General features: G+C 46.5%; 10 protein-coding genes and 2 long non-coding RNA genes across 25 annotated transcripts in view; 6 read left to right on the forward strand and 6 right to left on the reverse strand.

Moving 5' to 3' along the window:
* Positions 1-1,691: 1,691 nt before the first annotated feature.
* Positions 1,692-16,249, forward strand: Cenpo (centromere protein O). 3 transcript variants are annotated; one of them, XM_034513884.3, is made up of 7 exons: positions 1,692-2,197; positions 2,289-2,415; positions 4,354-4,520; positions 12,139-12,253; positions 12,906-13,165; positions 14,233-14,404; positions 15,062-16,249. In XM_034513884.3, the coding sequence occupies exons 2-7, from the start codon at positions 2,370-2,372 to the stop codon at positions 15,196-15,198; spliced, it is 897 nt and encodes a 298-aa protein (XP_034369775.1). In that variant the 5' UTR covers positions 1,692-2,197; positions 2,289-2,369; the 3' UTR covers positions 15,199-16,249. The 3 variants fall into 3 exon arrangements, with proteins under 3 accessions (XP_034369775.1, XP_076798280.1, XP_034369774.1); XM_076942165.1 differs by having other exon boundaries at positions 1,859-2,000; positions 4,354-4,532; XM_034513883.3 differs by having other exon boundaries at positions 2,012-2,197; positions 4,354-4,532.
* Adcy3 (adenylate cyclase 3) lies at positions 16,204-100,351 on the reverse strand. 5 transcript variants are annotated; one of them, XM_034513878.2, is made up of 22 exons: positions 99,996-100,351; positions 98,728-99,561; positions 60,600-60,749; positions 36,013-36,143; positions 35,434-35,545; positions 35,151-35,278; positions 33,412-33,570; positions 31,978-32,152; positions 30,739-30,867; positions 29,066-29,208; positions 28,752-28,913; positions 26,466-26,553; positions 25,416-25,532; positions 23,416-23,675; positions 23,061-23,126; positions 21,372-21,456; positions 20,573-20,731; positions 19,498-19,644; positions 18,958-19,077; positions 18,167-18,290; positions 17,580-17,704; positions 16,204-17,121 (listed from the first exon to the last, which is right to left on the reverse strand). In XM_034513878.2, exons 2-22 carry the CDS (start codon positions 99,400-99,402, stop codon positions 16,939-16,941), a joined length of 3,438 nt encoding a protein of 1,145 aa, XP_034369769.1. In that variant the 5' UTR covers positions 99,403-99,561; positions 99,996-100,351; the 3' UTR covers positions 16,204-16,938. The 5 variants fall into 5 exon arrangements, with proteins under 5 accessions (XP_034369769.1, XP_076798275.1, XP_076798276.1 ...); XM_076942160.1 differs by having other exon boundaries at positions 99,941-100,351; XM_076942161.1 differs by having other exon boundaries at positions 21,372-21,453; positions 98,728-99,567; positions 99,941-100,351.
* Positions 100,347-109,647, forward strand: LOC143443887 (uncharacterized). The gene is made up of 3 exons (XR_013113225.1): positions 100,347-100,556; positions 106,965-107,046; positions 109,136-109,647. It is a non-coding gene; the product is annotated as an uncharacterized LOC143443887 (long non-coding RNA).
* A 15,494-nt stretch (positions 109,648-125,141) lies between these two features.
* On the reverse strand, positions 125,142-148,974 carry Dnajc27 (DnaJ heat shock protein family (Hsp40) member C27). Of its 6 annotated transcripts, none has more exons than XR_004607856.1 (8): positions 148,685-148,974; positions 145,349-145,431; positions 142,206-142,275; positions 137,711-137,875; positions 136,763-136,885; positions 132,501-132,661; positions 128,639-128,821; positions 125,142-128,379 (listed from the first exon to the last, which is right to left on the reverse strand). XR_004607856.1 is itself a non-coding variant. In XM_034514255.1 (7 exons), the coding sequence occupies exons 1-7, from the start codon at positions 148,769-148,771 to the stop codon at positions 128,689-128,691; spliced, it is 822 nt and encodes a 273-aa protein (XP_034370146.1). In that variant the 5' UTR covers positions 148,772-148,974; the 3' UTR covers positions 125,142-128,688. The 6 variants fall into 6 exon arrangements, 2 of the variants coding, with proteins under 2 accessions (XP_034370146.1, XP_034370147.1); XR_013113227.1 differs by having other exon boundaries at positions 128,583-128,821; positions 148,685-148,956; XR_013113226.1 differs by having other exon boundaries at positions 125,142-128,467; positions 128,583-128,821; positions 148,685-148,956.
* A 25,511-nt stretch (positions 148,975-174,485) lies between these two features.
* On the forward strand, positions 174,486-179,638 carry LOC143443830 (intraflagellar transport protein 172 homolog). Its single transcript, XM_076941777.1, has 5 exons — positions 174,486-174,586; positions 174,808-175,056; positions 175,240-175,318; positions 175,371-175,462; positions 179,615-179,638. Exons 1-5 carry the CDS (start codon positions 174,527-174,529, stop codon positions 179,636-179,638), a joined length of 504 nt encoding a protein of 167 aa, XP_076797892.1. The 5' UTR covers positions 174,486-174,526.
* A 966-nt stretch (positions 179,639-180,604) lies between these two features.
* Positions 180,605-192,746, forward strand: LOC117716813 (intraflagellar transport protein 172 homolog). Its single transcript, XM_076942166.1, has 6 exons — positions 180,605-180,713; positions 181,131-181,170; positions 181,416-181,481; positions 181,712-181,791; positions 181,911-181,998; positions 191,415-192,746. The coding sequence occupies exons 1-6, from the start codon at positions 180,619-180,621 to the stop codon at positions 191,427-191,429; spliced, it is 384 nt and encodes a 127-aa protein (XP_076798281.1). The 5' UTR covers positions 180,605-180,618; the 3' UTR covers positions 191,430-192,746.
* Positions 183,013-201,073, reverse strand: LOC143443888 (uncharacterized). The gene is made up of 3 exons (XR_013113229.1): positions 200,816-201,073; positions 188,795-190,136; positions 183,013-188,173 (listed from the first exon to the last, which is right to left on the reverse strand). It is a non-coding gene; the product is annotated as an uncharacterized LOC143443888 (long non-coding RNA).
* Positions 201,074-204,660: 3,587 nt separating this feature from the next.
* On the reverse strand, positions 204,661-228,675 carry Gckr (glucokinase regulator). Of its 2 annotated transcripts, XM_034513885.2 has the most exons (19): positions 228,327-228,661; positions 227,612-227,767; positions 227,179-227,247; positions 226,253-226,321; positions 225,816-225,889; positions 225,417-225,483; positions 225,194-225,247; positions 223,981-224,075; positions 220,998-221,103; positions 219,505-219,623; positions 218,934-219,032; positions 218,680-218,777; positions 218,271-218,347; positions 217,820-217,916; positions 217,172-217,269; positions 217,002-217,085; positions 207,329-207,478; positions 205,503-205,637; positions 204,661-205,051 (listed from the first exon to the last, which is right to left on the reverse strand). In XM_034513885.2, the coding sequence occupies exons 1-19, from the start codon at positions 228,384-228,386 to the stop codon at positions 204,875-204,877; spliced, it is 1,884 nt and encodes a 627-aa protein (XP_034369776.1). In that variant the 5' UTR covers positions 228,387-228,661; the 3' UTR covers positions 204,661-204,874. The 2 variants fall into 2 exon arrangements, with proteins under 2 accessions (XP_034369776.1, XP_076798282.1); XM_076942167.1 differs by lacking the exon at positions 227,612-227,767 and having other exon boundaries at positions 228,327-228,675.
* Positions 228,676-230,595: 1,920 nt separating this feature from the next.
* Positions 230,596-233,671, forward strand: Fndc4 (fibronectin type III domain containing 4). Its single transcript, XM_034513887.2, is given in 7 exon segments — positions 230,596-230,614; positions 230,617-230,727; positions 230,817-230,932; positions 231,101-231,305; positions 231,743-231,832; positions 232,107-232,231; positions 232,448-233,671. Coding segments are annotated over 7 exon segments (702 nt in total). The 3' UTR covers positions 232,484-233,671.
* A 1,107-nt stretch (positions 233,672-234,778) lies between these two features.
* Positions 234,779-273,388, forward strand: Ift172 (intraflagellar transport 172). The gene is made up of 48 exons (XM_034513889.2): positions 234,779-234,940; positions 239,011-239,154; positions 239,324-239,436; positions 239,836-239,875; positions 240,121-240,186; positions 240,425-240,504; positions 240,622-240,709; positions 241,751-241,965; positions 242,934-243,057; positions 243,446-243,541; positions 244,624-244,785; positions 245,124-245,177; positions 245,371-245,474; positions 245,638-245,723; positions 249,046-249,158; positions 249,830-249,997; positions 254,605-254,741; positions 254,979-255,086; positions 258,459-258,543; positions 258,811-258,903; positions 259,325-259,402; positions 259,619-259,867; positions 260,047-260,125; positions 260,289-260,409; positions 260,591-260,735; positions 261,674-261,763; positions 262,272-262,369; positions 262,513-262,648; positions 262,729-262,845; positions 263,151-263,293; positions 264,403-264,496; positions 264,821-264,885; positions 265,231-265,411; positions 265,651-265,760; positions 265,860-265,989; positions 268,853-268,951; positions 269,137-269,246; positions 269,371-269,434; positions 269,624-269,710; positions 269,948-270,064; positions 270,820-270,930; positions 271,075-271,194; positions 271,907-272,002; positions 272,198-272,257; positions 272,342-272,440; positions 272,684-272,837; positions 273,019-273,110; positions 273,243-273,388. The coding sequence occupies exons 1-48, from the start codon at positions 234,902-234,904 to the stop codon at positions 273,330-273,332; spliced, it is 5,250 nt and encodes a 1,749-aa protein (XP_034369780.1). The 5' UTR covers positions 234,779-234,901; the 3' UTR covers positions 273,333-273,388.
* Positions 273,389-273,470: 82 nt separating this feature from the next.
* Krtcap3 (keratinocyte associated protein 3) lies at positions 273,471-275,046 on the reverse strand. The gene is made up of 7 exons (XM_034513894.2): positions 274,889-275,046; positions 274,600-274,784; positions 274,455-274,514; positions 274,129-274,335; positions 273,889-274,023; positions 273,669-273,781; positions 273,471-273,572 (listed from the first exon to the last, which is right to left on the reverse strand). The coding sequence occupies exons 1-6, from the start codon at positions 274,914-274,916 to the stop codon at positions 273,674-273,676; spliced, it is 723 nt and encodes a 240-aa protein (XP_034369785.1). The 5' UTR covers positions 274,917-275,046; the 3' UTR covers positions 273,471-273,572; positions 273,669-273,673.
* Positions 275,047-275,138: 92 nt separating this feature from the next.
* The window catches only part of Nrbp1 (nuclear receptor binding protein 1), a 10,333-nt gene continuing 1,449 nt past the window's right edge, over positions 275,139-284,022 (reverse strand). The window contains exons 2-19 of one of the 2 annotated variants that reach the window (XM_034513892.2): positions 282,501-282,729; positions 282,205-282,327; positions 281,941-282,042; positions 281,495-281,584; positions 281,067-281,107; positions 280,630-280,724; positions 280,130-280,153; positions 279,043-279,126; positions 278,698-278,756; positions 278,447-278,545; positions 277,006-277,138; positions 276,707-276,812; positions 276,573-276,623; positions 276,348-276,483; positions 276,120-276,173; positions 275,964-276,027; positions 275,762-275,817; positions 275,139-275,685 (exon numbers count right to left, since the gene is read on the reverse strand). In XM_034513892.2, the coding sequence (XP_034369783.1) occupies positions 275,581-275,685; positions 275,762-275,817; positions 275,964-276,027; positions 276,120-276,173; positions 276,348-276,483; positions 276,573-276,623; positions 276,707-276,812; positions 277,006-277,138; positions 278,447-278,545; positions 278,698-278,756; positions 279,043-279,126; positions 280,130-280,153; positions 280,630-280,724; positions 281,067-281,107; positions 281,495-281,584; positions 281,941-282,042; positions 282,205-282,327; positions 282,501-282,710 (1,632 nt within the window). In that variant the 5' untranslated portion in view covers positions 282,711-282,729 and the 3' untranslated portion in view covers positions 275,139-275,580. The remainder of the gene's footprint in view (positions 275,686-275,761; positions 275,818-275,963; positions 276,028-276,119; positions 276,174-276,347; positions 276,484-276,572; positions 276,624-276,706; positions 276,813-277,005; positions 277,139-278,446; positions 278,546-278,697; positions 278,757-279,042; positions 279,127-280,129; positions 280,154-280,629; positions 280,725-281,066; positions 281,108-281,494; positions 281,585-281,940; positions 282,043-282,204; positions 282,328-282,500; positions 282,730-284,022) is intronic. The other variant, XM_034513893.2, reaches the window with a different exon arrangement.

Raw genomic sequence — 284,022 nt, forward strand, 5'->3', positions numbered from 1 at the left:
TTATCCATTGGCTTGCTATTTCCTATCTTTAGGATCTTACAGAAGTGGCTAGAAGGGCTGAGAAGGAGGCTTGATAGCCTGTTAATAAAATGCAACTTTCTTTTTCGTATTGAATTCTGCTGTATAGTTTCTAGTTTCCTTATGGTTGCTGCCTACTGCTCACCCTTATCACCTGAGCCCGCTGTGACTCAGCTGACCACTGGAAGTTTTTCTAAAATTTCATATACTTACTTTCCTTCTCCCTGTCTCATCCCCTCAGGCCCAAGCCTATGTTGATGCAAGACACATCTCTCAACTACTTGATGTAAGAGGGCTGGCTCAGTTCACTGTGGGCAGTACCATCCCTAGGCAAGTGGGCCTGAATTGCAAAAGTAAGGTAGCTAAGAAAGTCAGGGGAGTCAGTAAACAGTGTTCCTCTGTGGTTTCTGCTTCAAGATCCTGCCTTGAGTTCCTGCTTTGGCTTCTCTAGATGACAGATGTAACCTGTAAGTTGTAATAAACCCTTTCCTTCCCAAGTTGATTTTTTGGCCATGGTATTTATCTCAGCAACAAAAAGCAAACTAGAATGTTGTATTATGCATACACACTGAGGATAACTTGTAAGATTTGTTTTTTTTTTTTTTCCTTCCCATCAAGTGAGTCTAGGGATAGAACTCAGGTTGTCAGCCTTGGTGGCATGTGCCTTACCCAATGAGCCATCTCACCAACCCTTTTTAATCTACCTTATTATATGTTTTTTGGTCAGCAGAATAGGATCTAAGGCCAATAACTTTTTGAAATTCCAGGATATCTAGGAGAAGACTTCCTGGTAAAGAATATCCTATGATCCTAACCCTTAAGAGTCAGTCCAGGATCTGAAGAGATGGCTCAGTGTCCAGGGAATACTACTCTTCCAGAGGGCCAGAGTTTGGTTCCAGTACCCACATTGGGTTGTTCACACTGCCTAAAACAACAGCTACATAAGATCCTACATCCTCTTCTGCCCTCCAAGGACATCTGCACTCTTGTGCATATACCCCACAGACACACATACCTACCCATAACTTAAGGAGATCGTTAAAAAAAAAAAAAAGTTAAAGTTAATCCAATGGCTATGTAATCACCTAGACGGGAAAGCACTCCTCAGAAAGCTGAAAGTAGATGTTAACATGTAGGTTGGCACGACGGTCCTTTTAGCCATTGTTCCTCCATTCTCACCTCCTTGACAGTGTTTTCCTGCATAAAGATCTCTCTCTAGAGAAGCCGGTACTAGTAAATGAGACTCGAGACTCGGAGCTTCTGAAAAATGTGTGCCTTTCCCCAGCTCACTGAGCGTTTCTCCTTTTAAATAAACGGACTCTATTTCTTACTAACCATATTTATTAAGGCAGTGGTAATTTTAAGCACAGCTTTAAAAGGGAGATTGGTGCACAGGCATAAAGGGCCACACTTTTCCCAGCTTCGCCCTCCCAGGATCACTGGAACAACCAATTTCTGGTGAACCCTGTGATAGCAGGGTCTATGCCCGCTCTTCACAGTCATGCTCTGTCCAGGGGAAGGTTCACTGCGTAGCGGCTCGAGCCGCAGACCATTCCCCAAACACTCCCTCCTACAATCAAGTCGCACGAACTTCCGGAAGTTAAGGATTGGGCCCAAGAGCAGATCTACTTCCGGCTTCTGCACCCCCCATCGTCCCTCCCCTACGCCTCACCTCGAGAACCACCTTGCGCATGCGCCCCAGCTCCCGGAGATAAGCTGCTGTGTGCGGATGGTCTCGATGGAGGTGCAAGGCTGCTGTGGCGGCGTGACAGGCCTGCGCTACCAATGCTCCCGTGGGCCAGGAAAAGGGAGCCTGAGATAGATCCTTTCGTAATACTAAGTACTGTACAAGGATATGTGGCTCCACCCCAGAGCCTGCCATCTTCCTGATCATCAGAATGGACGGACGTACCCTGCGGTGCATGCTGGGATTAGGGTGGAGCTGTGGGCGCCACCATGTTTTTGTACGGCGGAAGCGCAAGGTACGCTGGGATCAGTAGGTTGCGTTTTTGAAGTTGCGGTCGGCGGGAATTCTTAAACTGGATCCTGAGTGCGGAAGGTTTGATCAGAAAGCAAGATCCCGTGGTAGACAGAATAGCATTACCAGCTTCTTTGGGTGTTCGAGGAAGCCCGGCTGGACCATAGTGGCTACGGCGTGGACCAGGCTGACCAGTACAAGGCAAGGGAGGCCAGCGGGGACACTTTGGTTATCCCAGGACTGTCAGGCAATAGTAGCAGTAGATTGATTGCCTGGCTTTTCCTGTTTGTAGTTAAGGACGTTCGGGTCCATGTTAAACCGGTCCTGTGCATCCAGCTTCGTACGAAAAAACAGTTGAGAACCCGAAGAGGAGATGGAGTCTGCAAGTACTTTGTTTCCAGGCAGAGAGTGCAAAGGAGGTATTCAAAAGGGGTTGGCCTTCCCTGTACCACAGTAAGCTCTTTCTTTCCAGACTTTATTATAAAGGAAGGGCCACTCTAAGGCAGTAACTTTGGTGATTAGATATGGATTTGATTCAGGGCTCTGCCTTTATAAATATTGTGGATTGGACACATTATAGCTCTGCCTCATTTTCTTTCTCCTTAAAAAAAAAAAAAAAACTCAATGTGAGTCGATAAGCAACAAGTGGGTTGACATTGTTACTAAAGAACTAAAAGTTTGGTGACTTGACTGTTAAAAACATGCAGCAATCAGGTATAATCCATACTTTAGAACTAAATGGCTATATAATCCCCACTTTGCCTGTGCCTGGAACTTGCCAGAATCCTCCGCCCCACCCTTCTGGGTGTCACCTGGCTAAAACAAGTGACAGTGAGTTTTTGAGTAATCTTCAAGTCTCGACAGGTCAGTTATTCTCTAGTTCCCTTGTCATCTCTTTCATCCAAAAGATTGAAACATTTAGTTATGATCATGTTGGTTGTCTCTCTCTGCTTGTTAATTACCACTGTTTATCTATTGTGTGAACACCGAGAGGAACTGGATACGGCAAAGAGACGTGATAACTGCCGAGCTAAAGCTCCTGAGGAAATGAAAGAAGTTAGGAGACAGTAGCCATAAGAAAAGCATGTGAAAGATGCTGGTGCTGCATATCGTGGGTCTCTCTTGATCTTACACAGGTTTTTTTGTTTGTTTGTTTTTTGTTTTTTGTTTTTTTTTGGGGGGGAGGAAGATAAACACTAGTAATTTGATGTCTAGCCTTGGCTGGGTAGATGAATGAGCCAGGTCTGGGCTGTCCCAAGACAAATGAAGAACAGATCTTTGTGAATGTATATTCTTGTGAACCCTACGAAGTAAACATTGGATCTGCTTAAGGAAATGCTTAAGGAAACTAGTTACATGAGGTGAAGCATTGGACTTCTCTTGGGAGATTCCATCTGGGTTGTGGGACTGCATGGAGAATCATCCTTTCCCACCCTAGATTGGCGCTTCTGTGATAAGCAGACTTAGATGAAATGTTGCTGCCTACAAAGCAAGCAATAGACAAACCAAGAGTCTCTTCAGAGTGTACTAACTAGGGGGTGTTTTTACACCAGTGTGCAGAGAGGTTGATGGTCTCTGGTTTGGCCGTTCAGGCCTATGGTTTTATAAATTTATGGCAGAGCCAGTTATGATGTATGTCTTTGATCCCAGCATTCTGGGCAGAAGTAGGTGATCTCTGTGAGTTCGAGGATAGCCTGATCTACATAGTGAATTCTAGGCCAGTCATGTAGGAAAGAACCTGTCTCAATAAATAAATAAACAAATATATGAATTAATTGATTTTTCCCTAGGTATATGAGATATCTACTGAGACAACTGTTTCTGGTTGGCAACTTGATGCTCTTGTGAAGAGAAGCCCTCAATTGCTGAGGAATTACCTCATCAGATTGGTCTATGTGCAATTTCTTTAGGGCATTTTCTTGATTGCTGATTAATGGAGGAGTGCCTAACCCATTGTGGGTGGAATCGCCTCAGGCAGATGGGCCTGGGCTGTATATGAAAGCTAACCAAGCAGTAGCAGGAAGCCAATAAGCATGTTTCTCCATGGTCTGTCTTCAGTTCCTGCCCTGAGTCCTTGCCACCCCTGGGCAGGTGGTCCTAGATTGTATAAAAAAAAACAAACTGAGCAAGCCAGCGAGCATTGTTCCTCCATCCGTGTTAGTTCCTGCTTTAGTTCCTGCTTTACGCTCTGCCCTGACTCCTCGGTGACCTGTAAGATGAAATAGGCCCTTTCCTCCCTGAGTTGCTGCTTTGGTCAGTGTTTAACACAGCAAACTGTTCCTTCTTGGAGTATGCTTTGCCAGAGTTAAACCTTTGTCTGATTATGAAGGGTTTATGTTTGTTTTCACTTTCTTTAGGTGTTTTAGCTCACCTGGAAAGACTAGAAGCTCAAACGACCAGACTGAATAGAAAGTCTGAGGAACCAACGGTTCGTGAAAAGGAAAGTTCTCTCAGAACTAAGATTCGAGAGCTGCAGCAGCAGCGAGATAAACTGAGGGCAGAAGTGAAGCAGCGGAGAGCTAGAGTGAGTAGAAAGGTGAGCTTGGCTCTCCTGGGGTGTGAGGGTCAGCTACGAGCTGGGAATCTTAGGGTCGGTAAACCTGGATCACATGCTTACCTTGAGATCATACTGAATTGATTTCAAGTCTTTGATTCGTCAAATAATCAGACCTGTAAAGATATAGCTAAATATATCAACTACTAGCCAGGCAATGGTGGTTTACACCTTTGATCCCAGCAGAGACAGGTAGATTCCTGTGAGTTCGAGGCCAGCCTGATCTACAAAGCAAGTCTGGGAGAACCAGGCCTATACAGACAAACTCTGTCTCAAAAAACAAAAAAACAAAAACAAACAAAAAAACCTATCAACTACTAATTGTCAGGTAGTGATGAGGAGGCAGGCAAGTTGTTTGTGTTCTTTGTAAAATCCCCTTGGCCTTCTCTCATAGACTCCTGAGCCTGGTACCTCAACCTCAGCAGGTCTGAACCATTCATAATTCTGGTTTCCACAGTAGCTGAAGCCCAGTCAGCAGGTCTGTCAAATGTTCCTTTCTGTTGTCTTTGTACCTAGTTTCTCCTCTGCCATGCATTAAGTATTATCAACATAAGTGGTAAGTAAGTACTTACCCAGTGGTTTGGATACGAAGATAATTACAGTGGTTTGGGAGCTTGGGAATCTCTTAATATTTCCGTTTTCCCATTAAAACCCTTCAGGGCCAAGAACAAGTTATACAAAGTGTCACATTCTTTCCCTGCCCAAAGGCAGTCAGTCAGTAACCACTCATGTGGTGCCCGTCACTACCCATAGAGCCAGCCTTCCTGCCTTCTCCTTCCCTTCCTTCCCACTCTTCCTCTTTTCTTTAATTTGCTTTTTATTGAAGTTAAATATGTAATGTGAAGAAGCTAGTGAATGTCTTAAGGGACTACAACCACGTTTCTACCAGAAATGAAAAACACAAGATATTACCAGTACCCATGGTTGTCCATTTGTCTCCTGGTGATCATGCCCTTCAGTGTAGCCACTGATCCACTTTCTGTTACCAAGAATGGTTTTTATTTGTTTTGGGGCATTATTTTATATCTTGCTACTTAGCCAGGTTTGAATTCAGTCTAACCCAAGCTGGCATAGACCATGTAGTCAGTCTTCCTGCTGTCTCGGCCTCAGAGTGGCTGTCACCATATCCTGAACTTGGTATAGATGTAGAGTGTCAACCTTTCTGTCTGGCTCATTATGCTGAGAGCTACAGGCTACAGTCTATACAGATACATTCACGTCACCATCTCTGCTCAGCAGTTCTGTTATGACCTGTTCCATCGTTGACAACGTCGTGTGGGTTATTTGCGTTATTTCACTTTGGATTCATTATGAGGATTGCTGCTGTGGCGGTCTTGCTATCATTACATGTAAAAACACAGCACTTTTCTGTTAGGTACATGCCTTAATCAAAGTTATAGGACCGTAGTAGTTCTTATTATGGGCTTCATTTGTGTTTGACTTTTTTCTTGTCATCCTCTTAAACTATGTAGTATAAGCTACTTTTATTATTGGTAATCTATTATTGGTAATAGATTATTGGTAATCTAGAGATGCAGTGTATAGGAAGTGGAGGTTATATGCAAATCTCTGGCCTTTTAGACAAGGGACTTGAGCACCTGTAGATTTGGGTATCCAGAATGGACCCTAGAATCAGTCTCCCTTCAGCGCTATGTGTTAGAATCCTGAGAGTTTCAAGTATTTTTTCCAAGACCTTTGAAATAAATAAATAAATGTATATATGTATGTATGTATGTATGTATGTATGTATGTCATCGGTTAAGAATTTTTTCTTTACATATTTTGGGTTTGAATTCTTTCCTTTAGACTATTGTCTTCCATTTCTGCAAATGGAAATCAGTTTTCAAACTTAGCTATGTGTTTTTGTTTCATAAATCTTTATCTAACACCATAGTGGTGGTATTCTGTATAATTTTACACTTTGTAGTCTTCAGAGATAATCTTTCTAGAATAGATTTCTGCGTGTGTTGTTTTATTGTATGGTAGTTGGTTGTTTCTGGATTGTTTGGTTCCATTGGCCTGTTAGACAGCAGTCTTATTTTCTGAGGGCCAGCTATTTTAGGCTGTGATGTGTGTGGCAGCTGCATAGCTCTGCCTTGTTTGTCTGAAAGATGTGTAAAATGCGCATGGGGTGGGCTGGTTAAACCTGATTAAAAAATCCTGTTGATCATAGTGGCACAGGCCTCATAATGCCGACACTTGGGGGGAGGTTAAGGAGGAACAGGCCTTTAATCCCAGTACTTGGGAGGCAGAGGCAGGCGGATTTTTGAGTTTGAGGCCAGCCTGGTCTACAGAGTGAGTTCCAGGACAGCCAGGGCTACACAGAGAAACACTGTCTCAAAAAAAAGAGGAAAGGTCCAGCCTGGGCTGTATTGATACAATCGATAGTTCTGGTAACCCCTCAAGTGTTTTGTCTTTTAGATGTTTTTCCTAATTGAGTGTTTTGTTGTACAGCTATACATCTGAAAGCTAGATATGGTGCACATCTTTAATCTCAGTACTCTTGAGGCAGAGGAAAGTGGATCTCTGAGTTTGAGGACAGCCTGAGCTACATAGTGAGTTCTAGGACAGCCAGAGCTACATAATAGAGAGACCCTATCTCAAAAAAAAAAAAAAAAAAGAAAAGAAGAGAAAGAAAGAAAGAAAGAAAGAAAGAAAGAAGAGAGGGAGAGAGAAAGAGAGAAAGAAACTTCATCTTACATTTGGAGTCTAGAGAGTTTGACATCATTTTTGTTCATCCTTTAAGGATGTTATCTGTTATCGCTAGGCCCATATTTTCATGATTAGGCATTATTCTTATTAAGTGATATTCTTGTGTGAATTTGCTTGCTTGCTTGCTTTTCCACAATTTAATGTTCTCTGTCTTTGGTGTTTGACAGATTTATGCTTATGTGATCAGGTGTGGTGTTCTTTATTTAGCTTGGTGATGCTTAAATTCTTTTATTTAGAATGTGACCATTATCATTTCAAGTAATGTATCAGTGGCATTCTTTATTATATTTCTGGGATCCCCATGAATACTGGGATTTTTAGCTTGTATGTTTGTGGCTTCCTGTAACATATCTATACTGATTTTCTAATCTTATTTTTGCATTAATGCTTGTTTTAATGATATGTACATACCAGTTTCATTTAAGTACCTTTTCATTTCTTTTTTAAAAATTTATTATTCTCTCATATATTAACGTCCCCACTGCAGTTTCCCTCTCCCCACCTCCCCTCTTCTCTAAATAGACTCCTCCATTTCTCTTCAGAAAAGGGCAGGCCTCTCAGGGATGTCAACCAAACACACCATATCAAGTTGTAATAAGACTAGGTACAAACCCTCATATTAAAGCTGGATGAGGCAACTCAGTAGGAGGAAGAGGGTCCCAAGAGCAAGCAACAGAGGCAGAGACAGCTCCCACTCCCACTGTTAGGAGTCCCACAAGAACACGAAGCTACAGAACTATAGCAAGTATGCAGAAGGCCTAGGTCAGACCCACACAGGTTCTGTGATACCTGCTTCATTCTCTGTGAGCCCTGGTTAGTGACTCTGGGCAACGTTCTTGTGGTGTCGTTGACCCTTCTAGCTCCTACAGTCCTTCTTTCTCTCACAGGATACTCAGTTCACCTAATGTTTGGCTGTGGGTCTCTATCTCCTATCAGTTGCTAGATGAAGCCTCTCTGGTGACGATTATGCTGGCCTTCGACCTACGAGTATAGCAGAATATCATTAGGAATCATTTCATTGAGCTTGTTTGTCTGTTTACCAGTTTGGTTCTATCCTAGGTCTCTGGGCTTATCCTAGACTCTGGTTCCTGGACCTCTAGGTAGTGTCAAGTATGGGCCCCCTCTTATGGCATGAGCCTCAAGCTGGACCAGTCATTGGTTGGCTAGTCCCACAATTTCTGTGCCACCTTTACCCTAGCACATCTTGCAGGCAGGATAAATTGTAGGTAGAAGGTTTTGTGGCTGGGTTGGTGTCCCAGTCTCTCCACTGGAAGTCTTGCCTGGTTACAGGATAGGTCCGGTTCAGGTTCTGTACCCTCCATAGCTAGGATTCTTTGCTAGTGTCACCCTCATAGATCCCTGGAAGTTTCTATTGCACTAGGTTTCTACCTTGAACCAAAGTGGCCCCCAATTCCAGTTATCTCTCCCAGTACTCTCTCCCTCCATCCCCCCAAGATATTTTATATTTTTTGTGGCAATTGTGAAGGGTATTTTTTCCTGACTTCTTTCTCAGTCCATTTGTTGTTTATATGTAGGAAGGCTACTGGTTTTTTTTTTTTTTTTGAGTTAACCTTGTATCCAGCCACTTCACTGAAGGATTTGGGGGGGGAGTCACTTATGTGTACTACCATATCATGTGCAAATAGCGATACATTGACTTCTTCCTTCCCAATTTGTATCCCCTTGACCTCCCTTAGTTGTCTTACTGCTCTAGCTAATACTTGGGTACTGTATTGACTAGATGATGTAGAGAGTGGACAACCTTCTCTTGTTCCTTTAGTGGAATTGCTTTTGAATTTCTCTCCACTGAATCTGAGGTTGACTGTGGCCTTTATTGTGTTTATACATGTGCCTTGTATCCCTAATCTCGCCGAAACTTTTGTCTTGAAGGGCGTTGGATATCAAAACTTTTTTCAGCATCTAATGAGATGATTGTGTGGGTTTTTTTTTTTTCTTTCAGTTTGTTTACATGGTGGATTGCATTGCCAGGTTTTTGTACGTTGAACCATCCCTGCATCTTTAGGATGAAGCCTGCTTGATCATGGTAGATGATCTTTTTGATGTGTTCATGGATTCGGTTTGCAAATATTTTATTGAGTATTTTTGCATCAATGTTCATGAGGGAAATTGGTCTGTAATTTTCTTTGAGTCTTTGTGTGATTTGAGTATCAGATAACTGGCTTCATAAAATGAATGTAGCAATGTTCCATCTGTTTCTATTTTTGTGGAATAATTTGAGAAGTACTGGTATTAGGTCTTCTTTGAAACTCTGGTAGAATTCTGTGCTAAAACCATCTGACCTTGATTTTGGGGGTGGGGTGGGGTGGAGAGACTTTTAATGACTGCTTCTATTTTCTTAAGGGTTATAGGTCTATTTATATTATTTACTGATCTTGATTTAACTTTGGTAAGTGGTATCTATCAAGAAAATTGTCCATTTCTCTTAGATTTTCCAACTTGTACAGTAGAGTGGTCGACATGACCTCTGGTCCAGCAGGGAATCTCCATCAGAGTTGGAGGCTGGACTTGGCAGTTAGCCTGCTCTTTGGTCCAGCAGAGGTTCTCTGTTCTGACTGGCATTTTCTGCACCTGTTCACTGATAGGCCTACACCTGAGCAGCACTTCCTGCCCGTGTAGTAATGGAGACTTGGCAGTGGGAAGGCAGGAAGGGTTGACGTGGGTCTTTGGGATCTAAATGGAGGCTGTGGAAGGGTTCTAAGGTAGACCTCTTACCTGTTCTGACTGGTGTGGTGGGCACCTGAGCCTAGATGTCTACCTCACCTCTTCTCTTGTTCTGTTTGTTTGTTTCGAGATAGCATTTCTCTGTGTAGCCCTAGCTGTCCTGGAACTCTCTCTGGCCTCAAACTCAGAGACCTGTCTCTGCCTCAAGAGTGCTGGGATTAAAGTCGAGTTCCACCACCACCCATCTGGCTAATCCCTTTTCTTAATAATTGTTTCTTTTTTTTTTTTATTTTATGTTTTTGCTTCCAATTATCATACATAATGGATCTCATTACATTTTCATACAAGTATGTAAATACTCTTGTTACCTTCCCCTCCATCCCTTGCCCCAACTTGTCCCCTTTCTCCTTTCACAATTTTTTGTTTTGTTTTATAAGGTTGTGACCTAGTGATTTTCATTGGGTTGCTTATGAGGCATGGGTAAGGGTTTGTTTACGACAGGAGTATGAGAATCTTACCAGTAACTACCTCAGTGGACAGTGTTCTCTCAATCATTGTGAATAGTCCTTAGGAAGGTATAGGAATCTGTGAGCCCTTTTCCTTCCATGATAGAATATCTTTTTTTTTTTTTTTTTTTTTTTTGAGACAGAGTCTCATGATATAGCCCTGGCTACCCTGGAACATTCTATGTAGACCAGGCTGGCCTCAAACTCACAGAAATCCGCCTGCTTCTATCTCCTGAGACAGAAGCAGAGACCTACCTGTCTCTGCCTCTAGAGTGCTGGGATTAAAGGTGTGCCCCACCATGGATGGCTTTTTTCTCCTTTTGGTGTGTGCATTAGTTAGTTTCTGTTATGACACACCATGGCCAAAAAGGACTTGGAAGGGGAGAGGGTTTATTTCTTACAGCTTTCCATTTATAGTGAGGGAAATCAAGGCAGGCACTGAAGCAGATGGAGGAGCTGCTCACTGGCTTGCTCTCCATACTTGCTTAATCTGCTTTGATATCCAACCCAGGAGGACTTGCTCTCAGGAGTTGTGGGCTAGGCACCGCCCACGGTGGCTAGGCCCTCTCCCATCAATCACTAATGAAGAAGTTTCCCCACAGACTTGCCTCCAGTCAGTCTGATGGGGGCATTCTCTCAATTGAGGTCCCCCTTTCAGATGACTCTAGAACATTAGTTCTCAACCCTCCGAGTGCTGCCACCCTTTAATGCAGTCTCCTCACGGTGTGGTAACCCCCTACCATAAAGTCATTTTTGTTGCTGCTTCATGGCTGTGATTTGCTACTGTTACGAATCATAATGTAAATACCTGTGTTTCTGATGGTCTCAGGCAGCCCCGTAAAAGGGCTGGTCACCTCCAGAGCAGGCTCGACCCACAGGCTGAGAACCACTGCTCTGGCTTATGTCCAGTTGACAACAAGTTAATCAGGATCATATGCTTGGTGATGGTTTTTTCAGTGATGAAGTGAGAAACCGGGCAGCAGGTTCTGAGCCATGCTGTCTTCCTCCGGAGACCTCAGTTTTGTTCCTCCTAGCAAGCAGCTAGCACACAAGCAGCTTGGGAGGTCTTGGGTATGGCCCTTGTCCAGTCACAAGTTTGGAGGTTTTGGGGACAGGTCTACCTCTGCTTTTATAACCATCAGCAGTTTCTTGTATATAATTTCTTAGACCCAGCCACACATGTGCAGTTCTGGACTTGGCAAGTGCCAGATTGTATGCTGACGTGGACTCCCTTTCTTGTGGGATCTTGGCTACTGTGCTAGCAGTGGTCTTCAGTTATCTCCTTGAAAGTAGGCCTTGGAGTGTAGATCAGCAAGTGCTCTGAGGAAGGGGAGAACTTCAGGAAAGCCAGCTTCTTCAAAAGCTTTTCTTTCTTTTTCTTCTCAGTCCTGTTTGGATTTTCTCTAGTATCTTCAGATCATTTTCTACAGTGCCATTACTGTTACTCAGTCAGATGGCGGCAGAGACTGCGGTACTCCTGTAGTAACCAGTCATTACTGTTACTCAGTCAGATGGCGGCAGAGACTGTGGTACTCCTGTAGTAACCAGTCATTACTGTTACTCAGTCAGATGGTGGCAGAGACTGCGGTACTCCTGTAGTAACCAGTCATTACTGTTACTCAGTCAGATGGTGGCAGAGACTGCGGTACTCCTGTAGTAACCAGTCAGATTTGCTTCGTATCTTGTAGGTTGAAGAATCTTCTGCCAAAGAAGATCCAAGCCAAACAGTGATTAGTGAGCAGGAAGATCTGGAAAGGCAGTGGAGAAACGTGAAAGCCATTCTGCAGGCCTATCGCTTTACAGGTAGGACTTTGTTCTCATCTGATTGCTTCTGAGTTAGTTAGTTGGCTAGACTTAGTTCCTCAGAACTTACTTGCACACACTGCCATACATACACAAGCTGACATGCTGGTTTCTAGGCCTATCTACCTATAAGATCCACCTCTTATAGGTAGTATAGACAGTAAAAGATGGGTGGTTGGTGGCTGGCTGGAGCCATTTCTCTTCACAATCGTTTGTTAGACCCTCTGCTAGAACTTTAACTGCTTGCCTGAGTTACAGTCATGGTTATAGTTAGAACATCAGATCTCTGTTTCATCATAAATAGAAATTTGTTCTTCATCTATGCCACAGAGAACTGTGGGGAAAACTGGAGACTCACATAAAACTGGAGACTCTAACTCAGGGAATAAAAAGAATACACAGAGTAAAATTTTCTAATTTTTCCCTCAATTTCATATCTAGGGTATCTTCTCTCTTCCCCATCCATCTGTACTTTTTAATAGCTCAGGTTTGTGTGAACCAGTCAGGAGGAGCGTCTGATGCTATTCATTTGAGCAGCATTTGTGCACACTGTGTCTGTACACCAAGCCTTGTGCAAGGTTACTGGGATGCCAGACGGCAGCCCACGACCTTTTGTCTGACGTTTGAGAGGTGTGGCTCACTGTTTGCCTAGGGCTCAGCGGGAAGCTGACCAGTCGTGGAGTCTGTGTGTCCATCAGCACCGCCTTCGAGGGGAGCCTACTAGAGTCCTACTTTGTGGACCTCGCCATAGAGAAACCAGTCCGGATCCATCACCATTCCATCCCAGCCTTCATCCCTCTGGAAAAGATAGCCACAGCTCACCTACAGACTGATATTCAGCGCTTCCTGTTTAGTCTCTGGGAGTACCTAAATGCCTACGCGGGAAGGAAGTACCAGGCAGACCAGCTTGAGGTATTTGTGTAGGGATTTTTGTATCTAATTGTATTGCCCATGACAGACTTCAAAGGAACGTGCTTTCTTAAAGAAGGCTCATTTATTTGTGAGATAGAGTTCTTTAATCCTAGCTGTATATGTGGCCCAGGGTGGTCTTGCATTTGAGCCAATATACCAGCCTCTGCCTCCTAAATGCTTGGGATTACAAATGTGTGCCAACATTGCTGGTTTTATTTTTAATACATTTATTTTTGCCAAGGTTAGAGATTAGAGGCCCTATGTATGCTGGGAAAGCACTCTGCCACTACAGCTACAGCCCCAATGCTGACCCAGAAGTCTGTCCATTACATTTCTTTACTCTGGTTGGTTGGCTGGTTGGCTAGCTAGTTTGAAATAGGTGTTCGCTCTGTAGCCCATGCTGGCCTGGAACTTACTGTGAAGTCCCAGCCACTCTCAGACTCAAGAGCAGTCTTCCTGCCTTGGCATCAGGGGTGATTATGGGCATCTGTCACCACATCCAGCCTGTCCACTCACTTTCTAGTACTTGTTTCTTATCCGCAAGTGATTTCCCTCTCTTCATTTCCCACCCTTTTGCAACTCTCAGTGATGCTGAAGAGCGGGGCCTGTTGCAGGACCACAGTCCTAATGTCAATCCTCACACTTTTATAACAACATGGACAGTTTCCATGCTGCTAATTCAGCAGGGATTTTGAACTCTGATGTCATAAGTACAGGTATCCAGTACCACAGAGGACTGAGCTCTTGCCTGCCTTCTCATGAGTGGAAACCCTAGCAGTAAATACAAAGGAAATACATGGCTCGAGCTGAGCAGCTCCACCACTGCCCAGGCATCAGTTAAACAAAACGTCTTTCCATACAAGACAGTCTTGGTGAAACTTGGCAGAAATGGTATCTCCTTCTACCTGTTCCCTGGTCATCCCCTGGAAGTGCTTCCTGCCAGACTCTTGGTGGCCTTTGTCTCTCTCATTGAGACAAAGTGTTGTGTGGGGTCAGGCTGGAGAGGTCACCCCACACCGCAAGGTGCTTCTGGAGCAGTAACCACCTTCTCCATCGTTCCCTGGTAGAGTGACTTCTGCGCTTTCCTCACGGGACCTTTGCAGAGATACGCCCCGTGCAACATGCTGTCATTCACCTATAAAGTGGAGCATGGACACCAGATCTTCTCCTTCAGTGCCAGGCTGCTGTATGAGGACCTCACATCAGCTCTTCCCACGGATGTCACTGTGACAAGGCCAGGTAGGAGGGACGATGCCGCGCTGAAGAAACGGCACATTCTAGTTGAAGCAAACGGAGTGGAGTGTGTGGGGTCACATCAAGCAGACCACTTAGAGCCCTCTATTCAGTACTGGAAGCTTACCAGTTACAAGGAAAAATGTGTTTCAGCAGGTTTTCCTCTTTGTAAATGTTAAATATCACTATCCCTTTCCTTTCCCAGATCAGCCAGAATGCTTTCATCTTACAATTAATTTTCACAGGCATGTGCTCCCCGCCCCAAGCTAGAAAACTAAGGCTGAGCCCTGGGATTGTCTGTGATAAAGTTAGCATACACTTAGCCCTAGGGCATATTCTGTAGGTGGCAGCTTGTCAGGCTGCCCGGGAGACTTTGGTTTCCTCTTGCCCTCACAGACCATAGTAATCTGACATGGTCAGTAATTAAGGGGGCTAGGGGTGGGCAGTATTCTGATGATGCCACAAGTTGCACACCCATAGGTTTTAAGTTGTTCTAGTCTCTGTCTATATTTTTCTAAGTTCCTGTGCTCAGAATTGTTCTGTTGAGGTATCCTCTCTAGAGCTATAAACAAAACCTAAGACGTCAATGGGTCCAGAAGAGCGGCAGTCTGGGTTCTGACTCCCTGGTTGGATTAATGGGCTTGACAGAATCTCTTTGTTTAGGTGTGGAAGCGTCATCCCCTCGCTGGGAAGAGCACAGAGCATCCCATGAAATGCTCTTCCGTACCAAGCCCCTGCACCAGGTGTTTGCCTCATTTTCCAAAGAAACTGAAAAGCTGGATTTGAGCCTGGTCTCCTGAAAAACTGTTTCTCTATTTGGAACACATATGAAGTGAATACACTTGCGCTGCCTGCAGTCCAGAACCTGTCAGCAAAAGCTGTTGGGAGAGCACATGCCTGAAGACCACCATGAGAACAGATACCCACGTCATGGGAATGACAAGGAGCCTATCTGCAGACATAGACAAGTCCCTGTGTGTAGGCACTGGGCAAGTTAAGGACAGTTCTCTGTGACTGCTTGTTCACCTTGTACAGTGCTCCAGAATGTCTCTTCCTCCTAGAAGTGCCGGTGTTGATTTGATCGTATGTATATATTCTTGCTGAAAATCAGCTAAAATGGGGGTAATTGAAGACACTTTGTGTGCATTTCTAGCTCTTGCGGGAACTATAAATCTATAATAGGGCTTGTAATTAAGAAGGGAGAGTATCTTTTAGACTTTGGTTTGGAGCAGCATGTTCTAGGCCACTCTTTGATGGGAAACAGTATTTTTATACTTGGGGGTTCTATGTATTTAATATTGTTTACTATAACAATTCAGCAGAGAATGGAATGCATGATGTCACTTTAAGGAAACATTGTTGGAAATCGGCACATAGATCAGGGGAGGCTCCCCTGTCATGTCTCACTCCTGCAAGCTCCAGGCATGGCTGTCCTCTTCCCATTTCCTAGACACTTTTAGTGCCTTTTCTCTTTAACCATTGGTCTGTGGTGTGCAACAGGTATTATTCCTTGGCTTAGGGCTTCTTGACATCTTTAGGCCTGTGTGCTAGGCAGGTTCTCCCATTACAATTCCTGCCCTTCCTCTGCTCTTCCCAGAAAGCATCTTTACTCCACAGGCCCAGCACCTGGGCTTCAGTCTAAGTTAGCTGCTTCCTAGAAATCTCCATGTGTGGGAGCTCCAGCAAACTTCAGGAAGAGAGCATGAAAGCTTAGCCAGGGTCCCCCTAACTGAGGTTTGGAACAAAAGGTTCATGGTGCGTGACGAGAAGTCTGTGTCACAGTAACAGAATTGCCACAACAGTCCTCAAGTTGAGTAAAGCTTTTAATAAAACAGTCCTGTTCTGTATCCACACCTGCAGATTCTCTGTTAAAGCGGCAGCAAAGGCGACTGTAGCAAGAGCTCAGAAGACAAGGCAATATTGGAAAGTTGTTTTTTGAACAGGTTAAAAATATAAATGTAGAAGATCTGTTTATATATTTTTCTTTCAGAAATAACCCCCCTTCCCAACCAGGTGAAAGGAAATATTGCACTTTCTGCTCTCGTGACTAAGGTGACACGGGGGTTCCAGAAGAACCTTTCAAGATTATCAGGAACATCAGGGTAAGGGCCATTGACCTAACCAGACAGGAGGGAGCAGCCAGGCGCAGAGCCTTCATGGCCCTGAGCCCAGCACATGCTCCCCGCCCCACAGCACAGGCAGCTTCATTGCCGCTGCTGGCACCCTGCTCACAGTGGCCATGGCCTCTCTAGGGGTGAAGGGCTGAGCTGGAACAAAGGCTCTGGAAAGACTGCTCCAGTGCTATGCCTAAGACCCCTGCTTTGGGGAAGCTACAGGCACACTGAGGAGTAGGATTAGCCACCCTCAGAGCTCACGTCCACACAGGAAGGCTGGAGGAAATCTGAAACCTAAAGTCTATGGGAATGTGCACTTCAACAGTTGGGAACACCAGGACCTGGTCACTGGCCCTTTCCCAAAGCTTTTCTCTGCTTCCAAAAAAACTCCCTTCCAATGTGGACCACTGTGGAGCCAGAGGCCATTCAGGGGTTGTCCACCACTTGGTGGGGCAGTGTAACAGAGGAGCCATTGGGGAAGGCAGCCGGCCTGTCCCGCCCCTTCAGGAAAAAGGTCAGAAGCTCTCCTTTGCCTTTCACAAAGATGGGACCTCGCCTCACAAAGCGGAAGCCATACTCTCGAAGGATGATCTGCGTCTCCTCTACCACCTGCACATGGAGAACAGAGACAGAGTTAGAGAAGACGAAGCCAAGACGGTGGGGTAGAGGAGCTTCTGGACAGCTCCAGTAGTAGCAGTATGTAGACACAGTGTGTAGTGCTTCCTCCCAGCCCCACATGGGGGAGAACCAGACAGCCACTCAGGCAGCAGACTACCATTTCATGGCACTGATACAGGTCCAAGTGGTTTGGTTGTTAACGTTGTACCAAACTGAGGCTTTTTTCACCCAAACCTGAATCTTAAATGTTTTGAATGGACCAAAGCCTTTTTTTCTCTCTAGCTAAGGTTCTAGTGGCCTCAATACGTGTTTCCTTGGCCCTGTGGCACTGCCAACATTGACTTAAGACCCACAGGCAGGAGCCAGTAATATATGGCAAAGCACCAGGCTTCTACTTTTGCTGCACTCCCCGCGTTCAAACACATGCTCAGTTCTAGTGCTCAACATACCTGGATGTTGCCCATGACCCCTGTGGACTCCATCCTGCTGGCCACATTGACCGTGTTGCCCCAGATGTCATAGTGTGGTTTCCGGGCTCCAATGACTCCAGCCAGAACGCCTCCTTTGTTCATGCCTAGGGTAGAGGGAGTGGAGCATGGCCACAAGCCAAGCTTGCATTAGCTTGCAGAAGCTACCAATTTCTCTTTCATAGATGATCATCTGACCCCCACCCACAAGGCTGCTGATAGGAACGCCTGTGTTCCTTTTTAAAAATTCCTTCACAGTTGTCTCTCAGGACTGGAGTGGCCAGCTTCAATGTGACCTTCCTAATACTTCAAAGTCCTGTAAATTTGCCCAGAAGTGGTGAGGCCATTCCTCAGACGAGTACCTCGGGAGAGTCAAATGCAGAAAGGAGTCTGAACTGCCATTGGAAACAGTGGGGATGGATCTACCTTTATACTGTTTCATTACTATAGATGACATGTGGTCACCTCAAAGAGAGTAAAACCAAAGGTCACCTGGCTCCCCTACCAAACTGCCTTCACCTTGTAAGCCTCTGTTCTGCCGAGCTCCCCAGCACTGGCGGTGCCTTTACCTATGCGCAACATGAAGTTGTTGAATGACTGGTTGTTGATGTTTGTGAGCGTGTCCTTCATGGCTAATGCAAAGTCTGCCAGGTCAGCCAGGTGCTGCCAGCGCTCCTTGTCTGACTTCTCCTCCTGTGTGGAAGCGTGATGACACTATCAGAACCAACAGGCCATGACCATAACGACTAGGCATACTAGGCATAGTGGCAACAGTATGGACCCAAGGTAGCAAGCTGCTAACATCCTTTTTTTTTTTCTTCCCCCAAAAAGAATTAGCAATCTCTTTAGGGCCAGCATGTCACCACTGCAGAATTCATGCATCTGTCCAGGGGAAGGAGACCCTGTCTCAGCTGCATCCTGTGTGCCATGTGACTGAGCACAAGGCAGAGCTCTCGTTGCTCTGTTTGAGTCTGGCCCTTGCTTGGTTCCTCGAGGTTGTATGCACTTGGTGAGCACCTTCTGCTTGCTTTACGTAGCCTCAGTTCAGAAAGGGCGGTGTAAAGGAAAGCTAGATGACGGCTGAAGAGCCGGGCTTGCTTGTGATTCTCCATCAGAGAATCACACAGCAGGCTCCACAGGTCTCTCTGAGCTCAGTGAAAAGGCCAGTGGGCAGCAGCCGGGAGTTTCCCCTGCTCCAGAACTGACAGTTCCTCAACGCTGTGGGGGCCCTTTGCACAAGGATCTTCATTAACTTTTCATCTGATTCTCGTTTCCCATGGGCTGAGGCTGCCTGTCTCTTACCCTTCCGGGCAGGGCTGCCTCTCTAGCTACTGGGTTACCTTGCTAGTTCCAGAGTTACCTTGCTGGAGCTCGTAAAGCCATTGGTATTGACATCTGGTGTGACTCCTGAAGCTGCCATATAGGTGCTGCCAATGGTTTTGATCTTGGTGATGACCCGGAATTTGGGATTGTCCAGGAGCTGAGGACAGAATTAGTAGAACTAAGGAAGAGGAGAGAGTTCGCTATCAAGTTTGCCTGTTTACAGGGATCAACAATGCATCTAAGAGACACTCCTGTAATGGCTTTGTCTATTTCATGCTACCTTGGCACATAAGCCACAGCCTCAATTACCATAACCTTAACACTAAGTTAAATGGCTAGTCTCCTTAGGTGGCAGAAGTCCTAAGGAAAAGTATCCAGTCAGTGTTTAATAGGGGATTGAGGTAAGAGAGAAGACAATCCTTAATCCCATGAACTTGCCAGGGCTGTCCCAGGATCCTGCCTCAGCTCTCGGACTTTGAGTTCTGAATGGCTGAGGAAGCCCAGTTAACGTGGGAAATGTGTGGAACTTGTCTTGGAATGTTACATAAATAGCTAGCTCTGACAGGAGGATGCTCACAGAGTCAAAATCAGAGATGATCTCATTGAGGAAGCGTAGACACTCGATGCCACCGTTATTGATGCTCTCCTCAGTGTAGAAGTCGGCAAAGTTGGGCAAGGAGGCAAACATGACTCCAATCTCGTCATAAGACTGGCTGTACAGCTCCTAAAAAGAGGCAGGGTTGGGGGGCTAGAGAGATGGCTCAGCAGTTAAAAGTACGGACTATTCTTCCAGTGGACCTGGGTTCAAATCTCAACACCTACATGGCAGCTCACAACTGTCTGTAACTCCAAGATCTGACATCCTCACACAGACATGCATCCAGTCAAAGCATAAATGCACATAAAATAAAAATAAATGCATTTAAAAAAAAGAGGCAGGGTCAGGCTGGGGTACAGCACTGCTGCACAAATGTGAAGACCAGGGTTGAGTGCACAGAGGTAGAAGCCAGCTGGCTAGTCAGACTAACAGTGAACCCTAGGTTCAGCAGACTGGGGACAAGCAGTAAAGGGAAACACCCAGTGTTTCATCCTTCAGCCTCCCTATGAACATGTGTGTATACATACATACACCACACACAGAGCAGAGCCCAGGCACTCAAGGGACGGCTGCCTGGTAGCATGCTTTACTAAGGAATCTTCTGTTGTCCTCACCCTGATGTGTGTACTCAGCTATTTGAACCCAACTTCCAATGATTAGAATGAGGAGCACTCCTCCATGGCCTCTGCATCTGTTCCTGTCCTGCTCTCCCTTGGTGATAGACTGAAATAAGCCCTTTCCTCCCCAAGTTGCTTATGTCATGGTGTTTCATCCCAGTAACAGAAACCTCTCCAGGGAAGGTCAGTGGAATGGTCAACCACCTTGGTCTGAGAAGGTCTTATTGGCAGAAGGGGCACTCTGGCTCTGTAGTCGGGTCCCAGACATGCAGCACATCAGCAGTGTTCTGTAGGACAGACCCTGGGAATATCTCTTTCTTGGTTGATGTTTCTGGATAGGCCAGCCATACTTGGACTTCCAACCTCAGTCATAAAAGGACTTTGACTGGTGGATGCTCCCTGGCAGAAAGCATAAGCTCCAAATGAAACCCTCTCACCTCATCTCTCTTCTTGGACCCCAGGAAATGGCGTGCAACATGCTCAGGTAACATATTGGTGACCAAGGCCTCGTTCCATCGTCGCATCTCGTAGACACGTTCTTTCTGGTCATGGACCTCAACCTTCCACAGGAATAGTGTTCGGGCCAGTTTTTCCACCTACAGACATAGGTTAGGTGAGATGTGTACTCTAACGCCATCCAGTGGAAAGGTTTAGAACAGGGATATTGAATACTGTGTATGTCAACACCGGGAGGAGATAGGTAAATGACAGAAGAGCTGAGAGGAGTCACCTAATCAAAATGGCATCCTATAGTTGCATTGAGGACCTGAGCCTCCTGATACAGTAGAGATCCAAGCTGGGTGAGGGGGGAGGTGGCAGGGGCAGAGAGGGCTCTGCCAGAACCAAGAGGCATCCCCATCTCTAGCTGCTCCGGTAATGAAGTGGCTTGGGGGAAGCTGTACTTTCCTGGTAAACCACTTGGGGGCATCCAAGCTAACTGTCCTTGTATGGATACTTCATCTTTACTGAGCAGCACTTCATTGGGGCTTTCCCTTTCTCTTCTGACTCCAAGGCTAGTGTATCAGTGACCACGCCCATCCCCATGCCAGGGTGAGTGCAGAGGCCTTGAGCCTAGGGAGCACCGCCCATCCTAGAGGAGGGCAGGGGAAGAAGCCAGGACACAGCTGATGCATCCCATGTGCCATGTTAGGTGAGGGAGCTGCTTTTTATAGATGCCTGGGCTTCTAAGATAGCTCGCTGGGAGGCCCTTAACACAGAGGAGGGTGTGGCACTCACGTGTCGTGAGAAATAGTAGAAGCTCAGCAGCATGACGACCATCATCACAGTCATTGAGTACTTGGAAGGCACCAGGGGCAGTCTGCTGGACAGACAAGAACAGAAGTGTGCCTTTGCCACCCTCCAGCAGGGCTGTGCTGTTTGCTCTCACTGTGGGCTTCAGAAGCTTCCCTCACCTCAGTTCCTCTCACAGTCCAGTCCAGTTGGCCCTCTCCTCCCCTGACATGTGATTAGGCTGTTGGACCTGGAATCTGCAGCAGCCCCAGCTTCCCTGGCTATAGGCTGTTCTTAGGCTGCTCCTCGGATGTTCAGAGATTCAGATGCAGCACCTGATACATCCAAGATGTAGCTACACTGTATAGGATTTTGAAGAAGAGTCTGCCTAGAAACAGGATCAGGCTACAGTCTTGCTGTGTCTTTCTGACTTTGGCCATAGTTTTGTGTGGACTTAGAGTTAACTTCCATCACTGTTTACAAACAAACTCTGCTACATGAAGGGGCAATTGTATCTGTTACCACAAATGTCACTTGGGATTTGTATTATGGACGGCACTACTAGGGATATTCTCCCATGTCTACCTTGGGGTCTATATGTTACTATCAACTTTTCTAAAATGTATGTAGAAGTGGAGTTTCTGAGCTATGGGTTTTAGTTTTTTTTTTTTTTTTTTTTTTTTTTTTTTTGAGATAGGATCTCTTGTGTCCCAGGCTGGTCTTGAACTATTGATCTCTTACCTCCATTATACATATACACCACCATTTCCAGTTTATGCAGTGTTGGGAACCCAAGGCTTTGTTCGTGCTAAGGCAAGCATTCTACCAAATGAGCTGTATCTCCAACCCCATAGGTCTATTCCTAAGCAAATTCAAATGGCTATAACAATGTATACAAACACCAAGAGTACATGCTTAACACTCAAATTAGTAACAGCTTGACATTTTTGCCAGATTGGTAGGGGGATAGTGACAGTTTGTGGTAGCTTTAATTTATGTTTGGGTTTTGTTTTGCTTATCTAAATGTCCTTCAGTGGTGTCCATTTAAGACCTTTTCCCCCTGAAACTCACTCTGTAGACCAGGCTAGCCTTGAACTCAGAGATCTGCTTGTCTTTGCCTCCATAGTGCTGGGATTAAAGGTGCACCCCACCACTGCCCGGCCATTTAGACTTATTTTATGAAGGACAGTCAAGTCCCCTACTCTTCCTCCATTAGCGCTGTCTTGAAAACAAACAAACAAACAAACAAACAAAAATCTCACCTCAGGATCTGCTCTAAGACTTTAGGATGCATCTTAGAGAACTTTGATGTTCTCAGGGAAGACAGCCTAGGAAAGCCGATCTATGCCGAATTCCAGAGGGGAGGGCTAACTGCCATAATTCCAACTTGACCCTGTTTCTTCGTTTCCCTGACTGTGTATCTCCTGTCAGCCTGTTAACCACAGCTGCCATCCACTTGAGTGGTTTCTGCTCCAGTCTCTGCCCCACCCTTCCACACACACAGCTCTGCTCTCAACTCTTCTGTCTCGGATGTAAGAGGAGCCCAGTAGCCAGGTCCACACTGGACATAGCCTCTGCCCAGCTAACCCATAGAAATTCGCAACTCCTTTAACTGATAGACCTGCAACTCTATTATAATTGCTGCCTATGGGACGGACCATAAAGCAGGCAAGGAGGACATGCAGTGACTCTTACCTGTCAGTGCCATTGAGCCCAGGGGTGGAAAGTACCTGCATCTTCTCTAAGGCCACCATAGGAGAGCTGTTGAGCAGATAATAGCACATTCAGGCCACATCTGGATGTAGGAGGCTGATACCCCAGACAAACACTGAGGTGTCCCCAAATCTACTCGACGAGATGGAAAAGACCACTCCCAACAAGCTGTGCATGTCTGTGAGAAGCCCTGAATTTTCATGACTCATCATTATTTCTCTGAAGAGCCTGAGGTAGAAAGCCACCTCAGCTCAGGCACGAGGCCTTGAAACAGGAATGGGGTGGGGCACGTGAGAGGAAAGAGACCATGCACACCCTCAATCAGGCTTCATCTTACTCCTTTTCCTGAAAGCGCTTATGGTCGTATTCATCAAAGACGGGACACCAGGCATACAGGTTGATGGCAGTCACGGCGCCTGTGACGAGCAGCATGAGCGTCAGCTTCACCATGTGGCTGACCTGCACCAGCATGATGGTGGCGATGAGGGACAGCACAGCAATGTAGTTGTAGTACTTGGGGTTCTCCATACAGCCACCGTCCAGCTCCATCCCGGCTGTCGCGTTGTAAGGTCCCATGTAGTACTGGAGACAGCTAAGCTGGAGGCCAGGACAATGGGGAGGGGGATGGGTGTAAGGGAATCAGTGGCAGGACAGAGGGATCTCTCAGCTATGGCAATGATGAGCTGGCTCCCTCCACAGTACCCTCAGAGAGATGGGAAGTCTAGCAGAGAGTGAGCTTTCACGTTAGTGACTGCTATGAAGAGCCGTACTGCGATCTCATCAGATGTTCAGAAAAACGCAGTGTATTGTCAGCACTGCATCTAGTCTACAGAAATCCCTCGGACAGTCAGCAAGTGGAGAAAGGAGACCTGGGAGCCCAAACTCATGGCTCCTGGTCCAACATGCTTTTCCTGTCATACTTGCTGCAAGAGAGGCTGTGTGGCCATTCAGGATCTCTGGGGTGACAGCTATTCTGCCACCAGGGCACCCCCTACCTTCTGGAATCTGTTGATTGGCTACACTACTGTCCACCATAGTCAACAGAAAATGTGTCCATGAGCTAACTAAGCCTTTCTAGATGACCTGCAGTTCACCTAGCATTGGGTAACAACTTGGCATGTAATGCCAGGATGTGCAGGATCCCTGTGCACTTGTCCCAGGACCTTGGATCTGGGTATCAGCTTCATATGTCTCATGGGATCAGGGGCGTCATTCTGCATGGTGAACACCATGCAGTCCACAGACTTCCTGCACTCTGGGGCTCTCACTCCTTGAACAGGTAGGTGTCCAGTTACAGACCCACAGCCTCGCTTCTAAGACTTCCAGAGTAAGTTTCTAGGCTGATTTTATTCCTGTGCTTACGTTGTTAAATCACAGCAAGTTAAATACAACACTGTTAGCAGGACTTAGGAGAACACACTCAGTGTGCCCAAATTAGAACAGTCTGTACTGACTGGTGGGAACAGTGGCCATTCTCTCCTTTTCCCTCACAGAGCATCTGGGTGCCCTCTCATGGAACCCTAGCTTTCCATGAACGGAGCAGAACAGAAGATGGCCTCCCCTGAGACCCCCTGGGCTCTGTGAGGTTCTGTTCCTGCTCAGTCACCTCGGAATGTAGGGGAGCTACCTGATGCAATGGGCCCACCACCTCAGCCCCCAGTGGACCCCAACACTGGCCGTGCTTCAAGGGACACAACTCATGAGTACTTAGTCACACACCTTAAGCCTTGTGGAGGAGGAAGACGTCTCAGGCGTGTATGTGCACACACAAGATGCATGGACTTTGAGAAGCTAGAACAATCTCCTGTGTCCTTCCATCAGTGACATCTGCTTTTTACTTGTTTTTGGTTTTGAGACTAGGTCTCCCACTAGCCCAGTACAACTTAATAAATAAATTGGCTGGCCAGTGAATCCCCGAGATCATGCCTGGCTTATTTCACATGCATTCTGGGGATGAAACTCAGGTCCCAAGCCTTTTACCAAACGAGCTATCTCCTAGCCTCTAAGACTGCTTTAATTTTTGACTGTTACTATGTGACCTAAAGCAAGCAAGCAAACCTTTCCTACTTGAATCCCTTCAGGTGAAACTGCGGATGTTGGTGCACCTAGCTGTGGACTGGCCACACTGGACCCTGGGGGGAAAGGGCTACGAAGAACTAAGTCAACCTTGGACGTTTTCTGAATACCCACAGGGAGACTCTCTCCACGTAACTGGGATGTCCAGTGTCAGATTCATCTACCTGGAATGTACGCTGACAGGAACAGGCTGGCAAGCTGACAGCGCACAGCCCCTCTCCCTTGGGTTTAGGCCCCTTCAACAAGGAAGAGAAAGCTTACCATGTCCACAACATTGGCCATGACCAGAATGAAGATGGCTAACATGGCCCAGGTGTTCCTTGCCCAGCGGGTCCGGTCAATCCAAGATGAGAAGGCCACAAGCTTCTTAGGAAATGACTAGGGGAAAAACAAACAAAAAATGTGATTTCAAGGGATTGAGCCTCCACCTGTATGTCCTGAAGATATGACTGTCCGTGGCTGTGTGTCCATCTGTATGTCCTGAAGATATGACTGCTCATGACTGTATGCCTGTCTGTATGTCCTGAAGATATGACTGCTCATGGCAGTGTGTCCGTCTGTATGTCCTGAAGATATGACTGCTCATGGCTGTGTGTCTGTCTGTCCTAAAGATATAACTGCTCATGACTGACTGTTTCCATGCTCGGTTCCAGAAACCTAAAAGGCCATGCTTTGCCTGTGCATCCCCAAAACTGACAGGGAGAGAGTATAAGTGTGCAAGTGCTTGAGGTAGTATTCAGCCCTAGGCCTTCAGGTCATAGCTCCTAGCTAGGCAGACACATCCAGAATGTGTGGGCAGCCCCGAGGCGAGGCCAGGGCAGGGGAGCAGCATTCAGGACTAGCCATCTGCCTAGCTGCCTCCCTCTTCCTTTTCTGGATCAGTACACCTAACTCCCAGGTCACCTGGCAAGCGGCCTGTTAGACTGATTTTCCTAAGATTGCTTTTCCCTTGTTATTCCGATCAAAAACTTCCTGGCACACAAGTGCCTATAGAACTCTCAATTCGGTTTTTAAGGTCTTTCACACAGTGGAAGCCAACCCACCTTCCAGTCGGATTTGCACTTCATTGCCTTATATGTGTTTACTCATGGTACACAGGATCCCAAGTCACAGAAGGGATGAATGGAGGAGAGGGATGGGAAGGCGGGTGGATGGATGGATAGATGGATGGATGGATGGATGGATGGATGGATGGACGGACGGACGCCTACATGACTCCCACGAACAAGTCTATCAGGACTTGACCAGAAGCCTATCATTTACACTCTAGAGACTAGAAGGTTCCAGGTTGAACTGGGGAATGCTTCTTACCCTGGGAAAGATGGCAGCCATTGAGCAGATGGTCAGGATCAAGAGCAGAACCTCTCCAACCACAAAGGTCACGTAGTTTGTCATCAGCCTGTGGCAGAGAGAAGGTGACTGGGTAGTAAAGAGGTCAGCTGAGCACAAGCTAATGACTGGCAGCTTCTCTTTGACACCAGGAAACTATTGTTGCCGTCTTAGCAGAACAAGATGATGGGCCCTGGCAGAGGAACGCCAACAAAGGGCCTGGGAATGCCACCCTTGAGCTGCTAACTGTCCACTGGGACTTTTCCGGAGGTGAGGGAGGGTCATAGATGCTCTGAAAATAGCCCAGTAATAGCCTGGGAAAGGGTTCATAGGAATGAGCATCAGCCCTGGAGCCAGAGTGAGAACAGTGCGGGACAGAACACAGGCGTGCCGAGGGCTGGTGAAGTGACCTCTGACCGCACAGAGCGCACTGAATGATGTGAGGGTTTTCCACATCCTTTTCTTCCCCTCCACTCTGAGACGTCCATCTGCCTCAGACCCTTCTCATTCCCCCGTGGAGACAGAGCACTCCTGTCAACAGCGTCCAGAAACGTAGGCTGCTAATCCAGTATCCAACTCTGGGTCACCTCTTAACATCTTACCTGGTTTGGGGGATCTTTTTGGTCTCTGGTTTTGTTCCCACACACAGGCCTTAAAGGGCTTCTCTTCCTACTCACTCACTCACCCTTTGTGATCTCGGTGAGCCTCATGCTCCCAAGTGTGCTCTGTGTGGGTGGTTCTCAGGTTTGTCCTCCAGCCAGCCTCTCCCTGAGCCCCAGACTGTGTAACTCGGCTGCCTCATGGACAGTACCACAGACAGCTCACTCTAGCCCTCCATAGCTCTAAAGCGCCTCCCCCTATGTTCTCTACCTTGGCTAGTGCCCTCTGCTCAAATAGAAAAGCCCTGGGGATGTCCTTGACTCTGTCCTTTCACACCCAAAACAAACCTGCCCAGTGACTTGTGCCATCTCAGTCTTCAGAATCCAGCCAGCAATAAACCTCAAGAGTCCAGCCCCTCATCCTCACTTCTCTAACTCTGCCTGGCCCAAATCACCATTGGCTTCTCTCAGTCACCGTCATCTCAGCCTGGACTCGGCTTCCACTCTTGCACACTAACTTGTTCTCACACACCCAGAAGGTCCCCTTCTCAAATCTGTGCCCAACTTGTATCTTCCTGCCAGCCTCTGTACCCAAGAGTATGAACTGTGCCCAGCTCTCTACCCTAACTCCTGTCATTGTCCTATGCATGCCACCCCAGCTCCCAGCACTGTCCCCTCACTAAGCCTTGAGAGGCTTGGCCCACTGCTGCCTCTATGCCTGCCTGAGATAAGCATCCCCAGACTTCCTCCCCAGCCCTTCAGGACTGTAAAATGCCACCCTGTCAGTAAGGTCTGCTCTGACCACCTACAGAAGCCTATGAACCCTGCCAGACCCTTCTTTGCTTTGCGAACACTCATCACTCCGCACACATGCCTTCCTGTTTAAATGTTCACGTGCTTTCCCATCACCACCCCTGCCCCGTGAGATGTAAGCTTCACAAGAGCTTGTTCTCTGCTACATCCCCAGACTCAACACAGCATTTGTAAATGGAATGGCTCTAATTTCACAGCAGTTTTGACAGTCATGCAGAGTGGGTTTCCTCACTTCACAGATGAGGCTCAAACTGGTGCTCGCAGTGCCTTCTGGGACCTGCCACTGTCCCGCCTACAGAACCTCAGATGGCAGCCAAGTCCCAAGGGTTCTGGCAGCTCTTTGTCTAACCCATGCAGGGCTCCATGATCTGCTCATGGAGGACTCTGTGCAGAGGGGAGATGCCCACTTGTCCCTTGAGGCCAGGAAGGTGATAATTAACCTTCAGGTAGGGCTTTCACAGCTGAGACGATTCTGGAATACTCTGCCTCACCCCAGAGGACCTGCTGCTGACGTCAGTGTGTGTCTGGAGCCTAGAATCTAGTTTTATGAAGATGAGCCAAGAAAGAGTAAGCATGACTCTGTGACTAAAGATTTGGTCATATCCCCACTCTTGTCCCTAGAGCCGCTCTAGCAGCGGTCAAGCCATGTCTCCATCCTCTTGGATGGCCCTGTCACCAGCCTTCCCGCCCCGGCTGAGATCCCACTTGGAGGTTGACATTACTGTGGAATCCAGATGGGGGTCAGGGAAAGAAACAGGGAACCAAACAAGGCCAGAGGCACCTGGCCCTTACACTGCTGCCACCCACTGCCTGATCCCTCTCCTGCCTGTCGTCAGCCCCACCCGGACTGCCTCACCAGGGGTCAATGAGTATCTCCACCATGGCCGTGCAGAAAAGGACCACACAGGAACAGCTGAAGGCAGCCCCGCTCTGCTTCTCCTTCTCCACCGAGTAGCGTGTTTCCATCTCTGGGTCCATGAACCTCATGGTTAGGAGGAATGTGTTTCTCTTCTTCACCCTGCCGTAGAAACAAGCCCTGTGGCCCACATGTCATACCTATCATGATTGCTGGGATGGGGCCCTGTTTCAGATGACTGTTCGCCTCCCCACCAAGCACTGAGTAACGGCCAGTGAGAGGTGGCAGCCGGGACCTCAGCAGTAGCCACTTACACCTGGGCGGACTCCCGCTCCAGCAGGGCCTCATTAAGCAGCTGGTTCAATTCGTGCTCATCCTCAGAGGCGTCCACCACACGGTCTGCCAGGTCCTGGAGGCGCAGCCTGCGGCGGGGGTTGGGGAACGAGGGGTTGTCAGCCTGTAAGCCAGGGAGGCAGAGTCAGTGGGGCAGATGGGACAGGTGGGGGAGAGTGTGGGAAAGACGAGTGACAAGGAAGGGAACAGAGGTCACATTCCTAAGGACCAAACCCTTTCCCTGGTTCCACCCTGCCTTTGTCTCCTTGGTCCCCTAACAGAAGCTCTACAGCAGCTGTCCACCGATGCAGGTGCCTTGAGGAACATCAGCCCAGGTCTTGGATGGGCCTGCTGCCCTTCCTCTCACAAGAAGCCTTACAAGGATGACCTTGGGATCACATAATCCCAGCTCCAGGGCTCAGGATTATCAGTCGCCAGTGATCTAATGAGAAGGGGCTGGCAGAGGGGGCATCCACTACCACTTTATGCCCCATCAGAAAGAGAAGCAGCGAGTCTTAAACGGAAGCCAGGATTGTATCGCACAGCCATCAGCCTCAGGGGTGACTGCTCACACCCGTCAGAGCTGTGTGAGTCTGAAAGGAATCTGAAGCCAGAGCTGAGAGTCCTGGTTTAAGGCTCAGCATTCCTGCTGGCTGCTTGATCCCAGCCCATTTTTTTCCTTCTGTAAAATGTTGTGGGCAGCCTGCTCTGGCACCAAGAGTCTCTTTCCATGGGGCATGAGCTAGATATGATGAGACTCACCAATGCTTAGGGCCTGATGAGTTACGGGCTTCTAAAGCCATGTCTGAGCCAAGCTACATGGTTTATGAGTCCACTTCCTATCAAGGAAAAAAAAATCTTTGCTTTTAATTTATGTGCATTGGTGTTTTGCCTGCACGTGTGTCTGTGTGAGGGTCTCAGAAGCATCGGACCTAGAGTTACAGACAGGTAGGAGCTGCCATGTGCATGCTGGGAGTTACAGACAGGTAGGAGCTGCCATGTGCATGCTGGGACTTGAACCTACGTCCTCTGGAAAAGCAGCCAGTACTCTAAACCACTGAGCCATCTCTCCAGCCCCAAGAAAATTATTCTACAGAGAAGCAGGCAGATGGATGTGCAAAGAAAAGCCGGCTTCCATGAATCTCTGTCTACCTTCTACAACATCTAAAACCTTGGGGAACAAGTCCTATCTCCTTTCACAGAGACATTGGTAGATGCCAGCTTCCAGCCACCAGACCTTTAAGGCAGATGTTACCTTTATCAGTGGGCATGTTTGACAGGTTTCTGAGTAAAGGGAGATTCTAGGTTGTCTCCTCATCCTTTGGGGCAACATGGCAGCCCTTCCTTCCAGGTCTTCGATGCACAGAATTCATGGGGTATGAGAAGGGCATACAAACACACAAACTCTCACTCCCAAATAAGCTCCCACCCTGCAGAATCCTCACAGATCATGAGCCTGCAAGCCTGGGCTACTCCAGCTAGAGGATGCTTCAGGGGAGTGCCTTTGGGGACCTTATTCCCCCTTCTCCCATGTAACTGCATTTACACTGCTGAAAAGGAAGAGGACCTGAGCTGGTGGCTAATACCCTCCTCCCAGCATGGCTCCCACTACAGCAACCTATCGCTCCCCATCCTGGCCTGACACCACACCCACCTGGGCCTCCTGTTCTTCAGCCTCCTCTGATGTGGAGCCGCTGGCATGGGCACTCCCATTGGGCTCCTTGGTCTCAATAAGGGCAGGAGAGCTGGGTTTGGAGGATGCCGGAGCTCCGTTTGGCAGGGCCTGTCACAGAAAAGAGTGGTCCTCAGGACCACGAACCATGGCCTCCTACCTACCCCAGCCTGTGACTGTTCTATTATTGTTCCAGAAACTTTCTCCTATACTTATGGAAGTCTTGCTGACAGAAATGTCATCAGTTTGTCCTCTAGGATGTTCATGTTTTAAATCCTGTCGTTTTCTAGTATCCATTGCTACTAAGAATAGTCGTAGAAACAGAGAGAGGACCCAATTGCTCCAACTCCTATTGCTAAGGCACCAACTCGATGACAGTGCCCTGAGGTCTCTTTCGGGTGGGGGCCTTGTCAAGTGAATAACCTCCACGAACCTCAGATTAGTGTTTGTCCTTGATGGAGTGAGTCAGACACTATAAAGGGAAACAGTTTGCTCACCCAATTAATAAGTGTCTGTTGAACCCCGACTTCTCCTAACCCACATTCTCATGAGGAAGGGCAGACAATAGCAAGATAGGTAAGAGAAGAAAAGGCAGTCATAAGACAATAGGCAGCAGAAAGAGGATTGTGGGGCTTGCTGGGGAATCCAGTCAGAAAGAGTGTCATCAGGGGAGGGTGTCTGAAAACACCATTTCAGAACAGATGTGAAGGAACATCAAAAAAGGGATGAGAATTATAGAAAAAAATGAATGGCTAGCAGTAGGCTACGCCCTGAGGATGTGAGTGACAGCGGAGAGGCCAGCAGTGCTGGTGCAGGGTAGGTAGGGGGAGGCTGTGGCAGACACTGTGCAGTGACCAGGCCCAGGGCAGGCCCCCAGGACAGCTGGACTGCTTTTGTGCTGGTCCTTCCTCATTTCTGCTGGAAAACCTTACTTGGCCCCGGCTCTCCTCTTCCTATGGCCCCCACTCACTGCATCTCCCTCCCTTGGTGCCCATATCACTGCTGTAGCTTAGTCTCTTCTACACTGCGGGTGGCCTCTCCCTTCTGGCTGCTGTCTTCGGACATACCACAGTCATCTTAACTCCAGCTTGCCACACATGACACTGTTGTCCCCGAGAACTGGTTTCGGAAAGAAGCTACCGCCAGACTGAGTGACAGTGGCTCTTTTCTAAATCCCTTCCTTTCCTCCTCTCTACAGTTAGAACTGGACGGAGGACTCACCGAGCCGTTGAGGCCATTTTGAGCTGTTTTCTTCACCTCTGGCTTGGAGGCAATGATGAGGTAGGTTTCGATGCCCTTCTCATCTAGGTAGTCGCAGCGACTGCCCCCATCACCAGGCTCTACATCAAACTCCCCCTTCAGGCAGTCCATGGTGCTCTGGGAAATGTGCACGCGCCTGCAGCACAGCAAGAGACCCTGAGCACGCTCCGGAGGTAGCCCTTGCCTGCCCCAGAGACAGACAGCAGACCACATAGCACTGACTGGTGCTGGGAAGAGTCACTCCAGCACATGTGTTATAGGGGCCAAGGGAGCAGACCTGCTGTTGGCTAACTGTGTGGGCAGCATGGTGCCCAGTGCTCTGAGCTTCAGCCCCAGAGGCTGTTGAATTCTTAGAACAGGAATGTAATTTTCCTTCCTGGTTGTTAAAAGTATCAGATGAGGGGCTAAAGAGATGGCTCAGCACCTTCTACTCTTCCAGAGGACCTGAGTTTGGTTGCCAGTACCTACATCAGGTAGTTGACATCCATCTATAACTCCAACTCCAGAGGACCCAATGCCTCTGGCCTCTGCAGGTACCTGTACAACATGCCTGCACACCCACATAGAGATATATATACCTACACATATGTGAAAATAATAAAAACAAATCTTTTAAGTATCAAATGAGATACCAAATTTCAATATCAACTCTGAATGCTAACTTCAAGAATTAGATTCTCTCTACCTTGCCTTCCTGCTGCCAAGGGGACTGAAAGTCACATAGTCACTTAAGGAGAGAACAGAAACTGCCTCTAATGAGGCCCAAAGGCAGGAAAGGTGGGACAGGCCAACTGCATTCTGCCCAGAGACAAGCCCCTGAGGGTAGTCTCCCAGCAACAGCTGGGAGTGCAGGTGTGCTGCTTAATTTTGTTTGTTTGTTTGTTTGTTGTTTTGGTTAACCTCACACCACCTAGAGTCACCCAGGGATAAGGAATTTCAACTGAGGAACTGACCGGATCATACTGACTTATGACCATGTCTGAAAGAAATAATCTTGACTGATGATTGATGTGAAAGGGTACAGCCCACTGTGGGCGGCACCATTCCTAGGCAGGTGCCTAGCTCTGAACTGTACAAGAAAACTAGCTGACAGGGAGGAAGAGATTGAGCTAGTAAACTTCCATGGTTTCTGCTTCAGTTCCTTCTCCAACTTCCCTTAATGATAAACTAGAAATAGAAGCTAAGTAAGTCCTTTCTTCCACAGGTTGTTTTTGGGCAGAGTTTTGAATACAGGAACAAGAATAAGGCTACAGCACAGGAACAGAGGGTAGGAACACTGCTCCTGGGAGGAATGGGATTTTTGAACCCCTTGTCCTTCATTAGGGCCACAGACCTGAGAGTGGATGGTCCCCTTCCCTTGGTCTTTATTCCTACCCCCTTGGAAGGAGTACTCACCCTGGAATGCCACCAGCCTCCATCTTGTTTGCCACAGTGACATCGGTAGACCAGACATCATACTGCCAGCGCTTCTGGCCCAGGACACCACCTAACACAGTGCCTGTGTGCACCCCCACACGCATGTCCACTCCGGTCTTGGTCTTCTCCCGCACATACCTGCCAGGTACAGAGAGGTGGTGCTGGGTAAGGCATGTCATCGTGAGGTGCCCAGCAGCCTTTGCCCTCACAGGTGGAATCCTCCTCCAGGCTGAGAGGACCTAGCATGTCCTCACTGACTTTCTGCATGAGCTAAGTGGCTTACACTAGGGTTACTGGAGGCCAACGTCTAGATTCAGTGATGATAGGCCTGGGAGACACAGTGTCATCCCGCAGAGGACTTCCAATTTTTCTCTTCCATCCCTCATTCATTCATAAAGTTAATGCTTCACTGAGTTTGTGTCTGGATTGTTCTACATGATGCAGACACAGCCAGCTCCTTGCCCGAGAATTCCAGGAATGACAAACACAAAATTCAGAGATTTGCTGTCCAGGTCCAAAAGAAACTCAGGACAAATGGCTAACTGTGGTTCCTATTAGCATAGCAATATGCTGGCTTCCATGTTCTCTCAGCACTGTGAATATCTGTTAGAGTCCATGCCGGCATCCTGGCTCTCTCACCTCACCCCATCTTAAACCTCCAGCTCATGGGCTTCCCTTCCCCTGGCTTCCTATTACTATATAACCCTGCTGCTTTGGCCATGCATTCTCTTGCCATTACCCCCCACACACACACTTCCCTCTCTTCCTTTCTTGCTCTCCCACCCCAGCCCCATGGCTGACTCCAGTCTGCTGGCCATGTACCATGTACTACTTTCTCTCCCTGCCCTGGGCTCCTCCTGATGCCTCTGCTCTACTGTCCCTCATCTCTACAATAAAAACCTTCCCCTCAAACATACCTCGGAGCAGTCATGTCCTCAGTTTCTATTTGTCTGCGGGGTTGGGAGGGAGGCTGAACCTTTCAATCCTAATCTACTGGCTATGGAGAAGAAGGCAGGGGACACGAGAGGGGCTTCAAGCAGGAAGACCGTAAGAATTCACAGCTGCCCAGAGATGGGATGCGTGGGTATCCCAAGCTCTGACCCTGAGGGGAGAAGCCTCCTGGAAGCTTTCTTTCCTACCTTGGGCTCCACAGTTTCCCCAAGCTACAACACATGGAATCTAATTGAGGACTGCCTTTCCAGAGCCTTCCAGGCCCATGTGGAGCAGAGATGTGGAGTGGAGGGAGAGGAAGGGAGTTCACCAAGCACAAGCCCACAGGTGGAAGCAGAGCCCGGGCAGGAACAGAGGTTAATATCCCATAGCACCTGCCGCCACCCCCTCCCCTCCACAGCATGTGCCCTCAAAGACCCTTAATTGTAGCATGGAGGACAAGCTCTGAACTGATCTGTTTAGGGAGGGAGATTGTTTATGACAAAGCAGAAAGAGAAAAAAAAAAAATGGGAGAAGTCCACCAGGGACGGTGGCCATTCCAAACTCGAGCTTCCAGCCAAAAATCCTACCAACCAACCAAGCAAACAAACAAAAACAAGCCAGAGCTGAGACACGTGGCCTAGAGGCTGAGGAGCTTTGCTATTTCCCTTAGCTGTGAGGAGGCCACACTGGACATCAGGACCAGAACCCCCTATTCCATGCCTCAAACAGATCCTCCATGGTGCTGGATGTCTGGCTACCCCACCCTCCCAGAGGGACCCACTTACGAGATGGCCTCTACCATGGCAAGCCCCATGAGGATGGAGCACACGGCGTGGTCCTCCCGGTAGTCAGGCAGGCCACAGATGCAGTAGTAACAGTCACCCAGGATCTTGATCCTCAGCTGGTGGTATTTCTGAAAGGGCAGAGCATGGTCTGTGCTCCTGGCCCCTGGCCATGGAGGAGAGGTACAGCAGGTGGAGGAAGGCCAGGTAGGGCAAGCCCAGGAGCCAGAGATAGGACGGAGGGTTGAAGACCACAGTAGCAGGAGTGGGCACATTTGGGACTTACGGCTGCCAGCTTGTCAAAGCGGGCAAAAAGCTCATTGAGCAGCTTCACGAGCTCCTGGGCGCTGCACGCAGAAGACAGCTGGGTAAAGCCCACTATATCTGCAAACAGGATGCTGTGGAAGGAGAGGGCCACAGGCAGTGAGACTCCGCCCACTCCTGCCAGTGAGAGCGAGGCCTTCCTCAACTCTACTGCAGTAAGACCTGTCACAGCGCAGACTCCCAAGCTTCTGCTTTGCAAAGTCCCCGGATCCTGCCTGCTGACCACTACCCCAGCCCCTTCTGACTCTCTCTGGCCCCTAGCCTCAGAGCTGGTCCCAAAGGCTAGGTGGCTGCCAGGGGCCCTTCTCTGAGTGATATTTATTCACCTGCAGGTTAGACCAGGCAGGTGATGCACATTTTCACCCTGCCGTCTACTGCTATGGCTCCTTCCATTGGTTCAGGGGAACCAAGGACACTCACTGTGGGGATGGCCTTGCCTCTAGTCCTTGGGAAAACCAGGCCCCACAATACTCAGTAGATCCCATGAAGCAGCAGCAGGCCCAGCCTGCTGTCGGGGTCCAGGGCCTCTCTGCCATCATACCTGACATTCTCGTGACGGTACATGTACATGGTGTTGAACTGCTGCTGGTCCTTCTGACTCTCATCTTTCTTCATGTCCTTCAACATCTCGTCAGCCACATGCTTCGGCAGGATGGAAAGCATAAGGTTCTCCTGTGAGGAGAAGCACAGGGTTAAAGAGATGGCCTGTACTCCTCCTACAAGGCCAAGTTCAGACACTTCTGGAAAGAAACCCCTGATCCTGGTGAGGGATGTCATTCAGGAACTATACAGCCTTGCACGAAGGCCCCAACGCCCATATGGCGGCAGACAAAGGCCAGGCTGGGCGGTTTCTTACCCTGACAAGGCTCAGCATCATGGCAGCCCTGCATATCAACTGACAGGCATAGGCTGCTCCTCTTTCTCTAAGAAGTGTGACCATTCCTGTGTCCTCCACACTACCAGTCCCTCACTGCTGGGTCCTCTTCCTGTCTCCCACAGCACCTTCATAGAGCAGTCACCAATTCAGACTCAACCTGACTGAAGTCCATGGCACATAAGGTAATCCCAGAGTCAGCAAGAACTCTATCCCAGCCTAGGGCTCCTGAAGACACAGGTCAGAATTACAGCGCAGTGTGACACTGTGGCCCACCATTGTGAAGATGGAGGCAGCTTGCTGAGAACCGAGATGGTGGAGACCACCAAAGCAGGGGGGAAAGTGTCACATGAGGAAGGGGTCAAAACCCACCACATAAAGCAGAGGGTACTCAGGGGCCTTCCCAGAAGTGAGACAGAGCTAAGTTTTGAAAGGCAGGTAAATGAAGACCTTCCTAAGAATGAGCCTCGTATGCGAAGCAGACACATAAGAAAAGTCCTCCAGGGCTCCTGGACCTGAAAGTACCTCAGTGGCTGTGGAAACAGAAACTCTGCTCAAATACTAACTAGGTGGAGATCAAGAGTCAGCATCCTGGCCCATGGGCCAAATGTGTTTGCTGTCTGCTTTCATAAAGTTTTATCGGCACACAGCCAGGCTCACTTGTTTACACATTGTTTCTGAGACTGTTTTCACACTCCAACAAGAGTAGATCGGTTATGACAAAGACCATATGGCTGGCAAAGCCAGAAATATTTGCACTCTAACTTTTCCCAGAAAAAAAGAAAAAAATCTATGGCTTGGACATCTGAGGGGGTGGCGCCAGTGCTCAAAATACAGAATCACAGAGGAAACCAGATGTAAGGGAAAGTCGGGAGCATGGCAGTACACGTGCCTAGGCCGAGGAGTCCCTCAAGACCTCCATGAGGGAACACCCTGCAGTCAGCACTTAGGAGAGGCCTAGAGGCCACACCAGAAGCTCTGGAAATCATGGCAACACATGGGTCAGACGGGGTGGAAGGGAAAGGAGACAGAAGACCATATCCTTATGAGGTATTAGCTGTGGAGGGGGAGGGGGGAGGACACAGGACCCCTGGGGGTGCAGGGCAGGAATTAGAGGGATACATCATCCACAAGGGAAGAACAGGGTGGTGGTGGCTGGTGAAGGTTTATAAAGGTCAAAGGGCAAGAGAACCTTAGAGAATGGGCAAGGAGGGAACTAGGCTGAAAAGTAGGCCAGGCCAGGCTGAGAGAAAGGGGGGGGGGGGCTGCAGAAAAGGGTGGAGATGTGATAAAACTACAGGCTGAGCACCCCAATGACAGAGCAGATCCTCACGACCAGGCCGGAGTCTACCTGGAGCTCAGCTACTGAAAAGCTGGAGGGTCTCAGTCACCAGTCTCACCTAGTTCCAGGATGGCTGGTGTCTGGCTCTAGCCTGAAGTGCTTACAGCAGTCTCAGTATCTGTCCTTCTCCCATGTTAAGAACCTCGGGATGGCATCATCACAGTGCAGGAATGAGAAACCACATAAATAACCCCAGTGTGCCCTGCCGTAGCTCCACCAGAGCCCAGGGAGCAGCAGAGCTCTCCAGGGCCCTACAGCCTAGCAGAGCAAGTAAGACTCAGGCGACCCTGTCACTTGGTATCCCCAAGTCCCTGCCAGTCAGGTGAAGTCAGAAGAAGTCTGATAATAAACAAACAAACAAACAAATAAATAAATAATAACCAACCAGAGCCAGGGCCCTGTTAGCCTCTAGGGCAGTCCAAAGAAAGCCACTGGAGTCGTGAGTAGCAGAAGCTGGGAATTCTGAAAGACATGGAGAGGAGGCAAATGGGGGTAGGGCTTGACTGAGCATCTCAAGGCCCCAGCCTACCTGGGGTGGGATATATGTAATTGCCCTTGTAAACCAAAATCCACAGGGGTAGGAGCAGGCAGGGTGAAGAACATAACTCTATATTCCCATTGTGGTATCAGACAAGGCACCAACAATCCCTGGAGCCTTGTTTCCTAGGTGGTGAATGAGGACTAAGTGGCTCATTAGCTGGAAGCACTCAGAACAATGCCCAGCCCCCAGGAAGTGCTCAGTATATCCTAGTTGTCCTATGTCATAGCCAAGAACAGCTAAGCGTGTTGGGACCTCAACAAGGTATGGCCCTGTCTTCCAGGGCGGTTATGGAGTTCTAGGTTGAGTTCCCTTGGATAGCCTAGTGTCAGCAGAACACCTTCCTGTCCCTCAGCCAGGCTGTGTGGGGTAATGAAAATATACAAATAAGGGTCCTCCTATTCACCTCAACCTCCCCACTCTCCTGACACTCCACCACCTTGTGTGGTGCACATGTACCCCACACCACCAGTGTGCATACAGGTGTTAAGTGACAGAGGCTCAGAGTGCAGATAGGTTGTCCTGTGTGTTAGCACATACACAGAACTCAGGTTTAACAAGGTCACAGCACCGAGCTAATCTTGCTAACCTGTGGGCTACAACCCCAGCTACCTGACTCCACTCCTCTCCAACTGCCTCAGAGCTCTAGGGACACAGCAAAACCCTTTTGGGCCCCCATTAGGACCTCAAGGATATCAGAGTCCAGTCCAGCCCTGGGAAGAGTCGTATGGCCCTGATCACATCCTGACTCCCCTTTAACACTGCCTCCTCCTAGCTGGGTCTGGATCCTCAAGGGTCAGCAGGAACACAAGATGAGGGTGGCTCTGGAGACCAAAACACAAAAGCTTCAGAAATCACCTATCTGTGGAGGCCATTAGTTTCTTCTGGGATGGGATGGTCAGGGATGTCCGTCCTTCCTTCCGTCCTTCCTTCCTTCCGTCCTTCCTTCCTTCCTTCCTTGCTTCCTTCCTTCCTTCCTTTCTTTCTTTTTCTTTCCTTCTTTCTTAGTTTTGTACTATGTATTTCTATAACAATGCTGAATGATACAGAACGTTTGAAGACAGAAGGCCATAAATAATTACCAATCTTAAAGATAAGAAGATAGGGACTGTGTCTGTACATGAAGGCCACCAGTTTCCTTGTGTGATGTATGGAAATCTCAGTCTCAAAAGGCTTGCGCCCCCTGGCTTGCTCAGCTACCTTCCTTATATAGTCTGGGTCCATCCGCCCAGGGGTGGCACCACCCAGAGTGAGTTAGGACCTCCCTATCAATCAGCATTCAAGCAAGTGCCCCACAGCTGGGCATGGTACTGCATGCCTTTGAGCCTAGCATTTGGGGGTGGTAGTGAGAAGCAGAGGCAGGCAGATCTCTTCACGTTTGAGACCAGCCTAATCTATAGAGTTAGCTCTAGGACAGACAGGGCTATGTAAAGAGACCCTATCCCCTTTATCCCCCCCCAAAAGCCCCATAGTCACAGCCAAGAGCAGTGCTGGGAGCAGATCCTCAGCTGGACTGGGATTCCCTCTGCCCAGGTGTGTCTGGGTTTGTATCAAGCTGATAAAAGCTGTGACACAGAGTCTTCCTGTAACTGTGTGCTGTGTTTGTCAGGAAGTCACCAAGAGGGAGGGAAGTTCTGCGGAAATTCACTGCTATTTGCTCTTCCTTTCCTGTGAATCTTCCCATTTTCTCGACGGTTTTATAATATGACCTTCAAAACTAGGTCAACAAATGGTCACCTCTGCTCACTAAGCTTGGTATGTTGAACTCTGACACTGTGAGGTATGATCACTGAGCATCATTGTTTACAGATATGTATACACTGATTCATGTATTGGGCATACACAATGGACACAGAGCAGCTGCACAATGGAACATATAGCTGACGAATGACACTCAGCGTTATTAGTCTTTAAGAACTTCAGACTTTGGGTCCCTTCGGTTGTCTCTCCTCTAGCAGCACCTGTGGGCGCTGGGCAACCACATTTCCCAGGATGGCCTTCTCATGCTTCAGTGTCCTGAAGTGCCACGTGCTGTTTTCTATCTTAGCCTGTCACCGTCATTTGAACAGTAGAGTCTTTCCAGACAAATGGACATGGGAAATGCTACTCCCTTAACCTGACGCTACTTTTTATCTGATGGTGTGACCCACTGTAAGGTGTGTCTGTTGGAGGATGAGGAGGAAGATTTTGAGATAGTAATGACTACCCTTGCTGAACAGATAAAACACTTTAAAAATCAAAATACTCTTTTGGGGGGCTGGGGATATGGCTCAGTCAATAAAGTACTGAGTTCAACCCCCATGGCTATGTAAGTAACAAAGCTAGGTGTGGTGGCACACACTTGTAACCCTAGCACAGCAGAGATAGAGATAGGAGCATCCCCAGAGCTTACTGGTCATTACAGCTTGATTGGTAAGCCTCAGCTAACAAGAAACCCTGTATCAAAGGAGGTGAACAGCATTCCATCTCTAAGGATGACACCCGAGGTTGCCCTCTGGCCTCTGTACAAGAGAATACACGAGCATGTGCATATACATGAAAACACACACACACACACACACACACACACCTTTATCATAAAAGCCTATAATCCCAGCACCAGAAAGAAGCAGGACAGTCAGGAGTTCAAGGCCAGTCTTAGCAAGTCTGAGATCAGTCTGAGTTACATAAGACATGACTCAGGAAGGAAGGCAGACGGGTGGAGGGATGGGGAGGGTGCAGCAGGTGGGGGTCATGCTTCAAGGGGTCAGGGATCCCTGATCCTGGATCAGGCTGCCCAGGCCTCTCACCTTGGGCAAGCACTTCTGGGTTTAGGCTTGCAGTTATACAAGGGAGCCCTCGTAGGCTCTTTCTATTGTTCAAACTATAAAAGCTTTCACAGGGAAAAAAACTTTTCAAAAGTCACAGAAAAGTTAGCTATGTCACCAAGAGTGTGGTTAATACAGATTTGGATCCAGAGTGATCTGGTGAAATGGACAGGGTGCCATTCACATGGGGTAAATGTTATAATACCCATCTAAGTCCCCAAACCAACGGTAGAGGAACAGAAGAGAAGAGGCACAGTAACAGGGGAGGGGAGACACTGACACCTGCCATGTGGTAGGTTCTGAATGACTTCACAGCAAGGGTGGACACTGACACCTGCCCCTTGCGCCTGGACCTGCATCCTCAGCGGGCCCTTCCCCGCATACTGCAGGAGGAAAGCACACTTAAGCTTCCCTCAGGAAGTGAACAGGAAGTGAAGGAGCTTGAACAGTGCACCTGCTGGAGCTGAAGGGGCGTGGGGGGTTTGCAGGGATCCCAGAGCCCACCCCAAATCTGAGCAAAGTGCTGTGTGGAGAGGACATGAGATTTACTTTGGGGGCCTCAGACGAAGGCTGATAAAGAAGCAGATGCTTCCTGTGAGGGGAAGGACTTTTTTTTTTTGGTCACAGCACAAAGAATGTGTTAGCCTGGGGGGTGGGATTCCTGAAGCCTGGTGAGAAGGATTGTGGGTGTTAAACTGGAGGTTGGGAGGCTGACCTAAGGGTGGTGGAGTAACCAAAGCCTGAGAGCCAACGAGCAAGGTCTGGTGCACTGAGACTGCACTCAGCTCTGACAAGACAGCAGATCACCTGCTTTCCAGTTTCTCCTCAGCTCTGCCCTAATGGTTACAGGTGGGGACAAGGGCCTGACCGTCTGGGGAAAAGGCCAAAGTCTGCAGAAAGACTTGAACTCTGGGAGGTCTTCAGGGTAAAAGCAAAAAGCCCTCAGACTTGGGGGAGAAGCACCCCAGGCTTGTCTTAGGCAGTGTGCAAACATACCTCGGTGTACAGGGCTGACAGGGGTGGAGGTGGTGAGGCCTGTACCTCAGAGCAAAGGCCACAGCAGCCTAGGCAGGATTGGTGCCCCCTAATTGTCACTTGTGTAAATAGTGCCTGGCTATGCAGAGGCGATGTCTGTCAGCACGGCCTTCACCAAGCTCAGAAGGAACTAGTCGGGTCCTTGTCAGCAGTGACTCAGAGTGCTGGCTCAGGACTGAGATGGAGGAAGGAGGCCAGCATTGTCCCAGGGGCCCTCAGTTGTTAGAGTTGACACTCTGATGAGGCGTTCAGGAGTTAATTACAGCAAGGAGGCCAGAAGGGATTTGGATGAATGAATTCTGCTGGTGAGAGGCTGCATCTGCAGCAGCCCCACAAGAGAGGGGAGACCATGACAGCAAAGGAGTCCTTGTGTGGGAGGTAGTGGGGGAACTGTGTGTGTGTGTGTGTGTGTGTGTGTGTGTGTGTGTGTGTGTGAGAGAGAGAGAGAGAGAGAGAGAGAGAGAGAGAGAGAGAGAGAGAATGTGTGTGAGTGTATGAGTGTATGTGAGAGAGACTGTGTGTGTGTGAGAGTGTGTGAGTATGCCAGGCGGTGGTCGCACACGTCTTTGATCCCAGCACTTGGGAGGCAGAGGCAGGTGGTGGATTTCTGAGTTTGAGGCTAGCCTGGTCTACAGAGTGAGTTCCAGGACAGCCAGGCTTACACAGAGAAACCCTGTCTCAAAAAAACAAACAAACAAAAAAATTCAGCGTGAGAGTGTGTGAGTATATGAGTGTATGTGAGAGAAAGTGTACGTGAGTGTGTGAGAGAAAGTGTGTATGTGTATGAATGTGTGTAAGAGTATTGTGAGAGAGTGTGTGTATGTGAGAGTATGTGTGTGAGAAAGTGTGTGAGAGTATGTGTGCAAGTATGAGTGTGTGTGAAAGAGTCTGTATGTAAAAGTCTGTATGTATGTATATGTGTAAGAGAGTACTGTGAGAGTGTATCTGTGAGTATGTGTGAGAGTGTAGTATGTGTATATGAGAGAAAGTGTGTATATCTGTGAGTGTGTGTGAGTATGTGTGAGAGAGTGTGAGAGTATGTGTGTGAGTGTATGTGTAAGAGTGTGTGTGTGTGTGTGTGAGTGTGAGAGTATGTGTGGGAGTGTATGTGTGAGAGAGAGTGTGTGTGTGAGAGGGAGAGTGTGAGAGTATGTGTGTGAGTGTATGTGTACGAGAGAGTGTGTGTGAGAGAGTGTATGTGAGAGGGAGTGTGTGGGACAGAGTGTGTGTATGTGTGTGTTTGTGTACCCTGGTGGCATGGATGCTGAGTATACAGTGTCTGTGAGATGGATGAAGTCTACTTCTCTGAAGGATGGGTATGAGGATGTTTAAGCCATGTATCCTACGTATGTGCTGTGTTGTGTACCTGCCCACCCACACACTTGCCACTGTAAGCAAGCCTGCAACTACTTAGCCAAATATATCCTGGTCCTGTTTCCAATTTATCCAAATACCCAAATTCTTGGAGCTTCTAGGCCATTTGGAAGCTAAAAGGACACTGAATCCCTCCAAGTACCCATTCTGGCTTGACCCTCTGGGCAGAGGAGGCTATGGAAGGCGGGAAGTGAGGTCAAGTCCAAATATCTCAGCTCTTCCCAAGGAGAGGACCAATGTGGAAAATCTGGAAACTGCAGGTTATTGTCCTTGCAGAATGATGTAGCCCCAAACTCAGACATTCAGTGACTAGTCGCCAGTCATCCTTGCAAGTTCAGGAAGAAAGCACCAGGTCAGGAAGGACCAGTACCTCAGGGCAGGAATGTTTTATTCTCTTCATTGCTGGCCATGCAGTACTTCTGTCATGGGCTTGGGCTCCCAAGTGGTGTCCAGAGACAAGGAAACGGCACAGGCCACGATGACTGCAATCTCAGGCGACGGCCCACAGGGTCCAAAGTTGTGTGCTACCTGCCATCCTCACCGAGCCAATCTGGCACAGAGCTGGTGTTCCTCAGAGGCTTGGCGAGTTAATGAGCCATCAAGGAGGAGACATGGCCCAAGAGGCAAGCTGTCATCTTCTAAAAGCTCTAACAAAACTTTCCGAGTCACAGAAATGCCCTGAGCCTGTGCTGTCCAATATGGTGGCCACTGGGCATGCGCAGCTTCTGAGCACACAGATACTGACCAAGAAAACTGAGTAACTGTGGCTGGGGACATGGCTCAGTTGAGAGAGTACTTGCCTCGCATGCATAAAGCTCTGGGTTCAATCCCCAGCATCATCTAAACCAGGCACGGTTGCGGTCAACCAAGGCTTCATAAGACCCTCGTGTTTTAAAAATCCAACTAGGGGAACTCACTTTTAGTTGAAATCAATCCCAGTTTAAACAGTTACGTATGGCTAGTGGCTTCTGTATTAGACAGAAAGCTTTAAGATACTGTGGAAACTAAGTCTAGCCTGAGCCCTGTGCTAACGGGGATGTACTGGTCACATCTGTGTGTGGTTGGGGAGTGCAAAATCTGACCTGGTACCTCACATCATCTGCTCTGTCACTGACCCAGAAAAAGACAGCTTAACACCCCGCTAGGCGTGGTGGCCCCAGCAAACAATGCAGACACATTCCTTCCTGAACAAGGATACCCATGGCTTCAATCCCTCCCTGTGCCAACTTCTCAAGAAAGAGTAACCTCACTAGCACACCTTCAAAATGTGCTCCTGTTTTCTCTTATTGTGAGTAACAGTCACCCCTCCAGCTCCGTCCCCAAGTCAGTGTCTGGTTGGTCTGACACCAGTCTCTTCCACACTGAGAACAAAGAATATTCCTCCAATGTCAACTGTCAACCACAAACAGTTCCCTATCACACACACACACATACACACACAAACTCATATGTGTAGACGTACATACATATACTCATATGCATACATATAAACACACGCATAGGCACATAAATACACACAGACAAACATGAATACACATGCACATTTATACACACACATGCATAGGCACACAAATACACAGAGACAAACATGCACCTGCATACACATTTGTGCGTATACAGACATGGAGATAAGCATATGTGTACGCACGCCTACTGCACACACACACACAGAGCAGGCACATGCCCACTCACACACACCACTGCTCTATGACCCAGATCAACTACTTCCTGCCAGCACCCATTCATCAGCTCCCTCTTTCTTCTTCTTCCTTCTTCTTCCTCTTCCTCCTCCTCCTCCTCCTCCTTCTTCTACTTCTCCTCCTCCTCCTCTTCTTCCTCTTCCTCCTTCTCCTTCCTTCTCCCTCTCCTTCTTCCCCTTCCTCTTCTTCTCTTCCTCCTCCTCTTCCTCCTCCTCCTCTTCTTCTTCTCCTTCTCCTCCTCCTCCTTCCTTCTCTTTCTCCTCCTTCTTCCCCTTCCCCTTCCTCTCTTCCTCTTCTTCTTGAAAAGCTCCGAAAGAATCATGTTTATAAATGTTTAATATGTATTATGTGTGAGTGTGTTGCCTGCATGTATGAATGTGTACTGCATATGTGCAGTGTCCATGAAGGCCAGAGGAGGACATCAGATTGGAACTGTAGTTACTGATGATAAGGTCTGGGAACGGAACCCAGGCCTTCTCCAAGAACAATAGGTGCTCCTAACTGCTGAGCAGCTCTCCAGCCCTAAGAATCATTATGTTTTACGACCAGTTCCAAATACTATTACCAGTCACCTGCTGAGTCCCTCATCCCTCTGCTTTTCCTGCACTTTATTTTACATTTTGAACTCTTCTTTCTTAGTGTGTATCTAACCAAGTCACAGGACCATGCTTATCCCATGTACGACTCCATATAGATCAGAGTTCCTTACATCTCAGGCCCCCATTGTTAAGTTGGATACATCACATCATATTTTACACCAGGTAGATCAGAACACAACGGAACTGATGACTGGAATGGTGACGCAATGGCTGTACCCTTCTGGCTAGCTTCTGCTAAGCCCCAGTGACTCTGGGCCAGAGAGAAGGCTGGAGCCAGGCCTCTCAGGAGAAACCTGTCTATCAAACGACCCTGATAGAAGCAATCAAAGGCTTGCTGGGAGCTGCAGGGTCAGCAGCTTCCACTGAGCCCACCAGCATATTAGGAGGTCCGATATACCCTCTAGCATAGCAGGGCCCAGGTCAAAGTCCACAAACGTGGGTCTCAGCCCTCAAATCTACCAGTTGTGTAGTTAATTCACAGAATAAGCTCTATTCACCCCGTGTGGATATTACCCCTGCATTATGATGTCCAGAAGCACTTCAAACTTAACCACAGCCTACCCCATCCCAATAACCCCCTCTCTGTCCTCAATTCCCTACTTTCTGGTCCACCTAGCTGTAAAGCCGGCCAGTTCTGTCTTCAGGATGCACCTAGGTCCTCCTTGCACTTACTACTTCTACCATCATGGTCCTGATCTAGGCCACCACGTCCCACTGATCTCCCTGCTCCCTTGGCTATCTCTTCCCCACCAACAGCCACACTTACCTGTTTAAGTCCCAAGGCCCTGGGATGGCTAGTCCTAGCTCCCCTCAGCACTAAGTCAAGGCTCTCGCCAGGATGCAGGCTCCAGGCTGTGGCTCACAGGACCACTCTGCCTCCCTCCCTCTCCTGCTCTATCGTACTGTGCTCCTGTCCCGTAGACATGCCCCATTCCCATCTCCCCCTGTTCCATAGTACTGTGTTCCTCGTGTCCTGTGGACACACCCCAGGTTCTTTCCCATGCTGCCTCCCCCTGTATGGCTTGCTGCTCGCCACCTTCAAGTCTCCACTCCACTCTACCTCAAGAAGGCTTCCCCTGGCTCAAGATACTAATACCAACTTCCTTCTACCGGTGGTTCCTGGTAAGTTCCTTTCCCATTCTGTAGCACATACTGCTGCATTTTCTGCCAGCCACCCCCACAGAATCTATGCTCAGGACCATGTCCTTGAGGAAGGTGGCCCTGGGTACTTGTGATCCAAATGTACGCATGTGTGTGTGTGTGTGTGTGTCTGCCTGCCTACCTGCCTGCCAGTATATGTATACGCATATGCATGCAGGAGCTTGCAGAGACCAGAAGGCATTGGATCCCCTGGAGCTGGAGTTACAGGGAGTTGAGGGCCCCCTGACATGGGTATTGGGACCATGAAGTTGGGTCACCTGCAATGGCAGTATGTGCTCTCTCTCAACCACTGAGTCATCTTTCTAGCCTCTCTCATAGACTTCTTTACGCATCCTATTCTCTGTCCCCACTTCACAGACAAGCTGGGGCTCAGAGCACATAAGTAACTTCTCAGGGCCAAGTGCCAAATGGCTCTGCTAGAATGGGAATCTAAATCTCACTCTGAAGCCCAGCACAGTGGCTAATTCACACCTGTAATGCCCGTATTGGAAGGCTGAGGCAGGAGTGCCCCTGAGTTCAAGGCTAGCCTGGGCCACGGAGTGAGACTTATCTCAAAAAGGAAAAATTTACAGAGACTTGGCAAGGTAGTAAAAAACCCAGGTTGCCATAGAGGATGTAGACATTTCTTAATTATTAATTCGGCATTTAATAGACTACCTGGATCACTAGCCATAGCTTCATTCCCGCAGGCAGATAGGAGATGCTCCCAGCCTGGCCGCAGACCACAGATGCCCAGCTGCTGAGGAAGGACATGCTGCCAGCAGTGGTGGTCAAGACTGGAAACCTGCTGAACCAGCAGAGGCTCAAAAGGCAGTCTTCAGGGTTCGGAGGGCTTGGGAAGTGGGGCTCAGTAGGGGGAGGGGCTTAAAAGTGCTGACCTCATCACTGCTGCCTGGAGACAACACAGCACCACAGAGCCCTCCCACCCTCACCAGGAGCCCCCTCGCCCGAACTCTCTGAAACAGGCATGTGCCTTGTTAGGTTCTGCAATACTGTCATGAAGAACATTCTGTAAAGTCCAAATGGTGGAAACTGGAAGCAACAGAGAAACTGATAATTACTGTACAACATAGGGAAGGCACCTTCTGGCTTTTCAAGTGATTTCAAAGCTAAAAAAAAAGCTAAGGATATTAATTGTATTTAAGAGTGTCTCTGTTTAGAGGCTAAAATGGAAGTGTATTTCCAAATTAATGCAGGAGAAGGAGCATGCGTGGCCCTATCAGGTGACCCACCACCCACTTTCAACACTGGGGACACTCAGGTCCAGTGCCGAGAGGAAGAGGCCATACCCTTGTGGAGAGAGAAGGTGCCCTGCTCTCTGACCACACAACTGCCTTTCTCCACTGAGCAGCTCCCCAAAGAAGCAGGCACACTAACCTCACCTCACTGTTGGCAGGACAACTTTGGGGTCGGTACTAGCAACCTGATTCTCCCCTCCCCAATGGCCTCCAAGAGGACAAGGCTCAAGGTTAAGGGGACTCTGTGTCACATCCTAACAGCCAAAGGACTTGAGGTAAGCAGTAAAGCAGGCCCGAGCAAAGGTCGGAGGACAATGACATTCAGACACTGAGTCTATGAAACAGTTCATTCCCAGTTCACAGCTTCGGGAGAGAAGCCCAACCCTGTGGCAAACAGGGAGAGACCTTTCCCCACAGGTAAAGTCCTGGCTCAGAACAGCAGCAGACCTCACGTGAAGGATCGTGATCCAGGCAGAAGCAGGCTGAGGAGCAGGTTACAGCAGCTGTTCACCCGTGTGGGTACCACAGAAGTAGTGTCCCCTAAGCCATGATTCCCAGGGCATATAGCTAGTGACAGTGGACAGCTTTCTTATAACCCTATACACCCAGCATCTCCCACTGGAGCCTGGATGCAGCTTCCTAAATGCTGGGGTGTGGGGGCTGAGAGCGGCCTTCCCTCTCTGAAGGATAAAGTGTACCCTGAGGAAGTGCAGGCCTGGGCTGGCCACCTCTCTTGTCACCTCTCCATGCCCCTTGTTCCTCCTTTCTCATTTTGCTTCTGGAGGTGATCCAGGTACCTCACGATTCTGAAGTTTGTGCCTGGCAACAGGTATGATGTTCTGGGTACCACTGTTGCCAGGAGCCAGTTGGGGTGCTTAGCAACTCCCAAGGTCCCAAACTAATCCCCAAAGTAAGGTCACATGGTAATCACAACAAATAATGAAAGTTCTTCCCTCTGGGCCTCTGGCTCCACACTGACATGCCCATGGAGAAAGGGGAGACTAGAGAGAGCCTCCAAGTCCGCTCAGGTAGCTCTACTCCATCCAGCTACTGGACCACCATCATGTCTGCCCTGAATTCCTTTTCATGCCAGAATCACGCTCAGAAAGATACATCAATGAGGCTTTGGAGTTGGCCAGACACCGCTCTGCTCTGCAGGGAAGCAGGGCCAAGTCTGGGCTATGAGGCCAAACTACTTTGTTCCTGACCTTTCTTACCTACTTTCTGTTTCCACCCATCTGCCACCTGAGACACACCACCCTTGTGAAAATGTGGGAGGGGATATTTGTGTATGAAAGGACTGGGCCACCTCACCCCTTCCTGGGAGCCGTAATTCTGTCCCGCCTTCATATCATGTAAGAAGCCAGACTCCTCCATGGAGACAGTAGCAAAGGGACTGGACCCAGAGACACTTGGGCAGGGTCCCTGCAGTGACAGAGGAGGAAGATGAGGAAAAGCGGAGCCTGGCGGAGAGTGGGTGTCATGCAACCTCAGGGGCAGGGCATAGCCTCTGCCACAAAAGCAGTTCAGAAAGCACTTGATATATGTTGACACTGCCGTGTGAGACGTGACCCTGAGTGCTGCATGCTCGAAGGACCTCATCCGGCTCCAGAACTGACATTTACACAAGGACCGCACAGTTGATATTTAGTGTGGCAGGGACTTCAAGTGGCTCCTTAAAAGGGGGGGCCTGCATCCAGACCTCCTTTTGTCTGCTCCTATAGCCCTTTGTCCCAAGTGTCCCCGTCCATCATCTCATTTCCATCTGTACCAGGGGCTCTGACAGGGGAAAGCCAACGGAGACCTGCACTCGGACCCCAAGTCGCCCTGGCTGAGGCTCCTGTGTACAGTCAGCCCTGATGCCCAGAGAGGGAGTAACCACTGTTCTGACTAGAACAGAGGAGAAAGGTGTTCTCTCAGTCAGCTGCCATCTTCCTCCTCAACCTCCTTCTGTCAGTGTGTCCCCAGCGGCTGAAACATGTCCTCGTAGTTAACAGCATCAAAGGACTTCACAGTTTTTAAGCTCACTTCTAGCTTCTTACTTCATGTGCTTCCCGAACAATCCATGACAAGGATTTTTTTTTTTAAATCATTTTAAATCCCTGTTTTTCAGAAGGTTAAACTGAAGACAAAGTGGCCCAGCCCCAAGGTCACAGGGAAAGCCAGACCCTACAGACCCAAGAAAGCTGGTGCAGGCACTTAATTCAGATCGGGGGGCCACTAGCATAATGTTAGGGGTGAGGCTGGTCCCCTATGGTTCAGATGCTGGTGTCAGTCACAAGAGGAGGAGACACATAGGGATGGGGTATGCAAGGACCTCAGTCTGCTGACCTCATGAGGAAGAACATTCTCTAGGGCATCAGGGGTTCCAAGAGCAAAGAAGTATTTTCTAGATAAACAAGAGAAATGCAAGAGTCTAAGTACACTCTCATTCATCACTAAAAGGAATATAAATTGTTTGAAACTGTATAGGAGACAATTTGGCAATGTTTATCAACATTAAAAATGCACAAGGCTGGTGCCTCGAAAAGTTAAACACAGTGGTATCATATGACCCAGCAATCCCACTTCTGGGTACATATCCAAAAGAGTGACAGAAAGGCTGGGATAGACACTCGGATACCACTGTTCATAGTGACATCATTCACAACAGACAAAAGGATAAACAAGGCGATGCTCAAGGGATACACCACTTGAAGGGCCTGGTGGGCAAACTGTGGTCTGCAACACTGTAACACTGCCTGGGAGAGAAGGAAGTTCTGCACTTGCTACACACAGACGAACTCTGAAGACTTTATGCTAATAAACAAAAGAAGCCAGATATAAGAGGACGGTCACTGTATGCTTCTGCTTACGAGATACCTACAGTAGGTGGCTTCACAGAGGCCTCCAGAGGTTGGAGGATGAGGAGTCCGTGTTGAACAGGCAGGATTCCTGTTATGTACTGCAGAACACTATAAACAGACTTGATGCCACTGAACTGCACTGTTTTGTTTTGTTTTGGTTTGGTTTTGGTTTTTCGAGACAGGGTTTCTCTATGAAGTCCTGGCTGTCCTGGAACTCACTCTGTAGACCAGGCTAGCCTCGAACTCAGAACTCCGCCTGCCTCTGCCTCCCAAGTGCTGGGATTAAAGGCGTCCACCACCACTGCCCTGCTGCACTGTTCTTAAAAATGGCTAGAAGTGGGGCTAAGAAGTTGGCTCATCTTGCAAGTGTGAGGGTCTGAGTTCTATCTCCAAAGCCCACATGAAAAGGCCACACATGGTGGAACATGCTAAGTCCCACACTGAGGCGGCAGAGACAGGCAAATCATGAGGCTTCCTGACCAACCAGCCTAGTCCAGTCTACCTAGCCTACCCAAATTTCAAGTTCTGGACCAGTGAGAGACGCTGTCTTTTTTGTTTAAAAGGAGGGGTCAATCAATACCTGAGCTTGTTCTCTGGCTTACACACACACACACACACACACACACACACACACACCCCACAGCTGTCAAGACATGAGGAGCCAAGACCTTAAAGAAAAGAGAAACAGATTTAGGTGAGCCTAATAATATACTCTGCCATCTTTCCCTTGAGGCCAGGATCAGATCGCAGTGGTGAGATAAGACGTGGAGCACGAAGAGATAGATACTGAAGAATGGGAGCTGTAGCCCAAGTCTGACTTCCAGTACTCTGTTCCTCCTACGCATGTGCAGGGGCAAGAATCAAATGCTAGAAAAGAAGATACGGCTGTCCTCAGCATCTGCCAGCTAAGGACTCAGGCCTCACCCCTTAAGAGGAGGACTAGCCTTGTGAGAGATGGTTTCTAAGAGCAGAAGTAAACTCTCCAACAGTTGAACTTTAAGTCATCCTCTCCACCACACTGGACGGGTGTGATCTGTTCCAACCACAGATGTCTGCTGGGGAAGGTAAGGGATATGGTGCTACTCACAGTCAACCGTCCATACACAGTAGCATTTAGTTAAAAAAAAAAAAAATGCCAGAAGACAGAGCCAAAAATCAAGATAAATGCAGACCCTCTCTATTCCAGATACGATGGCTGAGAGATCTTAGCACAAGTGCTCTCAGATACAGAATAGTCTATTTAACCAGAGACCTGAAGTCAAGATTTTTGAAGGATTCATTTGTGTGTGTGCACATGTGTCTGCAGAAGCCAGCAGAGGGCATCTGATCTCATGGCGCGTGAGTTACAGGAAGTGGTGAGCCATTTGATGTGGGTGCTGAGAACCGAACTCGGATCCTCTGGAAGAGCAGCAAATGCTTCTGGCGCTGAAGTCAGACTTTAAAGTTTAGTTAACTAGAGGTCAGAGTGAATCACTGGGAAGTGAAGTCAAGCCTCGGTGGCCAGACAATTCTTTCACCACAACAAAAGAGAGCAGGTGCTGTCGTGTGCAGAGGCCCTTCTGTGTTTCAGTGCTGGGCCCCTACAGAAGTTGGCTCCCATACAAGAATGCCCATGCAGAACACACTGCAGAGACTGCTCCTGTGTCTGCCATGCTCCTCTGTGCATGCAGCCATGGATCCTGTGGTTAATGAGCCACACTGAGTAAATTTACCTGTGGTTTTGACCATGACTGCCACTTTATTAAGGCTGGAATAGAAAACTCAGAGGTTGGTGGAGACGGCTCAGTGAGGCAGGATGCTTGGGGTACAAGCTTAAGGACCCGAGTCTGAATGCCCAGCACACTTGTAAAAGCCAGACATGACACGAATGCCTGTAACCCACCATGGGGGCACATAGACTGGAGGACTCTGGGAATTCACTGGCTAGCCAGCCTAACCCCAATGGGGAACTTCAGATTTAGTGGGACATATTGTCTCAAAAGAACAAGGCAGAGAAACTCTGACCTCCATATGCAAGTGTGAAGGCATGCACACATGCATACAACACACACATACACACACACACAAATTAAAAAATCCAGCTCTTACACAAGATATGATATGAACTTTTTAGAGGAAAATAACAAGCAAAGAGTCAAACTGCATGGAGTCTTTTCCCCACGTGCGGTTGATGGTGTAGAAGAGGGTGTGAAGGAAGACCAGGGCTGAAATCCCAGGACCTGAACAAAAACACATGAACACTAAACAAATTCCCAGCCTGGTCCCAGAGGAAGTCAACAACAGAGGCTTCCGTGGACAACCAGAGACGTAGGTAGTATTAAAAGAGTGATGCTGTGGAAAAAGTCCTCAAGAAGAACTGAATATGTTAGAATATGCCTGTAATCCCTGCACTTAGGAGGCAGAAACAGGAGGATCACAAGTTCAAGGTTATCCTTGGCTATGTTTCAGGTTTAAGTCTAGCCTGGGCTATGTGCACTTCTATCTCAAAACAACAACAAAAACACATAATACTTCAAACCACCAAAATTTTGGCTCAGCAGTTAAGAGCACTAACTGTTCTTCCAGAGGTCCTGAGTTCAATTCCCAGCAACCACATGGTGGCTCACAACCATCTGTAATGGGATCTTCTGGTGTGTCTGAAGACAGCTACAGTGTACTCACATATATAAAGTAAATAATTCTTAAAAAAATTTTTTTTGGCCTGAAAGCTGCATGAATTGAGAGAGTTTCCCCTTGGGAGGAATGCTGAAGTTACTTTTATCTGCAAACTTTTAAGTCTGACTGTATAGATTACGTGGCTGCGGGGACGTAATCTAGGGATGCCGATAGAATCACTGTCTCCACCGCACTCTCACACTGTCTCCACCGCACTCTCACACTCAAGAATCTGCATCACTTTTGCTATTATTCTTTTAAGAATTATACATCAAGGGAATTTTCACCTTAATGTATCATTAAGTAACATTCCTTAAAGGAATTACAAATACTGTTGTCTCTGGCATGTCAGCTGACACACTACAAATTCCTGATTTGAAGAGGCAGGAAGACAGACTGGCGGGGACTAATTGGCAAAAGAGTGAAAGGAAAGATTGGAAAACGAGGTCAGCAGAAGTACTCTGCCTGAGGAAGAGCTGGGGCAGCGGGAAGCCAGGCATGGTGGCACACTCCTGTGATCCCAGTGTTCATGGGGTTGAGGTGGGGTTGTCACTAGCTCTAGGCCAGCCAGAGTGTGACTCTGTATTTAAAGGAGAAAAGAATGCTAGAAAGATGGATCTGTGGATAGGTAAGTGAATCCAGGCTCAGTTCTCAGCACCTACATGAGCTCGCAGCCATCTGTAACTCTAGTTTCAGGGGATGTGACACCCTCTTCTGGCCGCCCTGGGTACCAGGCTTACACAAGATACACACACACATACACACACACACACGCAGGCAAAACACGCATACACATAAAATAAAATAATTAGTAAAAATTTTTAATTAAAAGAAAATAGGGGGCTGGAGAGATGGCTCAGCGGTTAAGAGCACTGACTGATCTTCCAAAGGTCCTGAGTTCAATTCCCAGCACCCACATGGTGGCTCACAACCATCTGTAATGGGATCCAATGCCCTCTTCTGGTGTGTCAGACACACCAGCAACAGTGTATTTATATAAAGTAAATAAATAAATCTTAAAAAAATAAAAAAAAAGAAATGAAACCTCAAAAAAAAAAAAAAAAGAAAGAAAGAAAGAAAGAAAGAAAGAAAGAAAGAAAGAAAATAGGGACTTATGAATAGGGTCCTTGCTGTGTACAAGGACCTGACTGGATCCCTGGTACAAGTGTGAGAGCTGCATAGCATTGTGCTCACAACTCAGCATTGAAGGAGAGATGTAGGGGTGAGGCACAGGGGTGAGGCACAGGGTGAGGCACAGGGGTGCGGCACAGGATGAGGCGCAGGGGTGAGGCGCAGGAGTAAGGCGAAGGGGTGAGGCGCAGGGGTGAGGCACAGGGGTGAGGCACAGAGTGAGGCGCAGGGGTGAGGCGCAGGGGTGAGGCACAGGGTGAGGCGCAGGGGTGAGGCACAGGGTGAGGTGCAGAGGTGAGGCACAGGGTGAGGCGCAAGGGTGAGGCGCAGGGTTGAGGCACAGGGTGAGGCACAGGGGTGAGGCGCAGGGGTGAGGCACAGGGTGAGGCACAGGGGTGAGGCGCAGGGGTGAGGCACAGGGTGAGGCACAGGGGTGAGGCACAGGGGTGAGGCACAGGGGTGAGGCACAGAGTGAGGCGCAGGGGTGAGGCACAGGGTAAGGCGCAGGGGTGAGGCGCAGGGGTGAGGCACAGGGGTGAGGCACAGGGGTGAGGCACAGGGGTGAGGCACAGAGTGAGGCGCAGGGGTGAGGCACAGGGGTGAGGCGCAGGGGTGAGGCACAGGGTGAGGCGCAGGGGTGAGGCACAGGGGTGAGGCACAGGGTAAGGCGCAGGGGTGAGGCGCAGGGGTGAGGCACAGGGGTGAGGCGCAGGGGTGAGGCGCAGGGGTGAGGCGCAGGGGTGAGGCACAGGGTGAGGCACAGGGGTGAGGCGCAGGGGTGAGGCACAGGGTGAGGCACAGGGGTGAGGCACAGGGTAAGGCGCAGGGGTGAGGTGCAGAGGTGAGGCGCAGGGTGAGGCACAGGGGCGTGGACAGGTGCTCCCAAGGGCTCCCTGCATAGACGCTCTAACAGAAACTCAAGCCCCAGGCTTGGAGGACTAGAGAGGGGTTAGAGAATAAAGTGAATGTGGCTAGTAATATGTAGTACATAAGAAAACCATGATAATCGTTACACGCATGTTGAATTAAAACACATCATAACAACAGCCACAAAGTAGAGAGTAGAAACCATTAACTGAAACTAAACTGTTGCTCAAAGTCTTTCTTATAACATAACACTGATTTAATGTGAGCACAAGTTATATTTGTGCCAAAGTCACTGGACTCATTTTGCAAAATACACATTATTATGTAGCAAAATAAAACCCATGGATGTTTTCTGAGTTGAGCTAAAAATAACAAAAGCATAATCTTAAACAAATTCCTAGATGTTCAGAAATTCTGAACTCATGAATCAGATACATTTTGATGCAAGTAAGAAAATAGTCTGAATTAAGCAGAAGTGGAAATAAAACATAATAAACGTAGGCTGGGAGTGAGGTCCACCATCACATCACTTGGGAGGCAGATGGAGAAAGAGCAAGAACTCAGGACCACCCTTGGCTATATAGTGAGCTTGAGGCTAGCCTGGGCTACATGAAACTTTGTCTTCAAAAACCAAACCAAACCAAACCAAACCAAACCAAACAAACACAGGTAGTGTAAGAGGGGGCTAAACAAATGGCTCGGTGGTTAAGAGTATTCATTCCCAGCTCTTTGCAGAGGACCAAGTTCGGTTTCTAGCACCTACATCCACAGCTCACAACTGCCTGCAGCTTCAGGTCTAGAGGATCTGCCACCTTCCCTGGCCTCCTCAGGCACCAGCCACTCATGCTGCACATGCATTCATGCAAGCACTCACATAGCCATAAAATAAATCGTTTTTATTGGATATTATATTTACATTTCAGATTTTATCCCCTTATCCCATTCCCCCCCAACCCAGGAGCCCCCATCCCCCCATCTCCTGCTTCTATGAGGATGTGCCTCCACCTATTCCCCCACTCCCACCTCCCCACCCTCAAATTCCCCCACACTCTGTGTCCAGCCTTCATGGGACCAAGGATCTCCTCTCCCACCTATGCCCGGCAAGGCCATCCTCTCTTACATACACAGCTGGAGCCATGGGTCCCTCTCTATGTGCTCCCAGGATGGCAGTTTAGACCCTGAGGAGCTCTAGTTGGTTGGTATTGTTGCTTTCCTCATGGGGCCACAAACCCTTTCTGCTCCTTCAGACTTCTCTCTAACTCCTCCATTGGGAAACCCTTGATCAGATCAATGGTTAGATGTGAGCATCCGCCTCTAATATGTCACACTCTGGCAGACCTCTAAGGAGACAGCTATATCAGGCTCCTGTCAGCATGCACTTCTTGACATCCACATCAGTGTCTACTTTGGTGACTGCACATGGGATGGAGACCCAAGTGGAATGGGAACATCTATGCCCCAAATGCAAGGGCACCCGCATACATAAAAGAAACTTTACTAAAGCTGAAAGCACACATTGCACCTCACACAATAATAGTGGGAGATTTCAACACCCCACTCTCAGCTATGGACAGATCATGGAAACAGAAACCAAACAGAGACACAATGAAACTAACAGAAGTTATAAACCAAATGGGTTTAACTGATATCTATAGAACATTTCATCCTAAAAACAAAAGAATATACCTTTTTCTCAGCACCTCATAGTACCTTCTCCAAAACAGGCCATATAATTGGTCACAAAACAGGCCTCAACAGATACAAAAAGATTAAAATAATCCTTTGTGCTCTATCAGATCACCATGGACTAAAGCTGGTCTTTAATAATGACAAAAACAATTGAAAGCCCACATACACATGGAAACTGAACAACGCTCTACTCAGTGATGACTTGGTCAAGGAAGAAATAAAGAAAGAAATTAAAGACTTTTTAGAATTTAATGAAAATGAGGACACATCATACCAAAACTTGTGGGACTCCATGAAAGCAGTACTAAGAGGAAAACTCATAGCTCTGAGTGCCTACCAAAAGAAACTGGAGAGAGCATACACTAACAACTTGACAGCACACTTGAAAGCTCTAGAGCAAAAAGAAGCAAATACACCCAAGAGGAGTACATGGCAGGAAATAAATCTTTTAAAACACAGGATAAGCTAGAGCAGTGTGATCAGGAAAAATTACCACATTAGATGCATATTTTAGGACTTAGTGTGGTAGCTTTAATCTCAGCACTCAGGAGGCAGAGGCAGACAGATCTCTGTGAGTTTGAGGCCAGCCTGGCCTACATAGTGAGTTCTAAGACAGCCAGGGCTATGTAGAACAACCCTGTCTCACAAAACAAACATAGAAAAAATTTAAAAGCGCATTTTAGCAAACTATGTCAAAGCTTACTCGTGTAAGTTACATAGAAGGCAAGGAGAATGCAAAGTAAGTCAAAGAAAACAAAAAGAGAAAATGATAAAGTTTTTTAAAAGCATAAATTAATGATGATAGACAAGAAATATACAAAGAGAGAAGCAAAGTATAAGGTGTCTCGCCACTGAGACTAACCCGGAGCCTGTTGCTTAGCAAGGCAGATGAAGAAAAAATGAACAAATGAAGGTACAAACTACCAGTGATCAAAAAATCAGTGCCAATCTCACAGATGATACACTGTCAAAAGCAAGAAAATACCGTGAGCATTGTGTCAACATTTTGAAAATTTAGACAAAATGAACAAGTTTTAGTGGGTGGGGAGGGTCTTCAAATGGTATCAAAAACCAATATAAACTCTGAAGTACCTGTTTTCTGTGACAAAGGTCGAGTCTTCCCATTGTCTTAGGTACTTGGAATTTCCCTGAAGAACCCTGAACATCTGCACTATGCAGAATGCACACAGACTCTTCCAGGCAGCGGGGGCGGGAGGGGGTGAGGGGGTGAGGGGGTGTGTGGCAAGCGAATCGTAGGGATATAAAGATGGCAGGCCTCTTCCTACTGTTAGCAGAGGCATGAAGTCCTAAGGTAACGGGAATGCACCAAAACCCAACAGGGGGTGCAGTCGTACCCCTTCTGTTCAAGGACACTGACCCCTCCTGTGGGGTTCACCAGAGCACCCACTACCCTTAAAACAATCTCTCAAGGGGAGCTTTGCAGGGAAACTGAGGCCTCAGGACGCTAAGGAATGGAACTGGAGAGATGGCCTCATAGTTAAGAGCTCTTGCAGAAGACTCAGGTTACTCTCAGCACGCACATGGGGGCTCAGAACATCTGTAACTCTGGTTCCAGGGAATCCAACACCCATTAGTACCTCTAAGCGCTACATGCACAGAGCGCACAGATACACACGCAGGCAAAACACCCATAGATATAAAATAAAAATAAGAAGAAGAAGCTAGGGTCATACTCAGGACAGAGCTTGGCTAAACTCATTCCTCTTAGCGGACACTCACAGACACATCCTGTGTGCTCCGTGAACACTGAGGACCCCCACACCTGCTGTCTACCTCACCTGCAGCTTGCTTGCTGGGCGCTGAGGTCCACCTTGCTGGCACAAGTGGGCAGGCAGCAGAGGGGAGTGCCAGCGCCTGCAGGCTGTTCCACAGTGTCCCAGATTTCTAGGGCACCAGGAAGACCCTGACTGCCAGTTCCCAGGCTTTCTGCACTGGTGCTGCCCAGAGGCAGCATGTGGCCCTGGGGATAAGAATCTAAAGGTGCTGTGGCCATTCCCAAGTTCACAGGTGACAAAACATTTCCACCCATGTGCTTCTTGACTGATCCTCCAGAAACCCTGCAAGGCAAACACTGCATCTGTGCTCTCGATGAGCGAAGTGAGCCTCTGAGGGATAAAGGAACTCCAGGCTATCTCAGTGGTGACTCTGGAATGCCACCATGGCATAAGAGACTAGACACATGGCATCTTTATAAAGCCATGAAGGGGAAGTCTATATATACATCTAGGCTGCAGCAGGTCCCCAAGAACACCATGGGCCACACATCATGGACCTTTGACCACAGAAGCAAGGAAAATCCCCCTACAAATCCTGCTTTCTCAAAAAGTTGACTCCAAGGCCTAAGTTGGAAGCTTCCAGATCTCACTGGTGAACATAGGACATATGCCCCAGGAGAGAGGGAGCTGGGTCTCATCAGCTAAGAGACTACCTGTGCCTTCCAATACCACTGTCTACATCAGTGGTTCTCAACCTTCCTAATGCTATGACCTTTTAATACAGTTTCCCATGCTGTGGTGATCCCCCAGCCATAAAATTATTTCATTGCTACTTCATAACTAATTTTGCCACTGTTATGAATCGTAACATCAATCAATATCAATGCAGGATATCTGATATGCAGTCACAACCCACAGGTTGGGAACCACTGATCTAGTGAACATAATTGAAGCTGACAACAGGAGCTCATGTAACAGTCCCCAAAACTAAAGGCCCATCAGCCTTCGTGGCAAAGCCTAGAAGCGTCTGGAAAGCTATTCACCCTATCCAACCCACACCCATCACCAGCACAAAATGTCATGTGGCCCAGGGAGGACTAGCCTCAGTTTCAGGGAAGGGAGATAGACCTACATGATATTACTGGTGGGTGTCATTTCTAGAGACCTTTAAAAAAAATGTTTGAGATGAATCCAGACCAAAACCCATTTTAAAAGGGTGAGTCACATGGGAACTGGGAGGATGGGAGGGGACCGGTCTGTGTGGATTAGGCTGGAGCACAGCCAGTAAACAGACAGCAGGGACAAGCAGGCCCTTCTCCAGATGGAGAAAGGTAAACAGGAGAGCCCCTAGAATGGGCTGCTGTGCTACTTCCTAACTGACTTAGACTGCAGTAGCGGGAGGAGGCAGGGGCTGCATGGGCTCCTGCCCTGCACAGCCCACAGCAGCAGGAGGCTTTCCTTACACACTCCTTCCCTTAGCACAAACCCAGGCTCAACACTCCCCTCTCTCAGGGCCTTCCAAGTCCTGAGTCTCACCTGCTGCTGGCTCTGCTCCTCCAGATTCATCTTCACCTCCAGAGACTGGCGGGCCTCCAGGAAGGCCTTGCGGTGCTTGCGGTCTGCCATATAGTAAGACATGATGCCCACGATGATGGCGCACAGGTAGAGGAAGACATTGGCCAGGATCTACGTGCCAAGGAAGAGAAATAACAGGTCTGATGACTATATATCTTCAGGAAAACAGGGACATGGAGGTGGGGCTGACAGGGTCAACTAGGAGCTATCTGGCTCCAAGGAGCCCAGTACACCTCTGACTGTGATCAACGTTAGAGGCCCCTGAGTGGACCCTACCCTGTAAATCACAATCAACAAGACATGGCTCTGGACCATGAAGGTATACAGGCCACAAGGCTTGGATGCAAGCTTACAGGCCTGGTAAAAGATGGCTATTCTTCTCCTGCATCATACAACAACTGGTCCCCTCTCTGAGAAGCAGAGCAACTCTTGGCTACTCAGTTGTTTAAGCAGCATATATAAAACCCCAGCTTACTAGGTGCAGACAGTAACCACTGCCCGAGAGCCTAGCACCAGTGCAAGAGCATGGCTGTCAGGAGGCTGCTCTGTCTGCTGCTCTGCAGGCTGTCCTGGGCGACCTGGTCCCCAGGCATGCCTAAAAGGCTGCTGCATGTGCAGACCCAATAGTTTCCTGCTGGAGGAAGGACCTGAAGGTTCCCATTACACATGGCTCCTGATGTGAGCAGCTGCTCATTGGCTCTGAACTTTGGTCAGTACCTGAAATGGCTGGGCCAGATATTTATTTCCTGTTGGTCTGCGAGTCCACCTGCCTGAGTGGGCTTTCTCAGGCAAATCTGCTTTCTGGTTCAGCTCTACCTACTTCTCTGGAACCAGCTCTCTCTCTCTCTCTCTCTCTCTCTCTCTCTCTCTCTCTCTCTCTCTCTCTCTCTCTCTCCCTCCCTCCCTCCCTCCCTCCCTCCCTCTCCCTCTCTCCCTTGCTCTCTCTTTCTTTAGTTTTTTTTTCATTTTATGTATGAGTGTTTTGCCTGCATATATGTCTGTGCACCATGTGCATGCTTGGTGTCCAAGGAGGCCAGCAGAGGGCGTCAGATCCCCTGGAACTGGAGTTATAGACAGTTGTGAGCCACCATGTGGGTGCTGGGGATTGAACTCATGTCTGCAAGAGTAGTCAGTGAGCTCTCTCTCTCCAGCCCCTCTCCACACCTTCTTGAAGCTCTCCTTTTTTCCCTGCCTTGGTTCCTCAAGTCCTACAGGGAAGGGGGTACAGTTGCCTCCGAGAGATGGCTATCCCACCCCCTCCCACAAGATTGGCATTGAAAAGCAGGGTAGAAAGGAAATTAGGAATTTAGTTTCTGGCCCCACAGGAAAAGAAGATCAGCCCAATGGCATACATGACAGGGTCTGGAGTCAGGGAAAATTGTGGTGAAGTCAGCACTGGGATTTTAAATCCATGCTTTAGAAGACAGATAAGGGGATGGGTTCTCACTCATTTTCTGGGTTCTCTTGGTTATGCCATGCCCTCTCTGAGCTGTTTTCCATTTAGTCAGAGCTGGTCACCAGCACCCTGAGGACTCACCACCACACCCTACAGAGGTTCCTGGAGTGAGGGTGGGGCACAGGTAGTTGGCATTGTTGAGTCTACAGGAAGCTCCACCACGGGGTTGCTGAGCAATGATCTGAGGTGGAATGTGTGTCTGCACACTCAGCAGTCACTGTAGGTAGATCCCTAAGTTCCTGGGTGGCTACTTCACCATCTAAGATCCGTGTTGCTTTTGGGCTGAGGCAGCCCCAGCTGTCCCTCTCTGGGCTCAATATCTTCAGCAACATCCCTGTACTGTCTGCTTCCCTGATAGGGCCCACCATCTAAGTAGCCAGACTCAGTGGGCTATATCAGCCTGAGCATTTGGAAAGCTCTGAGTTGTGTCCAGTGAACTGAAGCCAATCATATGGATGGACCCTGATGGGTCTCAGAGTCATTTTAGCAAGATCTCCAAGAATCTCCACCAGCCCAGAGGCCATCCTCCTGCAGGGCCAAATGGCCATGGACTCTGCCCACTCTCAAGCTCACAGAGCTACAATTGGCAGGACTAGATGGCAAGGTCAGGCTGGCATCCTATGCTTCCTCTGTATAGCAGACACTAGGGCTGAGACTCTGAGGGGCTTGTAAGAAAGTCACTGCACATGGAACTGCACATCCAACTGGGATCCATACAGCTAGGTCTCCACTGTGAACCCTAGTGTCCCCAAACAGAGGGCTTCAGGCAGGGAAGGATGCCCTACAGGTCTGACTCTGGAGAAGGTATTTGTACATCTCTCCCTGGCTACAACTAGCCTGAACTAGAACTAAAGTTTTGAAATTATCCTGTCCCCCCAACATGGGCAGGCCCTGCCTCCCTGCCTGCCATCTCATAAGGACAGATAAGAAAGACATGGTTACCTTATGGGGTGGTGGCCCAAGAAAACCAAACTCTTACCAGGGACATTTTAATCAAGGAATGTAGACACAGGCTCATACCTGATGACACTCTTTGCAGGACTGTGCATCTGTGGTGTGTATATTTCTAAAATAAAGGTATATAAAATAGAGATAAGAACTCAGGAGGACCCTCACTAGCCAGGTGGCCCTTGAAGCTATTTGATCTGTCCTGACCGGGTCTTCATTGGCTTTTCTTCTGAAGGCAGAAGTTAGAACTGGGGAAAGTTTGGTCCATGAAGTCCGGGAAGGACCCCAAAGAGCAGGAGAGGTGGGTGGCTCTCAGGCTGTCATACTGTCTCTGACCTCAAGCACCCAGCCAACAGCAGCTTCACCCTTTTCCTAACAAGCATTTGATGCCTACTGACTCCAAAATGCTCTCAGTAGGAAAGTAGGTTTGCAGGGCATGTGCATGCCAGGAAAGTCCCCCTCCCTGCCCTACCCTCATGAATTCACCTATCTCTAACAATTCTAGCAGGAGGCCAAGTTTTGAGTTTCTTAAGCCTCCAGGCCTTCTCACTTCCCTCAGTCCAGCTGTTCCATCCCAAACCCATGCCCTCCCTTGCTGGCATAATGGCTACAAGGCCTGAAAGGAGCTTGGCAACCTCTGACCTAAGTGATGGTGCTAGGAGGCTCAGCCAAGGTCTCACAGAGGCCAATCAGGGCACAAATCCAACAGGCCAATGCAGCCAAGCCAAGGAAACCTCAAATAATCCAGGGAAGCAGAAGCTGGCCTTGGGGACAGAAGGTTCAAGTGTGTACAGGTAGAGCCCTGAGGGTAGTAGGGGGGCTCCCAGGACACCACTGCATGATCCCTCAGAGGACCCAGGAAGTGCACTGAGTGAGGAAGCCAGGGCAACAGGCCTCAGTGTCCTCCACCATGTCAACGGGGACACTTTCTCAGCTTCTCTATTCCAGTCACTGCTGGGGGAGGGGGAGGGGGACATAGTTCTGATTTTATAGGTGGAAGGGTGAATCACAAATGAATGTCCCATTCCTCAAACTGCAAAAGGCAGTCCACATATCCGATAGAAAGGAGTTCAGGCTAGACAAAGGGCTTTCTGGAGGTTAGCTAAAAGCCACCATTCCCCAGGAATGTGAAACTTGTGAAACTTGATCCCATCTGCCAGAAGGAGTCATTTCCCTTAGAAATGGCCAGCAGAAGGGACATATGGCTCCCCATTAACACATACCAGTGGCTCCTGTCAATGTATCAAAGCCCTCGGTATCACAAGTACCGGTCACACATTTCATCTTCCACACTAGCATCCTAGCTGTTCTCATCTCTCCTCCCCTAAACTCTCTCCAGCCTACAGGCTTCCCTCCTTCTTATAACCATCCTTCTTATAACCCAGATATTCCCATGGTTCTCTGCTCTTAGTCTCATCATATTCTCTATCTGTTGCTATCCACATACTTTCTCTTCTTGTGTCTCCTCTTCCTCTCTCTCTTCCTCCCATTCCTCCTCCCTCTCCTCCTTGCTCTGTGGTGTATGTGTGTTCTAGTCTGTGAGCCTGGCCTTTAATGGCTAAGCCATCTCTCTAGCCCATGTGTTCTCTTCTCTGGCTCTTGCTTTCTCCATTATCCTTCCCTGCTGCTCTTCCACTTCCCTAGCCCTGGCCATGTTCAGTCTGCTTCTTTCTCTCTCTGCTTTCTCTGGCATCTGCAACAAAAACCATAACCATCTCCTGGAGCAGTCATGTCAACAGTTTCTTTACTGTACCCCCTTGCACATGGAAAGCAGCACAACAAAGCAGTGTCCCCAAGTCAAACACACAATCTCCTCCTACTCTCAAGGCTTACTCTGGGTTTCAAACTACCCTGAAGCACTCAAGCTTACTTATGTGTACAACCTCATCTTTCCCCATAATGGACACTGGGCATGTTTTATAATAAAACTGTTGCAAAGATATCAACCTTAAAGCATTGGAGTGGGGTTGTGTCAGGTCCAAAGGAAACTACAATTTCCCAAGTTCCAAAAGGCAGTGCACATGTCCAGAAAAGAGCGTCCCTGCTCAGCTCAAGCTAGACTATAGGACTGCTAAAGGCCTACAGCCAGCATTTCTTAGAAGCATGTGAAATGGGTTTGTGCCAGCCAGAAAGGGCTACTTCCCTTGGTATATACCTGTAGTTGCACATCAAAGCCCAGGCTGGCCTCCAGGCCCTTTCAGTCCCTATGCACACTTGTTATGCATTTCATAGTCCACAGCAGCCTCCTGGCCCTTCTTACCTCCCCCACTCCTCCTCCACTGTGCCAGCTCCAGAGCTGCTATAGGTCACAGGATTCTGCTGGCCCAGTACCTTTCTTTTTTTTTTTTTTTTTTTTTTTTTTTTTTGGTTTTTCGAGACAGGGTTTCTCTGTGTAGCCCTGGCTGTCCTGGAACTCACTCTGTAGACCAGGCTGGCCTCGAACTCAGAAATCCGCCTGCCTCTGCCTCCCAAGTGCAGGGATTAAAGGTGAGCGCCACCACCACCCGGCTACCCAGTACCTTTCATTCTCTGTATAACAGCAAGGCTCCCACTGACCCCCACTATGTTCTTTCTTCTTATTATCTCGCTTCTCTCAAAGATCCCTGGCCATGCCCACTCTGCTTCTTTTTCTCTCTTCTCTGGACTCTTTTAGATGCCTCTGGATGGTCTCCCTCTTGTCCACAATACCCCATCTCTCCAAATCTCAGAGCAACCATCTTGGTGGTTTCTTTACTGTGATCCCACTCACAGACTACTCACAGTTTAGGCCCAAACAACGATAAATGTCTGCAGCTTTTCCATTGTCTCCAAACACAGCAGGAGTCATTGTCTCCTAAGGTGTGAAACATGGAGGTTTCCTCTTTAATATCTACAATGTAAGAGTGTCATATTTGCGGAGATAGATATGTCCCTCAAAATGTGCTTGGGGAAAGTAACTTTCACTCTGGCAGTGAGCCAGCCCTATGCTGGCCAGAGGGACAGGTGACTGTCATGTGTCCCTGTTCCCTAGGACCACTGTCAGGTGGGAGAAAGCCAGGCAGGTATGGCCTTGAGCAAGGACATGACAGTGAGAAGCAGCCTGCTCTAAAGACCCCTGTCAGCACTGCCTTTCATTGTACTTTGAGAGGCTTGGGGGGTGGGGGGGAGGTGCAGCCTTGGAGGGGTACAACCTTTGGGGAGGAGCATGCAGCTTTCAGAAAAAACTCGAAACCCAGTGAGGGTCCAAAATGTACTGGGTAACTGTGACAAATGGCTTTCTCAGAAAGGTCTTGGGAGTCGTGAGTCTGGGCATTTCCTTCTCAAAATGTGCTCTCCTCCCTCTAGAGCTGCCTGCCTGCACCCTTCACCATCTTAGCCTCCACCTCACCGGAGCCACACCCCGTTCATCTGCTCAGCCCTACTCAGGCCTCCCATCTGCCCCACAGAATCTTCTGTAGTGTTGGAAGGCATTCTATATCAGGTACAACTGTCCTATTCCTTGCTGTGTCCCCAAGGCCCAGTCTGGCCCCATCCCCCACCAGGTGATCTGAAAGCCAGGATTTGTTGAATGGGACAGACCCAGAGAGATGACACCATGCCAGCAAATGGCACAGAAATTATCATCAACCTGCTACCTCAGACACAGCTTCTGCTGTTTGAGCCTCATTAACATTCCAGGCTTCCCCAACCCTCATCCTAAGACCAGAGAGGAAGAAAGACAGCAGGGCAGATGGGTGTGAAGACATCACCATGGAGGCGGGGATATTAGAGAAAGATGGGGGCCAGGCACTATGGCACAGTCTTGTAATCCCAGCACTCAAGAGGCTGAGGCAGGAGGATAGATAGTTTGAGGCCAGCTTGAGTTGCAGAACAATTCCCTATCAAAAGAGAGGAGAGAGAGAGAACAGAGAGAGAGAGAGAGAGAGAGAGAGAGAGAGAGAGAGAGAGAGAGAGGAGAAAGACAGAGACAGAGAGGGGGAGAAGAGAGAAAGACAGAGAGAGAGAGGATAGCTCATAGAGGAGCCTGATATTCCCACACAATAAAGCCTCAAGCCTTCTCCATGTAAATAAGGTCAGAGAGATGAGATGGCGCCCCACCAAGGCAGCTACAGAGGCAGCCAGCAAGAGCCAGGAGTGCTGGCCCAGGCCTCTTCCTGCTTGGTGTGGTTCTGGAGCAGCACATGGAGTCCACCACATATTACATGGCCAGCCTGCCATCTGAGGAGGTCCTCTTAAATTTAAACTGTTTTCTTAATTCTAAAACTAACCAATGGAAATTCCTTTTTTAAAAAAATTCATTTATTTTTATTTTATGTGCATTGGTGTTTTGCCTACATGTATGTCTGTGTGAAGGTGTTGGAACTCCTGGAACTGGAGTTAGAAGTTTTGAGCTTCTATGTGGGGGCATGTGGGAACTGAACCCAGGTCCTCTGGAAGAGCAACCAGTGAACCACTGAACCATCTCTCTGGCCCAAGTTTCTTCTTAAAACAAACAAACAAACAAATAAATAAATAAAATCATTTGAAAAGCAATGAAGAGCCAGATGTGGTTGCACACCATACCCTATAGTCCTAGCACTTTGGAGGTAGAGGCAGAAGATCTGGAGTTCAACATCATCCTTGGCTACATAAGAGAGTTCAAAGCCAGCCTGGGTTTCATGAGATCCGAAAGAAAGAAAGAAAGAAAGAAAGAAAGAAAGAAAGAAAGAAAGAAAGAAAGAAAGAAAGAAAGAAAGAAAGAAAGAAAGAAAGAAAGAAAGAGAGAAAGAGAGAGAGAGAGAGAGAAAGAGAGAAAAAGAGAAAGAGAGAAAGAGAGGGGGGAGGAGGGAGGGAGGGAAGAAAGAAAGAAAGAAAGAAAGAAAGAAAGAAAGAAGGGAGGGAGGGAGGGAGGGAGGAAGGAGGGAAGGAGGGAAAAAAGGGAAGAAGGAAGGAGGGAAGGAGGGAAAAAAGGGAAGAAGGAAGAAAGGTAAGAGGCCAGCAAGATAACAGTACGTAAAGGCGTTTGCTCCACACACATGTAACACACATATATATACACATACACACAAATCAACAAGGAAATATCTTTTTAAATTAAGCCAAAATAAAAACAATGAATACATAAACAAGTCTTCCAAGTAGGTAAGGACCCAGAGCAGAGCTTCCTCCAGCCCACGCAGCCCTGAGGAAGTGTTTACAGCAGGCAGACATGAGAGAAGTCCCTTGAGGAGTCTTTCCTTCTAGAAGTCTATGCATCAAGATGTCTTGAACTTTTCTAACAGCCCCTGGGGAAACGGGAGCTCTAAGAGGGCTTTAAAATAGAAGCTGCCCCCTGGAGGTGGTCTGCTGGTTCTCCTGCCTTATAGCTCTTAGGGAGTCTTGCCTAAGACTTGCCTTATAGCTCACTGAAGCTATAAGTGAAGCCTTCAGATTCCAGAGCACTCTGGTACCGGTGTTGGTGTGGGCCATCACCCTGGAGACTGATAATGTTCTGTTGCTGGGGTAAGGCAGCTCTGAGCCTCTCTTCATTAAGACACGCTTGGATGTTTTGGAAAAAAAAAGTCTCTAAGCAGCTGCAGGACATAAGGGAGTGAAGGAGAGGGTAACCCACAAAGCAGCCAGTCTCCTCTAACCCAAGACAGCGTGCCTAGAGCCTGCGGCTATGCCATGTACCAGAGTGCAGTGCCCAGGTCTGGGGAAGCCTTGCTTCAGACCTCTAGAGACACCCATAGTGGCTTTCATCAGTTAGGTTTCTTCTCAAACGTCCCCTCTTCCTAGAGGCCTTGCCTACCATACCAAGTGATACAACTCCCCCTTCCTCCCTCCCTCCTTCCCTTCCTCCCTCCCTCCTTCCCTCCCTCCCTCCTTCCTTCTACTTCTTCCTTCCCTCCTTCTATTTTTGTATGCTTGTTTTTTCCAGACAAGTTCTCATTATGTAGCTCTGGCTCTCTTGGAACTCACTATGTAGACCAGGCTGGCCTCAAACTCACAGAGATGCCCTCCCTGCCTCTGCCTCCCGGTGGCCGGGATTAAAGGCTCTACCACTCCCCACTTCTTTTATATTTTCTCCCTTACTCATTTGTCTCCTAAGCCAGCGCCTGGGGGGTGGGGGGGTTATGTGTGCTTTGGTGGTTGATCTGATTTTCCCCTAGTGCCCAGAATAACTGGAAAGTTGTCCAGGGCTACTGACGGACAATGAGTGGTGGGAGGGGATCAACCTCCTCATCCTCACCATGATCCTGAAGATCAGTCTAAAAAGTTTCAAGCTGGACATGATGGCACACACCTTTAGACCCAGCACTTGGGAGGCAGAGGCAGGGGGAAATCATTGAGGTCAAGGCCAGCCTGGTCTACAGAGGGAGTTCTGGACAGCCAGGGCTATACAGAGAAACCTTGTCTCTAAATTAATTTATTAATTAATTAAGCAATAAAAATAAGACGAAAGGTTTTCAGAGAGATGATCGCAACATCACCTCCCACAGGGCTCAGCATAAAATACATTCTTGCGGCATTTTCCTTCTCTGCTTCCAGAAAGGAGACAGTGGTTGCATAGATCTAATAACAGAGAAGGAATACTTGAGAGCTTCCACATGCCTCATCTCCTTTTTTATACAAGACCCAACACCAGGGAGAAAGAACACAACATCTTCCGTGCTCACTTAGTGGAAGAACTGACCTGAAGTCAGAGAGGAGGCTTTCTGAAACCATGATGCTTAGCCATGTTGAAAGTAGAACCTGGTCTTCCTCCTGGAGCCCAGGTCTCTTCCCTATATTTCAGTATACTCTGCTAACTAAGATGAGGGGGTCCCACGGACTGGGTGAGAGCTAGAGTTCTCCAGGACAGGCATCCAGAGGATGGCATAACATCTGTAGACAGAGATATGACTATGTGTAGCCTCAAGACTGCAGTGCCAAGAGTATCCTGGGGTCTCCTTTAGGTACAGCCATCCTAAATACAATACAGGACTCAAGCATGCTTACCCTCCCCATCTGGGTACTTCTTAAGTTTCTGCCAAAGGGACTTCCAGAAGCTTCCTGTATTATGATCTTGTACATGCCTCTAGAGAAAGATACTTAATGTAAAAAAATACTTAAAGAAAGATACTTAAAGATACTTTTCAAAAACTAAAAGGGCTTCTAGATGCGGCAGCCATCCAACTTGACATTTGTACAAGTTCCCTTGTGGCCTGCTGTACTGCCAGGGCAGCACTACCCAACCCCTAGGGATACCACTGTGAGGCTCTGACGTGATGACTTCTCCCCAGAGACTCAAAACATGGAGGCCATGACCTTCAGGCTCTTCTGTCTTTGACCTGGCTGATCCCATAGGTTCTCTTACTACAGCCACAATGGGCTCGGTCTAGTCTCCTATAAGATAAACAACTGCAGGACTCTGTGTCACTAATTGGAACCCCACTTGCTTCAGCCCTTCTGCCTAAAAGGGTCTACACTGGATAAGTCTGTGAGTTTGGCTTTATCAAGAACTAGCACACTTTATCTTTGCCCTGCATGAAATGGAACTTGTTGGTATTATATCAAGACCAAGACCAGCTCCAACATGCTTCCTTGTTCCCGAAAACAGAATTCATTCACTTGTTCATTCATGTTCATGAACTAAGAGAAGAATATTAATAGAGATACTTACAGAGTATCAAGATTAGTAGCTTGATAACTGCACTCACAAAGAAGGCCTCAGTCCTAGTAAGCAAACCAGAGAAGGCCATCTGGTCTACCTCCTTGCCCTCTTGCAGATATGAAGCACTGATGTTGAGCTTCTTACGCTAACCTAGGAGTTGCTCATTCAAATATGGACTAAGTTTTAGAGTAATTAGTGAGTCCCTAAAACTAGAGAGAAAGTTGCCATTTTGTAGAGCACAAGTCCATTTCTCTTATCAAATTCTCAAAAAGATCTATTATCCCAGATGACTAAGAAGCACAAAGCCAATCAAAAACTGCCCTTGCTGTTGTGGCCTCACAGCAAAGAAATGGAAAGGGCTGGCCACAGCACTTTCTGTCTTTTCTTATTGACAGAACCTCATTATTTCACCTTGGTCTCTATCTCCAAGCCAAATAATTCCAATCCCACTTGCAGAGTCTATTTTAAAATGCTTTAATCATGTTTTGCTTCAGGCCTTTCTTTTAAAAGTGGTCAATTTAAACCTATTGAGTTTTTCCAGTGGGTGGTAGGCCCCATGCAGGGTCCGGGAGATGAAAGACCTCAGGGGGGCTCCTGAGGGTAAAGATGTTTCAGTAAGCAGGAGAGAGATCAATTCAGAGGAGAGTAAGAGTAAGTCAGCAAAAGGCCAGGGAGGAGAAGTTGTGGCTAAGCACACAAAATTGTGTGTTTCACACACGGTGAAAACATGTCACCCGTGCAATAAACCTTCATGTATGGATTCTGGGTTGTAAGAAATCCTGTCTGATTCCTACCTGATGGCCAATACCAAATGAAAGAAAGGCAAAAAGGTAAACCATGTAGACAGTAATCTGAATAACGGGCTTCCTCACTTCACCGTCTAGTCACGGTTCTAAGCCAGGGGTTCTCAACCAGTGAGTGGAGACCCCTTGGGGTTAGCATATCAAATATCCTGCATATCAGATATGAGTTGAAAATTCTCAACAGTAGCAAAATTACAGTATGAAGTAGTAACAAAATAATTTTGTGCTTGGAGGTCACCACAAGGTGAGGAACTGTATTATATGCAGTCGTATACTGCATTAGGAAGGTCGAGAGCTGCTGTTCTAAGCAATGCCAACTGTATTTCTAACACACATCCCCCACACATTCTAGAACTGCATGGGAAGGAACCTGGAAACTGTGTCCCAGGAGCTGGAGGGACAAGCAGCTGAGAAAGGGCTTGCCAATAAAGCCTGAGGACCTCAATTCTATCCCTAGAACCCAAATAAAAATGCCAGGCACAGTGATGTCACTTATCCCTTATCCTAGTACTGGGGAAAAGACAAGTGGACCCTGGAGCTTGTTCCCCTCCAGGAGAAAGAGGAACATAGTCTAGAGACAAAAGTAAATGTCTAAACTCCAGAAATACCATTGTCAGATGAATGTAGCATGTCAAAAGTTGGAGAGAGTCAGTCCACGACTCCACAGGCCCAGAAGCCTCCCTGTTCCCCTTGTATCTGAAACCTTAAGGGAAACAAACAAACAAACAAAAACCCTGGGAATCTGAAGTGGCCACCTTGGAGTTCAGAGAGACTCAGATCTTGGTGGTGACACATTCTGCCCACTCAGTGGCACGGGGCAGCAGCATCTACCCCCTTGACCATGCTTTCCTCCTAGGGACTTGACTCATTCCCAGTTCCTCCACGGGGGCTCAGCACCCCTCCCCCATAGCCTCTCACCATGTTCCTGAGGACGGACATCTGCGTTTATGTTTTCCAGTTCCCGATTCTGACTCAATCCCAGGTTCCTATTTCTCTTTTCCTTTTTTTCCTTTGGCCTTTTGACTCTGAGTCTCGGTCAACCCAGCCTGGCTTCAATTCAAACTCACTATACAGGTTACCTTTCCTAATCCTCCAGTCTCTGCCTCCTGAGTGGCATGAAGACAGGTGTGTACCACCACACTGGCTTCTGAGTGGTCCTGGAGAGTGACCCCAGAGCCTTGTACATACAAGGCCAGTGCTGTACCAACTGCTGTTTTTCTAGGTCAGTTTCTGGGGCAAACATATCACCACCCTGAGGGGACCTGGTTAGGAATAAGAGTTCCATAGTTAATTGTGGTGGCACACACCTGTAACCCCAGCACTTGAGAGGCAGGGTCAGCAGAATTTCAAGTTCAAGGCCTGGCTACACGGGGAGAGCCTGCCATAAAAATTCAAGGAAACAAAAAGATGGGTTTCTCTCATGCCTGCATTATTGCCTCTCCCTGGTGACTGCTGTCCCTGCACCATTACATCAAGGCAGAGTAACACATCCTATAGCAAAGCAAAGGTCATCCAACCTTCCTGGTACTTCAAACAAAAGCTTGGAATGGATGTTCCAGGCTGTCCCATGACCATTCATTAGCGGTCATTTATTAACAACGGCATGATTGGTCTCTACCTCACACTAAGGTTCCTCCTCCCACCATTTCTTCTCTGTTCTGCTTCTTCACATACTCAAAGCTGTCCACTGAGATATTCCATCAGTTCATGCTGTCTCCTGCACGTAATTCAGTTCCTAGTTTTAAATCCAGATGTTTAAGTTGTCTTCTCCTTGCTTGATCACAGACCAGTCTTCTCAATGTGTCATCTTAGTCACGCAACAAAGATACATGTCATCTGTCTTACCCCCATCCTTCAGCCAGCACTGTTTCAAGCTGGGGATACCTGCATGTATCCCCCTTGCCCTTCCTTAGCAGATCTTAGCTTGGCTACATTTTAGCGCCATGTGAAGCACTATGCCCAAACAGTGAGATCAAAAGTCCAGACATTGTATGGTTATAAAGCCACCCAGGAACTCAAAGGTGCATCCAAGGGTAGAACTTAAAACCAAAGTGAATACCCAAGTGTCCAAAGTCAGTGGCCTCATCCAGGGTCAACTTGAGGTCCCATTTTTGTCACCTGAGGCATGAAAACACAACTCTTCTGACTGACCGCCCACCTGACTAGGCAAGGCATTCATCACAGCCAAGCCTCAGTAAACCTTAGATGACCACCGTAATTGGTACAGCTTGCACCCCTGCTCCACTGGGGCTGTGCACTGTACTTGCAGTGACTGGGTCATTCATATCCCCCGGTATTCCCAAGTCAGTGTCTTCAGGTCTTCTTGTTACTTCTCTGGTCAATATGTGCCCCAAACCATTTCTCTCCTATAAGGCTTGGAAACCTCAGGTCTCTCTGGCTCCCCTCTGGTCCTCCTGATCCACCCCTGATTTCATATTAGCCTTCCAAATTTGCCATTTTCCAAGTACCACCTGTGGTGATTTGAGTAAGAATGGCTCCCATAGGCTCATTATATTTGAAAGCTTAGTCATAGTCATCGGGGAATGGCATTACATGGGAAGGTTTAGGGGTGTGGCCTTTTGGAGTAAGTGTAGCCTTGGAGGAAGTGTGTCACTGGTGGGTAGGCTTTGAGGTTTCAAAAACCCCATCCTGGCCCAGTGTCTTCTCTCTTCCAGCTGCCTGCAGATCCAGATGTAGAACTCTTAGCTACCTCTCCACGATCAAATCTGCCTGCGTGCCACTATCCTCCCCACCATGATGATAAAGGACTAAACCTCTGAAATCATAAGCCAGCTCCAATTAAATGTTTTCCTTTGTAAGACTTGCTGTGGTCATGGCATCTCTTCACAGCAATAGAACACTGACTAAGACACCACATCCAGCTAAAGGACCCCAATAGTTGTCCATTGTCCAAAAGTTCTCGGTCTTAGTTCTGGCCTGCTAGGTCTACAGACTTCGGGCTTTGTGGTTTTTCCCTAGGCATCTTCTTACTTCCTCCATGTAGATTGTCTGCCTGAGCCAAGTTCTTGCCTCATGTGCCCTATTCCCTGACAGAACCCATGTGTGCTAACATCTATATTCAAGATTTCTCAAACTTCCCACCACAGTCTCTGGAGAGGTAACCTTTCACCTCACTCTGTAAAACACTTGGAGGGTGCATTCTGCTCCATAAAACCCACGGTTTTATCACTATCTTCAAATGTTGACCTGTTTGTCTTCTAGTTGAATGGGTATCTGTCCTTGACAGTATAACCTCACCAAGCAGGGAAAATCTATGTGGTCCTCACTGAATTCCCAGTGCTGGAGGTAGGAGGAGAAGAGGGAAGGGCATGCTGCCCCCACAGTAATAAGACATTAGGCAACCATTAGATCTCAAGAAATTCCTATTCCCAAAGTCCGGCATTTAGATAAAAGCCACCATTCCCTCGAGCACTTAAGAAGACAGTTCCTAATTAACTGTGGCACTGGAACCTGTGGCTCCTCCATTAACCTGTGCCTGGGATGCCTATTAGCATATTAAGGTCTTAGGCTCCCTCAGTCATGCACCTGTTACAGTATCATCCTGGTATGCGGTCTCTCTCTCTCTCTCTCTCTCTCTCTCTCTCTCTCTCTCTCTCTCTCTGTCTCCACTCCAATATGAGACATGCTTCTCTGAAATGCAGCTCCCCAAGCTGGCCACAGCTCTCCCCTTCCCTCAGGATGTAGCTAAGTGCTGCCTATATACAGAGCCCTCCTGGCCACACCCACAGCTCTAAGCAAGCACTCTCTCCCTTGACTGTATGTGTTATTATATAAAGATACATGCACAATGAAAAGGACTGTGAGAAAGATAGGTCTGTACCCAGAACTCTGTCCATCATACTCCTGTGAAAATGAAATAGGCCAAGAGCAGAAACACCACAGAGGCCATCTTGTGCAGACGAGGGGATAATTCAGTACTGGCTTCCTTTCTTTCCTCTTCCTCCACTCTCCCTCCCTGCCTTTCTGGAATGAATCTGTAGTCCCTTTGTAAAGAAATAATAAAGAAAAGTATGTGTTATTTGAAATTCCTCACAGTTCTATTCCCTTGGACCCCTGACTACCAGCAGCCTGAAGACCTGTGGGATGGAGACTCCACCATGGAAATCTCCTCCTTCTGGGAAAATCCTCCACCCTCTCCCCCAGCCAGGCAGAATCTCCAGGATTCAGAGCTGAGCACCTTAAACCTCTCCCAGCAAATTCCTCTCTCTACAGCCTCCACATTTAGCAATGGAGGAACGCCTGTTAGGATGCTCGGACAAAGCCTGGGCACACAATCCACCTGTTGCTCTCTGCTCTGCTTTATAAGACCAGGAAACTCAAGATACCTCGCCCACACTGCCAGGCTAATCAGCTGTCACTTACTGTCACCCACCCACCCATGTCAGCGTAGGGTTTATTCTTTTCTAGAAAGCAGAACTGATAGAAGTTTAAAAAGAAGTGGAGCTGCTTAAAGTCAAAACTGGGAAAACATAATCTGTTTTGAAGTTAAGTATCGATCGTGTATGAAAACTGGCAAAGTTGCTGTTTTCCAAATGAGGGGCCCAGTGATGTGCAGGACTGCAGCGAACACTGGAACTCTGGGAACTGTTTTATCATTCACAAATACTATTGTTCCAAAGCTAGGGAGGAAATCTGGGTATGAATTAAGTGACTTCTCATAGATCACAACAGGCTGATGTTCCCTTCGCTATGCAAATTAATAAAATTCAAATGATGACTGACAGCTGGTAGACAGAAAGTCAGGCAGACAGACAGACACAACTTAATCAGTGGTGATCTATATACTGAGAGATCTGGGCTACTTAAATCATGCAGATGTAAACTCAGAAATAAAATCGCACACTTAAAATTGGCTTTGTAGTTAGAAACTCTAGAATTGGGGAAAAACTAAGGAAGTTCTAAAGATTTCTTATGTGAAGATAAGTCAACATACATGTATAATTTTACCTATTTGAGTGGCCTTTGGTAGGGATTATTTTCATAGGCGTAATATAAAATAGGAGTAATATACGATAAATTATTATTAATAATTTTTTAAAAGGCTGCTGGTGTGCTAGCTCAGTGGGTAAAGGTACTTGCTACCAAGCCTGACACCTGAGTTTGATCCCTAGAATCCACAGGATGGGAAGGAAGAACCGACTCTTGCCGGTCCTCTGACCTCTATGCACGCACTATGGTGCACAGACCCACACATATGTTTTTAAAAATTAAGACATGGCTCAATGGCTAAAAGCAAACACCACTCTTGCAGAGGAGTCAAGTTCCAGCATCCACGCTAGGCGGCTCACAACCATCCACAACTCCAATTCCAGGGAGAGCCAATGCTTCCAAGGGACGTATTAGACAATTCTTACACATATTCTGTCACGTACAGCTCTTTAAGTATTTCATAGTTTAGGATGTTACTTTAAGTGGACTTTGAAAAATCTCCAATAGGTTTTATTAGCACATAAAAATAAATTTGGATCTTTTATATTAATCATGTGCCTTTCTTTTTAAATTTTTAATTATTTTTTATGTGCATGGGTGTTTTGCTTGTATGTCTGTGTGAGGATGTCAGACCCCATGGAACTGAGTGGAGTTACAGACTGTTGTGAGCTGCCATGTGGATGCTGGGGATTGAACTCAGGACCTCTGAAATAGCAGACAGAGCTCTTAACTGAGCTATCTCTCCAGCCCCCTAATCATGTACCTTTAAACTTTATTTTAAAAACACACACACACATGAGGCTAGGTGGTGGTGCACAGCTTTAATCCTAGCACTTGGGAGGCAGCAGATCTCCAAATTTGAAGCCAGCCTAGTCTGCAGAGCAAGCTCCAGGATAGAACAGAGAAACCCTGCTCAAAAAACCCACCACCACCAACAAAACAAAAAAACATATATATACACACACACAAAAATTAGGTAAATGAAATTAAAACTTTTGTCTTCTCTTCCATGACTCTTAGACATGCCAGGGTGGGTTTGCTACTTCATATTATGCTAAGCAAGAATACAATTTTAGTTGTTAGCAGAGGTTTAACATCTATCTTTATAATGCACGATGCCAGTTGAGAGCATCTAATTCATGTTTGGAACCATAGAAATGATGCAATAAGCCACACGGACCAACTGAACACACGCTTCATTCTCAGCATGACGGCGGGGTGCTCCACAGCACTAACGAGGCTCTGTACTTTGCTCTGAAACATGCACGTTCTACTAACGCACTGCATATTCTGCTCACTTATGAGTGCGGATGAAAGAAAGCAAAGATGCAGGATGCGTCCCATCTTCCCTTCCCTTGGATGTCATCAACTTCAGCACCAAGTGGCTGGCTAGTTCAGGGAGGTGACCGGAGAGGGAAGAAGAAATTCTTTGCCTGTGTGTTTTTTGAGAACTCCCCCACCTTCTCTCTGCATTTGAAGAAATCCTAGTAAGATCAGAAGAATGGCCTCTCGGGACCATGCACCCCTCTGCCTAGCTGCAGTGAGGATATTTATTTGGGGGTTTGTTTGGTGTCTTGTACCATCCCAGATATCACGGGCTCACCAGAATTCACTGTCACAGGGGTATCTCGAATATTATATGCAAATGAATGACAAGGTCCTTGTGTGTTTTCTCCACATACATGCTGTAGTAACTCACACCCATTTTGTCATGAGACATGATTTATATAATTGTATTTTTTAATGTTATAGGTCTTTCAAAAAGATTTATTTTTATTATGTGTATGGGTGTTTTGCCTGCACATATGTCTGTGTACCACATGTGTGCAATACTCTTGGAAGCCAGAGGAGAGTGTTTAATCCCCTGGAACTGGAGTTACAGACAGTTGTGAGCTTCTATGTGGGTGCTGGTAATTGAATCCAGGGTTTCTGGAAGGGCAGCCGGTGTTGTAACCACTGAGCTGTCTCTCTAGCCCTAACTGTATTACTTCTAAATGTGCAAGCAGATATGATACGATGTGCTGAGCTATGGTGTGTTAGTTGGTACATATATACACCCCAAGAGCATGTCAGAGCCTTTGAAAAGCCTACATGCTGCAGTCGTTGGGAAGAAGCTTCTAGGACTGACTGTGCTGTAGGTACAGCTGACTGTTCAGCTTGCTCACGTGTTCCGTGTGCGTAACAGACAAACACTAATTTCAGTTTGTTCCGTCAGTAACTGAGGAGTGCGGAAATCTCCAAACACAATTATGGGCTCGCCCATTCTTTTAGTTTCGTCACTTTTTGCTAAACTAGATCAGGCTGTGCCTTTTTTTTTTTTTTTTTCTTCTGTGTGTGTATGCTATGTATGTGGGTGTGCACAACCATGTGTGTGCAAACAGGCGACAGCGGCTCTCATTGAACCAGCTTGCCATTACAGCTAGACTGGCTGGCTAATGAGCTCAAGGGCCTTCTTGTCTCTACCCCACATCAGAGTTACACTTACACCGCCATAGGTGGTTTGCATGTGAGCCCTGAGCTACCTTTTTTTCTTTTTTTGAGACAAAGTTTATTGGTTTATTTTGTTGTTGTTGTTATTTTAACTAAACCCCTGACAAGAACCAAAATAGGAAAGGATGAATTAATTCTACCTTACAGAATAAGGACACTGCCCACTGTGGCATAGAAGGCACCATAGCAGAAATGGCCTCAGAATTATTTGGGATTTTTTTTGTTTTTGTTTTCCAAGACAGGCTTCTTTGTGTATCCCTGGCTGTCCTGGAACTCACTCTGTAGACCAGGCTGGCCTCAAACTCAGAGATCCGCCTGCCTCTGCCTCCTGAGGGCTGCGAATAACCACCAAGCCTGGCTAGAATTTTTTTTTTTAATGTTTCTTAGCTGTTTTGTTAGGGAATGGGTGCTGACCACACACTCTGTCCCTCCATGGGTGCCAGAGTCCTGGATAACCCATTTGACCTTGCTGAGCGTGTGACCGCCCCCTTCACGGTGAAGGGGAGAAGAACCCCATGACAGCCTCTGACCTGGAGCTAGACCATCTGACTCCAAAGCTAGCTCTGCCATTACCAATGCTGTGATCTTGGGCAGAGCGACAATGGCCAGAACTTTGATAGTGATGACAGTGTCAGGTCTTAGGGGTTGTGGTAAAGACCGATTAAAGCCAGTGAACAAAGCTCTGGTAAACCAGAAACCTCACTCAAATGCCAGTGCCAGCATCGGCATTATCACTGCATGCTTATTTATAACTCCTAACTCTACAGATACATTTCCACCGGAGTGAACTAAACTGCATTTTGTCTGAGTGTATTTGCAGATAGGAGGGGCAGGAGCGCTCCAGCTGCCAAAGGGGATCTGGTGTCTACTGCTACTGCTGCCTGGACAAGTGTGAGAACAGGGTCTGTGATACACCACTGAGCCTTCCAGAGAGCAGAACTGTAGAAATGATGGTGTCAGAAGCCCTGATTCCCAGTCCAATCTACCCAGCTCTTCTACCAGCTAGGGAGCTAATGATTACTGCAAGGTGCCAGCCTGTATGGTAGGGCACTGGCCTAGAGCAGGTTCAGGACTCAAAAGAGCAGATGGAAACCCAGATATATGCTGTGCATGTTTTCAGGTCCTACTCATGAGAGTTCTGTGGCTCTTAGGCGAGAACCGACGTGGAGGCTGGGATAGGGCTGCAGAGGATAAGAGTCCTGGGGTAGGCAGACCATGGAGGCATGCAGATGGAGGGGTGTGGAGGGAGTAGTGCAGATGGAAAGGGGTGTGGAGGGAGGGGTGCAGATGGAGGGGTGTGGATGGAGGGGTCCGGATGGAGGGGTGCAGATGGAGGGGTGCGGATGAAGGGGTGCAGATGGAGGGGTGTGGAGGGAGGGGTGTGGATGGAGGGGTCCGGATGGAGGGGTGCGAATGGAGGGGTCTGGATGGAGGGGTGTGGATGGAGGGGTGCGGTTGGAGGGGTGCGGATGGAGGGGTGCAGATGGAGGGGTGCAGATGGAGGGGTGTGGATGAAGGAGTGCTGATAGAGGGGTATGGAAGAAGAAGTGTGGACAGAGGGGTGCAGAAGGAGAGGTGTGGAGGGCAAGTGTGACTGCAAGGACAGGGGAGGGTTAGAAGGAATCTGTCCAGGGAGGAGGCAGAGAGAGTGTCACGTGTGAGGGCAGGTGTCTGGGTGCCACTACTAGGAGGGGACACTCCACAGTCCTCCACACTGTGGTGTCTGTCCACTGTAGGCCAGGGCTTTAGCCGGGAAGAACTGCTCTTGGTTGCAGAGTAAACTTTGCTCTTGTTAACTTGGTAGAAAAATTGTGTCACGTCCCCAGGGACGCTGAGGTCGTAGCAGGCCAGGATCCTTTCTCCAGACTTGGGAGGGAAGGAGAAATTTCATTGTTATTTTTTATACCCTTGCCTTGGTTAAATTGGTTTCTTATTACAACCGTGTGTATGATATAGAAGAAAATAAGTATTCCCATTACTAACGGGTCCAATGCTAACAGTAGCTAAGCCTAAAGAATAATATTACAGGTATAGAAAATATATGTAAAATATGATATAGTATTTTCCAAGATTTCCATGTTGCCTCTATACCAGACTGAACCACAAAAAAATAAGTCTGCACTTTTGACAAATTGAAAGCAATTGGATATGGATAGTTTCATGTAGGTCAACCTAATTATTTAATATTTAACCAATTATTTAGGGAGTGATTTCACTGTACCAAGCCAGTATGCAGACAATAATAAACTTTTCTTTAGAGGCAAGGTCTCATGTAGTCTAGGCTAGACTCTGACTCACTATATTCCTGAAGATAACCCTGAACTTCTGCCTCCACCCCTGAGTACTGGGATTACAAGCATACACTACCACAACTAGCTTATGTGGTGCTGGGAATTGAACTCATGACCTCGTGCATGCTAGGCAAACACTCTTCTAACTGAGCTGTGTCCCTAGCCAATAAACCCTGAAGAAGTCATAATAGGAGGCAGTGATTCTCCCAGAGACAGGGACTCAGCTCTCTATGTTCCCAGCAGCCCAAAGCTTGTGCAGGCCTGCATCCAGCAGCACATGGCTGTGGCAGAGGAAAAAGATCCCTAAGCAAATAGAAAAATCAATGTCCATCACAAGACATACAAATGAAATTACATATTCTAAATTTAACATCCGCCACAGCATCTCTCTAACAGAAGTGGGGATCTGGAAAGGGGATGTGTCAGGCACCAATTGTGCTGACCTTTACTGTCCCCACAGGAAGATGGGGACAGAGAAGCAACAGGAATGGAGGCTGCAGAGGGGCGTGGCCCTGGACTGTTAGCAGGCAGCCCTGAGGAGGACTTGGTCCCGGAGAGGTCTTCTCCACCTCATGCAGTAAGTACCACATGCTAGGTAGAAGATTGCTGCTGCTAATGGAAACTTCTCCACAGAGAAGCCTTCATTCCTTCATTAAAGCCTGCCACCCAGGAGTGGGAGGACCTGTCACTCTAGGATTGATGCTTCTAAGTAGCTGCATTCTGACAGGACAGACTTTTAGAACAAGTAGGGAAAGGCATGGCAAACAGTAGGGGCACCCAGACTCTGGTAGGGACCACGGAAGGTGTAAAGCTCCAAAACTGTAACACCTAAGGGCTCCTGTGATGCAAGGGGGCTGGACTGATGACGAGACCAGCGTAGAGCAAGATGGCTGAATTCAACACAGGGTATAAACGAGAGGTCCATCCAGGCTACCTCCTGTGGCTCATCTAGGACAGGAGTGGGAGCCATGAGGGAAGAGAAGAAGGTTCAATAAGAAGGGGGCAGGAACCCAGGCCACTTCCAAAGTCTAAAGGACCAATACACCAGCAGGTCAAGATGGATCACCCTCTACAACTTCCTGACCTCCCACGCAGGTCCACAGGCGCCTCTCTAGGATGCAGACATTGACTGCTGCCCCAGCTCTTTTACTGTTCCCTTCAGGTGTGGTTAGCACCAAACCTACATAGACAAGTTGTTAACGGTATCATATTTCCATATTAAAATAGAACCTAAACCGGCAAAATACATAAGATGGCTGCTGTTTCTAAGAAAAGGATTTTAGAAATGCTCTAAACTATAAGTAGCTGAAAGAAAATGCCAGTAAACTGGAGGTCGTCAGCAACAACTAAAAAAATGATCACAAATAAGGAAGGGACCTGACAAATATCTAGGGGGTTCTGTAGCCTGATTATTCCAAGTGACCTAATTCTTTAAAAAATGTTTTTAGACTTATCATTATATGTGTATGAGTGTTTTATCTGCATGCATGTGTCATGTTCATGCTTGCATGTTTATCTGCAGATCATGTCCATGCCTGGTACTCTGAGAGGCCAGAAGGCGGCTCCAAATCTGAAACTGCAGTTGCAGCCAGTGGAGAGCAGCCATGTGGGTGCTGGGAATTGGACTCAGGTCCTTTGCAAAACCAAGTATTCTCAAACACCTGGAACAATTCTCCAGCCCTAAATGACTTAACTTTATGAAAATTAGAAATTACAGGCCACACATGCTAGATACAAAAGAAGCCACACAGAAAACCAGCTATAGTACAGAAATGAATTTCCCTAACCAAAAGATCTGGGCTGGAGAGATGGCTCAGCAGTTAAGAGCACTGACTGCTCTTCCAGAGGTCTTGAGTTCAATTCCCAGCAGCCACATGGTGGCTCACAACCATCTACAATGGGGTTTAGTGTGTTTAAAGACAGCTACAGTGTACTCATATACATAAAATAAATAAATAAATCTTTTTTAAAAATCTGAAATTCAAAATGCTTCCAAACCTGAAACCTTTTAATTCACACATGATACCCCAAATAGAAAATTCCACATTAAGCAACATTTTTTTTCCAGGCAGAAGTTAGCTAAACTCTTGCACAAAAATTAAATTACCTTCTTGTTATAACTCACTCAGTGAGTTAAGTGTTACAGTGAGGACCTAATTCAGATTCCCCGCATGCATGGGCACAGTGGGACATGCACAGTGATGGCAGAGTTCTCTGTATGTTTTTACTGGGAATACAGTCCCACAGCCGTCAGCACCTATCCAGGTATACATGTACAGCATAGTCGGCTGGAAAAAAGAGCAGGAGAAGCTAACTATGGTGGCACAAGCCTGTAGCCCAGCACTGCAGACACAGAATTTGTTGGACACAAAAGTGGCCAGACCACTTTTCTTTTTTTTTTTTTTTTTTTTTTTTTTTTTTTTTTTTGGTTTTTTGAGACAGGGTTTCTCTGAGTAGTCCTGGCTGTCCTGGAACTCACTCTGTAGAACAGGCTGTCCTCGAACTCAGAAATCCGCCTGCCTCTGCCTCCCAAGTGCTGGGATTAAAGGCATGCGCCACCACCGCCCGGCGACCACTTTTCTTTTACATCAAGGAAGCAAGAAGAGTTTCAGGGTCTCGCTGACCAGCCACTCTAGCTAACTCAGTGACTGCTGGGTTCAGCAAGAGACCCTATCCAACACAGAAAGTGATTCAAGAAGACACTTTGATGTCAACCCTGGCTTCTACACACATACTCATTCATGTGTATGTGTGTTTGTGTGTATGCATATATGCACGTGTGCCTGTATGTGTACATGTGTATGTATGTGTATGTATGTGTGTATGTGTGCATGAGTATGTGTGTTTGTGTGTGGTTTTGTGTATGTATGTGTATGTGTATCTGTACGTGTTTGTGTATGTATGTGTATATATGTGTGTGTGTACACAAATATTTTTTTACTGTCTTTTCATCAAATTCACTGTGCCTTAGCCTGCAGCCATCTGAAGTATATACTGTGACAGGTATTGGCAACTATGAGAATCTATATGTCTACATTCCCTATTAAAAACATATACAGAATTCTGTCATGGCCACAAGAGTCCCACTGTGACCCACACGGCCAACTCCCCCAGCACAAGTTCCACAGAAGTCCCACCCACCACCTGACACCACCCATGTCACCTGTGCTTGTCTTGTTAATGCCTTTTTTAAATATGGTGTTACATGCTCTGACACACATAATCTGCCACAATAATCCAAAATTTGACATTAATCAAGTTGTACATCCTCAGGAAAGAATCCTTTTGGGCATTTTAATCTAGAAAAATTGGCTTCAAGACCAGACACACACCATGCTTCCTGGGGCAGTGTTCTCCATCACTGTCCACCTTCAATTTTTTGGCTATAAAATGCCATGGACAAGGACAAGTACCTCACAGAGGGGACTGAAAGACTAATGGAGACACTATAGGGAGAGCAAGCTTTCAAGGCTTACACAAGGGCAATTCCTAGCTGATCATGGAGGCTCACAACTTTAATCCCAGCATTTGAAATGCAGAGGCAGGTGGATCTCTGAGTTCGAGGCCAGCCTGGTCTACATTCTAAGTATGATTCCAGAGTAGTTTAGCATCTTCAGAGCAAACACAGAAGTGAAGACCACAGATATGTCAGAGGCATCACAGAAGGAGCGTGGGGACTGCTTCCAAGTTGAACAGTGAGCCTCAAGATCATCTCCTCACCTATGCCTAGTGACGAGCTTTAGGGGTTGTACATAGAGATTCCCAGGGAGGAAGATGAATGGTCAAGCACACGGAAACAAAGCAAGGCCATGAGAACCTGTTGGAACATCCCCTGCCTACATGTCTAATGATGCCCCCATTTACAGACAGACCACTTTTCTTTTACACCAAGGAACCAAGAGAGCTGACTTAATAGACAGGTTTTCTTGGCCTTCCTCCACAACATACCAGAGACCTTCACTATGCCTCCTCCTGGTCCTCTGCTCTAAAATAAAGCAGTCAGTAAAAAGAAGAACCACAGCCATAGCAGAGTGGGGGCATCAGAAGTACACTGTCGTTCGTCCTTCTGGACAGTTCTGCAAGAGCCTCCTTTCCCTGGAAAAAGAAAACAAACTGGTGGCTGTCCCCAACGCTCACCCTGCACTGATTGTTAGAGGTGGATCACCAAAAGCCACGCCTAGCCAACAAAGCCACAATCACTCCAACTAGAGTTTGGTTTTTCTTAATTACTATTGGGAAGGGTTTACTAACTGGAAAGATGCCCATTCTGAGGGTCTTAGGTTGTTGTTGCTATTCTTTTGTTTTGTTTATATTTTTGTGTGTGATAAATGCACGTGTGTATGCAGGCGCACACACCTGTGCACACAGAGGCCAAAGGACACCAGGTGTCCTTCTCTATTACAGACGACCTTATTCCCTTCATGCAGGTCTCTAACTGAACCTAGAGCTAGGCTGGAAGCCAACAAGACCCCAGCAATCCAGTGCTCCCCACGCCATGCCCATGCTGAAGACCACGCCTAGCCTGTTATATGGATGCTGGAATCAGAACTCAACGGCCCTTCAGAGCCAGGTGCTGTTTCAGGATATTTGATCACACTGTGATCCCTGAAATTGTGTTATGTACAGAGAAAACAAAATAAACAAACAAAACAACCTTTTTCTAGTTGGGGTGTGGCTCAGCCCCTAGCACACACCTTTAGTCCCTTAGGCTGGAATACAAACACACCCTTAGTTCTCACTTTTAATCCCAAACAATGAAGGTAAATTACTTTGTGGAAGGATGCACCATGTTTGAAAGTGATATCTAATTGAGTGTCAGGCAAAGTCATGAATCAGAAAAAGATTTGATAGACTAGGATATGCCCAGCTCTCACATGAAGAGAGAGGAAAGGGAAGCTACTTAAGAGAGCAGTGCAGAGAGAGAAAAGAGAGGAAGAGGCAGTTTCACTGGGACAGTTATAGCGAGAGGCTGCAGAGAAAGACACAACAAGCCAACGAATAAATAGCCAGAAGATTAGAACATATCGCTGAAGTTAGTATGAGGCCAAGCAGAGCAATTCAGGAGCAGCCGAAAGAAAGAGAGAAGCCAGATTGAATTAGTCAGCTTGGAGAGGAGTTTGAGCCAGAACAGCTGAAATGAACCAGCCAGCTACAGTTCAACAGGAACTAGAAAGGGTGAGCTTATTCAGCAGTAAGTCTGAAAACACTCTAGGCCTAGATTAGATTGTACGGAGGCTAGAAGCTTCCAGAACTAAACCTAGGTTGGCAGACAGAGGCAGTAAGCTTCCAAGACGCCAACTATACAGAATACAAGTTACATTTACAAGGTACGGCATTGTAAATCTGTAATCTCAGCACTTGGGAAATAGGGAAGGGAGATCATGAATTTAAGGTCATCCTTGGCTTTGTGGCAACTTCACGGCCAACCTGGGGCTACAAGAGACCTGGTCTCAAATAAAACAAAACAGACAAGGTATCTAGAAAAAGTACATGTGGATATGTCTTAAACAGGGAACGAGGATCCAAGGCCACAGCTGGGCACTGAGAGGGACTGGCTGGCAGAGCAGACAGGACACACAGGGAGCTGTTAGAGCCTGGCTCTACACTGCTGCCTTCCAAGAGGGCACCCTACCAGGATCAGGTTGGCAGGCGCTATAGTTTAAATACAGTTTTATTCCTTCAAAACTCACGTTGATATATGATTCCGGGTATTTTTGAGGAAAAAAAAGTCTGGGAGGGTTGTTTTGTTTTTGTTTGTTTTTTGTAAACCTGATACAAGCCAGGGTCATTGGGGAAGAAGGAACTTAAGAAAAGGCCTCCATCAGACTGGCCTATGTGCAAGTCTGGGAGCTTTTTTTTTTTTTTTTTAAATGACTGATGGGTGAAGTACCAGCATACCTGTGGGTGGCGCCAGTGATGGGCAGGTGCTCCTGGTTTGTATAAGAAAACCAGCAGCTCTTGAGAGGCAGAGGCAGGCGGATTTCTGAGTTCGAGGCTAGCCTGGTCTACAGAGTGAGTTCCAGGACAGCCAGGGCTACACAGAGAAACCCTGTCTCGAAAAACCAAAAACAAACAAAAACAACAACAACAACAAAAACAAACAAAAAACAAACAAACAAAAAACAAACAAACAAAAAAAAACCAGCAGCTGAGCAAGCCATGGGGCCCAAGCAAGAAGCAGCCATCCTCTGTGGCCTTTTCCTGCCTTCAGGTTCCTGTCCTGAAGTCCCCCAATGTTGAACTATAATCTGTGAGGAGAAATAAACCCTTTCCTCCCCAGACTGCTTTTAATTGTGGTGTTTACCACAGCAGAAGAAACCTAACTAGGCTACTATGGCCTTTAAAAGGTATCCAGGTCCTTAAGAAATCAATGTCTGTCTTGTGTGATTGGGCTAGATTATGGTAAACCCGGGTCATTTTTCCTTCTCAGTCCTGGCTTTCTGGCAGCAGTTGAAGCCACACAAGGTCCTCATTGGAAGTTGACTAGACGCCATGTTCTTAAACTTCCCAGTCTCTAGACTCACGAGCTATTAATACCACTGTTCTTTATAAATTACCAGATCTTGGATGTTGTGTTATAGGAATGGAAAAAAGACCGAAAGTTACAAAGCCAGTCTGCCAGTCACATAAGAACTTGGCATGGCCCTTGTGGGTAAAAGTCAGACCTGAAGGACATGCCAGGGGCACGCCTAGAGCCAGCCACAACGCTGCCAACGGTGGCTGCCACAGGCACTGCACAATCTGATTCAACTGTGTATCTCCAAAGCCAATCTTGAAGAGACATGTTGACAGCAAACCACAAACAGAAACCTTGATGTTCAAGTCCAGTCTACAGTGGTAAAGAGCATGAGGGTGGGTCCTTCTCACAGGTGCCCCTGACTTCTCTGTTTACAGGGAGTGTGGAGAAGGGGAAGAAGCCATTTCTAATTAAAGTGTCTTCCTCAGAAAACAGGAGGAGAAAAAAAAAAAAAGCTAAAAACATGATCCAAGGGAGAAAAAGGCATCAAGACAGAAAAGGGCCAGGAGGGGACAGGAGAGAAGCAACAGGCTACAGCTAGAATATATAAATGACAATCCTAAGGGAAAAGATAGGTATGGTTAATAAAAATCAATGAGTAAACACAGGCCCTATGGTCATATTCTGCTACATTATACTGAGGTTTAAGGCTCAAAACACTTCTGATAATTCTTCTGGAAGAGAAACAGTGATTATGCATAAACTTGGCCTGATTCATTTATAGATCAAAGGTGAGAGCTGGCTGCCAAGACCAGACGGAATAGAGAAATAATTTAGCAAGGCATGGTGACAGAAGCCTGTAATCTCAGCCCTCAAGTACTGGAGGCAGGAGGCCGAGGAGTTGGAGGCCAGCTTGGGCTAAGATCAAGAGAGAAGAGGAGGGAGGGAAGGGAGGAGGAAGAGAAGGAAGAGAGGAGGGAGGGAGAGTGGGGATCCACGTGAAGCTCTGTAGTTTATAAGGTATACATTAGCCCCTGCCTCTACCAATAAGGTATCACTCCTGTCGTTGTTTGTCAGGGTACAAAATGCTATCAGACAGAAATGTCACAGGCCACATGTCATGCAGGCCCCAAGCAGGCATAGAGATGGGTCATGGACAGTTTGTCACCAAGTACTCTACACAATGGCGGCTTCCCAACACTTCCATCTTAAGCCCTCCTCTCCTGAGTCTACCCTCTGACCCTGAGCAGCTCCTCACCCTTTTAGGTTCCCTTAAATATTTGGTGACTGCAACTCTCCATGTGTGAAGGTTTCTTCTAAGCTCCAGATCTCAAGGACACAGTATATGGTATACATACAGGACTGGTCTGGATAGATGTCCACAGGCACATCACACAAAGTTCACCTACCCCATCCCTCTCTGCTTCCATCTTGGTAAGTGGCCCAGTGGCATCCTCCTTGGGTCACTCCAACAGGCTCCTATGCTGCCTTCAATCTCCTTGAATCTGCCAGCATAATCCATATGCATGGAAACCAGATCCTGTCTGTCCCTTGCTTGAATTCCTTTGATACAGTTCCATCGTCATAAGAATAAAGCCCTTACTTAGTTGGGGATGTAGCTTGGTTGGTAAGGCATTTGCCTCCTGTGGATGAAGCCCCAGCACCATGTAAACCAAGCACAGTGGCACACGCCAGGAATCCCAGCACTTGGGAGGCAGAGGCAGGAGAAGTGCAAAGCTATTCTCAGCTAGCCCAGCAGTAGTGGTGCACGCCTTTAAACCCAGCACTTGGGAGGCAGAGGCAGGTGGAGCCAGCCTGGTCTACAGAGTTCCAGGACAGCCAAGGCTACATAGCGAGACCCTGTACCAGAAACAAACAAACAAACAAACAAAAACAGGGCTGAGGCTGCAGCTCAGTGGTATAAGAGACAGAAACAGAGAGACAGAAAGATAGAGACAAAGAATAAAAAGTCCTTCCACTACCTGGTTCTGAGCCTGTCCTTCTACCTCCCACCACCAAGTCATGTTCTTGGAACACAGTGATTCTCACCAGCCCCAAGCAATCCTGAACCTCTTTATGGCCCTGATTCCATTGCTCCACCTGGAAAACTCCTATTAATACTTCAGGGCCCGACTCAAAAGCAGCTCAGGAGCTTCTTCCTGGGTTTCTGCAGACAGGTACTCTCTCGAACACAGGATCTGTTCCCCAGCCTGTGGGCTCTGTGTGCATGGGCCTTGGGATCACTCACTGTACACATCCCACCCTGAACAATGTTTGCTGCTCTGCCAAGGTATTTGTGAGGCGGTATAAGGAATGGAAATTTCTCCCGGACTGGAGGAACAAGGGAGGGGAGATGGCCACTGCTCCAACTCTGCTCTGTGGATCTTCTGAGAGATCTTATGCAAATCACTTGTGCCTGAGGACCAGATGAAAACTAGGCCAGTGGAAAGTCAATGACTCATTTTCTAGGCTCCTAAAATCCCTCTTTGGCTGCTGCTTTCCCCTTGGGCCAGGAAAGGTATTTAGGGGCAAGCGGCAGAGGATACTTAAAGAGTTAAAGAAATCCTGGGGGCTGGAGAGGTGGCATTTGTTACTCTCTCTGAGGACCAGAGTTTGGTTTTCAGCACCCAAGTGTGGCTTGCCACCATGTAAAACAGCTCCTCTAGGGGATCTCACACCCTCTTCTGGCACCAGGGCCACCAGGGCCACCAGGGGTACGAGGCACACATGTGGTGCCACGTACATGCATGTAGACAACAAAGCACTCAGACACATAAAATAAAAATAAAGAAATCTTGAAAAAAGAGTTAAATCTTGCTTTAAAAAAAAAAAATCACTCTTGCTAGGAGGTGGTTGGGCACACCTTTAGTCCCAGCACTCAGGAGGCAGATCTCTGAGTTCGAGGCCAGCCTGGTCTTGAGAGCAAGTTCTAGGACAGCCAGGGCTACACAGAGAAACCCTGTCTCAAAAAACATAAATAAAGAGCACTCTCCCCCCCTTCTCTCTGCCTTTCTCTGTCTCTACTCCCTCAACTCTCCTCCCCATGCCCTAAATAAACTCTAAATATACGAAACAACAACAAAACCCAAAATAAATAAAGAAATAAATAAAATCACTCTCAAGCCAACACAAGAATATTTCCTCAAAGACTCAGTAAGAGGTGAGAAGGGAATGAGGAAAGCGGATCACAGTGTTCCACGGCCTGCAACCAAGGCACCCTGCAACCAAGGCACGGCAGGGACTCCAGGACAGGTCCTTCTCTTCCCGGAAGCATGTGGCAGCCCACAGAGAAAGCTATAGTGTTTGCGTCCTAAAGATGCACGTAAGCAAAGCCTGCCTCCTGGAGAAGAACGGGAATATTTGAGCCAGGCTGCCTGGCAGCTGCTATGTGCAGAGCAAGGCCAACACTGGTATAGCGAGACAGCATGTCTTGAGGTATGGATGGCTTCCTGTGGCCTGGCACAGTGTCCTGGACACAAGATCTAGCCTGTGTTTGAAAAAGCAAGAAATCTGGGCATGGGAGCACCTGCCTGTAACCCAGTGTCAGGAGGTAGGGGCCAGAGAATAAGACATTCAAGTCCAACCCCAGCCTTTTTGAAAGCCAGGCTGGGCAACATGGGCTGTGTCTCAAAAAACAATTTTCTTAGAGTCAGGAAAAAAAAATTCTTCTGATGCATCAGAGGCAAAGCAAGGCCCAAGCAGAAGAGCATGCGAGCCTGCCTTCCGGCCCTGAACTCACAAAGATCCCCCTGCCTCTGCCTTTTGAGTGCTGGGATGAAAAGTGTGCATCACCACTGCCCGGCCTTAAAACTGTTTCTTAAACTTTTCAAAAAAACTAAGCAACTACACAGAGGATCTCACAGGGAATCTTAGTGGGGAGGTGTTGAGACAGTCTCACTGCGAAGCTCAGGCTGACCTCAAACTTGAAATCTCCAGCTCAGTCTCCAAAGGTCACAGTTATGTCCGTCACTCCCAGCTGAGACTCGAGAGCTTAATGAAGAACATGGCCCTGTTCCAAACCAGAGTCTAATTTCTCAAACACCCCTTGGCCACTGCACATCCTGTATCCACACCAACTCACAGCTTCAAAACTGAGTCTTGGGCCAGGAAGACAGCTCAGCAAGCAAAAGTGTTTGCTACTCAAGCCAGGTATCTGAGTTCAATCCCCAAAATATACAGCAGAGAGAACTTCCAAGGGTTGACTTTCACACGTTTGTACACGTGTGCCCACACTCACACATGCAAACGCATCACGCACATGCATATGCACAATGATAATAATTAGCAAAGTAAAAATTAAGTATAAAATAAAATGGAGTCCCTTCTCCCTAGCGGATTCCAAGTGCCTCCTAGCTCGGGACAGCCTCAGATGATGGCTGCTTTGACTACAATCCTGCCTTGTACTATGTCACGCTCAAATCAAGGAGTAAAATCAATTTCCTCTTGTACCTGAGTCAGTCTTATATTGCTTTGACCAATATTATGGACACTACAGTCATTAAAACCTGGAAGCATCCACTTTCTCCCAGAGGTCACGTGCTGTGATCCTGGGAGCCCCAGGAGCCTCATGGAGACACTACAAAGATAGCAAGATTCCAGACACAGAGCAAAGCATTCTGAGAACCTGCCAGAAGAGCCAGCAGCCAAACACAGACTATTGAATGAAACAGGCCCAGCAGCCAGAGAAAGTGACCCTAGACAGAGCCAGATAAATCAGAAAAGCTGCCATCAGAACAGAGCCAACACAGAGGACGGCAAGAAACGGCAAACTCTTATTCACTGAAGCCCCAAAGCTTTTGGAGGCTGGACCACAATGAGCGACCCTATCTTCAGGCAGGCTGTGTAGAAGTGGGCCATCCGCATTAGTGAAGTTCTTAGAAAGCCTAAAGTGAACTATTTATCCAAACATGTTTATTTCTGAAGACTCAAATGCTTCCACTGTCTTCATATCACATCAAAGGGAATGAGGTAGTCTGACCAGCAGGGTCACTTACCGACATCAGTGGCCAAGGGCTGAAGGTTGCTGGCATCCTGATAGCTTTGCACTGAGACCAGCATAGGACACTCACCTGGTGCGGCCACATGGCCATCTTGCACATAGGCAGGGTCTCACCCTGAGTGCTGTTAAAGCATGCACATCCACACTGTGACCAGGAATGCATGGTCTGGTGAGAAGACAGGTGGGAAATGACTGAGCAATTATCCTAAGCTGGACTACCTTCGTGAGATCTGTTGTTACACACAAACTGCAAAATCCTATGGTCACATGGCCTTGAACACCCAATCCCTTTTTAACTTGACAGCTAAGCAGGGTCAGGCCTGGCTTAGTACTTGGATGGGAGACTGAAGAATAAGAAGCTTTGAATCCTAGTGATTCTCATGGAGAATTTACCAAGCTCTGGAGAGAGAGTATGGGTGCATATGTGCACACATGTGTTCATACAAAGCAGCCTCAGTCCCCAAAGCTAGCCCAGCCCTGAGCTTCAGTTTCCCTTAAAAAAAAAAAAAAAAAAAAAAAAAATCACAAACACGGGACTGCCAATGCTAACCACAAAATGTCAATGGAATAAAACAATGTGAACAGTGGGCCCTAAATTGCCTGTGAACCCTCATGACACACTAGGAAAGCTCTGTTTACACAGAGATAAGGATCAGGATGGGGAAAGACTACAGAGAGAGGTGAGCAGGGAGAAGGGACTGGGGGTGAGGGTTCTACAAACCATTTATGTGCTCAGGAATTCATTAGCCTGCAACCATGGCAATGCAGTTGGATTCCATGGCCCTAACAGCTCCTTGCTTCCATCTTCTCAGTCAGCTCTTCAACGAGGATAACTGCCTCCTCCTGCATCTGCCTCCAGTACCTCTCCCACGTCCGCTTCACCTCGTCCTGCTTCCTCTTTCCCAAAGTGCCCATGCCTGAACCCAGACCCACTCACTGCCCACCTGCTGACTCTCCCATCTCCCATCTCTCAATTCCCAATCCCTCTTCACTTCTCACAAATACTTCTCACAGTTCACAAAGAACTTCCTGTTACAGGCTTCTATCCTCTCTGTGCCCACTTCCCAGGAGCAGAGGGGAATGCTTTCTATTACAGGGCCTCCCATCTCTTGGGCACTGCTCTTTGACAAGCTCAACAAAGATATTTGGGTGATCAAAGCAGCAGGCAGGAGGCCCAGATGCCTGGTTCCCAAGCCCCTCCATTCTACTTACAGATGACTCTCCAGCAATCCACCCCTCCCTGCCACATCCACACCCTCTGATCTTTTTAAGCTTCGGTGCCCTCATCCTCAAGATGGAGCTTGTCACCTCCAGAACACAAAGGGACGGTGTGTATGACACACATCTGGCTCCTGCTGAGGAAGGGACTGTCCTTTTTGCTCAAACTCTCCAGGACCCCCAGAGCCAACCTCCCTAAGTGAGTGACTTGCTGGCTCCTTTGTAAGCATGGAAGGATCAAATCCATGCTCACCTTGCAAATAAAGGCCTCAGCAGGCTACTCATTCCCAAATAGCCTTCCCACTGTGAAGTCAGTCTACAAACTATTTGTCAGGGATTCCTAGGCCCTCATTCACCAGACTCATTTCTTAATGACACACAGCAGAAGCCTGTGAGTATGTAAAAAGGTCTCTGAAGCAGTTCTGGGTCAGAGGAGTACTCGCCGCCATATTGGCTATCTTCTACCCTTCACCCTGCCTTGCTCCCTTCATCCCAACCACCAGCTACTGCTCTGGATCCTGCCTGCTTGGCTCCCTCACCTCATCCCAAGGCTAGTTAAGACACTGGAGGGCAGGCTGTGCTGTGAGAGGCATAGATGTCAGAACCCGGATGAGGGAGCTTGCAGCTCATCCCTCCTCCCCAGGCAGCCCTAGGCCTAGGCTCCCCTGACCACAGCCCGAGACAGCCCCCAAAGGCTGTGAGGCTCTACTTTTGACTCTGTAATATTCTCTCATTACTGATCTACAAAGCCCCAACACCACCTGGTCTTCTCACTAGAACCCCATTTGCTATATCAGGTTGCCACAAACCCCAGGGCTACCTTTAGTCCTTCCCCCACAGAGTCAAGTACGGACATGGGTGTGTGAGGCCTACAGGAGACTCTGGCACTGGAAATGCTTCCTTGATGCTACTCACAGAGGTAACCAAAACCAGGAGACTCACTCACCCAGAACTACAGGTGTCCACTATGAAACTGAGCCTACCTCCAAGACCTAGGAGAGAGACATAGCCAGAGCCAAAAAGCAAGGAAAGAAACACATGGGCAGGAATTGAAGAAGAAAGTTGGGCCCAGGTGGGGTCTGAGGAAATTCCTGGGAAATTACCTGATGGAGGACCTGGACACCTGGCCCCCCGGCCTCCCCATTCCCCTGCCCCTCTCATTCTCGAGGGAGTTCCCATCCCATAGGCTGAAGAAGCAAGCACCAGGGTGAAAGAATGACGCTTTTCTTCACACCCAAGGGAGATGGGTCCTTGGTATCTGTCCCCACAGCAACACTACGTGAACCTTGGTTTCCACAGTACTCAGAGACGAAATGTACTAAAGCTGTAAGTGAAGGAAGAATTCATTGAGTGGACCTGGGAAACTAGGCACCTTTGAAAAGGTCACAATCGGGAGGTTAAGCTCTTCCAGAGGCCCTGGGTTCAATTCCCAGCACTTACATGTCAGCTCACAACTGTTTGAAATTCTAGCTCCAGGAGATTTGGCATTCTCACACAGACACATTTGCGGGCAAAACGCCAATGGACATAAAATACACATAAACAAATCACTAAAAATAAAAAAAGAAAGAAAAGTCATTTTGGTCCCAAACAAGTGACTCAGAAACTTCTGGAACATGTACTGTAAAAGCTTAGCCTCCAGCTTCCTATCTCAGGCTCCCGACTTAACCTTGGGAGGCCCCCCTTTTCCCTTCTATCCCCAAAGGCAAGTTCTAGGCACGATTTCATGTCAAGATCATGTTCCCCTGGGATGCAAAACTCTTATTACACATTTTTATTTTATAAACATATATGTATATATTATTTTTATTGCAGGGCTGGGGATTCAATTCTAGAGAGGCCAGAGCATGCGAGGCAAGCAATCCACCACTGAAATATTTTTATTCTTGAGTTACTACTTTTACCTTTTTTCCTATTTCCAATTAGGGATCTTATTTCTTTGCAGTCCTGGTCTCTTTAAAGACCAGTAATCTTGAATTCAAAACTGATCTGTAGGGACCTACCCTGTGGCTATATCTTATCTGGATCCTTTTCCTAGGGCAGCTTCCAAGTTAAGTTTCTTGCTGAGTGGAGAAGATGAGGCCCAGAGTGACATAGGCCTGAAGTATTATTAACACAAACCTCAGAGCCAGGGCCCTCAAATGGGATGATAGTGTTTTCCTCTACTGATGAATAGAGACCCAGAGACTCTACAAGCTGTGCCTTCTGCTGAGATGTGGGTGATGACCACAGTCAGAAAGAGTACTTTTCCCCAGTAGACAAGAAAGAGAAGCCAGGATCCTGCTCTCAGGCTAAGGAGAAGATCCCCACCGCCATGTGGGGGCCCTGGTCAGTGAGTCAGCACACCTGGCCTCACTTCTGCTGCCAGTGATCAGCAGCTGCTTATCTGTAATTCCTTCCCTATGACCTGGGGGCTCTGAGCTAGACAGATGCTCTCCCAGGCCCTTGCTGAGAAGGCATAAGTAGAGAATCTGGCAGAAGAGTAGAATATACCAGACACGGCTCAGTGCTGGCCAGTTTCCACAGGCTGGCAGTGGCTTCCGTCTGAATGAACTTCAGGTATACCTTGTCTATCCTGGCCCTTAGCCGGTCACCTCTTTAGGCTGATACCACACCAGCCTTAGCTTCCACCACACGGAGCTGAAGCAAGAATCAGGTCCCTCCACCAACCAAATAACCTGCAGGCAAACCTTCCTGGACCAAAACCAGGAGACAGCTCCCCCTGTAATCTGGTCACTGGTTTGCTGACCCCCTAGGGACACACTATCACTCAAGTCTGCTCCCAACTAAACCTAGAGTCTCTACCATGACAAGGCCCCACTCTCCCCATCTCAGCACTCTGGTCAGGCCCAGACTTAGGGAAGGACTGCTCAATTTCACTAGAAGATGCTTTTTGTACCCCAAAGTCTCTTAACAAACAGGTCTGTCCAGGTGTGGTCAGAAGTGGGGGAGGCTTTCTGTGCTCTGTTCTCTGATTTGTTTCTGATTTGCTCCTCAGTGAACACACACTGGGGAGATGCACCCAAGGCCAGGGAGCCTGGCAAGAAGAAAAAGGAAGAAGTTCTTGTTTATTGGAAGGTAGGTAATGGTTCAGGATATGTCCTCAAGCCCCAAATGCTGCCAGACCTACCTGTCCTAACCAATCTCCAATAGCAATGGCTATGGACATCCTCCCCCCAAAAAACTGTCCACAAGCAGAGACACAAGCTGAAGCCACCAACCCAGGAAGCCAGGACAGCAGTAACAGGTGTTCACAGGAGAATCCCCAGCACCCAGGAAAACAAAAAACAAAAACAAAAGCTGAGTGGTGGTGGTGCACACTAATCCCAGCACTCAGGAGGCAGAGGCAGTTGGATCTACGTGAGTTCAAGGACAGCCAGGGATATACAGAAATACTGTCTTGAAAAAACAAAACAGCAAAAACAACAACAACAACAAAAAACAAAAACAAAAACAAAAAAACCATGCTGATACACCTATAACCCCACAGGTTCTAGCCTGGTGCTGAGCCATGCAGAAAACTGTGAAATTTAACTGAGTATGGTAGCCCACACCTGTAATCCTAACACTTAACACATGGCAGGTAGAAGTAAGAAGGATCAGGTGTTCAAAGTTACCCTCAGCTACAGAGAGACCATTTTGGGCTACATGAAACCCTGCCTCAAAATAAGAAATCATTTAAAAAAAAAAAAAAAAAAAAAAAAAAAACTGTGAAATAGGTTCCTATCTGACCCAGAATGGGAAAATAGAAAGAACGTTGTACCAAGACCTAGAAAAAAAAAGAAAAACCCAGCAGAGGCCATGTTCTCCTCTAAACAGCTGGGAGGCAATGGAATAGCCCCTCAAAGTTCTCTCATCAGAGGTACCACTGGGGTCACTGTAGGCTATGCCCCAATCCCAAACAGACAATGACAAAGGCTTTAGTAAAACAGAAGCCGCAGTGAGACGTGGGGGGAGCCAGAAGAAGCCTGATGGCTGTCACTGGCCACTTCCCAGCTCTCGAGTCATATACAGAAAACTGGAAAGCATGAAGTAAAATACAGAATGCATTGATGCACATCTCTGGGCAGCCCTTCGTGGGATGACCAGATAAACCCAGGCCAGAATCGCAGCCCATCTTCTGGCTGTCTTTCATAGCACTTGGTGGGAACACAAATTAGCAAAGCTGAATCTGAGTCTTCCATCCGCTCAGTAGAAGTGGCGCACTAGGACACGGCACCACGCTCCACACCTCAATGGCTAAGACAACTGTCCCAGCTGTGTCCCCACTTCCTGCCTTCTATGGGAGACGACCCCCCACACCCTTACATCACCTATCTGATACTCTGAGCTCTAAGGAAGAAGCAGGGTATCTGATAACCACGTCTTCCTCCTTGCAGCTCTTCACCTTACCTAACAAGCTTTCACCCCTGTTCCTTTGGATCTTGATAACAGCCATTCCTACATTCAGGGCAGACGGGATCCCCATTTGACTGAGAGCACTGAGCTCCCACAAGTCAAATACCATCTGGAGTTAAGCAAAGACAGCTAGTGATCAGAATTTGCCACAAGCAGTCTCTTGACCTGGGTCACTGAGGGAATGGCTGGACAAGACTTTCTCCACACCAAAACTCCAAGGTGCTGTCACCTACTCCAACTAGGCACAGGTGGCTGAGTGGCCCCGAACCACGATGTTTTGTTTCCTTTCTCTAGGATGGTCATATACCATATGACATCGGGGTGTACACTCCCAGGGGCTAAGAGGTGGTCCTTCTGGAGTGTCAACTGGGACCCCAAGGCCACTCAGGACATGTTTGACTCAGGACATTAAAAGCAACGCCACCTGGGTGAGACCTGGCTGGAAGAAAAGGCACGCCATAGATAGGGAGGAGTGTGGGACTCACCTCCCTCAGCAGCTGCATCCCTTCCAGCTCATCCTGCTGCTGTTGGGCCACAGTGACCCCCAAGACAAGCGTGTGCACAACACAGGAGACCACAGAGATGATGACGATGGGGCTGAGGCTGAGGGGCAGCGTTATGAAGAAGGAGAAGACAAAGAAGGCCTGCCAACCCACAGTGTCACTGGCTGCGTGGGCACGTGAAAAGTTCAGGCCCAGGTAGGAGAAAATCTGGGCTGTGATGAGCAGCCAGAGCAGGTAGGGTACCACTTTGCGACTCACTCGGTCCGGGAGCAGCCCCTTTTTGCAGAGCACAAAAAGGATGATGTCCAAGACCAGACCCACGCCTGCCACCATGAGGGGCGCCAGCTTGTCACTGGAGAAGACCACCGCACACATCACTACCACGTAGCAGTCAAAGAGGGCCGCAAAGACCACCAGCACCAGCAGTGTCTCATGGCGCTGCCTTTTGAAGTAGGTCTGGTAGAGGTTCTCCAAGGACTCAGGCACGAAGGTCAGCCGCATAAATCGAGGCAGGCACAGGCAGGACCCCGAGTTCCGCACAGAAATTTCATGGGTCCGGCCAACCCCGCGGTCGGGGTCAGAGGGCAGGCTGACCGAGTACTCGGCTGAGTACTCTGCCGAGTACTCGGGATCGGAGAAGCCCTGGTTCCTCGGCATGTTGGCTGGTGGCTGCTTCTAATGAGGGAGGGAGAAGTCCAGGTCAAGCCACTTCACCAGGGCTTCCTAAGACCTGGGAAAGGCGGGGAGGCTCTTCTTGGCGTCCAACTGGAGCTGGAATGCTTAGTGGGTTCCCAGGACACAGGTGGCGCCGATCATCTGCAACTTAAAAGGGCATGGCTAAGCAGAAGCGCCTCTTTCCTTGCCACCCACCCTACCCCCATACAGATCCATGCTACACAAGCCTCCAACACCATAGCCTCCCAAGCACGCCCACACACTCAGTCCGGTCCACACCAGACACCCAGTTTCCTGCGTCGGGTTTCTGGAGGGGCCTAGCCATCTATCTCCCCATCCCTCACGTGCCCGGCTCTATTCCTGACTTCCTCACCCAAATTCCCTCCAGGCCCACTGCCTCCAAGCTGAAAATAAAACGTGCCTGGAAGGAGCCGGGGCGGTCCTGGGGATTCCCTCGTCTTCCTTCTGTTTACTTCCTTTTCCCCCACCCACCCCAGGGAGAATCCAGCCCCTTCCCAACCTCGGGCTCTGCAGCCTCCTGGAAGCCCGGCCCTGGATCCTGGCTTGGCGCTGACCTGTGCGGGAACTCGGGAGCCGCGCGCTCCGGACCCCGGGCTGCGGAGCCCGGCCAAGCGGGCTTCAGCGAGCCGCAGGCTGCTTCCCGCAGTGCCGCCGGGCCAGCTCGTCCGCCCGGAGCCTGTGCGCGGGTCCCCTCGCGGTCAGGCCCCGGGTCGGGCGGGGAGAGGCGCGGGGCTGCGGCTCAGCATCCGTGGGCGCAGAGGACGGCGGCGGCGCACGCTGCGGATGGCGGGCCCAGGCCGGGGCAGCCTGCCAGCATCCTCTCTCCGCACGCAGGGAGAGCCAGCCGAGTCCGTGCGCCGCGCTCTGCACACCGATTCACACGCGCCGCAGGCCCCAGGAGGCGGGCGGCCCCTCCCCGCCTTGTCGCCGCCTCCTGGGCGCGGGGTAGAGAGGCACCTTCGCTGTCCCCGGTGTCCCCCCACTTGCCAGCGCCCGGCTGCGTGGAAACGCCGCCGAGTAGGTGGCAGACAGAAAGGGGCGAGGCGAATCCACGCCTTGCCCCGGACAGGCCGTGTTACGGGAAGATCAAAGCCCAGGACGTATCCTCCCGGCAGGTGAGGCGTGCTGGGGCACCCCGTCGCCCTTCTTCTACCCTGGCTTCCTTCCGGGGACAGGAGAGGCCCTGGTTGAGGTTTGGGGGCCGCTCCCCGAGTGGGCGCGTCCCGTCTCAGTGTCTCCGCCCACCCTGGCAGCCCAGACGTCAGGCGTGGGGCTTGATCTCTCCTCGAGGGAATATGCAGCCGAACCTGGCGACAAAAGGGGACTGGAGTGCCTTGGTTGGTACCTGGCACGTGGACCTGAAAGAGGCCTTGCTTCACGAAGATCTCCAGTGCACATCCTACCAATTGAGATGTGTTTGAGTTCTTCCTTAAAGATGCAAATGCTCCCTTTGAATCTCTGTCTCCTAAGCCATAGCATCAATTATTTTCCTTGAATTTGACAGAACACCTTGTTAGGAGTAAAGTCGCGATTTTGGAAGAAAATGTGCTCAGGGGACTGAGGATAGCCCTCAGCATTAAGGGATCAGTTTTGGTGGCAGCTGAAGATAAGGAAAAACAGCCGTGGGGGATGGGGGATGGCCAGGGACAGCCTATCATGCATGGATAGGTGTCTGTTTAGAACTTCAGACATACATTCACAACATCCAGGTAATTGGTCTGCCATTGCTGTGTGTATGGGTGTCCCTCATATTGTCTGACAAGATCGTCACCCACCCACGCCCTGCACCCTCCCCACACCCCTTCCAGGTGCTTCAGCCCACACCCCCGAGGGCTCAGATTAGAAAGGCAGAGCAGAATAACTTCAAATATAGACAGAGGGTGCTCTGAATAAAGCACCACCCCATCATTTTAAGTTGTTTGGGGTCCATAAATTTATTTTAACTTGTTACATAATGGTAAAGGACATGGTTTTTTACTTTTAACAAAGGAACACAATGATTAAAAGAAGAGAAAAAAGAGAAAAAGGAAAAGAAAACAGCTGCTAGGCTATGAACCCAGTAGAGTTTCTGACCAACATCCTCAAGACCTGGGACTCAGTCCACAGGATTGAATCCCAGCATTATAGACCAGAAGTATTAAATGCCTGTGATCCCAGCACCCAAAGTTCAAGGTTACCATAGCTGCATTTCAAGGTCACCCATAGTGGTATATTAAGTTTGAAGCCTGGGCCTTGTGGACCTTGTCAAAAACAAAACAAAACAAAACAAAAACATTAGAGTATGCCTGAACTGCTGGAAACGCAGCTAGTGACAGAGAATGTTCCTTGTACCAGGTCTAGGCTCAGTCCCCAATGCCTACCGTGGTTAAGAGCACTTGCTGTTCTTACAGAGGATCCAGGTTTGGTTTCCAGCACCCACATTGAATGGGTCACAATTTGTAACTTTAGTTCCAAGGGATCTGGCACCCTCTCCTGGCCTTCCTGACCTTCAAGAGCACCAGACACTCCAGAAGCATGTGCATACACATACACACACTGCACATATATACAGGCAAGCAAAAAAACATACAATTTTTTAAAGAAAACATTTTAAAGGCTTATAAATACCATGTTAGGGTTTATTTACTTATTTAGTTTAGCTTTTTGAGATGATTTTTCCATGTAGCCCTGGCTGTCCTGGAACTTGTTTCATAGACCAGGCTGGCCACAAACTTAAGAGATCTGCCTGCCTCTGCTTCCTAAATTCTGGGATTAAAGGTATATACCACCACACCTCACAGGATTTGTTTTGACACAAGGACACTCATATCACATCTCTGAGTCTCCCCAGCCTTGGGGTCCTCACCAATCCTTCATGAGGCAAGGCCATGCCACATACCTGGATCCTCTGGAGGTCTTTCAATACGTCCTATGTCCCAGCCCTGACCCTCCACACTGTTTGGTTTAAAGGTTTATTTATATTTTCTGTGTATGAGTCTTCTGCCCCTGTGTAGGTACATTCACTGTGTGCATGCCCAGTGCTCAAAGAAACCAAAGGGAGGCATTGGATCCCTGGGAACAGGAATTAGGGACAGATGTGAGCCACCACATTGGTGCTGGAAACTAAACTTGGGTTCTCTGCAAGAGCAGCCAGTGTCCTTAACCACTGAGCCATCCCTCCAGCCTCTTCACCCAGTTTTGTGAAGGGAGAGAGCTCCATGCAGAGACACTCCTGATCTCTTCCTTGCTGTCTACTCATTGTCCTTCCAGAATCCTCCAGTGCACCTTACCAATTGTTATAGGAACCGGTTTACCTGACATGTTCTAAGAGCCAGGTGGACATTAGAAGAACTGGCCTCATCCTCTGGCTACTGCCAACTCTACCAGGCACCACATCTACCAAAACACAGACCCTCAGTTATATACCATTCACAGTTGCAGTGACTTTACAAGGACACGGGCCTGTCAGGTTGGGAAGGGGGGATCTGACTGGGCCTGAAAGGCACGAATCATAGGTACCTAGAGCCATGTGGCCAATGCCCAACAACAGGAAAGCTGAGGCCTCCCTGGCAGTTAAAGGCATGAGGTGAATATTTCCACTCAGAGGAGCTGCTCACTGCCACAACCCACCCATGAAGGAGATCAAGAACTCGCCTGTGTGAGCCACGATGCCTCCCAGGGTCCCTCCACTAGCATAATAGACACTCTAGCAGAGTGAATGGGTGAGTCCCTGAAAGAGATGGCACTGTGTGTAAAAGCACTGGCTGCCCCCAACGCAGTCACTTGGCTTTCTTCTCTGGTACTACAAAGCATTCAGGTCAAAGACATTTAAGACTAATCACTCTTGGGTCTACAGATGTAGTTCAGTGGGTAGAGTACTTGTTTGGCATGCATGAGGCTCCAGGTTCAATTCCCAGCATGGTATAAACCAGGTATGGTAGGCACACACCTAAAATCTCAGCATTCCAGAGGCAGAGGATCAGAAGCCCAAAGTTGTCCTCAGCTACAAATCAAGTTAGAGGCCAGCATGGACAACATGAGATGCTGTCTCAGTAAAATAGTAACTGTCCTCGAGGAGGGAGTGGGTAGAGCACTTGTCTAACGTGTGGCATGTGAGGCCCTGGGTTCTATTCCCACTCCCACCAGGCCGAGTGACCAGAGTGGGCTTGTGGGGTGGTATTTTTCAGCAGTCCATTGTGTTCTGGCCAGGACCTGGCCGACAGGCTTAAATTCCATCATTGAAGGCTGTAAGTCTGACTTTAAATGCCAGGGTGACTTGTTCCTCACACATATCCACAGGAAAACCAGAACTGTGGATGTGGGCTGAAGCCAAGAGGGAGTCCCAAACCCCATGTCATCCCAGCCTCAGCCCTATGGGGTAGTCTTTGCTGAATTTCTTTGCCTGGTTCAGGACTGGCATGATTACTGAGAATTAATTGTTATTGGATAAACAAGAGTAGTTTGCCCCGCCCCCCAGGGGACATGGTGGCTCCTGAATGCAGCAAACAATAGGCCAGAGCAGAACTCTGGTATCCCCTGGGCAGGAGGTGGAGGGAGGGGAAAAGGATCATGAATCCCCCTGGGACCAGGCACCAGGAGGGCCCTGAGGGCAGGCATCCAGAGCCTGCCAGGTGGTTTAATTAGAGAAACCATTTCTGGGAGGAAGGGGGTTGGGGTGCCAGGAAAACAGTAGAGTTTGTGGGGCAAGGAAAAGTAAGGGATCCTGCTGGTGACACCTCAGACATCACTAGAGGGTGGTCTTCCATCCACTGCCCTGCTCTAGGAGCTCCTGGTGTGTGTGTGTGTGTGTGTGTGTGTGTGTGTGTGTGTGTGTGTACATGTGTGTATCTGCGTGTGCATCCATGGGTGGTGGTGGGGGTGATTCCTAGTTCTTCCAGGCTTTCGTGAGGCTGAGTAGTAGATTTGTGTGTGTGTGTGTGTCTACACGTGTGTGTCTACACGTGTGTGTATCTGTGTGTGTGTCCATGTGTGGTGGTGAGGGGTAATTCCTAGTTCTTCCAAGCTTTCGTGAGGCTGAGTAGTGGCACCTGGGCAGGAACTGAAAGAGCCCAAGCATTTGGCAAGTGCATTTGTTGGGATGACAGCAGACAGTGGGTAGGGAAGAAGTGGGCCTGACCCTAGAGTGTCCCCTGCAGGGCTCATACCCATGCTTAGCTGCCAGCAGCCCTGGGGCTTGGATCCTGTTACCTGGAGGAGAGAAGCACTTGGCCTTTACAGTAGCTTTCAGGCTATCTAGAGACTTGGGTCCTTCTCTGCCTCCCATGTGTCAGTGTTGCTGTGGGGCAAAGTCTGTGTCTTAAGGCATCAATTGCTGGGATAAAACACCAGGACCAAAAGCAATGAAGCTGGTGGTGGGGTTTTAGCTTACTCTGTTGCTGAGAGAAGTCAGTCTAGCAACTCAGACAGGGCAGGGACCTGGAGGCAGGAGCTGATGCAGAGGCCATGGAGGAACGATGCTTACCTGCTTGGCTTTGCTCAGCCTCCATTGTTATACTACCCACGACCAGTTGCCCAGGGTTAGAGCCACCCACAGTGAGCTGGGTCCACCCACAAGAATAATCAATCACAAAAATGAGTTGCAGGTCAATGGGGAGGGGGGTCCTTTTCTCCATTGACGTCCCCTCTTCCAAAATGACTCTAGTTTGTGTCAAGTTGACATAAAAGCAGCCAACACAGACAGACTAATCCCCAGACAAGTTCACTGCAGACAGGAAAATGTGAAACAAGTTTGCTGGCAGGCCATGCTTGGTAGCTCATGGCCTCTCTTCATGGAGACCAAGGCAGATTCAGGCCAGCCTGGGCAACATGGCAAGGCCATGACAGGGTATTGAGGGGAAGGAGTACAAAATGGCTGGCAAACCTACACAGAGCGTGTCAGTGGGAGCCCATCCACCTCACAGCCAGATGGTGAGATGCTCTGGCCACTCTGACCCCCAGGGCCCGTGAGAGACTGGACCAGGCCGCCATCAGCCTGTGTCCGCTCCCTGACTCCATTTTGTTACAGCTCTTGACTCCGCTGCCAATTCTCCCTGGCGGCACCAGCCTGTGGTCTGTGTGTTCTCACTTGTCACTCTGTCCCCCTCTGTGTCTTGTTACTTCTGATTTTGTGTTGATTCCTGGGCTACTATGGACACACGTGGGCACATGCATGTGGAAGAATTCGAAAAAAGCGAGCATGTGCTTTCCTGTGTGAATAGAGGAGTGTCGGTGAGCAGGTGTGTGCGTACGCAGATGAGTATGTGTGAGCATGCGCATGAGTTAGTGTGTGTGAACAGGTGTATGTCTGACGTGTGTTAGCATGCAAGCGTGTATGAAGGCATATGTGAGCATGACTGAGAAAGCATGTGTGAGGGCGAGAGACCGTGTGTGAGCACGGGACTGTGCGTGCCTGGAGGTGAGCATGTCAATCACTGAGGGTTAGTTAGATGTGAGAGAGCATGTATGAAAGCATGTGTTCTCCCCTCTCACAGGGGGTGGTACTTCTAAGGCCCCTGTTTTACAGATAAGGAAACCCCACTCAGAGATGTACACAGCTTCCCTGCGGTTAGGTTCACTTGCCCCCGTGTATCTGAGGCCTAAGACCCGGCTTCTCACTGACAGCCAGGAAGGCTAGAGACTTCCTGATGTGGGAACCAAACACCATTCTGCTGCCCAAATGGAGACCAGGGAGGTGAGACTCAGAGAGGAAGGAACAGGCCCAGGAGCTCAAACCACTGTGAATGCTGAGTCATCCTGAGGCCTCTGTGGGAATGTCACTGTTTCCAAAGTGCTCCAGCCAGGGCCCATGGGAAGAGCCTCCATAGACATGCATACTAACAAGCCTCTACAAGCCTTCTGGGAGAAAGGGAGAGCAGAGGAGGAGCCTAGGACAGCAAAGGGGGCTGGAAACGGCCTGGCTGAGAGCAGATGAAGGGTCACCCTAAAAGTCCTCTGTGGGCAGAAAGTCACCTCTCCCAAGCCAAGCCTAAGAGCTGAGGCAAGTCAGACAGGGACTCTAAAGAAGAGCTGTCCCAAGCACCTTCTGAGGTAACAAGAATCTAAATGTCCAGACAGGAGAGATTGCTCAGAGGTTCAAAACAAAACAAAACAAAAAACAGGCTTCTCTTTCAGAGGACCCAGGTTTGATTCCCAGCACCAACATGGCTACCCATAACCATCTGTAACTCCAGTTCCAGGGGATTCTATGACCTCTTCTGGCCATTATGGGCAGCAGGCACACCAGTGGAGCAGAGACATACATGCAGGCAAAATACTCACACACATAATATTAAAAAAAAATAAACCTAATATCCAAGTTGTCACACACACATACCACACACTCACACACCACACACACCACCACACACACACCCCACACACAAACAGTACACACCACACATACCATACATACACCACACACCAGAGAGAGAGAGAGAGAGAGAGAGAGAGAGAGAGAGAGAGAGAGAGAGAGAGATACTCTGCCTCATTTCAGGAACCAAGAGCCATCTTTAAACCAGAACTTCATCTCTCTTTTCCCTCCCCAGGCTCTACATCCCAGCAAGATGATCCTTCCAAGTTTATGGCAGATGTCATTTAAAGATGGAGTAAGCCGACCCTTCTCTCTAGGTAACAGAACAGAACCACCCACCTTCCTGGGTACTCTAATAATCTTCTTACATTTTGATGTTCATGTGTGAGGGCTGGAGGTCACTTTCATGTGTTGCTTTTTTTGTTCATATTTGCTTTTTGTTGTGTTGCTTTGGGTTTTTGATTGCTTATTTGTTTGTTTTTGAGGCAGGGCCTCTCTATGTAGCCCTGGATGGGCTGGAACTCATTATGCAAAGAGCAGGCTGGCTTTGAACTCATGGAGGTCTGCCTGCCTCTTCCTCCTGTGGGCTGCAATCAAAGTTACAGGCCACCATGGTAGGCTCTCATTTTTGAGACAGGATTTCTCACTGGCCTGAGGCTCATAAGGAAGGCCAGGCTGACTAGCCCCAGAGATCCTCCTGTCTCCACCTCCCAGTAGCTGGGATAGCAAATGCTTTCGGGTGTTTGTTTGATGTGGGATCTAGGGGTTTAATTAAGGTCTCCATGTTTCCAAGCTCTTTGACTGAACTTTCTCCCCAGGTGCTATAGGGTCATACAGAACAACCACATGTCACCTTCCCTTTGCCAGGGTCCTCAGGTACCCTCAGTCACTGATTTCCTTTGGAATCTGTAGTGGTTTGTATGGTGACTCCCAAATATGCCCACATTGAAACCCCAGGAATCCATGGTTGAACTGCTTTGGGGAAAGGGTCTTTGCAGGTGTAATTAAGTAAAGGATCTGGAGATAAGATCACCTGGATCGCTTGCAAAGGCCCCAAAGTAGTGACAAATGTCCTTTCAAGAGGTTGTGGGACAAAGGTTAAGATTGGCAGGATGTAAGTACAAGCCAGGGACTCTAGGAGCCACTAGACTCTGGAGGATGCAAGAAGGCTTTTTCCTGTCAGGCCTCCAGAAGGAACAAGATTCTGAGAAGCTAGGAGTTAGACAGACTCCCTGGTAGGCAGACAGATAGGGAGAGAGGCAATGGATAGGTAATAAGAGTGGTGAACTTGCTAGATGGCCAGCCTCTTCCTTACCCCCCTGACCTGAGATAAACAGCACCAAAAAAAAAAAAAAAAAAAAACCCCGCAAAACTATCTATGTAAAAACCACCAAAACCAAGGCCTTGTAGTTTCTCTCCCATCGTTTGCTCCCTGACGATGGACTGGCTCAACAAGTCCATGGTCTTCAGATCAGGACGTGTTATACAGTAGTTGTGGGCCAATCAACCATCCACCTTGCTTCAAACTGACCAACCCTAAATCAGGGGAGAAAAACTCTCCAGAAGCTTTAAAAAGCTAGCCCTTGAGAGGGACTGGCTTTTCCGGCTTCCCAAGCCCCTCCTCTGCTTTACCGATTCCCTGGGAATCTGCTGTGTATGTTTGTGATCTCACCCCCAGTAAACGTGTGTCTTAACTGCTGAGTCTGTCTGCTCCTGTACGCCCTGTCAGAGAGTTCTGTTGCTACCTGTTGCCCTCGAGTTTCCCCTGCCTTTCAATTCCTTCACTGGCAGAGAAAACAAACTTGATAAAGACTCCTAGAAAGTACCCGTTCTGCTGGATCCCAGGTTTCAAACTGCTAGTCTCCAGAGATGTGAGGCCAAAAAAAATATTGTAGTCTAATGCCGCCCTGTTTGTGTCAACTTGTATGACAGCCACAGGAAACCCAGGCAGGATCCAATTGCACACTCTTCACACCTGTATTTTAACACATGCTGGAATCTGTTAGAATTATAATGGTTATCACCCCACTCCAAGATGCTGAGCCCAGGAACAAGATCTTGATTCTCTTTTATACATGGATTGACAGCCCTGATACTCAACAATGCCTTGTTAAATAAAACTAAAAATCTTGGAAGGTCTAGGGAAAAGCCTGCCTCAGAAGCATGAGGACCTGAGTTCAGATCTCCAGAACCCAGATAAAAAGCCAGGCATGGTGATGAGATTTTGCAGCCCCAGGGATGGTGGGGTGGGAGGCAGGTGCATCCCTAGAGCTTGACAGTTAACCAGCCAAGCCTATGAGCATGTGTATGCATATGTGTGTGCACACAAACATATTCTCTCTCTCTCTCTCTCTCTCTCTCTCTCTCTCTCTCTCTCTCTCTCTCTCTCTCTCTCTCCCATTATAGCTGAGTGTGTAAGGATGAGGACCTGGCTTGGATCTCTAGCCGCCATGTAAACGCCAATCACGGCAGCATGTGCCCAGGACTCTATCACTGACGGGAGAGAAGACAAGTGGATCCTGGAGCTTTTTGGCCAGTCCAGCCAATCAAGGAGCTCCATGTTCAATGAGAGACCCTGTCCCAAAAGACAAAATGAAGAGCAATTGTGGGGAGCGGGTGCGGCGGCCAGCTAAAATGGCGCCTAAGCTTATGAATGGCCTAAGCTTATGAATGGCAACCGCCAAAGCTTATGAATGGCGCCTGCCTAAGTTTATGAATGGTGCCTGACTTCCTCACACTCCGCTGCCGGCTTACACTGCGCAGACTCGCTGTCACGTAGTATCAGGCCATTTGATGTGTGCCAATGGTGTGTGCCCACGTGGCAGGCTCTGAGTGACCAGGCATGGGGATAAAAGGGAAAGTGGAACTGGGATGGGGGGGGGGCTTCCAGAGAGATTGTAAGAAAGGTTCCTGAGTAAACTGTGTTGGGAAGAATCTCCTGTTGTGTCGCTCCTTTCTGCGGGTCGGAACGGGCAGCGACAAGCAATAAAGGAGGGCACTGGATATCGACCTCTGACCTCCATATACACATGCACACATGTGCACATTCACATAGATACACACACAGACAGGAAAAAAGTTAAACTATGTCAGTCCTATCTTCAATTCCAACATAAATACCCCTAGGGTATACTAGGGTATTCCAAAAGAAGGCAAACCCCACAGAGTTTGTATGGGATACTGTTTATAATGAAAATAATTTTTTTGTTTTTTATCTTGGAGGGAAACTGAGTCGTTTAACTGCTAAGCAATTGAATCACTTTTTAAAAGAGATATATTCCTTCTATTTTGTGTGTCTGAGTGTTTATCTGCATGTTTGTGCATCATGTGTGTGCCTGGCACCAGAGGAGACCAGAAGGTGGCATCAGATCCTCTGGAACAGTTACAGATGGTTGTGAGCTGCCTTGTGGCTGCTGGGAACCAAACCTGGGTCCTCTGTGAGAGCAGCAAGTGCTCTTATGGCTGAGCCATCTCTCCAGCCTCAAATCACTATTTTTCTTCTGAAACCATCAGGAATTAATTGTGGGATAGAAGGCACAAACATATCTTTTTAAAAATTCTGTGTATGTGCATATTTATGTGTGGGGTATGTGTGTGTGTGTTAGTGGTTTAATAAGAATGGCCCCTATAGATTCATACATTTAAATATTTGGTTCCCAGTTGGTAGTTGATTTAGGAATGACTAGGAGGTGTGGCCTTGTTGGAGGAGGTGTGGCCTTGTTGGAGGAGGTGTGGCCTTGGTGGAGGTGTGGCCTTGTTGGAGGAGGTGTGGCCTTGTTGGAGGAGGTGTGGCCTTGTTGGAGGAGGTGTGTCAAAGGGGGTTGGCTTTGAGGCTTCATAAGCTCATACCAGTCTTGCTTTCTCTATCTGGCTGCTGATCACAATATAAGCTCTCAGCTACTGCTCTACCACCATGCTTGCCTGCCTGCCACCATGCTTCCCACCATGATGATCATAGACTAACCATTGAAGTGTAAGGAAGCCCCCAATAAACACTTTCTTCTATAAGCCTTGGTTCATGGTGTTTCATCATAGCAACATAACCCTAGCACAGTGTATGTGTATGCACGGAGGACCGAGGTCAACATCAGGTGTCCCCCATCCCTTTCCATCTTTATTTTCTGAGGCAGGATCTCCCACTGAACCAGATGCACATCCTCGTGGCTAGGCATACACATAGGCACTCAGAGAACACAGGAGCTGCAGGGGTGTACTGCCATGCCCGGCTTTCTAAATGGGTTCTGGGGATCTGAATCCAGGTCCTAGTTCCTGTGACTGGTACTTTACTGTCTGAATCAACTGCCCAGTCCCTCCATGTCCATTTCTAAGGCACAAAACAAGATTCCAAGAAGAGAACCAGGTGGAAGCTCCTGGTGACCAGAACTCACACCTCCAGGAAGGTCCTCCTCTCTGCAGAAAGCCCAGAGATGCCCCCCTCCTCCTCTCCCCGAGGGCATTGGAGGATGGATGGACACACACACACACACACACACACACACACACAGCCTCTTTGCAGGTGGAAATACATCCTCCTCCTCCTCCTGCCGTTGTGTCTTTGCGCATGCTGTCCCCTCAGCATTTCCCTTTCCCCCTTTCCCCTAAAACAAACAAAAACAAAAACTACTACCTATCCCAAAGTCACACCCTAGCTCACCAGCTCTGTGTCTCTCTGATCCCCAGGCAGAGATAATTCCCCAGCCAATGTGGCCCCTTAGGAACCCCACTGCTCTTGTCTGTCTCCCTCACTGGGTAAGTTCTCCAAGGTGGAAAATGACGGTGAGTCCCCAGTGCTTAGCCTCATCAGCACCTGGAGGTGTATTCATTTTCCATGGCTGCCCCACACACCACCAGCTTGGCATCTGAGCTGGGACTCTTTTCTGACCATTGAGGTCAGAGCCCAGAGAGGCCCTCCTAGCCAGTTTTAAGGTGTATTGGGGCTGCCTCCCTTTCTGGAGGCTCGGGGACTCCCTTGTCTTCCCTGGCTCCTGGGAGTCCTCACATACCTTCAGTAGTCTGGTCTCTGCAGACACAGCAGGAGAAGGTCTCCTCAGTTCCAGGGAGACCTGAGCTTGTTATCACATGCCTGTACCTCAGCATTTTCAGGGTTGGAAGTAGAAGCAGAGGAATAGGGGGAGTTCAAGGCCAACCTTGACTATGTATCTAGACTAAGGTCAGCCTAAACTACATAAGACCTTGCCTCAAACAAAACAAACAGGCAGACCAAAGGTTCAATTACACTTGGACCCTAGCATTTTTCAAGGTACTAAGGTTTCTTAACCTAATCCCATTCACAGACCACCACCCCCTTTGCCATATAAGACAACATCACAGTTCCTGGAGAGCAGGGTAATAACATTGGGGTGGGAAACTATTCTGCCTAGTCCAGTTGGCTCCTAATATGACATCCGGTCTGTACTTATTAGAGCTAACACTCATCGTAATTCTTCCCATTATAATCTTCCCCAGGGCTAGGGAGAAGACTCACTGGGTAAAGGACCTTGCCAAAAGTGGTGGCCTAGATTCGATTCCCAGAGCTCACATAAAGGTGAAGGAGAGAAAAGACTCCACAAAGCTGTCCTCCAACTTCCACATCCATGCCACGACACGTATGTCCAAACACACCAAGCACATAGACACAATAACATATTTTAAATCTTCCTAAAATGTCTCAATTCTATGCTGTAAGACATGGGTGCTAGCATGTTAAACCTGAGGCATCTTATGAAAGGGAAGACCCTGTAATAGGGTCAGGACAGCAGAAAACTGTGGACAGAACGCACCTGATAGCTCTCCCTTATGTCCCCTTCCAGGTGCCCTTACTCTGTATCCAGATGACACATTCTTCAGTCTACAAATGTTGGTTGGGAGCGAGAGGTCACAGAGTAGCTGAGTGGAAACCTGAGACTATACCATACACCTCGGTTGTCAACTTGACTGGAGCTGGAAGCAACTAAAAGGCTGCAGGGTGCTCCTGGGAGGGATTTTCCACCAAATAACATAAAGTGGAAAGAACCACCTTAATGTGGGGCACCTTCTGGAGGCAGCTCAGATAGAAATGGAAGGAAGCTTTGCTTTGTGCCTGCTTGCTTTCCCTTTTTTTAAAACAATTAAGATTTATTTATTTTATATTGTTTTGCCTGCACATATGTATGTGCACAACAGGTGTACATGCCTGGTGGCCAGGGAGGTCAGGAGAGGTGCTGGGTGCCCTGGAACTGAAGTTGAGAATGGCTGCTATCACCACATAGGTACCAGAGAGCAGAACCCAGTCCTCTGCAGCGGTCCTGCCAGTTCCCTGCCTGCACTCTGGTTGGCAGCTTCATCTATCCTGTTGCTATTGCATTCCTTTGTGGTATCAGAACCCAGCCTCTCCAGGCTTCTAATGTCGACCGAAGACTAGTGACTCTCCAGGAATTCTCCAGGTCTTCAAAGCGAAATTGGGACTGCGAAGACATCTGGCCACATGGATTGAGCAGCTGCCATGTTCTCAGCCCCTCCATACAAGACAGCCATTGTTGACTGCTGAGGATGAATCATGTGATCCAGATCTAATAAATCTTCTTATAATATGTATGTATACATATATGTACACATATACATGCCATCCATCCTAAAGTTCCTATTAGATGCTACAAATCATTTTCCTGAAGCATAGTTCAGACTGTATCCTTTCCTCCAAAATGTTTGCGGTTTTCATCCTGACTACAGATTACACTGTAAAGGCTCCAGTGTCTATGCAGTACCTTGGTGAGGTCTCAGGCTTCTCACCTCACATAATCTTCACAGCAATTCTGGGTGGAAAGTGCAATGACCATGCCCACTTTCTGGATGAAAAAACTGAGGCTAGATTCTGCACTCACCCAAAGTCTTGCAGCCAGTAAAGGGTAATGCACCCACATTCTATCTATGTATCTATTCTAGAGTCTGGTACTCAGGCCTATGACCTGCACAGCATCATCAGCCATTGCTGGAGGAATGAGGGACTCATGCTGTCTAATCTGCTTAGACAGGAAGCAAGATGGCTCTGAACCTGTGGGTCATGGGGAGAGCCAAGCAGAGGACTCGGCAGGAATGGCAGGTGGTGGGGCCTTCACCTTAGCTACCCTGTAAGCATAAATCCATGCATCCTTCCAACCATGGGACTGGGGAAAGTGGCCCAGTCAGAAGGCAGAGACCTAGATAGTTGAGCCACAGCAGAAAAACTCTGAAGCCTGCCCTGAGGGGCTCAAAGCAGCCTGATTTACATACGTTTGATCCAGTGGTGTGTGTGTGTGTGTGTGTGTGTGTGTGTGTGTGTGTGTGTGTGTGACTGCATAGTACTGCTGAGATCTGGTCACAATTCAGTTCCTATTGGTATCTCTGAACCATTCAGGAAGTGTGTCCAGGAACCAGGCAGGTGGGCATAACCACTCTACATAGACTGAAATGGAATTGACAGCTGGGGCCCAAATTTGCATAGGCTTTGATAACTAACATTCCTCTGGACTTCAATTCTATACTCAGGCACCAGCATGTGGGGTGAGCAGACACCTATCTGGAAGTGCACAGCCTGCCTGGGGGTCTAGAATGGTGGAGGAAAAAAGTGGTCATGGAAGTTTGTACAGAGCAGGCAGAGACAGGCAGATACCTGGGCTCCCGGCCACTCAGCCTATTCTTGGTGAGTTCCCAGCCAGTGAGAGTCCTTATCTCAAAACAAGGGGGGGTGAAGATGGTACCTGAGGAGTAACATCCAAGGCTGCCCTCTAGCATCCACATGGCACATACGTGTGTGCACACTTGAACACATACGTGGACCTGCACACATACTCTGACACAGATAGCAAAGAGCCATACCATAGGTGGTCTTGAACACTGAGCTTAAATGTCTCATGTATTTACAGGAGCATCAAAGATTCTTTTGAGCAAATGGCCTGTCCTGCTAACTACATCCTGTCGGAGGATTCACTAGGGATACAAGATGGTTTGGCCATGGAAGAAACTCTGGAGAGGAAGCAAGGTAACATCCACCAGAAGACAGGAGTCCAGAGGTGGCTAATGTGTCCCTGGAGTCCTTCCTCAGAGTTCTCAGGCTTTGCCCAGCAGGCAATGGGCAGGCTTACACACATGTGGAACACGTTAGGGTTTTGTTGAGCATATCTATGCTTTTGCAGAGAGTAACTTCTGTAATTGTGAAGTGACTCGCTTTGACAAAGAAAAAGACAGCGTGCTGCAAGGGGCAGAGGGGAAGAGGAACATGCTGCCTCCTCTTCTGCCATCTCTCTCCATCCCACTGTGTTGTGCAGGGATGCCCAGCCAGACCAGAGAGAGAGAGAGACAGAGACAGAGACACACAGAGAGAGACAGAGACAGAGAGAGACACACAGAGAGAGACAGAGACACAGAGACAGAAACAGATGGAGAGACAGAGAGAGAGACAGAGACATACAGATACAGACACAGACAGAGACACAGAGAGTTTTATTTTATTTTTAAGTGCATTCTTTTTCCCTAGAGTAGACTGCAGGAACCTCGTCTCTCACCTGCTCCCCTCTGATGCTGTGAGCTCTGCAGGCCGCCAGCTCCTGCCAATGGGGTGTGGGGTGCTCTGACTCACAGCCGGGCTGGGGCTCCAGCACCCAGCGCAGGGCTCCCGGATCCACGTGGAGCTTCCATCCATTCATTCACAGCTCCCACCCTGGACCCCACACCACCCACCAGTGTTCAATCCGTTTGCAGAGGGAACCTCAGCTAATTTTAGCAGCTGTGGGTTCAGTCCGTCTTTCCACTGGCTAGGCATACTCTGCCTGCTTTTTTTTTTTCAACCTTGTGTTTCCAGCAGAAACCATTGGCTCCAATCTTCAGAAGGTGAGTGGGCCACCCTACTCCATCCCTGCCGAGGCTCAGGCCTGTGTCCTCTCTTTACCCCTTGCACAGGTCACAGGTTGGGAGCAGGTTTCGGGAAGTCCCTAGGTGCATGGTTTTCTTTGTAGAACAGCCTCCCTCCCAGACGTGCAGCTCCTTCACAGTTTCTATTAAGGAACTTGGAGAGGGAAATTCTGCTTTTTTTTTTTTAAACAAGCCATGTCTAAATTCAAATATGCCTTAAGACTGAAAATAATCATATTTAAATAACTTCAGGGAGAATAGTGTAAAGGAAAAATTCAATGCTAGCTATAAATTCATACTCACTCTCTCTCTCTCTCTCTTCCCTCCCTCCCTTGATCCCTCTCTCTCTCTCCCCCTCCTTCCTCAGAATGCAACAGAATAACTGCTACAGAAAAAGGACTTAGTAAGTCACTGGAAAAAGGAAGACAGAAACACACTCTGAAGTGTTAGTGAGTTATACAGTAGAGAAGAAAATGTAACCTGTAAAACAAGCTGGGGCTTGTTTTACAAGCTTGCTAGCTATTGCTGCAGATGATTATATATATATATATTATATATATATTCCTTGCATGTGCTCCACTACTGAGCCATACCACGGCCCCTGAAAAACATCTTTAAAATTCATGTGCAGGCTCCCAAGATGGCTCAGCAGGTAGAGGCACTTGTCATGAAAACCTGACCCCACAGTGGGGGAGAAGTGACTCCTGAAAGTTGCCCTCTGATCTTCTGATCTCCATATGCACACCTGCACACACACACACACACACACACACACACACACACACACACACACACCTGCATGTACACACCTGCACACACACATCACATGTGCAAACAAAAATAATACAATTAAAAAATACAATCCCAGTGCTTTGCATTCAAGCAGGTTGCATTTCCCTGCCTGCCACCTTCAGACAGCTGGCTTTAGCTGTAAGCTGGTTGCCGAAACATGAGCACTGGACAAAGGTAGGACCTTATTTGGCAAAAGAGGAGAAATAATTTCTTCATGTGTCTTCTTTTCAGGAATAGAGTTCTTTCCTGGGAGCTGCCCAGCGAATCCATTCATGCCGGGCGGTGGTGGTGCACGCCTTTAATCCCAGCATTTGGGAGGCAGAGGCAGGCAGATTTCTGAGTTTGAGGCCAGCCTGGTCTACAGAGTGAGTTCCAGGACAGCCTACACAGAGAAACCCTGTCTCGAAGAGAGAGAGAGAGAGAGAGAGAGAGAGAGAGAGAGAGAGAGAGAGAATCCATTCATACCTTTTCTGCAGGGGTATGGCCAGATGCCCACTTCCAAACTAACCCCTGACAACAGAACTGGTACCAGTGTGAATGGCTTCCACCGATTATGCTTAGCTTCTGGGCTGTGCAGTAAAGCCATGTGTGTAGCAAGGAATCTGGAGGCAGGGCTCCTGAAAGAGCTGTTGATACAGTGTGGCTCTGGAACTCCTCACAGGCCAGACAAGGCTCCGGGATGAAGCCCACTCCCTTAGGAGACTTTATAAACCCAGCAGACACTCAGGCAACATCACTGAGAACGCGCTAACACCGTCTCAGGCTAATGAGCAGGGTATCTGGGCGCTAAGGGCACCACACGTTTACTTCATCCCTCTCGGGCTCCCTTTCACAGCCAGCTGTGTTCTGTAACTTCTCTATCACGGCTTGGGAACTACGCCATTGAGGGACACACACAGTGCATCTCACAGCTCAGCAACAGCATTGTTGAGTCACCAAGTGCCTGCCCACCATGCCTTCATCATGCATTTCAGTCGCAAAGAGAGACATGAGATGATACTCTGCCAAGAAGGTCCTGGACCACGGAAGCCCTGGCTCTGCTGAGCAGGAAGTCTCCTGCAGGTGCCCAGGCAGCAAAGCTAAGTCTAAGAAGTTTCCCGGGGAGTCGTCATCGAGCTTGATATTAAAACATATCCACTAAATTGTCAGGCAGTGGCGGTGCACGCCTTTAGTCCCAGCACTCTGAGTTCAAGGACAGCCTGGTCTATAAATTGAGTTCTAAAACAGCCTAGGCTACAGAGAAATCCTGTCTCAAAAGAAAGTAAGGGAAAAGCTTGCCAAGTGAGAGGAGAGAGGGAGGTGGCTATGTTGCCTGGAGGATCAAGGTCATGAACAAGCATGGGCAAGGGATTCTAAGCTCACTGTGTTCAAAATATAGAGAAGATGAAAATGTGAAGACCAAGGCCAGAGAATGCAGGGCTCCTTTGGGCTCTGACAGCAAGGCGCTGTGGTGGCACCCAGGCCCTGGATGCCAGATGCAGGCTTCGGCCAGTGCCCATCCTTCCAAAAGCTCCGGGTCTGTGCTTGTTTACTGAATGGCCATGGTAGGTCACACACTGGATATCATGGACAAAGCACCAGGTTGCAATGCTGTAAAACCAGAGACCTTTAGAGCATCATTACTGATGCTCAAACAAACGGGTTCAGAGCACAGAACGCTTCAAGCCCTGCTGCTGACTTTACCTAGCCTTCTTCCTTCTGAGAGACGCTTACCTGGCCTTTTTTCCTTTTCTAAAGGTTTCTCATTGGATTTAATGTCTACCTTCCTCCAGGATGATCTCATGTCAAAATCCCCTACCTTAGCCGGGCAGCGGTGGTGCACGTCTTTAATCTCAGCACTTGGGAGGCAGAAACAGGTGGATTTCTGAGTTCGAGGCCAGCCTGGTCTACAGAGTGAGTTCCAGGACAGCCAGGGCTACATAGAGAAACCCTGTCTCGAAAAACAAAAACAAAACAAAACACCAACCAAACAAAAAAAAGATCTCCTACCTTAATGATGTCTGTTTACGCAGTGGTTCTCAACCTTCCTGATGCTGTGACCCTTTAATACAGTGTCTCATGATGTGGTGACCCCCAACCATACAATTATTTCTGTTGCTACTTCAAAACTGCAATTTTGCTACTGTTATAAATCATAATGTAAACATCTGATGTGCAGGCTATCCTATGTTCGATCCCTGTGAAAGGGTCATTCAACACCCGCTCCAGGGGTTGCATCCCACAGGTTGAGAACCTCTGGTATAACTAACTTCGTCTGCTGTAGACCTTAACCCAGATGAGATCACACTCCGAGGTCACCTGGTCACATGTATGCAGGACCATCATGTGATAACTATAGTAGCTGGGACCTTTACCTAAGGAGGCCAGACCCCTCTTCTTATCTATGGATAAGACATCCATAGATAGAGACAAACTATCCTAAGGGCTCAGTGAGATACAAATAAAATATGCAGTCAGCCAGCCAGCCTGTCTGCTGTGGCATAAATGAGAAATCTCTCTCCCCTACACCCCAGGCTCCAGACCGTCCCCCACAAGCCCATCCACTTCCCACTTTCCACTTCCCACTTCCCCACCCTGGCCACCACACACACGCGCGCGCACACACACACACACACACACACACACACTGTATTTGAACACTTGGCCTCCAGTTGGTGGTGCTGTTTGGGAAGATTTTGGATTCTGTAGGGAGGTAGTGACTTTCTGGAGGAAATCCATCACTGGGGGCCAGCTCTAAGCTTTTAAAGCCTGGCCACACTTCCTGTTATCTCTCCATCTTCCCTGTGTGCGAATGAAATGTGACCCACCAGCCTTGTGCTCCTGCCATGCCCTCCCCACCAGCATGGATTGCCTCTCTCTGGAAGGGAGGCAGAAATAAACTCACTCCAAAGTAATCTACCACAGCACCAGAAAAGGATCAAACTGCCTGTCTGTCTTCTCTCCCACCTCTCTTCTTTCTCCCCTTCTTTCTGTCTCGGTCACATGCTGGGAATTAGTACTACATGTCCTATCCCTGTCACCGGCAAGTGCTCTGACTGAGCCATATCTCTAGTCTGATCAAAGCTGTTTCGTTGCTTAGAAAGCTCCCACTGTGTGGTAGGTGCTCCAGGAACACTAGGGCTTCAACTTCACAGAACTTGGATTCCACCATATGATGAACAGAGGCGTCAAAAAGGAGGTACTTATGGAAGGATAAAACGAAGCCGATCCCCAAATGTACCCCTTGTACAGCAAGGGCGAACCAGGCCAGGCCCCGTGCAGTGCTCTGGGGACAAGAGACTGTGAGCCACTGATTTCCACAGTACACCTGTGATCCCAATGCTGAGAAGATGGAGACAAGGAGGAACCCTGGGGTTTGCTGACCAGCCATCCAAAACAGTGAGCAACAGTGAGCTCCAGGTTCAGTGTGAGACCCTGTCGCACATGCTGACCTCCCACTCTGTCAGGATTGACACTACATAGTGACTCCTAGGGCTTGGCAGATGACATGCAGGCTTGAGAGACCATGAGAGGTGCCATTCTAGAGAACTTGATCTGATATGATGTCAAAGTAGCAACAACTGAGAAGAGGCCGGTGGGCATGGACCTCACAGATAGCGGGAGAGCTATGGAGGGTCTAGGGCAGGGAACAAGGATGCTTCTCCAGGTCAGGAGGTCAGTACTAATCCCAACTCCTGCATGCCTAGGTAAGGGCAGAGAGCAGAAGATGGCAGGGGTATCTTGTCCTGACAGCATCTTAATCTTCCATTCATCAGGGTCAAAGCCAGAGTGACCAGCTGAAGCTAGCAGACTTTCACTTTGCAGTCCTGGGGGAAAACACGATCACAGGAATCAAGACAACCCTGGATTTACAGAAACCTTGTTCTGACATCACAGTCTGCTGTGCCAGCTACTGGGAGGTTCAGTGCCCACTCATCATGTGCCTCTGTGAGACCAGATATAGTCACAGTTACATGTAAGGAGTTTGGGGGTTTTATTTAATGAAGACAAGGCAGGGGATCAACAATGCCAGAGAAATCTAGTTCACTAGTTTATTAAAATCATTTTTTTTCTTTTCTATTTTTTAAAAGTTTTGGAGACAGTATCTTACTTTATTTGTTCTGGCTGCACTGAAACTCACTCTGTAGAGCAGGCTGGCCTTGAACTTACAGAGATCCATCTACTTCTGCCTCCTGGAGAACAGGAGATTTAAACCAGAGATTAAAGGTTTATGCCACAGAATTTTTTTAAAGACAGGGTCTCACTGTCCAAGCAAGACCTTGAGCTTGAGATCCTCTGATGTAACCTCTGGAGTAGGGCAATTATCAGCCTGGAGCACCAGACCCAGCATTATAAACTTCTAGTGTTATCAAACTGGATAGCTTGTCAATAAAGGAGAGAGCTCCCTTCAGCCTGCCCAAGACCACTATTAATTAGCAGGAGAAAAGACACAGCCAAACCCTCTGCTCCATTCTCCCTGCCTCTGTGTTACCTGAGTGTTTGTGGATTCTAATTGCATTAAGTGGATTTGAAATTCCAGCCACACAGCACTGATCGATGTTAGCTTTTCAAAAAAAAAAAAGAAAGAAAGAAAGAAAAGAAAAAAAAGAAAGAAACAAGAAAAACAACAACAAAAAACATGTAACTTCTTCCTCTCAGTCTGAAGTCTCCTCAAGATGTAAGATTTAATTACTGTCTGGAGCCACTGCATGGCACAGGTCCTACAGATCACCTTTAAAAACAAAACAACAAAAACCAAAGCTGGTGTTCTGTTTAGTTTTTGGTTTCTCATGGCTTTTTAGAGGATTAAGGAACCCACATTCAGGGGGAAAACTAAAACAGAATAGACAGACAGACAGACAGACAGACAGAGGGCAAAGGTAAACCCCACATACCCCTAAATCAGGTTAGGGACCATTCGCTTTCCTTCCTTATGAAGTGCTAGTGTTTCTAACACACAGCACCAGGCTGGTTTGAGGGTAGAGGTGGGAAGGGAAACTACCCTTTTATGCCTTCTTAGGTTTTAAATGTGACAAAAGAATACACTGGGGACATGAAAGTCACCCAGAAGCAAAGTCTTTCAGGCCATTTTCTCTGTCACCCTTAGTTCTTAAGAGGACTCGCGCCTCAGTTGTTGGCTTGGACAGAACCTATACAATGTAATGCTCTAGGCATCTGGGAAGCATCAGAAGCCTGGCGAGCTTGTCCAAGACTTCATTTACAAACACAAGAAACGTTTTGTGGTCTGTATTTTAACACAGTCACTGAGGCCATGGCATGGACTCCCTCTTGGCTTGGGTGCACCACACACGGTTTTGAACTGAGCAGAAAAGTTTACGATGGCTCTGCTTTGTTCTGGTGCCTAACTACCTCCCAAGACTTCCTCTGCTCTGTCACCTGCTTCACCAGGCTTAGCCCATGCCACCTACTCTTAAGTCACCTGCTCTCAGTTAACTATAGGCAACCCCTTCAGCCTGAGGGTTACCATAGTAACAGGATTTAATCCAATCATCTTCCCCGACTCCTCAGTCTATAACCACTCCTAAACGTTGCACTGGGGATGGGGTGGGTTGAGACTAGCTCTCCTATCTCCACAGCCTGGAGGCTTGTGAATGAAGGTTATTCTTACACAACTGGTTTCAGTGATCGGCACATGATGTGGAAGCCAAATGCTTTATTCATTTTAGCCAGTTTATGTCATTGCTCTGCATCTGTAAAGAATATGAATTATGACCATTACTGAAAAACAAAACCAGAAGCTGCCGGTTTAGTGCTGTCTTTTGGGGGGAGGAGGGGATGTTTTTGGTTTTGCTTTTTAATACAGGCTCTTCCTACAGTAAAGTCAGAATACATACAGTCCTCAGCTTAAAGGGGCTTGTTGTGATTCCCCACCCCAACCCTGATGGTACAAAAAAAAAAAAAATCATCTCACTTCATCAAATATTAGACTTTGAACTTGTTCTAGGCTGCAGCCCTGCTACCCAATCCTCTCATGAGGCCAGGAGGCAGCTGGGAGTATAACCCACAGGCAACCTGTGAGCGCAAGGAGACCAATCCTGATGGCGGGCTGCGGTCCACAAGTCAGGTGTATTTGCTTTAGGATATTTTGGGTGGGGGCACATGTTTGTGTGAATGTGGGCATGTGCATTCCCATGATGCACATGTGCAGGTCAGAGGACAACCTCATTTGACAGTTGTCATCTACAGCCCTGAGGCAGGGTCTGTCTGTGGCTCTCAGCCTGACCCACAAACTTCTGGGGATTCTCTTGTCTCTACCTCCCACCTCACTGCAGGAGTAACTTAGATTCAATGCTACCACACCCAGCAATTACACGGTGTTTTAGCCACTGTGCCATTGCAGTGAAGAGACGGCAACTCTTATAAAGGAAAACATCTCACTGGGGCTGGCTTACAGTTTCAGAGGCCTAGTCCACTGGCGGGAGCAGGTTGGCATGCAGACCGACAGTGCTGGAGGAAGAGCTGACACCTAAATTCTGATCTGCAGGCAGCAGGAAAAAGAGACACTGGGCCTAGCTTGAGCTTTTGAAATCTCAAAGCCCACCCACTTTGTGACACACTTCCTCCAAAAAAAAGGTAACCCCTCCTAACCTCTCTCAAGTAGGACCACTCCCTGATGAGCAAGCCTTCACATCTATGAGCCTATGGGGGACATTCTTGTTAAACACCACAAAGGGTTCCGGCAATCTGAACTCAGGTCTTCATGCTTGTACACTGAATACTTTACCCATGAGCCATGTTCCCAGACAACTTAAGGTATTTTTTTTTCCTTTTTAATTTATTCTATATACATAAGCACACTGTTACTGTCTTCAAACAGAAGAGAAGAGGGCATTGGATCCCACTACAGATGGTTGTGAGCCACCATGTGGTTGCTGGGAATTGAACTCAGGACCTCTGGAAGAGCATTCAGTGCTCTTAACCACTGAACCATCTCTCCAGCCCCAACTTAAGGTATTCTTAAAGATCAGAATATAACCTTGTAAATTGAGGCATAAATTGAGCTGTAGATTTAAAGTGTGAATTCTTTGTTTGTTGCTTTTGTTTTTCAAGGCAGAGATTCTCTGTGTAGCCTCAGCTGTCCCGGAAATCACTCTGTAGATTAGGCTGACCTCGAACTCATAGAGACCTACTGGACTCTGTCTTCCAAAGGTGGGATTAAAGGCGTGCTCCACCACTGCCTGGCTAGAGTGTGAATTCTAAAACTGAGCAGCCTTTGGTTTGAATGGCTTTCTGCAGAACCTCGGGAAACTCGACCTGAGTCAGTTTCTCTCATCTGTTCTACGCAGGCAGCAGAGCTGAGGACACGGCTCAGTAAAGTGTTTGCCATAAAAGCTGAGTTGAGTCCCCAGAATCCACATGAAAATAAAAGATAAAGCCAGGAATGGTAGTACATGCCTGTAGTCCGAGTGCTGGAGACACAGAAAAACCCCTACAGCTTGCTGGCCAGCCAGTGCAGCCTCCTCAGTGAGCTCCAGGGTCAGTGAGAAACCCTGCCTCACAGAATAAAGTCATCGAGGGGGATGGATGCCTGGCAGTGATCTCTAGCTTCACATACATGTGCTCATACTCATGTGTGCCATGCATACACATACACACACACACACACACACACACACAAGCATGTACACACACACACAAGCATGTACACATACACACACAAGCATGTACACACACATAAGCATGTACACACACAAGCATGTACACACACACAAACATGTACCACACACACAAGCATGTAAACACACACACACACAAACACACACACAAACACACACACACATACGCTGTGGGTAGCAATATAGCCTGCTGACGGCCTGAGTTGGGGTTACATTCCTGTCCCCTGGACTTACCTCTGTGTCCAGGGAGGACAGATAGGCCCTGTGATAACTGAGACACTCGGAACATGTCTGCAAGATGTGCAGTTACAGCAGAGTGAAACAGGCCATTTTCTGGGTTCTTGGTGTGCTAGGCAGACCAGGGTCTACATAAGAATGAAAAGCAAAATTCTGATTTGCAGCCTTCAGAGACAGGCTACTTCCTGTGCATCGGTCCTACCAGTCCTCAAACTCCGTGATGACACAATCCTTTAGCTTAAGGGTTTGGTTAACTGAATTAACTACGTTAATCAATCAGCACTACGTTTTTGGGGGAGTGGGGTGTTGCTGGATATCAAACCCAGAGCACCAGCTACACTAAGCACACACACTTTCCCACTGAGCTACACTTTAGCCTGCTCTGCACTACTTCAGAATGAGTTAACAATGGGTTCAGTGAGCTACAAAACCACATTTAATCAAGTCAGACTGGCCCAAGGGACCAACAAATGCAATTCTCTGCATTTTTCCCATTGGAGTCTTAACTAAGAGGTCCTCCTTTGCTTCTCTTTGCTTTGATTTTTGAGGCAGGGTCTCACTCTATAGCCTGGTTAGCCTGCAACTGGCTATGCAGACCAGCAATCTCCTGATCCTCTTGTTCTGAGTGGAAGGGTAGACTACAGGCATTCAACACTACACCTAGCTTGTGGGGTTTTTTTGCTTGTTTGTTTGTTTGTTTTTTGCAGCAGGGTCTCCCTTTGTGACCTACGTTGGCTTCAAACTCATGATCTTCTTGCCTCAGCCTTCCAAGTGCTGGAATTATGGTGAGGAACATGTCTTGCAGAATGAAGATCACGGCTGACTAGGAACTGGTTTCTTGTTTAGTCTAGTTTTACACCAAAGATCAGGGTCTCAACAAATCAATGCAGCCAGCAGACCAGTGTTTGCTATTTGACTTTACTCTATAAAAATACACAACTTAAATACGTATGACACTCTGTATACAAGACATAAACAACTGGTAGATTTAACACTTTCAGTTATTTCAACAGAAAGCAAATATGTAAGTTACCTTGTAAGAGCATTCACAGTCAGGGAAAGAATGTGCAGGAAGCGATCAGCGCAGGGAGCTAACCCAAACTGTCCAAGTCGTCAGTGACAGTCCTTTCTCCAAGGGCCCAGCACTGAACTGTGTGTTAAGACTCAGACCCACTGCCTGGCCAAACCACAAGTAAACCCCTTCATCCTCCCCAGGGAGAGGTAATGGAGCAGTCGATGTCCAAGGGGCAGTAACTATGCCTAAAACTGTGCTCAGCCCCAGGATGAGAAGGATGAACAGCTCTTGGCTTGAAAAGCCCGCAGTGGAAATTGTTTAGCTCAATTTTGCAACTAAATTCATCTTTGAAAGTTTTATAAAAACACTGGGGACTTAGCTCCATGGACGGCTGCATGAGAGACTTACCCTTCCAGAACCTATGAGCTGACCTGGAAGGGAGCACTGTCATTGCCAGAGGCAACATGCCAGCTCCTTGCTTCCTAGCTTCAGATGGCAATCCCTCTGTCCTCCTGCCACGATCCCTGACTCAGTGCTGGAGGGAGCTCCTTGTTCTACTCTGACGAGCTTTCAGCCATTTAGCTACCCGACCTACGGCTCACTGACCATCTAGCTGCCTTACCTATGGCTCAATGAACTAAGACAGAATTAGGTATGAAGAAGTATTTATCACTTGAGATTTCAATCAGTGAGAAGATACTAGAGTAAGTTTCCTGAGGTAAATATAAGCCTTAAAGAATGGTGTACAGTGTATAGAAGGACAGCAATTTTATCCTCAACATCTGGACTCGTAAGTTAACAGGCTGGTAAAGCCTCAGACACATTTAAATGGAGAAATAAAGTGGCAGTGCTTAAGTAAGATACTGAGAGTGAAGACCAGCAGTTCCCAAGGAGGCACAGGAGGAGAACACAGACGCCATGGGGAGGATGCTCTAAAGTGCTTTCAAAGGCTGGAAGACTAACTCTGAAATGCCTCCAGGGACTTCCAACAAGGTGAAGATGTGACACTGGTTGGTGACTCAGATGGAGAAGGGCACAGCCTTTTTTTTTTTTTTTTTTAATAACAATTGTTGAAATATTTTATCTCATTTTTTTGGATAAACAGGGTTCTTTTAAAAAAATTTCAGCCACTGAAATGACTGAGTTGCGACTCTTGCTGATGCTCTGATATCTTACTGTGCAAATAGTTTTCAAAATGTCAAAGGACAAAGCACACACCTGCACCAAGAATTTAAATGAATGCAGAAGTCTGTATGGATCACGAAGCCAGGATTCAAACTACTTTTCATTCTGAGGTGTGCTTTGTTGTTTCTTAGTGCTCTGCTGATGGACTATAGAAATCAGAAAACTTCTGGAACCCTGAGGCTTCACTTTTTCATTTCATTACTATAAATAAATACATAAATACTACTCAGCCAACCTAGATGTTAGTAACTAAGATATCAGAAACAGAGTCTCAAGATCTAAGAATCAAGCCCAGACTACATTTCAGCAAGTCACCTGAAGGATCCTATTCGGATAGGAAGACTAAAGTATCCTGCTGTAACTGTTCATCTGCCCATGTTGTTGAATGAGGTGAAGACTGGGCCCTACACTCGGGCTGACAGCACCACGCACAATCCCTTATCCTCATGACTCCTACTTTCCGTTCTAAGAGCAGTAGATAATCAGATGTTAGGCATGAGGGAAGCCTCAGGCAGAAATGAGGCCCACAAGAACTTTGAAGTAGAGTTCAATCATCTCAGAATCATTCAAGGGCCAGAAAAGCCATAAAGCCATATACCAGATCTCCTTATCTTTTGTATACAGATCTGAGTTCATTAAAACAACATTTTAAAGCTCAGAGATCGAGCACAGCCATGCAAAGGGAGGCTACTCTACAGATGGACAACCCAGAAGACTGCAAAGGTTTAGACGGTAAGACAAGAGCTTGTCGTCTTAGGTTAGAGAGACGTTATCTGACAACCATTATGGGATAGGTATTTAAAAGTCATCCTTCAAGTTCCAGGTGGCACAGGTGGCTGCACCTCAAATAGGAGGACCACAGCTCGGAGGGATGACGGGAGCCAAGCAGCGAGCCTGCTCTCCTAGGGCTGTCATGAGTCCCAGTGCTCCATGAGCTCCACCAGCTTCGTCCGCTCCTGTGACCAGGCAGGGACAACAGCACAGGAAGGCTTCGCTATGCGGAATGAGTTTTCATACTTGTAGTTTAAAAATACTATTCAGAAATTTGGAGTCTAAGCAGAAACTGAAGGGATTCTGCCCCACACAGGCCCAAGATATCCCACTGCGCCCCAAATGGATCCTACTTATTCAAGTCAGCTGAGACCAGAGCAATGGTAGAGATTCAAGAAGCAAAGCAATGGCAGACACGGGATGTAACAAGAGTGGGGTGGGAGGAGAAGCAGATTAACACGGGTGCAGAGGAAAGAGACCGGCTGTGGAAGAGGACCCGCCTGCCTCTCTCACAGGGCCAAGTCTTAGGCAGGGCCCCTCCTAGTGCCCAACATGCCTGAGCTCAGGAACGGCCCAAGCTGGCCTTTACGTCTGTATGGTGTGACTGCGTGCACACTCCCGAGTAATCTACAATGTGCCCTCCAAGAGCTTCTGTTCTGGTTTCTGGCCCCTCATTCCCAGGGACACAGCATCCTTGCTGCTTGCTACTAGCAAGTATTTCTAGGGCAGAGCAAAGACCTGGGATCCAGGATGAGCTTCAGGTTCTCCACTGCCTCCCTCTCTTAGCACTGGCTTATCTCCCCCTGGTGGCTGGAGAAAGGACGGAGTCAGTATCCGAGAAGGGCAGGTAGACAGAACAGTGTCAGCTCACATCACATTCTTCTACAAGGTGCTTGTTTTTCTTTGAAAGTCTTGCCAAGTAATCCAATCCAGACTGGCCTCAAACACACAATCCTCCTGCCTCATCCTCCTGAGTGCTGGGATTGCAGGCACAAGTCACCATTTCTGGCTACTAACTATAGGCTGATGGTAAAAGTACTAACCAAGAAGCTGCTTGGGGGGGATGGATGCAAGGCTCCCAGGGGCTGGGTGCTGACTGCTGGTTCCCGTCATTCTCTTTCCTGTTGTCATTCCCTTCTTTGATGGTGGGCAGATGGATGGATGGTGGGCTGGTGGGAGAAAGCTCAGATGAGTCACAGCCATGGACTTTCACAGGTGAATGTGTAAGTGATGATACAATGACAAACACTCAGTTATCTGGCAATAAGAAATGAAGTGCATAAGAGATGTGAGGCTATCTCTCACACAAAGGCGGTCATCTCACTGAGAAATGGCCACAACACGGTAACAGGTACCCATACTATTAACTTACACACAAGGGAACAGAACAGTGAGCATTTGTGAAGGAAAACTCCATGTTGGTTTCACCTCAAGGGGAGTCTGTTTACACTTGAGCTCGCCTGTAGTTTCCTCTGCCTCTACTTGATGTTTTTCAGGAGGGCTGTCCGGGCATTCACAACTGCTTTGAAGGCATCTTCACTGCCAGGAGCTACGCACTTGTCTGGGTGAAGCAGCACAGCCAGCTTCCGGTAGGCCTTATTGACTTCCTCTCTGCAAAGAGCAGACAAGTTCTGTCAGTGACCAGGTCGGCCTCAAATCTTGCTTCCCAGTCATCTGGACAACTACACATCTCCCATGGAATTACCTCCTTTTCTCAAAGGTAGGACTAGAAGAATAGAAAGTGACAGACAAACAATAGGTCACACACAAGTAGGAAAATACAGTGTGAGTGAGGAGACAGTCAGAGAAGGATCAGCTGCAGCTGGGCTTCTCCAGACACTTAGGGGCACAGAGCAAGCCTTCGCTAACTGAAGGAATAGGAACCTGCGAGCCAGAGGTAATCCCTCAGAAGAAGCTTCTAGAAGAAGAGGAACTTGTGATCAGCATGGGGTGGAGGATTCAGAGCACCGGGGGAGGAAATGGTAGAGGCCTGTTTCTCAAAGTTAAGAGGCAGATGGGTGATGACCACAGCAACCCAGGCCTGAGAGCAAAAGTTCAGCTGGAGGCATCTGTGAGAACAACCAAGGGAAGAGAGCTTACACAACATGAGGCAAAAGCCAGTGGAAGCAGCGGATGTACTCAACACACAACCAGAGAAGATAAGGGAGGAGACACTGAGATAACTCCATGGTCCAGAGTAGCGGGACCTGGCTGGAGAAGGCCCAGAGCTGACAGGCTCCCTCCCTGTCCCCACTCTTCATCATCCTCAGGTGCCAGGCTCCTGTGGAGTTCTGTCCCCATCACATGGTTTTACTTCTCAGGATTCCTTTTGTCACCAGGGTCCCTGTGATCCTGTCAGCATGGCATGGTGCTGTGTTAGGTGCCTTCACCGTTGTTTTTATTGGAAGGACTTCTCATGGCACGTTCACAATTAATATATGCTCTTTGCAGCTTGGAGATGGTAGAAAGTCTGATGTCAATCTGGAGTGTGACCTTAGTCTGGGGTCACAACAGTAACTCCCTGTGTTTTAGGCAAAGAAGCCAGAGCTTTTCCAGCTGCTAGATGAGTCCTGATTTCCTTGTTGTAGCTTTGCATGTTATATTCTACATATGCAATACGCAACCTTTTGTCAGCTGTGTGTGTAGTGAATGCCTCTCTCTCTCTCTCTCTCTCTCTCTCTCTCTCTCTCTCTCTCTCTCTCCCCCTTCCTCCCTTCCTCCCTTCCTCCCTCTCCCCCCCCCGGGTGTGTGTGTGTGTTGGCATGCACATACACTCCCATTTAGAAGCTCAGGGTCTTCCTCTATCACTTTTCATTTAATTTCTTAAAACAAGGTCTGTTAAGCCTCAACATGGCTGCTTTGGCTAGACTGGCTGGTCAATGAGCTCCAGGGATTCACTTGTCTCTGCCCTCCCAAAACTAGAATTATAGACATATGCTGCCATGCCTGGCTTTTATATGGGTGCTGGGTGTCTAAAAATCAGGTCCTCGTGCTTGTGCAGCAAGCACTTTATCCACTGAGTCACCCTTACATGTGTACTCTTGGTATTAGTTATCAAAGACCCTGTATCCTTGAGGCAAGTACAGAATCCCTTCCTTCTCCAAGACAGTCCTCTCACTGAGTGAGTACCTTTCAAGATTTATAGGCATGGGAAAGTCCCTCAAGGGAAAGTTCTAGAGCAGCCAGTCTGGTACAGGTGTGTGTCAACAATCTATCATTGCTATACTATAGACAATAAGGTGTCAACAATGTATTAGTGCTAGACCTACAGACAGTAAGGAGTCAACAATGTATCAGTGCTACCTACAGACAGTAAGGAGTCAACAATGTATCAGTGCTACCTACAGACAGTAAGGTGTCAACAATGTATCAGTGCTACCTAGAGACAGTAAGGAGTCAACAATGTATCAGTGCTACCTAGAGACAGTAAGGTGTCAACAATGTATCAGTGCTACCTAGAGACAGTAAGGAGTCAACAATGTATCAGTGCTACCTAGAGACAGTAAGGTTTCTTTAAAGTTGAAGAACTGTAATCACATTTGGCTCCAAACAAGAAACACAATTCTCCAGAATTTACCAATCTAAGGATTTGTTCCAAATCAAATGTGCTTGAAGTCATTTGACAGACACAATTGACAAAGATAAACCTGTGTTTATATGGGTTATGGAAACAAATCACAGGGGCCCTGGAAGCTCTGGTAGATTCTAATTAACTGAAGTCAATAAAGAGCAAAAAAATTTCTTTTTCTTCAATACATACTACTTAACATCTATTAATAAGGAGGTGAAGACGTTCCCTAATAGTGGAGACAACATCACTTGCGAATGTCACGGAGGATTCAGAATTAGACTACAGAGAAACCAAAGGGAAATGAAGACACCAATAAACTTTTGCTGCATACATGAACCCATCTGAGTAACACCTGAGTGTGAGCACTCTTGGCACACGGGCCCCACCAGCCTTCCCAGTTCTCCCCTCTTTGCCTTGGGTGTGAAGATATGCCATGAGGCCAAGAAGAAGAAGAGAGTTGCTGCTGACACGCAATTTCAAGGTCAAGTGTTTCCACTGTGGCAGTCAAGCTGCCGAAGGGCAAAGCACGGTGGGTAGTATGATAAAAGAGACCCTAAGCACTTGAGAGGCAAAGGATGGGGGGACCTCTGTTAGCTAAAGACAACCTGGTCTACACAGTGAGTTCCAGCCCAGCCAGAGCTTTAAAAAAACAAACAAGCAAACAAACAAAAAACAAAAACCAACTCCCCCCAAAAAAGTCAACAGCATCAAAAAAATAAACAAAATGAAACCCTCATAACCAGTCACACATGCGTCACTAGCAATTATGTTACCACGCTCAGTAATGAGTTGGTTTTGCACAATGAAGAATACTTTGTTTTCCTTTTCCTTCTGTGTTGGAGACTGATCCCAGAGCTGTGTGTGTAAGTTCTCCACCACTGAACTAAATACCCCCATCCCTCTGTTTTATTTTTCCTTTTGAGAAAGAATTTGACTAGCCCAAGCTGGCCTAAAGTTTGTACTCTCCTGCAGATGCCTCAGTACTGAGAGTGTAGGCGTGGGTCACTATACCCAGCTTTTCCTAAATAAATCTTTTGAATATAATAGGTAACCACACATACAACAGGTAACCATACATACAACAGGTAACCACACATAACCCAATCATATACAACAGGTAACCACACATAACCCAATCATATACAATAGGTGACCACACATAACCCAATCACATATACAACAGGTAACCACACATAACCCAATCACACATACAACAGGTAACCACACATAACCCAATCATATACAACAGGTAACCACACATAACCCAATCATGGCAGATGAACGAGCAGGTTCATGAGAAGGCAGCTGGGCAGACAGTGCTCCTGGGTCAGGACACACTGCTGTCTCCTGGGGCCTCAACGAGCACCCATTTCAGTTCCCCAGGAAGATGGGAGCAAGTTGAAAGCTCCTTCTTCTTCTAAAATTCTATGATTTAAAAATTATTTTTTGTAAAGTTTTCTTAGGTTGTGTCAGATTCTTGCTCAACACAGTCAAAGGTGAAGCAAACCATTCCTTAAGTGTTTACGCAGAAATAGGACACAGATCGCTCAGCAGGCAGGGCGCCTTCTGTTTCATTTCTCTGTGTTAAGTTAGTGGGGCAGAGTCCTTATAAGACTTATTTCCATACATCTTCAAGATCCTAGCCAATCAGAAGAAAGACTGTGTAGAACTTTTGGCAACACAGCCTCTTCCAGAACTACGCATCCTAAACCTGCTTACCTTGAGGCCCCGGGTCTGACTCCCAGCTTCTCCCAGCTGTCCTTACTATTCCGGATTCTGCGAATGGTGTCTGCTTGTTCTTTGGTGAAACTAGCACTGCTGTTTGTGGTAGGACGCTTCCCGCCATTTTCACACAAGTCAACTATGGACATGTAAAAGGTCTGCAGGAAGAAAACACACCCAGAGATGATGCTCTGAAAGAGGAGCGCCCTTCGCACACTTCAGTAACTCTTGAAAGTCACAAGTGAAGGAAATACACTTCAGCTGAAAGATACCGCAAGACTGTTTTCTCAGGGGGAACTATTCGACGCCCCTGCCCACCTGGAACTGAGGGCAAAACCCAGGGCCTGGCCATTGAGCTAAATCCCAACCCCCAACTACATATTTTTAAAACAGAGAGAGTATTAGCTAACTTAAAATTTATTAATTAAAAAAATTAAAATGATTCATAATCCTATTCTCAAAGAAACACATTTGAAGTTGGTAATAAACTAACACTGTTAGAAAACCTCAAATAGTGAAATATAAACCTTTTTCTACCCTGAGTCTCTTTCTCCCTGATAGAGCCGTCATTAGCATCCCCACAGAAACATCTTTTACCAGCAAATTTCATGTACAAATACATAAACATGCACACAAAGGATCTCGGGTGAACACAATGCTTAGCAGTTTGCAGTTTCCCTCATAATATATCTTGCCCAGGCCTGGTAGTACATGCCTGTCATTCCAGCGACTTGGGAGGCTAAAGCAGGAAAAGCAGGAGTTCAAGACCAGTTTCAGTAACTTAATGAGACCTGGGCTGTGGTAGGCTGATTGCTTAACATGAGCAAGGACCTGGGTTCAATCGCTAGCTCCTTCTTGGAATCTTCCTAAATTTATGGTCCTTCTTTGCTTTCTCATGACTTCAGTATTCTATTATGTGGCTATACCACAACTTACTTAATCCCCTACTCCTGGACTAGTCAGTTGGCTAGGCTTTTGGGTATTACAAACAATATTGAATTGTTTGGTTTCTGGTTTTGTTTTTGAGACAGGTTTTGCCTAGGCTGGCCCTGAACTAGCTACATAGCAGAGGGCGATGCTGACCCCATGGTCCTCCTGTCTCTGACTCTTAAGTACTAGAATGACAGATGTGTCATACCATGTGCAGCTCTGTAGTGTGTGTGTTCCTGGGGAACTCAACTTCAGTTAAACTGAACAGATGCACAAGGCAGCTACTTTCAGGCAGTGGATAACAGCAAACAAGAAATCACTGAGATGAGCCACTAACCCTCTTCTGGAGGCCATATTTGGATCATATAGACACAGAGCTCACTGAGAGAGAGAGGCAGAGGCAGAGAACAGAGTTTGAGGCTATAACAGTGGCAACAGCAGCAGAGAAGGCACTGGGCAGGAAAGTGCTGGGTGGAGCTGGACCCCGTCTAGGTGGGGGTTCCTGGGGGGGGGGGGTCCTTGAGGATTTCTAGCTAAAAACTAGGTTACTCATATGAAAATTGAGGCCACCTGAAGCTTAGCAGACAGGAACTAAGAAGACAACCCATTTTTTCCCCCTAGGGGAAAAACTAGCCCAAGACACTAGAGCTTGCTTGGCCTTCCCAGAACACCTAATTAACACTCAGAAAATCTCTGAGGCACCACAGAAAGGCTCAGGAGTTTCACACACCTTAACTAAATCCAAAGCCAAGAACCAACACAACTGATGAAAGACAGACTTTGGAAGCTGAATCCTACCAAATTAGAAGGTTTAGGGAACACCCTGGGCTTCCTTCAGATCTCTGACATTAAAGCAAAAATGCAAGCTTACACGAGTTCATTGCAATATACCTTCTGCAACAAGAAGCGGCATTCTTCTGAGAAGAACAGAGAAATATGCAGGGTCTCTACAATGTTGCCTTCACAGAAATCAAAACATCACTACCACACAAAGAAACAAGAAAACATGAAGCTGAGCTGGCTCAAATGCTGGACTTAATAGGTTTCAAAACAACTGGCTATTTTTCAGAAATACTGAAAGAAGATAAAGCAAATATATCTTTAAAAACTACTTTATTTGGGTGCTGGAGAGATGGCTTAGCATTAAATGCACTTACTGCTCTTGAGAGGACCTGAGTTCAGTTCCCAGCACCCACATGGTGGCTCACAATAGCTTGAAACTCCAGCTCCAGGTTATCCGACACCCTCTTCTGGACACTGTGGGTACAGACAGGCAAGCACATGGTGCACATACAGACAGGTGAATGCTCATATACGTAAAATAAAAACATAAATCTTTTCTAAAATAGGCTGAGGAGATGGCTTAGTTGGTAGGACCTGCTACACAAGCATGAGGCCCTCAGTTGAATCCCCTTTTTAAAGACAGTAATGTGTGCTTGTAACCCAGCACTAAGGAATCAGAGACAGTGGTATCCAGGGGCTTGCTGGCCAGTCAGCCTAGGTGAATTCATGAGCCCCAGGCCAGTGACAAGACCCTGTCTCAAAAAAAAAAAATCCTAAGGAATGACCCCAAAATTGTCCTCTGGCATCCACATATGTACGCTCGCAGGTGCACACATACACACATACACACATACACATATACACACACACCAAAAGCCAAAAGCCAAAAACAAAAAAAAAAAACAAAAACAAAAAAAAAAAAAAAAAGAAAGAAAGGAAGAAAGAAAAAAAGAAAGCAGGCTAAGCAAGCAAGTAAACAGCACCTCCATGGCCTCTGCATCAGCTCCTGCCTCCAGGTGCCTGTCCTGCTTGAGTTTCTGTCCTAAATTAAGTCAAATAAACCCTTTCCTCCCCAAGTTGCTTTTTGGCCATGGTGTTCCAGCTCAGCAATAGAAACCCTAACAAGGACACCTTCTAAATGGATCTATAACCAGGCCCTGACTTTATTACTTACTGTTTTAAGTAGCTTCCTTTCCTAAAAATTATTCAAAATTAATGGTTTTTAAAAGTGACTCTGGTGCTACGGAGCCAGGAGCAGGGTCAGTGCCCACAGCCGCAGCTCTAAGGTGGGGAAGTGGCAGACAGGTGGATCCTGGTGACCCTCTCGATGCCAGTCGAGACAGCTGGTGAGCTCCAGCTCACCAAGAGACACCCCTGGCTCAAAAGGTGGAGAGCAAGAGAGACACCTGACTTCTGTCTCTACACCAGAGAGTGCACCTATACACATAATGTATACACATATGCACACACACAGAACAAGAAATGGTCATCTACTCAGACTGCCATGTGAGCACATCCTTCCCCTGCCTTTTGGATTTTTATGTGTGACCAGCTAGATTCTGCAATGATGGTCTCCTAGTCTCTAAACTAAGTGAGCTGGGAGCTGCTCTGTGAGCACAGGGTCACATAACCTGCGTGTGGCTGTGTGTGGCAAGTCAATTTTGTCACAGTAAGGCTTCATATGAATGTAACACCATTATCCAAAGATGGTTTTGAAGAGAGATCTTCACCTCAGTGAAGCACAGTAACTTGCTAACCCTGTTGACCACCACAAAAACCTGGAGTGTTTCTTCAAGACACAAATTTCAAGGGTTTAGTCAGACATGGTGGCATATACTTTTGAGCCCAGAACTCAGGAAACAGAAGCAGGCAAACCCTTTTGAGTTTGAGGCCAGCCTAGTTTATATAGCAAGTTCTAGGACAGCCAAGGCAACATAGTAAGACCCTGTCTCAAACAAAATAAAAGTAAAATATCCGTAGGCGCCAATGGCAACTTGAGCCTTTAAGAGGTCTGAAGCATGTTGAAGAATTTCCTCAGGCATGAAGGTTCACTGTGAGTGTCTACTTGATGGGAGTTAGAATCACTGGGGAACGTCTGAGGGCTTTGCTATGTTGGGCTTGGAAGACTCACCCTAACTATGACAGCACCATCCATGGGCTGGAGTCCTGGACTGAATAGAAAGCAGGCAGAGCTCCAGCCAGCGCTCACCTTTCTCTGCTTCCTGAGTGTCTGCTCCAACCTTCTGTCATGGTAACTTCCCTGCCACAGTGGCCTGTTCCCTTCAACTATATCTAAAACAAACCCCTTGCCTTCCTTAAGTTGCTCTGGTCAGGTGTTTTCTGAGAGCAATGAATACTGTAACTGAGACACCAGGTGACTAAGATGATGAGCCAGGTCTGCCTGACAACACATCACTCAGACTCTCACTCCCTCCACCCCACCCCTTCTTTGGCAAAGTCCCATTATTGTTTTGCTTCTCGGAATCTTAACTATGACCTGCCCCAGCTGGCTTTGACACAAACCCTAGAATGGGATGTCTGGTTACCTGGAACATCTCATTGATTCCCTCTCCAGTTTGAGCTGATGTTTCAAAATACAGGAACCCTTTGCTTTCAGCCCAGAGACGCCCCTCACTTTCATCGATGCAGCGGTGTTTGGAACAGTCAATCTGAAATAAAGTCAGGATGGGACAGAGAGAGGATCCACTTTGTCCCACTACACCATAGCGCTGAGCCTCAGAGCTATGTATAAAACTATCAGGCTAAACAGGACCAAACAACAAAGCCCAATGACAGGTTCTCTGTCTAATTTAGACCACACCTCCCACTTCCTCCCATGGGAAAGCCACTGCTGGGTACTTCGTGAAAGTTGCGTCATTACCTGTCCTACCCAAGAGGCCATCTTCTGCTGTCTGCCATGAACAATCCCTCCCACCAGGTCAAGCTACAAATATTAGGCTTTTCCTGTGTACTCCCTAGACTGTTTCCTCAAGCTGGAACCCAAGGGAAAAAATGAACAAAAATCTAGTTGGACCAGGTTTTGTGTTTTTTTGGTTTTTTTTTTTTGTCTCTGAGACATGTTTTCAAAGGCTACTTTTTTTTTTTTTTTTTTGAGATGGGTCTCACTATGTAGCCCAGGCTATCCTGGAACTCACTCTGTAGACCAGGCTGGCCTTGAACTCAGAAATCCCAACTCTGCCTCCGAAATGCTGGGAGCCACCACTACCTGGCTAAGGCTACTGGTTTCTATGTTAAAAAATAACACGCCCCCATTGTGCATGTGTGTGTCTATGTTTGAAGACTGAAGACAGGGTCTCACTAAACCACCCATGCTGGCCTGGAACTCTCTACATAGCTCAGATTGGCTCAAACTCAGAGGCCTCCTGCTTTTGACTCCTGAGTCCTGGGATTTCAGAAAAAAACATATACCCAGTTCTTTCCTTTGCATGTCCTCAAAACACAACTGTGTTAGCACACCCATTCAGAGCAGTTACCTTGTTGGCACATACAACAAAGACAATATTGTCCATGTTCCCCTGAGGCCCAAGCTCCTGCTTCATTTCCTCCAGCCATGAATCAAGGGCATCAAATGAGTCTTTCTGCCCAACGTCATAGACCAGTATCACACCTTGTGTGTCCTTGTAAAACTCATTTCGGACCTGTGGATGGAAGAAGAGAAGCATGAGGTGTTGGTGCTGTGATCTTTATAAGAATGCACTTCACAGCAGGGCGGAGGTGGTGGCACACACCTTTAATCCCAGCACTTGGGAGGCAAAGGCAGGCGGATTTCTGAGTTCGAGACCAGCCTGGTCTACAGAGTGAGTTCCAGGACAGCCAGGGCTACACAGACAAAGGGCAGCCACAAGGAGATGCTGCTGGTGCCAGCTTCAGCCCTGGACAGGGTTAGCTCACAAAGCTGATAATCTGTCACTTGGCTCCCTGTTCTCGAGACACTACCACACTCCACCCTGCATAATTCTTAGCACACCCGCGGCCTCTCAGTTTGAATGTCATGTCCCTCAGTAGAACTTTCTGACACTGGGAGACATTGGATCATGGTATTAAATGAGCCAGCACTTGCCATTGGCTTAAGGAATACTTCTCTAACATACTTTCACTCCACAAGGGCATGGGACATGCTTCCAGTGTCTAGCACTGAAACTGACATACAGCTAGCCACAACTGGCAGACGACCATTGTGTTTAAGAGTCCACTGACCATCGGCATCTTTCAGCTTTCCAATGAGATGACCTTTGTATAATCCAGGATCTGCATTAGTATGTCTGGTATTCAGAACACCGGTGTCAGACTTAAAATCAACCAGCCCTCTGTGCCTTTCTCACTGACCATGGGCTCTGCTTAGGAAACTGACCACACCTGGCATAAGCTTTACACATCAAAGGGAGCTGTTTGCCCTCTATATCCTAGTGCTACTCACAAAGTAGAAACGTATGCAACCATTAAAAGATCCCTCTAGAAAGATGGGAGCAGCCACACATCCCTGTATTCTTCGCTAAGGACACGGAAAAATCCTGGACATTATATGTAAAGTATGACTTCTAAAACCTCTGAAGGATAGAGAGACTAAGGCAGGTGAGCTAAGGTCCTTGGGACCAAAGGAATGGCGTGCTAGTGAGTTCTGGGGATTCTTTTGCCAAGACCTGGAGAAGTGTCTCTAGGTGTCTAGAGAATGCCATGAGGTACAGACAGAAGCCCTGTGGAAAGCCGTGTCTCACTAACAGAGGATACAGTAAAGAGGAAGCTAGCAAACAAAAAGCTTCAGGCAATAACTACTCAGCTAAACACCCCTGGGGGCGGGGCATCTCCTGCCTAGTCAAGACTGAGGAAACTTTGGAAGTGAAATTTGACCATGGAAATAAAAGGCTTAGTGACTGAGGCCAACAGCTGAATGGAGGAGACAGGAGAAAAATCAGTGACTGAGGGACCAGCTGGAGGAGGTGCAGTGACTGAGGGAACGGCTGGAGGAGATGCAGTGACTGAGGGACAGGCTGGAGAAGGCACAGTGACTGAGGGACCGGCTGGAGAAGATGCAGTGACTGAGGAACAGGCTGGAGGAGATGCAGTGACTGAGGGACAGGCTGGAGGAGGTGCAGTGACTGAGGGAATGGCTGGAGAAGATGCAGTGACTGAGGGACCGGCTGGAGGAGATGTAGTGACTGAGGGAACGGCTGGAGGAGATGCAGTGACTGAGGGACAGGCTGGAGAAGGCACAGTGACTGAGGGACCGGCTGGAGAAGATGCAGTGACTGAGGAACAGGCTGGAGGAGATGCAGTGACTGAGGGACAGGCTGGAGGAGGTGCAGTGACTGAGGGAATGGCTGGAGAAGATGCAGTGACTGAGGGACCGGCTGGAGGAGATGCAGTGACTGAGGGAACGGCTGGAGAAGATGCAGTGACTGAGGGAACGGCTGGAGGAGATGCAGTGACTGAGGGAACGGCTGGAGGAGGCGCAGTGACTGAGGGACCAGCTGGAGAAGATGCAGTGACTGAGGAACAGGCTGGAGGAGATGCAGTGACTGAGGGACAGGCTGGAGGAGGTGCAGTGACTGAGGGACCGGCTGGAGGAGATGCAGTGACTGAGGAACGGCTGGAGGAGGTGCAGTGACTGAGGGACGGCTGGAGGAGATGCAGTGACTGAGGGACAGGCTGGAGGAGATGCAGTGACTGAGGGACAGGCTGGAGAAGGCACAGTGACTGAGGGACTGGCTGGAGGAGACACAGTGACTGAGGGACCGGCTGGAGGAGGTGCAGTGACTGAGGGACTGGCTGGAGGAAGCACAGTGACTGAGGGACCGCCTGGAGGAGGCAGAGGCCTTGTGCTCACAGGTAAGCACTAGGGGATCTGGAATGTTACAAACACAGGGTTGCCCCTTTAAAGGAGGGGATGCATAACCTGTTATCCACTCAGAAGGCTGGGAGTGGACCTGTTAACAGCCTGGTGACCTCTGTAGTATCTGTGTAGCCAAGTCCCCACAGGACCTTCCCCCACACCTGTACTGTGAGCTTGTTCTCAGTCTACAGAACTCATCTTTATGGACGGTGTCACATGTACTTTACAAAGGATTTTGATATAGTCACATCCAATCTTCACTCAGCTCATTCTGTGCTTTATTGTGCACGTAGGATTGAGTTATTTATCACTAGAAAAGTTTTTTTAACCAATTGTATTGTGCTTAAATATGCCTAAAATAAACAATTCAGGGTCAGACTCCCTAAGTTTGAACACTGGCTACTAAGTCATGCTGAACTGAACTCTTGCAGACTTGCTCTGCTGCCTGTGGTGGTCACAGAGACCACTGCCAAGGCTCTTGCAGCCAGCCAGGCAGCAGCTACTGCCAAGCTTGATGACCTTTGTCCAGTTCCCAAAGCTACATGGTGGAAGGAGAGAACCAACTCCTAAAAGCCAACCTACACACACACACACACACACCATGGCCCACACATATACACATAATGTAATTTTTAAAAATCAATGTAACAGCAAAAGATCACCCAATCTGAGTGGGTGTTTGTGTGTGTGTTTTTGTGTGTGTGTGTGCATGTGTGTATGTGTGTGTATGCTTGGGGTGGGGGAGACGTGAGGAAGGACTGGGACACAGGACTATGGATGAATGGACCTATTGGACTAAAAGATCAATCAGAAAACCAGTCGTGCTGAGAAATGACATGAAGAACAGGAAGCATGGCAGCTGCAGCCCCAGCAAGGTAGGAGTCTGAGACAGGCGGATTGAGAATCTGGTATGAGGCTAGCCTGGGCAACACAGCCAGTCCTGCTTCAAAAGAGAGACTGGCTGGAATGTCTAAAAGTGCTAAGGGCCACAGCTTACAGATTCAAGAAGCAGCGCAAAGCACAAACAGCAAACACGGCCCCTCCCCCAATCCACTGAACTGAGTGAAAATGAAGACATCATCCCAGTGTTTGCAGACACTTGAGGCAATGCTGAGGAGAGAGTCCACAGCACTCGCTGCACAGAAGAGTCTGCAATTGTAACTCAGGCTCTATCTCAAGAACCCGGAACAAAGGGCCAAATAACGCCAGGGCAAACAGGAAGAAGGAACTAACAACGATAAGGACAAACGTGAAGTTGCCAAGCCAGCAAACGGGAATGTGTGTTCATGGGGGGAATGGGCTGCTTCGGCTTCTTCCTGGGAGGCAGCATGGCTGGGAAGTGACAGGAAAGGTCACACTAGACCCTGCTGTGAAATAGTGACCTTACTGAGCCGCTACACCCATGGAGGACTGTGACCACTGAGCCCTTGCACTCAGGGCTGAGGTATGAGGTAAAAGGCCAGCGTCCTCTTACAGTGGAAATGGCCGATACATTCAAATGTTTGAAACAAGAGGCATGAAGTTTCCATTCCTATTCCAGGAAAGTGTAAGTGATCAAGGACTATCCACTAACTTGAGGCTCGGAGGCCAGCCACGAATATGAGCTAAACTTTACCGATCATCTGAACACTGGTCATTTGAATTAACTCCCCACTGTCTCCAATGTCAATATTGGACTTAAGTTTTCTTTTTTTCCTTTTGTTGCTGTTATTTATTTTGCTAGGTTTGTTTGTCTGTCTGTTTATTTGTTTGTTGAGACTGTTTTTGTATAGCCCAGGCTGTCCTGGAACTTATCTTGTAGATCAGGCTGGCTCACAGAGATCCACCTTAAAGCTGTGCATCACCATTGTTCAGGCTTTTTGTTGTGTTTTTTTTTTTTTTTTTAATGGAGTTTAGTTTAGTTTAGTTCAGTTTAGTTTATAGTTTTAGTTCAGTTCAGTTCAGTTCAGTTTAGTTTTTTGAGACAGTGTTCCTCTGAAGCCCTGGCTGGCCAGAACTCCCTCTGTAGACCAGGCTGTTCTCAAACTCATAGAGCTTCATCTGCCTCTGCGTCCTGGGTGGTGGCAGTGCTCACCACTGCCCAGCTTTTTTGCTTTTGTTTGCTGGTGGATTTGAGTTTTCTGAACAGGCTTTCTTACCTCAAAGAAGAAGGGATGTCCAGCCATGTCAAAGATGTTAACTTTGATTTCTCTGTCTCTGACTTGGACCCTGAAATATTCAGATGGAAACAATCTCAAAGGTTGTGTTTTTGCACTAACATTTATAGATTTTAAAAGGAAACAGGAGTCACATTTCCAGAGGTTTCTGCATCCTCTTCTTAACTCCAGATAATCCTTACAACAGGAGCCAGCAAGTTGGCCAACAAACCCACCTCCTTGTTTGGAACGCACAATCCTTGAGTAAGCACCCATCTTGCATCTCGGATACTTCAGTGCACAACCCTGAACCAACAAGTTGCCCCACTTACCAAAGGATCATCCCAGCTGCGCTTGTCATGAGGGTGGGGGTCCTAAGACACCTGTTTGTATGTAACTCTGACTTAGGGGAAGCCTTCATCCCAGATGGGTAAAGACTTTCTGGTGTCAAGAGGAGCACCCACACCATAGGTGACCCCTCACCTATGTAAGCAAAATCAACTGGTTGGTTCCCTAGGTAGAATCTTGCTTTGGTTAGTCATGGAGACCTTGAGAGGAGGAGTAAGCACTCTTTACGTCTTCCTTGGGAAGGAATTTCAGAATACTCATCACGAGATAATCACATTTTAAAAAAATCAGTGATAAACAGAATGGCCTATTGAATAAGTCCAATTCACCCCGTCTCAACAGACAAACCAGTCCCAACTCTGTGGCATTATACAGCCATTGCCATCGTTAGATAAGCTGTGGGCACAGCTGCCCTGAACAGAACGCCCCCCACAGCACGGACAAGCTCCTATGCTCCAAAGTAGGAAACAGGAAAGAAAAGGTAGAGAGAACTGTGAGTTTCAAATGAAGAGCTTTGTAACTCTCAGGCTAGAGCCACCAAGTTCATACGTTAAATTGTACAAAAAACATCTCCTGCTGCTTTCAATTGAAAATGGTGATAGAATTTATACGGAACTCTTGGGTTCTACTTTGCCACAGATCTGAACTACTTTAATGCAGTCTAGGACATATGTAAACTTGACCCTGCCCTTCATACAACTGACATTCTGCTGTAGATATACCTCGCCAATTTTATCTACCTTCTTGAATATTGCCTTCATATTCTAATATGAAAAGTTTCACCTTTAAGTATATCAATATTCATTGAGCAGTCAGCAGAGAGAAGCACTGGAGAAATAAAATCCCTTTTTACAGGACTTACTTTGGATGTAGGACATAAAGAAATAAACTTTGACTGACCAGGAAATTTCCTCCCTGCTGACTACCTTACACAGTACCAGAAGATGGTATGCAGGATGCTGGGGGAGAAAGGAGATCATGACCTCCCTTAGTGGTGGAACCTACATGCTACAGTGCAAACCTGCCTGGCAAGACACATCCACTGCTGTAATAGCGGCATGGCAGTTATGAGGTGTGGTGGTTTGAATAGAAATGGCCCCCAGAGATTCATGTGGTTGAATGCTTAGCCCTAGGGAGTGACACTATTAGGAGGTGTGGCCTCATTGGAGGTGTGGCCTTATTAGAGGAGGTGTGTCACTGTGGAGGCGGGGCTTTGAGGTCTTAAATGCTCAAGCTACACCCAGTGTGACACACATCCAGTCTCCTGGCTGCCTTCAGATCAAATGTACAACTCTCGGCTCCTCCAGCACCACGTCTGCCTGCACACTGCCATACTTCTTGCCATGCTGATAATGGACTGAACCTCTGAACCTGTAAGCCAGTCCCAATTAAATGTTTGCCTTTATAAGAGTTGCCTTGGTCACAGTGTCTCTTCACTGCAATAAAACTCTAAGACATGAAGGTAATCAACCACTTTAGGATTATGTAGGAAGCCTGGGAAGATACATACAAGAGGGAAACTCTTGGTTTTGTTTTGCTCAATGTCATTCTGTCAAACTGCCTTCTCAATATTTATGTTTAGACCCATAGACTTGTGCTGCTTTCAACTTTGTTCAGAGAAGCTTCTGCAATGAGTAATTAACCAGAAATGCAAAACTGATCAAAGTATCAAGTATAAATAAGTATGAATGCTTAATTATGGATGGTCATCTTTATCAGCCTTGACCAAGACACTTCAGGGAACACCAAGCAAGAGGTGACAGAAAGAATGAAGGAGCTGACAAGGGGGGTAGAGGGCTGTGAACTGCTGGCTCTGGTTATGGCAGGGCTGCTGTACACATCAACTCACAAAACCTGGGGTTACCTGGATAAGACCAGGTCAAGCCAGTCAAAATTCCAGCATTGATAAAGGACCCTTGGGGCCCCATCCTTGGTGGAAGACCTGCTGGCAGTTGGAGGCTGGTGAGGGAAGGAGAGTAACTATCTTTTGGGGGTGTGGCCACCGGTAGGTTGTGCATGCCAGTGGATGGCCTCACACCCATGCAGAGATGGAGGTAATGGTGGATGGATAGAATCCAAATATATTATACAAATGCATAAAACTTTCAAAATGAAATGAACAAAAATATTACCAAAAAAGATGCCCCTTTCTCAAAGTCAGGGATATTAAACATATACAAATCATACATGCCCTAGCAAGCACCACAGACAATACAGAAAACTCTAACGTGTGTCACATACAGAGTCCTCACTGATAAAGAGGCATTCAGAGGCTGAAAGCATGAAAGTCTGTGTTTAAGAAATGTGCTCTTTGTCCTGACTTTGGTGGTGCTTTTCTTGCTGCTTTCTCTCTCCAACCATTCCTGGTTCAAACAAATTCCCACTTATCCCCAATGTCACTGTTCTCAGATCTACATGCTGGATTCCAACAAGCTATGAAGATCATAAGCCAACAAAAGAAAAAACAGCCTAAAATCACACTTGCTGGTCAGACCTGCTTGCACAGACGTCTGTCCTAAGATGCTCCAGCTGCCAGTCAGGCTTTGTCTTGGCCTGCCCATTGCTGCCAAGCCTACATCTAAAACCAGGTCTGGCCTGGCAGGCACCTAACGTACTGGCTGGCTGACAGGATGGGACCACACACCTGAAAAAGTCCCTTAGTCCTGTTTTCTCTGATTTATCTTCAACGCCTCTACGTCAGTGTGACCCATGCACACGCTCTGAAGTAGATGCAAGCTATCTTAGGACACAGTCTGAGCATCTGTGGAATGCACAGGCCAGAGGAACAATATACTTACTTTGTGACTCCATAGTCAATCCCGATGGTTGCCAGGTATTTAGACACAAATCTCTTCTCACAGTAGCGCTTTATAATGCAGCTCTAGAAAGTCGAAAGTGCATGCGTTTAGTGATACACACTGAAAGCTCTTGGAAATAAGCACATTTCTTCACTAGGGTTTCCTCAGTCACCCCAATGAAAATGGAAGAGTTTTCAAAAGCAACAACTGGCTGACGTGGCAGTGGATGCCCAGAGAAACAGAAGCATCAAGAGATTGAAGCCAGCCTCAACCACATGAGACCTTGATTCAAAACTAAAACAAACCTCCGAAAGACAAGAAGAAAACAAAAACTATAACGTACCTGAAACAAGTATAAAAAGTGATGGTTTTGTTTCTTTGGTTTAAGAGGGTTCCTGGCTGACCTGGAACTTGCTATGTAGATCAGGCTAGCCTTAAACATGTCTCTGCCTCCCTAGTACTAGGATTAAAACCACATGCCACCAAACAGGCCACAAGTGATGACTTAAAAGAAGAAAATCTAACTCTCACCTTCATACTAAATATGGCCGTGTTTCAGTTGTACTGCCCATCGCTGTGACCTTGTCTACTGCAGATCTTTCCCAGCCTTACGCAGTCAACACCATTCAAGTATCCACACCTAGCCTTACTCCCTCCCAGATCCACATGTCTAAGCGTCTACTGGATGGTGTCTACTCAGACATCCTGCCATCATCTAAATCAACATGTCCCCAAATGAGCTGAGGACAAATGACAGTAGCTGGTCTATGTCTAGTTCTGTTAATCGAGCCATGATTGCCCCAGTGAAAAAGGATCAAAATATTAACGTCATATTTGATTCAGGGCCTAAGTCCTCAAGTCTACATTATAATTATCTTTAGTGCCAATATCCAAAAGCAAAACCCACATGAATAAAATATATTACATCTACATAATGGAATACATTTCTATGATATGAAGAACATACTGATATATGCCACAGCAAAGATGCACCTTATACAAATTACACAAATTATAAGTAAAAGAAGCCTGTAGTAAAAGATAGCCAAATAAAATAGCCAAAATGGGCAAATCCATAGAGGCAGGAAGTGGGTTAATGGTTAGGGGAAACAGGGAGAGCCTGTTAATTGCTGGGGGGGGGGGGGGTTCCCCTCCAGGGGATGATGAAAATATTCTACAATGATCATGGTAATGGTTTCATAACTCTGAATGAAATGAAAACAGTGAACTCTATTTTTGAAACAAGTGAACTCTATGTGAATTCTATCATATGAAGCCTTTTATTTTAAATTTTTTATTTCATTTTTAACTGTGTATATGTGTATGTCTGTAGATATATGCATATGTGAATGCAGGTGCCAGTAGAATACAGAAGAGGGTATCAAATCCCCTAGAAAGAGATACAGGCAGTGGTGAGCCACCCAACTGGATGCAGTTGTTGGGAACTGAACGCTGGCCCTCTGCAAGAATGGCAAGTGCTTCTAACTGCTGAGCTAGCTCTCAGCCCTCAGTAAGCCTTATTTAATTCAAGAAATGTTAAGATTTTCAATCTTTGGGGATAAAAAAAAGTTATTTCTAATATTTTCCCCTCCAATTTGAGAGACAGAGAGAGAGAAAGAGAGAGAGAAAGAGAGAGAGAGAGAGAGAGAGAGAGAGAGAGAGAGAGAGAATGTGTGTGTGTGTGTGTGTGTGTGTGTGTGTGTGTGTGTACACAAACCCTGTGTCAGAGGACATCTTTTAGAAACTGGTTCTGTCCTTCTACTATGGGTTCTGGAACTGAACGCAGTCACTAGGCTTATATAGTAAGGGCTTTTACAGCAGCTCACCTGTAACACCAAGGGCTTATTCCTTTCTCTGTGGGTAACTTGAAATTTCTCCGTGCCCCTTGCCTATATTCAATTCAGCATCTTGCACTGACAGTCAGTGCACCCCAAAATCCCATGCCAATTTTCAACGTCTCCTGAAATTACCTAACATGTTCATTCATCACTGACCTTGTGTCTCTTTTCACATACTATGCTAATTTTGATAGCATATTTTTAAAATAGTAGTGAATAAAATAGTGGCTACAGTTTCATTTAGTGTATTAAGCACATTTTTCAAAACTGTCAACATTTATCTATTTAGAAAGCCAAAAATTTAGGTGGAAACAGGAGATTTAATTAAGTGCACGGGTATCTTCCTTCAGTGGCCATCCATCTTTCTTTTTGAGACAAGGTCTCTCCTGGGACCTGAGGCTTGCTGATTGAGCTAGGCTACTTGGTCAGTGGGTCCAGGGATCCAACAGTCTGTGCTTGCCTAGCTCTGGGATAAAAGCTTTTTGCAGGGGTTCTGGGTACAGAACTGCTCTCCCCATGCTTGCCACTCCCTTTGCTCTTAAAAGAGTTGGAAATGTTAATCTTCAGCGAACGCTTTTAACACATACATGAAGGTACATACGTAGAACGGGAACATGGGAAATAGTAAAACACCAAAGAGCATGTGCTGAGCCCCCTCCAGCGCGGGCACTGGCTTACAAGGTATGTAAACGCTCCCGTTAGGTCTTCTGCAGTTGGTTCAGGGAAGACTCGCTTCCGATCCCTTCCCTGTCACTGTCTGTCGACCTTGGGAATTCTTAACCAACAGTTTCCGCACGTTAAGGGAAGAAAACGAGTAATAAGCATCTAAACTCATTTAGGAAAGGCCTTGGGTCACCCTTCCCTTCCCATCTGAGAGGAAGTTTAATAGCTAATAAGCAGCAGATGGAACACACAGAAAGATATTATTTTTTTAGAAAAAAAAGAGAGAGTTCTCCGAGAAAAATGGGAGTGACAGTATGAGAAATTAAAACAAAAAAACGCAGGCTCCTGAGCGGCCAGTGCAAGTCCCCTGAAACACACTGGGTTGTTATGCTCTGGTGATGGGAATATAGCCTCCTAGGTTGTTCAGGGCTACAGTTTTCGGGATCTAACACCTCACTGGCACCTTTTTAAACAACAAGGCTATCAACAATTCTCCCCAACCCGCAGGTCCTGGACCCCTCTCCCGGAAAACAGATTTGGTATATAAACTGATCATGGACATTGGAACCTAAGCCTCCTTACTACCTTCAAATTACAAAGATCAGAGGCCACTCCAGACACCTTCTTAGGGTCAGTGACGTCAGTAAAGAGCCAGCAACGCAAAGGTCAAAAAAGGTCAAGATAGTTTTCCTCTGGTGGATACAAGCAAGCCCCGGTGAGCAAAGCGGACAGAGAGGAGGTGGAGCTTCAGCCTGTTGAGTGGCGGCCCTGCTAGCCAATGGGTACGTCGCTGTGGCACACGGAGGTCCTGCCCCTCGCAGCACCCGGTACTCACTTTCCCCACTTCGGCGTTGCCCATGGAGATGACTTTGATGCGGAGGGACTTGGCCAGCTCCTTCCGCTTCGGCACGTTGGGCTCCATAGCGCTCGCTCTGCCGGGGCTGCGGGTTCTGGTGTCCTTATGCACCCAGCCAGCCCGTCCCTCAGGTCTCGTCGCCCAAAGACGGAGCCGCTGCGCTCGTCACCACCCCGGCTCCGCAGCTCGCCATCCCCACCACTGCCTGGCGGGGAACGGATGCGGGCGGTTGGGAAGCGGCGAGCTGCAGAGGGCGAGCGGAATCTCGCGATGACAGCGCGCCGTGATGTCATTGCGGGACCCGGGAGGACTGGGTCTTGGCGACCTGGTGGGCCAGTGTGGCCCGGGCGCAGGCGATTGGGGTCTCTTTTCCTGGCTCCAGGATTGGTCTGCATTTGGTGGCAGAAATAGAGTTGCTGTCACGGGGAGTTTTTGAAATTTAGTGTAAGGCCCAGTCATGCCAAAGACTTTTTTTTTTCCTGGTATCTTCGCCGATGGGTGCCCCTGCTGCCATCCTCCTCTTTGTCAATACTGTGACCCCTCGGTTTCTGCAGGGGACTGATCCCAGGATCACAGTAGATTCTGCGGATGTCCCAGGCACCTAAAGATGGTGTCCAGGCAAACGCTTTAAGCCTAGCACCAGGAGGCAGAGGCAGGCGGATCTCTATGAGTTCAAGGCCAGGTGGGGCTATATTGTGCAATCCTGTTTCAAATAAATATATAAAAACCTTTATGTGTAAATTTTATATGTATAAAAATCTTTATATAACTTGTGCACGTCCTTAACCTATTTATGTCCTCTCTACATTATTTGTCCACTGTCTTAGGGTTGCTATTGATATAAAGAAACACCATAAGCAAAGCAACTTGGGGAGGAAAGTGTTTAACTTGGCTTACACATCACTGTTCATCATCAAAAGAAATTAGGACAGGAACTCAGATAGGAAAGGAACCTGGAGACAGGAACTGATGCAGAGAGTATGGAAGAGTACTTCTTAATGGCTTGCCGGCTCCCACCCCAAATCCAATATAGCCAGCATGACGACTAAATACAAGGTAAACACTATTACAATGCAAATGTCATTACTATGTAAATAGTTTGTTATTCTATTGTTGCCCTTTAGGGAATAATCACACACAAAAAGGTACCTGTGTAGTACACAATCACCACCACCCTGAGTATTCTTAATGGACTCTTACTTCAATCTGCAGACAGCCTGCAAAAGCAGGGGGCCACCTGCAAGATTTCTTTTGTTCATCTAAGAAGGTGACATCAGATGAAAAGAGGGAGTCCGACCCTGGTTCTGGAAAAGGACTCTTTCCTGTTGAAAACCAGAGTTGCCTTTTGGAGCAGAGGCAGCAGGGAGTGGGGGTGGGACGTTAGTTTTCCCCTCTCTAGCCTAAGTCCAATGGCCCCCATCCTCAGGAGGAAAGCTCAGGCTGGATAGTTCTTAAGGTTGGTCCAGCTCTGTGAAGGTGTGAGATTCCAACAGCTGCCGACATCCAGGCTTAGCCCAGAATCTTGTTCTCTTTCCCCTTACCTGACAAGATAGGGTAGAATCATAAATTCCACAATAACTTATTACAGAAAGCAACTGTTTGAATGAAAGTCAGTCTGACAGACACACTATTCTGTTAGTCAATAATTTCAGCTACAGGTGTAAACAGAGCTTGACAAATGATTATCTAGTGCCCTGGGGAAAGAAGGCTGACAATTTCTCAGTAGTCACAAGGTGAAGGTGTCTCCTCCCACACATGGTGCTTTAAACATCTTAAACCAAGTCTGGGAAGACACAGTGAAGGCTGGAGTCCTCAGCTGTTACTGTAAGTCAGTTTCAGGCATATTTAGTTTAAAATATTAAATGCTTTTTTTTTCTGGAAAATAAAAGATAGACCCTATTCTGATAATTGACATAGGATGTAATATGTGACCATGGGAAGTACTGTGGGAGAGGACCAGCTTTGGGTTTTCGCCACCATCTGAGGTTATTACTCAGCTGCTGGTGAAATGAGCCAAATTCAAGCCAGACTAGAATATATTAAAGGCAGGTTCATTGGGAAGCTGCTCTCAGGCAGGTGAGTTCACTGGCCCCAAGAAAGGAAGCCAGGGAAGCCGCCACGGGAAGAGAAGGGGGGAGGTGTAAGAGAAAGAGAGGAAGGGCAGGGTGAGAAAAGGAGGAGGGGGAGAAGAGGAAGAAGAGGAGGAAGAGAAGGAGGAGAGAGTGCGCCAACACAAAATGTCTGGATGATACAGGGAAGAGCCTCTAGGGGAAGGGCAGCCCAGCCCTTGGGATGGAAAGTTCAGGGTTGGGGGCAGGATATCCCAGTTAGGGACTGAGGGATGCTGGGAAAACCTGGAGGCCAGGTCTGCTTTGATCTGTAAAATATGCACCTCAGTCCCTGGGACTCTGACCAAACAGGTAATAAATAATAATGATCTAGGCCTGGTGGTACACACCCGAGGCAGACAGAGGTCTATAGGTTTGAGGCTGGCTTGGTCTCTGTCAAGTTCTTGGCCAGTCAGGGATACAGAATGAGACCTTGACTCAATAAAAGAATGAATGGTACTGGACGTGGTGGCACAGGTCTTTAATGGTAGCATTTAGAAGGCAGAGGTAAGTGGATCTCTGCGAGTTCAGGGCCAGCTTGGTCTACATAGTGATTTCCAGGATAGCCAGAGCTGCATGGTCATCTCCTTCTTCACAAAAGCTTGTAGCTATCTGCAATTCCAGACATTTAAAAAATGTTTAAATACGCATTTTATGTAGCTAAAGATTTAGTATTACATTTCATCTTTAAAATTATTTTAAAATAGCTCAATGAAGAAAAGTTTAGGAACAACACAAAAAATAAAATTTACAAATCTTTCCAGAGCCATCATTTGCTAGATAGGTAGTGTTCACTATTTGCACAGATATGCACACACGTTTTCTCAGTCATTTGAAATTAGTTTCCAAACTTTTCAAATCCATAAATACTTCAAAATGTATTTCTAAGAACAGGAACTGAGTCTTACATAGCAATATTACATGTATCAAAATCAGGCACTGTGGAACTAGCAAGATGCCGATGTGGGCTAAGGTGCCCACTGCTAAGCTCGATGATGCTCAGACCCCACGTGGTAGAAGGAGAGAACCAACCCCACCAGTTATCCTCTGACCTCCACACAGACTCTGTGCCATAGGTACACACATGACACACGTGCACACAAATTAAATGTAAAAGGACTTTTTAAAATCAGGAAATACTGCCGGGCAGTGGTGGTGCACACCTTTAATCCCAGCATTTGGGAGGCAGAGGCAGGCGGACTTCTGAGTTCGAGGCCAGCCTGGTCTACAAAGTGAGTTCTAGGACAGCCAGGGCTACGCAGAGAAACCCTGTCTCGAAAAACCTGGAAAAAGGAAGAGATACAACATTTAAACAGTATTGTTCTATGGCCCCATGATTTTCAAACTCCACTGAGATCTCCACAGTCCCTCAGCGAGTTCACAGGCAGATTTCTGCAGGGTTCAAGGCAAACAAAAAGTACTGCTTGGTGCTGTTTGAAATTCTAACAGCAGATGGCGCCACATCCTCTGTCTATGCCATATCGGAGTTGAGGTTTAGGTAGCTGTGTTGTGGTTGTTTTTTGTTTTGTTTTGTTTTGTTTTTGTTTTTTCAAAAAAAGGGGGGAAACAGGAACTCAATCTGATAGAGCTTACTTGAGAGAGTTTGCTTGATAGAGTTTGCTTGAGAGGCGCATTTGTATTTGAATGGCTACTAAATTATTAGGGTATAAATATTTAATGAGTGAGTTGTTTGTACCTAGGTATTTCTTTGAGCCAGTACACAATGTGTGTGTGTGTGTGTGTGTGTGTGTGTGTGTGTGTGAGAGAGAGAGAGAGAGAGAGAGAGAGAGAGAGAGAGAGAGAGAGAGAGAGAGACTGAGATTAAAAGAACCATGAACAAAGAAAACTAGGAAAGCTTGGCTTAATACATAGTTCATACTCAAATTTCGTGTGTGTGCATGTCTACATGTATGCGCACCCTGGGGGTGGGGGTGGAATTTGCTATAGAGGTTGTGTTCACTATTTGTACACATATGCACACACATTTTCTTAGTCATTTGAAATTAATTTACGAACTTTCTAAATCCCTAAATACTTCAATATGTATTCCTAAGAAATACTTCCAGCCCTCCATCTTCCCTTTGAGACAGGATCTTTCACTGAACTCGCTCACTGACTGGCCAGACTTGCTGGCCGAAGAATTCTGGGGACTCCACACCCTGGGTGCTGGACAGAGCCCTATTCTAGGCAGCACCCCAGGTCTCCTCTGTTTGTTTGGGTTTGTTTGTTTGTTTGTTTTCACCACTTTTGAGCATTTTCTTGCTTTTTGGCATAAGAAACCTTTCCCAATTCCTTGTCTTCTTTTCAAGCACAATGTGGCATCTACAGCCAAGTCTTAGGTGTGCTCGTCCACACCAACATGCCTTTGCTTTTGGCTCCTCCAGCTGACTGGGGTTAAAAAAAAAAAAAAACAGACACACACACACAACACACAACACAACACACACACACACACACCTAAATCTGTATTTTAAACATGCCATGCATCATTTTGGTATAACAGAATGCATTCTGGTGGTCTCCTTCTCACAACTATGTTCTCCTTACAGGGAGAACCTGGCTTCCCCAGTGTATTTGGTCATTTGCAATACATAGAAAGTTTTTTCAGAATTGCCAACCCATCATTTCAAAAGGAGAATTCTTTGTGCTAGAATTCAGTTTTTAGAATTTATTTACAACTCTTCTTGTCCTAAACTGACAGATACCATTATCATAGAGGTTCTCAGGGTAGTTTGTTGGGAGCCGACTCATAGCAGAAGGCGGCTATCGACTTTGCAGCCATCTCGAGCCATATACCCTGACAGGAGACTTGTTTTTCAGCAGCCTACAACAGCTGAGCACACTCTGACAAACATCTTGTTTATCCCACATAGCTTGTTTTGCTGTTTAGTGACCCCAGGTGCATGGTGCACGTGGTAAAGAGTCTTCAGCTGTGTTCCCCTGCTTGTGCTTATAAATACCCAGGATTTCCTTGCAAAGGAGACAATAAGAGAGAGACAATAAGAGGAGACAAAGAGAGAGAGACAATGAACGAGAAACAAGACTTGGTCACACGCTCTGGTTTGTCTCCATTCTTTGTGTCTCTTCCTCCTCCTCCTCCTCCTCCTCCTCCTCCTCCTCTTCCTCTTCTTCTTCTTCTTCCTCTTCCTCTTCCTCTCTCTGTCTCCTCCCCCCCCCCTCCCCCCCCCCCCCCCCCCCCCCCCCCCCCCCCCCCCCCCCCGTTGTCTGCTCGGACCAGAGCACTCAGCCCCAAAGCATGGGGCAGTGCTGTTATCAACAGTAGTTAAGTTAGTTTTTTTTTTCTGTCTCCTTCAATGTGACTTAAGGTTTTTTTAAAAAATAGAGTTGGGTAAGGCCTGGAGAGACAGCTCAGCAGTTACAAGCACTGGCTGCTCTGCAGAGGGCCAGGGTTCAGTTCCCACAGCAGCTCACAGCTGTCTGGAACCTCAATGCTCTGCCCCTGAACTACATCCTAGGATTCATTTTCTTAAGTGGCATAGCAGTAAATTATATGACTTTATGTTCTTTTTTTTCCTGGTTTAAATATTGTTACACTGAGTTCACGAAAATCATTTTAAATTTTTGTTTTGCTTTCTGCATTTTGGAATCAGATCTGTGACAAAATCCGTACATCTGCAGAAGTAATGGAATGAGCATTCCATGTACCCATTTCCCAGCCTCAGCAGTGCCAATGTGTGAGCATTCCATGTACCCATTTCCCAGCCTCAGCAGTACTAACATGTGAGCATTCCATGTACCCATTTCCCAGCCTCAGCAGTGCTAACATGTGAGCATTCCGTGTACCCATTTCCCAGCCTCAGCAGTACTAACATGTGAGTATTCCATGTACCTATTTCCCAGCCTCAGCAGTACTAACATGTGAGCATTCCATGTACCCATTTCCCAGCCTCAGCAGTACTAACATGTGAGCATTCCGTGTACCTATTTCCCAGCCTCAGCCGTACTAACATGTGAGCATTCCGTGTACCCATTTCCCAGCTTCAGCAGTGCTAACATGTGAGCATTCCATGTACCCATTTCCCAGCCTCAGCAGTACTAACATGTGAGCATTCCATGTACCTATTTCCCAGCCTCAGCAGTACTAACATGTGAGTATTCCATGTACCCATTTCCCAGCCTCAGCAGTGCTAACATGTGAGCATTCCATGTACCCATTTCCCAGCCTCAGCAGTGCTAACATGTGAGCATTCCATGTACCCATTTCCCAGCCTCAGCAGTACTAACATGCAGCCATTTTTGTTTCATATTCTCGCTCCTAGGTTATTTTGAGACAATTGTTCACAACCATAAATCGTTTGTTATATATGTTTAAAATGTAGAACTAAACACAAACACAGCATCATTGGTCCATTATGGAGATTATGGAAGACAGAACTCAGAGATGGTTTCTAAGGGATGTCCTCACCTCCTCCGGTTTACTCACCAACACCAGTTTAGTGCTGCTTTAACAGGACCTTTTCAATTACTGAGACAAGTTCTTTTTTTTTTTTTTTTTTTTTTTTTTTTTTTTTTTTTTTTTTTTTTTTTTTTTTTTTTTCAAGACAGGGTTTCTCTGTGTAGCCCTGGAACTCACTCTGTAGACCAGGCTGGCCTCGATCTCAGAAATCCACCTGCCTCTGCCTCCCCCCAAGTGCTGGGATTAAAGGCGTGCACCACCACTGCCCGGCTTGAGACAAGTTTTTAACATAGATCCAGCAATCTATATAAATGGAATCACACAGTAGCAATCCTTCTGTGGCCAGCCTATTCCCCTCAGTGACATATCTTGAAAGTCCTCCTTTGGTAGTCTCACAGCAGGACTGTAGTCTTTGAGAGGCAGGGAGACCGTATGATTCCTCTCCTGTGGATCTGAAAAGTCTTGGTATTGCTGACGTTACATCACCTCTTAAACTTGGTCATGAAAGGCAATGCACGACCCTTTAGGCTTCTTGTAATGCCCACCCTTTGGATCCGGCCACCAGACAAGAAGTCCTCGACCATCATGGAGAGGACCAAGGAGGCAGGAGCTGAAACTCCCATGCCCATCACCCACAGCTGAGCTCACATATGACAAGCAGTCTTCCTTGTCAGCCCTGGGATTGAGCCATCTTGAAAGTGCCAGGCAATGAAAGTCTGATGCCAATAAGTAGTGAGATATAGCAGGCAGACAGGCATAACAAGTGACTGTAACACTGACGAAAAATTGCCACTAATCCACCAAGGAACTGGAGCCCAGGACAAGGCACCAGGTCCTGGGAGGCATCCTGGGGTCCAGTGAGAGCCTGCCTCAGTGTATAAGAGAGTGAGGAACACACTTGAGGTCAGTCTCCACATGCATGTGCACACATGGACCTACACATATGTCAGTATGCATACATACATACAAAAAGGAAAAGACTGGAGGCCATCCTTTTTCTAGCATTGGCAGAATGGGTAAACTGTGTCATATACAGATTGGGTCTCTCACTGGAAATTATTGAGAACAGAAGTGTTTTAGAGTTTGGATTTTTCATTAAATATATTTTTAAAATTATGAGTATACGTGTGTGTGTGTGTGTGTGTGTGTGTGTGTGTGTTTGCATGCATGTCAATACAAGGTACCCTAAGAAGCCATAGGCATTGGGTAACCCTGGAGATGGAGTTACAGGTAGTTGTGAGCCACCTGACGTGAATGCAGGGAATCAAACTTGGGTCCCCTGCAAGAGCAGTACATGCTCTTAACTACAGAGCCATCTCTCCAGCCCCAGGTTTTTTATTTTGTCTGGGTTTATTTGTGAGTCTTTAAAAAATTTTTTTAATGATATATTATTATGTATAATATATGACAATTCTTGTGGGTGGGACCCAAGCCTAAGCATGAAATTCATTTATATTTCATATATATATTGTACACACAGCCTGAAGGTATGTGTGTGTGCTGTATGAATATTTGTTCATGTGTGTGCAAATCTGTCTGTATGTGTGCACGTGCTTGTGAAGGCCAGCGGTCCACACTAACTGTCCTCCTCAGTTGCTCTCCACCTTATTGGGGACAGTGCCTCTCACAGAGTCTAGAACTCATAGATTCAGCTAGGCTGACTGGCCAGGTTCCTCCAGGAGTCGACCTGCCCCTCCCTCCACTGCTGGATTTGCAGGCTCTCACTCTGAGCACAGCTTTGACATGGATGCTGGGAACAAAAACTCAAGTCCTGGGTCCAGAGAACCGGCTCAGTGGTTAAGAGGACCCAGGTTCAGTTCCCAGCATCCACAGTGGCTCTGTAACTGTCTGTGACTCTAGTTCTAAGAGATGCAACACCCTCTTCTGACCTCACAGGCACCAGGCGTGCACAGGTGTGCACAGGCATGCACACAGTGCCTACACTTACATGCAGGCAAACACCCATCCACATAAAATCAATAAATCTAAAAAAAAGTTTTAAAACTCAGGTCCTTGCACTTCTGCTGCAAACACATGACCAAGTGAAACATCTCTTGGTCCCCAAAGATAATTTTTATACACTACTCTAACTAATAATCATATGCCAGAGAGTAAGCTCATAGTATGAAGCTTTCCACTTGTGGTTTCATATCAGTGCTCAACAGGTTTGGGATTTCAGAGAATCTTAGATTTGGGAATATTTGGAGTACAGATGCTCGGCCTATATATTTACAATACAATTGCTCTTTTTGTTTTCAGTTTCTTGTTTGTTTGGTTTTTTGCTTGTTTTAGAGAGGATCTCACTCCACAGAGGATACCTGGAACTTGTTATATAACCCCAGGCTAGCCTCGAACTCTCATTAACTTTCCTGCCTCCATCTTCTGAGCGCTGAGATTACAGATGTGACCACAACCCAGGCTTGCAATTCTATACTGTTGCTACTTATTACTACCTCCACTGTTAGGAGTCTCATAAGTATAATGTCAAATTTTTAAAAAGGTAAACACAAATGAATCTGTTTTGTCATATAAAGTTTAAGACAGACTAAACTCACCCACATGTGAGGAATATGGCTCTCTGGGGACAGCGGGTGACAAGAATTTATGATTGCTGGCCATGTTCAATTTGTGTTGTCAGTGTTGTTGCCTGCCTGCCTGCCTTCCTTCTCTCTTTCCTTCCCCCCTTTTTCTCTCTTTTATTTTGACATCATTTCATTGTGTAGTTGAAGCCAATTTTAAATGTCTTTTGATGCTCCTGCCTCAGTGTCCCCCATGCTGCAATTGCAGACGTGTACCACCAAGCCTGGCATGATTTATATCTTAATCTGGGTGTGGTTACATGGATGTATTCACCTTGTGAGAACACATAATTTGACACTTTAGTGTATCACGCTCCAATTCAAAACCATTTACAGAAACAATTTCTACCTAATTTTCAAAAAATTTTGAAAGAAGACTGGGACTGATGTTTGTCCCTGCTCAGAGTTTCTCACACTGTTCTTGTAACAGATCTTGGTGTCCATGGAAACCAGACAGAGACAGTGTGGAAATAAGAAAGGATCAGAGCCTGGGAAGTACAGCCTATATAACAAAAACAGACTCTCGTCAAGACTTCCCCCTGGGTTCTGTTTCCACTCAGCCTCAGCCAGATCCCTGCCAATGGGACTCATCACGCTTGGGTCACTTCCACCTGTCAATGTTTATATCCCTAGACCAATTCCAGCCCGCTCTGTCTGTTACTGCCTTCCCTTTCACCCAGTCAAACACCATCCCGATAGAAATCTGAAATTAAAGAGGTCTGCTCTACATGAAGGATTCTTCACACCTCATTAACTGGAAGTGCTATGTTGGAACCTCAGCTCTAAAGGAGAAGAAGCTAAAAGCCTTAGAATCGCCACAGTGAATGCTCAGGGGCCATGTGTTAAGCACACACTCTTTCCTCAGGAGAATACCTTAGAGCTTATTAATTTCTGTTTTAAACTTACTTATAGCACCTTGCTATTCGATTTTTCTGGGTCTACCAAAAGACGCGTTAGAAGTGGGTGGGTGAAATTCTCCCCTGAGGGTGCGTGTTCACCTGGCTTTGCTATGTTTGAACATGTCCTGGATGTATGTGCGTGTGAATCCGTGTAGGCAAGCACACACTTGGCGTCCATGTATGCCATTGTGTGGGTTATAACGAACGTGTGTAAAAGAACTGTGCACATTTGCGTCTTGTGCATCTGTCGGTTCTGTGTGTGTGGACTGTCTGGGTGGTATGTAAGGACATTTGTGAATGAGTTTGTCACTTTGTGAGTTTATGTAAGTGTGTGAGATGGGATGCAAAATATGCAAATGAGAACTTACATGTTTGTGACTCTGGGGGAAACGAGAGAGCATTTGTGGCCACTTCTGCCATTATTTATTTGCGCTAAACTGTAAACTTCCACGTGGATTTATAGAGGGAAAGCTGCGAGCAAAGTTTTCAAGTCATATGGCTGAGCCATATGGAATTGCCTTTCTGTGGGCTAAAAACTGGTTACCTATTCAGTGATTTACATCAGAGTCGACCTCATCAGTATGTGCACACACGCATACCCGAGTGCGAGTTAGCGTGGCCTCTGTACCACGTCAGCATCCTCAGTATCAGAACTGAGAAGGAGATGAGCATCACATGGTAGACCTAGGAAGCATCTTAATGGGAGTCTTGAAGGAAAGAGAAGCTGTAGAAAGATCGACAGACTGCAACAGGAAGTCGCAACAGGGGAGTAGTGGGCAATGAGGTTCCAAGTCCCTTCCTCCGGGAAACCATTTCTGACCCCTGTTTGCATCCATGGGTTCCAAGATTGCTTCTGTGACCCCTGGGAACTTCCTCTCCAATGGTCCTGGTCACAATGGAGTGTAATTGTTATTTCATTAGGCTGTCTCCTTCCCTAGGCAGCAAACTCCTGGAGAGCAAACTCCCTGCTTCTCTCCTGTTCATTCGTATTCCAGGCACAAGCCTTGCTGCAGGTCACAAACTCAGCTTGTAGTTGCTGAGTCAAACCTGTAAGAGAAGATAAATTTCACTGAGGGACATTAAAGAATGCCTGAGTGGCCAGGCGGTGGTGGCACACGCCTTTAATCCCAGCACTTGGGAGGCAGAGGCAGGCGGATTTCTGAGTTCGGGGCCAGCCTGGTCTACAGAGTTAGTTCCAGGACAGCCAGGGCTACATAGAGAAACCCTGTCTCAAACAAAACAAAACAAAACAAAAACAAAAACAAAACAAAAAAAAAAAGAATGCCTGAGTGAAGAGAGAAACTCTATTCGTTGTCACAAAGGAAAATAAAAATGAAATTGCAGAAATGTCAGTGTGTGGGGTTATGGATTCAATTCCTAGCACACAAATCCTCAATGGATAAGTAAACAAACATCACTTCCTCTTCATCTACAAAGTCGATGCTATTATAAGCACAATCCCAAAAGGACACTGACAAGATGATTCTACGTTTTGCATGAAGAACAAACTTTCGATAATGGTTAGAATATGTCTGAAAAGGGACATGTTGGGGAAGCACATCAAGATATCAAGACACATTTTAACCCCTCCAAGGGTGGGTGAGGATTCATCATCTGTGTATTCAGCACCTGCATGGTCACGCTCCTCCGTGTCTGTCCTCTCTCAAGTACTGCTGCTCCTGAGCACGAGGCTCTGCCCCATCTACCGCATCTCCTCCCAGAGTTCCAGATGTCGCCTCCGCTGCCTTGGCTCTTTCTAGTTTCCTTGCCTTTAATTCACCAACTCCAGTCTTTACACCAGCCACTTAATGTCACTGCCAACATATAATTGAAATCTTCCTACCTTCCTCAAAACGTTTATGCCACTTTTTCTTGCTGTGTAACCCAGGCTGGCCTTGAACTCAGAATATTCTTGGCCCAGCCTACCCAGTGCTGCGATGTCAGGCCTGTGCCAGCCTAGATTTGTACCATATGTTGTCACCTATAGCCTAGATAAGGGGAGGTAGACAGGAGTGGTCAGCATCAGCCACAGGGAAGCCTCCCAAGTCTCTTCAGATGCTGCAGTTCTCTTGAGTGTACTTTGAAGATCTAACAGGAAGCCTGCCAGAGCCACTTGACGCTCACCCAGCCTTTGAGAGGCCCTGAGGAAACTCAATGGGTTCAGTAATGGCCTTGAAGTTACTGGTGTGCAGGCTGTTTTGCTTCTCTTGTCCTGCTTAATCACTTGTCCCTGCAAACAAAAGACTGGCCAATCAGGAAACCACCATGGCTGTCAGAAGAGGTTCGGAGGCATTAGGATACCACCTCAAATAGCTGGTAAAAGAAAAGGAAGCCACTCCATGTCATGGATAAGGAGCTGTCCATCAGCTTTGGGATGGAAAAGGGAAAAGGCAAGGTTTGGAACAGCATGTGTGGTTTTCCTTCTTTAGTCTAAGAATATGTATATTGTGGTTCTGATCAAACAGAGACTCTGAGAGTTGTAGGATCTCTGAAGAGAATGACTAGAATTTGGAGATAATGGTATCGGATACCTGTAATCAACCTTGGGAGATTGAGTCAGGATTGCCACAAGTTCAAGGCCAACCTGGGCTACACATTGAGGCCCAGTCCCCCCTCCCAAAAAAATCTGGTCGTGCCTGTAATCCCAGCTTCAAGAGGTGGAGGGAGGCAAAATGATTAGAAGTTCAAGGTGATCCTTAGCTATATAGTAAGTTCAGGCCAGCCTGGGCTACAGTAGCCCTATCTCAACAAAACAAACAATGACAAAGCATTGGGGATATGCTTTTCATTGAACATAATTTTGGGTTTTTATTTTTTATTTTTTTGTTTTGTTTCATTTTGTTTGTTTGTTTTTTGAGACAGGGTTTCTCTGTGTAACAGCTTTGGCTGTCCTGGAACTCCCTCTGTAGACCAAGCTGGCCTCAAACTCATAGAGATACACCAACTTCTATTTCTCGAGTGCTGAGATTTAAGGCATCTTGCACAGCGATTGTTTAAAGAAAAAAAAAAAAACCCTAGTGTTTAAGAGAAAATAAAGATATTTTAAACAAACAGTAAGTCGGGATAGCAAAGAGCAGACTTTTGATTTTTGTGGTATATCTTAGGAGATCAAAAGGAACAGCAGCAGGCAACAGACTGCTCCTTGTTGGGAGCCGACTCATAGCAGAAAACGGCTATCAGCTTTGCAGCCATCTCGAGCCATATACTTGTTTTCAACAGCCTACAACAGCTGAGCACACTCTGATAAACATCTTGTTTATCCCACATATCTTGTTTTGCTGTTTAGTGCCCCCAGCTGCAAGGCACATGGTATCCATGCCTATAAGGCACATGGCAAATCGTATAAATACCTCAGACTTTCCTTCAATAAGAGACAATAAACTTGAGACTTGATCAGAACCTCTGGCTCGTCTCCATTCTACGAGTCTCTTCCCCTTTTTCCCCACTCTCTCACTTGCTAGACCCTGACCAGACCGGAGCAGCAGAACGGTCCGGGATAGCTCCTCATTCAGGCAACAGTGAAATGCAATTCAGTTCAGACCTTCTAACCTGACCAGGAAGACTTTGGACTTCAACGTGTAAAGCAGAGGAGGCATGAGACCAAACCACCATTGCAAAGCAAAAACCTCTGGAAAGGATGCCCATGTCCAGCTTGCACTTGAGAGAATAGATTGCTCAGTGCTGGCTATTACAGAAGGAGAACCGACCTAATAAACTCATGAAACCAGGGAAGCAAAACCATTTCCTTATGCAGTTGCAAACCAGACAGTAGCTTTTTCCCTGCTTCTGCCAGAAGGGAGAGGAAGTCTGAGACCCCTGCTGGCTTTGTGTGGAGACCACATCAAGTGGGCACTGAACTGTTGCTTCAGACTACTGGGCACCAGAAACTAGAGGGGTGCTCCAAAAGAACAAGGGCAGGGATTTTAGAAAAGTGCTTGAATTCTGGTCAACACATGCCAAGTTACTGCCATAAGAACAGAAAGTCTTAGGGCAGTGGTTCGTTGTCAGGAGCCATAATGGGACAAGCTAATAATTAGCAGATGACCATCCTGAAATGCTTGCCTCGGATTATTATATAATCTGTGATGAGTGTGCTCCATCCAGCAAGGCTGTGGAGACGTGATTTTAGAAAAGATTCCTGCTATTAATATGCTTTTCCCATTATTATTATTATTATACATATGCAACAATCACTAAGCAATAGCACACCCCTTTGGAGCAGATCTCTGCAGATCTACGATGATGTACTGTCTTGTAGTAAAACTATATAGACAAATAGATGACTTCTTAAGTCTTAATGATGATCCTATAAGAATTCCTAAAATTATATCAATGATTATTAAGCTCTTTTATAATGGGACTGCTATTAAATCCCTCACGGATAGTCAAAACTGCAAGGAGAATTCTGCCAGTCTCCTGAGTGTCATCAGTTAATTGCCCAAGAGAGATAGTAAGAGTAAGAACAGGGAGGTGGCAAAGAATCAAGAGGAAGGGTAAAATGTGCTGAAATTTACATTTCTTTAAAATGTTTGTTTTCCCGACTTTATTTAATAGAGTGTGACTCCACACAAAGACTAGGGACCATGGAACTCAAGTTCACCTTCTAGCTATATTAGATCCTTGGACACAGTGGGGATTAAAATCCAGAGGCAGGGCTAGGGAGAAAATTCAGTAGGAAACATACAAGCCTAAGGACCTGAGTCTGGATCCCTAGAACCCAAAGTCAGACTCAGTAACCTGGAGATTATACTCTCGGGAATATGGGAGTTGGAGACAAGAGAATCTCTCGAAATTCATGGGCCAGCTGGCCTGGTGCCTGCAACAGCAAGGAGAGACCCCTCCTCAAACAATATGGAGAGTGGGGACCAACATGGAAATGTCCCCTGACCTCCTCATGACACACAAGCACTCTCACTGATAAACACACACAGCTCTTGCATGCTCATACGCCTGCAAACACATACACACACAGACATACAACACACATCATACATGTACCTTCACGAAGATTCTTTATAAATTAAAAGCAATATTTCACATTTTAAAAATACTCATTGAATGAGTAAAGCATAAGTAAAATATTACTGAGAACCAAGCGGGGAGAGGAAAACAGATGAGAAACAGGCAGTGAATGTATTGAAAGAATAATTACGGTTTTATAGCAGTATAGTACCAAGTGGGCAAGTGAAGTCACCTGGGAAGAGGAGAGACTGGAAAAGGACTGAGATCAACAAGAACAGCTGAGGAAAAGTAAGAAGTAACTTTATGCATAGGCCAGCAAGCATGTTAGTGCGCTACTCTCTGAATGCTTAACTCATGTCGACCAAACAGAGCCTTCGGTTTTCACTCAGCAAATACATAAGTCAATATCTGTTTACTTGGGAGGAACTATATTGGGTGCTAGAAATCAGTTGTAAATAATGTACAATCTGTGATGATATGAACACTGAGGCACAACAAAACATGATTTGCTGGCCAAAGCTACTGTTTTTATAAATAAAACTTTATTGAAACACAAACATAACCATTCGTGTATACATGTCTATGATTTTAAAATTTTAATTAATTGGGGTATAATTCACATGCCATGGATTCACTTATTAAAGCTTGCACTTCGGGGTTTTCAGTGTAGGCAGAGTTCTGTAGCCATCATTCACATCTGACATTCTAACATGGTCGTTATTTCTCAAAGAAACCCTGTACCCATTTGTCAGAACATGGTCCAGGAATGGAGCTGGGTGAGGTGAATTCTGAGTGTTGTGAGAAAAACAAACAAACAAACAAACAAAACCTCCAAGAAAACAGGACAAGAGTCTTGTGACCTCAGCTTCTTCAGAACATAGAATTGTTCCTGGATTGTGTTTTTGTGCACCTTTCCCAGGAGTAGCAGATAGGAGTGAGTGTACTGCAGATTATTCATTACAACTGGGTATTAGTTATTTATATGCCTCTGTGGAAAAGCATATTTTGCCATGTCCAGCTTGCCCTTATGATTCTACGCTTTACTCATGTGACTTCTCTTAACCCTCAGAGTATAAACTGGCTGATGCTCAGAATAAAGTTGGCTACTGAACGAGACTTTAGTCTGCCTCATTCTCTACCTTCTCAGGGGCGGTTAACACCCACTAACAGTCACTCCCATTTTCTTCTACAGTTTCCCAGCCCATGGGAAGCACTGATGGGCCTCCTGTGTGTGCAGATTCACCTATGCTGGATGTTTCACAGGAGCAGAACTTAGGCTGTGCACTTTTGATGTCAGCCCTTTTCACTTAGCCTATGGTCTTCAAGGTCCATCTTCTGTGCCGCACTCATCAGTGCTTCTTGTCGTGGTTCTAGGTCCTCTTCTACAGTATATTGCAATTGGATTGTAGCGACTAAAATATATAATGAGTGTTATTTTTAAATGCTTTGTGCTCCATAGTCTAAAGAGAAAATAAAGGACATTTTAGGGCCTTGAATTGGAGAAGAGTTTATAGATCAGCAAGTTCTCTATCTCCCTTAATCCTGGAATCACCCCCTTAGCTTTCCTGCTGGAGTTTTCTCTTGCTGAGAGAAGACTATCTAACCTCTCAGAAAACACCAAGAAAGGACACATTCCTGATGCAGACATGTAGAGACAGCAGAGAGAAAGGGTAGGATTGGGGGTTTATTAGTTAGTCTTCTGTTGCCATGATAAAGCCCCGTGCCCAAGGCAACATATAGAAGTAAGAGTTTATTTGAGCTTACAGTTCCAAAGGACAGAAAGTCCCTCATGACAGGCTGCATAGTGGCAAGCGGTGGGCCCGGCCGCAGGAACAGAAAACCAAGAGCTCCCATCTTTAACCAAAAGCACAAAGCAGAGAGTGTGATCTACTAGTTATGTGAGGCTTTTAATCTCAGTGTCCCGCCCCCATGATGTACTTCCTTCAGAAAGGCTGTACCACTTAACCTCCCTCAAACAATACCATCAACCGGGAACCAAGTGTTCACATGTGTGAGCTTGTGGGGGTCGGACAGTTTCATTCAGACCACTGCAGGGGCATAGAACAATCCATTAGAGTTTAGAAAGCTAGTTCTTTAAAAAATAAAATTAAATTTAAAAAGTTTGATATGATGGTTAAAAATTCAAAAGAAAGATATGATAAATAAAAGGAAAAACATCTCTGTGTTTTTGAGTTGTAAGACGTAAAAATAGTTAAGGCATCATTACTAACCAAAATGATTGACAGATTCAATCTAATTTCAACAAAGTCTGAAGAATTGTGTGTGTGTGTGTGTGTGTGTGAGAGAGAGAGAGAGAGAGAGAGAGAGAGACCTTAAAAGAGCAAAGTTGGGAGTCACATTTTTAAGTGAAAACTTATCGAAAGCTACAATAATAAAAGAGTGTGCTACCAGTGTAAGGACAGATATATAGATACAGAAGAGGAACAGAGAGCCCAGAAATAAATTGTCACATATATTGTCAAATAACCTTCAATGGGAGTACCAAGACCTTTCAGTGGAGAGCAGTCTTTGTGACCCATGATACTTGGAAGATGGCTATCTGCATGCAAAAGAATGAGCCTAGACTGTTAGCTAACATCACATACAACGATTAATTCAAGATGTGTCAGAGAACCAAAGGCCAAAACTGTAAAATCTAGGCTGGCCTTAAATGTGTCACCATCTTACCTTGACCTTCTGAGGACCACGAATATAGGCTTGTGCCACCTTGCTCAGATTAAGCAATACTTTAAATAAAGCTGTAGACCTAGAGTCATCACGCTTTCTGTCTGGGAAGGATTAGGAGGTGTGGCTTGGCTGGAGGAGGTAGGTCAATGGAGGGGGGCTTTGAGGTTTCAAAGCCCACACCATTCCTAGTTTTCTCTCTCTCTCTCCCTCATATACATATATATAACACACACATATATACATATGTATATATATCATATACATATATATGCATATGAGAAAGAAATGTGTATACATGTATATGTTTACATAGATGTATATAAACACATACATATATATATACATATATTTACACATATACATATATGTGCGTGTATCTACATATACTGCATCTAGAGCAAATTCCCTCTTCTAACACAGCTACAGTAAACAGTTATCAAATATAACAGATGTCCAATGATAGCTCCTACAACATGATGCTGTCCTGTGCTAAGACAGAACTTAATTCTCAAAATATCCTTTCCAGACAGACTCAGATTTCTGACTGGGACTGAACTGGGACAGCTGGGACATACAATCACTTCTATGGTAAAATGATCCATGCCTCTTATTCCATGGGCGTTCCCATCTTACAGAAATATGAATTTGGATGTATGGTATGCATGATACCGTGTTACCAATTACAGGACCTGTAATTACAACATCCTTTATAGTCGTGGTCCACGCTTCCTTTCAAAGTAATATCAAACGGACTGCTGGGCTGATGGAGAAAGGCTGTGGAGCAGAGGCCGTAGGAAAGAGGTCTTTACAGAGGCAAAGCACACACTCTGATTCCCTTGCTCTCTCCCCCTTCCTTCCCAGGCTTCACTCTCTGTCCAGGCCAGCTGGACAATCAAGTGGAACCCTTAGACCCTGTGGAGAGTCCAGACTGAGATGCATAAGAAAATAAAAAAGCACAGCACGTCAAGAAGTCTGATCAAGCTGGCAAAATTTTTATTGTTCACACTGGTTATATACTCTAAAAACAGGATATGGGGAGGGGTAGGAAAGGAAAGAGGGGGTTTGCAGGTGGAGGAAGCTACCAGCAGCTGTGGGGCCTAAGTTATTCTCACAAAGCCTTTCCATTACCAGGAGTTCTAAAATCATCTATCTGGCAGGATGTTGTCTAAATCTAGAGATCAGGAGGAAGGGTTACTAAGGTGGGTTGCTATGAGGCCTTGTTTGAAGTTCTGAGAACTGACAAGTGAATCATGGAAGGTAAGAAGAAAGAAGAATAGTAGATAGGAGAGCCAAGGATGAGTGTTTGCCAAGAGTAAGGCCTTGCCATGGCTTCCCACATCTCCCCCTTCCCTGTATAATAGAGCGCTGGAAGAATGGAGGGGGAAGTAGAGGCCTGATCCCCTTTGAGTTTCAGGCGTTGCGCTAAAGGGCTAAGCACTCCTTGGCTGGGGAGGCTGAGCCCCAGCCTCCCAGGCACTTAAGTGACCTATGCCAACCTGTATGCAATCAGGCATGCTTCTCAGGATCCCGTCTTTGAGTGCAAGGAAAGAGGTATCCCTGCAGTACTTTGTCTCGCACCTTCCATCCAGCATCCCCCTTTACAGAGGAGGATCAATGGTAGGACATCTCACAAAGGCAGCCACTCTAGGGAATTTGGGGGGGTTGAACTTTGAAGCACTGCATCAGGGCTGGTGCTTGACAAGTTCTGGAGTGGGTTCATCATCAGAGTCCAATTTTAGGTAATGGACCTGGAGTGGCTTGGCCACCAGGTTGTCTACCTGGGTCTTTATGAGAATACTAAGGCAAGAGAAGGCCCAGGGGTCAAAAGAAATGAGCAAGGGAAGGCCAACGAGAGGTCCAAGGATAGAAGGGAGCGAGGTAGAAAGCCAAGGCGAGGCAGAGAACCAGTTCTTATACCAGCTCTCGCTTTTTTCTTTTCTTTTTTCTAAGCCCTCTCAAACTCTGCGCATGCTGTCTTTCACTGCCCCTGATTTATCTGCAAAGAAGCAGCGCTCATCCTTTAAAGCGGCGCAGAGCCCTTTCTGTTGAAGGAGCAAGAGATCTAGGCCTCACTGTTCTGGAGGACAACTTTAGCTAAAGAGGAAAGTGACTCACTAAGGGCTTCGCTGCTCTGCTGTCGCTCTCTAACATCTTGATCAAGGGTGGCACTAAGCTCAGAGTAATAGTGGTTAGAGAGGACAAGGGAGGAAATTCCAGTCCCAGCGCCCACCGCCCCCAGCCCCAAGATGACTGCAATGGTCACTGCAATGATGAGCTCTCATTTTTGTGGGAGAACTTCATTGTGTCTTGAGGGTGAGGTCCAGGAAAGGCCCTCCTCTTGGTTCCATAAGTGGAAAAGTCATCTGAGGAGTAATAGGCTAACCACAGGAGAACCTGCACAAAAGATTCTTTGAAGCCTTAAAGGTAGTAAGGTGTATGCATGGAGTGAGTCCAGAGGAGCAGGGCTACCATGTATACTGAAGAGGGATAAGGTAAAAGTCGCCTGTAAAGTTAAAAAAGGTTTGCGTCTGATTATAATGCAAGCAAAGGTAGGAGGCAGCTTGTTCCCAGGAGGGGTGACGCAGGTACCAGATCCTGAGACCATCTCCAAAGAAAATCTTTTAAAGGAGGAATGTTGCCAATGGCAGTAACTATGTTCTGTGGAGAGAGTAACATTATTATGGGGGATAGCAATTCCTTCATAGAAAGGAGGGGAAGAATGATAACAAGGCCAGCGCTCCTGCGTGAGCTTTGTGCGAGAATCATTGATGGCAGCAAATGTCTGTTCTATCAGGGAAAAGACAAGGTGTGAAGAAGAACGATGAGAAACTGTTGTTAATGAGGGAGTCAACTCTGGCGCAGCATGATCCTGTGAAGGAGAGGCGGGAGGAGGAGAAGGAGGTCGAGAGTTAGAAGGTGGAGCAGGTTGGTGAGGGACCAAAACTGGATTAGGTCTTATGGCTACAGAGGAAGTTTTATGTGGGATTTCTCTGATGAGTTTGCTGTGAAGAGATGATGGATGTTAGTCAGTGGCCGTAAATCCGCAACCTGGTGGCCTATCTGGATTGAACCCGGGATGGCGAGCTCCGGAGGCTCTGGAGGCTCCATTGGGCCCAGGATCTTGACAGGAGGGGTGCTCTCCAAGGTGGCCCCAAGCGTGGACTTTGACCACAGCTGCCCAAACAGTGTTGAATACTTAACACTCAACTTTGGACCCTTCGAAACAGTGCATTGCTGGTGGTGCCTCCCTCTCTGTGACAATTCGACAATTCGTGGGTGCCTGGTGCAGCAAACACACAGTCGTAGCATATAAAGATGTCATCTATGTGTCTGGTGGAGACAATAGAAAAACAATGCTCAATGATCTCCTGCGTTTCTATGTGAAGGATTGCTCCTGGTGCAGACTGTAGGGGAGGGGAGTGTAGCCACCAGCGGCTACGGGTAACTGGGTTCACCTGAGAGGAAGGCTGGGAATGAAAGAGGAATGGAGGGCGAGAGACGCATGGGGCCAAGACAACATATTCTGATCAAGGCCCGAAGTTTAATATTTTGCTTTCACATATAAAAGGGAAGCCATACCCCCCAGAGTCTCTTCTCCAGAGGCTGGGTGAGGGGATAGCAGCCCAAAGGTGTCAAGGCAAGCTCAGCATGTGGTCCATTCTTCTTAGTTCCTGTAGCAGACTGCAGGGCACCAAGGCCAGCAATGCAATGCCTCCCAGGTCCTACTGTTGTTTGGTCTATTGTGGTAAATGGCTCACAGGCCTGCTCAAGGCTGTGGGGAAAGGGCACAGTTCCCCCCTTAATTTTTTTAAGATGGCAGTGCCAATATCTGGACGGGGCACAAAATTTCATCCCGTCTAGGGTCTCGAGTGGCCGGGCAACCATGCCTGGCTTAGGTTGGAGTTTATATTACTCCTATATTACCCATCTTTGAAGAAAACATACATAGCATATTGATGTATGCTTCTGTCTTAGGTTTATAGGAGCTCAAAACACTCTTACCTATCATAGACTGACTGGCCATTATTGGCACACTCTTTAGACCAAGACCACATTCAGACCAAAGGACCTGTGGGCATGCACTAGATGCAATTCTTCACAGCAATGTGTAACTGCCAGGATGAATAGCTGAGCTTGCTGAGAGCGATCCTGTGTGGGGGCAATCAATCTGCTTAAAATAAAAGGTTTGAAGGTTAAAAGCAACATGATTATCCAAGCAATGTAGAAAATAAGGTTGGGAGTGGAAATGTTCCAGTATCTAATTCAACTGCTAATTAGCATGGATCAGACACAAGTCTAGCCACCAGATATATAGTGGGTAGCTTTAAGTAATGATAAAAAACACTCTCCATTAAGAGTGGAAATTATATGCCAAGTTAAATCAGCTGGTTGATGAAGATTCTGAGCCATCTTTATCATTATTATCATTATCATTATTAGGCTCAAGATCTGTGTCCACTTGAGGACCAGTCTTTCAGGCAGCCATCGGACTCCATTCTTGTTCTGAAAAAATGTAGACTGACCCACGACCCCAAATTAAAACAAGATCAGGACCACACCACGTATTAGTTAAAAGGTCTCTCCACAAGACCTTGGCAAATGAGCTGGAAGTGATCAGATGCCAGTGGCGATCCGCTGCAGACTGACCTTTAGCATCCGTTTGCAGAAAATTTAAAACAAGACAAAAGCAAGGTATGCTTTTGGTGACCTTGGGGGTGTATAATTCCCTCTTTCTAGTTTAAAAAAGCCAATTTTTTACAATTACTTGTAAAACCAGGGAAGAAGCACCATTAGCTGCTTTTCCCATATTTACAGAGTTATGAAGATATTATTTTAAAGTTTTATAATCTCTCTTTCACAATTTCTTGTCTTTCAGGATAATAAGGAAATATCAGTAATATTAAATTGTCAACAAAACATCTCAAATGTTTGACTGTGGTCAAATAACTGTAATAGCCAGTTCCATTACCTATCTTAGTCTGATATGGAACACCAAGCACAGGAAAATAATATAGGCGATAACTAATTATATTTTTAGTTGCTTCTCTTGTTAAAGTAGTTGCAACTAAAAAGCCTAAAAGGTGTCAAGTCACATGTACATATTTTTATTTTTTAAAATCAAAAATGAGTAACATCTATTTGCCAAAACTGATTACATATAAGTCTTCAAGGCTTAACACCATTATGAAAAAATTGAAGATATTGAGAACAAGTTTTTGCAATTTAACTTGCACACTTTTTAGAAATGCCAAATTGTTGTCTTAAGCTATTACTCTTTTGATGCTGTAAAAAATAAGACTGTATGGCCAATTATTTTTGAAAAGCCTATAATCTGTCTAGTATATAAATCTGCTCTGGCATTTTCCTGGGGTTCATACAATCCAATGAGCCTTTTAAATGTCTTATAATGTTAAGAAACAGTACATGTTTTTAAAATTAAGTTGTATTTTTATAAATAACTATAAATTTTGAGAATCAACAATATCTAAAAAGGAAACAATTTTAAGCAATTATAAATCATGAGCCATATACTGGCTATGAGTATATAAATTGAAAGCTTGATTTTTTTAGCATTTTAAACAGTGGCTATAACACATAATTTAATTATTTGTGTTGAAGCAGGGGAAACTCAAGAAAATAAACATGTGATATAATTACATATTTTGCCTTCTCAATAGATGAGGCATCTGTAAATATAGTAAATATAGCAAATATCTTTTCTATGGGCTGCATGCATAGTAAATTTTAGGAAATATAAAAGCATACATAGAGAAAAGTTGTAACAACTTGTCTTTTGGATATGATCATCAAATTTGCCTAAAAAGTTTGCCATGTAATAGGCCAAATATCATTATTTTTTAATAACCAATTTAATTGCTATTTGGAATAAGGAATAAACCTTTTATCCAAAATGCTTTTAGGAATCTATCTTATAATTTTGTATTAACACAATAATTTTTTTATAATAGGATGTTCAAACTTTACTTGTAGATGAAGAAAGATAAATCCACCTTAATGGTTTCCTTTTCCAAAGGGCTGCTGTGGGCATATGAGTAGTAATAACACAAACAGACAACCATTTTTCATAGTCTATAAAATTTACCTGTTGATAACAGCTTACTCTACTTTTAACAAAGCTATCTCTCCTTATTTAGTTAACTGTCAAGGGGAATTACGACTTGTATCCCCTTGAGAATATCAAACAGAGGTTCAAATCCTCCTATGATAAGCTTAAGATAAGGTTTTAGCCAATTAATATCTCCTAACAACTTTTGAAAATCTTTAAATGCAAATAAAATTAAAAGCAAACCATTTTCTTTTTGCATGTACACTTGCAAGACAGAAGAGGGCACTAAATCCCACCACAAATGGATTCCATAAGTTTTCCCAGCCTTCCCTTTTGAAAAAAAAATTAAAAAGGGGGACCTGTGGGGAGCCAACAGAAGGCGGCTATCATCCTTGCAACCATCTTGAGCCATATACCCTGACAAGAGATTTGATTACATCAGCCTACAACAGCTGAGCACACTCTGATAACATCTTGGTTTAGATACCCAAGATCTTCCCTTGGGTGTGTGAGACTTAAAGCTGTGATTTAGAGCCGAATCTTAAGGGCATGACTTAGAAGTGAGACATATAAAAGGCGAGAGGCAGACAGAAGAGTTCAGTACAACTTGCAGCAGATTATTAGGTAGTAGACACTTAGCACTTGGAAGAAGTAACTTGGAACTTGGAGGCACTAGGGTCTAGGAACTAAGGAATAGGAACTCAAGACCTGGGACTTGGAGAGAAGAAGAGACACTGAAGAATAAACAAGATTGAATCACACTCTGTCTGGTCTCCATTCCTCGAGTCTGTCTTCACTCTCTCTCTTGCTGAAACCCAACCCGCAGACCGGAGAAGCTTGGGGCAGTGCGGGCTCTAACAATTTAGCCCCCAAGGCTTTTGGCAGTGTGGGTTCCAACACTGACAGCTTGACCCGCAACATTTTGGCCCCCAAGTGTGGGGCAGAGCGGCTCTCAACATTTCTGGCCCCCAAACGTGGGGCAGCCCAGACCGCAATACCCTGCTATATTTTAACACTTGCAAGTTCTGCTTTCTACGTGGACTTTATTTTTGTATTTGATGTGGGTAGGATTTTAACTTTATTTCTTCCATGTGTTTAACCATTTACCCACTGCCATCCCTGTCATAAATGAAGCTTTCATACTCATATGGGCCTCTTCTGAAGATAGTTTCATATTTCATGAATATTACATTACAAATCTGAGCTCAGAAATGCAGGTATCTGCAGTGGGAATGATATGTAGGCCGAGAGGCTACAAGAGGTTTACATGAGACCAATGAGATTGCAGATCAGGTGTCCAGGGAATATGCAAGTATCATCTCTTGACTCCTTCAGTCTGCCAAGCTGTAACTTGTTAGTTTTAGCTCCATAATTCCTAGGTTTGTAGCCTCCCTACCTTCTTCTGCCCTGCCCACCACGCATCCCTAAAGTTGGACCACTTTGGAATTGCCCATGAAACCCCAGGCTGCTAAGTCCCTTAAAGACCTTTAGCTTCCCAAGTCTGTTAGCCTCCATGTCCTCCTGGTCTCCTGGGTCTGCCTGTGCTGAGGGACCAACCCTCCTTTTTCCCCGCAGGGTGGAGAAGGAACGGACTTCTATCAGGTCCGAGCTCGTCTAGCCATGCTGGAGAAGAACTACAAACTGGCCGAAATGATCTTCTTGGAACAGGTAATGGGAGAAAGGGGACCGGATGGAAGAGGGAGTCCTGGGAGGGAAAAAGAATGAGACAGTGAGTCTTCCAAAAGTTTGGGGAGAACATTTAAGCTTAGAGAGTTTATCCCATGCCTTCCTTAGGTTCCTCCCTGTGTTAGTCTTTATCTAGGCAAACATCCTCCTGTGGACTGTAATATTTTCTTCTTTTCAGAATGATGTCTTAGCTCCTCTCCAGAACCTGTCTTTGAAATTCTTGTGCACATGCGCACGAGGGAGAGAGAGAGAGAGAGAGAGAGAGAGAGAGAGAGAGAGAGAGAGAGAGAGCACATACACACACATACACACAGAAACACATTTCAGCCAAGATGAGCAGGGCTCACTAGTATTGACCCTTGCCTTCCTGGCATCCTTTCTTCCATGTGGTACCCAGAACGCTGTCGAGGAGGCCATGGACATGTACCAGGAGCTACACCGCTGGGATGACTGCATTGCTGTGGCCGAGGCCAAGGTAGTGCTTCTGTCCTCATCACAACTGTTGAGAATTAGGCTAACAAAGCCATGAGATCTGGAATGGGGTCGGGGCTGGCTGCCATGGTGAGGAATTAACATACTGTGCCCTGGGAAGAGCCACACTGTCACAGAGGAACCGGGAAAAGTGGGAAGTGGGGGTGGGGGTGGGGGTGGGGGCTAGGCAGGATGAGATTCCTAGCTCCCTCTGTGCATGTCCAGGGACACCCAGCCCTGGAGAAGCTGCGCAGAGATTACTATCAGTGGTTAATGGACACACAGCAAGAGGAACGAGCAGGTGAACTTCAGGAGAGTCAAGGGGATGGGCTGGCAGCCATCAGCCTCTATCTCAAAGCTGGGCTCCCTGCCAAAGCTGCGCGGCTGGTGCTGACCCGAGAGGAGCTACTGGCCAACACGGAACTGGTAGAACATATCACCACAGCCCTCATCAAGGGAGAGCTCTATGAAAGGGTATGTTGACTGCCTTTCCCTGGCTCTTAATCTCTAGGACCTGAACCCCTCTCCTACCCAAAGGAAGCATGGGAAGGAACACATAACTCTGACTGACTGCAAGCATTCCTTCCTTGGGGAGCTGATTCTTGATTGTTTGTGTTCTGTGGGTTTCATTCACTGTTGCCAAATATGTATTGACAGGCAGGTGATCTCTTTGAGAAGATTGGAAATCCACAGCGGGCCCTTGAGTGCTACTGTAGAGGCAATGCATTCATGAAAGGTACTAGCCACTCAGGAGCGTTCCCTGACTCTGTACACTGTTGCCCATCCAGCACCCCTGCATCTCCCTGAGGATATCCTGCTTTCCCCTACTCCTCACCCATCGGCCATGCTACACCCCTGCCCTGTTTTCCTGAGCCTGGTGGTATAGAATCCTGAGAGGGAGGAAGCTTGTGGGCGGAGCTTTGTATTAGGTTTGCATACAGCTACTCGATTGGTCGGGAACAACCCCCTCTTATGATCTAGCCCTTGGACTCACGGGGCTTGTGAACGCCCTGTTTGCATGGTCCTGAACCCACTACTTGACCTTATGACATAGGTCGCACGCACGTCTCCTGTACGTCAACGGCTAGCGCCCCCAATGCTTGGCGGTTTGTCCAGTTAACCGCTGGAGTTGTCTCGGTCAGGGAGCATCCGAGACCCCTGTGAGTCATGCAGTTGAAGCACCTGAGGACCCTGCTGAGCCCTCAGGTGAGGAATCCCATGCCTCTCCCATTCCCCGACCACCAGGCATTCAAAAAAAAAAAAAACAGGAACAGAAGTTCATACTTTTGAGCTTCTACTTTGTGCAGAAGATTGTGAAAGATCTTTCTGCATCGCTAACGACTATAAGCTTTCAGTGCATCACATACATCAGTTGAGTGCTACGCCCCAATCTTAGGCTCTACGGGATCAAATCTACCCGCAGTACCTCAAGGCTCTTTCAGGAGGGAAAGGAGCATATGTAGACCACGATCACAACTCTACAGGATGAAATAAACGCTTTAGATATAAGCTCTTAAAAAGGTAGAGCGGAAGCTGAACTCTCTTTTGGATTGTGAAAGTGTGTCTCAGGTGCAGAAGAGGCTGGGCACTGGGGGAGGAGCCCAGAAACATAACCGATTGGGGTTGGGAGTGAAGTGGACAGAATTCCTGTCTTGGCTTAGCTCCAACACTGACTTGACCAAATGGTATCTCTGGCTTTAACCCTCACCATACACAGCCTTTCTATCACTAGCTTCTTCATCTGGTAAAGAAAAGGAGAATGTTAAGTAAAGTTCTACACACAACAGAGCCTTATTATAAGCTTTAGTGGCACAGGATAGTAGTCTCAGCAGTTGTGGAGTGCAAGACCAGCCTGGGTTACATGAGACGAGAGAGAGAGAGAGAAAGAGAGAGAGAGAAAGAGAGAGAGAGAGAGAGAGAGAGAGAGAGAGAGAGAGAGAGAGAGAGCCTGTGAGGTGGCTCAGTGGCTAAGGTACTTGCCACTAAGCCTGACCACCTGAGTTTGAGCCCTGTGACCCCACAGGAGAAGGAAAGAACCAGCTCATGCAAGTTGTCCTCTGACTGCCACACATGTCCCACCCTACCATAAATGTAAGGAAAAGGATTTAAAGAGCATTATAAACTGAAAGGCCATGAGAAGGATGATTGACACGAGAGAGACATTCCCAATTGAGAGGACAGGCTGACACTGCACAGATAAGAAGGTTGGCTATGGGGGGAAGTGACTCAGCAGCAGCATGAGAAACTGAGTTCAGATCTCCAGCATCCTCCTCAAAGCCAGGCACACCTGTAATCTCAGGGCTGCGAAGGCAGACAGGTGGGTCCCTAGAGTTCTAGTCCTAGACCTCCAGCCTAGCCGAGTCATGAGCTTTCAGTTCAATGAGAGACTCTGTCTTTAAAAAAAAAAAAAAAAAAAAAAAAAAAAAAACAAAAAAAAAAAAAAAAAAAAAAAAACTGAGGCAGAGAATGATTGTGAAAACACTTAATTGGACCTCTGACCTCTACATGCACACACAGACAGGCACATATAACCCCACCCCAGACACACAAGCAGACAGACAGACAGCCCTACATACAAAACAAGTATGCAGTTTGCAGGAAATGTTGCTAGTGGTAGAGCACACACTTAACATGCATGAGCCCTTGCATTCTTCTCTAGCACTAAACAAACAAGTCCTTACCTGATTGTGCTGTTACATGCCTGTGATCTTAGAACTTGGGAGACTGAGGCATGAGGATTACTGTGAGCTCAAAGCCAGTCTACATACATAGCAAGACCTTCTTTTAAAAAATAAGAGTAGTCAGGCATGGTGGCTCATGCCTTTAGTCTGAACACTTAGAAGTAGGGGCAGGCATATTTCTGTAAGTTCAATGCCAGTCTGGTTTACAAAGAGAGTTCTAGGGCTACATAGAGAGACTGTGTCTCAAAAAAGAATTCTAAATTATGTATGGCAGAATTAAGACATTAATACATATGACACAACAGCAGAATGTTTTTTTCCAGAGCTGAGAACCGAACCCAGGGCCTTGCACTTGCTAGGCAAGCACTCTACCACTGAGCTAAATCCCCAACCCCTACAGCAGAATTAAAGACATTAGAATTTTACCTTATAGAGTCAAACATACATGGACTCAAATATTGGATCTGCCATCTAAAAACTGTATGTATAAACCCGAGCAAGTTTCTTAATTTTCAGTGCCTCAGTTTCTCCATATGTAAAATGGGAATAATAATAGCTTGTACTTTGGGGTTTTGACATGTGGTACTTAATGGATTTCAAGCATTTATGAAAATGCCTGCCTGGCTCCGTTTCACTCAAGACAGTCCAGTCAGAGCACTTACTGTAGAGAGAGGAGAACTCACTGATTGTGGAACTCAGGAATGTTTGCAGGGTGTACAGACAGTAGCAGATGGAGTCCTAGCTCAGGGGTAGACGATACAAAGTTGTGCTCCTTGCAGGGTAAACTGGTACTGTAACCTGTGATTTCAAAAATACCCTAATGGAAATATTGGCAATAGAAACCTTTGGTCTCTTTAAAAAAAAAAAAAAAATGCTGTCATGGTGCAGCTGGGCCAGATGCCCAGGATGGACTCGGCCCAGGAAGGAGAGTGATCAGCAAATCTGATGAAGCACCTGCACCCCCTTCTACCCCACTGTGCTGGATGGTTGGGTCATGGCTATGGTGATGGAGTGGCTGTTGTCTGGCTGGTTTGGGGATTTGGGTGCGATGATCCTTTTCCCTTCAGGCTTTGGAGATATTTGGGTTAGGTTTGGTAAGTAGAAGTGTGTGAAGCCCAAGTGGCTAATCAGACATTTGGAATAGGAGCTAAGTTTTCTTACAAGAACGGAAACCTTTAGTGGCAGAGCCTGAGGGGACCACAGCTGCCTCAGTGAAGGACAAACAGGAAGAATGGTGTCACTGGGTGATACTCAATTATTTTCTCCTTTGATTTTTTTTAAGACAGAGTCTCATATAGCCCAGGCTGGCTTCAAGCTTGCTGTGTGACTGAGGATGACCCTATCCATGTGATCCTCCTGCCTCTGGCTCACGGGTGCTGGGATTTCAGGCGTGTGCCACCACACCTGTCACTCCCATATTTTTTTTTCTTTTTTTTTTTTTTTTTTGCCAGTTTACTTACTTAGCTTTTTGAGGTGCCAGGGATCAAACTTGGGGACTCATGAATGCAAAACAAGCACTCCTCCAACTGGGCTACTTTGTGGTGGCCACTTTTAACTCCAGAGTTTCAAAACGCGGGCATTTAAGCAGGGAAAGAGGCCTTGTTTCCATTCTCAGTTGAACAAGTCTCAGTTCTAGTTATGCTACTTCTTCTTCAAAGGCTCTCCCTGGGGTGGCCCCCTATGCTTCCTGCCTTCCTCTGCACTTGTGTACAAACTCTCAGCTCCCTTAAACTGCAGGTCCTTGACTTCCTTGTGCTATCCATTACATCTGAAGTAATTCATCATTCAACGTTATTCATCCTTCACAGTTTAATTTTGATCATTTAAGCATAAAATTGTCTTGGGCTTCTCTAAATCATTACTGCATTCAGTACATTTTCTTCTTATGGGGCCTTTACAGTTTTGTAGTATCAGGGGCAGCCCTGCTTATACACTGAAGGCGTAGAATCAGCCATAGGCCTGATATAAATGCCTGCTAATACAAAGTCCTGGGTCCCTGTGGAAAAACACTGAACAGATGGCTAGAAGCTATTGTAAACAAGCAGCTTTGGTGGGAAGTTGCCAAGCCTAAGTCGTCATAGATCTTATAGTAGGTGACCTTGGTGGATAGTACCAACTTAGATAAGGAGTCATAGTGAACTGTCCCCTGAACCTTCACCCAGCTGACACTCTGTTCTGGAGGATATCTTTACTCCCCATGAACACCTACACTCCTGCGTCATCCCCTTCCCCACATCCTGCCTTTTGGTGTATGTAACCACTGTGTGAAAAAGTAAAAATTATGGTTTGATCAGCCTATAGACAAGCTGTGTTTCTTTGTGTTCACCCGTTTTTCCCCCATTCTCTCTTAGGTGATCTCCCCGAACCCTGCTTAATGCCCTGCTGGATATTGTAGCATCTTATTAGGTCCAGGGTAGGATCTATGATTTGCTCTTTGTCTCTCTGTCAGCTCCTGGCCAAGTGCCTTTCTTGATGAAATGCTTGAAAACATTAATTGAATGAGTAGCTATAAAGACAAACATTTATCAGACAAATTGATTTTGTTTTCAGTAGCAGACTTGAGAGATGAGGGAACAGGGAGGCCATTGCTTTTGGAACAGCTGATGCCTTACATTTGTGTCATGAGTCTCAGAAAGTGCATTAAGGGCTCTGGAGATGGGTTAGTAGGTACAGTGTTTGGTTAGCTTGAGTGAAGCCCTGGGTTCCTTCCCCAGCGTGGCATAAACTAGACGTGATGGTGCATGCCTTGAATCCTAGCACTCAGGAGAGGAAGTCCTCTAGGGGGTCAGAAGTTCATGTCACCCTTGGCTATAGAGTGAGCCTGAAGCCAGTCTGGGTTACACAAAGCCCTAGAGAATATTGCTCCTACATTCTAGGTATACAAACCGTTTCTTTTATTTTGTTTCATTTTGAGGGAAACACTGTGACAAGAAGGATGTAAAGCAAAGCCACAGTAGTAGCTGATGAGACTGGAAATGCTTTGTACATTGTAGACCAACACTGTGCTTATATTAACTCTTCACCTCCACAGGATGGCGCTGCGAAGGTGACCTGCATGGTCTGGTCTCAGAACAATGCTAAATTTGCTGTCTGCACAGTGGACCGAGTGGTGCTGCTGTACGATGAGCATGGAGAGCAGAGAGACAAGTTCTCCACCAAGCCAGCTGACATGAAGGTGGGGAAGACACCCACGTGCCTTGTATCCTGTGCCCCAACCTATTACCCGTGGGAAGTGGAGCACCCCTTTTCTCAGAATGAGTCTTCTGGGTCTGTCGGGACATACGTGTGTCTTCTTTTCTCTTTCATTCATACTCATTAAATTTGTTTTGATTTCTAGTACGGCAGGAAGAGCTACATGGTGAAGGGCATGGTGTTCTCTCCTGATTCCACAAAAATTGCCACAGGACAGACTGACATCATCATCTATGTCTACAAGATTGGAGAAGATTGGTGAGGACAGGTGTGGGCAGTGGGTGGCTGCAAAAGAAGAGTTGGGCATGAGAAATGCCTCACTGGGGTAGCCATAGGTGGGGAAGCGGCAGTTAGTGCCAGGATCAGGTGTGGGAGGCAGAGACTTTCTAGAGTCTCTGTGTCCATACCTTTGCCTACCCCACAAGTCTGTCAGTCCCATCCCTGACAGAATGAGTGTAAGGCCAGTGGCAGGTCCTGAAAACCAGCGTGTTGCTGTCTTTGATGTAGCTCCAGGGCTTCTTGGGCACCCACTCACATCTCCGTCAGACCTTCCACTGAAACACCAGTTTCAGGAAACACCAGTGGGCCAGGAAAGGTTTCCCGTCTTGCCCTCCTCCATCACCATCAATGTGGGGCAGTGATTTTAAGCATGCTTCCGTTCCTTTTGCTTGGCAGGGGTGACAAGAAGGTCATCTGCAACAAGTTCATCCAGACGGTAAGGCCCAGAGTCTGTCTGCTTGTGAGTGTGACCAGGCACTGCCTTTGCTAAAGCTGGCAAAACCTGCTAAAGGATGGTGTTGCCTGGCTGCTCACTGTCACCTACTACAGAGAGCCTAGTTGTACCCCTCCTCCATAGAAGACGTCCCCTGTAGAAGTCTATGGTGCTGGCTGTGGTGGGAGTCGGCTGTCAGAGCTGCTAATCCACACAGGCGGGCTGTCCCTTTACCCTTGTGCACACAGAGTGCTGTCACTTGTCTGCAGTGGCCCGCGGAGTACATCATTGTCTTTGGACTGGCTGAAGGCAAGGTAAAGGAGGGGAGGAACACTGGGGTAGGTGTTAGGTGGGGATAATGGTCCTGGGTCGGGGTGGGGGCGCCGGGGCTCATCCTTTCCCTGGAGCCCAAGTGGGCACTGCAGAAGAATGCATGAGGACCAGTTTTGTTCATTTTGAAGTTTGGGCTTTGTTTCTCATGGCCTGGGAGAGATTCAAAGTAGTCTAGTCAGACTTGTGTGTATTCTTTGATTTTTTTTTTCAGGTTCGCTTAGCAAACACTAAAACTAAGGAGTCATCTACTATCTATGGGACAGATTCTTACATGGTAGTGCTGACAACCAAGTGAGTTCCAAGTTTAACTCTTGGAATTGTCAAGCACAAGTGCATTTGAGAGAAAGCAGCTTTGTCAGTGAGGTGATGGTCTCTTTTTCTGTGTCTGCCTTTCTGCCTTTGCTCTTCAGCTGCTCTGGGAAAGGGATACTCTCAGGTCATGAAGATGGCACCATCGTCAGATATTTCTTTGATGATGAAGGCTCTGGAGAGTCACAGGTATGCTTAAAGCATCTTGTGGGGCATGGTAGACATTCCAGGAGCCCTGGGTGGGGGAGGGAGTAAGCTGCATGCAAATGGGTGGAGTCTGAATATTTTAGGGGCCCTTCTAAACCCATCCCACAGGTGGTCTTACAGATGCAAATGGAGTTCAGATCACCGCTTTATTGATCTCAAATTACAGACCCATTCCCTTCCTCTTCCTCTTCCCCCCCAGATTGCTCTTTCATTGCTGAGGCTGCAGGCAGTGGCTGAGCAGGAATACACTTAATAGGGACAGATCTCTCCTTATCCACTAACTTCACACCTCCAAATTTGTCCAGCTTTTGGATTTTTTGGTGTGGTCCCTGAAAGACATGAACTCTTTAGCCAAGCTACCTCTGGATCTCTCCTTAGGATAATGATGCTTGAGCCTCTCCTTGGGACTGTGATAGGGTTTGTCATAGAGACAGTGCTGGTTCCTTTCAGAGTAACTTCTGACAACTTCAGAATGACTGCGGCTGAGTGTGGAAGAATGCCTGTGTAGCCTGGGATTAGGGAAAGTGTATTGGTTTATTCCAGAACCATGGCTTTTCCAGCCAGAGGGAATGGAAAAGGATCTTTCAGATAAACTACATGGATGGCTCCTTTCTGAGCGACTGCCCAGTGACCTCCATGTAAGACTGAGATGGCTCCTTTTTGAGGAACTGAGGCATCTCAGAGAAGAGGGACTTTGTTGGTTCTGCCCAGAATGACTGTGTAGACTCTTCTTCACAGAGGGACTGTGTCCTCTTCTCTCTAGAGGTCTACAAGGACTCCTCCATGAGCGCCTGTGAGGGCTCCTTTCTGAGGGACTGTGAAGGTTCCTTCCTGAGAGACTGCAAGGACTCGTCCATGAGCGCCTGTGAGGACCCCTCCCTGAGGGACTGTGGCCTTGAAGACCCCCAAACTCGGGAGACCCTTACTCAAGTCTCTGGAAATCATGGCCACCCAAAAATCACAAGACACCATACCTGGATACAATCAACAGAGGTTTATTGGGAGAGTTGGCCAGCCAAGGACAAACTGCTTGCCCACACAGGAGCAGAATTTTGACCAAAGACCAGCAAACTGAGGGGCTTTTTATAGCACAGGGTGGGGAAAGGGAGGAATTTTCATGCTGTTATACATGATTGGTTGCTTTACAAATTTTGAACATCAGCAGGCTGTTTCAGATGGGGGCAGGGGGCAGTTCCTGTAGGTGGAAGCTTATCTAGGTTAGCAGAGCATCTAGTTAGACTTAAATTGCAGCTTTCTGGAACACTGGGAAGACCTCAAATGGGGGGAAGGGGTAACCAAGGAAACATATAAAATAGCAGAGAATTCCAGAGGAAAGAAACCTAAGTGAATCAGGGTCATGTGGAAAACACTCTGTATTCTCAAAATGTAATCTTGCCCTGTCACTAGCTCAACTATTTCTCAGTCTCACCTAGATGACTTGCATTTCTCTTTGTGGTCAGGAATGTGTCTTCCTGCTTTGGGCCTTCCCCACCCACAGGTGGGTTTTCTTCCCTGAGGCTGGAGGAATGTTAATCTAGCAAGTGTCCTCTGACTCAGGGGTAATGTAACTCTTCCCAGAATGTATCCCGGGGCAGTGAAGGCCTGAAATCTTACATTCAGTTCTGCTTTCTGGAACCTGCATTCTTTTGCTCAGGTCTAGGGGTAAAGAAAAAGCCTGTATATATTTTATAAAATGGTCTTTATAATTTTTCACTCTACATCCTCTCCCCTTAAAGAGACTGTTATGGCTTCTGTCAGAAAGACTATGATAGGTTCTTAGAGAGGAGCTAAGACTGTTTCTCTGGGAGGAACTGCGATGACTCCTCTCAGAAAGACTTCTAAGGGTTCTGTCAGAGGGACTGCTATGCCTTCTCCAACAAGAACTGTGATGTCTCCTCTCAGAGAGACTTTGCCCGTGAGTTCTCTGGGGGAGCCTGCGATGGGTCCTTTCAAATGGCTTATTGCATAGGGTTCTCTCCCTGAGGAAGCCTTGTTCTTTCTTGTGTATGGGCTTCTTTCCAAAGTGACTCTGCAGGGTTCCTTTCAAGAGAGGGTTAGATACAATCCTGTCTTGGGCCTGAAATTTGGCTCCTACTTTAGAATAGTTCTTAGACTCTAGACTGAATATTTCACCACTACAGCTTTTTTTTTTTTTTTTTTTTTTTTTTGCTAAACTGTAGACATTTTGAACTGTCTTCAAAGGTTCTGGGACTGATGTAGCTTGGTTAAAGACATCTCTTCCACAAACCATGGTCTTCTGCAATCGCAAGGGTCTGGGTAAGAAAGGGCTTGCTTGTTTGGGATGTTGAGCTTGTCTACCCCACTCCCTTGCTCCCTGCAACTTGTCCTTTTGCTTAGGGGTTAAGAGTGTTGACCTGTGCCCAACAACTGGGGTCCTGGCTCCTTTGCTATCTCCCATTAAGCAATAATCCTTGGCTCTTTGTTTGGTGTGCAAGTTTTTGATTGACCACAAATTGTCTGGACTCATCTTGTACTCAAGTTTCTGTCTGGTAAAAGTCACAATTCTATGTGCTGCTTGGAATGCCTTCCTTAGGCCATGAAAAAGCAGTTGGATGGATTTGGGCTGGGAGGATTTCTTAGGTTGTCTCTTGGAAGGAATAGTGCTTGTTTGGGTAGTTTGAATTCTGCTTCTTGGCAGACCCCTCAGTGTTCTAGGACGACTGCCTTTTGTGCTTGTACTGATTTTGTAGAGCCTTGTGTTTTGTGCTTTAGGTCCCTTGGTGATTTTCTTCTTCACTAAATATGTTAAGACAGAGGTCTTTCTGAGGCTTGGTTTAACCCATTTTTCATCCTGATTGCTTTCATAGTCACTCTGTGATTCGGAGTGAACCTGACAGAATTCATAGTCCTTGGCTGTTGTCTTTCCTGCCACACCACATCGCTATGCCAATTCTTTTGTTGAGTGTGAACTTGTACAGAAGCAGGAGACAGGGAAGATCTGGACTGAAAATCTCTTGTAGGACTAGGACTCTTGGAAGCCAGCGTAGAGAATCTAGCTGTCCTTCGAGATGGTGACAAAGCACTCTTCCGTGGATCCGCTCCATTTTTTGCTCTAGTTTGCAATTTAAATTCAAGATGCACCTCACCATGGCCTTCAGGGGTGCTTAAATGGTGGAGTTGTGGGTACATAAGAAGGTACGGCCCAAAAGCAGACTAACTTATGACCACAGTTATATCCACATCATAAGCAGATGGGATACTGTAGAACAAGACCTGACGATAGAGGTGGAGGGACATTGTGGGGTATTTGACTTCTTAGGAGTTTTCCTGCTATTTGTAGCTGTAGTTCTTTTAGCAGTTGGAGCTGTTTTGAGATAACGGTTTTGGACTGGGAGAGAGAACTTGTCTGGAGGGAATGCTGAGACTCAAAAGTCCCAGTTGGTGAACCACATGGTGAGATTTTACTCTGCTCCCTAGAAACAGAATCTTCCCTAGTGTAAAGTATCTCAAGAGTAGATTCTGATTTCATCAAGGCAGGAAACCAGACCCTGGTACATGACACAGACACATGCTCAGTGACTTCTGGAATAGATTGCTGAGCTTTCAGCTTGTTTTCTTTCCTCCTAAGCTTGTGAAGCCCAAGCAAAAAGGACTTCACAATCCATGGAGAACTGCAGACGCACCCCAAATCACTCATGAGAAACACGACTTGATGCAATAGCAAGAGGTTTACTCAAAACTAGCATGCTAGGGCATCCTTCACTCATAACCCACGCAGGGGTAGAGGAACTCAGCCCCCAGCAACGAGTTCTTACAGCTTATATAGGAAGAATCCACAAACCAGGTGGAGTTAGGGAAGGGGGAAGGAGGGAGAACAGGTCACTAGGTCATCAATATATTTGATCTCAAATTGTTAAGATGGATGGCGAGTCACTTTATAATTGGCTATTTCATACTAGCTTCACACTATTTGTCATGAACTCTCCGGTTCAAAGGGGTCAGGCTTATCTCAAGCTTATAGCATCCTGGCACCATTAATGTCAGGGCTTGTTTAGTTAGGGCCATCTGTTCAAATGGTAGGCTAATTTCCTGGAACTGAGGCTCCACAGTGTTTGACTTACAGATTTTATGTCTTTGCTTTAAGGGTAGGGTTCAGGGGGTCAACTTAAACTTTTCTATCTTTCAGTACCAGAGTATTGCTGTATTATGGAAGACATGGAGGCACATGTCCACATCTTTAATGGCATTTTTTCTCATAAATATGTCTCTGAATACAGTTTTTAACCACTGAAGTCTGAGAAATGGTCCTTGGAACTCTCTCTAGCAGGCTTTGAGAAAATTCCATCAGTTCAGCTGGAACCCCAAACAAATTCTGAATAGATTGACAGATGTCCATAGTGGATCCTTCTGTTAAAAATGATTGAGAACAAGGCTTCCTTTCCATAGTGGTTCCCAGGACGTTCCCCAGCAGTAACATATTGAGAGGTATTTCCTAGGTAGTCGCTGCCTGCAGACATGACTTTCCCAGACATTCTGTTGTATGCTCACGAAAGAACGGATAAAGCTTCTTCAAGCCCCTAATCCTGCCTGAAACTCTTCTGCTAGTAATCTGAATGAACATGAAAAATACCTCTGGAATTCCTCCATTTTCTCCTTTCCACTTTCTTCCTTAGATAAGATATTCATGCTCCAGATCTCAGAATATGGGACTTCCTTGGTGTCCCCTGTCTTATCAGAGGGTAGATTTGGAAGGACCAAAGGAAGAACTGAAGATTTTATCATAATAGTGTCTGTATAGGACTTTGAAGACTGCAAAATACCAACACCAAGGTTTTTCATACCAAAAGCTCTTGAAACTTCTGGCACCCCAGAACCCTGAAGGTGCTCTAATTCAGTTGTTTTGTCAATGCTTGAGAGAAATGGGATTGGAGGGCTGTGTATTAACCTAGATAAGTAGTCCTCTGCCTGTAACTTTGCTGATGTGATCATCTCTGAGTCTTTATTCTGACACACCCATCCTTGATTGGAATCCTCAATTTTCATTACTTTGGGAGATTCTGGTTTGAGGCTTAGAGATTTTCCAGCCTGAAGCCTTTGCTCATGAGTTAACACTGTAGGTTCCTTAAGGGGAGATGTTTGCTGAAATACTAATTCTGCAGAAGTCACATGAATATCTGCCCTTGGAGTTGACTCCATAGGTTTTACCAGGTCTTGAATATGTGGTCTTGGGTGTGAATTCAAACATTCTCTTACTTTAATGCTAGATCTCGTGGTGAGTCCTATTAGTTCTACAGTCTGAGGACATGGTCCTGGTGCCACTTCTTCAGATTTTACTATCAGAAGCAGTGGTTTGGGAGTTAATGCAGTCTTTGTCATTTGAAAGCCTGGCCAGCGTTTTATTTTTAAAACCTGATGTGTTGGATCTATGATTAATTTCTTGGACTGCACATTTTGTAGCCAAAGGCTTGGAGCAAATTCTGAACTTATCACATCATGTATTTTGGGAGTAAAATTATTCACTGTATTTTGACTCTTGGGGGATACTCTGGAATCATCACAGACTTTATAACTTGAAGTGGTGTTTCAGAAACTTCTCAAGTTTTAGAAAGTTTTCAGTGTCAGGGGCCTGGGTTCTGGGGGCGTGGCTGAACACCCACAACCCAAGAACCAGGATACCCTTCCACAGCCGGACAGTTCTGAAGATACAAAGTTTCCCCCTTTTTGTAGCTCTGGTCCTGGTGACAACTGGAGGGTCTTCACACTGTTCTTGTGGCCTGAGGTGAAAATTCCCAGATTTTTTTTCCCTTGAAATTTTGGCCCTTCAGTCATTTCCGATGGCTTCCCACCTCCCAATTTTATGGAGGGTTAGTAACTTCTGAACATGATTCTAGCATCACATGAACAAAGTTCATATCCAGGGGCTGTGGTTCTGGGGCCATCACTTCTGGGTTTATGGGGGGCACTTCTAATTCTGGTAGCAAATTCAGACATCTTTAATTTTAGATTGTAATTCATCTGTTTTACACCTTCAGTCCTAGTTTCAAGAGTATCTTTGAATCACAAGCTCATCTCCATAGAGTCTGAGGTTTGGCTCAGTGGTGCTGGAGTCTTTCCTATTGATTTTGTCAACTCAAAATCTGAGACATGTGTCCTTCCAGCCCTCCTCTGACGAAAGGAGAGCGCTGGCCTTCTGAAACTGAAAGATATAGAAAACTTATGAAAAGTATAAAAAGTTTTTATGACCCCCTAGACCTGAGCCAAAAATGCAGGCTAGCTGATTCACTAGTTCCACAAAGAAAGCAGAACTAAATGTGAGATTTTAGGTCTTCACTGCCCCAGGATACATTCTACATTCTGTGAGGAATACATTATCCTTGAGTCAGGGACACTTGCTGGATTAACATTCAGGAGAGGAAGGGAGAGGGTGATTAACATTCCTCAGACCTCAGGGAAGAGAACCCACCTGGTGGGGAAGGCCCAAAGCACAGAGACACATTCCTGACCACAAAGAAAGATGTAAGTCATCTGGGTGGTCCCAGGAACTAGCTGACCACAAGATAAATGGTTGGGCAAGGTTACATTCTTGCAAAAGATAAGCATACAAGATGTTTTCTGCATGACCCTGACTAAATTATGGGTTGGGACTTCTTGAGACGTTCCACTATTTTGATGTTATCTTTATGTTATGTTTCCTTCCCTCCCCCACCGTTTGTGGGTTCCCCTATATAAGACCTCCCCTAACCAGGCTGTTTTGTCAATTCCTCTGCTCCTGCCTGAGTTATGGATTGACCATCAGCTGGTTGATCCCGAAATATACCTCTTGCTGGTTGCATCTAGATCAGTGTCTTGTGAATAATTGGGTGGCCGTGACATCCCAAGACTTGAGTGAGGGTCTCCCCTATCGGGGGTCTTTCAAGACATATATCCTTCCAGCTCTGCTCTGACTAAAGGAGAGCACTGGCTTTCTGAGACATATGTCCTTCCAGCTCTCCTCTGACTAAAGGACAGAGCTGGAGTAGAGCCCAGACAAAGGGTCCCAGTCTCATTCAAATAGCAAACGATAGCAATGACTCTTTTCCTTATCTTTTGTCTTGTCTTGTTTGACAGGATCTAGAGTTTGTAAAATCAGGCTCCATAACCTTAGGTTGTGGGGTTGTGTTTTTGCCCAAATACTCTGCTTCTTGAAGTTTCTGAGTAGCTGGCACTATGGTGTCTTCCCTGTGGAGTCTCTGACTTGAACCTTGGTCACAGAAGGCAACTCTAGAGATTCTCTGGTTTGTCACAACTTCCAGCTCTCCTCTGACTAAAGGAAAGAGCTGAAGTGGAGCCCAGAGGAAGGGTCCCAGTCTCTCATTCAAAACAGAAGTAGCTGGCACCACTTCAGATTCTGTAAGTTGATGTCGTTGGCTCATCTCTTTAGGCACTGTCCCTTGATCTGGTGCCCCTGGGGCTGTTGTCGTAGATTCTGTTATTTGATGATGTGATGGTGTCATCTCTGTGGGATTCTTTTGTGGCCAGGTATCAGAGGTCAACCCCATAGGTTCTGTCATTTTGTGACTTTGTCTTGGGCTCACCTCTGAACAATCTTAAGTCTTGGTGCCACGGGGTAAACTCTGAAGGGTCCATGACCTGATGAGGCAGTTTTGGAGTCAATGACACATACTCTGTGCCTTGATGTGGTATCATCCCTATGGAGTCTCTGACTTGAACCTTGGGCACAGAAGGCAACTCTAGACATTCTTTGGTTTGAGCCACTTGAGTGTGCAGTCAAACCAGCTTGTAGTGGTGTGATCACTCCCGTGGGTAACTCATATACCACTGAGTTTATCTTTAGAGCATGTGTGGATTTCTTAGATGATCCTGGAATCATCCTTGATGAATCCAGGACTTTATGTGGTGGCCATAGACGTTGAAGTGGCCTAGGAGTAAACCTGATCTGTTATGGGGCTGTTTGCATAACTTTGGAAGTGAAGATGTTAGAAAGATGGCTCTACTCTAGTCACACCCTCTTTTTCAACTTTCTTCCACACGCTGTCAAAGACCAGAGTCTTAAAGCAGAAACACAGCTGATCTGACATCAGCCTTGAGCTAACAATAAGGGATAGAGTCATTCTGACCTGTGAGTTTCTTGATCTGTTGACGAAATGTTGCATTGAAGCCTAGAGAAACACACACAACAAAAGAAACAAGAAAGATTTATGTTATAGATTGGAGTTTTTACTGACAATACATCTCATCTTACCCATGGGATATTGATATGTTTTATATCAGGTATTAAATTAACTCAGCTGTCTTCTACAATCATATCATTAGTTACTAATTTACTAGTGAATAATTTATTAAATATAGTAAGGAAGCAGTGAGTTGGCTCTGTAGGCAAAGGTGCTTGACACCAAGCCTGAAGACCTGGGTTTCATCTCTGGAGCTCACCTAGGAAAAGGAGTGAAGCAGTTTCCACAAGTTCTCCCATTGACCTCCACATGCACACTATGGCATCTGTGCATGCATGCACACACTCATACACATTATTAAAGTGTTTTTTTTTAATCTAAGTTCTAGATTATTATTTGGCATACTGAGACTAAAGATAAATATGAATCCTGTACTCTAGAGACATGCATTAATAAGGAAAGCAGCCACCTAAACAGATAAGATACCATGTGGGAACCAGCAAAACTGCTCAGTGGGTAAAGGTGACTGTTACCAAGCCTTGGCAACCTACATTTAACTCCTATGACCTTCAAGGGTAAATGGAAAGAACTGACTCTTGCAGGTTGTTTTCTACTTCTCTATGTCCCATGACATGTGCACACCTGTACACAGACACACACAGACACACACAGACACACACACACACATTTTTTTAAAAATGTGGTAAGTGTAATAGAAATGCATCAGAGAACGCAGAAGACCTTGATTAATTTCCTTAAACAGAATTGAAGAATTACTCATAAATTTCCATTTGTGCTAGAGCTCAGAGAATCAGCTGATTTCTGGAAAAAAAAAAAAAAACCATAATCAAGTAAGACATCACTGAAAATGGCATATTGTAATTTTTGTGGTGGGGCATTCACCACAGAAGACTGGATAGACATGGCTTTAAGCCAACAGAAAGTCATTATTAGCCACTCGGCAACTACAGTGAATGTTCGGGATCCCAGTGTAGCCCCAAGCCTTCTTCAGGGTGACCTTTTAAGCACAAAACCCATGTTCTGGGTTGACATACTTCAGATAACAGGAACAATTAGCCAGAAACAGAAGCCAAAACGTGAGGCTAGTACGTTTTGAGACTCCAAGAACTATGGACTTTGATGGCTTAGGCCTTTGTTTTAGTTTTGGCAGGTGGTACTGTCTAGGTGCTGAGTTTTACAACCTGAATGGCACTTACATCATGGAGTGAGTTGTGCTAAAATCTGGATCCCTGCTACAATTTTCAGGTGCACTTTTGCTGAGCTGCGGGAGATGAGGCTGAGAAGGTGAGAACAGGGGATGCTTGGTGTTAGGAGTTCAATTCTATCCTGTAAGGTCTTCCTAGAAAGTCGTAAACTCCTGGGACTTTGCAGCAATGCCCTCAGTCAGTTTAAGGGTATTATTAATGACATTTGTCACCATTAAAATAAAACAAATAGGTATTCCTTCCTTTTGCATCACGGCATCAATATCTAAAGAGCCTGGATGACAATTCTGGAGCATTTGGTGAGTAAGTCCATGGTTTAGTGACCCAGTTTACCACAGAGCTAAATACATCTAGTGGTAGTTTTGATAGTTTTAAAATTATTTTATGCTTGCTTAATCATGCATTATTTAATAATACATGTTCATGATGGAACCATTAAGTAAAGATACAAAGCAAAAGAAAACTGGTGTTGAAATCTCAGTTAATATGTCTACCAACGATCCTTCTGCATACGTATCTCCACATGATCTACAAATACCACAGACATAAGTAATCTGGAAACACCTGCACGGTGAAATACCTACAGATACTGGATAGAATGTGACATGTTTTTAAAATGTAGAGTTTATCCTCTGTGAAAAGTAAGGTTACAATAAAAGCTGAGTTGAACACTTTTCAAAATGGAGCCCCAGAAGCTACTGATGGAGCCTCTTCTCTTCCAATGTTGCTGCTTAGGGAGCTTGGTCACTTCCACCCTGTACTGTGGATGTCTGAGACAAACACATGAACAGGCCAGACAAATAGAGACTTGGGACCCATATCCATAAGTATTCGGCTCCTGGCTTTTAAAAAAAGATTTATCTTATATATATGAGTACACTGTAGCTGTGTTGGGATGCGGAACAGTTGGAGGACAAATGAGAAGGGTATAAAGTCTGGATTGTAAAAAAAAGATTAAACAATGAATTAAAAAACAAAATTATTTAAAAAGGAGAGAAAAACAGAAAAAAATTATTTATTTTATGTATATGAGTACACTGTAGCTGTTTTCAGACACACCAGAAAGATCTCATTATAGATGGTTGTGAGCCATCATGTGGTTTCTGGGAATTAAACTCAGGACCTCTGGAAGAGCAGTCAGTGCTCTTAACCTCTGAACCATCTCTCAAGCCCTTCAGCCCTGGACATTTTATTAGGTATATAGATTCTTTTCTTTTGTCTTCAATTGGTCAGATGGATCCTGTTCCCTAGCACTGCACAGCCAGAACTGTTTGCCCAAACAAATCCCCACTTTCCCCTGCTTTCTTTAGAACATGGATTCAAAGGCTCCTGAACCTATGTTTCTTGAGTTGTTACATATAGGATCTCAAAGAAGTTCTTTTAATTTTACAGGTTCTGGTTGAACTAATGAGAGAGAGAGAGAGAGAGAGAGAGAGAGAGAGAGAGAGAGAAGAAGGAGGAGGAGGAGGAGGAGGAGGAGGAGGAGGAGGAGGAGGAGGAGGAGGAGGAGGAGAGACTCCCTACAAGAAAAACACTGAAAAACAACAGTGAAAACTCAGAGGCTACTTTGAAACTCACTTCACTGTCAGACTGTTAAAAAAAAAATGGGTTGGTAACAGTGTTAGCACAAAGAAATGTCCCATAAAAAGACCTCATTAAAAAAAAAAAAATCAAGATTCTTAGAGTGCCACGTGCTCAGAGGACGCATTGATGCTGTGAGGAGATGCAGATACAGAGATAAAATTGGTCTTTTTACATTCAACATCAGAGTCAAGGAGAGCAGTCACTCCTGATGCTGGAGATAAATACAGTTCCAAAGACCACATGTGCCACGAGAGAGTCCTTCTACATCAGTGGTTCTGAACCTGTAGGTCATGACTCTTTTGGGGGTTGAAGGACCATTTTACAGGGGTCACCTAAGACCATCAGAAAACAGTTTACTTACATTATGATTCATAACAGTAGCAAAATTACAGTTATTAAGTAGCAATGAAAATAATTTTATGGTTGGGGGTCACCACAGTGTGTAAGAAACTGTATTAAAGGGTCACAGCACTAGGAAGGTTGAGAACTACTGTTCTTCATGAATCGAATGTGTGTTGTATGCCTCAGTATGTACACAGATTCTACAGGTTTATCTTTAATGTCTCTAAAACTGCAACCTTATAGTCACCATTGTCCCAACAGAATATCTGCCCAGTGACAGCCCTTCAACCAATATACTAATGCAAACTCGTGCTTCAGATTTATGAATTTAGAGTCCAAATAGCCACATAAATTTCTCATTCTTCTTTTAAATATATACTCTTTTTAAGTTTTCATTTTATTTTTATTTTATATGCATGGGTGTTTTGCTTGCATGTATGCCTGTGTGAAGGAGTTGAATTTCTTGGAACTGGAGTTACAGACAGTTGAGCTGTCAAGTCGGTGCTGGGAATAAAACTCAGATCCTTTAAAAGAACAGCCAGTACTCTTAACCTCTGAGCCATCTCTCCAGTGCCAATTTCTCATTCCTTGCCTTTAAGAGCTCTCTTCTGTCTTGGCTTCTTTGAATCCAGCCATAATTTACTATATTATACATATATACATATTTCCCTACAGTACTCTGCTTCTCCCAAATAGACATTATTCTTTTAGGCTCTCTCTCTCTTTCTCTCCCTCTGTCTGTCTGTCTGTTTGTCTCTCTCTCTCTCTCTTCTCTGATGGTTATTTAGGCCAATAGTGGCTAGAAAATGCCTGCTTTCCAGGTGAGGAAGAATGAGCTCAGAGCATGTTTCCACTGAAGTGTCCCATAAGTGCTGAAAGCCTGCCTGCTCCTCAATGCAACATAAGTGACCAGAATTTACAGACAGACCTTACTTGATTAAACCAATAACTATGAAAGTGATAGTAATAGACATTCCCAACAAATCTAATATATACACACATACATATTGTTTGGTTTGTGTTTTTGAGACAAGGACTCATGTAGCCCAGGTTGGCCTTGAGTTTACTAAGCAGCTGAAGATGACCCTAAATTCCTGATCCTCTTGCCTCTGCCTTCCAGCACAAGCTACTGGCATGGGCCACTCTACCCAGCCTTTGTTGTTATATTAAAATAAGGATTCATATAGCTTGGGCTGCTTTGATCTTCTTATTTAGCTGAACATGACCTTGAACTCCTGATCTTCCAGCCTCTGCCTCCCAAATGCTGAGGTTCCAGGCAAACACTACCAAACCAAGCTATATATAGTGCATATAGTGTACTTCACCAAATTTATGAATCCAAAACAACTTATAAATATGAATAGCTGCTGAATCTAGTGGTTCACACCTGTAATACCAACACTTGGGCTAAGGAGGAGGATTGTCATATGTTTGTGATAATCTACGTAGTGAGCACCAGCCTAGCCAGGGCCACAAAGCAGGGTCCTATCTCAAAAAACTAAAACCACACACAGCCTTTTTCAAGTAAAAACTCTATAACATTTAAAGTAATAAAAATATATTTTTTATATTAATAAAAATTATAAAATATCACAGTATTGAATTAAATAATACAGAAAGCTTTCATATATAAAACCATAAACATTTAATACAGGAGATACATGATGATCTGCATAATTGGACAGATATTTCAGGCTTTTGGCTGGGATGATTTTAATATCAAATATGTCATTCCTCTCCAAGTTAAATTCTACTTTAAGGCCTTCTGAAGAGAGGGAGAGACTTGCAGGACTAAAACCTAAAACAGCTACAAAACCATAGTTAATAACAGGAACAGGCTGGTGGGATTAACATTTTTTTAAAGGCTCAGAAATATCAGGAGGTAGAGGATTTCTGTGCATTGAAGGCCGGCCTGGTCTAAACAATGAGTTCCAGGACACCCAGGGCTACAAAGAGCCTGTCTCGAAACAAAACACCCAGCTCAGAAGCAAGTTCACTTACATATGACAATGTGACAGCTTAATTGAAGAGAGCTCCACACAGCAACAAGAAAACAATCCCATCGCTGTGATGACAAATGTCAACTTGACAAAATCGCGAATCTAGAGATGAGCCTCTAAGCATGCCTATAGGGAACTGTCTGGAAACCGTCCCGGGTGCCTCTGTGTGGCGCCATTCTATGACTAGGATCCCAGACCGTGTCCGTGGGAAAAGAGCAGCAGTTTGGACTCTCTGCTCTCTGCTTCTTTACTACGGAATGCAATGGATGTAACAGATGTAACGGATGCAACAGATGTAATGGACGCAACATGAATCGCTACCCTAAGCTCTTACGGCTGTGGCTTCTTGCCCTGACACGGTGGATTGATGGACCATAACTTTGAATGACTGTGAGCTGAAATGAACCCTTGCCCAACGAAGTCACTTTTGTGAGGGTTTTCTGTCACAGCAACAGAAAAGAAACTAAGATGACAGCAAATAATAATGAGAAAAGATGGGTCCTTTCTCAATATGGGATTCAGAGATAGACTTTCAGTGAGTTAAGAATTTCAAGTGTTAGGGGGCTGGAGAGATGATTCAACAGTTAGGGGCACTGACTGACTGCTCTTGCAGAGGACCTAGGTTCGGTTCCCAGCACCCATATAGTGACTTATAACAGTAGCTCCAGTTTCAGAGGATCTGATGCTCTCTTATGACCCCTGGAAGCACAGACATCATGTGGCGCACATGCACACATTCAGGCAGAAAGCTCTTATATGTAAAATAAAAATAAACCTTAATTAAAAATGATTTAAATGAGAGCAGGCACTTGTGGCACATACCTTTAATTTCAGCCCTTTGGAAGCAGAGGCATGAGGATCCCTGAGTTCGAGGCCACCCTGGTCTACAAAATGAGTTCCAGGAGAGCTAGAGCTACACAGAGAAAACCTGTCTCAAAAAAACAAATAAAGAATTTAAATGTGAAAAATAATGTGAATTTTAAAGAATTCAAATGTGAAAAACTACAACAGACAAAATATAAAAGAAAAAAATCTTTACCACCTTGGATAATGAACCAATTAAAAATTTTTTTTCTGAAAACCATAATTGCTAAAAGAATCAATCTTAAATTTCTCATCATACACATGAAAAAACCCTGAAGTGAAAAATGTGTTAACAAGCTTGATTTAATTACTACACAATGCATAAAGCAAACTTATGTTCCATAAATGTGCACAAATATTTGTTAATAACATTTTTTCCCTGTGTATTTACTTGTACGTGTGCACACCACTTGCATGCCTGGTGCTCCCCGAGTCCAGAAGAGGGTTGCCGGGCCGTGGTGGCATACGCCTTTAATCCCAGCACTTGGGAGGCAGAGGCAGGCAGATTTCTGAGTTCGAGGCCAGCCTGGTCTACAGAGTGAGCTCCAGGACAGCCAGGGCTACACAGAGAAACCCTGTCAAAAAAAAAAAAAAAAAGAAGAAGAAGAAGAGGGTGTTAGATCCCCTGGAACTAGATTTACAGATGGTCGTGACACACTATGTGGGTGCTGGGAATTGAACCTGGGTCCTCTGCAAGAGCAGCAAGTACTATTAACCACCGAGCCATAACATTTTCAATCCAGCAGAAGACACCCCCTGACATACTCACTTAGAAGCTCCAAATGTCAAATTTACCATTTACTTCTAGCCCTTGGGAAATGCTAGGAAATTGGCCTTCACACTGAAAAGTATAAAAACTCAAGTGGTGTCCCATTAACTGCAGGCTGATTGTGTAGTTTGCAGCTTCTATTTCTTACTTCTAATGCTCAAAGTCCATGGAACCATGCTGCCCATGGCTAGGGTAGGTCTTCCCACCTCAATGAGTCCAGTCTAGAAGCTCCCTCACAGGCATGCCTGCAAGATGATCTCTTAGCAGACTGTCGATAGTGTCAAGTTCACATCATGAGAGAGTCTTCAACACCTTCAGGCCATGAATTTCAGTGAGTCTGGATTGATGGTCCCATCATTAAAGGTAAATGGAATACTTTAATTGAACTCTTAGACTTCAGAACCACTTCAAAGGCAGATTGTGGTGGGGCATGCCTGTAAACACTCCACTCTGGAGGCTGGCATAAAAGGATTATGATGAGTTCAAAGCCAGCTTAGCATATCTAGTAAGTTCCCAGCTAGCCTGGGCTACTAGATGAAAGCATATCTCAAAAATCTCTCCTGTTCAATTTAGAATTTGCAAGCGATGAAAGGTCTGAAGAATGGTGTGTAGATCAGAGAGGTAAAATAGAGCCAAGAAACAGGAGATACAGTAATGAAAGCTCCAGAAGGGAAGGGGAGTGAGGAGCCATGCCTGCAAGACCTGACCCAGTCTAGAAAGAGCAGAGTTAATCTCTCTTAAAGGTTGTACTTCCCAACCATGCTTCCCTGGAAAATGTGTTTCTATAAGAGTTTTGGATAAGACCCAACTCACAGGAAGTACAAGAGGAAGCAGAATGTGTCAAATCATGTGAAGGGGGGACTATAATTTTTTCTAATTAAAATTGTGGGGGGACTATAATTTTTTCTAATTAAAATTGTGGGCATGTAAACAATAAAATATAATACTCTCTCCCTTCCAACTTTTCCCACACCCCCCACAAATGTCCACCTTCCAATTTCATGTTTTATTTGTTTTTTTGATATTCCACTAAGTCCAACTAGAGCTGCCCATATATCCATGGCTACCCAGCATGGGTATTTGATCAATAAAATGTTGGCTATGAAATCTCGAGCAATGACCCTTTTCTGCAATACATAAATGGAACAAATAGAAGCGTGGGGGAAGAGAATCTGTAGACTAGAGGAGAGTCAAGAAACATGGTGTTCAATCTCAACATGTGATCTTGAGTCCAGCTAAATAATAATTTATTATTGTACAATTATTGGAATTTAAACACTATTTAAGGCATTTGAGGCATTAAGGAACTGTTTAAATTTTGTTAAATTTTAAGTGTAATAATAATATTATGATTAATACATTTTTCTTTTCCTTTTTTTCCTTTGCAGAGTAGAGGCAGGATCTCAAACTATATGTACTAAAATATTTGTCATGAAATTATCTGTGGTTTGCTTCAAAATAATGTAGTAAGTGTTGAAACAGAGTGACAGGTCAGTGAGGAGTCATCAGACCAACTTTTCTTCCCTAATATTGAGAATAGGTCATAGGGCCTTGCACATGCTAGGTGCATTACCAATTCTGTGTACCTCTGATTTGCCTGAAATTATCTTTAATAAAAATTAAGGAAAATTGGACCAGAGCTCAGTGGTAGAGTGCTTTGCCTAGTGTGAGCAATGACCTGAATTTGATCCCCCCCCCCCCCGCCACACACACACACACTGCCATAGCTTTAAAACTCTCTGTATTTAAAACTACATATTGGGGCCAGCTAGATGGTTCAATGGACATTGATGTTAAGCCTCACCACCTGAGTGCTATCCCTGGGCTCTACACTAACCCACTGCAAACACACTGCAATTTTGTCTCCCTTTGTCCCTCTGTCCCTCTCTCTCTCCTTCCCTCCCTCCTTCCTCCCTCTCACACTCTTTCCCTGCCTTCCACTCCCTTCTCTGCATCCTTCTCTCATAGTCATACACAAATAAAATGTATTAAAAACTCTGTATATTGAAAGCCAAATGTTACTGCGTGAAATTAAGAAAATGCAAATAGAGCTAGAGAGATGGCTCTGTGGTTATGAGCACATTTTGCTCTTGCAGAAGTCTTGAGTTCAGTCCCCAGCACCCATTTCAGGCAGCTCCCAATCACCTGTGACTTCAGTTCCAAGGATTTGACAACCTCTTCTGGATTCTGAAAGTGTGTGTGTGTGTGTGTGTGTGTGTGTGTGTGTGTAAGGGTGTATGTATGTACATGGCATTTATAGTTCAGATGAAAGATAATTGATATGCTAAGAAATGAGTCTTCAACTCATGGATATCTTTGTTTTAATTATTTTGATTTCCCTCAGGATATATTAATTTTATTTATTTGTGTCTGAGTGTCTGTGTGTGTCTGTGTGTGGTGTGCCAAGTTTGTATTTGTGTCTAAGCAGCTCACTCATCTTACCCTTCCACTCTACTAGAGAGACTAAATAGCTATCTAGAATTTGGGGAGGACTTCAGTTCCTACCTCACATCATCCACAGAAAGTAATTTGATATGAATCTTAGATGTAAATATGAAAGAAAAGGATTTCTACATGCTATGTAATATCTAAACCTAACAGAGAACTCCTGCTTGTAATATTCAATGAGGTCTTTCAAATATAACATAAAGTAGTAACAAGCCAACCATTAAGAAGATCCTAAGGATCAAGTGATGTAACTCAGCAGGTAAAGACACTGGCTGGGCAAGCCTGCTGACATGAGTTCAGAACCCACATAGAGATAAAAGAAGAGAAGCACCTCCACAAAATCGTCCTCTAACCTCTACATGTGAACAATGCCAAATGCATCCACACATTCACACACGCATGCACATACACACGCACACACATACACATGCATGCATATGCACACACACAAACGTGCACAGATGACTTGAATAGGCAGTTTACACGAGAATTTCCAAGTGGATAGTGTGAGAAGTTGTTCGGCATTTCTAGTCATGGGGGAATGCACATGAACCACAACACAGTATCATACACTCACTGGAACGACTAAAATAAAAAAGGTGGGCATGTCGAGTCTGGGCAAGATGGCGGGACTTTGGAGGAGGCAGACGCTCATGGTCTACTCACAGGAGAGGAAACTCAGAAAAGAGGCATGACCTACTAACATTAACTATGTGTACCATGTCTGCAAGCGATTCCTCTTTGTCAGAAGTAAAAATTCCCACCCGCAAAGTTGTTACTTGCAATTAACGTCCCAAGACCTTCTTTTTCTTGTCATATGAGTATAAATCTTTCTTTACAAAATGAACTCACTTAGTCTTTTGCCTCCCATGTGATGAACAAGATCCATGCCTCTCCTAACTCATATCACATTCTTTCTGCAAAGGTTCTGTGTGTGTCAGTTTGAATGTCTCACTTCAGCTCAAGCTCCTGGGAGCACTTCTTCAATATCTCAAACATTCTTCATCAGTGTCTTGATAACAGGATCCTAAAGCTGCTACTAGCACCACCTCAACCTCCTCCTCCCCTCCCCTCCCTCTCTTCTTCCTCCTTTTTCCTTTCCTGTTCTTTTTTCTTCTTTTTCTTCCTCTTCTTGGCTTTTTGAGACAGTAATCCTTGCTATCTGGAACTCACTATGTAGACCAGGATTACTCTGAACTCAGAGAGATCCTCCTGCCTCTGCCTCCTAAGTGCTGGTATCAAAGGTGTGCACCACTATGCCCAGCCTAAAGCTTCTTGAAGTGAATTAAGAGAAAAATATTTATGGGTATTGTCTCAACTCCATCTACCCTCTGCTTGTTCCCTCAGATGGCCCAGAGGTTAAGCATTTATACAAACCTATAGGGGTTCAGCACAGAGAGAAGTGGGTTTTGAGAGAGAGTGGCTATCACATACCTCTGTCTTGGCTGCCACCTGTGTCCAGCTCCAATACCTAGAAAACAACACCCAGATGCCACAAACCAAGAAACTAAGTACAATAAGGCTGAGATGGTCCGACAGTGGGATAACCAGCCCCCACATTGGCTCCATTACTCAAGCCTCTCAACTGAAGAGTCTCTGTCTCCAGAATATATATCTCCATATGACATCACAATAGGTACTTCAAGGTAAGGCCAGTCATTGGGCACTCAGCTCAAGTTCTCTGTAAGTGCTCTCACCATTGAGCCATCTCCCCACCCCCACTCTTCACATTTTATATAACTTCAGTATGCTTGTCAAGACCATGAGATTAAAATGGGAGGTAGAGGATCCAGAATCGAAGGGCATCCTTGGCTACACTGCAAATTCAAAGCCAGCTTGAGCTGCGTAAACCCTAGCTCAATACAATGAAAACATTAGTAGGCTCCAGCCTTCACCAGCATCTCATATTTTCCCATCAGTGTTCAGGATCCAATCTAGAGCACCACATTGCTGGAGACTCAACCCAGAGTCCTCTGAGTCGTAAGCAAGTGTTCTATCACCACACACACACACAAAAAAAAAAAAGAAAAGAAAAGAAAAGAAAAAGAAGAAAAAGAAAAGAAAAATCCCTACATTTGAGTCTCTGTGATGTTCTCTTTATGTTTAGACTGGGGTTCTATGTTTGGAGCGGGGTAGGAATGCAGAATACACAGCAGTGGCCTGCTCATCTTATTCCAGCACATCAAGAGGGACATGCTATCAATTTGTAACACTAGTGTCAAGCCGTTTGTAGAGCGTGCATGCTGCATCTCTCTATCTGACATTACTATTTTCCTGTGTTCATACTTTGCTTCCAGAAGTGTCCTATAAATCTAACTCCTATTGGAGGTGTGGGCCTAGCATGATTAAGCCCCATCTCCTGGAGAACTTATATAACACATACTACTTGAAATTTTTGAGTAAGAAAGATTTGCCACACCTGTCACCACTTTCTATTTGTTTATTGATATTTATTGGTGTGGATGCACGTATACTTCTTTTGTGCTTTGTGTTACGGCTCAATGCTATCCTTCATTTTCTTGCTTTATTTTTCCAGCTTTATCTGTGTGAAGCTCTTCTTGCCTGCTTGCTTTTTATACCTCATCATCGTAGGTATACATTTTTTGCAGCCTATTTTTTCCCCTTCCCTTCTCCCTCTTGCTCTGGCCTCTGCTTGCTCTGGTCCAAAGGTTTGTTTGTTTATTTATTTATTTATTTATTTATCATATATAAGTACACTGTAGCTGTCTTCAGACACCCCAGAAGAGGGCATCAGGTCTCATTACAGATGACTGTGAACCACTATGTGGTTGCTGGGATTTGAACTCAGGACCTCTCAAAGAGCAGTCAGTGCTCTTAACTGCTTTTGCAGCCAATTTTAATAAATGTTCAACCTCTCCTCTTGCCAACCACACACCAGAGGTAGTGGAAGAGAAAAGTTAGTAGGATATGGGGGATGTGTATCTGTTTAGCAATAGTTCTTTGGGAGTGAACTCAATCTTCTTTGGCAGCAGTTCAGTCCTGTAGCAAACACCAAATACAAACCAGCAGCTGCTGTCCAGACCTCTTGGCAGGCAGACACCACACATGAACCAGCAGCTGTAGTTCAATCCTGAAGAAACTGCTAAGGGCTGGAGAGTGGCTTAGTGGCTCAGTGGTTAAGGGCACTAACTGTTCTTCCAGAGGTCCTAAGTTTAATTCCTAGCAACCACATGGTGGCTCACAACCATCTGTAATGAGGTCTGATGCCCTCTTCTGGTGTGTAGGCATACATGCAGGCAGAATACTGTGTACATAGTTAGATTTAATAAGTAAATAAATCTTTTAAAAAGAAGGAAGAGAAGGAGGAGGAGGAGAAGAAGAAGAAGAAGAAGAGGAAGAAGAAGAAGAAGAAGAAGAAGAAGAAGAAGAAGAAGAAGAAGAAGAAGAAGAAGAAGAAGAAGAAGAAGAAGAAGAAGAAGAAGAAGAAGAAAGAGAGAGAGAGAGAGAGAGAGAGAGAGAGAGAGAGAGAGACTGCAAGGCCGGCCAACTGGCCCAAAGAGAGGCTGAAGAAGCAGCAAGAAGCCACAGGAACTTCTGGTGAGTTTCTCTCAATGGTGGCATTACCACAAGCTGAGCTCAACAATGCTATGTACAGAAAACCAATACATGCATGTCGTCAGGGAAGAATAGTGAGGTGGAGCAATCAAAACAACGCTCCAAGCTCCTCGACAACTGTCTGTGGGGTCATATTTATACTCCTTCATCACGGGTCCTTTCATGTGTCTGCTTCAAGAAAACATTCTTTCACCTATCTACTTTAGCAAGATAGGTGTGTGCCCCAAGAGAACATTATTTGACATAACTGACTTTCCAAAGAAACCAGAATTTTCCACTTCACATCACAGTGGAGTCTGGGCACCCTATAAACAGAGCTCATCTTCTATGTCTCTCATTCTGTAGCCTTCAGAATTCTGTAGCTGAACAGAGACCCAATTCTTCTCTCTCCCACGAGGGGAGTGTTTTATAATAGATTTTATATGCAAAGTTTGTTCTTGAAACACTAAGATTTAATCCATGTGTATGAACCCTGCCTTGAGTTTAGATGGGACACTGGACATTTTGCTGTGTTTGTTGAGCCCATGTATGAAGCCCGGTTGGGACTTTCATCCCCTACCTGGTTTAAACTGCCTTCTTTGGCCTTACAGACTTTTTAACATATAAATTCAAGACCCATGCTAGCTGACCTAAGATGTGACCTGACAGCATGGTCGTGACTTCAAATGTGCTCATGTCCAACTGTCTCCTACCCTAAGTCCTCTCGGTTTTGATCCTGCCACTGGGTGTCCCAGAGATCATTTCCTTTTACCTTCTTTGGTCACAGAGTCTCTGGGTCAGCCGCCCCCCCGCCCCATCTTCAGCACCACCACGGCCTATTCTCCAGTAGTTTTTGTCCCCTCAGATGTTTGCTTTCTCCAAATAGTGCTGGCTATTTAGAGGCAAGCTGTAGCCCATTTGTCTCTGAATAGTTCTTTGAGAGGGAGAGCAATCTTGCTATGTAGCCTCTGAAACACATCCTGCCCCACAGCACGCCTGCTGTGCCCTCCCACATAAAGGGAGTGCAGACATGAAATTCTAATGCGTTTCTGAACTTCCATAGCTCTTCCTAAAGCCCAGAATCCCCAGACAAAGCCCTAAGTCTCCTTACTCACTCTGCATAACCAGTGTAAGCCTGAAGACACTCTCAGATTTTATCTGTCGCACTTTAACCTCCTTTGTTCCACAACTCTCCTTGATTCTTGACCTCCCATTGTATCTCAAAATAACTCTAGCCACTAAAAGTTTCCATAACTCTCTCCATGGGGGAGTTCCTGGGGGCTATTAATTGGCTCTTTCTCTGCCACAAGGGAGAGCCAGATCTCAACAGTGAGAGCTTTGGCTCAGGCACCTGATGACTGGACTTGTGATGAATCCGTGTCCCTTTGATTTATCAAAACCCGTGACAGCTTCAGTCTAAAGCAGTGCCGACAACTTTGTAGTGTTTGTTGGGTTCTACCACCAAAGGGTGCCCGGCACCCCCAGAGTAGGATTCCTTATATTCTTTCTTGCAAACACAGGGAGGGATGTAGCCAACATCCCTGCTCACTGGTCTCTGAGTGGATGTGACACTCATCCTAATCCCCAAGGATCTTGTCTAATTGGCATTGTCTTTCTCTCTCGAATGACATCTGGAACACAACTTCTCTCTAGCCGAGAATACCTGAAGCCCCTGCTTCCCTTGTTTGTGTGTAGTGAGTCTGATTACTGATTTTTTTGCAAGGTTAGGTTCCAAAACAAGACAGTTTTATTTCTGAGATCAGAAGACACCAGTAAAAATGGAAATGATCCGGCTGAAAACAGGACTCTTTCCCAATTCTGGGCTGTTAGTGAGTGCCGAACTCACCCGAAACTGTGATTGTCCCCACAACGTGTACCGCTGGCACAAGTCCCCTGGGAACTGGAGGGAGACTCTGCCCCTCCATGGTCTCAGAAACATCACTTCAAGGCACCACAGGCAGTAGAGTCTCCAAGGGTTTGCATGCTGCGCTTCTGACCCGACCCAGACAGGACGCTTCTAACAACCTCACAGACTGAAGGAGCTGTAGCCAGACGTGCCTCAGCCTCAGTGATGGAGCACCGGAGTAGGAGGCTCAGCAAGGCTGTGGGGATCACCTGAGGGAACGAGCAGGGATAACTGAAGAAAAGGTATAGCCATTTGAGGAAGAACCCTGGAGGAGCTAAAGAATTGGGTACGGGGTTAGGTTGGAAGCAAGTATAGGAGGTTGTTATCCGGACTAGAAAGAGATGGGGTCACGAGTAGTGAAAAACTGCCCCCAAAGATGGAAAACTCCTGTGCAAAGAGCCCTTCTCTTGCTCTTTCTTGACGCCCCTCCAAGGCAAAACAGAAGATCCCTTGGTATCTTTTTTGCCTCTGTAGCTTCTGTCACAGTCATACCTCTTCACCCCGTCCCTACCCCATCCATCCACCCCTCCAAATGGGAGCTCCATGTGGCAGGGTATCTCGGAGCTTTGTAAACTTTGTAAACTCAGTGTCACACAAAGTTCTGAAGATGCTTAAGGTCCTCAGAAACTGTTTGTTGAACAACCACCTGGGGAAGGGTACCTTTTCCTTCTCGTGGGCAACCTGGACATGGCAGGAGATGGGGGCAGCGCGGACATCATCTGACAGCGGTTGAGGAAAATGGATCACTTGAAGAAGGCTCTCGATGCAGCGAGCCTTAGATTGTCCGGAGAACCTCTGTGGAAGAAGCAATGAGGTCAGCGTCAGGGTAGATGCCTAGGAGAACTGAGAATAGTGTCCCGGGAGAAGGGAAAGACATGAGAAAGTGGGAGCTGAAATCCTGAAAACTGGCTGAAGACACTATGGAAAATGTGTCCCGTAATCACAAGGTATATAGAAAAACTGGGTTAAAGGAGTTGGCGGTAACCCATCAGCTACCCATAATGACTGGAAAATCAGTGAGATTTACAACTGGATCCCAACAACCCCATAGGTCAATGATCAAGAATAGCAACCAAACTTCAAAGCCATCCACCATGCTCTCTGGTCAGCAGACATTCTCACCCCTCTCTGACATTAGCCCCTTTTTTGTCCCTTGTATAACTGTTAGTCTCCGTTCTGGGGGCCGTAAGATAAAATCAAGCCCATCTCCCATCCCACCCCAAAGTCAGCTTGAGACAAAACAGGTGGGCAGAGCATCCTTTCCCCCTGGAGGACAGTGATTGATTCAAGGTTGTGCACATAACCCAAGACCAGCCAATAGGAGCCCTCTGCCAGGCTCTCCTCAAATCACCAGGGACAGAGAGACTCCTTCCCACTGGGGTTGCTAATTGCCAGGATGTTAGACTAACGCTTAGCTTAGAGGAATACAAGTTGGGTTTCTTTTTTTTTTTTTTTTTTTTTTGCTTTATTTGTTTTTGTTTTTGTTTTTGTTTTTGTTTTTGTTTTTGTTTTTGTTTTTGTTTTTGTTTTGTTTTGAGACAGGTATCTGTGTAGTCCTGGCTGTCCTGGAACTCAGAGATCCGCCTGCCTCTGCCTCTGGAGATTATAGGCATGCACCACCACTGCCTGGCTAAGAGTTGGATTTCTTTTGCATCCTTGAAACTTAAAGAATGTCACCTGGAGGTTATAGTTTCACACTCATGTACTGGTCAGGGACACAGAGGTCCTTGTATTCACCCAAAGCACTAAGGGAACCAGGACTGTCAATCATGCACCTTTATCTCCTCAATGAAGGAGATAAAGATCAAATACCTGCATTTATCCAGAAAGCTGAGAGTGGATTTTGTGATCAACCTGGTGACCTTTTGCTCCTCTGTGGGGGCAGACCTCCCTCACCTTTTGCTATAGAGACAGACCTCACCCAAATTCCTCAGAATGTTTATCCCAGACTCTTCCCTCCCTAGACCATTACCATCCTTAGGGAAGATGTCACCTGTATTTTATGGCCTGCTGACCTCTATGCTCAGTCAGAGACCACACTAGATTCTAAGCCTTTTAGCTATAGAACCCACCCTCATGGTCACGTGTACTTTGTAAAGGAGTTTCTATGTAGTCACACCTTAAGCTTTATTGTGCACCTAGAATTGGGCTGACTGTTGCCTGGAAACCTTTTCCGAAAATGTACAGTGTTTTAAATATGCCCACAATGAACCACTTGCATTAGACTCCCTGAAGTCTGATCCAGGTTGACAACTCCAGTCTACACTGGGTTTTCATTCTTATCTATTCTTGTGGTTTGCTTGCCTTTATGACACCTGCAGGGATCCCCTCAATGTACCTGTGGGTAAAAACGCATGCAAATCAGAGGCTGTGCCTGAGAAAGATGTTTATGAAAAAAATGGACCTTGGCCTTATACCCCTTCCCAACTTTGCAAAAATATTTTCTGTGGCCATCTAGGTTTGGGGGCCTCCCATCACGCTCTGACCTGCAACATGGCCAGTGCCCTCCAGAAGAGTTTGGAGTTGGCAATTCGGAGGTCCAGCATGTGGTTCTGTAGGATCTTTCCCAGCAGCACATGGGCCCCAGTACTCACTGTATTCAACACCCACTTGGTGCTTAACTCACGTTGGAACTTCTAAAATGCAAACACACGGGAACACCGGAAGTTAGAGGCTGAGAAAGAAACAGTTGAGAGCTGCCTGTGATAGGAAATCAGACACCAAAACGCAGATCATTTGTTTGATGACACAAGGCTTTAACAATCTTTTTAACTTTTTATTCTATTCTTGAGAGGGCTAAACTTACCATGTAAGCCCTAGTTGCCCAGGACAGATAATTTCCTGAAATGCTGGGACTGTTTTTGTAAGATAACAAGCTACCTATTTTTCCTTCAGTAAACAAGGGTGCTTGCCCCAACTGAGTAGGATGTGCTTGATCACAGATAGGTAGCAGGTATGTAGTCAGGAAGTGCATCAGAATGTGTGCTTGCCCCTGACTGGATGAAGGCAGAATGTACACAGCCCTGTGGGTTTTGCCTTTATAAGCACCTGATTAGCAAAATTCAACACCATCTCTGGGAACCCTGGGTATGGATGGAGCTAGTGTCCATCTTCCTGGCCAGTATTTAATAAAGCTTGCTTTAATTAGGCAATCACAGATTTGGTCTTTCTCCTAGACATTTTCATGTTTATCTACTTTATTTTTTAAAAACAAGTTATTGTGTTTTTAATGTGTATGTGTGTATGCATCTGTGTACCAAATGCATGTTGTGAACTTGGAGGACAGAAGAGGGTATCAGATTATTTGGAACTGAGGTTACTGACAGTTGTTATCTACCTGGTGGGTGTTACCAGTTGAACCCTTCTGGAAGAGCAAGAAGTGCTCATAACTGCTAGGGTATCTCTCCAGCCCCCACATTTTCATTTGACCCTTGGAGGATCTATAGATCGATCCATAGATCCTATGATGTGAGAGGAGGCATTTATCTACTAGTCTCCCTGAAGGCAGAGGTGGTTCCTAACTCTACTCCAGAGTGTCAGTCCTTCTGATGAAATGAAATTGTCATAAAAACCCTTGCAAGAGTGTATGCTAGAAACTTTTTTGTTCATTTTAAAAAGATTTTCTTTTTATTGTGTTTATCTGTGTGCATGACTGTGTGACACAGAGTGCACATGGAAGTCAGAAGACAACCAATGGGAGTTCAGTCTCCTTCTATCACTTAGGTACTAGGGATTGAACTCAGATCATCGGATTTGGTGGCAAGCACCTTTACTCACTGAGCCACTTTACCTCCCGGCCCCTTTGTTGTTTTTTTGAGACAGAGGCTCACTGTGTGGCCCAGTCTGGTCTTAGCATCCCAAGTACTGGAATTATAAGTACGCAGCAACATACCTAGATATACTGTTTATCATCATCATCACATGGGATAGCAGGGATTGAACTCGGATTTCCAGGCTTATGCAGCAAGTGTTTTTAACCACTGAGCCATCTCACTGGCCCTTTACTGAAACATTTAACAAGTACATGACACAGTCACTGAGTAAATCAGATTGGTCGGTTCTCTGTCAACTCCACATAGTGTCATCTAGGAAAAGGGAGTGCCAGTTGAGGGACTGTTTTCATCAGATGGAACTGTAGGCATGTCTGTGGGGCATGCTCTTGATTAATGATTGACATGAAAGGTCCTTCCTTGTCAAGTGCCATCCCTGGGCAGGTAGTCCTGGGGCACAGAAGAAAGCAAACTTTGCAGACCATGGAGAGCAAGCCAGTGACCTGCATTCTCTATGACTTCTGCTTTAGTTTCTGCTCTGGTGTCCCTCACTGATGGAGTTTGACCTGTGAGTTGTGAGACTCGATAAACACTTCTCTCTGATGCTGCTATGGTTATGGTGTTTTTATCACAGCAATAGAAACCCTAACTGAGACAGATGCTATATGCCATTTATCACACTGCCTGTAGGAAAGAAGCCAATTAAATCTGAGTTATATTATTAGCCATTTATCCCCTAAGTATCACTGACAAAGTTAAAGTTTACATGATTGACTTTAAAGTTCAAATAGAAAAATAAATCTGCAATTACAGCTTAGGAAAGTCCTTAATATTTAATGGAAGACTGGACCTTCTAAATATTAAACATAAACTATAATTAAGCTCATGGCATTAGCACATCAAAGGAAAGACCAGTGAAACCAAATAGAAAATCCAGAATGTGCTAGGTTGCAGTGCCACACACCTTTAATCCCAGCATCTGGGAGGCAGAGGTAGGCAGATTTCTTCTGAGTTCAAAGCAAGCCTGGTTTACAGAGCAAATTCCAAGACAGCCAAAGCTACAAACTTGTGTTGAAAAAAGTAAAAGAAAGAAGGAAGGAAGGAAGGAAGGAAGGAAGGAAGGAAGGAAGGAAAGCAAACAAGCCAGAATGCTTCTCACATTACAAAAATACATGCAAATTCACTGTATTGTTATATGGCACATATAACATCTTAAATCACTCAAGCTAGACTTAAAAATGAAACTGAGACAACTGTTGTGGTTGTTTGGAGAGAATAACCCCCATAGGCTCATATATCTGAATATGGAACTGTTTGGGATGGATTAGGAGGTGTGGCTTTGTTGGAGGAGATGTGTCACTGGGAGTGGTGTGGGCTTTGAGGTTTCAAAAACCCACACCATTCTCAGTTAACTCTCTGTGTTTCATGGCTGTTTCTCAGCTACTGGTCCAACACCACGCCAGCCTGCCTGTTGACTTGGTCAGTACTATGATGCTCATGGACTCACCCTCTGAAACTGTAAACAGGCCTCCAATTGAATGCTGTCTTTTATAAGTTGCCTTAGTCATAGCAATAGAAAATTAAATAAGTAAATTAGATAGTTGCTTGGGAAAATGTAAATGGATTCATGCACTACTACATACACAAGAGTAAACAAAATTTCTAAGAATTGCAAAAAGAAACACACAGGTGCCACACCAGCATAGGTGTGGGGAGCTTTCTGTGCTTCAAGACCCAAATGGTAACAGAGACTAGCAGATTCATCCTCAGACAAATTAAAGCAGACTTTTTTTTTTTTTGCAGCTTAAACCCAAAAGAATATACTTATAACATATATGAGAAATAGAACACTAACAGCTTTATAAAGACCTCAAGGTCAAGGGTCAGAAAGGATTTAAAAGTCTGTTAGAAAAAGGAGCAAAAGCTGGGCATGGTGGCTGACATCTGTAATCCCAGCACTCTGGAGGCAGAAAGGATCGTTATGGATTTGACACTCATAGATTTACACAGGGAGTTCCAGGACAACTGAAAGAAAGGGTAAAGCAGGAGGGGAAGCAGAAGAGAGCAGAGAAAGAGGTGGGGGAGAGCAGAGGGAGTAGAGAGGAACACAAGGGCTCTGCTTCTCACATAATAGAGATACAGGCTGGAATGTGGCTCAGCAGCAGAGCATCTGCCTGGTGTGTGCGAAGGCCTGGGTGCTATTCCACTGCTTCAGAATGTCAATAAATACTGTAACACATGTGAAAATCACACAGGAATTGACTTTCTCACTGATCAAGGTGACAAAATCCAGAAGCTAGACAAAAGTCTCTGGGAGATCACCTGATCAGAGGAGAAGAGGAAGGGAAAGGATTGTAGGAGGGGTGACCAGGAGGGAGGCAGTGAGTGGATGGAAAGTGAATAAGTAAAAAAAAAAAATTAAATTAAACTCATAAAAAATGGGGAAAACTTTACTTTCCTGACATAGTAACAGAGACACACATAAGAGAAAAATCAATAGACTCAGTCTCACATCACTATCAACATATCATTAATTTAGACCTCTGGCATATGTTTAATATAGTTAAACATTTTAGGATTTTAGGGTTATTGCAAAAATGTAAGAATTATCAATTTTCAGCCAGTCTTAATGGATTTATTTATTTATTTATTTTTGGTTTTTCGAGACAGGGTTTCTCTGTATAGCCCAGGCTGTCCTGGAACTCACTCTGTAGACCAGGCTGGCCTCGAACTCAGAAATCCGCCTGCCTCTGCCTCCCAAGTGCTGGGATTAAAGGCGTGTGCCACCACAGCATAGCCTTGATGGCTTTAATAGGCATCTTTGTCGGCTAGTGAAGTATTTGTCATTAGGCCCTTAATGTTTATGAAATGCTTGATCTAAGCAAGTTTTGTTTGAACTGGACTGGACATGAACACTGTTGCAATTTTTCTACCCTTTAAAGTGAATTAGCAGCTGCCAGAAACTGAAGGATAAAGAATTGCTTTAAATTTATAATGAAAAAAAAAAGTCTCTGGGAGGCTGCATGGAGCCAGCATTCTCTAAACAGCCGCTATGGAAAAGGAAAACGGCACAGAGCCTACGGAAGAAAACCGTACAGCATGTAACCAAGTGACTGGCATTTCCCTTTGACAACAATCTAACATTTCTCGGTATTTATCTCAAAGAAACACTTGGACACATGCATACACGTTGCATCATTATTGGCAATAGCAAAACGTTGACAATAAGCAAATGCCCCAGTTAAGACATTGGCCAGGTAAACTATCACACAGGTACATCCACAGCGAAGAAGAGACCTGGACACTGCAGTGGAGTAATATTCAGAAGATGGTATGCAAAGCACACGAGATGTAAAATGTCTGCCACCCTTTGCCCAGAAGTAAGGAGTGGTTTTTCTTTGTTTGTTTGTTTTTTTGTTTTTTTTTTTTTTTCAAAAAGAAACACCGGAAGTATGTTTAAGTATGACCAGGTTCGAGGAAGCCAACTTGAACAAGCTCTGGTTCTGACGCTTCAATGAAAAATAAGTATTAAGAGAATATATTCAACTCCATCCAGTGGGGGCGGGGCTGTCTCTGACTCTTGCTTGGTCTAGGGGCTTTTCCTCCTACTGAGCTGCCTTGTCCATTTTTAATAGGAGTGGATGTGTCTAGTCTTACTGTAACTTGATGTGCTGTGTTTGGATAATATCCCTGGGACGCCTGCCTTTTTCTGAAGGGAAACAGAAGAGGAATGGATCTGGAGGAGGGGGAGAGGGACTGAGCAGAAAAGAGGGAGGGAAAACTGAGGTTGAAATGTAATATATAAAGGAATTTTAAAATGTTAGAGAGAGAGAGAGAGAGAGAGAGAGAGAGAGAGAGAGAGAGAGAGAAACACATAAGGGAAAGCTGGGCATGTTGGAATATGCCTTTGGTTCCAGCCTTCAGGTGGGCAGATCTCTGTGAGTTTGAGGCCAGACTGGTCTACAAAGTGAATTCCAGGGCAGCCAGGGTGACACAGAGAAACCCTGTCTCAAAAAAAAAAAAAAAAAAAAAAAAAAAAAGTTGGTAGCAGGGGCAGGAATAAAGGGTGAGTATTGAGGGGCTGGAGAGATGGCTGGTTGTGAAGAGCTCTTGCTACTCTGGCTCTGGATCTGAGCTAGATTCCCAGCACCCACACCGGGAGGTTCACAGTCACCTGTACCATCAGTTCCAGGAGATGCATGTGTGTATCCAGACAAGCAGGCACACACATGCATACATATGAAAAGTAAAAAAAAAATAAAATAAAAAATTTAAAATATATTAAAATACATCTAAGCCATACACGGTGGTGGATATCTGTAATCCCAGTATTCTGGAGGCTGAGGTAGGAGGGTTATGAATTCAAGGCCAGTCTGGGCTTCATAATAGTTCTAGTCCAGCTTTGGCTACACAGAGACTCTGCCTCAAAAAAATAAAAAAAAAATCTAAACATTTAACAACAACAAAAAATTCATGAATCCATAATGACATTAAACAAACACTGTTGGGGTGGGGAGTGAATCAGAAGCTCCTTAGAAAAGAATGCCAGTTAATGAATGTATAAGAGGAAGAGAGCTAGAAATAGAAAAATCATCACTTGAGCGTCTCCTTGGGAAAAACTGAGTCAAGCGGAAATCAGCAGCACATGGGGAAACAGTGGGTAAGGATGGCTGGGTGACAGGACACAGAGAGACGGCAGCCATCACCACTGCTGAATGCCACCATGGCCTCCCCAAGGATGAGACACACATGCCAGGTGACTCCTGGTGTGACATGTAGTCTCCTCCAAAAGGAAAACACCTGAACATGAGGCAAAGACAACATAGCACCTTCATACATTCTGGAAATGGGAGGTACATTCCAGAAAAAGATTTGCCTAGACTTCTAAAAATCTCAGTGTCATGAGAGACAAGGAAAAAAGAAAAAGATTGAAGACTGGAAGAGAGGAAAGACCTAGTGACTACAGTCTGTAGGTTATCTTTGATTGGGTTCTAGATCTGAAAATAAAAACAGCTTCCCTAAGGATAACTCGGGAAATCTGAATTTAGGAAATGGTATCAGATTAACTGCATTCCCAGAGTGGATAACTGTATTATACTTACAGAGGCAAATGTCCTCACCCTTGAGAGACATATTCTGAAGTAATTGGTGTGAAGTTTTGGTTTTGGGTTTTTTGTTTCTTTTTGGGGGACAGAGTCTCATGTAATCCAGAGTAACCTCGAACTCCTTATGTATCTAGAGATGGCCTTGAACTCTGCCTGATTCTGCTTTTGCCCCCAGATGCTGGGATTACAGGATGTGCCTCTCTGCCTGGCATAGTGTAAAGTATAAGACAGCCTCACTTATCTGTCACGTGCTCTAGGGAAAAGAAAGGAATGAAGGAAATGCGACAGAGGAGAGCCGGTGAATAGGGCACAATGTTTCAAATGAAGGTGAAGACCATTACGGTATCAAAAATATTTCTACAATGAAAGCAACAAATCTGAGCTGGGTGTTGTCAACTTAACCCAAACTAGAGTCCTGTGGGAAGAGGAAACCTTAAGTGAGGAATGGCCTCGATCACACTGGCCGGTGAGCAGGTCAGTAGGACATTTTTCTGGTTGATGATTGATGTGTGGGGCCTAGCCCACTCTGGGCGGTACCACCCCTTAGCAAGTGGTTGTGGGTTGTATAAGAAGGCAAGCGGAGGGCTGGTGAGATCGTTCAGTGGATAGAGGTACTAACAACTTAAAGTCAATCCCCTGGGTCCACAAGGAGGAAGTCCTTCAAAGACTCCTTCAAAGACTCCTTCAAAGACAGAGAGAGAGAGAAAGACAGAGACAGAGACAGAGACAGAGACAGAGAATGTATTAGAAAATGTAAAAAGAAGGGAAACTGAGCAAGCCATAGAGAATAAGCCAGGAAGCAGCTTCCCTCCATGGTCCCTGCCTTTGCACCTGCTTCCTGCTTGAGCTCCTGCCCTGACTCTCTGAAATGATGGGTTGTAAAGTGTCAGATGGAATGAACTTTCCTTTCCAAGTTGGTTATGGTCAGGGTTTTATCACAGCAGCAGAAGACAAAATAGGACCAAGTCCAATGGAAATCCCAGCGACCACTGCTGCTTCACCAGGTTCCAGCAGGTGGATGTCACAGATCACCGTTCTCCAGCAGCCTTTGACTTTCGGTTTTGATGATTCTCGCTATGCATTATGGGAGTTTTCTTATGCTTTTTTTCTTTGGGAAATTTTGTATGGGCTTTGGTAAAGGATATAAATGTATACAATAGCAGTCTTGCTAAAAAAAAAAAAAAAAAAAAAAAAATCTCCGCCACCCTGGACCCACATAACATGGTAACTCTGCCTATTCCTGCACAAGAATCCCCTTTGTGTCCCTGTTTGCACCAAGAATAGAGAAGGTGCAGAGTCATTAACCGAAAGCTGGTGCTAGAAACTCTTACGTACACCTGGTCCTATGGATGAAAGCATACGATGGAGAGAAGCAGTGGGCCCAGGCTCACAGGATGAGTGGCAAGACCTGATATGCCCCATGAGAATCAGATTCTGTTAAAGTTAAACTGGCTTGATCCCTCTCTGACATATACAGGAGCATACATTGAAGGAATTAGGATGGTATGGCACAATGGAGAAAGAGGAAGATGTCAGGACCTTCCCTTTGGGGATCTTAGGAGGAGAACGGGCCCACATTGTAAGACCAAGGCACACAGGAACACAATTAGGAAATGGCTCAATGCCTGTTGTGCTTCCTGGTGCAAACACTGCATCATGCCCCTGGAGGAATGAAAATTGGTCTTGGGGGGTTTGTTTCACAGGACTCGATGTGGTACCTCCAGACCACAAAGGCTGAGACCTTGCAGAAGGAGGTGCGAAGGGCATGTGGTAGGGTTGCTGAACCTTCATGAACCATGGGGACTTAGATGTTTGCTCAACTTACTGCTTTTGCTTCAAAGAAAAATGCTGTAATAAAGTTAATGACCTCATTCATTCTGGATGTTAAAAAATAGTGCTAAAATAGGTTAAAACAATCTGTGAAAAGTTCATATATTTCTTGTTATCATTAAGTCTACTTTCAAGATTGCTAATGGCTAAGCTATTATGCAATCATAGATTCAAAAGGGTGTGTTCTTTTGTTTAATAACCACCATCTATCCTGCATCACCCTCAGGTAATGTCGGTCTCACCAACCCCACACCTCTTCTTTGGGACCTGAACCCTGCTGGAGCCAGACTTCAGCAGAAACCTTCTTTCAGACAATTCCATATGATGAGATGAAACCAGCATCAAGTGAAAGATTAAAAGAAATCAAGGGAAAAAAAAACTAATAGATTGGAATACAGACAAAAATCTAAATAAAATGTCACTACATTAAAAGCAGAAATAAGGGGCTGGGAGATGGCAAAAATGAACATACATTCTTTAGGAGATTGCTATGAGAACTGAGATAAATGATATGAAAGAGTCACCAGGGTATAAAGCACTGTATTTGTATTTGGGACCATGATTGTGTTAGCTTGGAGAAGAATATAATATGGAGAGCCAAGACAATGTAAAGTTAATCAGAGAAGATTTCTCCAAAAACAGGCCATGTCAGAGGAGACCGTGAGTGTGGGAAGCATGCTAAGAAGTAGAAACAGAACACTGAAACACTATTTAGAACAAAAGACAAAGGAAAGTGGAGCTCCCACTGTGGAGAGACATTTCTGTAAGAGCTCCAGGTTCTGTGAGGCGGTGTGGTGGCTCCCCGTCTGATTAAGTCTAGAAGCTTCCAGAAGGAAGCAGTTTGAATAATGATGAAATATCACACCTCCCCCAGACCCGTTCTGGGCCCTGCTTCTGCCTTGTGGAGGGCAGGCATGTCCTGTGTGTGTAAAGCACAGAGATAAAAATTTGTTTTCTTTCTTGGGCCACCCGAGCTGGACTGACACCTAGATTTCCTGGTGAGCACTCCATGCCAAACTGCAAAGTGCATACAAACTGCTCAGTATTTCTGTGATTCCTCTCAGTGCATCTCCCGGATTATGATTTCACCATCAAGGGAGGAGTCCATCGGGGTAATATCTGGGTTATGTTCGGCATAGTGTATCACACAAAAGAAAGTGCCTTAAAAGCTTTTGGGTGGTGATAGTGACTTCAATGTCAACAATGAACCTGTCCCCCAAAACACTGAGTGTGTAACCATTGGTGGCCTGTCTTGCCCTTTTTGTATATTCCTAGAAAGAATCGAACCCCGTTGCCTTGGCAACTCTCTTTAGAGACCTGATAAATGGAGTATTTACCCAGCTTGGGGAGGGAGGAAGACTAAACAAATATTCAGGCTTCCCCCATCCATATGGCTTTGGGGGCTTTGGACTCCTCTCCTTCTTAGGAAACATTGCCTTCTCATACCCGCCTACCTGAACGTAGCTCCCTTCGTAATCGAAGAAAAGAAGTGGCCATGTGATGCTGATGAGCAAGGGAAAGAGTTTCTTTAGAGGGGCCTGAGGAGAAAGATGAACAGAGCAGTTTGTTCCAGAAGGCCTGGCTGCACTACGCCTAGGTCTTCTCCCCAGTGCCGGACACTCACTGGCAAGGACTGCCCCACAGTGCTGTGCACCAGGGCCTGGATGTTCCGGCTCTTCTCCCTCACCCTTTCGGCCAGAGTCTGTACTTCTGTGAGGTTATCTGGATGGGATAGGAGACATTGGAGTTAAAAGGGTGGGCTATGAAATGGTTCTTCCTGCCACTCCAGGGTCCTGACAGGACACTCATTTGGTCCCTCAGTGCTGGCTAGTTTTATGTCAACTTGACACAAGCCAGAATCATTTGGCAAAAGGGAACTTCTAGTGAGAAAATGCTCCCACTAGACTGGCTGTAGGCAAGCCTGTGGTGCATTTTCTTGATTGATTGATGGGTCCAGTTCACAGTGGGCGGTGCCACCCCTGGGCTGGTGGTCCTGGGTGCCATAAGAAAGCAGACTGGCAAGCCATGGGGAATAACAGTTAAGTTGCACTTGCCCATGGCTTCTGCTTCAGTTCCTGCCCTAACTTCCCTCCGTGATAAACTTATACACTGTAAGATGAAATAAACCCTTCCTCCCCAAGTTGCTTTTGGTCATGGTGTCTTGTGACAATAGAATACCCTAAGACACCCTCCCTCTGACAAGGCAACCTGAGACTCAGAAAAAAATGGCAGCTCTTCTAAACCACCCCACCATTTCCATCCTCCTGCTCACCATCCAGGGTAAAAATGAAGACCACGGTGTCAATTTCCTTGAGGGATGGCAGGATGGAAGTCAGGAAGTCATCCTGGGAGAAGGTGAACTGGGGACCCTGGGACAGAAAAAGATGAGAGAGTTCCTTCCATCAGGACACTCAAGAGTAGAGATTTGAAGACTGAAGGGGGCCTTAGGGGACATCTAACACAGCCCTTTTGGTTTCAGTTGAAAAGAGTCAGGATTCAAAATGGCAGCATTTTGCCAAAGGTGATGTAGCAGGTGAGTGGACTACAGCCATGCAATCCCAGAGCCTTCCACACTCCACTGCTTCAGATCTCCATGTCCTCTGACCAGTCCCTTCCTGGGACTGATGATCCCTTCATGGTCCTCCACCTCCAGGCCCCACTCCCCTACTGCCCTCTGCACACTTGTGAATTTTACAACTTCCCATGGCCTATCCTCTTCCAACCTGGTTGGTAAGCTCATCCTTCTGGTTAAACATGTCACTGTGGTCACCGATAAGAAAGCCACGGATATCTTGGAAATCTGGGAAATTTAAGATCAGAGAGAAAAGAACGGTGGACTTTAGAAGAAAGGAAGGCTCTAGACTTCAAGGGCTGTGATGATGTCAGAACGTGGGATATGGGGTGAGTGATAATCTATGAGAGAGACTATTATAAGCACTGGAATGGGACCCGAGAGATCAAGGACCCACGTGGAATTTGATGCTTCAAATGAAAGAAATGTTTGATGGAAGCGACTACTTATGTAGGAAAGATAGACACTGGGGAACTCAGGGGTCTGCAGGAAAATGTTTTAATAGTGAACCAATTGGCTGGGTGCTTGGAATCAGGAGCATATCAGGACTCAGGACTCACCAGCACCGAACGTGTGGATGCACTCTACTCCGTCCATAATGGCGATGATACCGAGGGTCTGCCAGCCAACCAAGTGCACACGGCCTTTCTTCTCCAGGCTGAGAATGAGCCAGAAGCCAGCCCATGATCACCATGAAAAGAGGTGGCAGAGGAACACTGGAGTAAACAAGCAAGACCTTCCAACATGTGGCCCATCTCAGTCCTGCCATGTTAACACACCTCTCGATGTCCCCTACATACACACAGCCACATACCTGATGCTAACTTGTTTTGTCAGGGTGGCGATTTTGGAGCTTTGACTGTAGGTCACCTGATGAGCCCGCTCAAATGTCCTCAGGATTTCCAGAAGGCATCTAGAAGAAAATTCATTAGCTCCCAGAGAGGGCCTGGTGCTTCCCCCAAAAGACCTAGGTACTCCTACTCTAGGCCACAATTGGAATTTGTCCCTATTTTTAAAGTAGTCACAATTCCTATTTTTTAAAAAAAAATGTTTTACTAGTCCCTGTTAGAGGGAAATGGGGGAAGAAAGAGAGAGAAAGACACCCAGATTGCCTTTCATAAGAGCAGAAAGGGCTCTATGTTAAACCAGCTTCAGTGGGAAAAACAAAAGGCAAAAAGAGGGTGGGTCTGAGCATCCTGGAAGCTAGGCTGGAATCCCCAGTAAGGGGAGGAAGTCACAGCAGGGTGAGTTCTAGCCTGCATGACCTGGGATATCCTCAAGTCAAAGGACTCTTGAAAGCTTGCCTCTGGGATCTGAGCCTGCCATCTCCTCCTACATGTACCTCTGCTTGGATCTGATCCTCCACTTGTCTGTTTCCTCCTTACCTTTGAGAGGACACAACACCCTGGTCCACGGTCTTATGGGCTGCCAGTAGCAGGGTTTCCAGCAGAATCTTGGTGGCACTTCCACCTTTCATTCGGGATGAACCGCTGAGCCCCTCAGGCTAAGGAGGCAAGACACTAGGAGGAATTAGTAGAAAGAGGACAACCCAGGACTCTACCAGTTCGCCAGTTCATGACCCTCTGAACATGGAGTGGTATTGGTGATCCTTGGGTGTGGAATGTGATTGGTGATTCCTAGGCATGAGTGTACTTGGTCGGCCCCACTAGGTGTTCACTGTGGTTAGTGATCCCTGAACACATCTTTTACTGGTAGCCTTGACTATGTTGCTAGAGTGTGCTTAACTGAAAGGAGAAGAGAAAGAAAAGGCCACTCCTGGCACCTCCATGGTGCATTCAAGACTCTCTAGGAGGAAGCCAGTGACTAGGTCTCTTCGCAGTTGGGTCAAGGGTTTTCAGAGAATCCTCTTCTTTCTGAGAACCTTCTCCACCATGTTTTATGGTAGTTTATCATGCTTTATACAGACACGTGAAGCAGACACAAAATGGTACAGATTTATAGCACAGCATGTCAAACAAAGATTGCAGCAAAGAGAATAGCATGACCAATGATTTAAAAAAGAAGACTGAGGCCTGGAGAGATGGCTCAGTGGTTAGCGCTGCTTTACTGCTCTGGCAGAGGATCTGCACCCACATCTGGAAGCTCACAACTGCCTACTTAGCTTCAGGGGACTTGATGCCCCCTTCTGGCCTCTATAGATACCTGAACTCATATGCACACATACACTCACTTACCTAAAAATAATTTTAAATAAACCTTTAAACAAACAAACAAACCTGAAAGCCAACCAATAGAGTGAGGAGGAAGGAGACAGGAAACAAAAACAAGCTATTTATACTACAGAGTTTCCCTTCCTCTCTCACATGAAGATCAAGAGGAAGATATCAGATGTGTCGATCACTGACAAAGGTAGGCAGGAGGCAAAAGTTTTGGGTAGGGAAAAAGTAGGGATAGATGGTTCTAGTGAGATGTGTGCAGAGGACTGGAGGAGAATAAAGAACAGGAATTCCGAGGCTAAGAAGGCCTGTAGCGGTGTGGAGAGAATATCAAAAGGCACAGGAGTGAGACTCTATTACTGTTCTTAAAACCCTAGCTGGCATTTGAATCTGTAAAAGAGACTGACCTAGCCGTGGTTAGTCAAGGCTGTCCATGCATAGATGGCCAAAGAGCTCCTCTAAACAAGACTGTTCTAGATCACACAAGTGCTTCCTAGTTACTGATCTGAGAAACAGGGTTGAGATAAAGATTAAAGAAAAACATCCCGAGATGAGAAAGTAAAAGAGAAAGTAGGACTTCACTGAAAATGCCTTGGGATTTAAGCAAGATAAGCAGAGGCTTGAGATCAAAGGTTCCCAGGATGTGACAAGCAGTTCCCATATGCTTCCAGAGGGGTGTAGAGGAAGGAGTCTGGCCCTACCCCGATGGCAGGATTGAGGACGAAAGCTTCCTGTTTCTCCTGCATCTTCTGCATCCTTTCTGCCACTTGCCGGAATGTTGACTTCCAGTCTTCAATGGGGTCACTTCTGAGGTCCAGAGAAAGACAGAGGTAAAAGGATTATCTCTCAGAGTGTGAAAAAAAGGCCTCAGCTAGTAGTTAGGATCAGTGAGAGAGTGGGGTCAGAGGTCAGCTACATCCCAGAAAAATATGCTTTGGAGCATATGGGGTGGTGTGTCCCCGAACTCCAAGCATCGGGTTAATAATACCTTCAGAAAAGTAAGCCCACATCTAAGCCAGCATCCGAGCTTAATGTTCTAGCTGGAAGCCAAACGCCAAAACTATTCTAGCAGTGCACGCCTTTGATCCCAGCACTTGGGAGGCAGAGGCAGGGAGATATCTGAGTTTGAAGCCAACCTGGTCTACAGAGTGAGTTCCAGGACAGCCAGGACCACACAGAAAAACCCTGTCTCAAAAAAATAAAGCAAAACCATACCATCTTATAGTCCGTCTTAGAGTCCTTTGAAACCCCCTTCTTATTCTTGGAAATAGACCTGAATGACTCCTTACTACCTGAGGGGAGCATTTTGGTCCCTAATGAGGTATAAGCTCTATACTATTAACTGCAGTGTCAGTGGCTGAATAATCTACAATAAATTCATCATATAAAGCAATGTGTTAGTGAGACAAGAGAGCCAGTACAAGCTTACACACGTAGCTACAAATTGTGGAATCTCAAAAAACGAGGATCTTCTGATGTAGGTGAGTTTGTGAATTGCTCAGTGTGGCAGGACTTCAAAGACTGAGCTAGCCACTCACACATCATCCCCAACTGTCCTTATCATCCCACCTCTGGCAGGATTACATCCCTTTTTGAACTATTCATTTTATTTTTATTTCACTTGCATGTGTGTGTATGCATTAATGTGTGTATGTGTACATGTATGCAGCTCCACATGCACTTGTGTGTGGAAGTCAATAGCCAACCCCAGTTATATTCTCCAGTTGCTCTCCACCTTAGTTTTTGAGACAAGGCCACTCTCCAAACCTAGACTGACTGGCCAGCAAGGCCAGGAATCCTCCTGCCTCTACTTCCCCAGCTCAGAGACTACAGGCACATGCCAACCCCTTCTTGAATAGTTTTTATAGGATATTTTATAGAAATAGTTTTATATGAATCCTGAGGCAGATAACGTTCACCTATTTCATACCTATTGTGTAAAGTGCCTCCTGTGGCTATTGGCATGCTAATTGTTAACACTTCCTAGAGACCTGAGAAGGAGAGAAAACATTGTGCAGTAAAACTCAGGATACCTGGACTTGACTTCACTGAACACCAAAACCTCCAGGGAGTTCTATTTTGCAGCAACCATCCACTTCTGGATACACACACACACACACACACACACACACACACACTGAGGTTCAGCCTCTGCAGGTGGGCGTCAGAACCCCAAACTGCATTCTTATAAAGCTTCCAAGACAGTTTTGAAGATGAGCCAAGACAGGGAGCCACCACTTTAAGGAACAACTGGAAGATCTCCACGCCCACATTGTTTGAAATTCTCCATTTCACTTAGTCACTGGGTCTGAAATTAGCACTGGCGGCTGCAGATATATTTTGGGTGAAGAAGAGGCCTCCATGAGAAGGACCAGGGTTAAGAGCATCGCAGATTCATTTACACTTTAGTGTGAGTTACACTACAAGCCTGGAACCCGGGACTTGGAAGAGCATCTCCAAAAGAGCCAGGTTCCTTCGCTGCAGTCCCCCAAGGACAGGGCGCCATCAGGTGATCCCACCCAATGGCTTATTTAGCAGAGTTCCTCAAACCTGGCTGTACATCATAACCACCAGAGACGCTTTAACAAAATAGACATCTCATGGCCTTACCCCAAATCGAACTACACCTGCACACTACTGGTCAGCTACGTGGAGTGTTAAGATCAGACCAAGAAAGCCGGGCGGTAGTGGCGCACGCCTTTAATCCCAGCACTTGGGAGGCAGAGGCAGGTGGATTTCTGAGTTCAAGGCCAGCCTGGTCTACAAAGTGAGCTCCAGGACAGCCAGGACTACACAGAGAAACCCTGTCTCGAAAAACAAACAAAACAAAACAACAACAAAAAGATCAGAGCAAGTAGCCATCTGGATAGGGAATAAGAAAGGGGTTTGAGGTATGGTGATTCATAACTAGAATCTCAGCAGAGGCAGAAACAGGAAGGTTAGAAGTTTGAGGCCAGCCTGGGCTACATAGCAAGACTTTGTGCCTTTTGCCACAAAAGAAGGTAGTTCTATAGCACAGGGCTTCAGGGTGGGAGGAGGAGCAGATGTGAGGAGCCAGAGAGGAGCCAAAGGGGGCCTGGAATGATGAAGGAAAGAGCATGAAATAGGAAGCTGAGAAGAGGAGCAGGTAGTCCCCTGGGACCCACTACCACTCTGAAAAGATGCTCGGGCCACCCCAGATGAAACAGACTTTCCTGACCCTGGTTTTGTTGTTGTTGTTGTTTTGTTTTGTTTTGTTTTGTTGTTTTCCTTCTAGTTCTTGTCTCTCTACCTCTCCAATCCCTGTTTGTATCTGTGCAAGCTTGTGTTTTATGTAGCTTTTGGGGTTTGTTTTTGTATTGGGGGGGGGGGTTGTTTCTTTTTGTCAAGACAGGGTTTCTTTATGAATCTCTTGCTATCCTAGAACTTGCTCTGTAGACCAGGCTGGCCTCAAACTCAGAGATCCTGCCCAGCTTATGTAGCTTTTGTAAGCTGCCTTCCATCATATCTGAAACAAGGGGAGAACATTTAAAATGAAGAAGCTAGCAAAAACTTCATACGCTGAGAGACTACCCCATTACTTTTACATTCTGAGACTTGGCAAGCCAGACTATATACCTATCTGTCTTCTCCTTGGCGATAATACTATGGACTTTGACATGTCCCTTTCCCAGGCTTCTCTGGTCAGTCTTAGTGAAGCCTCACCTGGCCATGCTCACCGGATTGAAACCAACCAGGACCGGCAAGAAGACATCTGTGTTATCCATGCAGTAGTCCATCTGGCCTGCCACAAAGGGTGCCTGAGAGTAGCAAGAAAGGAAGGTATGATAAAGGAAGCTCCTCTGAGTGTTTCCCGAGATCCACATGGAACCTGACTCAGCATGCTTCCTAGAAATAGATTCCTCAACCAAGACTTAGTGACTCCACCACTGGGTATTGGCACATGCTTTTAATTCCAGCACTTGGGAGGCAGAGGCAGGTGGATTTCTGTGAGTTCAAGGCCAGTCTGGTCTACAGAGGGAGTTCCAGGACAGCCAGGGTTACTCAGAGAAACCCTATCTCAAAAAACAAACAAACAAAACAAAAGCCTTATTGAATGCAAGTTTGGAAAGCAGAGCATACTTTTAACAAGTTCCCCAAGAAAACTACTTTTTTTTTGAGCTACAACTTCCTCATATATAGTCCATGCTGGCCTTGAACACACAGCCATCCTCCTGCCTCTCTCTCCTGAGTGCTGATATTGGAAACAATTATCACCAAGCTAATGTTACATTTTTCTTTTGTTCTTTCATAGAAATCTCCCAAATGGTAAGGTTCGAGAACTACTAACTCAACTGTAAGCTCCTTGTGGTCAGTCTCCTGTTTTTCCTCATGGTACAACTGCTGGGATCTAACTCTTTGTGCCCTGAACTCGTAGAATTAAAACTCCTGTGGGGGATAGGAAACCTAGGCAAGTGGTTCTCATACAAATATGCTGAGAATCTTGTTAAAATGCAGATTGACCCACTGGCACCTGAGATCCTGTACTCCCAACCAGGCAGAGTTGCTGCAGATATTGCTGGTGAGAATGAAGCCAAGGGCCAGACTCTTTTATGAAGAGCCAGAGTAAATACTTCAGGCTTTGTGGGCCCTATGATCTTTGTCCAACTACTTAAGCCCAGCACAAAAGAGGCCATGAATTCTGAGTAAGCACAAAGGTTGCATGTCAGTAAAACTACCCACAAATTCAGGCAGCTGGCTACACTGACTGCCAGGGTAGCTTGCTGACCCCCTGAACTGGTCTGTCCATCTTAGTTGTTGACATTCAATTACACAGCTAGCATCCACCTCATCACCTAGCATCCACTGTGCATGGCAGCCTAGTCCCACCAACTTCATCCTAGTAAAACCGACCCACTCCTCCTGTTCTCACACTTACAGAGAGCCCCACGGAAATGCCTATGACGACAACTCTCTTCTTCCCAGCAGCCACCTAGGAATGAAGAGGGGTGGGCGTTAGGGTCTCCAGGGTCCAAATCTAGTGTGTGAGAAAATCAGGGCCAGACCAGGGGCCAGGCCTTAGCTGAAGGGTGGGATTTTTCTAACCCTATGAAAAGGAACATATAGGCATCTCCAGGTGTGTCTTAACAGGAAACACAGACCTTCTTCAGCTCCTCAATCCCGTGTAGGGCACTATCTTCTGTCTGTTCCCGAGAGGCCACAACAGACCTAAGGGTGCAAACTCAGTTGAGGACAGTGGCACTAGCTAAGAAGCAGATACCTATAGATGGTTAGTGAAGGTCACACTGAGAGAAAGGGATGGAGGAAAGCCATCACTGAATAGGTGCCTACTGATTATCAGGCACCATGATAGACACGCCACAGAATTTAAAAACCTAACTGCAAGTGCCAGGTAGGCATAAACATGTGACAGGGCCAGATACAAGGCCACACGGGATAGTGGAGACTGATGCAGGTTCAATATAATCCTTGATGAAACTCATTTAAATTGAGGCTCTAAAAAGACATTCAGGCCACGAGTACAGGTTGGGGTGAGTTACCTGTCACCTCCTGCAATGAGATAGGTGTAAAGAGGCTTTTGTCCTAGACCTTTCATCAGCTGGTTGAAAGACACCTGTCAGGGGAGAGAGTATAAGGACAGAGTGATAAAGAGGATATAACATGGATTCTCAGTTCCTGGAGGCTTGATAATGGTCTTCTTAGGCCAATGCTCAGCCCTAACTTATTTGGAGTCTGCCACTTAAAGATGCAACTTGGAGATGATTACTTAGTGATGCACGAGATGTGGGGATGTTAACCAGAGACTGCTGTGGCTCTAGTGAGGCCTGAGAAGTCCGACTCCATCCCGGGCTCTAGGTTTTGGAGAGGAAGTGGGGAGAGACTGTAACTGTTGAGAGAACTTATCTCAGATGAGCCTTTTGGTTCTGGGGGTTATACCCAGGAAGAGGAGAAAGAAACAGGGAATTAAGGTACTCACAGACATGAGGAACGCCATACGGCCAGAGGTTCCCCCTCCACTCAGCACTACCAGGCCCCCATCTGGCTCCTGAGGAAGGAAGAGAGTCCAGGTCACCGGGTCCTAGCTCTGGAAGAAAGCACCCTTTTCTTCCTTTGTCAGCAACAGAGGAAGACTCGAAACTCCTTATGCTCCTCATTATAACATTGAGAAGAACATAGGCCATGTGGGGCAGCAAACAGAACAATGATCTGGAGAAAGAAAATCCTCTTGGTTCTCCTCTCTGACTAAGCTATTCATTAAAATTCTTATGTATTCCAGAAGGGACTTGAGAGCAGCTTTGTCAATTAACTAAAAGTAAATAATCAAAGCAACAGCAGCAGCCAGCAGTTATTAGCTGGATACATCCAGGCAAGCGGCCACAATCAGCCTTTGTTTTCTGGTCCGGAAAGAGGAAAAATTTTTAAAAAATAATACCAACTTCACAGGTTTTTGTGGATGGACTGAGTGTGAATGTGCATTGCTGGGGATGGAGAGATGGTTTAGCCATTAAGACTGCTCTTCCAGAGGACCCAGGTTTGATTCCCAGAACCCGCATGGCAGCTCACAACTATCTGTAACTCCAATTCAGTTGATGTAGTACCCTCTTCTGCCTTCCATGTGCACCGGGTATATATGTGGTACACAGACATACACGCAGTCAAACAGCCACAAACATTTAAAAACAATAATATTTTCAAAGGAAATGCTCTGCTGCTGATAAAGTTTTATCCATCCGGTTGCTGTCATAACTATCATTGATGACTAAGACAACAATAAATGTCCAAAGGGAAGACCCAGAGAATAAAGAATTGAGATTTATAAAAATGAGAAGTGGAGACCACAGAAAGAGGAAGTTAGAGGGAACAGAAGTGTTTGGATGGAAGAGAAGCAGGCAGAGTCCGTACCTTCAGAACTTCCTGGACTTTGGCAGCCACTTGCAGCATGGTGGTCAGAATTGACTCACTGTACAGTCGCTGTAGAGAGTGGACAAGAATCAGGATGGCGGAAGGCAGTGAGATGTCTCAGTGAGTTAAGGGGATTGTGGCCAAGTCTAATGATCTGAGTTCAATCCCTGGGACCCACATGGTGAAAGGATAGACTGATTCCCAAAAGTTGTCCTCTGACCTCCACACATTTCCCCATAGGACAAATCCTTCCACATCACAAAACAGATGAATAAATTTTAAAAATGGGAATGAGAGGGCAGCAGAGAAATTGAGGATGATGGATTGGGATGGAGGAGAGGGCTCAGGATTTCCTGTATCAGGAGGGTAGAGGTTGAGATATGGCTGGCTTGGCATCTCTGTTTGCTGTGTCTGAGATTTGACACTGGGTCACCTGGTAGGTGGGCATGATTTGCCCCTCCTCCTGGAATATCTCAGCATCACACTGTCCCAGCAATTGAACAATTTTCTCTGCATCTGCTTTGTCCAAGTTCCGGGTCAGTGGGTTGGACTTCTCTGTGATTGGCACAGCTGCTTCATACCCTGACAACTAAAGAGAAGGGGACACAGGGTAGGGGCAGAAAGTACAAGTCTGCTTTTTGCCTGCTGGACTGGAGGTGGGAGTGGCAGTAGGCTCAGTGTTTGGCTTAGATCCACATTCTCTCTCTCTCTCTCTCTCTCTCTCTCTCTCTCTCTCTCTCTCTCTGTCTGTCTCTCTCTCTCTCTCACACACACACACTGCATTTACACATACAGGTGCACACCATTCACATATACACATACAGGTGCACACCATTCACATACTAAAAACATATGATGTTCTGAGCCTATTAGGGAAGGAAGACCATAAGGGAAGAAAAGGAAAAAGAATGTCTATCACGGTAAGTGTGCCTGCAATTCAGACATTTGGAAAGTGAAGCTGCAATAAAGGGATTGGGAGTTCAAGGCTATCCTCAAGTTTGAGGCCAGCCTAGGCTAGGCCCTGTATCAAAAACAAAAAAAGAACAGAAGGAAGAGGGAGGGAGGAGAAGTCCAGAGCTGAGTAGAGCTCAAATTTAAAAGTATTTTAGGAATCAGAACAAAAGGCTGAAATTGAGAAGGGACCTCACCTCCCATTCACCAGGCTCAGGGGTCTCGATCACATGCTGATATCGTTTGGTGCCTGGCATGGTCCCACACTGTGGACTCTCCAACCTGCCTACCTCTGCAGCCACACAAACCCTTCTGGTCCCAATAACTTTGCTTCCAGTTGGCAGGGTCTTATCTGAGCCATGGAGATGATTAACCTAAGAACCCTGCCTCTCAGAGCACCACCCCCGACTCCCCTGTCTTCAACACCCTTTCCTGTCACTAGCTTCTAGCCCTCAGGGGGCTCCTGAGGGTCCTCTTTGCACACACTCTGGCTTGCCAGCCTCTGCTTTGCCCTTGGAGAAGAGGACCAGAAGTTCTTTGCTTTTGCCCTTCAGGCACAGTGCCCTTGGGAAGGCTGGGTGTCTGGATGTGCAGAGCACCCAGGTCGGAAAGAATCCCCAAGCAAAAGAGCTCTGTGGCCCAAATGCCTCCAAAGGCCAGAGATCAGGGTCAGTAGAAGTCAGAGGACTCAGGTCATGGCTTGATCACATGTTAGCATGCAGTCCTTCCCTGCCCCACTGGCCCATTTTATCTGCTCCTTTCAGAAAGAAAGGGAACAGAAGCTTCTGGGCCCCAGGTGTGCAAACACTGAACTGGATATCACAGAGGAAATTTCACAGAAATAGAAATACTGTAAGAACAAGGAGGACTGAAGAAACTGCCCTAAATACAGGCAGTCTCTATTTCTCCTGAGCCAAGCACTTCTCCCAAATGGCAGGCATCATTGGATGCAGGGACACTTAGGAGTCATTGTTGGCATTGTTTTTCCATGAGGAAACAGCCCCAGACAAGTGGCTGGTGATTTAGGATCACACAGATCTCATACTCAGCTAACATATAAAACAATTTAAGGGCCTAACATGTTTACTGAATGAATGTAACAACTAACAAGTTGGTCCAAATTAATAATACTCATTCATACAGTGGCGGAAGGTTTAAGATCCTTGTCCAGTGTTTGACATCCCAAGTGTTTCCACATTTGATAGTCTAACAACTGTTCCATGTTTCCATGCTTTAAGGCTAGGAAACCTGAGGCGCAGGTAAAAGGATTTCTCTCAAACGAATGAGTTACACACACACACACACACACACACACACACACACACACACGAGAGAGAGAGAGAGAGAGAGAGAGAGAGAGAGAGAGAGAGAGAGAGAGAGAGAGAGAGAGATCTGCTTTTAAATATGCCCAGCCCCCCTTTTAAGTCCACTCCAATTCTTAAAATGATGCTAGACACATAGAAGATGATCAGTAAATATTTTCTGAATAAATGAAAGAATGAATGAGAAAGTGAATGGAATTGAATCAGATCATGAATGGGAAAGAGACTTAAAAGCTGACGCAGTCTCCAGGAGGTTGTTAAAACAATTATTTTCTCCATCATCCTCTGCTCATGGCCCCCTCCTACTTTCGGAGATGGAATGCCTCCTCCCAACTTGGCTAATTTCATGTGGAGAAGGAGGGGCTCTCTCAGGTGCTCAAGACCCTGGCACCTGCGCCTGTCAGGGTGCCCTAGTCAGTTCATCTGCTAGAGCAGGCAGGATGAAGGGACAGGGGCCGGCAGGCCGCCATAGGGAGGGTCGTGGGAGGAGCCGGGGAGAACAGGGCTGGGAGTGGGGGGGAAGGGATGACGGCGGCGAGAACCCCAGCGGGGCGGGGCGGGCCCGCGCGTCCCAGCCCGGCTGCAGCGGAGCGCTCCGGGCCAGTTCTGCAGAAGACGGCGGCTGGCTGGCCGGGACGGTCACATCCCGCTGCAGGAGTCCGGCTTCGGCCGCCGCACTGTCCTCTGCACCGGGGACGCAGGCCAGCTGCCAGGCCTCGCCGGCAACGCCCCCCGCTCAGAGTCAGACTACGCGGGGCCCTTGGGAAGGCTGGGGGCCGGCCCGCGGCCCGCGGCCACTCCGCCTCTGCCCTCTCTGCCCGCACTTCGGCCGTCGCTGCCCGCCTTGGCGGGCTCCTGTCGGGATGGGGTAGGGCCAGCGCCAGTCTGGCGATGGGCCGCCCACTGGGCACCGAGCAGCCCCCCGAGGCCTGACCGACCACGAGGACCCGGGAGGTGGGTGTGGGCTGATGAGACCGCACGGGTGGGGGCTGGGGTGGGCACTGGGGTTATGCGGAGGCGGGAAAGGCGCGGGGGAAAATGGGCTGTGGGCCCCGAGAAGCCTGGGAGAGAGCTACTGCATCCCATTGCCTTATGGGCAGCTCCTGACCCCTCAACTCCTGCCTCCTCCAGGATCTTCGCCTGGATGTCAAGTGGATGCCTCTGGCCCCTCCAGCGAACTCGGTGGAAACCATGGCTTCTTTGATACCTCTTTCCCCATATCTGAGTCCCACGGTCCTCCTGCTGGTCAGCTGTGACCTGGGTTTTGTACGGGCAGGTGAGTGAAGAGGATGCCCGCAGTGGGGGTCCTTCAGAGCTAGCGTGGAGGTGAAACCTCTTAACCTGTTAACACTCGGGCACCCCCAGACCGACCTCCCTCTCCTGTGAATGTGACGGTCACTCATCTCAGAGCCAACTCGGCCACTGTGTCCTGGGACGTCCCAGAAGGCAACATCGTCATTGGCTACTCCATTTCCCAGCAAGTATGAATCACCCCATTTCCCCAACCTGTGCCCTTGGATCTCTGAACATCCCTCCAGTTTCCTCCACGCTATTCCTTCTGAGTGCTTGGATGTTACAGAGTCCTGAGTTAAGCCTGATGGAGAGGGACTGGGGCTAGGCTGTCCTCCTTTCTCTACATCTCCTTGCAGAGACAGAATGGCCCCGGGCAGCGTGTAATTAGGGAGGTGAACACCACCACCAGGGCCTGTGCTCTTTGGGGCCTGGCTGAAGACAGTGACTACACAGTGCAGGTCAGGAGCATCGGCCTCCGGGGAGAGAGCCCCCCAGGGCCCCGTGTGCACTTCCGCACTCTCAAGGGTTCTGACAGGCTGCCCTCCAACAGCTCCAGCCCAGGTAAGAGCCTGTGTTAGTGCCTTTTTCCCTGGCTTTTAACCTCTCGTTTACTTTCTTAAGGCTAACAACTGTCTAGCTCAGATGAATAGGATGATTTAATTCCTTCTACTGCCAGGAAAGGAAAGAAAAACAGGTGGGCAGGGGACCAGCTATAGAGACGCTGCTAATGAATCCATTGGGGGAAGGGCTTTTAAGCGTCCTTTTACCCAAAGTAACATCACACCCACCACAGCCTGATCTGAGCAAGTTCTATAATCATACTTTTATCTCTAAATGCTACCCACCAAAGGCTCCTCCCTGAGCAGGGCCACCCCGTAACTCCAGGCTCAGTGCAATGATGGACCCAGGCTGACTCTAAACCTCCAGCATCTCCCTTCTGTGTGTGACAGAGCTCTCCAGTGGGTCCTTTGTAACCCAGAGAATGGCTCTCTTCATAGGTGATATTACAGTGGAGGGTCTGGATGGAGAGCGGCCATTGCAGACAGGAGAAGTCGTCATCATTGTGGTGGTATTGCTCATGTGGGCTGGTAAGTTCTGCATGGGGAAGCAGGGACTTGGGTCTGAGATAGTGGGAAGTAGTGAAGGCATCTGTCCGGAGAAAGAAAAGAAAAAAAGCTGTGGGGGAGGCGGGTGAGAGGAGGTAATCAGGGCAAGTTTAAGGGAGAGAGCCTGCTGCAAGCTCAGAGATGAGGGTTGCATGGGCACCAGGAATTCAAGGATTTTCTTGTTTCGTGGATATATGCAAGGCTTCAAGAACCTTGAGTCAATATCAAGGCTCAGATGGTATTGTTGTGTTTTCAGCTGTAATTGGGTTATTCTGCCGTCAGTATGACATCATCAAGGACAATGACTCCAACAACAACCCCAAGGAGAAGGGGAAGGGACCTGAACAGAGTCCTCAGGGAAGGCCAGTGGGGACAAGACAGGTGATATGGGACCAGTGAGTGTGGGAAGGGGGATTTGGGTGCAGAAGGATTTAGGTGCCTTTCAGTGAAAGGCAGAAGAAGGTATGTGTGTGTGTGTGTGTATGTGTGTGTGTGTGTGTGTGTGTGTGCATGGATGTCTGGGATGAAGAAGTCTAGAAGGCAAGGGTGACACATTTACCTTTCTGGAATTCATGATGGGTAATTATTCTTTTACAGAAAAAGTCTCCATCCATCAACACCATTGACGTTTGATTGTACAAGGAACCAGAACCAGAAGATAGGGTGCACTGTATAAATACATGGGGTTGGGGTGAGGTCAGGGAAAGCCTAAGAAGGTAATCTGCTTGAGACTCCCACAAGGCATTTCGCTCCCAGAATCTCAGGCTGGTACCCATCCTCTTTCCACTGTGAGCAGGGCCAGAATGTATGTCTGGTAGACTCTGTACCCCTGGACCTGGGAGTGGATATCAAATGGAACATCTCCTCCCATCCCCCAGGTCCAGGGGAGAATCACTTATTCAACCCTATCCCACTAGGTCCCGGATAGGGGCCCCATGTCACCTGCATCAGGACTATTGGCACCCACAAGCTGTCCCACAGCTTGCCTCTGGGCTCAGAGAGGGGTGTTTTTGTCGGTGTTGTCCTCCTCCAGTGAGTAAGAAGACCCATCTGGGCCTAGAGGCAGACACTGCACTATTCCAATGTCTTCCACGGAGCCTCTGGTGCTCCTCCCTCACCTGGCAGCCTCTCCAGCTGCTGGTGATCTCACCCCTGGGACATTTTTCCAATAAAGGTTCTTGGACAAACTGGAACTGACTGGTATACTGAAGACATCTCTACACCTTGTCAGTTCTCACGCCTCCACCTGAAAGGACAGTCATTATAAGATGTTTGCATCAATGAATCAATGTTTTCATCTAAGATGGGCTGAGAAAGACAAAAGGGAAGGGGGATGGAAAGCCAGAGGCCTCCCTTCTTTGTCTTTGCTGAATGAGAAGAGAGAAAATGAGAAGTCACAGACGTTTTCATACCAACGGAAACCAGGCCATGTCACATAAAAGGGCCAGTAGATTTTTTTCTTTAATCTTTGTTCAGGACCTTGTGCATACAAAGCAAATGTTCTACCATTGAATTATATAACCAATCCCTTCCCCACTCTTTTGACTCCACCACTCACTTTGGGGAAATGGTCAGAAGGGCTGAGCTGTCTTGGGAGCTGACGGGAGAACAGCCACCATTAATGTGCCCTTGGTGCCATGTGTCCTCAACCCGGGCACACCAGTGCCTCTTCTTTGTTTTCTTTTCCATCTATGTCTCTGTTCATTCAAAGTTAATAATAATTGTAATCCATAAATGAGTTTATATTTATACTCTAACATATCCAGAGGATTCTAGAAATAAAGCTGAGGGGTTTGGATGCCCCTGTCAAAAAAATTGTAATTTGACTTCTGGGACCTATTTGTTACCTGTGAAAAAATGGGACCTGTCCTCTACTGGTTCTTAATTGTCAAGAGGGATGTGGTGGCAGGAAGGAAAATACTCGTTGCCATTGGCAACTGCTGTGCACTCAAGGCTTTGGACCCAGCATTTGCCTGGAAAGCATATGCTATGCTTTTAGGGGGCTATGGGTCTGGCCAACCTTGGATCATTTAGAGAAAGCCTATGGATAACGTTTCTGCATTTCATTCGATCTCTCTGATCTGTTGCAAGAAATGAGACCAAAAATCGTTGAAAGGATCTCAAACAAAGAAGATGGTATCTTTTCTCCTTAACCAATCCCTCACCCCAAGGTGTCAGGCAGCTCTAAGCTAGGAGGGGAACCAAGCTCCGGTCTGCCTCCTGTACTGACCCATAGAGACATCTGGATTTCAGCAATCAGGTTTGAACTCATCGTTTACCCAATGACCAAACAGAGTGCCTTCTCTTTTCCTAGCTAGTGCTTCTAATATATCCCCCAAATCCTGGATAATTTCCTGAGACTTTGTTAACAGGGTAGAGAAGTTAGGCATGGAGATAGTGAATTGAGAGTTGAGCCTTCTTACGGGAATTCAAAGGTTATTAGCTGTGGGTTGAATCCCGGTTCCACCCTTTACTAGCTGTTTTAACTTCCGCGAGTAACCCCTTTAATCTGCCTCCTGTTGTGTAAAACTGGTCTGTACCGCTGCTCAATCTAAACACAATACCAGGTATATCCTTGAGCTTTCACTATCAGTATTGAGTGGCCTCTCACAAGTCACGTTAAGTTTTGGGAGGACGTGAAGGTTTCGGCTCTGTGAATTGTCTTTCGCCTCTCGTAGCACCTGCCTTGCTTTTAGTTTAAGCAACTAAACTACAAATGGCGGGGTAGGACAATAACAAAATGTAAGAATTTAGTGATCCAGAATCCACAAAGGAAGGAAGCTTGTGGGCGGAGCTTTGTATTAGGTTTGCATACAGCTACGCGATTGGTCAGGAAGAGAATTGAACCCCACTCTAGTGATCCCGCCCTAGGACTCACTGCGCTTGCGCACGTTCTGTTTGCACCGTCCTGACCCCACTACGTGACCTTATGACGTACGCCGAACACACGTCGCCTGTACGTCAGCAGCTAGCGCCGCGGATGCTTGGCGGGTTGTCCAGGTAACCGCTGGAGTCGTCTCAGTCAGCGAGCATCGGAGACCCGTGTGCGTCATGCAGTTGAAGCACCTGAGGACCCTGCTGAGCCCTCAGGTGAGGAATCCCATGCCTCTCCCATTCCCCGACCACCAGGCATTCAAAAAAAAAAAAAAAAAAAAAAAAACCAGGAACAGAAGTTCATACTTTTGAGCTTCTACTTTGTTACTTTGTGCAGAAGATTGAGAAAGATCTTTCTGCAGTCGGTATGCATCGCTAACGACTATAAGCTTTCATTGCATCACATACATCAGTTGAGTGCTACACCCCTAATTTAGGCACTACGGGATCAAATCTACCCACAGTACCTCAAGGCTCTTTCTGGAGGGAAAGGAGCATATGTAGACCACGATCACAACAATACACAGGATGAAATAAACACTTTAGATATAAGCTCTTTAAAAGATAGAGCGGAAGCTGTACTCTCTTTTGGATTGTGAAAGTGTGTCTCAGGTGCAGAAGAGGCTGGGCACTGGGGGAGGAGCCCAGAAACATAACCGATTGGGGTTGGGAGTGAAGTGGACAGAATTCCTGTCTTGGCTTAGCTCCAACACTGACTTGACCAAATGGTATCTCTGGCTTTAACCCTCACCATACACAGCCTTTCTATCACTAGCTTCTTCATCTGGTAAAGAAAAGCCACAGTGAGAGCAACTGTAAGCGACTTAGGAGAATGTAAAGTAAAGTTCTACACAGAACAGAGCCTTATTATAAGCTTTAGTGGCACAGGATAGTAGTCTCAGCAGTTGTGGAGTGCAAGACCAGCCTGGGTTACATGAGACGAGAAAAGGAGAGAGAAAGAGAGAGAGAGAGAGAGAGAGAGAGAGAGAGAGAGAGAGAGAGAGAGAGAGAGCGAGCCTGTGAGGTGGCTCAGTGGCTAAGGTACTTGCCACTAAGCCTGACCACCTGAGTTTGAGCCCTGTGACCCCACAGGAGAAGGAAAGAACCAGCTCATGCAAGTTGTCCTCTGACTGCCACACATGTCCCACCCTACCATAAATGTAAGGAAAAGGATTTAAAGAGCATTATAAACTGAAAGGCCATGAGAAGGATGATTGACACGAGAGAGACATTCCCAATTGAGAGGACAGGCTGACACTGCAAAGATAAGAAGGTTGGCTATGGGGGAATTGACTCAGCAGCAGCATGAGAAACTGAGTTCAGATCTCCAGCATCCTCCTCAAAGCCAGGCACACCTGTAATCTCAGGGCTGCAAAGGCAGACAGGTGGGTCCCTAGAGTTCTAGTCCTAGACCTCCAGCCTAGCCGAGTTCATGAGCTTTCAGTTCAATGAGAGACTCTGTCTTTAAAAAAAAAAAAAAAAAAAAAAAAAAAAAAAAAACTGAGGCAGAGAATGATTGTGAAAACACTTAATTGGACCTCTGACCTCTACATGCACACACAGACAGGCACATATAACCCCACCCCAGACACACACACAAGCAGACAGACAGACAGCCCTACATACAAAACAAGTATGCAGTTTGCAGGAGATGTTGCTAGTGGTAGAGCACACACTTAACATGCATGAGCCCTTGCATTCTTCTCTAGCACTAAACAAACAAGTCCTTACCTGATTGTGCTGTTACATGCCTGTGATCTTAGAACTTGGGAGACTGAGGCATGAGGATTACTGTGAGCTCAAAGCCAGTCTACATACATAGCAAGACCTTCTTTTAAAAAATAAGAGTAGTCAGGCATGGTGGTTCATGCCTTTAGTCTGAACACTCAGAAGTAGGGGCAGGCATATTTCTGTAAGTTCAATGCCAGTCTGGTTTACAAAGAGAGTTCTAGGGCTACATAGAGAGACTGTGTCTCAAAAAAGAATTCTAAATCATATATGGCAGAATTAAGTCATTAATACATATGCCACAACAGCAGAATGTTTTTTCCAGAGCTGAGGACCAAACCCAGGGCCTTGCACTTGCTAGGCAAGTGCTCTACCACTGAGCTAAATCCCCAACCCCTACAGCAGAATTAAAGACATTAGAATTTTACCTTATAGAGTCAAACATACATAGACTCAAATATTGGATCTGCCATCTAAAAACTGTATGTATAAACCCGAGCAAGTTTTTTAAATTTTCAGTGCCTCAATTTCTCCATATGTAAAATGGGAATAATAATAGCTTGTACTTTGGGGTTTTGACATGTGGTACTTAATGGATTTCAAGCATTTATGAAAATGCCTGCCTGGCTCCGTTTCACTCAAGACAGTCCAGTCAGAGCACTTACTGTAGAGAGAGGAGAACTCACTGATTGTGGAACTCAGGAATGTTTGCAGGGTGTGCAGACAGTAGCAGATGGAGTCCTAGCTCAGGGGTAGACAATACAAAGTTGTGCTCCTTGCAGGGTAAACTGGTACTGTAACCTGTGATTTCAAAAATACCCTAATGGAAATATTGGCAATAGAAACCTTTGGTCTCTTAAAAAAAAAAAAAAAAAAAAAAAAAAAAGATGCTGTCATGGTGCAGCTGGGCCAGATGCCCAGGATGGACTCGGCCCAGGAAGGAGAGTGATCAGCAAATCTGATGAAGCACCTGCACCCCCTGCTACCCCACTGTGGTGGATGGTTGAGTCATGGCTATGGTGATGGAGTGGCTGTTGTCTGGCTGGTTTGGGGATTTGGGTGCGATGATCCTTTTCCCTTCGGGCTCTGGAGATATTTGGGTTAGGTTTGGTAAGTAGAAGTGTGTGAAGCCCAAGTGACTAATCAGACATTTGGAATAGGAGCTAAGTTTTCTTACAAGAACAGAAACCTTTAGTGGCAGAGCCTGAGGGGACCACAGCTGCCTCAGTGAAGGACAAACAGGAAGAATGGTGTCACTGGGTGATACTCAATTATTTTCTCCTTTGATTTTTTTTAAGACAGAGTCTCATATAGCCCAGGCTGGCTTCAAGCTTGCTGTGTGACTGAGGATGACCCTATCCATGTGATCCTCCTGCCTCTGGCTCACGGGTGCTGGGATTTCAGGCGTGTGCCACCACGCCTGTCACTCCCGTATTCTTTTTTTTTTTTTTTTTTGCCAGTTTACTTACTTAGCTTTTTGAGGTGCCAGGGATCAAACTTGGGGACTCATGAATGCAAAACAAGCACTCCTCCAACTGGGCTACTTTGTGGTGGCCACTTTTAACTCCAGAGTTTCAAAACGCGGGCATTTAAGCAGGGAAAGAGGCCTTGTTTCCATTCTCAGTTGAACAAGTCTCAGTTCTAGTTATGCTACTTCTTCTTCAAAGGCTCTCCCTGGGGTGGCCCCCCTATGCTTCCTGCCTTCCTCTGCACTTGTGTACAAACTCTCAGCTCCCTTAAACTGCAGGTCCTTGACTTCCTTGTGCTATCCATTACATCTGAAGTAATTCATCATTCAACGTTATTCATCCTTCACAGTTTAATTTTGATCATTTAAGCATAAAATTGTCTTGGGCTTCTCTAAATCATTACTGCATTCAGTACATTTTCTTCTTATGGGGCCTTTACAGTTTTGTAGCATCTTATTAGGTCCAGGGTAGGATCTATGATTTGCTCTTTGTCTCTCTGTCAGCTCCTGGCCAAGTGCCTTTCTTGATGAAATGCTTGAAAACATTAATTGAATGAGTAGCTATAAAGACAAACATTTATCAGACAAATTGATTTTGTTTTCAGTAGCAGACTTGAGAGATGAGGGAACAGGGAGGCCATTGCTTTTGGAACAGCTGATGCCTTACATTTGTGTCATGAGTCTCAGAAAGTGCATTAGGGGCTCTGGAGATGGGTTAGTAGGTACAGTGTTTGGTTAGCTTGAGTGAAGCCCTGGGTTCCTTCCCCAGCGTGGCATAAACTAGACGTGATGGATGGTGCATGCCTTGAATCCTAGCACTCAGGAGAGGAAGTCCTCTAGGGGGTCAGAAGTTCATGTCACCCTTGGCTATAGAGTGAGCCTGAAGCCAGTCTGGGTTACACAAAGCCCTAGAGAATATTGCTCCTACATTCTAGGTATACAAACCGTTTCTTTTATTTTGTTTCATTTTGAGGGAAACACTGTGACAAGAAGGATGTAAAGCAAAGCCACAGTAGTAGGTAATGAGACTGGAAATGCTTTGTACATTGTAGACCAGCACTGTGCTTACATTAACTCTTCACCTCCACAGGATGGCGCTGCGAAGGTGACCTGCATGGCCTGGTCCCAGAACAATGCTAAATTTGCTGTCTGCACAGTGGACCGAGTGGTGCTGCTGTACGATGAGCATGGAGAACGGAGAGACAAGTTCTCCACCAAGCCAGCTGACATGAAGGTGGGGAAGACACCCACGTGCCCTGTATCCTGTGCCCTGTGCCCCAACCTATTATGCGTAGGAAGTGGAGCACCCCTTTTCTCAGAATGAGTCTTCTGGGTCTGTCGGGACATACGTGTGTCTTCTTTTCTCTTTCATTCATACTCATTAAATTTGTTTTGATTTCTAGTACGGCCGGAAGAGCTACATGGTGAAGGGCATGGCGTTCTCTCCTGATTCCACAAAAATTGCCATAGGACAGACTGACAACATCATCTACGTCTACAAGATTGGAGAAGATTGGTGAGGACAGATGTGGGCTGCAAAAGAAGAGTTGGGCATGAGAAATGCCTCACTGGGGTAGCCATAGGTGGGGAAGCAGCGATTAGTGCCAGGATCAGGTGTGGGAGGCAGAGACTTTCTAGAGTCTCTGTGTCCATACCTTTGCCTACCCCACAAGTCTGTCAGTCCCATCCCTGGCAGAATGAGTGTAAGGCCAGTGGCAGGTCCTAAAAACCAGCATGCTGCTGCTTTGATGTAGCTCCAGGGCTTCCTGGGCACCCACTCACATCTCTGTCAGACCTTCTGCTGAAGGATAGGAAACACCAGTGGGCCAGGAAAGGTTTCCCGTCTTGCCCTCCTCCATCACCATCAATGTGGGGCAGTGATTTTAAGCATGCTTCCGTTCCTTTTGCTTGGCAGGGGTGACAAGAAGGTCATCTGCAACAAGTTCATCCAGACGGTAAGGCCCAGAGTTTGTCTGCTTGTGAGTGTGACCAGGCACTGCCTTTGCTAAAGCTGGCAAAACCTGCTAAAGGATGGCATTGCCTGGCTGCTCACTGTCACCTACTAGAGAGAGCCTAGTTGTACCCCTCCTCCATAGAAGACTTCCCCTGTAGAAGTCTAGGGTGCTGGCTGTGGTGGGAGTCGGCTGTCAGAGCTGCTAATCCACACAGGCGGGCTGTCCCTTTACCCTTGTGCACACAGAGTGCTGTCACTTGTCTGCAGTGGCCCGCGGAGTACATCATTGTCTTTGGACTGGCTGAAGGCAAGGTAAAGGAGGGGAGGAACACTGGGGTAGGTGTTAGGTGGGGATGATGGTCCTGGGTCGGGGTGGGGGCACCGGGGCTCATCCTTTCCCTGGAGCCCAAGTGGGCACTGCAGAAGAATGCACGAGGACCGGTTTTGTTCATTTGGGGGTTTGGGCTTTGTTTCTCATGGCCTGGGAGAGATTCAAAGTAGTCTAGCCAGACTTGTGTGTATTCTTTGATTTTTTTTTTTTTTTTTTCAGGTTCGCTTAGCAAACACTAAAACCAACAAGTCATCTACTATCTATGGGACAGATTCTTACGTGGTAGCGCTGACAACCAAGTGAGTTCCAAAAGTAACACTTGGAACTGTCAGGCACAAGTGCATTTGAGAGAAAGCAGCTTTGTCAGTGAGGTGATGGTCTCTCCCTGTGTCTGCCTTTCTGCCTTTGCTCTTCAGCTGCTCTGGGAAAGGGATACTCTCGGGTCACGCAGATGGCACCATCGTCAGATATTTCTTTGATGATGAAGGCTCTGGAGAGTCACAGGTATGCTTAAAGCATCTTGTGGGACAGGGTGGACATTTTGGGAGCCCTGGGTGGGGTCGGGGGAAACTACATGTCTAAGCACCATGAGCTATTGGGGGAGGAGGCTGGAAGAGTGTGATCTTGGAGAGAAACATTTGGATGCCACCACAGAGATTTGTGTTTAAGAGGCTAGAGCTTACTATTTATAGCAAGGAGTGGGTGGAAGGGACCTTGAGAGAGGGGGAAATAAAGACTCTAAAGGGGACAAAAAGTGAAAATTATTTCTGTTTATGTAAATATATACATATACACAAATATGTATGTATATATACATATTTATGTAACACATATACATACTAATTCGTAGAGGGAAAAACAGGCCAGCAAGATAGCTCAGCAGGTAAAGGTGTCTGGTGCCAAGCCTGACAGGATCCACGTAGTACAAGGAGATAAAGGACTTCTGTCCTTCCCTCATGTGTGCACACACACAGTGTACATGTGCAATGTACACATGCAATACTCACAGTGCACACACACACAGGCATGAACATGCATACATACAAACATACACAACTATATAAAACATTAAAGATAAACTTTTTTCTTTGAGAAAGAAAAGATAGGTGTAAAGGGAAACTTTCATGTTTTACTCTGTATAATTCAGTACTGTATAAATCATTTACATTGTGAGTTACCTGTATAATTAGACATAGCCCTCCTTGAAAAGAAGCCATATGCTCTCTTGGGCATAGACAGTGTTGGTTACTGTGTGCTGTCTCCCTTTTGGTGGCCTCACTAGAATATACCCAAGATCTCTAACACACCACTTTGTTGCAATTTCTCTAGAGTACAGGGCCAACAATGTGTGTATGTGGCGTGTGTGTGTTCATGACACAGAGCATAGTTTGCTAAGTCTTTGGGATCAGGATGTGTTGTTGTGTGAAAATGTCGGCGGGAAGGTTTTCTTTCCTATGGTCAGTGAAGAATGTGTGAATCAGCCATTAGGACTGAGGGATTTCTAGGGCGGTGTCCTCCAAATGAAATTGAAATGTTGTGTCTCAGGGGAAGTTGGTTAACCATCCATGCCCACCCTATGCCTTGGCCTGGGCCACCAACAGCATTGTGGCTGCCGGCTGTGATCGCAGGATTGTGGCCTACGGGAAGGAAGGCCATGTGCTACAGACTTTCGACTATAGCCGTGACCCTCAGGAGCGGGAGTTCACCACGGCTGCTGCAAGTCCTGGAGGCCAGTCTGTCGTGCTGGGAAGTTATGACAGGTAGGTCTCCTGTCCAGTTGCATCTTCTGCCTTCCTCCTCTGTGAACTCTCTGTGCCAGGCAAGTCATTCTGGACCGCAGTGGTAGCCTGGACAGAGGCAATGTCTATTGAAAAGGATCCGCAGATTGTCATCCATTGGCACATTGGCAGCTTCAAAGTACAGGGTGCTGCCTCAGCCTGTGATTCCACAGCAGAACTCATTGAATTCTTCATGTTCCCCTAAAGCCTCCTTCAGATGTTGAGTTTATCTCGCAGTACCATAGTTGTTACTTCTGTTTTGAGGGACCCTTGAGAAGAAGGCTGAGAAGGCATCTTTTTACCTCCAGTGCCTACGCTGGCATCTGTTATGTGAATATAGCCAGTGTTTAGTGAGTGAATAAGAGTGACTCGGCAGATGTGCAGCTGGGGTCTGGGTCCCCTGTCTCTGACAGTCCTGTGTCTCTCTCACGCTCTCATGCGTCTGTTTGTCCCTCTCTGCTTTGACTCCCCCACTTTATTCTTCCTCTGCCTGCGATCCTGGCAGCTCATCTTTTTTGTTTGTCCTGCTTTCTCCACTTCCATCCTTTGGGGTTGTTTTTTTTTTGTTTTTTTGTTTTGTTTTGTTTTTTGTTTGTTTGTTTGTTTGTTTTTTGAGATAGGGCCTTACTCTGTAGTCCTGAATAGCCTGGAACTCACTAGGTAGACCAGGCTGGCCTCAAACTTGCAGTGATCCTCCTGCCTCTGCTCCCCAAGTGTTTTCATTACAGGTGTGCGCTGTTTCCTTTTGCCTTGACTTTCCAAACTCCCTTTGAAGCATTCTTTCATCCCTTGCTGGCTGCCTTGCCGACCTGCCTCCCTGGGCTGTCTTGCTGGCCCATTATTTTGCTTTAGCTTCCCTTTCTGGTAGAATGAGACCGCTTTCCTTTAGTTACTCATCCTCACTCTTTTGCTCTGCCCTCATCTCATCTAAAAGCCACAAACCTTTCTAGACTTCGGGTGTTCAACTGGAGTCCTCGAAGAAGCATCTGGGAAGAGGCGAAGCCCAAGGAGATTGCCAACTTATACACTGTCACCGCCTTGGCCTGGAAGCGAGATGGCTCACGACTCTGTGCGGTGTGTAATTAGTAACCCCTTTCTGTATTGGTGATGGTCTCCAGACTAGAACAAGATACTCCTTATGCCAGAGCAATCCACTGTGGCACTGTGCCTTGTGACGTCAACCAACAAATCTGCTGTTAAAGGCAAGAAAGGGAAATGTATACCATTGGAGGCCTCAAAGGACAGTTTTCCAGATTTCTCCCTCTTTATCCAACCCACATGTGATGCCTGTAAGTCCTAGGGTTGACACCTCTTTAATTCTGATAGGTCCAAAACCTGCCTGCCCCTTTGCTGACTAATCATCTCTAGACTGTAACACCAAGGTTTGAGGTCTTGAGGGTATCTGACACCTTCCCCATGCCCCTGCACCATGGGTTACCTCTCATGCTGTGCTCTCCCCCAGGGAACGCTCTGTGGTGGGGTGGAACAATTTGACTGCTGCCTCCGAAGGAGCATTTACAAGAACAAGTTCGAGCTGACGTATGTGGGCCCGAGCCAGGTGAGTAGCCAATGGCCTGTCGTGCTGAGATCTCTGTGTAACATTTTCCCACCTGCTGGCTGCAGCCACAGTCTATACTTTAACCTTCTTCATCCCTGTGGCAGAGCTGTTGTGGAGAACAGAATGTGTCAGGGTAACTTCCTGGCAACTTTCTTGCTACATAGCTGTCCCAGCACCAGGCTCTAGCCTACAGGGGTTGGGTTATCTTTCTGATGTAAAGCTGTCCGCACCAGTGCTGCCCACGAGAAGCATTGATGAGCAGGATTACAAATGAGCCTTAAAAGCTCTGGACCTGCTGTCTTAGAGGTGCGCTTCTCATGCTCCTCTGCCCTTCCCTTCCTTTATTGTCAATTTATTCCTTTATCTTTGCATGTCTCACCTTTAGCCATACCCACACACATAATTAACAATCTTTAAAAAAAAAAAAAAAAAGACAATGTGGCCCTTGAGTCTAAGGCCAGCCTGGTCTACAGATAGCAAGTTCTAGGCCAATTTGGGCTACATAGTGAGACCTCGTCTCAAAAACAAAAACAAAACAGAAGCTGAATGTTGTGGGTTACCCTGAAAATTACTACAACAGTTGAAGAAAAAGAAACTCTTAGCACTTAGGAGGCTGAGGCAGGAGAATGGCCAGTTGGAGGTCATCTTTGGCACATAGGGAGACTCTCTTAGAAACCCCAAATAATAATAAATAACAATTATTTACTATCACTATTTATTATGTTTAATTACATTATCAATTAATATTATAAATTATCATTATTATACAGTAGTCTATCTTAATAGGTAGAGAGACTTGTACTAAGAGCCGTGGAAACAAAGTGAGAGATTGGTGTGATTCAGTAGAACTTTCAGAATCAAATGTAGCATGTACAGCAGAAGAAGAAATACTGTGGATGTATTTCCTAAGTAGCAAATCCCCATGTGAGTGTAAGGCATTGCCATTATCAACAGCATCCCAGGCCAGGAGTGGGTGCAGGCATTCGCTGTGTTCAGCATCCAGGAGGCATGTGAGGAGCAAGCACCTTTGCTCCTCCCCTGTGCTGGGAAAGCCCAAAGGGCTCAGACTTGTCCCTTACCAGGTGATTGTGAAGAACCTGTCTTCAGGGACCAGGGTGGTGCTCAAGTCACACTATGGCTACGAAGTAGAAGAGGTGAAAATCCTGGGAAAGGAACGTTACTTGGTGGCTCACACATCAGACACGCTGCTGCTTGGGGACCTGAACACGAACCGCCTCAGTGAGGTGGGGACCGAGGCTGGGAGACGGGGTAATGGAATGTCCTGGCTAATTCTGGGGACCAGGACCCCAAGAAGTAAGATCCCCAAAAGAGGCCCTGACATTCTGATGTTGGTGACCTTGTTCCAAGGGATGAGAAGTGTAGAATTTCCACAGTCCGGCTGTTTTTACACCGCCGTCTCTTGGAAGTGTAGGAATCAGGGCAAGGATCTGATACAGAGCATCTTGTGTGTGATAGTGAAGCTGCCCTGAACGAGGCCTCTCTTCCTCCCCAGTGACATCCTTCCAGCCTTGTCTTGGATAATTGTCTACATTGTCTCTGGTGTTTTCTCCTCACTTTGCAGATAGCCTGGCAGGGATCTGGTGGCAATGAGAAATATTTCTTTGAAAATGAGAATGTAAGTAGAACTCAGCCCCTGCCAGCATTCCATAACTCTCATTCCAGCTCCTGGTCAGAAGGCTAAGTGGGAGGGGCGGGAGGCAGCAGATAGAGGGTGGGGTCAAGCAGGAAAGCATGAGGAGAGAAGTCACCCTAAACTATACCACCCCTCCCTCTGTTTTTCTCCACAACTTCCTCCCTTTCTCCCCCAGGTATGCATGATCTTCAATGCTGGAGAGCTGACCCTAGTGGAATATGGGAGTAATGACTCCTTGGGTTCTGTACGCACTGAATTCATGAACCCTCACCTCATCAGGTAACCTTATAAGGTTCTCTGAACCCTTGAAAGCCAAAAGAATTCCTTCTGAACATCTAAACTGTGTTTAGCTTGCCCCCATATCAGTCTGAAACTTCATCCATGTGGTCCCCAGAACCCTCCCTAAGACCCCCTTTACCTTACCATGTCCTTCATGTTTCAGTGTCCGTATCAATGAGCGCTGCCAGCGAGGAATGGAAGATAATAAGAAATTGGCTTATCTTGTTGATATTAAGACAATTGCTATAGGTAAGATGCTCTTATAACTTTAATAACAAAAAACAGATATCTGTACTGTACTCTGTATCACAGGATTGTGTCAGTGAAGAATCTAAGAAACTGAAAGGTACCAGGTAATCCATTTTTACAATGGTGATGCACAGTGTTTAAGTCCCTGTGGGCGTGCCTGTGGTAAGTACCTAGCTGTACATACCTGTGCAGGCCTGTCCATATAAGTACCATATATCTCAGGGCCAGCAAGTCGTCACAGTAGAGAACTATCAGCAGCTGCAGGAATTTTCCTGCTTAGAGCTCATCAAATCATAGAACTAGAAGGGCCCTCATTCTTTTCAATCCCTTATTAGTAACTAGTAACATTAGAAACTTAATTTTCATTCTGCAAGTATTACATTTATAAATCTTTATCATTTTCACCATCAAATGTTACAGGCCCCAAGAATAGCATAGTACTCTCCAGAAAGTATAGACATGAGAATACACACACAGCTTAGCTGTAAGCACGGGACTCTGGTCAGCCAGCCGCCCTGTCTGCACTTGGTGCACTTAGGTCCTTACCTGATGCAAAATCATTTAGTAAATTCTGACTGCTGATGGCCTGACATATTATTAAAACTTGCTTACCCATGCCTAGTTCTGTCAAACTGTAACATTTTGTTGTATTTACATTGAGTCTTTTGCTTCAATCTTACTCATGGCATTTGAAGTGTTAAGTTTTTAAAGATTTATTTTTATTTTATATGTTTGGCTCTTTTGCCCACACGTATGAGTGCGTGTGTACCATATGCATGTCCAGTGCTCTTGGAGGTAATGCCACTCTCTGCTGAGTCTATGCTTAGAGTAGAATTGCTGGATCGGAGAAGAGATGTGTTTTCAACTTACTAAGTATTTCCCAGCTGCTCTCCATGGAGGTTGACCAGCTTCCCTCCGTTCCTCTCACACTCTCTCCCTCCGAGTCTTGATTGTCTGCTGTGTGTGAAGCTCCTGTGTTTCATATTGTCACTCAGATATCCTCTTCTGTGAATTTCAGTTCTCACCCCATACACATTGTGAAAGTCATCTCTGCTAGAGATGTGAAAGTCTTTACATATATACGTGTACGTGCGTGTGCATGTGTGCGTGTGCATGTGTGTGTGTGTGTGTGTGTGTGTGTGTGTGTGTGTGTGCAGATTTTTTTCTCAGTCTGTGGCTTGACTTTCTCATTTTAGGATCTTTAATATTCAGACATTTAAATGTTGTTATACTTGTTTGTGCATTGCTCTTGGAGGAAGCATGTACACATGGCGTTCAAGTGGAAGTCAAAGGGCAATAGTGGTTTCTTTCCTTCTTCCATATGGGTCTAAGGGATCAAACTCCAGCCCTGCATCACCACCTTTAAAAATTAAATAGGGGCCAGCGAGTTGACTCACATCTCCAGGTGCTCGGCACCACCCCTGAGGGCTTGAGGGGGAGAGAACTCCTGCAAGCTGTCTTCTGACTTCTGCATGTGCTCCTTGCAAATTAAAAATAATTAACAGGTAATTAAATGTTGTTCTTGTTTTTTGAGACAGGCTTTCTCTGTGTAACCTTGGCTGTCCTGAAACTCACTCTGTTGACTAGGCTGGAAAAAAAAACTTTAATTAAAAAAGATTTGAGGCTGGGCTGTAGCTTGGTGGTAGAGAGCAGCAGGCCCTGGGTTCAGGCACCAGTACTTCAGACATGACATTAACAGTGCAGCTGATTCTGAGGGCTTGTTTAAGAACTTTCCCCCTATGCCCTCCTATATTTTAACATTCTCAACTTCTGCTTTCCACCTGGACTTTATTTTTGTATTTGACGTGGGTAGGGTTTTAACTTTATTTCTTCCATGTGTTTAACCATTTACCCACTGGTTTGTTATGCCATCCCTGTCATAAATGAAGCTTTCATACACATATGGGCCTCTTCTTAAGATAGTTTCATATTTCATGAATATTACATTTCACATCTGAGCTCAGAAATGCAGGTATCTACAGTGGAAATGATATGTAGGCCGAGAGGCCGAAGACTTTAGTAGCAATGATAAACTGTGACAAACCATGAGACTTCAGACAAGTTCATTCATTCTGAATGGTTGATAAAATACACATATATATATACATATATACATACATACATATATATGTATATATATATATATACATATACATATATACATACATACATATATATATGTATATATATATACATATACATATATATATATATAAAGTTTGTCAATTTTCCAAGTCACTAGTCCCTTTAAATATAATGAAAATTATTGACATCTTCCCAGAAAAAAAGTGCATATACATAAAACTTTGTGTGTAGTTCAAGGGTTCATGGGGGCCTCTTGCTGCTCTGACATGGCTTGCTTTGGCTTAGTTTTAGTTGTTGTTTTGTTTTGTGGTTTGGTGGTTTAAGCTAGGGTCTCATATAGCCCAGATTTGCTTTGAATTCCTGATCCTCCTGCCTTAGACCCTTAAGTACTGGGATTATAGCTAGGAGTCACAATGCCTGGTATCATAATCACCATGTCTCCAAAGTTAAGACTCTACCACATGCTGGCTGGCCTCCAGTTGGTCACCTTCCTGACTAGGCCTTTCTGCCTTTTCTGGAAGTCTGGGTGTGAGCCACGAAGATCACAGAGCCTGGCTGACTCAGGCTTCCTTCTGCTCTGTCTGTGGTCCTCCATTCTTCGGTGCTGTCTCACCTTGGGTGCCCCATTGCTCAGGTGGTTCCCTGAAGTGTGACGTCACCAAGGCCATCTCATTCATCAGTTATCTCTTAAACTCAGAACCACACTCATCCATTTTTAACTTGTTGTTTCAAGACAGGGTCAGACCAGGTAGCTAAATAAAACCTGCATAGAAGGGGCTGGCCTCAAACCCCCCACTCTGTGCCTCAGCTTCCTGAGGGCTGGGATGATAGCCATATACCACCATTTCTCCATAATACCTTTTAGTTAGCTGCAAAGTCAAGTAAAACCATCTGTAACTCTAGACACATTTCTTAACTTTCTTGTGTGTGTCTTTGTGTCTGTGGCTGCATCTAGCCTGGGCTGAACTCAAACTTGCTCTGTGACTGGCTTTGAACTGATCTTCCTGCCTTTGCCTCTTAAGTTCTGAGACTGTAGACATGGAATACCAGGTGGTAAGACCCAGTTTTTAAAGCATTCTAGAAAAACTGTTCTGTATTGGTTTTTGCAGTCCCCACTGATACCGTTGGACTGATAAAATGTTTTTAAAGCCCAGCATGATTATAAGACCATATGTACAGACCAACTGCAGCCTTATCCACGGCTGGAATTCCCCTTCTTACCCTGTCTTCTTTGCAGTGGATCTGATTGGTGGCTACAACATTGGTACTATCAGTCACGAAAGCCGTGTGGATTGGCTGGAACTTAACGAGACTGGACATAAGCTTCTCTTCAGGGACCGGAAACTTCGTGTGAGAAGGGTTATTCGGGCCTTAGGCATAGGTTGGTCCAGAGGGTGTGAAATAAGCTGTTACCAGGGACTGTGGTAGACAATGCAGAACTAAGTTCTTGGTTCTGTATGCCATTAGCATAGCAGAAGGAACAAAGGACTGTCTGTATTCTGTCACTCCCTGTCCTGTGCACTCCAAAGGAGATCATCTTATAATGAGAGCAAAGTCAGGAAGGACGTTTGAGAGTTGGTTTCTCTCTTACTGTTCACAAGTCCATGTCCTTGTGAAGCTACGTCCCCCTCCTCAGGTCTAGCTGACCTTTGCCACACTTAGTTCAAGGCATGGAGGCTGGCTTGAGTGATCCCTTGAGTAACCCTTACGTATTCTTTTCTCAATATGGCGTCACCAAAGAGAGTGTTCATTTCAGGAAATGAGCCACTGTAAGTTGTCAGCTCATTTACGTTTGTTTGGTAGCCTCTTTAGTCTGGTCCAGGCTTACTCTGAGAATGAAAGTCTGACCTTCACCTCATTAACACCTTGATTGTAGGTCATAGCTCGTTTGGTCATCTCATCCTTGACCAACTTACAGTAAACTCCAAGGGCTGGAAACTCATTTTACCACTGGGGAAATGGGCAAAATCAGATGATGTCATCACACCCCTTTTAACTGTTCTGTCTCCCTCCTCCTCCAGTTGCATCTATATGATATTGAAAGCTGCTCTAAGACAATGATCCTCAACTTCTGCTCCTACGTGCAGTGGGTTCCCGGGAGTGATGTGCTGGTAGCTCAGAACCGAAACAGCTTATGTGTATGGTACAATATCGAGGCACCTGAAAGAGTCACCATGTCCTCAATCAGGGTATGTTGATACCAAGAGACCCCACACATGTGGCAATGTAATTAATTAGAACCCTGAGGAGAAGACTGTGCAGGTTGCTTTGGTTTCTCTGTGGACCACCCGTAATCTCTATGATGAATCTGGCAAGCACAGGCTGTACCCCCTCCCCATTAGTGGCCTGGCCTTCACAGTCATCCTTGCTTGGGTTTCCTGACCTTGTGTTAGATTCCTCTAGATTCCTAGAGCCCACACTGCAGTGACCCCGAGACCATATGAAGTCACTGTGTGAAGTTCTCTCTAGTCTAGAAGATAGACCCAGTGGAAGGGATGGTCCCATGCATTCATCCTTGTACCTGTTCACTGGCCATTCAAAATTCCTCCTTCCTCAAATTACACATCAAACACTCCACTGTCCCACCCTAACATAACACACACACACACACACACACACACACACACACACACACACACCCCTACCTACCTTGTTAGAGATATCCTTGAAAGTTTAACAAGTACTTAAAGGCTCAAATTAGCCAACCTGTAACCTTCTCTCCCTTACAATAATACAAGGACCTTGGAAGTCTTGAGTTTTGATTACCTCCCTTTTTCATTTATTGTCCAGTATTTTGATTCTAACATTTAAATTTTTAAATTACATTTATTTATTGTATGTGTATGTATACACACACACATTCATAGATACCATGGCATGTAGGTTACAGGAGTCGGCTCTCCCCTTCCACCACGTGGTACTGTCATTGAGTACAGGCCCGAGCCATCTCTGGCTCTTAGTTGTGATCTTTGTTGCTGCTGCTGCTGCTGCTGCTGCTGCTGCTGCTGTTGCTGTGCTGGGATCAAACCCAGGACTTTAGGCACGATACAGAAGTATTTACCACTGTGCTTTTAAATTACATGCAGTGGGTTTCTAGAAGTAAACATTTTGTTTTGTTTTTTTAAGAAAATATTTATTTATCTCATGTGTATGTTTGTTTTACCTACATGCATGCCTGGTGCCTGTGGAAACCAGAAAAAGGTGTTGGGTCCTCCAGAACTCAAGTTATGGATAGTTATGTGCTGCCATGTGGGTGCTGGGAACCAAACCCAAGTCCTCTGTAAGAGCTAACCAGTGTGTTCTCTCTCCAACTTCAACTTGAGTCTTGCAGTCTGTAGTCTGGCTACAAGCCCTTGCTAGTTTTGAATTTTCTACACTCCTGCCTTTACTCCTAAGTGCCTCCATGCTGGAATCACAGCTACCATGCCTGGCTCATACACTTCTTTTTAACTCCCAAAATAAGCATCATTCATATTTGTTTTCTTACTCTTTCTCCCCGCCTCTACTCGATGACTGTAGACTTTTTATGTAACTCAGGCTAGCTTCTAGCCTCTCCCTCCCTAAGTGCTAGTATCACAAGCATGGGCCATCACACATTATTATTTTGTATAGCCAGAACTTGGGTTCTCCACCAGCTTGTTTATTTCTTACCTTTTCTTCCTGCAATGTTGGCCTCCCTTCAGGAACAGTTTTTCTTCTTGGAGAATCATTTAGAAATCTCTTAGGCGAGAGTCTCATTAGTGGAAAATTATAACCTCTCAGTTTTTGATAATCTGAACATGCTTTTGTTTAGCTTTTGTTCTAGAAACACCTTTAGACTTAGTATCTAAGTTCAGATCAACAGCTAACTTTTCTTAGTGTTTTCTAACATGTTATCCCAATAATTCACTTGCATGTTCTGAGAAATTTATTAGCAGCTCTTTTCTCTTTGGTTGCTTGGAAGATTTTTTTTATTATTATTTCTAATTGGTGTGTGCGCGCACGCGCACGCACAGATGAGGGCAGGTACCTGCTGAGGCTACAGGAGGGCATCAGATCCCCTAAGCTGGAATTACAGGCTGCCCTGAGCTGCCCGACTTAGGTTCTAAGAACAAACTCAGGTCACCTGCAGGAATAGTGCCCACTCTGAGCCCTCTTCCCAAGCCCTCTTTGATTGCTTTTGAAACTACTTTTCTTAGATATTTTGACACTATACTATAATTTGTCTACATGATATTTTCTTTTCCTTGTGATGGTGTCTTGCTATGTAGGACAGACTGGCCTCAAATTCCTGGGCTCAGGCAATCTCTGTCCTAGCTGCCTGAGTAGTGAGGACTGTAGGCACAGGCTACTTCATCAGGTTAGAGATGTGGGGGTTTATCTAGTGGATACCTAGCAACTGAACCTAGCTATTCGAAGTAAAATCTCTAGTACTGAGCTGTACCTCTTGCCTTTATATATGCATTTAAATGTTATTCCATTCAGCATATCTTGTGTTTCCTGTAATTGTGAACACAAATAGCCTCCTCGGGCTTGGGAACTTGTCAGCCATCCTCTCCCAGGAATTCTAACCAGGCGCACACTGCACTCCTGCTTCTGTCTTGTTTGCCTTTGCAGCCTCTTCTGTGTTTCTTTCTTCTTGCTCATGAACATCCTCATGCTGTTGTTGGCCCCACCCTTCAGTCCAGCCGTTCAGTCTCCATGCTTGTCTGCTCCTCAAGCTGCCACTGAGATCTTACTCCAGAAGCTAAATCTGGGCTGGGAACTTGTTCATGCTCAACATCATCATAAATTTCATTTGACTCTTTTTCCAGTATCCCAGCCACTCCATAGCTTTTCCTTACTTAGTTTCCCATGTCAGCTCTGTATCTCTAAATATGTCATACGTGATCTTATAGCAATGTTTTGTTGTTGCTGTTGTTTTGGTTTTTTTGAGACAAGATTTCTCTGTATAGCCCTGGCTGTCCTGGAACTCAGTCTGTAGACCGGGCTGGTCTCAAACTCAGAAATCCGCCTGCCTCTGTCTCCCAAGTGCTGGGGTTAAAGGCATGCACCACCACTGCCCGGCTTTTTTACTTTTTTGTTTGTTTGGTTGGTTGGTTTTTGTTATTATTTTTAAAGATTTATTTATTCATGTATTTTGTGTATACAATGGCTGCTCTGTCTTCATGCACACCAGAAGAATTGGATCCCATTACAGACAATTGTGAGCTAACATGTTGCTGGGAATTGAACTCAGGACCTCTGGAAAAGCAGTCAAGTGCTCTTAACCACTGAGCCATCTCACCAAACCCCATATCTGCTCTTCTTAATACCTAAAGTTCTTAAAGCTCTAAAGTTGCTTAGAGTTACAGTTTACCCTTTCATACTGGGTGTGTGTGGGTGTATGTGGGTATGTGGGTGGGTGTGTGGGGTGGGGGGGTGTGTGGGGGGGGTATGGGTGTGTGTGGGGGTGGGGGGGTGGGGGGGTAGGGATGGGTGTGTGTGCTCACGCTCCTTACTCTCACTGCTGATTGATCTGATTTGAGAGCCTAAGATGGACTTGTTTTCTACCATAGACGGTTTGTTTGCTTCTGTGGCAGTCAGCAGTCGGCGTGTTAAGGATGAATTCTATGTGCTTTGGCTCCCTTCACTACAGAGTGGACCCAGGTTTACTGAAAGGTTCTGTGCCTCAGCCTCTCCATCCTACTGAAGGGCTCAAGGCTCTTCTTCCTGCATTTGCCTTCAGGGCATTTCTGCCTCTCCCACGCCTCACTTCCATCTTCCTTGCTTCTTGGCCTTTGCTCTTTTGTCTGATCTCTTTTATTTTATTTTTTAAGAGAGATGGGTAGCATAGAAGTGGGGAACATTTTTAGTGATGTCTTCATGTGAACTTACCAGCACATGAAAAAAAAAGTATGTTCTGGGTTTGGGTTCAAGTTGTAATTTAAAAGGAGGACCCTCAAGAATAGTCTGGGGCCTGGTGAGATGGTTCAGTGGATAAGGGTGCTTGCTGCCAAGCCTGTTGACCTGAGTTCAGTCTGTAAGGCCCACATAGATAGACACACATGTACTAAACAAATGAATGTAAAATAAATAAATATATATATATATACTTTAAAAATATATTACATCTATAATATAATATAATAGTTATATATTATATAAATATATAATAATTATATATTATAATTATATATATTTATATTATATATAAATATATAATAATTATAAATATTATATATATATGTAATATATTTTAAAAGTATACTTAGTCTGGAAGTTGACAAGATAACTCACTTGGCAAATTGATTGTTTTTCAAGTACAAGGATCTGAATTTGAGTCCCAGAACATATACCAAAACAGTGAGGCATTATTGACACTTATAATCCTAGACCTGGAGAGGCAGGGACAGGCAGATCCCTGGGGCTCAGCCCAGCTTACTTGGTAAGTGCCACAGCCAAACAGAGATCCTGGCTCAGGAAAGAAAAGGTGGAAAACCCCTGAGGAATGACACTCAAGCGTGTTTTCCAGCCTTCTCATGTGGACATTCACAGTCACACACACACACACACACACACCCCTAGCCCTGTAGTACTACTGAAGAACCGGTACCCCTCCAGGCACTGGAGCTGACATCCATTAACTTTAGCCCAAGGATACTGCCACAGCCACAGCTCTGGCATTTTTATCAGCCTGGGAGAAGTACAGTGATAAGACACAAGGCCACTGTCATTGCTTCTGTGTGAACCCTGGGTTAGATGAGAGCGGGCCTGCTCTGCAGCTGGGGGCTTGGAAGCACTAACCTGGGACTGGGTGATGGGTGGCCTGTTTCAGGGTGATGTTGTCGGCCTGGAGCGAGGTGGTGGGAAGACAGAGGTCATGGTAACGGAAGGTGTGACTACTGTGGCGTACACCCTGGACGAGGGCCTGATTGAGTTTGGAACAGCTATTGATGACGGCAACTACACCCGGTGAGAGGCTGCTGACAGCCAGCATGGTAGAGAGCCAGTGTGGGTCTAGGGGACACCTGCAGTGACCCCTTAAACTGCCACAGCTCATGGGACCCTGTGATCCTAGGAAGACCCTGGACAAGAAGGGCAAATACTTGTGGCCTTTGTGCCTCCCCTCTTCCCACCCAGCGCCAGTGTTCCCCTGCTTCTCTCTGTCAGATTCAGCTTCTTCACTCCTGCACCTTGCTTCCTCTCCAGGGCTACAGCCTTCTTGGAGACCCTGGAGATGACCCCGGAAACAGAGGCAATGTGGAAAACCTTGAGTAAACTGGCCCTGGAGGCAAGGCAGCTTCACACTGCTGAGAGGTAAGAGCAGTGTGGACCTAAGATGCTGGTAGCTAGGAGGCCTGTGGGTGCTCATCTGGGTGCTGCTCCTGTCCTGTGTGCAGGCACTGCCCCACCCTACCCCCACTGCAACTGTATGAGCCCTCCCAGGTGCACTTACAAACACCCACCCACCTTAGATTTGAAGAATAAATCTTTTTAAAAATAGTTTTAAATTTTGTGTGTAAGAATGTCAGTGTGTGGGTCTGTGTACATGAGTGCAGATGCCCACCAAGGTCAGAAGAGAGTGTTGTCTCCCCTAGAGCTGGAGGCTCAGGTGGTTGTGAGCTTGATGGAGGTGCTGGGAATCAAACACCAGTCCTCTACCAGAGCCCCACACATTCTATCTGCAGAGCGGTCCGTCTAGCTTTGAATATGCCTTAATAGTTCCTCTTCCCTTTCTTTGCAAGGTTCCTCTTTAAGAGGTTGTTTGTCAGCTGGACAGTGATGATGCACACCTTTAATCTCAGCACTCAGGAGGCAGAGGGTGAAGGATCTCTGAGCTCAAGGCAGCCTGGTCTACAGAGCAGCTTCCAGGACAGCCAGGGCTCTACAGAGAAATCCTGTCTCCCCAGAAAAAACCCAAAATCCCAAGTTCTGGGATTAAAGGCCTGTGCTGCCACCACCACCTGGCTAGTTACTCTTAGTTGGTTCTGATTTAGTCACTTTTGTATCGCTATGATAAAACACCATGACCAAGGCAGCTTAGAAAAGAAAGCATAAAATAGGCTTATAGTTCCAGGGTGTTAGACTCCATGATGGTAAAGTGAAACTATGGTGGCCTAGATAGCTGAGAGCTTACATCTTGGAACCAGCAAGTAGAGAACACTGGAGTTGGCAGAAAACTTTTGAAACTTCAAAGCCCCACCCCTAGTGACACACCTCCTCTAACCAGGCTAATCCTTCCCAAACAGCTCCATTAACTAGGGACCAAGTCTTCAAGCATCTGAGCCTGTGGGAGGCATTCTTTTCCAAACCACTACAGTGTGTATGTGTGAGGGTCTATGTGTGGGTCTGTCCACGTGAATGCTGGTTCCCACAGAGGCCTGCAGAGGCCTGAGGTATAGGTTCCCCTAGAGCCAGAGTTACAGGCAGTTGTGAGCCTCCTGGTGTAGGTTCTAAGGAAGTGTGGCCATGGTGATGGTGATGAAGAACAATAAGAGAATTAGTCCAAAAGGCTTATGGGGCTGTAAGTGATCAGCACATATCAGCTGCTTCTGGGAAGTGACCTTGAGCTTTTCCATCTTCTGCCCCTCCCCCTCACACCCACACAGACTATCAGCAAGTCCTAAGGACTCTTATCTGTTCACTTTTTACTTTTTAAGGTGTATTTATTTTTATGTGTATGTCTGGTTTGCTTGCATATATATTTCGTGCATCTGGTATACATGGAGTCCAGAAGATGGCATCAGGTCACCTGGAACTGGATTTACAGATGGTTGTGAACCTCCTTGTGGGTGCTGGGAGCCAAACCCTAGTCCTATACAAGAACAATAAGTGCTTAACTGCTAAGCCATTGTTCCAGCTCTGATTTTGTTTTTATAGTCCAGGCTGGCCTAAATTTCATATGTAACCATGGGTAACCTTGGAATTCTGATCCTCCTGCCTCTAATTCTTGGTGCTAAGATTACAGGCTTGTACCACCACACCGTGTTTATGCAGTACTGGGTGGTGTGTGCCACCAACACCTGGAAAAACCTTTCTTAAACCCATCGATTAGAAGACTAGAAAAGTAGGTCAGTCAGTAGAGTTCTTGCCCAGCATGCTGGATTTGATCTCCAGCACTACATGTACCAGCCATTATAGCACATGCCTATAATTTCAGCACTTGGGAGGTGGGGCAGGAGAATCAGAAGTTCAAAGTTATCCTTGACTATATAATGAGTTCTAGACCAGCTTGGGCTATGTGAGACTCTGTTTATAAAACAACAAAAACACATTATATTATAAAATTGCTTTCTGCCCAGAATTTTCTAATACCTTATTGTTAAATTCAATATAAAATCTAGACTGCTTGCCCTGACCAGTGGCCCTACAAGTATTTGCCTCTGCTTCTTTCTTATCCCATTATCTACTTGCCCGTTAGTTTCTAGCCACACACTGTATCCTTTGGCTCTGAGCATGCCCTACTCACCCCTGCTCAGTTGTTGCATGGCCACCCCTTCCATCCCATCTTGCCAAGACTAATTCTTTTAAAATGTTTCTATTTGTGCCTGTTAACCATACATACTAATGTATTGTACTATAATGTGCTTTTTTCAAATTTACCCCATCTCCCTGACTTGTCCCCTCTCACTCTCTCTGATCCCCTTCCCAGCTAGTCCCCCTTCTCCTTTAATCTGTCTTTTTAATGATTGAGTGCGTTTCTCTAGAGCTGCTTACAGGAGCATGGGCACCTTACCAGTGGCTACACCACTGAAGAAAGTGTGTCCTTCCTCACCCCTGCACCAACCATTAAATGCCCATAGATCCTGAGGGAGGGACAGGGCCTTCTGAGTGTCTTTATCCCCATAAAGGGATATTGTCAGTCCCCACATGCCACAGCCATGTCAGCCTAGAAGACAGCATTCCACAACACACACTTTCTTCCAACTCCTACATTCTTTCCAGTCCTTCTTCGGAGATGTTCCCTGGACCTTAGTAGGTGTACATACATTCCATTTACAGCCAAGCACCCAGCAGTCACTCATCCTTAGCACTCTGACCAGTTTTGGCTCTGCAGTTATGTCTGCCCACTACAGGAAGCAGCTTCCTGAGTAATGCTGACAGCTATAACCACAATTATTTAGAAGGTGATCGGATGATAAATCAAGTCCATTTATAATAACAAAATAACAGCAAAAATAACAGCAAAAATAACAGCAGTGGCTTCCCCACTAGGGCTTGTGACTTCCCCGACACAGACTTTTGACCAGGTTTACAGCCCCAGATGTGGATTGCTTATTGTGGAGCAGGCCTGAAATCCAATGAGAAAGTTCCTGGTTACCTCCTTAACAGAGTTCCACTTTGTAGCAGTGAGCATATTTTTGCCTGGCCAGCGAGGAGCTGTTCTTTGTTGTCAGGTGCCAGCCAATGTCAGAGGCCTCCTCAGACACTGGTGACAGTGTCACCGTGGCTCATTTCACTTTTCATTCTCTCCTTATCTTTGTCTGTTTACATTATCTGTCTCCACTGGAAGGGAAAATCTCCGAGAACAAGGCTTTCCTCTTCCTTGTCCTCTCGGGGCTTTCTGTGATCATATCTGTGCAGAGTGGATGGGGACACACGAGATGCTCATTACATGTTTGTTAAACCGATGATGTACTGACAGTCCTGTGATGGGGTAACCATTGTATCATTGCCTCCCTGCTGTAGGTGCTTCTCTGCTTTGGGTCATGTGGCCAAAGCCCGGTTCCTACATGAGACCAATGAGATTGCAGATCAGGTGTCCAGGGAATATGCAAGTATCATCTCTTGACTCCTTCAGTCTGCCAAACTGTAACTTGTTTGTTTTAGTTCCATGATTTCTAGGTTTGTAGCCTCCCTACCTTCTTCTGCCCTGCCCACCACGCATCCCTAAAGTTGGACCACTTTGGAATTGCCCATGAAACCCCAGGCTGATAAGTCCCTTAAAGACCTTTAGCTTCCCAAGTCTGTTAGCCTCCATGTCCTCCTGGTCTCCTGGGTCTGCCTGTGCTGAGGGACCAACCCTCCTTTTTCCCCGCAGGGTGGAGAAGGAACGGACTTCTATCAGGTCCGAGCTCGTCTAGCCATGCTGGAGAAGAACTACAAACTGGCCGAAATGATCTTCTTAGAACAGGTAATGGGAGAAAGGGGACCGGATGGAAGAGGGAGTCCTGGGAGGGAAAAAGAATGAGACAGTGAGTCTTCCAGAAGTTTGGGGAGAACATTTAAGCTTAGAGAGTTTATCCCATGCCTTCCTTAGGTTCCTCCCTGTGTTAGTCTTTATCTAGGCAAACATCCTCCTGTGGACTGTAATATTTTCTTCTTTTCAGAATGATGTCTTAGCTCCTCTCCAGAACCTGTCTTTGAAATTCTTGTGCACATGCGCACGAGGGAGGGAGGGAGAGAGAGAGAGAGAGAGAGAGAGAGAGAGAGAGAGAGAGAGAGAGCACACATACACACACATACACACAGAAACACATTTCAGCCAAGATGAGCAGGGCTCACTAGTATTGACCCTTGCCTTCCTGGCATCCTTTCTTCCATGTGGTACCCAGAACGCTGTCGAGGAGGCCATGGACATGTACCAGGAGCTACACCGCTGGGATGACTGCATTGCTGTGGCCGAGGCCAAGGTAGTGCTTCTGTCCTCATCACAACTGTTGAGAATTAGGCTAACAAAGCCATGAGATCTGGAATGGGGTCGGGGCTGGCTGCCATGGTGAGGAATTAACATACTGTGCCCTGGGAAGAGCCACACTGTCACAGAGGAACCGGGAGAAGTGGGAAGTGGGGGGGGGGGGGGGGGGCTAGGCAGGATGAGATTCCTAGCTCCCTCTGTGCATGTCCAGGGACACCCAGCCCTGGAGAAGCTGCGCAGAGATTACTATCAGTGGTTAATGGACACACAGCAAGAGGAACGAGCAGGTGAACTTCAGGAGAGTCAAGGGGATGGGCTGGCAGCCATCAGCCTCTATCTCAAAGCTGGGCTCCCTGCCAAAGCTGCGCGGCTGGTGCTGACCCGAGAGGAGCTACTGGCCAACACGGAACTGGTAGAACATATCACCACAGCCCTCATCAAGGGAGAGCTCTATGAAAGGGTATGTTGACTGCCTTTTCCTGGCTCTTAATCTCTAGGACCTGAACCCCTCTCCTACCCAAAAGAAGCATGGGAAGGAACACATAACTCTGACTGACTGCAAGCATTCCTTCCTTGGGGAGCTGATTCTTGATTGTGTTCTGTGGGTTTCATTCACTGTTGCCAAATATGTATTGACAGGCAGGTGATCTCTTTGAGAAGATTGGAAATCCACAGCGGGCCCTTGAGTGCTACTGTAGAGGCAATGCGTTCATGAAAGGTACTAGCCACTCAGGAGCGTTCCCTGACTCTGTACACTGTTGCCCATCCAGCACCCCTGCATCTCCCTGGGGATATCCTGCTTTCCTCTATTCCTCACCCATCGGCCATGCTACACCCCTGCCCTGTTTTCCTGAGCCAAGTGCCTCTTCTGTCCCTGGTAGCGGTTGAGCTGGCTCGACTGGCCTTCCCAGTGGAGGTGGTGAGGCTAGAAGAGGCCTGGGGGGACCACTTGGTACAGCAAAAGCAGCTGGATGCAGCCATCAACCACTATATTGAAGCCAGGTATGGTGGCACAGTGACATAATGGGGATTTGGGATGAAGTGAGATTCTGAGCAAAGGAGGATGCCACAGCCTGAAAGGAATTTTGGAACATGGGTTAGAATGTGCTTGTGGGGGTCTCTTTACTCCCTCTCACCCTCCTCTTTCCTCATACATATCTAATGTCCTTCCTGACTGTGCCAGGTGCTCCATTAAAGCAATTGAGGCTGCCCTGGGTGCCCGCCAGTGGAAGAAGGCAATTTATATATTAGATCTCCAGGATCGAAACACTGCGTCTAAATACTATCCTCGTGTGGCCCAGCACTATGCGTCTCTGCAGGAGTATGAGGTGAGGAAAAGTCCCTTTCTGCAGCGTGGAAGCACTGCAGTGCAGGGTAGTAAGGAGGTCCCCTAGAACCATGTGGGGAGCTCACCCGGCTCTTCTTACTGGAACTCAAACAACATCACTGTGAATGAGGAGATTCACTTCCCGGCTGCTGTCCCAGCCAGCTCAAGTGACTATTCATGAATAGCTTTAGCATAGCTAATATAGACCAGCCTCCATGGCAGATGTGAGGTCCTTTAACTTCCACCAGATTGGATAGATGTCTCAGTGGTTAAGAGAACTAGCTATGCAGCTACGAGAACCTAAGTTCAGATCCCAGCACCCACATGGTCTTGCATATACCTGTAGCCACAGAGCTGTGGGGTAAAGGCAAGAGGATTCCCTCCCTGAAGCTTCCTGGGTGCCTGTCCAGCTAAACCTTAAAAGCTCCAGCTTCAGAGAGAGACCCTGCCTCAAAGAAATAAGGCAGAGGGTGATAGAAGGATAACACTCTCTTCTTGCTTCTGTGTCTCTGTGTGTACCTAACTCACTTACACAGGCACACATATGAACACAGACACACACACACATTCTCACATATACATATACACCATATATACCACATACACAACATATACATCACACACATGCACACTATATATAATACATATACCACACATATATACACATACAGATACACACATAAAACACACACATACCATACACACACCATATATACCATACACATACTATATATATATATACCACACACACCATATACTCCACACATACCATATACAACACACACACACACACACACACACACACGGCTGTCTTCACCCTGCTTTGATTTAGTCTTTTCCCTGGAGACATATTTCACTTATGCTCACCTTTCCTTCAGCATCACTACAAGGTGGTGTGTCAGGCTTTGCACCATCTCAGTTGAATCTTTGCAATTTCAGATTGCTGAGGAGCTCTACACCAAAGGAGACCGGACCAAAGATGCTATAGACATGTACACCCAGGCTGGCCGCTGGGAGCAAGCTCACAAGGTAGAGAGTGGGCAGTGTCCACAGGGAAAGAAAGAACTCTGTGTTCATGGCCATGTTGTCACACCCCTTGATACCGCTCCTTTACTGGCTCCTGGGAGCTAAGAAAGACTACTGAAATATACCCAAGACTACGTGGGTCCCTAGCAACAGGGGAAATGAGGAAAGGTCCCTGTTTCTTAGCCTGCAGCTCTGAAGAGAGCTGAGGGACTTGGGAGCCAGGCATTCTGAACTACTGCTCCAAAGCCCCTGGCCACTTGATCGCTCTGTCCTCCCCCCTGCATTGAAGAGCTCAGTAAGTAGGAGTGTGTGGTGATGCACCATGTGCCCTGCACAGGGCCTCAAAGTCTAGATCACACCTTAGCAGAATATAGTTTTGTCGGCTCCTAGTGGGCTGGCCAAGTAGAGCGGCAGTAATGAAGTACCAGTGGTTGTTGGGAGAATTCAGGAATCCACGAACTGACGAGTTTCCCTGTGCTTGGTGGGAACCCACCTGGCCCCATGTTCACAGCTGGCCATGAAATGCATGCGACCAGAAGACGTGTCAGTGCTCTACATCACCCAAGCCCAGGAGATGGAAAAGCAGGGCAAGTACCGAGAGGCTGAGAGGTGAGTGGAGCTGAGGCACCAGTGGAGCCTGACACACCTTGGAGAAGGGGTGGGCTTGAGGATGTGTGGCCTCTGCCCTGAAGCAGTAGCAGCAGAGGTCTAGGTGTAGGAGCTCTGCCTTTAGGTGCCCTCCCTGCCCTCAGGCTGTACGTGACAGTGGAGGAGCCTGATCTTGCCATCACCATGTTCAAAAAGCACAAGTTGTATGACGACATGATTCGCCTGGTGGGGAAGCACCATCCAGACCTCCTCAGCGACACACACCTTCACCTAGGCAAGGTGAGCCCTTCTGGCCCTGCCCACTCCTCCCTCCCAGCCAGAGTCCATCACCCCTTCCATCCTGACGCACCATCCTACAGGAGCTGGAGGCAGAAGGCAGACTGCAAGAGGCTGAGTATCACTACCTCGAGGCCCAGGAATGGAAGGCAACTGTGAACATGTACCGGTCCAGCGGGCTTTGGGAGGAGGCCTACCGGGTAAGAAGTTCATGCATCCCTCTCTCCTGTTCCCACATGACTAATTTTAACTAAAGAGTATTTTTGTCAGAAGCATGACCATAGCTATATAGACAAAATTTGATTTAAAATTGTAAGGGCTTACCGATTTTCTGAAACCCATCTTCTGCCCTTAAACACTGTGACCTAAGTTGAGAGACCTGACACTTGGCCCTCTCCAGTGCCGATTTAGAACAGGGTCCTCATCCTCATGGCTGAGGCAGGAGGCCAGAGTTGACAAGGGGAAGCTCTGCTGTGGGCGATGCTGGAGCAGCTTTGCTTTACAGGTGGCCAAAGCCCACGGAGGAACCAATGCCCACAAGCACGTGGCCTATCTCTGGGCGAAGAGCCTGGGAGGAGAGGCTGCCGTTAGACTGCTTAACAAGCTGGGACTTCTGGAGGCTGCGATTGACCATGCTGCTGACAACTGGTGGGTCTTGGATGACGTTTCCTCTCCACTGGCTCCCTCTCTCCCAGAGCATCCTGTACACAGAGAAAGAAAAGTGACATGCAAATGAAAAATAATTCCAAAAGCTGAGGCAAAAGCAAAGACGTGTGAGCCTATAATCCTGGCATTTGGGGTGGAGGCAGAAGGATCAGAGTTCAAGGACAGCTTTACCTACATCATGAGTTTGAGGCCGGCCTAGACCACATGAGACTATGCTCCAACTAAAACAAAGAGTGAAAAGTTGACCATGCACACTTTAATCCCAGCATGGGAAACAGAAGCAGGTGGATCTCTGTAAATTCAAGGCAGCCATTGTCTACTCAGCAGGCCCCAGGAGAGCCAGCCACAGTTAAATAGCAAAACCCCACCTCAAAAAAAGAAGAGAAAGAAGGAAGGAAAGGAAGGAGGAGAGGAAGGAAGGGAGGAAGGAGGATAGCAGAGCTCTTTGGAAGGAAGGTGTTTTACCAATGGTTCTAAAGAGAAGGGCTGAACAGGAGCAGCTTGAAAACCTGGGACTGTGCTAAGTCAGTAACATTTCTGGGTCATCAAAGCATAATTCGACAATTCCATTTATACATACGGTACACATTTATACACATTTATCATTTATATGCATTTACATATTTATATATTTATGATCATGTATCCCAGCACCGTTTATCCTCCACTTCCACTGTCCCCTTCTTATTCACAGCTAGTCTCCTCCCAACTGAGATAGCGATTGTTTGTCTGTGACCCACTGTATTTAATTAGGATTGCCTGTATGAATGTGGGGATGGGGTTATATTTAATTAGGATTGCCTGCATGAATGTGGGGAGGGGGTTATTTACTGCAGCACAGGCGACCATCAATGCATTGTCTGTATTTCTTGAGCAAATATCACAAAGACCAGGAGCAGAGTCAGGGACTGGGACCCAGGGGCTTGGGGAGCAGGGATGGGAGCTGCAGGAACCCTCTGCTAGCCTCAGGAAAGCACAAGATTGTCCTGCCCCTTTTATCTGCCCTGTTCTTCCCCCAGGGATTGTCTTTCCTAGATTTTCTCTTGCCCTCTGTAAGTAGTAAACAAACTATACCAAATTGTCCATTTCAGCTCCTTTGAGTTTGCCTTTGAACTCTCTCGGCTAGCTCTCAAGCACAAAACCCCGGAGATTCATCTCAGATATGCCATGTACCTGGAAGATGAGGTACAGTTACGATTTTGTCTAGCTATAACCCTAACATGGTGGTTCTCAACCTGTGGGTCATGACCCCTTTATGGGTGGTATTAGATATCTGCATGTCAGATATTTACATTAGGGAACCATAACAGTAGCAAAATTACAGTTAAGAAATAGCAATGAAAATAATGTTATGGTTGGGGTCACCAGAACATGCAGAACTGAATCAAAGGGCTGTGTCATTAGCAGGGTTGAGAACCACTGCAGATCACAGTGACCAGTTCAAATGTCTATCTCCTAATTGCTTGTAATACCAGGCTCCTCACCTCATGCGACTGTCCTTCTGTCTAGGGAAAATTTGAGGAGGCCGAAGCTGAATTCATCCGGGCCGGCAAACCCAAAGAGGCAGTCCTCATGTGAGTTTCCCCATATCCAGTTTTTTTCATGTATTTATGGGTAGAAATGCATGCACATGTATGAAAATCAGATGACAACCTTCTAGAGTTGGTTCTCTCCTACCATGTGGTTTTAAGATTTGAATCAAGTCACCAGTTTTTGTGGCAAGTACCATTACCCACTGAGCAGTCTCTCCAGCCCATGTCCTAGGATAGGATAAAGATACTGCTCCAGGCTCTTTCATGGTCATTTACTTTCAGACCTAGTATAAACCTAGTAACCCCTCAGCTATACGACCATCTGTCTCCCACTGCTGAAGCTTCAGTCCTGTACTCAGCATCTTCTGTGTCCCCCATCTTGGGTAGGTTTGTGCACAACCAGGATTGGGAAGCAGCTCAGCGCGTGGCGGAGGCCCACGATCCTGACAGTGTTGCTGAGGTACTTGTAGGTCAGGCCCGCGGCGCCTTGGAGGAGAAGGACTTTCAGAAGGCAGAAGGGTTACTGCTTCGGGCCCAGAGACCAGGCCTGGCTCTCAATTATTATAAGGTAAGTGATATTATAAAGTATAGTGATATTTGGGCCACAAAGAAAAGATGAATTGGTATGAGAGGCCACAGAGCTCCACACTGATTCCTGCTGACATAAAAGGCAGGGGAGGGGAGGGACAGGCAAGAGGAGGGACAGGGATGTCTAAGAAGTCAACAGTCAGGCCAGAGGAGCCTGTGTAGTGATAGGAAGTATTCGAGCCCCACTTCTGCCCTTCTGATACCTGAAAATCTGAGCAGGAGGCTGGACTCTGGAGTGATGCTCTGAGAATCTGCAAGGACTATGTGCCTGGCCAGCTAGAGGCCCTACAGGAAGAATATGAGCGAGAAGCTACCAAGAAGGGGGGCAGGTAAGAAGCCTTATGCCCTGGCAGTGTTATCAGGACTCGGTGGGATGGACAACACTACCCCTCCCCAGTCCTGATCATTAAATATTCTCATCCCCACAGAGGGGTAGAGGGACTTGTGGAACAAGCACGGCAGTGGGAACAGGCTGGAGAGTACAGCCGTGCCGTGGACTGCTACCTCAAAGTTCGAGACTCAGGAAACAGCGGACTGATAGAGAAATGCTGGATGAAGGTGAGGCTCCAGACGACCCCTTCCCCTGATTCCCTAAGCCCATTCCCACATGGTTGCCTGTACAAATACTCATCTTGATCCTCCAGTGCCTTATTTCAAGTAACAGATGTCTACTAAGTACCTGCTGTATATGCTAGAGCCAAGACATCTGAAGACTAGACAAGATGTAAGACACACACCCTGGACAGCCAGGGTTAGGGATTTAATTACTACCAAGTCTGAGTACAGACTGGAGTGTATGAAGTGGAGTGCAGAAACACCTGAGCTCTCTGTGGGCTGGAGTCGTCCAGAAGGTTCTCTGAGGAAGGAAGGAGAGCTTGAACAGTCGCTAGAAGGGCAGGCAGCTGCAGACCCAGGACATAGGTGAAGGCCATGACAAACATGGGATCCTCTTCAGCTCCCACACATCAGTTAGCTCCTGCAAAGAAGCCTGCCCTGCAGCAGACAAAGCAAACCCAATACTCTTCACCAATCCTGACACAGGCTATTAGTCGGGGACACAAAACTGAGTGTGTGTGTAGATATGCCTGAGATGAGAAATCGGCTCAAACAGTTACCTAAGGAGGCAGTCCCAAGATCTGCATGGAGACTGGAAAGCAGGAAACCCTGGGATGAGAAAGTGATGTACTTCCTGTAGGAAAGCTAAAGAAGAGCTAGCATTTCAGTTCCAGAGTGAGGGCAGGAAAAAGCCAGTGTCCCAGTTTAGACAACATTTGGGCAGGAAGAGTTTTCTTTTACTCAGGGTAAAGTAAGCCTTCTGTTCAGTTCCAACTCTTAGCCGATTGGATGAAGCCCATCTGCACTGGAAAGGTCCATCTGCCTTACAATTTAAACACTAGCCTCATCCAAGTACATCCTCACAGAAACACCCAACGTGCCTGAACATTACCTGGATTCCATGTATTTCCGTTATCACAAAGAACTAAGCAATAAGTCAACCCATTTATTATCTTTGCAGTTGGGCCTGAATGTATGGTTTAAATGATGTGCTTTAGGTACCGGGAAATGTGCTACTGAGAATGTGAGGGGCTGAGGGGTAACTGGCTTTCTAAACTAAATATTGTTGTGTTGATGCCCTTATGCTTCTGGGGTCATTGAATAGATCCCAGGAGGTGGAGCAAAAGAAGGAAAGCGGCTGATGTTTGGTTGTGAGATTTGAGACTTTAATCAGCAACCACTAAGCATCCGATACTTTTTATGCTGTTCACTAAAGTCTGGGCAGGGCTGTACTTTCAGACTGGTCACAGGATGGCTCTCAGGATGGGGGGAAAGCATGCTTTAAGCCTTGCAGAGTTTGGCAGGCCAAGAAAGGAAAGGGCAGGGGAATTAATCTAGACGATAGCTGAGCTGGGTCACATGGAAATTAAAATCAGTGAGGATGTGGGCATCCCTGTGGAAACAGTTAAGCAAAGCTGTCAAAACTGTCCATGTCAGCTCTGCCTACTGGAAACATAATGCAAGGTACTTATGTGTTATTTCAGGGGTTTTTGTTTGTTTGTTTGTTTGTTTTTGTTTTGAGATTTATTTTCTATATGTAAGTACACTGTCACTGTCTTCAGACACACCAGAAGAGGGCATCGAATCACATTACAGATGGTTGTGGGCCACCTTGTGGTTGCTGGGAATTGAACTCCAGACCTCTGGAAGAGCAGTCTCTTAACTGCTGAGCCATCTCTCTAGTCCATTATTTCAGCTTTTTAATACCTGTTTTTGATTAAGGTTAAAGAAGCTGGGCGGTGGTGGCTCACACCTTTAATCCCAGCGCTTGGAAGGCAGAGGCAGGCAGATTTCTGAGTTTAAGGCCAGCCTGGTCTACAGAGTGAGTTCCAGGACAGCCAGGGATATACAGAGAAACCCTGTCTCGAAAAAAAAAAAAAAAAAGAAGGAAGGAAGGAAGGAAGGAAGAAAGAAAGAAAGAAAGAAAGAAAGAAAGAAAGAAAGAAAGAAAGAAAGAAAGAAAGTTGGACTGGAGGTACTGAGTTCAATTCCCAGCAACCACATGGTGGCTCACATCTTGAGCTGGAGAGATGGCTCAGTGGTTAAGAGCACTGACTGCTCTTCTAGAGGTCCTGAGTTCAATTCCCAGCAACCATGTGGTGGCTCACAAGCATCTGTAATAAGGCTCTGATTCCCTCTTCTGGTGTGTCTGAAGACAGCCTGGTATGTCTGAAGACAGCAACAGTGTACTCATATACATGAAATAAATAAATAAATCTTTAAAAAGTAACATCTTGTACTGGAGAGATGGCTCAGAGGTTACAAGCACTTGCTGTTCTCCCAGAGGACTCAGACTATGTTTCTAGCACCCACATGATAGCTCATATCCCCAGTTGTAGAGGATCCATTGCCTGCTTCTAGCCTCTATGGGAACCAGACACACAAACAAAAATGCAGTCAAAACACCCATACACATAACATAAAAATAAATAAAATCTTTAAAATATTGACACTTCAATGTAATACTCACTGAACTTAATATTATTGGTATGTGCCTTTTTATTTTTTATTTTTTTTTTTTTTACTGTTTTCAAAATCCAGTAAGCATGAATAGTCTGAGGCTCACAAATAGTTGTTCTCGTTTCCATTTTCTTCTACACTTTGCTAATGAGAGTCTATCTTTGACGAAGACAATGCAGTGACCTCAGACAGGAAAGAAAGCATCTGAAGGGCTACCGTGAGCCAGATGAAACGTCGGCTAGGTTCAGTGCTGCTCAGCCAAAAGACCCACGGGCCGGGCTTAGCCCAGTGGGGTGTGGGGGTAGATGAGGAAATAGCCCAAGGAAGCTGGAAGCTGGAGGAGAACAAGATGAAGCCTTGGCGTGCTTCGTTTCTACCCATTTCCAACCTCTGTTCATCCACTCAGGCGGCTGAACTGTCCATCAAGTTCCTGCCTCCCCAGCGCAGTCTGGAAGTCATTCGGGTTGTAGGGCCCCAGCTGATTGGAATTGGAAAGCACAGTGCTGTAAGTAGAAACTGACCTGATCCCACATGCATAAGTGGAACGATGACATATCACCCAGGGGTGGGGCTGGCCCCGGGGCCGGAGTGGCAGGGTTCTGGCCAGAAGGAGGGTGGGGGTTCACCAAGTTGGGGAGGCCATTGCATCAGTTGGAAAGATAGTTTTCACTGTGATATCCCACTGTGCAGGCTGCAGAACTCTATCTGAACCTGGACCTTGTCAAAGAAGCAATCGATGCTTTCATTGAGGGTGAAGAGTGGAACAAGGCCAAGCGTGTGGCCAAAGAGCTAGATCCCCGGTAACCACTAGGAGCTTTGCTTTTTAGTTCCTTTTGTAAACCAGGGTTGGGGGGGGGGGGTTCTTATGGGGAGGGTGTGGTGTCCCAGGACTGTGGCGTTAGCAGCCTCTGTGTATCTTCCCAGGTATGAAGACTATGTGGATCAGCACTATAAGGAGTTCCTCAAGAACCAGGGCAAAGTGGATTCGGTAAGGCTTGCACATTAGAAGGAAGTATAATAAGAGTCTCACTAGGAGGTTGGACTCTGGCCTAGCGTATATAAGGCATGGGGCTCTCAGTCCCTAGCAGCACAGAAACAAGAAGAATAAAAGCCAAATTCCTGAAGAATACTGGGGATCCTCCCTGTCCCGTCAGCTCATCGTTTTATTGCTCCACAGCTGGTGGGTGTGGACGTAGTCGCTGCCCTGGACCTGTATGTGGAGCAGGGCCAGTGGGATAAATGCATTGAAACAGCTACCAAGCAGGTACTGTGCCTCTTCCCCTCTCCTCTCGATCCCCTCCCTGCTTGAGCTTCTCATCTCTTCACCAGCAAGTGGCCAGTCTGCAAAGACCCCTAATGCACATCAGTCTTCTGCACTCTGATACTGTGGTCACAATTGTATGTGCCCTTTAATCCCTTAACAAATCCCTGCTCTCTTGTCGCTGCCAGTTCTTACTGGTCTGAGCCTTGTCCGTGCTTCTCTCACCACCACTCCAAACAGAACTACAAGATTCTGCACAAGTATGTGGCTCTGTATGCAACTCATCTGATCCGAGAAGGTGGCTATGCCCAGGCACTGGCCCTCTATGTGCAACACGGAGCCCCTGCCAACCCACAGGTACAGCCTTCTTGGGAATTAATTCTGCAGCCTCTAAAAGCAGCCATCCTTTCAGTCATCTCTAAAGATCCTGTCCTTAGAGAGCAGCAAGCCCAGAATCCTGTCCTGAAACACACAGAATCCTTGGAGGATTTACTCTTTGAAGAAGTACTCAAACAGCCGTCCGTGTTCTTAGGAAGAACACACTGACTTGTCTAAGAGGAAATGTGGACACCCTTCCAGGGTCATTACTGACTTCCTTCTCCTATGGAGAATCGGAGATCTCTAGACTATCAGCCTGTTAACATGGTGGCTGTTCTCACATTTATATATCCACCCACACTGACTTTTTGTTGTGGGTTTTGTTTGTTTTTTAAGTCAGATCTCATGTAGGCCAGGCCAGCCTGGAACTCACTATGGAGCCTGGGATAACCTTGAGATCCTGGTCTTCCTGCCAAAATAGGTTTTTTTTCTTTCTTTCTCTCTTTCTTCCTTTTAAGATTTATTTATCTTATATATATTTAAGTACACTGTCACTGTCTTCATACACACCAGAAGAGGGCATCGGATCCCATTACAGATGGCTGTGAGCCACCATGTGGTTGCTGGGAATTGAACTCAGGACCTCTGGAAGAGAAGCTAGTGCTCTTAACCGCTGAGCCATCTTTCCAGCCCCAAAATAGTTTTCTTAACACCTCTGCCTTCTCCATCAGTCTAAGCACAGCTCCTATACAGATGGCTCGCTCACTCAGGTCCTCTTCCCCCTTGACCTCTAGAATTTCAACATCTACAAAAGGATCTTCACTGACATGGTGAGCTCTCCTGGGACCAACAATGCTGAGGCCTACCATAGCTGGGCTGATCTTCGAGATGTCCTCTTCAATCTGGTGAGGAAGGAGGGTCAGCGATGAAACAACAGGGACCATCTCTTGTCCCTGTCCTGGTCTCAATTCAAATGACCAGCAGTAACCCACTAACCCTCCATGGCTTTCCTCTCACCCCACTGCCTCTCCCCTCCCCCCCATCTCTAGTGTGAAAACCTGGTGAAGTCCAGCGAGGCGAACTCCGCGGCTCATGAGGAGTTTGAGATGATGCTGTTGATTGCTCACTACTACGCTACACGATCTGCAGCCCAGAGTATCAAGCAGCTGGTAAGATGCAGCCAGGGGGATTCACAGAGCCCTCAGTCACAAGGATGCACAGCAGAGCTAGGAAGCTAAACAAGTCCCAGTTCTGGTTCTTGGAGCGTACACCCTTAGACTGCCATGTTTCACCCTGTGCTTCTCGGTGTAATCAGTCTGTAACACTTGCTGAGTTTCTTCTCATGCTGCTCTGACCACCCTGTGCCAAGGCCCTACCACCCTCAATATATTGAAAGGTTCAGATGTAGTGATAGTTTTTATGTACCTCCTATAAGTACACAGATTTCTGACTTATTTGATTGTAACTGTGTATACATTTTGTATACTTGGTCAAATTCTAGACTTAGAAGGAACCCTGTACATAATCTGGGCCCAGTTACATTGTACTGATGAAAAGAAAACTAAGACAGGGCCTGGCGGTGGTGGCGCACACCTTTAATCCCAGCACTTGGGAGGCAGAGGCAGGCAGATTTCTGAGTTCGAGGCCAGCCTAGTCTGCAGAATGAGTTCCAGGACAGCCAGGGCTACACAGAGAAACCCTGTCTCGAAGAAAAAAAAAAAAAAAAGAAAAGAAAAGAAAAAGAAAGCTAAGACAGGAATAGCTTAAGCTCTAGAGTGGTTCAGAACTGGTTTTCTAGCTCCATGCTGCCTTAGTTACAGGCTCACTGGTCTGGTCGCTCAGATGACCATAGGACCAGGATCATAAACCTTTAATCCACAGGAAACCGTAGCTGCCAGGCTTTCTGTTTCGCTCTTGCGCCACACCCAGTTACTACCTGCAGACAAGGCCTTTTATGAAGCAGGCACTGCTGCCAAGGTGAGCTGGGACAAGGGAAGGGTGGGGCTGAAGAAACAAGGAAATCTAAAATGGGAAGATGGAGACTCCCTTGAGCAAAGCTGAGTACTGGGGCTGATGTTGAAGAGGTCACAGTTTCTGTCTCTTCCTGGAGTGTCCTAACACCCAGAGAAGTAGGACTCAAGCTCACAGCCATTTGCAACTTTTCTGTTACAGGAAGTTGGCTGGGAGAACATGGCTTTCATTTTCCTCAACCGATTTTTGGATCTGACTGATGTAAGTAGGTTAACTGTCCAGAGATCGGGAGCCTTTGCCTGTCACGAGCTGTTCCTATCTCATGATTGACTGCTCTGCCCACAGGCAATCGAAGAAGGGACCCTGGATGCCCTGGACCACTCAGATTTTCAGGATACAGACATTCCCTTTGAGGTGCCACTCCCAGCCAAGCAGCATGTCCCGGTAAGGGAGCAGGACTGGAGAAGGGAAAGGTGTCACCAGTGGGTTGGCACTGAGAAGGGAGGATGGCTCCGGATTTTTATCCTTCAGTGACATCAGCCCTCACTACTGCTCAGGGAAAGCAGAGACAGTGCTGTGTCCCTCAGATCCCAGGGGGACTATTTATAGCCAATAGATATGTGGCCGAGGGTTTCAGAAGGCCCTGTCCTCACCCTCTATGAAGCTAGCGCTACCTCTCTTCCCCAGGAGGCTCAGAGAGAAGAAGTTCGAGACTGGGTGCTCACAGTCTCAATGGATCAGAGGCTGGAGCAGGTTCTGCCCCGGGATGAGCGTGGTGTCTATGAGGCCTCCCTAGTAGCAGCGAGCACGGGAGTGCGGGCACTGCCCTGCCTCATCACAGGTACAGAACCCACGTGTCCCCATAATCCCATGGCAAGTAGAAAGGAGGGGAAAGCAGCAGCAGCCAAACTTCATTTCCCCGCCAGAGCCACCCCTCCCTGCTCCCAGGTGCCTGTAACCCTTCCCCTTCTCTTGCACTTCCAACTCTGTTGCAAATGCTGTCTTTTCACCTTCTACCACAGGTTACCCCATTTTGAGGAACAAAATTGAATTTAAGCGGCCCGGGAAGGCTGCTAACAAAGACAACTGGAACAAGTTTCTTATGGCCATCAAGGTTAGAGAAGGAGTCTTAAAAGCAAAGGAAATAGTGGGGGGTGGGGGCGCTGCAAACAGGATTCTCAAAAACCTGCTCCTGATGACAGCCAGGAGCTAATGGTTCCTCTCCTGTTCTCCACTTTGCTCACAGACCTCCCACAGCCCTGTGTGCCAGGATGTGCTCAAATTCATCAGCCAGTGGTGTGGTGGGCTCCCCAGCACCAGCTTCTCCTTTCAGTGACTGGTGCAGCTGAGAAGTTTTAGATCTGTCCTCATTAAAGTTCTATGAGTAGTGAAGACCGCTGCATTCTTTGCTCAACATCTCTCCGCCACAGCACATTGCCTTTTACTCTAAAAATAACTGTAATCAGGCAGAAGACAAAATACAAGTTCTTTTATTACAATTATTTATACCACCCTAGGGTCAGGGTCTCGTGCTAGTAGAAAACACCTGTGGACTGCACCTCAGAAGAGTCCCTGCCTGATAAAGAAAAGAGACAACCTGAGTCAGAGAGCAAGCAACATAGCAAAAGGCTAGTCCCAGTCCCCAAAATGCATCCCACACCAGGGCCTTCACCTGTCCTAAACCCAGGTTTTCTGTAAGGCCTGGAAATCGTGATGGTGGTGGAGCAGCTGCACATTTTCCTGCCTTTTACACTCTGGAAGTTCAAGCTCTGTCAGTTCCTCCAGCTGCAGGAGAGGAGGGAGAGTTCAGTAACTGGGTCTTAAATGACCAACCAGCTCCTTTCCAACACAACCAGGGTATGGAATGAGCCCTTCCTGTTCCTCTTCCTTACCTGTCCCTGCAATCCTTCCTTCCTGCAGGGCCCAATGCCCCGTAGTGTGAGTGCAGCCACACAACAGTAAGCAGAAAGAGCAGCCTCGGCTGCAGACATGGACAGAGAAGGGATCCAGAGAGCCAAGGCTGTATCCTAAAACCCCAAGTAACAAAGAAGACAGGCCTTAGGATGAGGCAGGGGCAGCACACAGGGCAAAGGTGAGGACCAGAGTTTCTCGAACAGCAAGAATAAACTCACATAAATTCTTGTGGGATCAAAGGGGCAGTCAGTGTGCCCAGGCCCCTGGTCCAGCGGTATTGAAGGATTCATCAGTCCTGGATGGCAATCAGCAATAAGACGGCGGCCACCATTAGCAACAGTGAGCGATACAGCCAGGAGGAGGCCCATGGAGCAGGCGGCAGACAAGAGCAGGTTCACCAAGGCCAGCGTCAGCAGGGCCCAGTGCTAGTGGGGTAAAGACCTGGGTAAACAGCCTGTTTAAGTTTCCCCATGATACTTCAGTTTCTCTATTTGAGGCTCCTGCCATCGGTGGTCCGCTGAGACACCTCCTCCACCCCTCTCACCAGTCGTGGGCGAAGAAGGTTCCTGGATGCCAAGAGGGCCACAAGTCCCACGGAAATGCTCTGCGGAAGCAACAAACCTATGGCTTACTGGCTCTCAGCGCCCAGTCCAACCCGCCTTGCCTGTCCACCCTTCCACGACGCTCACCAGTAGTCCCGAACCCACAGAAATGACATTGGCTGTGGTGTACTCAGGAGTGACCGCGCCACGGGGGTTGGCCACGTGCCGCAGGACAGTACCATGCAGCACAGCTCCCACCAGGAGGTTCACGTGACCCACCAGGATCAGCGCGAGTCCCACGCGCATCAGCCGCCTGGGCCCTCGGGCGGCATCTGCAAAGTAGGGGGAGGGGCAGATCGTAGCCGTGCAGGGCGGGGCCACGGGCCCAGCCTCGGCCCGAGGGACCACAGGTGCGGATGAAAGCCGTACAACTTACCGAAGGCGCAGACGCGGCAGCACCTCATTGTGGCCGCTCTGCCCCCTCCGCCCGTCTGCTCAACCTGGACCTGGCTTCGCCCCGACACCGACCTGAGGCCCAGCTTCCGCGAAGCCGCAGGCAGCTCCACCTGGGCCCGCCCCGCCCCCGACCTAGGGCCCGGCCTCCAAGGGGCCGCCCTACCTGGGCCCGCCCCGCCTCCCCCGGGGCGCAGCGCCACCCACTGAGCCGCAAGCACAACACAAGCTGCTTTAGCAAAAAGTAGACTTTATTACAGCAGCAACTGAGGCGATTCGAATGGCCCCCCGGGGCCACCCCTGCAGCACCACCTTTCTCTCCCGCCCATGCGCCCCAGCGGGATTGTAGAACTCAGCTCCCCCAATGCCCGTGGGCCTCCTGTCCACACAGGCAGGGCAGGAGCCAGCAGGTCAGCTACTAGCCCCCCAGCTAGAAGGTGGCTGCTGAGAAGGCCCAGGCCCACGTCTGTGCAAAACAAGTAAACAAAGTGCAGAGGGGAGGAAGAGAGGGGAAGGGGCAGGATGATACTCAACCAGGGAGCCCCTAAAGCCCTCCTGAATAATACGGGGGAGAAGGGGCTTCACAGGGTAATACTGACTGGGGAGAGGGGGCAGGAGGACTGCAGCATGCCCAGGGACAGCCACAGTTGGCTAGGGGCCTGGCTCAAGAGAGCTCTATGAGGAGACGGTGACAGCGGCTGAGTTGAGTGTGCTGTTCCTAGCAAAGTTGAACTTGTTGAGCGTCTCCTCCAGCAGAGAAGTCAGGCGGCTCTGATCAGCCTAGGGAAGAAGCTCAGTGAGGCAGGGCTCAGAGAAGGCAGGGAGGCACCCAGGGAACAGAAGGCAGGACCCTCACCTCACTAATGAAGCCCAGCTGCACCAGCTCAGCTGCCAAGTCAGGGATGTTCTCATCTGACAGAAAAACAGAAGGGGTGCTTGAGTACAGTCTGGGAGGATCAGAAACCCTGTGAATCACTGTCCCTGTCCCTGACATGTCCCCTCAAAGGATAAGGCTCACAGATCCTCCCACCTCCAAAAAGAAAAAAAGAGACCCTCACTTGGCATCAGGTCACAGCTCAGGTGCCGGTTCAGCTTGTCCTCCAGCTTCAGCAGAAGTGTTAGCTAGAAAAAGGACAATTAGAATGAGGCTCCTCCTCCCGAAGGCCGTGTGTGCATGCGTTAGGCCCTGTGCAGCCCCAGCCCCCGGAGCTTACATGGTGTTTGACTCCCTCCTCCACTGATTCGATGTTGCACTGCATCAGCACCACCTGAACAGGACAGACATGGAGGACGGTCCTTAAAGACTGCTCAGTAATACACCAACACCTGAGACTTTCCAGCCCACAGAAGAGACAGTGGCCAGCAGGAAGAAATGCATTCCATGTAGGACAGCGCTTTAGCTAAGATGTCTCTACCCCCATGGCCAAAAATTCAGTTCCTACCTTGCGCGTCTCCACTTCAGCTGGCTCAGGAGTTGGAGTCTTGACAGAGGGGGGCACAACAGGTGATGTCACCTCCTCCTGCTGTGGCTGCTGAGGCCGAGGCAGCCCAAAGGCTGTCAGAGGGTAGATCCCATTCCTGGTGGGAGATGACATGAGTCACATGAACTCTGTGAAAGGCTCAAGACACCTACCCCTACTTCCTCCCAGAAGCCCACCCTCTCTCACCTGACATCTTCAAGGAATTTGTCTAATTCCAGGGCTGGTGACTGAGAGTACCTGGAAGAAAAAGGAAACGGCATGAGCCTTGGATGGTAGTGATCAATCTGTCCCTTTCAGACCCTCCTCAGCTGGCCACTCACAAAGTCTGAACTGGTTCTCGTCCTGGCCCTGCAGGAATTTCAGCTAGTACAGCACTGGTATCCATGTTTTTGGTGATCTCCTCTAGAGCGTTCTCTGGGATCATGTCTGGTGGGTATAATGGGGTGGAATATTATGTAAAGACAGACTTATTCACACTAGGCAGAGAGGACGGGGTTAAAAATCTCTTAAAGACAACATGGCAGTGATGGAAGCCCCACGTTGATAAAAACTCCTAGTCATCTTTGTATAGCCTGGATTCAGTCCAGGACCAATTCCTAGTAGGGTCTAGGGGACTCACGTTGGTGTCCCACGATACAGTGAGCAGCAAGAAGCTTGAGTGAGGGCACTTCAAACAGTGCTGGGTGGAACAGAAGTTCTCTGGCTGTTGGTCTCCGAGCAGGCTCAGACTGCAGGCACTTTTGAATAAACTCCTGTAAGAGAACAAGAAACTGGAACAGGCACCTGGCAGGACTCTCACATCCATGTAACTTTCATTAGATTTAGCAAAACGCTTCCTACGTGCTTGGAATTCAAACTTATTGGGAAAATATTGATATATTTCCTAACAAGGCTTTAAATCTATATGGTAATGTATAAACTTATCTTTCTAAGTCTTTCTGGTTTTTTTTTTTCTAGACATTTTGTTTTTCCAAGACAGGGTCTCATTACATGGCTTAAGCTGGCCTGGAACTCACTGTATAGCCTAGGTTGTCTCTGAACTCACAATCCTCCTGCCTCAGCCTCTGAAGTGCAGAGATTATAGGCATGAGGCACCATGCCTGGCTTTGGTATTACTTTTCTACTCTCCAACCACACAAGCATAATTGTGTTTTTGGAGACAAGGTCTGTTTCCCTGGCTATCCTGATACTCCCTCTGTAGACTAGGCTGGCCTTGAACTCACAGAGACCTGCCTTCCAAGTGCTGGGATTAAGAGGTACACCATTACTGCCCAGCGTTCCCAGCACTGCTTTTTCCTTTGATGTCCAAACATCAACATGCTTTCTTGCTTTCAGTTTTAAAGGATGACAAAGTCACACACCTGATGTTTCACCTAACAGCCCTACCCTGGTGTGACAGCCCTACCCTGGTGTGAACTAGAGCCTGGGCTCACTCTTACCTCTTCCATTAGACCTCTACTTCCTGCTCCGCACTACTGTCCCTGATTAGCATTAACTGTTCCTTTCTCATTTTGTTTTTGAAACAGGGTCTAATGTAGCCCAGGCTAGCTTTGAACTCTCCATGTAGGGGAGGATGACCTTGAACTCCTGATCCTTCTATCTCTACCTCCCAAGTGCTGGGATTATAGATGTATTGCCTCCATGCCTGACCTGAGTTAACTGTTCTTGTTCAGACTGTCCTGTCTCACTATAGTTAAGCTACATACTTGACTCATAATTCCTTTAAATCTTAGTTCATTAAACATAAAATCCCAAATGACTAGTATGATATTAAAATGCCAAGATATCGCATAAGAGTGTGTAGCAACTCCTCGAGGTAACCACCCAATCAGCTCACCTCTATGCAGAGACACTTGACTAGCAAACAATTTTTAACTTCCATACGATCTGAACCCTTAGCCTCTGTGCCTAGAATCAAAAATTTCTCACAGGAAAAGTGTACTTTAGTCTTTTCTATTTTCATTCTCCTCTTTTTCTTTTAGAACATTTGGGACCTCCTGGGAGGTACAATAAACTTGAAAGTCAGTTAAGGAGGATGTTGATCCTGATGGATGTCTTACCCTCTGTAATGAGTCTTCTAGTAGCTGGATGGCACTGCTGATGGCTTCCTGTGGCACATATGAGGACTCTCCATTGCCCTGAATCTCCAGCACTGCCATCTGTAGTGAGGAAAACCCAAAGGAACAATTGAGATCTGAGACATAAACCCACAAATCCAGTGCTCCCACATTCCTTCCCCCAAGACCAGCATTTCCCTTTCCATGTTTTGATTTCATGTTTTCTCTCTCTCCCTTCCCTCAGGTCTCCTCACCTCCAGTGCACACATGCCAAAGGAGTAGATGTCCACTGCTGTTGTCACGTTTGTGACTTCTAGAGAAAATAGATGGTTATTAGGAGAGAGAATGGATTGGTGGTAACAAGTGGCAGGCATACTTGAAAACAAATACAATGTATGCAGGCCCAGAAAGCTGGCGTTTTTGTTGTATTATCCCTGTATCTCACTCAGGTTATAAAGTATAAACGCCAAGACTCAGGATGGCTCTGGCAGGGGTTGATCATTAGGGGGAGGAGGTGGAGAGGCGCAATCTGTCTGAGGGACTTTTTTTTTTTTTAAAGTTGAGTCTGAGAATGGGGCAGAGAGACAAGGCTACCTCACCTCCATACTCTGGTGCAAAAAAGTGTAGGTTCTTCTGTTCTTCCCGGCAAGTCTTCACGTGATTGTTGATAGTGTCAGGAGCCACTAGGAGCAGGGAGACACCCACAGTCTGACTACCACCACCACCAAAGCGTGGTCTTACTCTACAGAGTCTCCAAAAGCCATCTTTCTCCTGATGCCTCCTTTCTAATATTCAATGACACCAACTATCATTTTCCCAATCCTGAGCTACAGACTACATATAAACACTACCTAGGTCCCCTTTCTGCAGCCTCTATTTCTCATCTAAGGTCCCTTAACTCAGGAACAACAATGTCTCTGCACTGTACAAACAAACACTGAGGGCTGTAGGTATCAGGTAACACAGTCAAAGGAAAACCTTTCATTTGAGACCTGCTCATCTTTTCAAAGTCCCAGATCTATGAAATCCGCAGCTCCACAAAAATGCTAGTTTTAATTAATTCATCGACCTTGCAATTAACATAAAAATACAGGCAGCCCTTCCTACTATGAGACAACTGGAGATCTCAAGAGCCTGGATAAGAAAGGTAAAGCAACATTAACACAGATCCAAGGAGCTAGCCTCTTCCTTACCCATTTGTGATGACTGAAACTTAAAACAAAAAACCCAAAAATCTCAAAACTGAACCAATGCCCTAAAATGCAGTTTCACTTTTTAATCCACCAAAACTTTTTAGACCCTCATCTAAAACTGTATTCCTCAACAACACCTACCGCAAGACTGACCGAGGAACCAGGGTCAGGCCCAAGCTGGACTCACTGATCATAACAATGACTACACATCACAGAGAATCTAGGAGCACAGTATGATTTAGAGAGCCAGCCTGATGATGAAGGGGATATGACTCTTAAGAGGAAGTGTCCAGCCAGGCAGAATCCACAGGAAACAAGCGGGTTACAAAGGGGCAAGCAGGTGGAGGGCTGGCAGGGCAAAAGCTAAGCAGGCATAATTAGGCATGGGAAGCAGGGAACAGGCCTTGCTCCCACGACTGCATGCACTGGGCAGCCGCAGAGGGAGCAAAGGGAGCACAAACAGAGCCCCAAATGGGGCAGAGGGAGCTCTCACCATTAGCAAAAATCCTATGAAAGACTGTTGGGAACAGAGCAGCCCGTAAGCGGGAGGGAGGAAAACAGAGAAAAGTTGTGAGCGATGGAGCAGCCAAGCCCCAGACAAATGGTAACCACACACAGACACAGCACACAGAAATGTCACTGCACACAAATACACAACAAATGAAAACACTCACAGCAGGCACAGTCTGGAACCTCTTTGGTAGGGTTTGGCCCAAAGGGCTGGAGTCAGACCTCATATCCATCGCTTCCCCTTTCCCAGCCTCCTATCAGCTTCTCTGTATTATTCCAAAGTTCTCTCCAAGAAGTCCAAGATTGTACACCCTAACCCACTTCCACTAATTGGTCTCTCCCTATGAATTACCTCTACTAAAAGCCTATCTATTATCACCAGCTCATACCTCAAAATTTGCTGTTCTCCCAAGCCTTTTATCTTACCCCCATGGTTCCCAAATTCCCGAGGCTCCCCTGCCCAGAATCTCTCCCTCCCCTCACCAGAGCCAATCTTGATGAGTCCGTTGTGCTGGATGAAGATGGTGTCACAGGTCAGGTTCCCATGGATGATGGGAGGGTCACAGGAGTGCAGGTAGCTGTGGGGGCACTGGGCTGTTAGAGGGGCCACTAGGAAATTAAGGGCAGGGGGAACCCAAGGGTTAAGAGGAGTAAGGGCCAGCTCTCCTCATCATCATAATCCCTATACTCTTGACTCTCCATTATGCCAGGTATCTTAAGTAGGATAAGCACTAGGAGAAAAGGTTGGGACACTGATGGTTAGGACACCAGGAGGACCCCACAAGGGGGCCTAATCTTGTCAGCATGTGACTCAAAGAAACTGGGGAGAGGCAGAATAGAAAAGCAGAGTAGTGCCTTGCAATGTGTGTAAGGAACTAAATCAGGAGAGACTGGGGAAAAACTAAGCAGATATTACCTACCTTAGGGCAGAGAGGATCTGTGTACACCAGCGTTTCCAAGCCTGGAAAAGTTTGGTCCCAGGATCAGCAGTAATATTCTCCCCTCTCTACCCACCCTCCTTTCTCTTTCTCTCTCTCTCTCTCTCTCTCTCTCTCTCTCTCTCTCTCTCTCTCAATCTCTTGCTCACTCTCTCGATCTCTCTTGATAAATAGATGTAGAAACAGATATAATGTATATAGATAGAGATACAGATATCCATATCCTTAGCTGGCCTCAAACTCTGCCTTCTGGATCACAGACATGCAACAAACACCACACCACAACTAGTGCTGTTTTCTTCTCTTGGCCTTCCCACTAGTCCTTGCTATCCTTAACTGGCTTCATAATTCCCACCATCTTTTTAAACCCCTAAACAAAGGCTAAAACTATCTCTAGCTTCTCTTCGTACCTTTTCATTCATAGTCTTGTGGTTCTTTTTGGTCTTCTTCAGAAACTGCTTAAGACTCCCAGAGGACATGTATTCTGTAATGAAAATCACCTAGGGAAACAAAGCATTTACTATTAAGGCTTTATACTAGACATTATCTCTAACCTGGTGGCTTTCACAACAGATACATACTAAACTGTGCTTTTACCTTTCCTTTTCTTTAGTATCACTTTCTTAGGCTTAAGAGCATGATGAGAATTAAGAAGCAGGCAAACGTCCACTTACTTCTCCCCATCTTTAACTGGGAAACACTACAGGTATCAGATGAAACCCTATTCTCCCTGCCACAACAGTAGATCAGTTCTTGTGTCAAAATCACCTAGTTTCAACCTCTGAATGTAAAATGGACAATAAATGCACCTGTTCTCTGACAAGTTTAGGAAACACTAGGCAAAAAGAAATCTTACCCTGGCCTTGTTCTCTTTAACATCAGCCCAATACTTGTGAAACTTGACAATGTTAAGATGTTCCAGCTGAATCAGATTATCAAACACTGCACGGACCTTTTCCTGGAGCAAGGGAGACAGACAACAGAGTTCACAAATCACTGTAATAATATGAAAAGCCATTGCCTACCCACCCCCGAGGATGCTCTAACCATAAAAGCTTTCCTCATAGTCACTTCCCATCAATGATAGCCGCTTGAATAGGCCCCAGGCCTTATCACCTACCTCCTGCAGTTTGTAGTTCTTGCGTTCAGAGAACTGTACCTCATTCCACACAACCTCCACACCTTCCTCTGTATCCATGGCCAGATATGCACTGTCAATACCTGGTACATTACGCTGATTCACCTGAGGGCAATTCAAGTGGAATTAAGGTACTTCACAAAGCTGCCACTTTAGTATTCCATATGATCATCTTCCAGCCCTCCCTACTCAAGTCTGTTCTGCTTCTGGACAGCTACTCTAGTTCTCACCGCTTACAAGTTACTCTCCCAGGAACTCCATCATCACCAGCACCTCACCTCTTCTCGCCTCTTCTGCCAGCGCCCACAGGGTGACTCTTCCAAGATCTCAGACTCATCTTCACTTTCTTCTTCTTCCTCGGGAGAAGCAGCTGAAGTTGTAGAGGTCACAGGGGGTGACACAGAAGTCAGGCCAGGAGCTGAAGATGAGGATTCTACCTTTGGGTCTGAGCCACTGCTGACTACTGTTTGGGATTCCCCTTCCGACATGCTGGAATGAACACTCAGCCTGCATTTGTTGGGCAGAGTCAGAAGACAAAGGTCAAACACAGATGTATAAAACTTTAATAGTCTCAACTTCTTTATCTTCAGCCTCAAAAATGCATCTCCCTTGTTTTTTTCTAAAATCAGATTTACTCTTACCTAAATACTGAAATGTGAATGACTCTCCAGCTTCTAGAAGAGGAGTTACCTTAGTTGAAGAACACCAAGAAATGCTACACACGAGACTAATGACAACATAGTCTACTTTAGTCAAATCCAAATATACAGTAAAATCTGATGCCCTATTCCTTCTCAGCGAATTTAGTGTTGCAATTAATATATTTTCCATTGGCTCTCTGTGGGCCTCAATTTTGACTCTGCTCAAGAACTAGGGTACCCAGGCATTACTCAGAGCAGATAGCTCTAGACTCTAAAATGTTCCACTAAGACAGACAGCCCTATGGGCCTATACCATCCTTAACCAACTAGCCAAAACTCCCAAGGGTGACTTATCCTACTAGACCAGCAGTGACATTATACATCTTTCCTATACATAGGTAGAAGCTGCCTTTGGGTCAGGTGACTGGCAGGCATGACTTCCATCTCTAATGACCTCACCTTCCTTATGCTGTGTGAGTGTGGCAAATGGGTACTGTTTAACAACATTTCTTTGCATTTACTCACTGAAATGTTTAGTAACATTTGTAAGTTACTGTAGGTCACACACTGGGAGGGTGCTTTAGATAGATCAGTGAATTAAAGTAAATGAAATACCTGCACTTACTTAAGCACAAATTCAAAAAAAAATCGCAGATCTTATGTTTCCAGCTTTCCTTTCATTTACATGGCTCAGAGGCTCCAACTTTTCCAATCTCTGAGGCACTAGATCTGATACCAGTTTCCTTTTTCAGGGACAAATAATTCAAGCTATAGCTTTTATAGGAAAAGTGTTAAACAATAGCATTTCTACAGGGGCAGAGTTGCTTTGAGAAAAACCTAAGTTTCTAATTAACCCATACCTCCCCCCCCCAAAAAAAAATAGGACAATCAAATGAACAGACTGTAAAAAAACCTGAAACCTGTATGTGATTAGCTCAAGGAAGAGCTGCCTAGTAAAAAAGCAATACCCTGAAGTAAACTTGCACTCCGGAGTCAGTTCAGAATACCTGAAACTTGCAATCAACACCAGCATGGCCATACAACTCTCTGAAGCCCCTTTCTACACATCTCTCCCCAGCCTATATACCGCTTTACCTGAATCAGGAGATTTGTATTAACGCTCTAGTAAACTCAAAGAATACAGCACTACAGGGGGAAA

The sequence above is a fragment of the Arvicanthis niloticus genome, chromosome 11, assembly GCF_011762505.2.
Source record: "Arvicanthis niloticus isolate mArvNil1 chromosome 11, mArvNil1.pat.X, whole genome shotgun sequence".
Classification (NCBI taxonomy): Eukaryota; Metazoa; Chordata; class Mammalia; order Rodentia; family Muridae; genus Arvicanthis; species Arvicanthis niloticus.

Coding starts and splice junctions, on each gene's coding strand:
- Cenpo (XM_076942165.1), top strand. CDS start 2,370: ATGGAGTCTGCAAGTACTTTGTTTCCAGGCAGAGAGTGCAAAGGAG. Junction 12,254..12,905: donor GCAGGCCTATCGCTTTACAG/GTAGGACTTTGT, acceptor CTGTTTGCCTAG/GGCTCAGCGGGAAGCTGACC. Junction 13,166..14,232: donor ACCAGGCAGACCAGCTTGAG/GTATTTGTGTAG, acceptor GTTCCCTGGTAG/AGTGACTTCTGCGCTTTCCT.
- Adcy3 (XM_034513878.2), bottom strand. CDS start 99,402: ATGCCGAGGAACCAGGGCTTCTCCGATCCCGAGTACTCGGCAGAGTAC. Junction 35,279..35,433: donor GCTTTGACAAGCTGGCAGCC/GTAAGTCCCAAA, acceptor CTGCCCTTTCAG/AAATACCACCAGCTGAGGAT. Junction 26,554..28,751: donor GAGATACTCATTGACCCCTG/GTGAGGCAGTCC, acceptor TCTCTGCCACAG/GCTGATGACAAACTACGTGA.
- Dnajc27 (XM_034514255.1), bottom strand. CDS start 148,771: ATGGAGCCCAACGTGCCGAAGCGGAAGGAGCTGGCCAAGTCCCTCCGC. Junction 145,432..148,684: donor GCAACGCCGAAGTGGGGAAA/GTGAGTACCGGG, acceptor TCGACTTTCTAG/AGCTGCATTATAAAGCGCTA. Junction 137,876..142,205: donor GACATCCCTTCTTCTTTGAG/GTAAGAAAGCCT, acceptor TTCCATCCACAG/GTCCGAAATGAGTTTTACAA.
- LOC143443830 (XM_076941777.1), top strand. CDS start 174,527: ATGGACATGTACCAGGAGCTACACCGCTGGGATGACTGCATTGCTGTG. Junction 174,587..174,807: donor TTGCTGTGGCCGAGGCCAAG/GTAGTGCTTCTG, acceptor GTGCATGTCCAG/GGACACCCAGCCCTGGAGAA. Junction 175,319..175,370: donor AGGCAATGCATTCATGAAAG/GTACTAGCCACT, acceptor TTGCCCATCCAG/CACCCCTGCATCTCCCTGAG.
- LOC117716813 (XM_076942166.1), top strand. CDS start 180,619: ATGGTGAAGGGCATGGTGTTCTCTCCTGATTCCACAAAAATTGCCACA. Junction 181,171..181,415: donor GCAACAAGTTCATCCAGACG/GTAAGGCCCAGA, acceptor TTGTGCACACAG/AGTGCTGTCACTTGTCTGCA. Junction 181,792..181,910: donor ATGGTAGTGCTGACAACCAA/GTGAGTTCCAAG, acceptor TTTGCTCTTCAG/CTGCTCTGGGAAAGGGATAC.
- Gckr (XM_034513885.2), bottom strand. CDS start 228,386: ATGCCAGGCACCAAACGATATCAGCATGTGATCGAGACCCCTGAGCCT. Junction 225,484..225,815: donor CTCATTGCAGGAGGTGACAG/GTAACTCACCCC, acceptor TTGCACCCTTAG/GTCTGTTGTGGCCTCTCGGG. Junction 217,917..218,270: donor AGGATGAGCTTACCAACCAG/GTTGGAAGAGGA, acceptor TTTCTGTCCCAG/GGTCCCCAGTTCACCTTCTC.
- Ift172 (XM_034513889.2), top strand. CDS start 234,902: ATGCAGTTGAAGCACCTGAGGACCCTGCTGAGCCCTCAG. Junction 240,187..240,424: donor TTGGACTGGCTGAAGGCAAG/GTAAAGGAGGGG, acceptor TTTTTTTTTCAG/GTTCGCTTAGCAAACACTAA. Junction 269,711..269,947: donor TTGAAACAGCTACCAAGCAG/GTACTGTGCCTC, acceptor CACTCCAAACAG/AACTACAAGATTCTGCACAA.
- Krtcap3 (XM_034513894.2), bottom strand. CDS start 274,916: ATGAGGTGCTGCCGCGTCTGCGCCTTCG. Junction 274,785..274,888: donor CTGCCGCGTCTGCGCCTTCG/GTAAGTTGTACG, acceptor CCTACTTTGCAG/ATGCCGCCCGAGGGCCCAGG. Junction 274,515..274,599: donor CTGTGGGTTCGGGACTACTG/GTGAGCGTCGTG, acceptor TTGCTTCCGCAG/AGCATTTCCGTGGGACTTGT.